This window comes from Hippoglossus stenolepis, chromosome 6, assembly GCF_022539355.2.
Source record: "Hippoglossus stenolepis isolate QCI-W04-F060 chromosome 6, HSTE1.2, whole genome shotgun sequence".
NCBI lineage: Eukaryota > Metazoa > Chordata > Actinopteri > Pleuronectiformes > Pleuronectidae > Hippoglossus > Hippoglossus stenolepis.
This window is the reverse complement of record NC_061488.1, coordinates 27,333,114-27,621,471: the sequence shown is the minus strand read 5'-3', so window position 1 is coordinate 27,621,471 and position 288,358 is coordinate 27,333,114. Positions and strand designations below refer to the sequence as shown.

General features: G+C 41.3%; 9 protein-coding genes, 1 long non-coding RNA gene and 8 other non-coding genes across 25 annotated transcripts; 14 read left to right on the top strand and 4 right to left on the bottom strand.

The window, feature by feature from the left end:
- Window positions 1–49,386: 49,386 nt before the first annotated feature.
- LOC118111048 (putative beta-lactamase-like 1) lies at window positions 49,387–56,009 on the bottom strand. 2 transcript variants are annotated; one of them, XM_035159323.1, is made up of 7 exons: window positions 55,693–56,009; window positions 55,392–55,530; window positions 54,346–54,449; window positions 54,092–54,249; window positions 53,176–53,396; window positions 51,076–51,181; window positions 49,387–50,933 (listed from the first exon to the last, which is right to left on the bottom strand). In XM_035159323.1, exons 2-7 carry the CDS (start codon window positions 55,495–55,497, stop codon window positions 49,955–49,957), a joined length of 1,674 nt encoding a protein of 557 aa, XP_035015214.1. In that variant the 5' UTR covers window positions 55,498–55,530; window positions 55,693–56,009; the 3' UTR covers window positions 49,387–49,954. The 2 variants fall into 2 exon arrangements, with proteins under 2 accessions (XP_035015214.1, XP_035015215.1); XM_035159324.1 differs by having other exon boundaries at window positions 54,346–54,446; window positions 55,693–56,007.
- Window positions 56,010–63,094: 7,085 nt separating this feature from the next.
- On the bottom strand, window positions 63,095–77,439 carry LOC118111055 (zinc finger protein PLAGL2). Its single transcript, XM_035159340.1, has 2 exons — window positions 77,316–77,439; window positions 63,095–68,266 (listed from the first exon to the last, which is right to left on the bottom strand). The coding sequence occupies exon 2, from the start codon at window positions 67,827–67,829 to the stop codon at window positions 66,537–66,539; it is 1,293 nt and encodes a 430-aa protein (XP_035015231.1). The 5' UTR covers window positions 67,830–68,266; window positions 77,316–77,439; the 3' UTR covers window positions 63,095–66,536.
- A 15,763-nt stretch (window positions 77,440–93,202) lies between these two features.
- asxl1 (ASXL transcriptional regulator 1) lies at window positions 93,203–114,342 on the top strand. The gene is made up of 11 exons (XM_035159318.2): window positions 93,203–93,580; window positions 96,794–96,877; window positions 101,915–102,034; window positions 103,581–103,782; window positions 105,409–105,578; window positions 105,800–105,884; window positions 107,193–107,359; window positions 108,331–108,427; window positions 109,773–109,878; window positions 110,168–111,131; window positions 111,238–114,342. Exons 1-11 carry the CDS (start codon window positions 93,524–93,526, stop codon window positions 113,905–113,907), a joined length of 4,722 nt encoding a protein of 1,573 aa, XP_035015209.2. The 5' UTR covers window positions 93,203–93,523; the 3' UTR covers window positions 113,908–114,342.
- A 1,887-nt stretch (window positions 114,343–116,229) lies between these two features.
- Window positions 116,230–137,728, bottom strand: LOC118111060 (myelin transcription factor 1). 3 transcript variants are annotated; one of them, XM_047340372.1, is made up of 23 exons: window positions 137,489–137,728; window positions 136,482–136,552; window positions 136,239–136,293; window positions 136,104–136,146; window positions 135,942–136,010; window positions 133,792–134,021; window positions 130,626–131,792; window positions 129,057–129,176; window positions 128,579–128,669; window positions 128,011–128,124; window positions 127,646–127,863; window positions 126,445–126,647; window positions 126,146–126,361; window positions 125,895–126,040; window positions 125,278–125,340; window positions 124,735–124,803; window positions 124,089–124,151; window positions 123,915–123,998; window positions 121,076–121,297; window positions 119,455–119,546; window positions 118,212–118,315; window positions 117,822–117,965; window positions 116,230–116,373 (listed from the first exon to the last, which is right to left on the bottom strand). In XM_047340372.1, the coding sequence occupies exons 3-23, from the start codon at window positions 136,291–136,293 to the stop codon at window positions 116,230–116,232; spliced, it is 3,657 nt and encodes a 1,218-aa protein (XP_047196328.1). In that variant the 5' UTR covers window positions 136,482–136,552; window positions 137,489–137,728. The 3 variants fall into 3 exon arrangements, with proteins under 3 accessions (XP_047196328.1, XP_047196330.1, XP_047196329.1); XM_047340374.1 differs by having other exon boundaries at window positions 130,626–131,789; XM_047340373.1 differs by having other exon boundaries at window positions 135,942–136,007.
- A 2,735-nt stretch (window positions 137,729–140,463) lies between these two features.
- Window positions 140,464–171,735, top strand: LOC118111054 (protein-serine O-palmitoleoyltransferase porcupine). Of its 3 annotated transcripts, none has more exons than XM_035159337.1 (13): window positions 140,464–140,554; window positions 141,175–141,311; window positions 142,553–142,745; window positions 143,814–143,857; window positions 146,210–146,391; window positions 146,484–146,614; window positions 147,442–147,567; window positions 162,837–162,937; window positions 164,476–164,552; window positions 168,007–168,070; window positions 168,218–168,303; window positions 168,910–169,020; window positions 171,044–171,735. In XM_035159337.1, exons 2-13 carry the CDS (start codon window positions 141,176–141,178, stop codon window positions 171,143–171,145), a joined length of 1,353 nt encoding a protein of 450 aa, XP_035015228.1. In that variant the 5' UTR covers window positions 140,464–140,554; window position 141,175; the 3' UTR covers window positions 171,146–171,735. The 3 variants fall into 3 exon arrangements, with proteins under 3 accessions (XP_035015228.1, XP_035015230.1, XP_035015229.1); XM_035159339.1 differs by having other exon boundaries at window positions 140,486–140,554; window positions 141,144–141,311; XM_035159338.1 differs by having other exon boundaries at window positions 140,490–140,587.
- Window positions 171,736–173,523: 1,788 nt separating this feature from the next.
- si:dkey-16n15.6 (organic solute transporter subunit alpha) lies at window positions 173,524–179,842 on the top strand. Its single transcript, XM_047340189.1, is given in 11 exon segments — window positions 173,524–173,532; window positions 176,380–176,453; window positions 176,542–176,588; window positions 176,591–176,654; window positions 176,950–176,991; window positions 177,668–177,783; window positions 177,991–178,031; window positions 178,034–178,244; window positions 179,266–179,407; window positions 179,409–179,482; window positions 179,485–179,842. Coding segments are annotated over 11 exon segments (1,014 nt in total). The 3' UTR covers window positions 179,679–179,842.
- Window positions 179,843–181,461: 1,619 nt separating this feature from the next.
- On the top strand, window positions 181,462–198,760 carry LOC118111057 (histone-lysine N-methyltransferase SUV39H1). The gene is made up of 6 exons (XM_035159344.1): window positions 181,462–181,559; window positions 182,434–182,579; window positions 183,216–183,875; window positions 189,806–189,952; window positions 192,320–192,449; window positions 197,643–198,760. Exons 1-6 carry the CDS (start codon window positions 181,541–181,543, stop codon window positions 197,774–197,776), a joined length of 1,236 nt encoding a protein of 411 aa, XP_035015235.1. The 5' UTR covers window positions 181,462–181,540; the 3' UTR covers window positions 197,777–198,760.
- Window positions 198,761–205,979: 7,219 nt separating this feature from the next.
- gpr173 (G protein-coupled receptor 173) lies at window positions 205,980–245,545 on the bottom strand. Its single transcript, XM_035159346.2, has 2 exons — window positions 244,783–245,545; window positions 205,980–209,374 (listed from the first exon to the last, which is right to left on the bottom strand). Exon 2 carries the CDS (start codon window positions 209,174–209,176, stop codon window positions 207,992–207,994), a length of 1,185 nt encoding a protein of 394 aa, XP_035015237.1. The 5' UTR covers window positions 209,177–209,374; window positions 244,783–245,545; the 3' UTR covers window positions 205,980–207,991.
- Window positions 217,214–222,572, top strand: LOC118111061. Its single transcript, XR_004697040.2, has 13 exons — window positions 217,214–217,391; window positions 217,850–217,893; window positions 218,039–218,086; window positions 218,262–218,305; window positions 220,391–220,439; window positions 220,631–220,680; window positions 220,869–220,895; window positions 221,075–221,114; window positions 221,286–221,335; window positions 221,841–221,893; window positions 222,065–222,094; window positions 222,320–222,373; window positions 222,471–222,572. It is a non-coding gene; the product is annotated as an uncharacterized LOC118111061 (long non-coding RNA).
- On the top strand, window positions 217,628–217,707 carry LOC118111711. Its single transcript, XR_004697129.1, has one exon. It is a non-coding gene; the product is annotated as a small nucleolar RNA SNORD74 (small nucleolar RNA).
- LOC118111722 lies at window positions 218,125–218,193 on the top strand. Its single transcript, XR_004697139.1, has one exon. It is a non-coding gene; the product is annotated as a small nucleolar RNA SNORD75 (small nucleolar RNA).
- LOC118111699 lies at window positions 220,243–220,322 on the top strand. Its single transcript, XR_004697118.1, has one exon. It is a non-coding gene; the product is annotated as a small nucleolar RNA SNORD24 (small nucleolar RNA).
- On the top strand, window positions 220,483–220,561 carry LOC118111701. The gene has a single exon (XR_004697119.2). It is a non-coding gene; the product is annotated as a small nucleolar RNA SNORD79 (small nucleolar RNA).
- LOC118111713 lies at window positions 220,720–220,802 on the top strand. Its single transcript, XR_004697131.2, has one exon. It is a non-coding gene; the product is annotated as a small nucleolar RNA snR60/Z15/Z230/Z193/J17 (small nucleolar RNA).
- LOC118111712 lies at window positions 220,931–221,010 on the top strand. The gene has a single exon (XR_004697130.2). It is a non-coding gene; the product is annotated as a small nucleolar RNA snR60/Z15/Z230/Z193/J17 (small nucleolar RNA).
- Window positions 221,930–221,996, top strand: LOC118111720. The gene has a single exon (XR_004697137.1). It is a non-coding gene; the product is annotated as a small nucleolar RNA SNORD78 (small nucleolar RNA).
- LOC118111709 lies at window positions 222,178–222,250 on the top strand. The gene has a single exon (XR_004697127.1). It is a non-coding gene; the product is annotated as a small nucleolar RNA SNORD47 (small nucleolar RNA).
- A 12,989-nt stretch (window positions 245,546–258,534) lies between the features above and the next one.
- Window positions 258,535–288,068, top strand: foxp3b (forkhead box P3b). Of its 3 annotated transcripts, none has more exons than XM_035159341.2 (13): window positions 258,566–258,614; window positions 258,939–258,975; window positions 264,171–264,284; window positions 266,138–266,222; window positions 266,927–267,092; window positions 278,897–278,989; window positions 279,588–279,675; window positions 280,518–280,592; window positions 280,776–280,932; window positions 281,079–281,155; window positions 281,258–281,359; window positions 283,164–283,305; window positions 285,808–288,068. In XM_035159341.2, exons 3-13 carry the CDS (start codon window positions 264,186–264,188, stop codon window positions 285,990–285,992), a joined length of 1,269 nt encoding a protein of 422 aa, XP_035015232.1. In that variant the 5' UTR covers window positions 258,566–258,614; window positions 258,939–258,975; window positions 264,171–264,185; the 3' UTR covers window positions 285,993–288,068. The 3 variants fall into 3 exon arrangements, with proteins under 3 accessions (XP_035015233.1, XP_035015232.1, XP_035015234.1); XM_035159343.1 differs by having other exon boundaries at window positions 283,184–283,305; window positions 285,808–285,975; XM_035159342.2 differs by lacking the exon at window positions 258,939–258,975 and having other exon boundaries at window positions 258,535–258,614.
- Window positions 288,069–288,358: the final 290 nt, after the last annotated feature.

Sequence of the window (288,358 nt, the reverse complement as noted above, 5' to 3'; positions counted from 1 at the left end):
CATATTACTGTTAACCTGTGAATGTCTGTACCCCCTGCAGGCAATCTCACCCTGAGCATTGTGACTCCCCCCCCTGCAACTTTGGTACCTTAAGAAGCAATTTAAGAGAGAAGAAAACCAGAACAGACAGAAGGAGACCCTGCAGGGACCAAAACACAAGTTAACTTACAATCTGATAGCTCGGGACATGGCATCGGCCACCGTATTTTCAGTTCCTTTTACATGTCATATATCTAAATGAAATGGCTGTAGGAAAAGACACCAACGCATAAGCCTTTGATTTGGGTTTTGGAGTGAGTGGAGAAAGGTTAGGGGATTATGATCCGTGTACACCACTAAAGGTCTTATTCCACCCCCACATAAACCTCAAAGTGTTTCAATGCCCAGATGAGTGCCAGTGCCTCCTTTTCAATAATTGAGTAGTTTAACTGGTGTGAATTGAACTTTTTAGAAAAGAAACTCACCGGGCAGCCAATGCCGCTTTCATTAGCCTGCATCAATACCGCACCAGCTCCCACCTTACTAGCATCAGTATACAGCGAGAACGGCTGGTCCATCTGCGGGGCTGCAAGGACAGGGCAGAACACAACAACGTCTTGGCAGACTCGAAAAAGCTTCCTGACAAGAGACCACTCAAACTTAACCTTTGGGCTAAGAAGAGAAGTGAGTGGGGCAACCACTGTGGAAAAATCTTTACAAAACCACGATAGTACCCCAACATACCCAAGAAACAGAGAGTTCTTTCTTGGTTGTCGGAACAGGAAACTGATCAACTGCCCATACTTTTGCTCTTAGTGGGCGCACCTGCCCTTGGCCAACTACCTTTCCCAGGTACGTTACTGTTGCCTTAGCAAACTCACATTTTGCCAGATTAATGGTCAGACGAGCCCAGGTCAGACGGTCAAACAGTGCCTGAATGCGCTGAAGATGATTCTCCCATGTGTCACTGTAAATCACCACGTCATCCAAATACACAGCGCAGCCCACCAATCCTGACACCACCTTGTTCATTAGGCGCTGGAAGGTGGCTGGGGCATTACGTAACCCAAACGGCATAACTGTATAGGAATACAAACCACTGGATGTAATGAAGGTGGCAATCTCCCTAGCTCTGGAAGTTAAAGGAACTTGCCAGTAGCCTTTAAGTAGGTCAAACTTACTGACAAACTTCGCAGAGCCCACCTGGTCCACACAGTCCTCCATACGTGGGAGTGGAAATGAGTCTGGCTTAGTCACCTGATTCACCTTTCGGAGATCCGTACATGGTCTAAACGTACCATCTGGCTTCTTTACAAGTAAGCATGGGGAAGACCAACTAGATGCACATGGCTCAGCAATGTTATTTTCCAGCATATATTTGACCTCTGCTTCGAAATGCTCTCTTTTATCTGGAGACATATGATAAAGCGTTGTCTGACTGGCTGGGCCTCTCCACGTCAATATCATGCTCAAGAAGATGAGTACGAGAAGGTGCATCTGCAAACAGGCAGGGATAACCCTTAATAATATTCCAACTCTGTTCGCTTTGGTACAGGTAAATGATTCAATATTGCATCAAGATTGGAAAGTGACTCAGAGTTTTTAAGACGCCCTTTCAACATGCCATCATCTGGTGTATAACACTCATCCTCCAATTCTCCTGTCGGATCAAGAGGTGGAGCTGAAGGACCCACTGGAACTGCTGCAGCAACAGATGAAAACGACTCCCAGGACCTGGCACAGGGGAGCGAGCAGCAAAGTAGGGTTTTAACAAATTAATGTGACACAACTGCACAGCCTTTTCCGGTCAGGGGTGAGATTAAATAATTAAGGTCCGACACTTTTCGGATCACGGTATAAGGGCCAGAGAACTTAGCCTTGAAAGGAGAGCCAACTAAAGGCAGAAGTGCCAGAACTTGATCCCCAGTACTAAATTCCCGGCGTTCCGCACGCCGATCATACAGACTCTTCATTTTATTTTGAACTGCCTGTAAGTTCTCTCTCGCCATTTTATTAGCCTGATAAAGCCGCAGTTTGAAACCATTTACATGATCTATTAAGTTTTTGGGGGCCTCCTTGGCTTGCCAGTCACTGTGCAGGGAGGCTAAAGGGCCTCGCACTGTGTGACCAAAGACCAGGTCATTGGGACTAAAACCCAAGCTCTCTTGGGACACCTCCCTGGCAGCTAACATCAGCCAAGGTAATCCCTCCTCCCAGTCACGGTCCAACTCAGTGCAATAAGCACGGAGTAGGGACTTCAACGTTTGATGAAACCTTTCTAGAGCTCCCTGGCTCTGGGCATGGTATGCGCTGGACTGAGAATGTTCGTCTTTTAACTGGTTCAGCACTTCTGCAAACAACTTTGAAGTGAAGTTAGACCCTTGATCGGATTGAATAATTTTCGGGATACCAAAAATAGACATAAACTGTGTCAGAGCTTTCAAAATAGACTTGGTGGTAATGTTTCTGAGGGGATAGGCAGCCGGATAGCGTGTAGCCTGACACATCACATTGAACAAAAAGTTACTACCAACTTTGGATCGTGGCAAGGGACCAACGCAGTCAATGATCAGATGCTCAAATGGTTGTTCAGCAACTGGAATGGGATACAGAGGGGCAGGCTTAATTGTCTGATTTGGTTTTCCAGTCAATTGACATACATGGCAAGTTTTTATGAAAGCCGAAATGTCTCTTTTCAAAAGAGGCCAGTAAAAATGTCTCCTAACTCTATCATAGGTTTTTCTTACCCCTAAATGACCTGCAACGCCATCATGAGCAGTCTGATGAAGTACAGTGAGTCTTACACTAGAGGGTAGAACAATTTGTAAAGTTTCCTCCCCCATAAAACATTCCCCCTGGGGAACCCATTTTCTCACCAACAGGCCGTCTTGGAGAAAATAACCATGGGCTGCACTCTCCACCTCATCATCAGGAAGAAGCTGGTTGTACAGAGCATGAAGTGTTGGGTCATCTTTTTGCTCTTTCACAAGGTCACTGCAAGACACAGGCAAGGGGAAAGCAGGCACAAAAGATACGGACTCTCTTTTCTTATCAGAATGTTCAAAACAGGAATCCCCACTGGCACGGCTCGTAGCGCGTGTCACTGCACAGGTGGGAAGTACCACCAAAGGGGTTTTGAGGGACTCAGAATTTCCTACCTGGGAGGATATAGTGTCCACTGGCACATCAGGCCACACTCGACTGCCAGCCAGGTCATTTCCTAAGATGACCTGCACTCCCCCCATAGGCAAAGAAGGCACTCCCATGATCACATCACCTTGCACCAGATTTGACACTAGTGTTGAGGAGCAGAGAAGACCGTCAAACCCATCCCTCTGACCTCAACACTGGAACCAATGTTGGTCTCAGGAGAGAATGGCAACACAGATTCCACAATAAATGAGTCCAGAGCCCCTGAATCTCTTAATATCTTGACAGGTATTTTCCTCTCACTCCCGACCAGTGAGACATAACCATTAGACACAAATGCAGCATAACCAGGATCAACGTCTTCATTAGCTGAGGAACTTGTCTGTTCTTGAGCCCAAACCGGAACCTCAATTTCTGACTTTAACGAAGGCGGTTTAGTGTGTGCCTGCACGGCGGCAATGACACGGCTCCTTTCTTCGGCACGAAGAGACACAGCAGCCGCAGATGGTTTTCCCGGAAAATAAACAGGCTTTGATATTTTCCTCAGCATTGGACACTCATTTCGCCAGTGACCCTTTCCATGACAGTAATTACAGATGCGATTTGGGTCCAGCTTTCCCCGTAAACCATGCTCTGCTTTACCTGAAAACCTTTCTGTCCCTTCTGACCAAAACTTACCGGAGTTAGCTCTAACAATGCTCCCTCGGGAGCCAGAATCTCCACGACCACGGTTGTCACCAAACAAACCTTTATGGGTCAGGACAAACTCATCTGCCAATCTAGCAGCATCTGTAACTCTGCTTACTTGCTTTTCCTGAATGTAGGTAACAACACGGTCAGGCAAAGTATTTTTGAACTGTTCCAGCAAGATTAGTTCTTGAAGATCCTCCATAGTATTAACCTGAGAAGCAGCACACCAGCGATTAAAGTGAGTGGATAACTCGCGAGCAAACTCAGTGTGAGACTGCTTCTCTTTTCTGAGTAATCTGAATCGCTGCCGATAAGCTTCCGGTACCAATTCATATGTCCTAAGTACCGCAGCTTTAACCAACTGGTAGCTACCACTATCAGTAACACTCAAGGCTGAGAAAGCCTCCTGGGCCTTGCCAGTGAGCACACATTGAAGCAATAGGGTACGCTCCGCGTCCGACCAATTTCGTGCCTCTGCTAAACGTTCAAACAACACAAAGAAAATGTCAGGGTCCCTTTCATTAAACTTAGGAACTAACCGTAAGTTGACAGCAACATCAAATGACGGAATATGAGGAATAAACGAATCTGACTCTCCAAACTTCTGTGGCTTAGCCTGAAGCTTTCCTTCACTTATAAGCTCCAACTTATATCGCTCCAACTCTAACTGTTGTCTTGCCTGAACATGGGCTAGTTCAGCCTCCCGAAGATGGGCATCTTGTCTTAACCTTTCTAATGCCAGGGTATTTTGATGTTCCTGTTGCTGTTGTAGCAAGATAAGCTCTTTTTGTTGCTCAAATGTAAACCCAAGTCCAGTCAAAACAGGAGCCATTTTGGACATCATAACTGGCCCAGTTACCCTGGGGGAGGCTACATCTGAAACACTATCCATTTCTTCCGGTGCTTTTAAACTCCCCACTAAGACAGGCAGAACCTCTTTCTCCACTAATTTGTGCTTCAATGTGGCCAACAATTCATCTTTATTTAACTTTTTTGGAAGTTCAACATCGTAATGCTCAGCTACTTTCACGAGCTGATCTTTTTTGAAAGAGTTTAGCAACTCATCGCTTGGAGACTGAACAAAGTCGTCAATGGAAGCCATTTCACCAGTTCCCCTGCCACCTAGAGGCACTTATCAAACAAGCAATTACTACAAACTAATACAAAGTGTTCCACTACTAACTAACAGGGTGACAGGCTGCTTTAAATAAGGAACCCCATCCCTCTGACTAGCTGCCTAACCAGTTCTAGCTGAGTAACTCATCCCTAGACTTCATGCAGGTTAGTGGCAGGATAGATTAAGCACAAAGCCCAGTAACCCGGTTAACCTTCAGCACGCTGAAAATCACCTAGTCAGTCATGGTAGTGCCCCCGAGCAACTGCTCTAACCACTTACTGCACAAAAACAACAAACTAAAACAAAAAAAGGATCAATGAGAGACAACTAGTGCCCCTCATTGCTTATGCCTAACAGGAAATAAGGGTTCCAAATAACTTAGCAGCCCTTACCTCTGCCAGCAGTTTCAGGAAACTACAATTTAACCAAACATCTGTGTAGAAAAACTCCCTTTAACAAAAGTTACATTTACCACCTTACAATACTAATCCTTTCTGATCCCGGACGAGCCCCCATTTGTTACCACCTGACTCAAGGCTGGCAACAAAAAGGGAGATCACACACAGATCGACCAGTCAAAAGTAGTTTATTCAACTGAACTCAAACATCATATTTCCTAACTTGTGAGGTGTGTAAGTATGAAGGGCATCAGTGGTGTCAGAAGTGTGTGGATGAGTGAGAATATCGTGTGATGCGTGTTTGTTAGTGCAGCAAACCAAACAAAGGATCCAGGTTCAGGCTGGTGCAGCAGGCCCTGCTGAGAGAGAGAGACACTCCCAGAAGAGCAGACTTATATGCATTCTGGGAAGGCCCACCCAGATGGGCAGGTAGGTGGCTGTAGCTCCACCCACCAGCACAGAGCAAGGCACACCGGCAGGCAGAATGAGAGGGTCGTCACACCTTTCAATCTCATTTGTAAATGCTTTGTAAGTCATAGATAGTCTTCACTTTAGATGAGGTCATACAAAATACTTAACTAACAACTGATAACTTCCTGAATTAATCAACTACATTATAAGTATTTACAAAAGATCTATTAATGAACTCACTAACCATTGGTGCATGTCTAACTCATTACATGTATAAATGCATGTACAAATGTAGAAATAAATAGTTTGTTAACCATCTACTTACACTTTCTAAAGGATCTTATTAACGATTTACAACGTCTAAATAACTGGTTTGTAATTGATATATCTAATTTAGAAAAGGTTAGTAAATCATTTACAAAGTATGAAAATAAGATTAAATGCATTTTATTATTTATCAAGAATAAAACATTTACTACTTTGTTTATGAATTATTTACTCATGTCTACTAATGTAGAAACAATGCTTTATAAATGTTGAATTCACTAGTTACTAATACTTAACTAATGCTTCATAGTGTATAGTTATTATAAAGTGTTACCAAAGTATTTTACATTAACTCAAAGTATAAATACTATTCAAAACATAATAGCTTTCTTCTTTGTCAAGGGGTGCTCTCGAAATCACCTTGGCAGCTCTCTGCCTCCCCCTGGAAGCTCTCAACGGTCAATGGAAACCAAAAACATCAACCCATTGATGGCTGGATTCAAAACCACACAGAAAATCTAAGTAAAAAATAGAAATCCCAGGTGATCCATCTTGCAACTTATAATGTGACTTAGTAGTGTGTATGGCCTGTATGCACTCCAGACAATGTCTGGGCATGCTCCCGATGAGTCGGCTGATGGTGTCCTGGGGGATCTCCTCCCAGGCATCAGTAAGCTCCTGGACAGTCTGTGGCAGTACTTGGTGGTTATGGATACACCGATACATAATGTCCCATAAGTGCTCAATTGGATTTAGGTCGGGGGAACGTGAGCGCCAGTCAATCGCATCAATGCCTCCGTCATCTAGAAACTGCCTACAGACTCTGACCACATGAGGCTGGGCATTTTCCTGCACCAGGAGGAACCCAGGGCCCACTGCACCAGCGTAAAGCCTGACAATCGCTTGCTAGAGGTGATCACACCACAGAAAACGTAACCAGCCTCTCATCACCTGGGGTTCGTCTGCCATGATCTTTAATTGGTAAAGTTACTGGTAGTTACTGGCTCTGTGCACGTAACGAAGAGCAATTTGACTGGAGAAGACTGGGGGGAAAGGGCTGTGATAATCCCTTTTCCCCAAACGATAGCCATGCTAAAACACCCAGAATGCACTGGGCATTTTGTTTACGTTGAATGGCATGTCTCCTGCATGGCATTGAATTTTTTGTGTTTCGCCATAACACAGGATGTTGTAATAACTTCAAAATACATGCTCAGATCTGTCCCAAACTTCACATGATTAATGTCAATGTCAATGCCAATTTTATTTATATAGCCCATTTAAAACAACTTAGTTGACCAAAGTGCTTTACAGGTGTAATGGTACAACAAAAGGACAGTAAAACGTAATACATCATAGAGCAAGTAATACAAATAAAATAAAATAATAATAAAAAAAAAAAAATACAAGATATACGATAAGACAAATAAAATCAGCTGCGATAAAACGTACTCAACTCGAGGAGAAAGCCTGGGAGAACAGATGTGTTTTTAGTAGTGATTTAAAGTGTGTTAAAGACGGGGCAGATCTAATGTGTCATTTCGTACAAAAGTTTTGTTGGTTATAGACCTAGCATTAATCAGCACCATGTGGAGAGTTAGGTCCATACTGTCCAGCTTTGAGGTGCGACCAAATAGACAAATGTCAGCTTGGACTGCTGGCGGCTGGTGTCGTTTGATCCGACGTGGACTATTTGTAATGTACTGAGATGTGTTGGACTCAAATGCTCGACTCGGAGACAGATGATAAAGAATAACTTTTACTGAATGGTTTCGGTACACGGAGTGGCAGTCCAGTAACAAACACAATATTCCAATAAGTGTCGGGCAGCAGCAGAAGTTGAAGGAGATCCAGTCCAGGTTCGGTACACAGGTGACAATTGTTGAACAGGCAGAGGTACCGACAGGGAAGAAGCAAAAGCGGAGTCGATTACACAGGCCGGGGTCGGAATCACTAGAAACTTAATTATCATAGAAATCGCTGGGACGCTTGAGACACGAACTGGCAACGCGACACAGGAACACACAGACTAAATACACGAGGTGATGAGGAACAGGTGCAAACAATCGGGGAGGAGCAGACAATCAACAAGGTGGAGCACACACAAGGCAGGGAGTGAGGAGTGTGAAACGAGAGGAGAGATGAGTAAACAATCACAACACAGAACAGAAGAATAAACGATAAATATCAGGCCAACTTAACTAGTAAGCAGGACTGGGGCGTAACAGTACCCCCCACCCCTAGGGACGGCACCGGACGTCCCAGGCTGGTCAGGATGAAGGCGGTTAAAGTCTTGAATGAGGGCCGGGTCAACAATGTTCTTCGTTGACACCCACGCCCTCTCCTCAGGACCGTACCCCTCCCAGTCTACCAAGTATTGGCGACCACGACCGCGGTGGCGAACTGCCAAGAGGCGTTTGACCGTGTACACCGGACCTCCATCGACGATCCTGGGAGGAGGAGGGGGCTTGGTGGGAGGGACCAATGGGCTCTCCAATGCAGGCTTGATCCGGGACACGTGGAAGGTGGAATGCACCCTCATTGACCTGGGAAGCTTGAGTCGCACTGCAGCGGGGTTGATGATCCTGGAGATGGGAGCGGGACCAATAAAGGGGCCAACTTGCGGGACTCCACACGTAGGGGAATGTCACGGGTGGACAGCCAAACTCTATTGCCAGGTTGATGCGTGGGTGCAGGAGTCCTCGTCGGTCCGCCATCTTTCTTGCACGGACTGAGCTTCTTAGGAGGACTTCACGGATCCCACTCCAGACCCGCCGCACTGATGGATGAACCTCTGGGCAGAGGGGCGTTGACTTCCTTCTCTAGGTCGGGAACAGTGTTGGTTGGTAGCCATAGGCACACTGAAATGGAGAAAGGCGGTAGATGAACTGGGTAAAGTATTGTGGCATACTCTACCCAGATGAGATGATTACTCCAGGTAGCCGGGTTTTGGGAGACAAGGCATGTGATCCGGTCTCAGTTCCTGGTTCATCCGCTCCGCCTGGCCGTTGGACTGGGGATGGTATCCGGAGGAGAGACTGACTGTGGTGCCGAGGAGGGAACAGAACGCCTTCCAGAACTGGGAAACAAACTGTGGACCCCGGTCTGACACCACATCCTTCGGGAACCCATGGATGCGAAAAACATGCAACAGGACAGCCTCCGCAGTTCCTTTGGCAGAAGGCAGCTTGGGCATGGGAATGAAATGAACCATCTTAGAGAATCAATCAACAACTGTTAAAATAGTGGTGTTACCTTTCGAGGGAGGCAACCCGGTAACAAAGTCCAGAGAGATGTCAGACCAGGGGCGATGGGGCACAGGAAGTGGCTGCAGAAGACCAGAGGGTGGACGTCGCGAGCTCTTGTTCTGAGCACACACGGCACAGGCAGTCACGTATTCCCTGACCTCTCCCTCCATGGATGGCCACCAGAAGCGTTGTCTGACCACAAAGAGAGTCCGCCGTATCCCAGGGTGACAAGAAACCCGGGAGGTATGAGCCCAATGGATGACCTGGGAACGAAGTGGAACAGACACAAACAACCGGTTCGAGGGACAGCCGTCCGGCACCTGACAATTAATATTTGCCTGTCTGACCTTTTGTTCAATTCCCCAGGTAACGGCCCCTACCACACAGGATGGAGGCAAGATATTAGAGGGGAACCTCGGGGCAGAACCAGGGTCAAACAGACGAGACAGTGCATCTGCTTTAGCATTCTTGGAACCAGGCGATATGACAGGAGAAATTAAATCGATTAAAAAAACAAAGCCCACCTGGCCTGTCTGGAATTGAGTCGTTTGGCGGACCGGATGTACTCAAGGTTTTTGTGATCAGTCCAAACCAAGAACGGCTGCTCTGCTCCCTCCAACCAATGACGCCATTCCTCCAGGGCCACTTTAATAGCCAGCAACTCCCTATTCCCCACATCGTAATTTCGTTCAGCGGGAGAGAGTTTCCGAGAGAGAAAGGCGCAGGGATGGAGTTTCTTGTCCACTTGTGATCTTTGAGAGAGGATCGCCCCAACTCCTACGTCAGAGGCATCAACCTCAACCATGAACTGAAGACTAGGGTCCGGGAGTGTGAGGACCGGGGCAGTAGTAAATGTCTCCTTCAATCTTTGAAAAGCTCTCTCAGCCGGTAGTGACCACTGAAACTTCATGTTGGAGGTCAGGTTATGCAATGGGGAAGCAATAGTGCTGAAGTTTCTAATGAAACGTCTGTAAAAATTAGCAAAACCCAGAAAGCGTTGGAGATGTTTGCGAGAAGTAGGAGTAGACCACTCAGTCACAGCGCTAACCTTTGCCGGATCCATCTGGATGTTGTCTTGAGAGACGAGGAACCCTCTCTGCCCTGCCAGAGAGATATGATATTACGTAAGCCACTTTGGAGTGTTCTGTCTGGAAAGATGGTGCATTTAATTCAAAGTGGAGACCACACTGGACCAGAAAGGCCCGACAGTCTCCAGAATCCCCAGAAAATCTCTCGGGACAGGAGAGACGTGGTGGGATAGCAGGCGGAGCAATAGTGGGAAGTGAAACTGGAGCTGTGGCTGAAGCTGGAGCTGACTCTAGAACAGCACTCGGAGCGGTGAAGGTGTCAAGACGATCCATGAGCTGTTGGAACCGATTAGTCAGAAAACTAACCTGACCGTGAACATTCTCCTGGCGTTCCGACATCCCTTGCATCTCGAGGCGAACCGCGTTAAATTGTTCCTCCGTCTGATGAAGTCGTCTGCCTTGTGCCTGCAGGGCAGCGCGCACGGAATCGGAGTCGGCTGAATCCATCTTTATGGCCAGTTCGTACCTGTAATGTACTGAGATGTTTGGACTCAAATGCCTGACTGAGACAGAGATGATAAAGAATAACTTTACTGAATGGTTTGTACACGGAGTGGCAGTCCAGTAACAAACACAATATTCCAATAAGTACGCAGCAGCAGAAGTTGAAGGAGATCCAGTCCAGGTTCGGCAAAAGCAGGTGGATAATTGTTGAACAGGCAGAGGCACTGACAGGAAGCAGCCAAAGGAGTCGATTACACAGGCCGGGGCCGGAATTGGCTAGAAACTTAATTAATATAGAAATCGCTTGGGACGCTTGAGAGACATCAACTGGCAATGCCACAGAACACACAGACTAAATACACGAGGTGATGAGGAATAGTGCAAAATAATCGGGAGGAGCAGACAATCAACAAGGTGGAGTACACAAGGCAGGGAGTGAGGAGTCTGAAACGAGAGGAGAGATGAGTAAACAATCACAACACAGAACAGAAGAATAAACGATAAATATCAGGCCAACTTAACTAGTAAGCAGGACTGGACATAACACTGTTATTCTTTTAATAGTCGTTGGGAGTGAGGTAATGAGTCCGAGAAGTTTGCCGATGATGTCTGGCGTTGTCGCTCCAGGAAAGCAGTGTGTGACTGCATTAATGAAGCAGATATTTCTCATGATGGAGTCTCTGATTATCAGGGTAGTTGGAGGGATTAGCGGATAATACATGCCAATATTCAGTCATAGCGCCACCTACTGGCAATATATATAATACTCCTCATGTCACAATCATAATTCCATTTACATGAAATTGTTATGGTCTGGTGTACATGTTAAACACAGCAATAAATTGCTTGTTTGGTATAATATTGTTCCGATGCAGGAAGCGGTGACGGCGACAGATGCGTAGAGGGTGAGGATGACGCTGGAGGCGTTACTGAGTTTCTCTGCCTGTTTGGGTCTTTTTCTCCTGTTATTGATTAGTTACTAAGTTGATTGTAATTTCATTTATAAAAAATTTTAGTGAATAGATTATTATTGTTTGTTTGTTGTTTTGGCATTTAAGTCCACTCTGAAGTCAATAGATTATTTTCCCTTTGTGTTGCAAGCAATTGTAAGAATAAATATTAAAAAATATAAAATTTTAAATATTGTTCTGTGGTATTATTCTGTGGCTTGGGGGAAGATGTGCATATCATTTTGTGATTCGGCCACCCCTAGACGGGACATAACAATAGCCTATAGCACACATTGAACACACACTCAAACGTGGAAAACATGTTTCCTGATTTTTGTCGTCTTGTCCTATTTATTATTTTTTACTTTACCTGGATTGAGGGAGAGAGAGAGGGAGAGGGTGACAGAGTGAGAGGCGGGATGAGGGAGAGATAATGCAAATGAGAGGAAGAGTGGGGGTGAGCGAGGAAGAGAGGATGAGAAAGAGTGAGGAAATAGAGCAGAAGAATATGGGCCTGACAAAAAGGAATCCAGCATGCCTCATGTGAGTGAAAAACAACAGATTAAAAGAACCCAGGGCTTGTTCCCATGGAAACATTTGCCCAGGGAGATGACGACGAGAATGCAGCACATTGTAGGTCAGACAAGCCATCAGCGAACCAATCAGACGTAATCTGTCTTGACTTGTGGGTCATAGATTTAGCCATAAAGCTAGAGCATTTCTTTTGATTCAGAGCAGAGCAGTGTCTGTAATCACTGGACTTCTCCACGGTCCAGGTGTATTTATATAACACAACATTGTGTAAATGAAGCCCCCTCAATTCTACTCCCCCCAAAAAACTTTATATAAATGATTGAATAAATACTCAAATCATAAAAATAAAACAATTTTCAAGGTGAGATGTGAAGGATGAATTCAGTAGCCTAATTCAGTTTTCTCCCAGCCTGAGGTAAGAAAGTCAGGTGGTACTTCAGCGGATCACTTGCCAGATGGCAGCAGGGTGATAGGGCTGTGGATGGGGTGCATATGGGGTGGCACCTATACAAGTTTTATCATTTTTGTGTTGGCTCTTTACTAGTTTTACGGAAAGATTATGTTACATAAGTTATATTTAAATATATGAGTGTATGAGCGTAGAAACTGCACCTCATGATATTAAAAATATCAAAAGTCCTGTTTTAGCTGATCACAATAAAGGCTTTTCAGTAACATCTCTTGCTAAGAGTTCAAATAAAGATTAAATACCTAAAGTTACCACTCCTACAGTTTCTATTGGGGAAGGGCTGCACCTAGTGCAGGGGTCGGCAACCCGCGGCTCTGGAGCCACATGCGGGTCTTCAGCCCCTCTGCAGTGACTCCCTTTGCATTTTCACGTTCATTTTTTTAAATCATCATCGTATCAGGCCATCATGAAATACCAGCAGCGGGCGAATGTGTGTGTGTGTGTGTGTGCGTGCGTGCGTGCGTGCTCCCAGACAGCGCACACACACACACAGGCCCTGGGGCTCTGCCCCCCCGCCCCCACTCACTCACTCAGAGAGACACACACAGAGCTCGTTCACGTGAAGCAGCCGGTCAGTGACTTACCGGCTGCTTCTTATCAGTGGAAACAGTGAAAACACAGAGTTTCTCTGGTCACAGCTGCTCAGAGATCAGCGCCGCAGCTTCTTGATCAGAGCAGAAGATGCAGTTGGTTTAAGAGAAATTCTACATACCACATGGAACAGGGCTCCCGCAGAACCAATTCTATTACGGTGCCCTGAAAAACATCAAAACATGTTTACCATTACAAGCAAACTTATGGTCAGATAACTGACATTTTTTACCTAAAATTACAACAAAACAAACCTTCAGCCTTCTGCTTTTCAGTACCTTCTTCATTGGGTAATACTTCTCTCCTCCAGTGATTGAATGGTTGCATTCTGAAAGAGCGAAACAAGTGTACACTTACTCTCAATCTGACCTCATATATATTAATATGAGCATTGTTGCACAATTTGATAATCAATTGTCAGTGAACATTCTAATACTCCTACCTAAACTATGCATTCAGCACATGCATCATGGAGATCAAGGGACCCTACTGGAAACGCTAAGAAACTGGGTGTGTCAATCTGGGGCTGCAACAGTCGACTTCCACTCCAACAAAAAACAATTAGTGTGTGGGGTCCCGCAGGGTTCCTTCCTGTGCGCTTTTAACTTTTACATGATTCCCCTTGTCTTTATCATCAGCTAAAATAACATGATTATGTTGATGACCAGCGACATTTCATCTCATTATCCGCTGATGACTTCAAACCCATTAACTAGTCAGCTGGTTGGAAGACACTAACCACTAGATGGGAGCAAACCTTATTTGGCTTTAGAACAGGGAAAAAGCTGAGATCATGCTTATGGGTTTTAAAGCCTAGACACTAGGGCTGCACAATATATCAAAAAATTACGATCATTGCGATATCAACATGAGCGATATACATATCGCAGAAGACTGTTTGGACTGCGATAAATGGTGTTCAATGTGCCATGTATTCAATCTCTGCATGTCAATATATTTGGCCAATAAGATAGAGCCCTGCTGCCCTAGATAATAATGAAAGATATTCAGATCATTTTGAGCCGGCTCTGTTAAATTTCGTGCTGCCTACTAAAACAAAATCTAGTACAGTGGATACTGCTAGTAATCAGGTTTGTCCCGGGCCAAATTGATGTCTATAAGCGGTTGATGGTCCCAGAATCTGAGGGAAAGGTAACAGCGCACAAACACGGACTCCGCTGCTCACCTCGCTCACCTCTCTCTCTCTCTCTCTCTCGCTCTGCTGACGTCTCTGATTCTCTACAGTTTAAACGTTGAAAAAAAATGTCAGTGTGTCTGCATAGGCTACTCCCGGTCTACTTTAGCAGTGAAACCAAAGCAGAAAGACTTATACTTAAGCATTTGTTTACTTAGCACAAGTCATATTGTCATCGCAACATTCAACAACGTTATCGCATGTTTTCCTAATATCGTGCAGCCCTACGACACATGTTTGTGAGTCCAAATCCACTAAGAACAAGTGAAAAGATAAATAATCTAAAGAGTAAACATGTATGGTGAACTCAGTTTTAGGGATCATATCCATACACACACACACACATTTATATATATATATATATATACAGTATATATATATATATATATAAGTAGTATATATAATATTACAATTTAATACCACAACTCTAACAACAAATATTTAAATTTACATAATGTGATGTAATGTCATGACAATTGTAGAAACAAAGTTCACCAACATCAATCATCTTTAGGAAGATTTACAAGGTTAGTTACTCTGACCTATGTATTACTTACTGGTATAACACCTTACTAAAAATGGGCACAATTTGAGAGGCCAATTTGTGAGATTACTACATTTTACCCAGTGGACCAACGTAGCTATGACACTTTTTGAGGTGAGACTGGGTTGACTGTAATGATAACAATGCTGAAAGTGAATCTGAACATACTATAACATTTTTAATCTCATTTTGCTTTGTCCAGTGTAATGACATTGCTATTGCCAACATCTCAACTCTATACTGTTAGGTGATCTGGTGTTCTTTCCTTTATATTTATATTTATTCTGGGACAACAAAAGCAAACCCAGTCTGTCCATTCTATGGCTCCTTTGATCCATCTGTGTATATTGGGGACTTAACCTTCCCTGTACTATGTCTGCCCAATTTAATTTTCCATGTCTCTCTTCATTTTCACTTGAATATAAAAATCTGGGGATACAGGGGAAAATAACCATGTCAGAGTCACAGGATAAGGAACTGTTGCACTATATCTTTTATCATGTAACCTCATCTCTTTTGCCATTTGACTTGCTCTGTCTTTGCCTTCCAACTTTCCTGGCATGGTCTACAGGCCCTCACAGTTGGGTGATCTTTTTCCTTGTGTCCAGTAATTCAGCATTAGTTGTTTATACCTAAGATTTAGCAGCATTTCTCCCATCTCCACTTGGACTGCTATAGTTGGAGAATTCTTAATAGCCCCACAACATAATCTAAGTTCCTGATTTATTATTACTTCCAGTTTATTTAGCAAAGTTTTTCTACTGACCTGTAAACCACACTTCCATAATCGATATTATAATATAAATATTCCTCAAAGCTTTACTACTGGCTCACCATTCAGACCCTTTGAGACATCTCATTACATTAATAACCATCTTGCAATTTTTCTCTATCTTATTTATTTGTTCATTCCAGATCAGCTTTGTATGAAATAAACACCCCAGATATCGAAAGTGTCTACCTGCTCTAACTGTTCCCCATACATCTTTAAATCAGCCTCTTATTTATTTTTTTTGAAAACAAGTGAAAACTTAGATTCCCATGAATATGACCATTTCTCTACCACCCTGATTGCCTTTTGTACCTTCCCTTGGGTTAGTGTTAAATTAAAGCCCCATCATCAGGAAATAATGTTTTTCAAATATTGCTATTTATGTCTGAGAACACATCATTAATCATTATGTGAAAAAAGTATTAGACAGATCACGGTGCCCATGAGGGGCCTTCTGTTATCCACCTTTACCTGGTCGATGTTGTTGTTCCCATTTTACCTGACTATATCTATCAAACACATTTATTTAAATCCAATTAAATGTTCTTCCTGTTATTCCCATTTCATCTAGCTTAAACCCTCTTTCCATACCATATCATATACCTTCCCAACATCAACAAACAGTGCCATTATAAAATGTATATATATATATAATTTAACTTAGGTTCGGGACCACACCTCAGCCATTCTTCTAATTACCCATCAACACTCCAGCAACAACAAACGCTCACGAGCATCCAGCGCTTCCAGATTCCTCGTCTGGTTCAGCCCCCGCTGTTAGCGTCACGCATGACGTCACAGCATCTCTGCTGCCTCCACAGCCACAATCCGCATCGTCAGCTCCCCCTGGTGGGGGACAGGTCATGTCCTACTTGTAACTTCTTCCCAACCCAACCAAACAGATTAACAGTTTAACAAATGCACTCACAGTAAAATTTTATTTTCATAAACAATATGATACAATAAGAATGTACCATATTGTCCATTCACATGGAAGATCTGTCATCTATTACCTTGGTTTTCAGCAGGATATCTGATTGATGTTGATGATGGGCGTCTGTTTTATTTCTTTTTTTAATTAAGTGAGAATATAACACAAAAGACAATAAGAGGTCAATTATGGAGTTACAAAAATAATAACAAAATATACTTTTAAAAATGATTATCATTTCTCTTTGTCCCTGTCTTTTTCTTCCTCTCCTCCTTTGTCCCTGTTTTCTCTTTCTCTCCCTTGAATGTTTTTATTTTCATTTCTTTCTCTTAAAAACACGCTCACGTTTTTTTTAATCATCATGTATAGGCCATCATGTGAAATACCAGGAGTGAGTGAAAATGTGTGTGTGTGCGTGTGTGTGGGTGTGTGTTTGTGTGTTTGTGTGCGTGCTCACACACACAGAGGTTCGGGGCCCCGCCCCCACTCACTTGCTCAGAGACACACACAGTGAGATAATAGGAGCGTTACTGTGAAGCAGCCGGTCAGTGACTTTGTTGAAGAACAGTAGAAACAGTGAAAACAACAAAAGTTTCTCACAGCTGCTTCATAATCAGCTGCTTCATGATCAGAGCAGAAGCTGCAGTTGGTTTGTACCGAGCAGGGGTCTCATTTATCAAACATTCATGTAGGATTCATACTAAAAGTGTACGTACGCCCAAAAGCCGGAAATGGCGTACGCCAAAGGAAATTCCGATTTATAAAACCGTGCGCACGCACACCTGAACGCAATGTTGGCTTTATAAATCAAAGTCCACCTGGAAACGTTCGTACGTGGATCTACTTCCAAATCCGCCCTCCACACGCCCACTTTCAACCATAAATGGTCAATGCAAAGCACGGCATGAATATTAAATGATCCTGCTGACCAATGGGTTGCCACCGTGAGTCCTGACGGAGTCACGGCATCAAGCGATGAGAAGAGGAAATGAAACTTTCTGAAACTGACATCTGTTAGTGAGGTGGAGGTGAAGAGCGATTTTATGGGACAGCAGTGATGTCACTAATAAAGAAAATACACTGATACTCTGCTGCTGCTGTGGATAATACAGTGTGTGAGAGTGAGTAAGATAGAAAGAACCGAGCCTGAAATAAAAAAAGATCCAATTCAAAGGTGGAGGCAAAAAAAAACACACTCTGAGAATTTGAGGGAACTTGTTGTATCTCATGTTCATATTTGAATCATCCAAAACTGCAGGATAATTAAATTCAGAAACAGCTGTGATGTCCTCAATCTATAGAATTTAACAGAATTACTATTATATGCTCGTGTTTGTACTGGGATGGTTCGGTTCCGTCGGTCGATCTGTGTGTTACTGGACTCAGTTCAGCACAAAGATCACAGATCACAGATCAATAGATCTATATTAGCTGATCAGACACCGCTGAACCCTCGCTTCCTCCTCATCCTTCCAATCGCGTGCATCCAACACGCAGAATCACGCACCAGTATCACGGCAGTATTTATTTTTTTAGAGCATCGGACCGATTCCCTCACATCAGTGGATCCTAACCTCCACTCAGGGATATTATTTGGAAAGTGTCTTCATTTCTTGTAAGTGATCTCCAGTGTGCTCTGTGCGTCTGATGGCACAGTCACGCTCACTGCAGTGATTTGATGATACACGCACAGTGTTAGAAGATATTATTAAAACCTGTTAATGACTCGGCTCTGTAACTCCGCTGTTTAATGGAATCTGAACGTAATTTGCTGTAAGTTGTTTTATATATTTTTTAATTAAAAGGTTCGTGTGGAACAGTTATGTCGCGGGAGCACAACTAAAGCTGTTGGTTTTAATGTAAATGATGAAGAGGATCAATAATCTGCTTCAGTTCACCACCTCAGGTCTGCGTCGCCACTTTCCCGTCTCCAAAACGTCCGTACGCATGGGTCAGAGTTTGCGTGGAAATACGCAAATTTTCCCGTCAAGTTTGTTTTTATAAATCCCAACGTTTGCGTGAGAAGTGGCGTACGCACGTTTCAGGCCCGTACGCAACGGTGATAAATGAGACCCCTGTAATTTCTGTGTCCTCCTCCACTCTGACCTGCTCTCTCTCAACCTTCACTAGTTATCAGGACCTAGGGTCTCATTTATAACCGTTGCGTACGCACAAAACGGGGCCTGAAACCTGCGTACGCCACTTCTCACGCAAACGTTGGGATTTATAAAAACAAACTTGATGGGAAAATGTGTGCATTTCCACGCAAACTCTGACCCATGCGGACGGACGTTTTGGAGACGGGAAAGTGATGATGCAGACGTGAGTTGAACTGAAGCTACTAATTGATCCATTTCATCATTAACCAGCAACCAACAGTGTTATTTGTGCTCGCGCGACAAAAATGTTCCATACGAACCTTCAATTGAAAAAAATATAAAACAACTTACAACAAATTACGTTCAGAAAATAATAAACAGCGGAGTTGCAGAGCCGAGTAATTTATAGTTTTTATAAAAATATCATCGAACACCGCGTGTATCATCCAGCACGAGTGTGTTTGAAGTGGCTGCAGTGAACGTGAGTGACTGTGCCATCAGGCACACAGAGCGCACAGGGCGCACTGGAGATCACTCACAAAAAAGAAAGAAAAACAATTCACTTTCAAACTTGTTTTTCCAAATAATATCTCATAGTGGAGGTTAGGATCCAGTGTCGGTGAAGTAATCGGTCCGATTGCTCTAAATATATAAATACTGCGGGGACAAGCGTAATTCTGCGTGATGGATGCACGCGAATGGAAGGATGAGGAAACGACGGTTCAGCGATCACAAATGTTTTTTCCCCATGAAGATCTGTGATCTCTGAGCTGTATGAGTCCAGTGTTACACAGATAATAATTATATTAAATTCTATAGATTTGGGACATTTCAGCTGTCTCTGCATTTAATAAGCCTATAGTTTGGGATGATACAACAAGGCGATACAACAAGTTCCCTCACATTCAGTGTGTGCAATTTGTTGCCTTAATGATGGCAGCTTCTTCTGCGTTGCACTCGGAGAGAAAATACTTGACGGAGACGGTGAACTGTTTAGCCCGTGGCTGTGTTTATTGTCTTAGCACCGGCACATCAGGTAGACAGACACTTCTTCACTCACAGTGATGACACAAGCTCGCATCCCGATTTAGCGCTTCAGCGCCTCACAGTGGCATAATAATGATACTGCACCCCCAGTGAAATTACATACAGAACAGTACAGCCTGACACAATCCTTCTGTAACAACTGAGGACACAATTGTTTTTTTGCCTCCACCTTTGAATTAGATTTTCTTTATTTTAGGCTCCGTTCTCTCTATTGTCCTCACTCTCACTCACTGTGTTAACAGCAGCAGCAGCAGTGCATCAGTGTATTTTCTTTCACCTCCACCTCAGTAAAAAACACTTCGATGTCAGTGTCAGAAAGTTTTGCTTACTCTTCTAATCGCTTGATCCCGGGACTCTGTCATGACTCACGGTGGAAACCCATTGGTGAGCAGCCTTATTTAATATTCATGAGGTGCTTTGTATTGACCATTTATGGTTGAATGTGGGCGTGTAAAGGGCGGGATATGAGTCAGGTCCAAGTACGAAACATTTCCATGTGGACTGTGATTTATAAAGTGAACATTGCATTCAGGTTCGCGTGAGCACGGTTTTATAAATCTGAATTTTCTTTTGCGTAAGCCATTTCCAGCTTTTGTGCGCATGTACACTTTTAGTATGAATCCCACGCACTGTTTTATAAATGAGACCCCAGATCAGTACATGAAGTAACCTAGTGTTTGTTTGATTCGCTCCATGAGGCTGCATTTATACATCATGAAAAATGACTCGTCAACATTTTACGGCTCAGTACAACACAAGACTTGGCGTGAACAGCAGGACTCAGTGTTAAAATGAGCGGAGCAACACGATTCATGATCCAACACCATCGATAAATAACTAAATACATGATCTTAAGTTCGTCATCTAAATCATCCCAATAAAAAATTTACTATGAACGTGAAGTAGTTCATTTTCATCTGTATGAACTGAACTTTTAACTCATTCTTTTTAAGTGTGAAGTGGCTCAACACTGCTCAGCAGTTTTAGTTTATGCCCCGAATCACTTCCGTGGAATAGTCCATTGTAGTGGGGACTGTGGGGGGAGGGGGGTTGCTGAGACACTAGTAACTCATAAATTATAGGCATTCTGATGCCATTTTAGCGTATGGATTTTTAGAGTGATATAAGTAATTAAGAGTAAAAATAAGTTTATTAGGTGTTTTATGGGGCCCCTGGTAGTTCAGGGCCCAAGGCAATTGCCGACCTTTGCCTAATGGTTAAGTCCGCCTCTGGCACTTCAAATGGCCTCATCACAGGCTAATCAAGTTGCTCAGCCTCCTTCTTCATTTCCCACAGGCTTATCCTTTCCTCCTCCCTTCCCCTTACACCCAAATGTATGTGGCAATAACTACTCTCTAGCCACAGCAGCAACCTTTCCTAGAGCGCTGCATCAGCTACATAGGCGTGGCCACACAGAAATAGTTTGGTAAAAAAGAGGCTTATAATTGACTTGCCTTCCCCACATGGCTCACATATTCCAAACATTAACTCATTCCCAGTTCTGATTCTTCCATTAAATACACAACAATCAACCACGCCATCACTCTCATCTGTTTGGCAGGCCATAGAGCTTGGCTGTCAAAAGCCGACTTTGCTGTAAAGGTGCATATTATTTTCCCGTCCGCCTCACTTTCGGCTGCAGAAGCAACCCCAAAATCTTTGATTCACTTTTAGAAGCCCTGTTCTGGATTCTTACCAACTATTACAGACTCCCATACATACTCCATCTTCTCGACAATTTTCTTGTTGTCACCCCACCATCCTCAACCCCTCACTCTGGGCTTTCCACTCTTACAGAAGCTTACTCAGAACTCTGCGTACCTCTTTCCAAAGAGAAAACTTCAGGTCTCAGCACCTCCATAGAGTTTCTGGGCATCACCCTGGACTCAAAATCTTTCCAGTCATCTCTGCCCACACAAAAAATATGTGGAAAAATGAAATGCGCCTGTGACAACTTTTTCTGTCCTCTTGGAACGGAATTTCGTTCTTCTATGATGACTTCATCACTCACCCTGAGGATATACAACCTTTCATGAGGGTAGCTCCTTCCACAGTTTTCAGCGGCTATTGCAGAAGGACATGGTTCACCTCTGCTTGGCCACCAGAGCTTAAATCTCTCAATTCAGACTCCAACTTATTAAAATTAAAATCAAGTCACAACCAAACACACGACTCTGTAGTAGTGTAGTTAATTTGCTTCTATCTGTTCAATACACGTGTTAAATAAACGGTAACTTTTATAACAATTACATATTAAAAACCACTTGAGGCATGTAAGCATATGATTATGATAATAGATAAAGCAATAGGTTTTGTTGTTGTATAGTTTCAAGGTTACTTACCTCTAGTGAGTTCGTTGTAAAGATCGCGACCATCCTGAAGCAACAACACTGCAGCGCTAGCCGGTTAGCAGCCGTGGATAGCATGTAGCCTAGCTCCTTAGCCTGAGCTAACCAGGTAACATTGAGCTCTGCGGGCGTGGCTCAGCTGTCAGTCTTCACTCGCGCTCCTCCTCTTTGCCCATTTATTGGTTAGCCAGGAACTAGGAGGAGTCAGCACCGGCAAGATGGCGCCGGGTGAACGCCTACTACTAGCCTCATTTTCACTCTTCAGAAACCAACGGGTGACGTCACAGCCCCTACGACCATTATATATACAGTCTATGGATGTTACCAGGAAACCCGAAAGGAGGCTGGCAGTTTTTCCTCTCTCTCTCTCTCTCTCTCTCTCTCTCTCTCTCTCTCTCACTGTAATGGAAAATGTTACCATTATATCACACTATATATTATCTCTGCTTATGCATACTATTTCTCCTTGTGAAACTGTTAAGATGACATCAGAGCCACAAATGTGAGACTGTGCTGGTCTCCCACACCAAGACCTCGAAGAAGCCTTCAGCATGTGTCTAGTCTTATCTCCTGGGATTTTACAATTCACTCAGTTCACACACATAGTTCACACACACACACACACATCTCTTCACTGCATCTGAATAAATCGCACCCTGTATGACTGTCTGACCTTCCTTGCAAGGAATAAAATCTTCTTAAAAGACTATTATTCTTGAATCTCTTTATTTCAGAAGTTTCACCAGGTCAAATTTCCATCACACTCACCAACCTGGATCATATTATAATCTTGCAGCTTTTATAAATGTCTCTATCGAGCCGTCAGCAAGCACTAGGCACACATTAAACATTTCTCAGGAGGAATTTTCTAGTTGGATTATACTTTCTTTGATGTAGCAGTTACTTGTTGACTTCACACCGACATATTTCAATATATATTGCACTGATACATAGCACTAGTCAGACATAATGTTCCAGAACTTTGCTTGAGGAAGTTTTCTGTGGACCTCTCTGAATTTAGAATTGTGTACCCCTGCTTTAGTTTTTATGGTTGTACAGCACATCATACACAATTGATTTGAAGCATACTGAAGACTCTGCTTCAGATCATCTGTAATTATTTGCCTCTCATGTTAAGGTCAGTCGTTTCCAACATTTTTGACTACTACCACCTTAAAAAAGTGTCTGCATTTGACCCCTTAGAGTGGTATTGAGTTGTGGACAATATAACCAAAGTAATGTTTCACTGTTAAAGTAGTTTGGCTGAAACTAACTTCTCAACTTTGTTTCATAATCTGCTTGGATTGTGTCTTTTTTAAGTATTGAATGAAGAATTAAAAAAAAAGTGAAATGAAGGTATAGCCCCTGAATGTCCCTGAGCTGTGAAGGTATTCTAAAATGTAAGGTTAAAACAGATTTTTCATTAAATTAGGCAAGATCTGCTGAAATCACACCATCACATAATTGTCTTTAAAAATGAATTTTACCCAGCCTGGCCAGAGATGCTCCAGCATCTTTCTTCAGACACAGATGTTTGAAGTCTTTAGGCAGAGCAGGGTGAGAACACAGAGCCGCTGCTTTGGCCTCCAACAGCCACAGATCATGTTCTGCTGATGCATCATAACCGGTCATCAGAGCCCCAAGTGCCTTCACTGACGCCAGAGAGAAGTGAAAGTCTCCCTCCTACAAGACAAGAGATGACACATCTAAGGGTTAACAGATATCAGTTAATACTGTTAAGATTTTAATAATATAATTAGACACTATAGCCCCGAAAAGGATCGATTTTACACGCACCATGTTTGTACCTTAACAGAAAGAATTAATGTTTTGTTATGTGTTAGGACTGTTATCCGTGGCATACAATACACTGTACTTAAACTTGTTCTCATACATAAACCTTTATATATATTACAGTATTCCTTTAGCTTTATTCAACATCACACATACATGAATGCACTGTGCTCATTAAGACACTGTGACCTATGCCTTAGAAAGAAATCAAGCAGCTGCCCCAGCTTCTGAAGGCCAGATAGGAAAGGCATTGTCTTGTCTGATAAATACGCATGCTTACGCACACAGAACATACAGCCGATAAAACAGAAACACAATGTTTCTCACTCCACTGAACAACAACACTGTATCTGCAAAACTACTGACGACTCACAAAGCTTCAGCCGGATAAAGGCTTGTTTTTAATACACAAAACTTAACACTGTCAGAATGTGAAGATTTGCCCAGCTACTATCAAAGGAGGAGTGAACCTGGGAGCAGCTCCTCATCATTGGTGGATTCCAGTTCCAAGATGCTGGGACCACGCCTGTGCACCAGCAAGGGAGAGCCAGAGCTGAACCCCGGTGACTCCCCCTCGTTATTGACCAATGAAGTTCTACCTACTATTATAAATATTGCACCTGTCGTCCGTTCGGGGCGACTCTAGACAACCCCGTGCTATTAGACGGCCGGGGTTGTACGTTGAGTGCCCATAGCTATGTTGTAGCTTTTCATTGCTTCTAAATAAATACTTTTTGAACCAAACCAAAACCGACTCTTCTCATACCTAAGGATAAAAGAACATGACAATACCAGAACACACAGACACGTTATGTATTCTTGTACTTCTATCTTAGTGAGAACACTTGGCATAATGCATTCCCTAGCCCCCCAACTAGCACGACTAAATACCTTTCACACAAACACTGATTAAATGGCCAACTAAATGAATACACTCTCGCCTTCCTCTTTCAATAAACCTATGGTGGCCTTCAGGTACCATCTTTGGAGCCAGTGTTAGATCTGTCCGTTGTCTTAATACCCTCACACTCACACAATTGTTAAATACTCAACAGTTCACACAGAGACAATGGTCTTCTTTAGTATTCACTAGGTTTATCACAAAAGCAAGCAACAACAAAAGAAACTGCCACAATGTTCATGTTTTCTATGCTACTAGTTTCTAGTATATATTTAGAACAACACACACACACACACAATAACTGGTGACAGGGACTTAGTGATGTAAGTCATAAACTGGGGAAGTTCTGTGGTGATCTGTTTTAGTTCATTTTTTTATCCTATTCACTTGCAGTGCCAATTGTCAAATGTATAGAAATTAGTCAATTGTAATTTAACACCTAATTTGAATATCAAGGTGGCGATTGTGATGAGATTAGAAAAAATGTTAACTGTATTCACCTGTAGTATTTTCCCTAAAGTACAGTATATAAGTCTGTATGCCCTAACTTATTACATTAGCTAGTAACTCATGCGTGTACATTAGCAAGACACAAGTAAACTATATTTGTTTTTGTCTTTTGGGTAATTAGCTGTAAACTGGAGGCACTGGTAGCTTAGTCCTTTATTCATCACCACTCACCTCCACACAAGCAAGAAAAAACATCACAACTAGGAGAGGAGGTGGGAGGTGCTGCCTGTCTGACGTGACTGTGATGACTGTTTGCTCACCAGAGGTGTGCCCCTTCACTAGCCTCACGATTCGATTACGATTCAGCGATTCAACAATTCAAATGCACAACGATGCATCTTAATGCATTTCAATGTATCACAACCACAATTTCCTATATTACTGCACATGGCTGTTTTTCATCAGTTATAACAATCAGTCAGACAAATATGAATTTAGAAAGTTCTTAAAAAAATTATTTTAGACTGTTACTGTTATTACAAGTGGACTGTATTTACAAAATAAGGTTTTCAATTCAAAAATCCGACTACAACAGTAAGTATAGGACAGTGGTCAGTGCTCTCCACACTAATTTGACATTCATTTAGTTTAGACTTGTGAACTGCACATAAGGCTTAAAAGGACAAACTCTGATTACGGCCTTTACTGTATCAAGGTGGCCCTGCCTGGCCCCCCTCAGCAGCACCACTGCACTGAGGCACATTACTACACTGGTCAACAAGTGACTCTGCTCCTCTGATGTTTTCTCATCACTCACATTTGGGACTGATCTTTATAAAAGCCTGATGAATTAATATGTAAGTTCTGGGATAAACGGGCTGTTGAGATTATTGTACTTTAAGCGTGGCACCAGTAAATTATGGCCTTTGATTCTGACACATACAGCACGACCGGAACTTTAATAAGCGTCTGTCCTGGTCCTGAAGAAGCAGCAGTGGTTATAATTATTCAGAGTCCACGTCCACGTCGCAATGCATCTAAGAATCAAGAAATGTCCACAGCTCTAGTGCTCACCACTGTGGAGGAGATGTAGAGGGAGGGAAGGAGGGTACAGACTAGTTTAATCTTCTGACCTGATATTTAGATTTTTTTTATATATTTAAATATATTTGTTTGACAGGGAAGCTGTGTGCAAACAGGAATATAATATTAATTTCTTTAAAAAAAAAGCACCCCAGACAAAGGAAGAAAAAGTGCAGTGGCTCAAGCCCTCTTTGATGTCTATGTGTGCACGTGTCAGCTACAGACGAATATGGTGGATGTGCCAGAGAATCATCATACAAGGCATGCACTGCCTTGGCATTCACTGCCTTGACTGATGTTGGAAAGATTAAATGGGGGTGGTGAGACAGCCTCACCAGAGCCCCTCTTACGCCCGCAGACTACAATCACAGGCCAAGGGGACTGGTGGTAGAAGTAAAACATGATGAAAGCTGGGGACAGGTGGAGGGGTCCCAGAGAACTGTGTCAGATATGTTTTCTGAAAGTATATTGGTCTGCTCTTCGATAAAGCTGCTCAAGACAGAGTCTCTGCTCCGTGGCTCTTCCAAAAGCCATCAGATGAAAAGTGGGGTGTATCCGCATACAACAGCGTAGCTTGAGTTTCACTACTGAAGAATTAATAACCTTCTCAATAACATAAATCTGGAAGCCAACTTTCCAGAGTCAACTATAAGTGGAATGTCTTTAGAGTTAAGCCAAACCTTCTGACCTGGCTGGTAAATGGGAGCTGAGGTCTGGTACCGGTCAGCGATGGCCTTGGTTCTGTCTGCGATTCAGAGTAGTGCTGCACGGGTCCAAGTTTTTTTGTTTTGTTTTATATTATTAGACCATAGTCTGCTTATCCAAGGAGTAGTCGGAAGAGATGTGTCTTTAGCCTGCAGCGGAAGATGTCTAGACTTTCTGCTGTCCTGATGTCAATGGGGAGCTCATTCCACCATTTGGGAGCCAGGACAGCAAACAGGCGTGATTTTGTTGAGTGGCTAGGTGTCCCTCGCAGTGAGGGAGCAGCAAGCCTATTGGCCGATGCAGAGCGGAGTGGACGGCTGGGGTGTATGGTTACTTGAATCAGGAATTGGCGACTCTTCCACAGCCTGCACCTTGGTTGGGTCGGTGCGCACCTGCCCCTTCTCCAAAATGTATCCTAAGAATAAAACTCAGTCAGAATGACATTCACATTTTTTGGCTTTGACAAATAGTTTGTTTTCAAGTATTCTTTGTCACTTGTCAGACATGATATTGGTGCTCCTCAAGGTTTTTTGAAAAAATTACATTGTCTAAATAGACAAAAACAAAACAGTTAATTAGCCAGCAATTCACCGTTTAAGGCAATGGCCTTCATGGGAGTGGACAGCAGAGTAATCTTGAAATTGATGATAACTTTGTGATTTACATTGTGACGCCCCCAGGGGCATATATGGTTGAATATCATCCGCAAAGCAGTGGAAAGAGACATCATATTTCTCCAAAATTGATGATAGGGGCAGCATATATAAGGAGAATAGGATGGGGCCTAGAACGGATCCTTGAGTGACACCACATGTAAGTGGGCCGTACCAGAGGAATGATCACCCAGGTGGACAGAGAAACTCCTCTCTGTTAAGTATGAGTGAAACCACCTGAGTGCTGCACCTTTATCCATACAGAGTTCTCAAAAAGGGACAATAGAATTGCGTGATCAACGGTGTCGAAAGCAACTGGCAGGTCTGAGAGCACCAGTACAGTAGAGTCTCCTGAATCAACAGTTAAAATCAGACAGTTAAAACTCTTAAAAGAGCTGTTTCAGTGCTATGACATGGTTTAAAACCAGACTGGAACTTTTCATACACATCATTGTCGATTATACATTTTTGCATCTGGGTGAGAACTACCTTCTCTGGGACCTTGGACAAGAAAGGGAGTTTAGAAATGGGCCTGAAGTTAGAGAGAACAGAGGGATCAAGATTTTCTTTCTTTAGCTAGGGCTGCACAACAGCATGTTTAAAGGCAGCTGGGACACAACCAGAGAGAAGATAGGTGTTTATCAGTGACAGAATACATGGGCTAACAGTGTCAAAGACTTCCTTAAGAAGATGAGTGGGGATGCTATCTGAGGGGCAATTTGTGGACCGGAGATGGTGAACCACCTCAGATAGGGAGTAGATTGATATGAGCTCAAACTGATCCAAGACAGCTAAGTGCATAGGTCCTATGCACTTAGCTGCACTCCCCTATTCCTCCTATTCCATCGGAGGAATAGGGGAGTCACGGTCAGTGGGCGTAGTTAAAGAAGATCTAAGAACAGAAATTTTCTCAACAAAGACTTTAAGAAAAAAATCACAGAAGGGAGGAAGGTAGAATAGGAGTAGAATTACGGGGGTTATTGAGAGTATTACAAGTTTTAAAAAGGACCTGAGGCCTGTGATAATTATTGGGGATCAAGTTAGATATAAACTTTTATTTATTAAATTTTACAGCTGTCTGATAATCATATAGACGGCTCTGTAAGATTTCATATGACTCTCAGAGTTCGTCCTTTTTCCACCTTCTCTCAGCTTGCCAACACACACATCTGAGAGCGCAGGTAGAGTCGTTTAACCATGGTTCCGAAAGTGCTTTAGTGCGTTTCATCCTCAAAGGAGCTACAGAGTCCAAAGTGCTTGTACACGTATAGTTAAAAAGAGAGATAAGCTCATCAGCACTGAGAACATCACTTCCATCCAAATTATAGAGCACAGTCTTTAAAAACAGCAGAGAAATGCAACGGATTTTGAGTGTTAATTATACGGCGGTAGCGTGCAGGAGGAGATGGCTTGACCACAGAGCAAGGGACTGTAATCATGAATAAAACAGGCAGATGATCTGATATACATAAGGTCGAATGTGTGCCCCTTTTCATGTGTGGGGCCAGACACAGAATGGGTGAGATTAAAGGAATTAATAAGATTTAAGAAGTCTTTAGACATAGGATTAGTTTCACAGCATACATGCACATTAAAATCACCAGAAATTTAAAAGTGATCACAATCCATTGAAATACCCACTATGAAGTCAATAAACTCTTGCATAAAATCCTCGTTGAATTTCGGTGGACGGTACACTACTGTGCACAGCACGGGAGAGGGGGCAGTTACAGACTGGATTTAAATACAGTGGCTACCCCTCCACCTTTTAACAGTGGTCCGAGGAGAGCTGAAAAAACTACAGTCCGGATGGAGAAGCTTAGAAAAAGCTGTGGATTAGGGGAGGTAGCACGGGGGACGTTGCAGGTAATCCGGGATGTTAGACAACTGAGGGCCCCTCGCCTGTTTTCCCGCTGTACCAACAGCACCACCTACTGACGTGGAGTATAATTGTCATGTGAAACTGTTAGAATAGTTCAGTTGTCTTTCAAAAAATAGGGGGGGGTATCTGTTAAAATAAAAACTAAATGCATAGCATTTTCAACCTATTACACTCTCCCCTGCTTTAAGAGATGTCTCCGGGCATCTAGAACCAAACTAACAGAAGTAAGGTGCACCTGTCAAAAGTCTAGAAAGTCTGATTGTCAATGGTCAGTCTGTCGCAGTGTCAAAAATGTAAATTAAGTCACAGTATGTCGTCACCTGACTAGTATGTCCATATTGGTGCAGGGTAGTAACAGGGTTCAGGGATAGCTGGGTAACACGACATGGAGTAAGGAACGCAGGCAACCATCATGTTTACTCCTGGCCTCCAGGGCTGGTATGAAGGCTGTCCAAAATGGTTGTATGTGAGCATCTCGCGAGGTTTCATTGCTCAGGTTGACCTCCTCACCGATGGCATTTCCTCCTCTAGCAGCTCTGTGACAGGTTCACAGTCTCCTTGCTCCTCTACCACTGCCTCCATAATATCATCCCTCACTTGTCCCTCAGCTGGTGGTGTAGTGGCCGGCATTGCTATCTGTACTGACCCTGGCACTGGAACCGGATCAAGTTCATGTGGCTGTTGCATTTGAACTGTCTCAGTCACTCATCTCACTGGCTGAAATTCAGGAGCTACAGCTCTGAGTTCATTCCCTAGTTCGGACCGGGCACTGACTTTTCTCATTTCATACGCAGGTATTGACCTTAGACAATAAGTGTACTCTTCCTCATCATCTGAATGTTCAGACTCCCTGTCAACTGTTTCACTGGGATGAACCTGACTGTTTCTCTGTTTCTGTCTTTTCTCGGGAGCATGCTGACTCTGTTCCAAGGGTAAGTCATTAACAGGTAACAGAAGGTTGCGATGCAGGACACGAAGCATTCGCTCTCCTGTTTCTGGCTGAACTCTATACACAGGTCCATCTCCAATCTTTTCAACAACCCGATGAATTTTCTTTTCCCAGTAAGAGCGAAGTTTACCTGGCCCACCCCTCTCTGACAGATTTCTGACAAGCACCCTGTCTCCAGGCTGCAGCACCATGCCTTTAACATGCCGATCATAGTACTTCTTCCCTTTAGCTGAGCTCTTTCCACTGTTCTCTGAAGCAATCTTATATGCCTCTTGCATGCGAGATGCCCATTTCTGTGCATACTCCTGTCTAGACTGGGACTCTTGTTCAGGTTTTAAATCAAAGAGTAAATCAACAGGCAAGCGTGGGGTTCTGCCATACAATAGAAAGAATGGTGAATAGCCCGTTCCCTCATGTCTGGTACAGTTATACGCGTGAACTATATGAGGTAGATGGGTTTTCCACTCAGCCTTTTTCTCTTCCTGCAGAGTGCGAAGCATCTGCAGTAGTGTCCTATTTAGACACTCGACAGGATTCCCCTGTGGATGATAGGGCGTAGTTCGAGAATGAGATATTCCTGCTAGTTGTTGGAGTCTCTGGAAAAGATTGTTCTCAAACTCTCGGCCTTGATCATGATGCAACTTTTCAGGATACCCGAAGCGTGGGATAAAGTCAAAGAAGATTTTCTCAGCTGCTGTCCTGCCTGACTTGTTCTTGGTTGGGTAGGCTTATGCAAAGCGAGTAAAATGATCTACTAGGACTAAAATGTACTCATAACCACCTTTACTCTTTTCAAGATGGAGATAGTCAACAGAGATGAGCTCAAAGGGGGCACTGGTTGTTATTGAACCCATAGGTGCTCTCTCTGGAATGCCTGGCTGCTTCTGTTTAATACACTGGCACTGGCGAATGACGTAATCTTCGATTTCACGCTGCATAAAGGGCCAATAAAACCTCTCCCTCACCAAGTGGATGACTTTATCTGCGCCAACATGTCCCATATCATCATGAAGATGTTTTAGTACAGTAGATTTAAGCTTACTGGGGAGAACCAACTGTTTCCTTTGCCCTATCTGCCTGTACAATATTCCCTTGTCAAGTGTAAGTCTGTTCCACTTGTGGACTAGCCTGCGTGTCTCTCTACCCATTTGTCGCTTGTCTTTGTCATTAGGATTCCATCCTCTTTTTTTCAGGTTTATCACCTCACAGATGGGAGCATCTTCCTTCTGAGCAGGATTGATGCTTTCAGAAGTGATAACTGGAATGCCTTCATGAGGTGGTTCATCCTCAACCGGATTCATCTGCAGTGCGGCCACCCAGGGTACATCACTGTCTTCGGCAGCTTTGTCCCCCTGCCAGATGGCAGAGATTACATCTGGGGGCATTGTCTCTGTGTACTCTTTAAGGTGGTCGTGAAGTGGCACTGGATATCTTGACAGGGTGTCAGCGTCTGCGTTTGACTTGCCTGGCCGATATCTAATGGTGAAATGGAAGTCGGCTAACTCACCCACCCAGCGGTGTCCTACAGCGTTCAACTTGGCGGTGCTCAGGATGTAAGTAAGGGGGTTATTATCCGTATATACGGTGAAGGTGGGGGCATAATAAAGATAATCTCTAAATTTATCACAAATTGCCCACTTCAGCGCCAGGAACTCGAGCTTGCCTGAGTGAAAGTGATAGTTATTTTCAGCCGGCGTGAGGGTCCTGGACCCGTAAGCAATGACACAGAGTTTCTTTCCCTGTTGTTGATAGAGCACAGCTCCCAGACCTTCATTTGATGCGTCAGTGTGGAGGACAAAGGGCAAATTAAAGTCTGGGTAGGCCAATATGGGTGGACTGATGAGCATGTCAACAAGGCGCGACACCACAGCACTGTGTTCTGGTGTCCACTGGACAGGGGTCTTGGATGATAACTGACCACTTTGTAACACCATTGGCTTGGTCTTGTTAGATCTAACTGAGCTGGCTGTCTGGCTAGACTCACTTTTACTGTCTATGAGTTTAAACAGTGGCCTGGCTATCCGGGAAACGTCCTGTATGAAGGTTCGATAATAGCCTAGAAAACCTAGAAGAGCTCTGACCTCGCCTACATTTTTTGGCTCTCTATCCTTCAAATGTTGAACTGCCTCAAGATCTTTAGGGTCTAGGCTCTGGATACCTTCACTGGTCACTAGGCGCCCTACATACCTGACCTGACTTTTAAACAGCTCACATTTGTTTGGGCGTAGTTTAACACCATGCTCTCGCAGGCGGCACAGCACCTGCCTCAGGTCATCAACGTGGTCACGAAAGGTCTTAGAAAACCAAAGAACGTCATCCAAGTATGGAGAGCAGCACTCATCTCTTAGACCATCGAGCACTCCCTCCATGCACCTTTGAAATGTGGCTGGGGCGTTGGTAAGGCCAAATGGAAGGCGGATCCACTCGTACAGGCCCCAAGGCGTTCTGAAGGCAGTCAGATGTCTGGAGCTCTCGTCAACAAAACCTTGATGGTAAGCACTGCCTTGGTCGAGTATTGAGAACCAGGAGTAGCCCCCCAGGTTATCTAACAGATCTTGGATGCGTGGAAAAGGGTGGCGGTCCGCGACAGTTTTGCGGTTCAAGCCCCGAAAGTCAACACACAGACGTAAACTTTTGTCCTTTTTTCTGACACAGACCACAGGAGATGAGTAGGGTGAGGTGGACTTTCTGATCCAGCCATGGTCGAGCAGGTTTTGGACATAGTCCTTTACCTCTTTGTACAGGGGTTTGGGAACTGAGTTGTAGGACGCTTGGACTGGTGTTTTGTCCTTCAGGTGAATTTTCAGTCGTAAGTTTGGGATGCAACCAATGTCGGAGTCATCTTTAGCAAACACATCTGACTCTTCATACAACATGTCTCTGACCATCTTTTGCTCATCCTCTTCAAGATGTGACACATCTACCTGAGGGTGCCATCTCTGTTTTGTCATGTCCGGTGTTTCATGTCTCTCACTCGCTTCTCGCTGCTCATCTGTTTTTAGCTGAGCTGAGTAGACATTAACAGTTGGATGTGGCTTTGAACCACCTAAAAAACGGTTAACTGGTGTCACTGCAGTAACTTCCTCCAATGTGCCTAGAACTGTTCTCTTTGTGAGGTAAATATCATGTTTAGTGGGGTTCTGAATGGAGATTTTAACAGCTTTTGTGGACCCACTTGGAACATCTACCAAAGCTGGCAACAGCTCTAACCTTTCAGGACAGTTACTCACTAGGTTAGGTTGAAAGAACATAGTCCCGCCCCTTGGCCACTCTCTGACTCTACACTTAAGCTCACAAATCTGCCCCGCAGGAATGTTTAGACCTCTCTTCCCTGTTCCCATGCAGTACTCATAGGCTATTGCATCAGGAGTAAGAATCTGGAGGTTAGAAACTAGCGCTTCCACTGCACTATCACTGATACTTAAAGCTTCCTTAAGCAAAGCGGAAATATCTGTCTCATCTTGATTTGTTTCGATTATCTCAGCTATAACATTATTGCCTAACAGAGGACAGTTCAGGCTGTTGCTGCTGATTAACAGTGGCACTTGTATTTTGACCTGTCCATAATTCTCACTACAGACCTGAAGTTCAACATCTACCCAGCCATCAAAAGGAACGTCTTTGCCATTAGCTGCAGTGATCTCCAAAGGCTGCTCGGAAAAGAGGGATTCAAGTGGCTGGATTCGAACATTGGGGAGTGCTTTGTCTATCCATGCTCTCTCTACCATAGTCACATGGGACCCTGAGTCAAGCAACATTTCTAGAGGGACTCCATTGATAGCACATGAGACCATACATCGCTTTCCTATGAGATGTGCTAGGCGCTTTCTTAGTGGTGGTTGGGACGGTGTTGGCACTTCCCTACGGCTGGCTGTTTTAGAATTACTGGCTTGTGCTGTGGGCTCCTCAGCTGTCACGGTCACTGGCTGCCCCTCTCCAGTGACCTCATCCCGTTTCCCGACACCTTTCTCTGCAGACAGCCGATGGCACGATGACCAGCTTGGCCACAAAAAAAACAGTGAGTGCAGCTCACCTTGCTCTGCTGTATACAGCTACTGCATCTGCCCCTGGTCTCAGATGATGGAAGCTGAGGACGGGCTGCTGGTGGGCAGGGGTCCGCAGGTGTCACACTGTCAGAAGGTTTTGCAATCTGGGCGAGATGTTTTGTCAGTGAGGACACTTGTGCAGTCAGTTCTCTAATAGCGGTTAGCCTGTAACTCAGTGTCAACTTTCGCTTGTTTGTCTGAGTCACTACTGTCAAGCTGAGCTGTACTTACAGTCACTGGTCGAGGTTTTGCTAGCGCCCAGGCGCTTTAGTCTTTCTGCCTCTTCACTCGTAGACTTAGTGATTTGATCTAAGAGGAAGTCATCACTAACCTGTAGGTCCGTGAGAAAGGGTTTGAGGTCATGTCAAACATGGCTGTTTTTCTCATTTAACCCCTGGTATAGTGTGTGCAGAAAGGTACCCTGAACCAGCCTTTTGTCATAGCTAAACTCTGCACCAGGCTGTTGTGGCTCAAATAGAACACGTTGTGTAGGAGTCGATGGGATGAAGTAGTCCGGACATCTCTCGTTTTATGCACCTCTTGGCGTGCGTTTTATTTCACAAACATTTCAACAATACAGAGCACTCACGGGTGTCACCCAACATCCGCTTTTAACCACTCCCAGTGCCCTTGTTACCTTGGTAACCCCACACAGTGCAAACCGCATAGTGCAATCAATTAGTGTAAACCAATGTCACAGCCTTTGGTGAATTCTGTCTTATCACGTGTCCACTACATACGTCCCCCCAGAATTCACACACAAAGTTAACGTGTTGGGGCTCGAATCACCCGACCTGCACGGCTCCGTAAAACATGAGCAGGGGATGAAGTCGGGGGTTTAACTGGAGGAACATGAAGGGCTGTGCGGTGGCCCGGGGGGTGAGCAGGAGGGCGCCCCCGCCGTGGAGGCTTAGCTACCTCAGAAGGTTGAGTTAGGTCCAAGTGGGCAGGTTTCAGCCGGTCCACCGATACCTGTTCTGGTTTACCGCCAATGTCCACGATAAAAGTTTTGGTCCCAGCCTCAATGACACGAAATGGACCGTCATAGGGACGTTGAAAGGGCCCGCGATGAGCATCCTGACGAATGAACACATATCCCGCAGAATGAAGTTTGACAGAGATATGAGAACAAGGGATGCTGTGTTGCGATGTGGGAACTGGTGCGAAAACCTTGGCATTGTCCAGGAGCGTAGCTCGTTGTTGTGCTGCTGACCAAGAAACTGTAGTGTCAGGAACAAAGTCCCCAGGGACTCTCAATGGCTGGCCATAAACCAACTCGGCAGATGAAGCTTGTAGGTCTTCCTTAGGGCCGGTCCTAAGCCCCAACATGACCCATGGAAGCCTGTCGACCCAGTTACCGTCCTTGAGGCTGGCGCGTAGAGCAGCTTTCATAGAACGGTGGAACTGCTCGCACAGCCCGTTAGCCTGCGGATGGTATGCTGTGGTGCGGTGGAGCTTCGTCCCCAGGCTCTCTGCCACAGTGTTCCAGAGCCCAGATGTAAACTGCGGGCCCCGGTCAGAAGAAATGTCAGATGGAACGCCGAACCGAGCGACCCAGGTGATGATAAATGCCCGAGCCACATCAGCTACTGCTGTTGAAACCAACGGGACAGCTTCTGGCCGACGAGTGGTTCTGTCCACCATGGTGAGAAGGTGTGTGAACCCCTGAGGAGGTGGGCAGGGGCCCAACCAGGTCCAGGTTAACATGGTCGAACCTTCTTTCGGGTACTAAGAATTGTGCCAGGGGAGCCTTAGTGTGGCGGTGGACTTTAGAGCGCTGGCACACCACACATGTTTCAGCCCACTTCCGCACATCCTTTTTAAGACCATGCCAGACAAACTTTGCTGCTACCAACTTCTGTGAAGGCCTTTTTCCTGGGTGTGACAGGCCATGGACAGCGTCGAAAATCTGTCGTCTCCATCCTGTGGGAACGACTGGTCGTGTCTGGCCTGTGGAAACATCACATAGGAGTGTAGTGCCAGCAGTACCAAAAGCAACATCCTCCAACCTCAGTCCTGTCTCAGCCGTCCTCAGCGCCTGAACGTCTGGATCAGAAATTTGATCTGCTGCCATGCCATCATAGTCCACACCAAATTGGATGGCTCCAGCAACCGCTCGGGAGAGGCAGTCAGCCACCAGGTTGTGCTTGCCTGCCACATGTTGTATATCTGTGGTGAACTCCGATATGAAGGAAAGCTGGCACTGCTGGCGAGCAGACCACGGCTCTGCCACTTTAACCATGGCGAAAGTCAACGGCTTGTGGTCCACATACGCTGTGAAACTTCGGCCCTCTAACAGGAAATGAAAGTGTCGGATGGCGAGATAGAGGCCTAGCAGCTCCCTATCGAAGGTACTGTAAATCCGCTCATTGGGGCGCAGCTGTCTGCTGAAAAAGGCGAGCGGCTGCCAGGCCCCATTGACCCACTGCTCATGCACCGCTCCAACTGCATAGTCAGAAGCATCACTAGTGATGGATATCGGAACATTGGGTGCGGGGTGTGCCAGCATCGTTGCATTAGCCAAAGCTGCCTTGGCATCATCAAATGCTTTATTCCTATCATCAGTCCAAATCACTGCGTGCCTGGCCGCTTTACCCTTCAGGGCCTCATAAAGGGGTCGCATTAGCTGTGCTACCTGCGGAAGAAAGCGGTGGTAAAAGTTCACCATGCCCAAAAACTCCTGCAGAGACTTCACTGAGAGTGGGCGTGGGAAATTTGTGACAGCGTCCACCTTTGAAGGGAGAGGAACTGCACCGTCCTTAGTAATGCGGTGTCCCAAGAAGTCAATAGCCATCAGCCCAAACTGACATTTGGCTGGATTTATAATCAGGCCATGCTGACTGAGTCGCTCAAAGAGTGTCAATAGGTGAGACGTGTGTTCTGTCTTAGAAGTACTAGCCACCAGTATATCATCCAGATAAACAAATAAAAAAGGTAGGTCCCTCAGTACTGTATCCATCAGTCGCTGGAAAGTCTGTGCTGCATTTTTAAGACCGAATGGCATCCGAAGGAATTCAAAAAGGCCAAATGGTGTGATACCCGCTGTCTTGGGTACGTCCAGTGGGTGCACAGGCACCTGGTGATAGCCACGGACTAGGTCCACCTTGGAAAATATGACTTTACCAGCCAGACGGGCAGAAAAGTCCTGGATGTGTGGGACAGGATAACGATCGGGTGCCATCCACCGCCTTGCTTTGCCACAATATGCAGCGGTGAAGACCATGGGCTACTGGAACGACGAATAATTCCAAGGCGCTCCATGTTCTCAAACTCAGCCTTAGCAATAACCAGCTTTACCGGGTCTAGGCGCCGGCTCCGGGCGTGAACTGGTGGGCCTGCTGTAGACATATGATGTTCCACGCCATGTTTGGTGGTCTTGGATGAGAAAGTGGGCTTTGTTAAACTTGGAAACTGTACTAGGAGGCGGTGGAACTCATCCGTGGCCGGTACAATGCTGGACAGTCCCACAAAGTCTGATACTCCGAGTGAGCAGGCATATGAACAAAAAGTCACTGCATCAATTAGGTGGTGGCCCTTGATATCCACTAACAACCCATAAGCACACAGGAAATCTGCCCCTAGCAGGGGAACAGTAACTTTTGCCGTTATAAAGTCCCAGCTGAAACGTTGGTCCCCAAAACACAGCTCCACGTACCTTATTCCGTAAGTGCGGATGGGGCTGCCATTGGCAGCTTGCAGCGGGGGCCGTGCCTGTCAGTCAGCATGTCCACTCTTGATGCAGGCAAAACGCTCTTCTGCGCCCCCGTGTCGCACAGAAAGCGCCGCCCAGATATTGTATCCTGAATAAACAGCAGCCTGCATGTCCGGCCGGCGCTCATGGCAGCTAGTGGGCGCTGGCCGAGCCGTTTCCCGTCCTGTTGAAACTGCATGGTGGGCAACACCTTTTAGCTTTCGAACCAAATCGTGCATGGTAAAAACACAGGTGGGAGCTTTGTTGCCGCTTAACCGCTGCAAGCTGACAACGGCCATCTCCCCCTGCCGCCATGGACAGTCGCAGGGTGAGTCCCACGCAGCCACGCAGCTCTGTTGCCCTGCCAGGAAAAACTTATCGGCTTCCTCAGCCAATGCCCGGCAATCCGTGATGATAGTGTTGGCCAAAGCAGACCGTACCTGAGTCGGCAGCTGCTGCAGGAACAGCTCCGTGAACAGAAGATCCGGCTTGTGGCTTCCCAGGAGAGACAGCATCTTATCCATTAATTCTGAAGGCTTGCAGTCGCCGAGACCGTTTAGCGACAGAAGCCGGCGTGCACGCTCGGAGTCAGAAAGCCCAAAAGCCTTCAACAGGTGAGCCTTCAACGCACCATATTTATCTTGCTCCGGAGGATTCTCCAGCATGCTCACCACTCTGCCCGCTGTCGCGCTATTGAGAGCCGCAACGACATAATAATACTTCGTGGCATCTGCTGTTATGTCTCTCAGGGCAAACTGCGCCTCCGTCTGAGCAAACCATGCCGATGCTTGCGTTTCCCAAAACTCCGGGAGTTTAAGCGATACTGAGTGCGTCACCATGTCCGTCTCTGGATACGTCCAGAGAATGTCAAGGTCACCAATGTAGGAGTCGATGGGATGAAGTAGTCCGGAGATCTCTCGCTTTATGCACCTCTCGGCGTGCGTTTTATTTCACAAACATTTCAACAATACAGAGCACTCACGGGTGTCACCCAACATCCGCTTTTAGCCACTCCCAGTGCCCTTGTTACCTTGGTAACCCCACAGCGTGCAAACCGCATAGTGCAATCAATTAGTGTAAACCAATGTCACAGCCTTTGTTGAATTCTGTCTTATCACGTGTCCACTACAGTTGCTTTAAACCCATAATTTTGTACAAAAACTGCTGTGGACTCTCCCCGTCTTGCTGTTTAGTATTACTTAACTCTTGGAAAAGCTCAGTACTGTTTTTGTCCCTGATGTGGGCGCGGAGAAACCGCTTTAACTCATCAACAGTTAAATCACTTTTGTTAGTTAACATATCTCTGAATGAACCAGGTTTTATGATCTTAATCACAGTGCGGATTACCTCTGACTCTGTAAAACCTTCTTGTACACCTTCATCCACTTGTTTACAAAGACTACTATATGACATGTCAGAACCAACATCAGAAATTTGTCCACCATGTAACAAACTCTCTGCGAGGAAGCAGAGCTGCAACATCATTAACCTTTAGTACCTGATCTCCCATACTAGTGGATAGACTCACTCTACCAGGAAGAGCACCACCAACACTGGTGGAGAGTGACTTGGCCAGCATTGAAGTGGTGAGGTTCTCAGCTGGCATACCAGTGTCTCTTCTCGTGGGCGATGTACGTCGGTGAATGTCTCTGTCCATGTGTGGTGGATGTGTGGAACTGTATGTGGTCGGTGGAGATGGATAACCGTCTAGATCAGGGGTGGGCAAACTTTTTGACTCGCGGGCCACAATGGGTTCTAAAATTTGACAGAGGGGCCGGGCCAGGAACAGATGGATGGAGTGTTTGTGTGAACTAATATAAATGACATGTAAAAATCATTACATGAAAGGATTTGGCCTTTAACAGGTAGCAAAGCATTTATTTGCATGAACAATACAAAAAAATGTCGTAACGTGACTGATCAAACATCATGAAAACATCTGAGGCCTGCGCCCAAACCAATTACCTCACTTGAACTTCTTTATTATCGACATTAACAGGTTAGAGCAGCCTCGCTGCAGCAACACATCATCACTTTCAGTTTCAGTGGGAACAGTGTTGTTGATCTCCCATTTTTGCCAGTGCATCCAAGTCTGGAGTTATTTTGGTTGTGGCAATTCTCAGGATAGATCTGAGGTGCTGATCCGTTAACTTTGATCTGTGACAGGCTTTGTTAGCGTTCATGACGCTGAATGTCTGCTCACACACATAAGTCGAGCCAAACAAAGTCAGCATCTTCTATGCAGTCCTCCGGAGGTTTGGAAATGTGGCTCTGTTAAGTGAAGCATAAAAGTCATTCAGTTTAACAGAGTTGAACTTCTCCTTTAGGACGGAGTCAGACTGAAGATCTATCAGTTCCAACTGCAGCTCCTGTGGTGCTTTTTCAGGGTCTTGTGACAGGGGACAGGACACCAGCTGAAGGGCTCACAGGGCAAAGCGAAAAAGTGAAGGGAGCACCGTATCTAACTCAGCAATGTAAACAAACCCTGAAAATGGCGCTGACGGCCCACAATGCATTGCGAGATCATGTGCCCTTTCGAGCCCTATACACCACACTCCCGGTCAAAGTGCACCATCTAATGGGGAAATGGGGGCATTACAGGAGAAAGGTAAAATTTTATTTAATAATAATAATAATATTTGGACAAGTTCGGCGGGCCGGATTAAAAAGCCCAACAGGCCGTATACGGCCCGGGGGCCGTACTTTGCCCATGTCTGGTCTAGATGGTTGTGGTCAGGATGAGGGGGAGTGGAGCTCCCCTGCTGGTGGCTTGTTGAATCTCCGATCTTAACTTCACCCACTCCGGGGTCCGTGGCCAGCAGGTCACTCAACATGTCGTTGAAGGCAAGGAGTTGGGCCATGCCTTCATCCTCCAGGGCGGTCAATTCTTCACCTCTTATATAGTCAACAATCAGGTCATACAGTTCTGGTTCACTCAGCTCGTCAACTCTGCTAGTTGTATCGATGTAACTTACAACTCTCCGTAACTGGCTTGCACTCAAATCAGACAGTCTCTTCTGGATCTCGAAGACCAGCGTCCGCCGGGGGGTGACAGTTACGCCATGATGACGTTACACAGGTGGCCTCTGCTCTCTGGATGACTCACTTGACTGCAGCCTTCCATGAAGCACTGGACACAGGTTCACGCTGTCTTGGCACCCACTTCACCAGGCGTTGTCGCTAGATCATCCCGGACAAGCCCCCAATTGTTACCGGCGCCAGACCTAGGGGAAATCTGGACCGGCAGCAAGGGTTACACAGGCTAGGGAGCGCTGCGTAACCAATAGATACATAGATATAGTCTCTGTGGATTTAAGAAGGGAGGAGACTAAGTTTAGCGTCTTGCTCAGACTGAACTCATTTATTATCAAATATCACAACTTATAGATCTTCACACATCATTCATCTCAATTCTCCATTCAGTCTCACTCTCTTGTTAAAATGCGTTCTGTTATCATTATACCCAAAATAATACAAAAATGAAATGACAAATACATAAAAACTAATTAACAAGACTGAAATACACACAATAACATAAACCAATTCCCGTTTTTAGCACTTTCTTCAATCATACATATCACCATTTTACACTCTGCACACACACACTTCACTCATCAGCGGCATCTAACAAAATGGCGTGACCAGGCTGTGACCGGTAAAATGAAGCTAGTTAGCATATAACATTTCACTTGTGAACATGTGCCAAGAGCTGGCCACAAATACTTTTAGCACATTTTAGAACAAATGTTACATTACAGAACCGGAATATCTGTTACACGGACTTATTACACCAGTGGTTGAAACTTAAGTTAAAAGAAAAAGCACGTGCACCCGCCATGACGAAGCACGTCAGGAGGACGAGTAACCAAACTATATATTTTTGTACTTTAACCACACTTCTCACTATCATCATCACTCATCTAACAACCAACATAACAACACACTTGACTCTGAAACTAAATTAAGTTATAAAACTGAGTTTTGTATTACCTGTGGATTTAAGAAGGGAGGAGACTAAGTTTAGCGTCTTGCTCAGACTGAACTCATTTATTATGAGCTGCGCATGCGCTGAGCCTGTGCTTACGGTCTCCCTTCAGGATCCACCGCTGTACCAACAGCACCACCTACTGACGTGGAGTATAATTGTCATGTGAAACTGTTAGAATAGTTCAGTTGTCTTTCAAAAAATAGGGGGGGTATCTGTTAAAATAAAATCTAAATGCATAGCATTTTCAACCTATTACACTCTCCCCTGCTTTAAGAGATGTCTCCGGGCATCTAGAACCAAACTAACAGAAGTAAGGTGCACCTGTCAAAAGTCTAGAAAGTCTGATTGTCAATGGTCAGTCTGTCGCAGTGTCAAAAATGTAAATTAAGTCACAGTATGTCGTCACCTGACTAGTATGTCCATATTGGTGCAGGGTAGTAACAGGGTTCAGGGATAGCTGGGTAACACGACATGGAGTAAGGAACGCAGGCAACCATCATGTTTACTCCTGGCCTCCAGGGCTGGTATGAAGGCTGTCCAAAATGGTTGTATGTGAGCATCTCGCGAGGTTTCATTGCTCAGGTTGACCTCCTCACCGATGGCATTTCCTCCTCTAGCAGCTCTGTGACAGGTTCACAGTCTCCTTGCTTCTCTACCACTGCCTCCATAATATCATCCCTCACTTGTCCCTCAGCTGGTGGTGTAGTGGCCGGCATTGCTATCTGTACTGACCCTGGCACTGGAACCGGATCAAGTTCATGTGGCTGTTGCATTTGAACTGTCTCAGTCACTCATCTCACTGGCTGAAATTCAGGAGCTACAGCTCTGAGTTCATTCCTAGTTCGGACCGGGCACTGACTTTTCTCATTTCATACGCAGGTATTGACCTTAGACAATAAGTGTACTCTTCCTCATCATCTGAATGTTCAGACTCCCTGTCAACTGTTTCACTGGGATGAACCTGACTGTTTCTCTGTTTCTGTCTTTTCCGGGAGCATGCTGACTCTGTTCCAAGGGTAAGTCATTAACAGGTAACAGAAGGTTGCGATACAGGAACGAAGCATTCGCTCTCCTGTTTCTGGCTGAACTCTATACACAGGTCCATCTCCAATCTTTTCAACAACCCGATGAATTTTCTTTTCCCAGTAAGAGCGAAGTTTACCTGGCCCACCCCTCTCTGACAGATTTCTGACAAGCACCCTGTCTCCAGGCTGCAGCACCATGCCTTTAACATGCCGATCATAGTACTTCTTCCCTTTAGCTGAGCTCTTTCCACTGTTCTCTGAAGCAATCTTATATGCCTCTTGCATGCGAGATGCCCATTTCTGTGCATACTCCTGTCTAGACTGGGACTCTTGTTCAGGTTTTAAATCAAAGAGTAAATCAACAGGCAAGCGTGGGGTTCTGCCATACAATAGAAAGAATGGTGAATAGCCCGTTCCCTCATGTCTGGTACAGTTATACGCGTGAACTATATGAGGTAGATGGGTTTTCCACTCAGCCTTTTTCTCTTCCTGCAGAGTGCGAAGCATCTGCAGTAGTGTCCTATTTAGACGCTCGACAGGATTCCCCTGTGGATGATAGGGCTTAGTTCGAGAATGAGATATTCCTGCTAGTTGTTGGAGTCTCTGGAAAAGATTGTTCTCAAACTCTCGGCCTTGATCACGATGCAACTTTTCAGGATACCCGAAGCGTGGGATAAAGTCAAAGAAGATTTTCTCAGCTGCTGTCCTGCCTGACTTGTTCTTGGTTGGGTAGGCTTGTGCAAAGCGAGTAAAATGATCTACTAGGACTAAAATGTACTCATAACCACCTTTACTCTTTTCAAGATGGAGATAGTCAACAGAGATGAGCTCAAAGGGGGCACTGGTTGTTATTGAACCCATAGGTGCTCTCTCTGGAATGCCTGGCTGCTTCTGTTTAATACAATGGCAAGAATGGCGTAATCTTCGATTTCACGCTGCATAAAGGGCCAATAAAACCTCTCCCTCACCAAGTGGATGACTTTATCTGCGCCAACATGTCCCATATCATCATGAAGATGTTTTAGTACAGTAGATTTAAGCTTACTGGGGAGAACCAACTGTTTCCTTTGCCCTATCTGCCTGTACAATATTCCCTTGTCAAGTGTAAGTCTGTTCCACTTGTGGACTAGCCTGCGTGTCTCTCTACCCATTTGTCGCTTGTCTTTGTCATTAGGATTCCATCCTCTTTTTTTCAGGTTTATCACCTCACAGATGGGAGCATCTTCCTTCTGAGCAGGATTGATGCTTTCAGAAGTGATAACTGGAATGCCTTCATGAGGTGGTTCATCCTCAACCGGATTCATCTGCAGTGCGGCCACCCAGGGTACATCACTGTCTTCGGCAGCTTTGTCCCCCTGCCAGATGGCAGAGATTACATCTGGGGGCATTGTCTCTGTGTACTCTTTAAGGTGGTCGTGAAGTGGCACTGGATATCTTGACAGGGTGTCAGCGTCTGCGTTTGACTTGCCTGGCCGATATCTAATGGTGAAATGGAAGTCGGCTAACTCACCCACCCAGCGGTGTCCTACAGCGTTCAACTTGGCGGTGCTCAGGATGTAAGTAAGGGGGTTATTATCCGTATATACGGTGAAGGTGGGGGCATAATAAAGATAATCTCTAAATTTATCACAAATTGCCCACTTCAGCGCCAGGAACTTGAGCTTGCCTGAGTGAAAGTGATAGTTATTTTCAGCCGGCGTGAGGGTCCTGGACCCGTAAGCAATGACACAGAGTTTCTTTCCCTGTTGTTGATAGAGCACAGCTCCCAGACCTTCATTTGATGCGTCAGTGTGGAGGACAAAGGGCAAATTAAAGGGCGCCAGACCTAGGGGAAATCTGGACCAGCAGCAAGGGTTACACAGGCTAGGGAGCGCTGCGTAACCAATAGATACATAGAACATGCCGTTTGGGAAGAGAATGGGCTCTAGAAAGAAGAACTGGGACCTTTACCCGTCCTGTTTGAGAGAAATGGCCCGTGTGTGCCGACCTGGCACAGGCAAGACTGTCCTGTTGACGCAGGACAAGAAATGCTTTTCCAAGGCTGTTTCCAGGATGGGAGGACTGTGGAGGAAGCTGCACAGTGTTTGGGTCAATGTCGGGGGTTTACACGCCGGAGTCTACCTCCTCAAGCGGACCGTGGCCGTGTTTGGTCAAACTCCTGAGGATATCTATGAACCACGAGGAACGGTTAACACGCAGGATGACAAGGAGGAGAACAAGGAGCTCTCTTAATCAAATCACCTCCTGCATTTGAATTCAGAATTTATATTTTGAGGCCATGTAGGATTGTTGCTATTTATTTTATTTTTGAAGATTTATTTTATTTTTGAAGATTTGATCTCTGTTACACGGACTTATTACACCAGTGGTTGAAACTTAAGTTAAAAGAAAAAGCACGTGCACCCGCCATGACGAAGCACGTCAGGAGGACGAGTAACCAAACTATATATTTTTGTACTTTAACCACACTTCTCACTATCATCATCACTCATCTAACAACCAACATAACATCACACTTGACTCTGAAACTAAATTAAGTTATAAAACTGAGTTTTGTATTACCTGTGGATTTAAGAAGGGAGGAGACTAAGTTTAGCGTCTTGCTCAGACTGAACTCATTTATTATGAGCTGCGCATGCGCTGAGCCTGTGCTTACGGTCTCCCTTCAGGATCCACCGCTGTACCAACAGCACCACCTACTGACGTGGAGTATAATTGTCATGTGAAACTGTTAGAATAGTTCAGTTGTCTTTCAAAAAATAGGGGGGGGGTATCTGTTAAAATAAAAACTAAATGCATAGCATTTTCAACCTATTACAGTCACATAATACATTTTTTCCCAAATATCACTGGGGGCTCAGTAACAAACACATCACACAATCAGTGATTTTTTACCAGTCTCCTTCCTGCATTTAGCAGCTGTAACTGTGTTTTTTTAAGTTGTGTGTGTTTTTTTTTTTATGTGTTTGGACTCCTCACTCCAACATCTCACGCTGATGTTCTTGTAGCTGTACAATTCTTTGTAATTGACTATTACTTTTTTCGGTCATGTCTGACACTTCCTTCAGTCTGCAGGCTTCAGTTAAAGAGAATGAGAAACTCAGGGTTAGTTGAAGAAAACCTGCCAGCGAGCAGGTTAGCTTCATGGAGTATGTTGCCATAGTAAGGGACTCAGAGATAAACTGAAGTGGCTTTGTGAAACCGAAATCCCAGAGTTTCCTTCAACTCTGAGTCAACTTACTCTGAGTTTTCACTAAACCCTCTTTCTGAAACTGAAAAACAAAGCAGGCAGAGACAAAGCAGAACTGAGGAATAGGCTTCAATACCAACTGAACTAACGACAAACTACAAACAGGTGACACAGGACAATCAGGTGAACCAAATCAGGGTGGGGTAAACAATCAAAAATGGAAGGGAAACATAAAAGGCAGGAGGTCAAATGATCAGAGACACATCTGGAAGATAAGAACTACAAAATAAAACAGGAAACACTGAACTTAAAGCAGACACAGTGTAAATACAATGGCCAATGTATGTCCATGTTTTTGTCCGCACACCGTTAAAGGTATAGTAATAATTAAAAAGTCTGTAGTGGTATTGTAAAGCGCTTTGAGGGGTCATCAAGACTAGAAAGTGCTATATAAATACAAACCATTTACCATTTGTTGTGTGAGGGTTCGAAATGCACACGCATGTCATTTTGCTTTTAGTCTGATGTGAGGTGTTTGCTATGAACTTTGATGGCCCTGACACACCCACACCCTCTGCATTTACTTAATTACCTGGTAATTATTGTATGGTGCTGGGATGCACCATACAATCAGACAGGACTGTTCATGAGGCAGTGCGGAGAAGTAGCAGATGCAGGACAGACAAGTACACAGGAGATCGGCCACCCACCAGCCACAGATAAGCAAATGGAAATTGTGGTGAAGAGACATACAGCAGCCAGTGTCCGCCAACGCTGTTTCACTCAGGCCTGGCTTGGCAGCTGGATACCTGGCTGCATGAGTGGCATTGGAGTGACAGAGAGAGGAAGTGGATACAGGAGGAGCTGCTGAACTGGGCTGGGACTTTTAATGGAGTTTTAATGGACACTTGGATGACACCACAGGAGCAGTATGGAGGCATTTTATAGTATGTTTTTTTTCTGTCGTTTTGGAACCTGTAAGCCTTTTCAAAGTCCTTGGCTCTTCTAATTCCAAGGAGATGCTTACATTTTACGTACAGCCCTAAGTACAGGACGGTTGTGGTGAGAGGAGAGAAATGGGGGAGAGAACAGAAGTTGGTGGAAAAGATCCCCAGTTTCTCCAGTCTGCATTCTGAAGTGTCCTTTGGCAAGATACTAAAACCCAAAGTGTCCATGACGGCTGTGCCAACAGTGTATGAAGGTGAGAGAAAAAGGGCTGGTTACAGAGGCACTGTATGAATGTGTGTGTGTGAATGTGATTTGTAGTGTAGAGCGTTCTGAGTCTATTAGACAGCAAAAGCTCCATATTAATACTGTCCATGTCCAATAACATTTAATATATCATTCTAAGTGAATTGTATTGGGAGCTGTTGTTGGTGCATCAGTCCAAATCTAGAAATTAAATATTTCTATGTGGGATCTGCACATTTCAGTCAACATATATATGTGATATAATTACAGAAATATCAAAACACTGCAAAGCGCCACTAGGAAGATAGATGGGAGTTGCATGTTGTACAGCTTTTACTAGACTGTCAACCCAGAAGGAGCAGAAGGGAGGGCAGGGTGGCAGTCAGCAGTCACCCTGTCTGGATCACCCCAAAGGTCAGTGATAAAGCACAAGGACTCTTGGGAAGAAGTCAAGTCAGTAACATGTGTTGATGAGAAATTAATGTGATGAAGAGGAAAAGGAGGAAAGAGAAGCTCTGTGTGTCATGTGTCCCCCGACATTCTAGACCTAAAGCAGCTTAACTAAGAACAGGTCTAAGACAAGCCTGGACCGGCTCTAACTATAAGCTTTATCGTAAAGGAAGGTTTTAAGCCTACTCTTAAACGTACAGATGGTGTCTGCCTCCCGAACTGAAAGTGGGAGATGATTCCACAGGAGAGGAGCTTGATAGCTGAAAGCTCTGGCTCCTACTCTACTTTTAGAGACTTTAGGGACGAGAACTATAAATTCTATACAGCATTTTGGACAAGCTTGCAGAGTCTTTAAAGACTTAATGGTGGAGTCTGATAATTAGGAATTACAACAATTTTCATTTTCAGCATCTTTTTGAGACAGGATATGGCTGAATTTTGAAATGTTATGTAGGTGAAAGGCGTTCCTTGAAATTTGTTTTAAATGTGAATCAAAGGAGAAGTCTGGAGTAAAGGTAAGACTGCTGATACCTTTGCTGGAAGCAAGGAGGAAGCCATCCAGAGGAGCTACATCATTAGATAATGCATCTCTTCAGTTTTGTCAATGATTTAATAAAAGAAAATTGTCCAAAAGGTTACATGCAATGAACAGTATCACATTACCTCTAATTAACAGTTTGGACCGAATCTAATTAACATTTATGATAGTAATATAAAGTTAACTATATTAGTGTGATCTCAACATCAGATAACTGATTACCTTTACTTTAGTTTGAATTTGCTTCTGCGTTTCACATGAACCTACCTCCATCAGCTGCTGCCAGGGCTGAGAGGCTCTGCTGTATTAGCAGAGGATCAGACAATTACAGGCTAGGGATGGGTGGGTCTTCTTCTGTCTTGAGTATAATGTTTTACATCTTGGCTAGTCAGCTTGAGTATAAATGCAGGATCAAAGTTTCACAAATAGATTGTTTGTGTGTTTTTCTCTCAGACTTTGTGAAACCTCATCGAAAAAATACCTGCACTAATTTTGATTACACAAAATATTTCTAAAATCTTTTTGAATGTGGATTTAGTTTCTGTGTGCAAAAACCTTTTTCACACATGTACATAATATTTCTACAGCAACCAAACTTTATTACACATTCACAAACTTTACTTAGTGAGATTTTTCTTTTACAAATTCACACATTCCAATAAAAGAAAGCATTATTTTTACCTCCAGACAAAAGTGATATACAAACTGCAGGCTGTAAAATTATTTCAATTATTTCATTATAAATTTCACAAGCTTAAGATATTAATTACCATCATTTGACATATCTTATTCGGTCACACTGTAGGCACTTTTAAGGAAAGATTTACTGCCCATTAACCAAACATGTCTTAGCAAACATTTATACAGCAATGTGTCAGTTCTGCATTGCCTGTACTAGTTACTTTGCAGGAGAATACCTCTCAAAGATCTGGACAAGACAAAATTATTAAATTGCTAGTATGAGAGTTAAATAAATTATAAATCAAAATAAAATTTCAGATTAATCACATTGATTTAAGAAAGAGGTGACACTGACCACTGGAAACATTCCAAACTTTCATATTTATGCAATATCACGTTACTCATTGTATGTTTCCTCGACAGCACCCCACTTACAATGACAGTAACTTGTTAAACTGGATGAGATCATGAAGTTAAGTATGGTCTGCCAGCTATCCTTGTCACTTTGTAAGTGTTGAGGCCTGGGGAATCGAATCCTGGTGACACACCTTTTTTGTTGAAGACATAAAAGTTAAAGATCTGCCTGTCCTGTGCCTCAAGGGACACTGAGGCACTGTTAAACTTTAGTTTGCAAGGGTATGGGCTCTCAAACACTACCCTGAACACCCTGTCCTGCAGGTAATCCAAGCGAATAGTTCGGTACTTGGACGGCACAGTTGTGTCAACCTGTGGTCCAAACTGCTGCATCACTAACACTCCATCTGAATCCACTTTGATTTCATAGAAAGTCATATTCCTAAAAGTAAAAAAACCAATATAAGGAGCTGGGTCAGGTGGTGGTTTGAGCATTTGTTGAGTGTCTCTGAAAGCGTTCACCACCACAGGGATGAGATAGCTGTAGGCCTGGCTCACAATGTCCTGGTCTGCAGGCCGAACCCCAGCCATCAGGACTACCAGTCCTAACTTTAGCCTTGGTACTAGGGAGAGGGTGGCCGCATAACCATCCAGGTCGCCGTCCTTCCTCACCACATCATAGCCAAACTGCTCATTGATCTCCCATGGTGTACCGGTGGAGTTGGCGAAGTAGCCATTATGGCATCGTAAGACCGGGGTCAGCATGGTGTTCAGGGTGTCCTGGCGGAGCAGGGTCCCAACATGTACACCTAGAAGAGCCATCATGAGCTTGGCCATGTCAGCAGTAGTGGAATACATCTGACCTGCAGGTCGGTACCAGCCAAGGTTGTAGAGTGGAGCCAGCTGGCCATTGCTGTACACACCCAAAGCCATCTGCCTCTGAATGTCTGGAGTTAAGCTGAATCCAGTTTGCTCCATTCTGAGCTTTTCCAGAATGTTCTCTGATACCCAGCTCTCAAAGTCTGTGCCAGTCACCTTCTGGGCCAAGATATTGGCCAATAAGGAAAAAGCAACATTGCTGTAGTGGCATCTTAGGGGAAGAGAGAAAGTAATGTCACAAATGTTTGCAAGTTGCCTCGATGCAAAATACCAAATAGCAGCTCTCTCTTGAAATTCACATCAAGGCATCAGAGTCAAAAATAGAGCAACAAAGAAAGGAAGCCAAGTCTTACCTGGTGCCTGGGTCTGCCACAAGGACATCATCCTGCAACAAAATCAGAGCTGACTGTGTGTCTCCACTCCAGAGGAGATTAGTGGACCTTAATCTTCTGGGTAACCCTGTAAAAATATTAGACAACCTTAATGGGCAAAATTGATACGTATATCTGTGAGCTGTATGTATTAAAACGGGGCATGTCAACCCTGTTGTTTGCAGAAAGAGTTGCTCTTAAAGAACAGAGTCACAAGGGGCTCATGCTTACAGCCAGGTTGATCTATGATTCCTCCCAGAGGAGCTGCACTTGAAAGCTCAGCTTGCTTGGTGGTGTCAGTCAGTGTCAGTCACTATTTGAATTTTGTGGCTCTTTTTAATGGAGTGAATAGACCACCAGCATAGTGTACGTCAGTAACTTAAATCTGCAGTCTCAGTATTATTCTACAAAATATGGTTTGTGAAAATCTACATGAAGACTTTCCACACTGGTCAGTTTAGTGATCCTGATCTAATGCAATCATGCTTTGGTTGCACATAAGTGTGTGTTAGCATGAGACCTAATTTCCTTCAATTCCTCCAGTATCCAGCAGCTTGTGTCATTGTTTGAGTCAGTGATAGGAAATCCCCACCCTCTGTTAATCCCTCCTTTTAATTCTTAGAGCACAGAGCTGATTAGCTCTATCTCTGGACACAGGTCAGTGTTAATATAGCTCCTCTCTCTGTTCATGTGTGACCAAGTAGGTGCTGTAGTGGGTGGTACAGATGTGTCCTCAACAGTTTGAGGCTGTAGACCAACATTTAGACCAATGAGCCTGTTTCAGTTCCTCTTGTAGTCCCTGCCAGGGATTCTACACATGGTGGACACAATAACAGAGACCAACCTCAGCCCTTAACCTAACTGTAGGTACTTGTGTTTTACAAACTGCAGTGATGTGAGTATTGTTCACATACTTTCTTGTTTTGTTTTTACTCTCAGGATTAATCCTCTGAGGGTCATATTGCAGGAAAAATCTCCCCTATCAAACTCTAAAGTGACAATTCATAAATCAACTCAGACCATGTATTTTACACAAAACATGATAAGTATACCACTAGTCTTATTGACCATTACAAGCGCTTTACAGTATAGGCCACATTCACACACACATACTTACAGCATTACTATATGCTGCTCTTTTTACAGTATCTAGGATCGAATCACTGACCTTCTGGTAAGTGGACGAGCTACTCTAACCCCTGAACGACAGCCGCCCTGTACGTTCACATAACTAAGTGTTGACACTCAATGAGATTGATATATTGATGATATGATTGTGGTACACAAACTGGTGTTGCCATATCCAATTACTTTCTGTTTGTTCCAGTGTCATTGTCATTCGTACAGGAGCTGCTGCTACTGACCATAGTTCACATCATGACTTTCCATGTGCTCAATTGTTAATTTCTGTGGACATGCACAAACTAACTGTCCACAGCCCAGAATTATTAAACGGAATTATCTGCATCTATATTGGATGTTTCTGCACCTCAAACTTATCTCTAATGCCAAGTTTGGTGCAAATGCAGGAAATTGTGTGTCACAAAATTAAGGTGTGGAGGTCAGTATGGTGGGTGAGGGTGTGGTGAACTGGACTGATACCACATGCCTGACAGCATGATACCAGCAAGTGCAGTTTAAAATAAATGGGGAATGTTAGAGTAGAGTAAGGACTGGAGTCTTCTCACAGTGGAAACTGCACATTGATTTCTTCTTTATAACTGAACCCTGGCTGCAGCAAGAATAATTTGTTGGTATAAATTAATCTACACCCCCTACTCATATTAAATCTCACATTCCTCAATGACTGTAAAGTTTCAACCTCACCATATAAAGTGCCTTCAGATAATGAATGTCCTGATCTGGCAATATACAAATCTAATCTAATTAAATAAAATTTAAATTAACTCTACATCCTATCCTCAGAAATACACCATACCATATTTTAAGGCAATTATATGAGTGCTTGTTGAAAAAAATCAAAGACAGAGAGACAGACAGACAGAAAGAAAGAAAGACAGCAATTTCTGGATTAATAAAAACAAATAGCCCCATGTCCTTAAAACAGATGAGTGCAATTACCAGAGACCTGGCTGGCCATCCTGCGCAGACTGAGTGCTGGAGAGCGGCTCCTGAGGGTCCTGACTGACGAGGATGCTGGTCCCTCACTTTTCCCGAGTGGGTTCTTGATGGTGAAATTATTTGCGTACTTCTCCAAAGGGTCATCCAGAGAGTCTACCAGGCCATCCTCCCACAGCTTGTACAGCATCAGTGTGGGGAAGATTTTAGAGAGGCTTGCAATTCTGAAATTACAGTGATTAAAGTTAATTCCATTTGATTGAACTGTTACAACCTGTATGACGCGAGTGGCTCTATCGCATTTATAATTGTAAGCATGACTTTTAATAATGTCGTCATCAAAGGGTTTGTGCCTCAACTTAAAGGTTGACATGTTCACCATTGATTAATCTCAATTGTTGCACTTTCTAGGGTCCTCAACAATACACATTCCATCACAACACACCGGCCATGTTATAGGTTTATCAGAAGAACAGTTGTTGAGAAAATCTTAGGACAGATACCCATTTATGAATAAATGTATCCTGATTTAATAATACAGCATTCCCACTGCTGCACAGATCTAAGCACTTAATTTGGTGAATGGTTTAGTCCCTTCAATAACAGCTCCTTTATGAAGCTTACTTAGTACAGTGTAGGACTAATCTTAACCTCTAATTCTAACTCTAAACCTCAAATCAAATACAATATCCCACAGAAGAATTAGACTGCATGTTGAATCATGGGTGGTAATGATTATTATTCTGAAGGAGCTGCTAATATTATGGGTTGGCTGAGAAGCTTTTGACTGGATCATTGTAATATGGAAGTGTTTGGCATTTAGATAAATCACCCCTTCCTCTTTGTCATACCTCTCTCATAATTTTTGTTAGTCTCTTCTACACTTGTTCTACATAGCGTGAATGACTATAAATCTCACCTGTACACTGTGTACTCATTGGGTGCAGATGAGGAAGGATCAGTTATGTTTTTCTTTCCAAAGTGTCCGTTCCACAGAACAGAGTCATTTAAAACCACGATGGCTGATATCGCTGGTAACTTGGTGGTGTGAACACTTGACCTCAGGAGTACGTCTATCTGTTTGGAGAAACTTCAGTAAAACTAACTGTAACCACATCAAGAATATCCAAATGATAAAACATGAATGAAAAAATATAATTAAAAGAGATTCACCTTTTCTAAGGCCACCCTCAGTGATGTGATGGGATGCTTGAGGGGCACGGGCTCAGGAAAACGAGGGCACATCTCCTCTACTGTCACTTTTTTTACAATCACTGCTGCGGAAAATGGGAAAAGGATAGTTTCATCATATCGGAAACATGCAGACACAACGTATCTATGTGTCATGGTAAAATACAGACCCCAGCCGCACAACCAGAGCAACACCTTAAGGCAATTCCTGTATGTGACTGTGGATAACACTCTGACTTTGATAGCAGAAAGTTATCAAATATGTCTGCTAAAGTTTTTTAACTTTTAGGAAATCAGAGCAAGTTCTTGTTCAATATCTGGATGAACGACACCATGCTTTAACTCCTGTCCTGTGAACCTGAACAAAACAGTTTCTAGTTGAAAAAAGAATGTAAACTAGCTTTTGGGTAGTTTAATGATTTCACTGTTTGTGTGGGTGAATGACCACACCAGGCTTATATTAAGATAGGATTTGTAAAGTGAAGGGAGTCTTGTACTGTACCATTCCTTGTGAATAAGGGGGATTAAAACAAAGATTATAGGAGCAGTGGTAATGAATAAAAGGGAAAACATTTTGTTACAGCATAAATCAGCATAAACACAGTAACCATAAACAATAATGACTGTGCAGTAAGTGCTGTAAATATGTCACCCTGCTTGTATGTTCCCAGCAGGGAGAGGGATATAAAGGTGAGTTGCACACAGGAAACCTTGAACAGTGAGCTGTGTCATACACAAAGCATGAGCAATAACTGTTGTCATTCTATCCAGAAACCAGTACTCAGCAGGAAGCCTTTTGTCTCTCAGCAGGATTTAAGGTCTGCTTTAAACTGGGAGCTAATCCTATTGCAGCTATTTCCAGTTCTGTGTAATCTTGCTGCAGCAGCTACAAATGAACAGTTACACCAAAGAGGCTAAGACAGGCCCACATAGGTTAAACACTCAACAAACACTCAACAAAATGTTGTAAAAAGTCTATTTGTGGGTCTGCTCAGGTTGTACATCTATGGAGGCCACATAAACGTTACCTGTCTTCAGCTTTGGCATCCTGTACTGCCATATGAAACAGCACGTCATGACCACAGAGAGCAGAAAGAAGACGACCATGCCCAGCATGGTCCACTTCACCTTCATGTTGTTCAGTGGTTGTTGTGGGCAGCTGACTCACTACAGAAAAATGAAAATAGTGACGAATAAATGAACCTTGACATTACACACAATTGTATGTATGACAATGTGAAATGTAAAGTTAGATTTTCCAGAAAAGGGAACAAACTAAATATAATTTCATACAAAGCAGCTTAATTTACTGAAGGATGGAAAACTAACCTCAAATTTCTCTTTTTATCTCGGAGTCATTCTTCATCCTCAAGCAACAACAATCCACAAATTAACTTCCTGCAAGGTGAAAAGGGAAAAGCCAGAAGAACTGCATGCTTCCAGCTCCACTGCTCCTGAGCATTGACTGTGACCACCACCCACATGCACTTAATCCTGACGTGATCCCTGGCTCCAGATGAAGGGCTGATTCTATTCCCACTCTGCTGTGAGATCATAATCTGCTGGGAGAATCAGCCACAGAGCCAAATGTATGGAGGAGTGTGAAATGGAAATCTGCACTCAGGCATCAAACCATCTTACAAACTCTGGGGTTAATTCTACGCATGCAACACTCATCTACTGCTGAACGCTCTCCATCACACTATCAGGAGGACAGGGCAGGGTTCACAACTATGAAAATTATAAACATTTATAAGATTTGAATGAACACAGGTCTAATGACAGCATGGAGAGAAGACAGTTTATTTTTTTCAATCTTTAGCTTCTTTAATAGCTGTTTGAATGTGATACTCTATTATATGTTTGGGCTTCTGTAAGGGTATCATTTTCCAAAGCACAACCACCAAAGTTCAATAGTTGATCATGATAGACCAAACTCCATTGGCTGAGAAAGGCTGTTCCCGCTACTGCTTGTTACCTCTGAATGATGAATTTGCATGCAGTGGCCACTCCAATCACTAGAGGGCAGTGTAGACTTAAATCAGCTTGTTACAACATGCAGTTTCTCAGTCCCTGGACCATAACCATGTCTTTTCATTGTTTTTTTTTTGTTGTTTTCATGGATCATGGATTAAAACACAGAAGTCCTCTTACAATTCAATTTTATTTCTGACACTATATTACAACATACATTATCTCAAGCCACTTTCCACAGTAAAGTCCAGACCAACAGTTCACACAATGAGCAAACACTTGGTCAGTGTGGAGAGATAAACTGTTGCTGCTGGAACACTGTATGCAAGTTTATTCAATGTTTAATAATCCATATTCTACACCCTGAACTATACACATGTCAAGTGTGAAGCACATTAGATGAACAGTTTTCAAGATATACAAGCCACAGTCAGACAGACAGAAAGACAGAACCAGACACACAAACAGACATACAGACAGAACCAGACACACACACGCACACACACACATAGACAGACATTACATTACATTTAGCTGATGCTTTTATCCAAAGTGTCAGGGGGTACAAACCCAGAACAACAAGAATCAAGAAAGTACAATTTTCTTCAAGAAAACCAAACTAAAAAGTGCTCTATGTAAGTGCAATATAAGTGCTACTAAAGTGCTACCAGTGCTTTATCCAAGTTATAGTCGGAAGAGATGTGTTTTTAGTCTGCGGCGGAAGGTGTGTAGACTTTCTGCTGTCCTGATGTCATTGGGGAGCTCGTTCCACCATTTAGGAGCCAGGACAGCAAACAGTCCTGATATTGTTGAGTGTTTAGCTCGCAGTGAGGGAGCAACAAGCCGACTGGCAGATGCAGAGCGGAGTGAACGGGCTGGGGTGTAAGGTTTGACCTGAGCCATTTGCAGCACTCATTTTCAGGTGGTGTGAGGACATCCACTGAGAGGTGTCAGTCAGACAGGCAGAGATTCGTGCTGCTACCTGTGTTTCAGATTGGGGAAAAGAGAGGATTAGTTGGGTGTCATCAGTGTAGCTGTGGTAGGAAAAGCCATGTGAGTGAAGACACCCAGATCCTGAACGGGGGAAATAAGGATCTGGTGGTTCACCGTGTCAAATGCAGCCGAAAGGTCTGGAAGGATAAGGACAGAGGAGAGAGAGGCTGCTCTAGCAGTGTGAAGTAGCTCAGAGACAGCAAGGAGGGCAGTCTCAGTTGAGTGGCCTGCCTTGAAACCAGACTGGTGAGGGTCAAGAAGGTTGTTATGGTGAAGATAGGAGGAGAGTTGATTAAAGACAGACAGAATCAGACACACAGGCAGCACCAGACAGACAGACACACACACACACAGACACACGCACACAGAACCAGACACACAGACACTGACACACAGTCACACAGACAGGCACAAAGACAGACAGACACACAGACAGAACCAGACAGACACACACAGAGAGAGGGACAAACACACATACAGACACCCACACAGCCATCCACACAGACAGGCACACAGACAGACATAGACACACACAAACACACAGACAGATAGACAGACAGAACCAGACACACAGGCAGCACCAGACAGATAGACACACACACAGACAGAACCAGACACACACAGACACATGCACAAAGACATAGAGACATGATGATTTGTAAAGTATGATGGCCTGCTTTATAAAAACTAATTTGCAACCATTACAAATACTAATTTATTTCACTATTATTCTTGATTTCCTCTCGTCTAATTCAGATAGGCTGTGACATGCCCACTGGGGCCACAGGAGCTGTCAACAGGCCCACATAGAAGCACAAACACAAAATGTCTTTGCTGGTGACATTTCTACCTCCACCACACCACGAATGGTTTATTGTGTATAGTTTTATAGACTTTTTATCAGTGTTTTAGTGCGGCTGGTATTATTTTTCCCCTGTAGTTTTGTGTGTGTGGGAGTGTGTGTGTTTGTTATGACAAAATGTGGCCCTAAAGAAACCTATGAAAGCAGGAGCTACCCAAAAGTAGTTTTGAGGTGTTTATATGTCTGTGAACAAATGGTTTATCAATGTGTACAACTGCACCAGATGTACACACAAAACTTTACAGATGTGTAATTAAGACCAAAATGAAGATTGAGTTCAAAGATGGGTGTGGTCTGAATGAGGGCACAGGAAGAATTGGGCAGGAAGTAGCTGCTCTCATTCTACATTCACAAGTAACCATGTTTAATATTGTTCTTTAAGGATAAATAGTATAGATAATGGATGGACATATAGAATATGTGTCAATACTGACAGAGGTTAAAAGTTGACCATGCAAGGATGCTTAGGCATATTGAAAAGATCTGGCACATCTTCACCTGTTTAATTAAACGTACTTCTCTCATTTCATATGTTGGGTTTAATATTTGGATCAAGTCATTTTGAGGCAGTAACACCATGTTAGTCACAAGGTAGAGGCTGTGAGAAACAGGTGTTATAAGCTATGAACTGCAGTCACACTGATTGAAAATTAGCATTTTATGTCACCTTAAAGATATTTATAGTGGTAGAAAGGATCTGATATAGTTATAGGGCAAAATAATAGTAAGGAGGATAATTTCTTTATTTATGTATACAATCCTTCCTTAAATCATGATGTCGTCTAGCTTCAAAATACAAACAAGGGTAATAGACATAACTACCTAACATATGCACATCAGACATAACAATATTACTTACAATCATTAAGTCTAAACGTCATGCCTATTTACGCCCAAAAAACCTTCTTTGGCTGTGAATATTCAATTACAAGAAACTTTGAAATATCACATAGAAAAACCCTACAATTACCTGGGACATAAAGGGAAGTGTGTGTCAAGGTTATGACTGTTTGAGTTATGTCCACTGGCTGCTCACTATGAAGAGAACACCTCCTCCAGATTAAGGCTTCACCCCTGAAGTTGAGGGTGTCCCACAAAATTAAGTTTCTATAAGAACCAAAGACTTGAGCAAACTGTCAACAGGTAAAAGAAATCTGAATCTATATTTCTCGTTTTTTTGCTGTTTTGATTTGAGCATCTCAAGTCCATGCTCCTTTAAAATAACGTACCCAATGTACCCGAAATGATTTAGGAATATATGTGCATATATATACGTACATGTGCTAAAAACATCTCTTCTTTGTACATGAACATTTTATCTTTTATTGTATGTTTACGTTCTCAACGAGTTCCTGTATGTTTGTTCTAAATAAAAAAAGGAAGACAAAAATGTAAAGAATAGAAATACAACCTCCTGAACTAGACTGTTTTTACAGCTGAAAATTACAACTTTAAAAGGTAAGTGGACATGTGAAAATACAAAACTGTCAGATCAAATACAGCTCATCCTCTTTAGAGAGAAATAAACAGCAGATTTGAATTTCTTAGAATAAGAACGCGAGCTAGTGTTATTGAAGCCTTCAGCCAATCAATTATGTCATCACAGAGGTGGTTCCCATGGTGATGCAGCAGGAGAACTTCACATTTTAAAGATGAGAATTACAACATTGACTTCTTTATAAACTTAATGATTCTATAAAGGTACATTTCACATCCATAAATGTAGAATGACAAACAAAATCCCAAATTTCACAGGATTTCTTTGTCAATTTGAACAATAAAGACTACAACTTATAGACACTAAAGAAGTAATGAAACTGTCAAAAAGTACAATTAACTTTTCAATGAGTATTAAGAAAAAATGTCCCTCATTTTCCTTATCTTGTCTCTCCTTTACATTTATGTTAAAGATCAGTTTTTGACATCTACCATTTTATTTGTTGTCTACATGACGTTTATTAAACTGTACTGTGACCAGCTGGATATTTTGTTGGCGACACTGCAGTGCTGGGAAAAATTACAAATTCTTCCCAGCATGCATCACGTTAAGTCACCCTTTGCAACCACTCGATGTCTGGATTTACTTGTTCCAGAATTTTTTCTGTTCCTGTTGGTTTGTTACCAAACTAAGGTCAATGGTTGACCACCTTCCAACTTATCAACATAATGTCATTAAAACACAGAGACACAGTGGAAATCTAAATATTTATTTATTTTGTATTACTTTGTATTCAGATAATAAAAAAAAATGACAACTCCATTTTCAGTTTTCTAGTCTATTAAGTGATAATACAAACACCTATAGTAAAACCTGTCAAAGTTAAAATTAAAGTAACCTGCATCTGGTGGTTCTCAGAGCCAACCTAAAAGCAGTCAACATGATGTAGTGAATGATGGCTTACTGAAAGGAAACCTGGCGCTATGTTCTCTCCATTCAGTCTGGAACGCTTGACTTTGTGTAACTGTAAAAACACTGTCCCATCTTCAAACATGTCATCAGCTACACAGCAACAGGACAAATGAACCAATCCAATAATGTAACATTTTAATGATTCAAGGTCCAAGTCATATATATGTCCTGTGTGGTCTACTACAAAAGCAGAGCTATCCAAGCTGATCGTCCCTATGCCACTGGTAACCAAAGGATGTAGCATTTGTGATTACCTGCCAACGCCCCCAGCAAGTGAGAGGGAGAGTGTAGGTTGTTTTTGCAAGTGCTTCATTAACTGTTCATTCTATAAAATGTTGGACAATAAGGACAAATGTCCCCAAAGCATTTCCTAAGCCCACCCTGATGTGTTCAAACTGCCCCTTTTGTCTGATTGATAAGTAAACAAAACAAAGGTTTTCAAGCAATTATACAGCAAACACTTACACTGGAGAAGCAGTAAACAGACAGTTTTCAACATTGTTCTTGAGGAAATGTATCACAAATGGTAAGAGGATACTGCTTTCGGGTGAAGTGCTATGAGTGGGTATACGTAGGTCCAAATTGTTGTGTATATTCCAACAGGAAGCTGTGGAATACCATTAGACTGAGGCCCCTATTCTTTAACACAGTAAACATTCCAGACAGAAGAGGCAGAGACCGCTTAATAACACAACTAATGTGATGCGACACATAATGTGGCACTCGTTAAGCTAGACATTCTGATGTGAGCTACCCTAAGTAAAAACTATTGAGCTATCAAGTTCATGTGCTTGTTCTGACAAACATTACTATAGAGTCATTTTCTCTGCAGTTAGATGGACAGTCACCTGTCTCTTCTCTGAGGTAGTACATAAGTAGAAATATCATTAAAGGCAAGTACAGAGAACTATGTTTGACTCTGGAACACACTCAGATATAAGTGTGTACCCGGTCCGTCAAAGTAGATTTTTGAACATATCCCCCTTCACCAGTGGTAAAAACTGCCTAACTGTTACAGGTTAAAACTATTTCTAATGATTTTGTAGAAAGATATATGAAAAAGTAGAGGTAGAAAGTTTGACGGAATTATAATGTCAATGTCTGCCACTAGATAAAGAGTTTAGATTCATAAAATCTACCTTTATAGTTTCGATCTAACGGCACAAGAGCCAAACAAACTACACGCAAATAGAAATAACAGAAACCAACAGTTCTGCATGTTTGAGGTACAGATCAAATTAATCCTTTTTAAAATGTCATAAGTGCTTAAACCCAGTCAAGAGATTAGACACTCTTTTAGAGGCACAACAGTAGCATTTTAAGACATTGGTGCAACAATGAGGCTTGTTACAATTGAAATTGTAGAGGTCCTTCAATATACAGTTTGTGGAATTAAGGCAGAAGATAGAGCATCATCCCACCATTTCTCTCCCTAAATATCTTTTTCCGATATCACATCAATCACTCGCAACGTCCGGCTGGGGGGCTCCTACATCTCCACTACACGATCATTTTCATGAGTGGAGGATCCATTGGAAGGTTGCTGGTTCCAATATTCTTGCCATGCTACAGTGAGACTCTGTTAAAAGGAGACCTGTTTCTCAACAGACCAGCTGCTCCTTAACTGATGCTTCTCTGGCTTCTTGATCCTCTACAGCAAAGATGAGGCCAGGAAGAGTCACCTTTCAGTCTTAGTACATCAGAACCTCTTCGATCCAACAACCCAACCTTGGAGTAATGGGTGATTGGTGACATCAGAAAAGGTAAGAAAACAAGTGCTCTGGAAGACCTTTGTAGAATATATGCAGCTCTCTATAATAAAGTCAGAAATTCAAACCATGCAAAATCTGAGCAGAATTACAACCTGCTCCGATTAAGTGGTACACTTTGAAAAGAACGAAACAGGGAGAACATTGACACAATGCCCTTCCAATTACCCCAGCTTATGTACTGTCACTAGGGTTGCCTTCTTCCACTGTGAAAATTTGGAAATGTGGGACAGGGATGATCTCTGCCTCAGACACAAATACTGATACATATATCGCAAAGTGCGTTTACCTTCCTTACAATGACACAGGACTGAGCTCGGAATGTGCATGAAAACGTGTTTTTATCTTATATTTGAGAAATGGTTTGCTTTGACTTTTGCATCTGTAATGCGTGCAATAGGAACTGGTAAAAGCGTGTCAAACAGATGCAGACACAAACCCACACATACCTCTATCTTTGTGAGGAAAGCTTTGACATTATATATGCCCTAACCCCTTAAAGGGATAGTTCATCTAAAAATTTTAATTCAATCATTATCCACTCACCACTATGCTGATGGAGGGGTGGGTGAAGTGTTTGAGTCCACAAAACACTTCTGGAGTCTCAGGGGCAAACTTTGTTAGAGCAGAATCCAATACAAGTGAAGTCAATAGTGAGTCCTTCTTCAGATGTAATAAAAACAGAAAAACCATAACACTTCCTGTGGACTTTAAGGCTTAAAACACAATGTTAATGACCTCATTTCGAGGTTGAATATGAATGTTGGGGCTTGCAGACACTTGGACACCACACGAGCAGTATGGAGGCATGTTATGGTTTTTCAGTTGTTTTATTACATCTGAAGATAGGTGACTAATCAGCTGCACTGCTTACCCCTGAAACTCCAAAAGTGTTTTGTGGACTCAAACACTTCACCCACCATCGGCATAGGGCTGAGTAGATGAGTGAATTTTCATTTCTGGGTGAACTATCCCTCTAACCTAACCTAAAACTGATTATAACCAAAACCTGTAACCAACTCTTAACCATCAAACAGCCATTTCAAGTTGTGGGGACCAGACAAAATGTTCTTACTCCAAAAATAACTCATTGGTCCTAGCAAAGCCCAACAATGGAAGTACGCAGACATACACAAGGGGTACCAAAACCCAGTAACACATGGGTCAAGAGATCCAGCAGGCTCACAGCTGTAGCTTCTTGGATACACAGGTGATTTTCTGACAAACTCAATCTGCTGTAAAGACTCAAATATTTTTCTACTTAAGCTCAAGAGATGATCGTACTGAAGCCGTAATTACTTATTCCCAGGTTGCATGTGATAAAACATGCATGGCAAATGCTTGTGTGTTCCTTTAATACTTGTCTCTAGTACATTTCGATCTTCATTTGCCTTCTAGCCTGCATCCTGACAGGAAGTCAATCAACCAGTCAGACACATCTGCACGTGTTGCTGAGTTTTATGACTTTGCACATAAGCTCCTCTGCAACCTATGGTTACACCTTTCGCTGCAGAAAAGTGTAGAGATGTTTACATGTATCTTCTTAGTGTCTCAGGTCTGGAACATGGATACTCAGTCACTAAGGTGATCAATACAATTCTTTTGCTACTTTACACTAGCTTGACATACTTTTTCCTCACCCTACAAAGTTTCTACTAATGCCTACTGCCAAGAACGATAGTAATTTTAACATATAACATTGAATGAGCACCTGAGTGTGGGTTGTGTGAGATGACATATGTAGGAAAATGGTGATTTATCTATTAAAAAGGGAAAGGCAGCAACCCTGAGACCAGTGACATAGTTGGCACAGTGTGTCAATAACTCAACATGTTTAGAGCGGTCGGATGTTTAAGGATCTTTACAGCTACTGCATCTCTCTGAGGCCCCACACGGGCAGAGAGGCACAAGAGAGGCAGAGGGCATCACAGGAGGAAAGAAATAGATGAGGATGTAAGCCACAGCAATTACAAAGCTGGCAGGAATTTCAAACAGGTTCACCCACTGGTTTCCAGTTGAAGTCTGTCAAAGTCTCAAAACCAGCACTATTCTAAGTCAGTTAATACAGTGTATGGGGTTCAGGAGCATTAACTCTACATAACACGTCTACCTGAATGGTACCTATTGTGTCACATGCTCTGTCTAAAAAAGTCAGAACTTGAAAAGGTATTAAAAAAAATCTAGACAGCAGCTTTCGGTCTTAAGTGACAGCTTTGACCTATAATGTGCACTGTTGAAAATGAAAGGTAAGTGCATTTCAATATAGTGATGCTACATAATATAGCAAAAATAATAAAGTATCTATGTCACATTAGAGTTTTTGTTATTATGCTGCTGTGACCTCAGATAGGCCTGTCACGATAATTACTATATCATCGTATAATACAATATATTAACATGTAGTCAATAGTTTTGCTGACCTTGATAAATTGCCCATTGTCTTTACATGCGTGTTTGTATACATAAGAATGTCTCCTCTCCCGTGACAGACACGGATGCTGCGCGCTGGCCCCACCCCCACTCACTCACACAGAGCGAAACGTACAGCGAACCAGACACGAGTCCAAGATAAAACATTTTGGGTTTGTTTAGAAACAGTGGCAACAAATGGGAATACAGGGTTTCCACTACGTTCATTATTACCGCCACTGCTTCAGGATTAGAGCTTTTGGGTTGTTGGAACCCACTCCCCTGCTAGCCTGCGCTCACTTAGACTTGCTCACAATAAACATCAACACAAATTTAAAAGTTATTAGGAAACGTACAATTGAAATTTCCATTTGTTTGATTCGCACGAGAATTCATAAGGCATGCATTTAAACACTTTCAACAAAAGTCCCAAGATTTAGTGCGCACTCATTTGACCTGCGACACACAACACGATACGCACACAGCCACAACGATCCGGATTCCTGATCCAAAACCATCAATTAATAACTAAATAAATGTGACTATCAGTTTGTGTGTGAAGAGCAACAGAGACAAGGAGACAAACACACAATTCTAGAGGAAACGCTAGAATACTAACCTTAAACAATAGAAAAGCTCATCTAAATCATATCCCTCCCATCCAGTTAACCAAGCTGGTAACACATATCCTGTGCCTAATGTTTATTCAAGAGCAATTTTTGTTAACAGAGCTCATTTTAATTATTTTGTTTTATCCATTTTATTTATTATGGGTATTTTAATATCTTTAATTCTCATTGAAAGGGTGTACTTGCATTATTATGCAATTATATTATCATTATATCAGTGGTATAAAAGGGTCTCAAAATTATGACAATAATATCAATTATTGCAATAATTTCTGAGACAATATATCATCCAACAAAATTTGTTATCATGACAGGCCTCACCTCAGATAACTCCATCTAATAACGCCCCTCAGGGCTTCAGATGTGAAATTCCAGCTGTAAGAGCCGCTCTGTTAGATTTTTTAAATATAGAGTAACTGATTTACAGTTACTGATAACTGCCACCATAGTGACTGCATTCACTGATACATGGCCTCATACTAATTTAAATATTAAATTTATGCCACTTGAAATAATGGTTGATCTGCTGATGCACTTTGATGGTTGGTGTAATTCTGTAATTATTGGCTGGGAAGTGGTTTTTGCATATCTTATAATCATATGCAAACAGTGCTCCGGAATTTACTTTAAATGAGAACTTCTAACACAAATTTGTCTCTCCACCTAAGGCTATCTATACCGCAATCGACAATATTGGAAAATCTCAAATCAGCTTCAATAAAGGTAGGACATTTTCTTAAACATAAATTGGTTAAAATATTTCTTAGCATCACCTATTTTTTTGATAATCTAAAACTGAACAATTTAGCACTGTGCAGCACCTGTAACAAGCGTTTCAAGTGCTCCACTGTTGGTAATAGGTCTGACCAAGAGAGGTTCTCCGTTTTGGTTGTAGTGAGACCATCACATTTCTTCAAACGTTCAAGCTTCCTTTTAAATAATGAGGTAATACTGACGAGGTGATTTGTTGTGTTCAACAAAAAAAAACTACAAAGATTAGCATCATAAGCACTGACAGATGAAAGTTTCACATGTGTTTTACAATAAAGATGCTGATCTCATGTTTTACCCTTTTCATGAAAAGTCCATGAGCATGACAAAGGCAACGTTTGTGGGGACAGAGCTGCTTACTGCTGAAAGGCCTGGTAGTAGTGAGGTAGGGAGCTTGAAGTGCTCATAGTAGGACTACTGTATGCCTGAGGTAGTTGGCTGTGGTTGTGGGCTCCAGGGCCCTGGGGTACATGAGCCTGGGGAGGCTGGAAGAAGGAGAAAGGCCCTGGGGCCTGTGAGGACAGCCCAGTGGAAGAGGATGGAGAGGAAGTGGTTGTGGTGGCAGGTGGATAGCTCATCACTAACCCTCCCATCCCCATGTGAGGGCTGTAGGGCGGCAGGCTGAAAGGCAAAAACCCCAGCAGAGGCCCGAGGTCCATGTTGGTGGTACAGGACAACTCGGCTGAAGACACAGCAGGGCTCCGGCACAGCAGGTGTGGGTCGCCACCAGAAGCCACCCCTTCACCCAGCACCTCCCTCTGGGGTGAGGCAGAAGTAGAGGTAGAGGAGTTGACTGCACTCAGGTGTGGTGGTGGGACACTCTGCAGGTCCAGCAGGAAACTGTCCACGTCGGCACGAGGATATGAGGTAGATCCAAGCTGGTACCTGGCCATGTTGCTGTAGGGCTGCTGCTGTGGAGCTGCAGGGGGCTGCAGGTGATGGAGGTGGGAGTGTGAAGACTGGGGGGGAATGTGGCGCCCCACACCCATGCTTGAGGATAAGGAACCCTGCATGAGGCTATGAGGGTGGCCCATCCCGGGGAGAGCATTGGTCATAGGATAAGAGTTGTACATGTCCCTGGGGAAAGTCTCCATGGGCTCCTTGGAGATGGAGCCCATCTCAGAGGTCACAGGGCTGGGCTCCTTCAATGGGCACTGGGTGGCAGCAGTGGGTGTAGCCACAGGAGTACTCGGAGTACATGATGGCATCAACCCTGAGTCCTGGGCATGGCTTTTCTTCAAGTGGCGGGTCAGGTGGTCTCTGCGGCCAAAGCGTTGTTCACAGCGTGGGCAGAGGAAATCACGGCGCCCAGTGTGCACCACAGCATGACGTCGTACATCTTTACGAGTATAAAACCGACGGTCACATCGCTCACACGAGTACTTCCTCTCTCTCACTGGCACAGCAGCATTAGTGTTACCCTCTGAGGGTGGAGGCCTGTCTGTATGGCCGCCTAGGTGCTCGAGGAGGGACGGTGCCCCCTCCGGACAGGGCAGGCCTGTTGCAGCACTGTGGGCTGCCACCAGGTGGCGTCGATAACCCAGCTGAGTGTTGTACTGCTTCCCACACTCCTGGCAGTGAAAGAGCTGCCTGCTGGCTGGGTGGCTTTCCTGCAGATGGCTCTTCAGATTGTCCTGCTGGTGGAACATGGTCTAGGAACAGTACTGGCTCTGCTGCTGCACAGGGACTCTTGCCATGAGCCTGAACAGACACAGACAAGACTCATGAGGATTCGCCACACAGCTGACCATCAGCCTGCAGACCTCTGGTTGCTTTGTTAACTTGGAGTGCTAGAGTTAATGCTAAGTGCTGTTTGTTGACTGTTTGATGTTTTTTTGCGGCAATGACTAGTGGTCTGTCCTGCCCTGCTGAGGAAAGCCTGTGTCCAGCACTTGGTTTCTGTGACAGCAGCTGCCATAGCAACCCCAAAAGGGCTGCGGTGATGAGGAGCTTTGGAAGCTCTGGCTGGATTGTTGTTTCCTGAGTAGAGCTGTTGTGTTGGCCCAGTCTGTTTTAGTATTCAGCAGCCTTGAACACCACGATCACAGCAGCTGAATCACAGAGGCCGCTCAACATCTCTGCAGACCTGCAAACCAGAAAACAGGGTCACTTTTTGCAGATGAAACCTATTGTGCATGGTAGAAGCATGAACAATGTAAAAGAAATATGCAACCAAAATTGCCAATAACTCTACAAGTTCATGTAACATACAATATAATTGGTTTTCTGTGAATCTTATTTTCTGTATTTCACTAAAAACTCCTCACTTTTTGAACCCTTATAATTTGTACTGCTTTCTGTAGTGCTGACAAGTTATCACAGCATTTTCTTTGAGTTGTTTAATATCTCCCATTCTGTCTTTTATCAGAGAACATTGTTAATATTAACGTTATCATTAGGTGTAAACACCAACTAATTTGTGCTTAAAATATTAATGCTCTTGTTGATGAATGATTCATGTTGAGAAAGAGAATTTGTTGAGATCTGTCCACTTGCATAGGATATATTTTAGTATTCCTACATCGATGACAATATCTATTGTTTTGATTGTAATGCGCTATTGTATTGTTGTATAAAATATTAGAATTAATGTATTATTGGCAAAATAAATGACTGCACCATTCATTGTGTAGCTGGTTCTCATGTGACAACTGGATTTGTTTGGCCCCCAAATCATCTCCTGCAAGCAAGTGAGAATAAAATATAAAATACATTGCTCAAAAAATTTAAGGGAACACTTAATCCTCAGTTTAACACCAAGTCAGTTCAACTTCAGGGATATCAATCAGTCCATTTAGTGAAGTGATTGTGAATCAATTTCACCTGCTTTGGTGCAAATGACAGTGACAACAGGTGCAATGGAGAGGCAAGAGCAAGACACCCCCCCCCCAAAAAAAAAGATAATGGTTTTGCATGTGGTGGCCAGACAGCTGCTCTCTCCTTATCCTTCCTGACTGATTCTTCTCTAGTTTTGTGTTCTGCTAGTGACCTCGTCACTACTGGTAGCATGAGGCGGTAAATGCAGCCCAATCAGGTTGCACAACTAGTCTCTCACAAGGTTTGCAGTGTCTCTCACAACAGTCTAAAGAGCATGGAGGAGATACCAGGAGACAGACGTTAAAAAAGGAGAGCTGGACAGGAGCGTAGAAGGGCATCAACCCAGCAGCAGGACCGGTATCTGCTCCTTTGTGCGAGGAGGAACAGGAGGAGCACCGCCAGAGCCCTACAAAATGACCTCCAGCAGGCTACTGGTGGGCTTGTTTCTGACCAAATTGTCAGAAACAGACTCCATGCGGGTGGCATGAGGGCCTGACATCCTCTCGCGCAGTGATTCTCAACTGGTGGGCCCGTTTTCAGTGGGTCGCGGGCCTTTGCAAAAACATTTAAGAAAAAAATATCCTGTGCTTTTATTTTGAATGAGATTTTTTTATGTAGCGGAGTGCCGTCTATTCACACTCCTTAACAGTATTTGGCATTAATGCCTTGTAATGGTAATAGACACCCGCCATTTCACAGCATAGAAGAATACCCGCAAAGTTAGTTTTCATATGGTAATTGAGCATGAGTCTTTTTGAAACTACTTCTCAGTAGTTGGACTTTTTTATTTCATGTTTGTGCATGAAAGCACTGTTGAGTCTGTTAAAAAAGGCTGAAGTTACTGAATTGTTATGTATGTTGTATTACCTTGTGTCCCTAAGAGGCACTTTTTGGTTGTTAATTCAAATGCAGCTAATTGAGTGTAAAAGGGAATATTTCCCTCTCTAGCATCGCCACCTGCTGGTCGTTTTGGTTTATCATTAAACTTGTTTTTTTGTGTTGGCATACTGTGATATTCTGTACTATCTCAGGTTCAAACTGCACCATCTTTCATTAAATAAATTTGAGAAGTTGAAAATTTTCCTCGATTTGGGTGGCGGATTGTCATTAAGGGGTGATGGTGGGTCCAGAAGCCAGACCAGTTGAGAACCACTGCTCTAGCGGAACCTGTGCTCACAGCCCAGCACCATGCAGATATTATTGGCATTCAACAGAGAACACCAGAATAGGCAAGTACTCCACAGGCGCCCCATTCTCTTTACAGATTAGAGTAGGGCTGCTTGATTAATGCAAAAATTATAATCACTATTATTTTGGTCAATATTGTAATTAGTATTTAGCACAATAACTCTGACTTTGGAAACATCACGCACTTACTGAATTTAAAAGAACAATAATTTTGGCACCCATGTTAACAGATTAGAGTGACTACACTGTCTGAGTGAGCTGGGTGGCTCAGTCGCAGCGTGACTCTGATGAATTCATATTTGTGTTCATAAACGGGGTGTTGCTTTGTCTGCTACAATGAGGTCAAAACACAACGTTGCACCATAATCTGCCAGAAAATTTCTCTCCTGTCTACAGGTGTGTGTTTCCGCCGCTCTTCAAACACAGAAAATCACATGTATTTAGTTATTCGCATCACATCTCAGGTCTCCAGACTAACTTTTTCCTTGGTTGCACTGGTGCGCCTACCTTTTTCATTTAGGTGCACCACCGCATATATATATTAGGTGTACCCAATATTTTATTTTTCAGCTTTGCTTCCCATAGACATAGGTAAATCCATATCTAATTATGTAAATTATTGTAAACAGGAGTAAAGGCGTAGACATTCTTTTTTATTTTTAAATCAGAGCACAGAACAAAGAATTGTGACGATAAAACAAACTTAAAGTGCTGGTTTTAAGTGCTTGAAAATTTCAAATAAATAGATAAACCAAACAAATATAACAAACAAGGAGCAGTAGACGATTTCACACTCTTTCGTGAATATGTCTATGTCTCCATCAATCATAAATGAAATGTACATGGAATCCGCGATCTTGAGACGTCTTTTTTTAATGAGTCAGCGATCACTCCGATGAACTGTGCTGTGCTGGCAGTGTCGTTGGCATACGCCGGGTTGACATTTAACCTGTTTTTTTTCATGAGGACTATCAGAGATTTGAATTTAGTGAAGGGCAACTCCTCTTTTGCTATATTGTAAGCAGTGTTATATTTGATTGTCATTTCTGATTCCTCACTTGTTTGATTTGCCACTGCCTGGCGCTGAAACGCTGCTGTGAGAGGAGCTGCTCTACCAGCAACGCACCTGTCACGGTACAAGGTGTGCTTTTTAGACAAGTTGTGCTTTTTTAGGGTTTCAATTCTGAATTCTGATGTCGAAACAGCAAAACCACTTTTCCCCGCAATGATTTGGCCGCACTCTTTGCAGTAAATGCAATGCATCGAGTTGGTCGCTTTTATTAATAGCGCAGCTATGTTTTAGTAGGTTCTGGATGTTGATCTGGCTCTGAATCGGATGAAGCCATCTTCACGTTAGATGGTAAATCCGGATTCGGAGCGGGGGCAGGTGTAACAACTGGAACGACACGCGTCGCTGATGTGGGTCTGCGATGGGCATTTCAACCTCGGGGACAGGTGCACCGGGCACCGCAGCATTTTTCTCGGCGACAAAAGAATCAATTGTTCTCTTCATTGTGAATATATACCCTCTTTTTTACGTTTGTCCTCTCGTTTTGTGTTCTGTTTGCCTACATGGAATAAGGGTGAAGTCGACACACCGTGCTCTCAACCCTTTAGTAACGCACATTGCGCATGTGCTCACATTAAGCGCGCAAAGCCTGTCTGAGTGTGTACATAAAATCCCCGCTATACGCTGACAGAATAATCATTATTTATCAATCACTTTAATGTTTGTCAAAGGCAAATGTCCATACACCCAGTTGTATTTTATTAAAACATTTTTGGAGACAAGATAAATTTCAGGCCCACTGGTGCAACCAATTCAAATATTTAGTAGCACTGTGGGACTAAAATGGTCGCACTCTGGAGCCCTGCATCTCATCTTGTGTTGTGTGTGGCAGGTGACTTTTTATTCAATGTGTTAAAATGCGCGTCTCAAACTCTAGCGAGAATCAAACAAACGCCAATATAGTTTCCTGGCATTTAGTTTGGTACAAAGCCTGACTTTTATTGGAGGGAATACAGTGCAGCTCTGGTGCAGACACGCAGCAGAAACGCTGCCTATGAGAGACTCAGTGCAAAATTAATAATAGTTTAATATCGCTTACTTTGTTTTCCTAATCGTTGGAAGCCAAGATGAGATCAGGTTCACTCTGAGCACAGGTGACAGACGTGAAAGAGTCTGGAGACACGGTGGTGTATCCTTGGAGGGTTGCACAGACCTCCATGTCATAGCTAACAGTACACTGACTGCTGTTATCCTCCAGCGATTGTCAGACCATACGCTTGTGCAGTGGGCCCTGGGTTCCTCCTGGTGCAGGAAAATGCCCGGCCCCATGTGGCAAGTGTGTAGGCAGTTCCTGGATGACGAAGGCATTGATGCCATTGACAGGCCCTCACGTCCATGATCTAAATCCAATTGAGCACCTATAGGAGGTTATCTATCTGTGTATCAGACGCCACCAAGTACTGCCACAGACTGTCCAGGAGCTCACTGCTGCCCTGATCCAGTTCTGGGAGGAGATTCCCCAGGACACCATCTGCTGACTCATCAGGAGCATGCCCAGATATTGTAGGGAGTGCATACAGGCATGTGGGGGCCAAAGAAACAACTGAGTCACATAAGTTGCTGCGATGAAATTCACGCAAATTTGTTCAGCCTGGGATTTCTATTTTTTTACTTAGATTTTTGGTGTGGTTTTGAATCCAGCCCTCAATTGGTTGTTGATTTTGACTGTTGTTACCTCATTTAGTTCCAAACTAATTATATAATGTACATCAGTAAAGATTTTCAACTTAAATAATTCCTTCATCAAGATCTGATATTTTCCCTTAATTTTTTTGAGGAGTGTATAATAAGTGCCAGTTCCTAGGGTTCTCAAGGAGGGAGATCATCATGGTAACGATCAAGCAAAAATTATATGACAAAGTTGCTGAAACAATCACCAATAGACAATATGTTCGTCCAATCGCCCAACCTTTTTGTGTAAATTAAAATTGTTTTATTGGATAACTAAATTTTGGCAAGTGGCTATGGTACAAGCATGGATATGTTCCATTATTATCCTCAGGTATTCAGGGCACTACAGGGCAAGTATTATTTTTACAATTGCCCAAAAAAATTGATGTGTGAGAACAGGAAAAATATTGAGGAGCCTAGAGTGAGTGAAGCTTACAACAATAAGACTATAAGAAATGCTGGAGGGCGTTTCATTTGACAAAATGGATGAAGGAAGAGAAGACAAGTCAGTCATTCAGTAAGACCACAACAGTGTTTAGCATAAAGTGTTTTGATAGCCTATTACAGGGTTAATCAACTAGTGGGGCCTTTTTGCCCCCTTTTGAATTTTTCTATTACGTGTGAGTGAGGAACGTTGAACTACGTCCCTGGACCACAATATATTTATTATTAAAATATTTTGAAAATTAAAAGCATACTCTCTTAAAAAGGATGCGGAGCAACTAGTCCATGTAGACTGGATTATTGTAATTATTTAATATCAGAATTAGGGCTGCACGATATTAGGAAAACATGCGATAACGTTTAATATCGCGAAGATGATATAACTTGCGATAAATAAACAAACAGTCCCTGGCTACGGAGGCAGAGACCACGGACAGCTCCACAGTCAGGGGAAGGAGCACAGCCTGGCTGCAGACACCAAGTCCGAGGCAGACACCATGGGAGTCATTCACAGCTCCACTTAGTGTTAATTTAGTCTTTTCATCCATGTTTGGACCATGAAGTTTTTTGTGTGTTTTTTTTACAGTTTTTAGCAGCCATCAGTAATTTACTGCTCTTCTCTTCCTTCGGCTCTACATACAAGGAGGCGGAGCAAGATTTGACGGAGTCGCCTCGTTCCGTCAAATCTGTTTTCTCTCTATTCTCTACTTATCTACTTCCGACAATGATTCATTTACGAAAAAGCTGTCAAATCTTTTGCGATACGTCCATCGCACACGTTGATATCGCGATGACGATATAACGCGTACACATTCTTTGTCCCAGTAACTCAAAATGCTGCAGCACGAGCACTGACGGGAACTAGAAGAAGAGAATATATTACGTTCGTCTTAGCTTCCATGCATTGGCTCCCTGTAAAATTCAAAATAGAATTCAGAGGGCTGGCTCGGGTGAGCCCTGAATCATCCCTGTCGGTATAAACTGGGTGTTTATTGTGTAAACTATGTGTACACAAGATGGCTGCTTCATGTATCCTCCATCTGTTTAGTGTGTAAATTTTGCACATCCTCAGAAATTAACGTTATACATATGTGACATGCACACAAGATGCAATACCCACATAAAGGTTGAGGCAGAAGGGAGTCCTTGACAGGTCAGCTGGTCAACAAGGATTTCTCAATGTGAACTCCTGTGATGGCGTGTTTTGGCCCGCGTTGGTGGAAATAAGGCTGTTATGTCAGTTCCCTGTTCTCAACTGACGTTTCAATTAAGTGGTTCACACACACACATATTTCGCAGCACAGCGCACGCACAAACATCTCACAAGAGATTTCACTGCACGGCCGGACACAAATTAAATGGTAAAATCGGTTAATTTCAGGAGTTTCAGGGGTAAACAGCATTGCAGCCAAATCCAATACAATTAAAGTTACTGGCGACCACTTCTTCAAATGTAAAAAAACAGAAACAAACATCATAAAATGCCTTCATACTGCTTGTGTGCTCACAGCCAAGTGTCCGTAAGCCCTGACATTCAAATTACACTTGAAACAGCATCATTTAGAGCATGTTTTTAGCCTAAATGTCCTCTGTCCTCCCCTGGAGCCGCGTTTGCACGCACACTGCACGCGCACACTGCACGCGCACACTGCACGCAAGCTCTCGCCCAAGGGTACGTGCAGTGTGCGCAGTAGCATCGCTAGTTCCGTTAGTGGACATTTAGGCTAAAAACATGGTATTTTGAATACCGGGGCTTACGGACACTTGGATGACACCGCAGGAGCAGTATGGAGGCATTTTAGGGATTTATCCTGTTGGTTTTAATGTTTAAAGTAGGGCTGTTAAAATTAACGCATTACCACGGGATGAATAATTTGTGTAATTAACGCGGGTTGAATAATTTGTGTAATTAACGCGTACCATTTTTTTACGCATTAACGCATGCGCAGAATGACCCGCTCCTAGTACCCATACCCGCCCCCACTCATTGCTCAGAGCGACACACGCAGTGAGATCAGAGCTCGTTCTCGTGAAGCAGCTGGTCAGTGACTTTGTAGAAGAACAGTGAAACACAGAGTTTCTCTGGTCTCAGCTGCTCAGTGATCAGAGCAGAAGCTGCAGTTGGTTTGTACCGAGCTCGAGTTTCTGTGTCCTCCTCCACTCTGACCTGCTCTCACTTGAACTAATAAATACTCATCACTAGTTATCAGGACCTGATCAGCACATGAAGTAACTTAGTGTTTGTTTGATTCACTCCAGAGTTTATGAGGCTGCATTTAAACATCATGAAAATGACTCGTCAACATTTTGTGCTCAGTACAACAGGAGACGTGACGCTCACAGTCAGGACTCAGTGTTAAAATGAGCGGAGCGACACACAGACATGATCCGACACCATCGATTCATAACCAAACACATGACCGTACGTTTGTCACCTAAATCATCCCAATAAAAAAAATGAACGTGAACTAGTTCATTTTAATCTGCATGAACTGAACTTGGAACTTGTTCCTTTTAAGTGTGAACTGGCACAACACTGCTTCTACAGATGGGCTCATATTCAAATTTAATTCTGTAAAGGTTTGGTTGTTTGTTTGATTTAAAAATTGTTTAGGATAAAGGTTATCTTTGAGTTTGATAAAATACATTTTTTTTCTAAACAACATTATCCTATGTTTGCTCATAGGCATAGCAAAGAGACAGCCACATTTAATTATGGTGTGGTATGTTTTAGTTAGATTTTATTTTTCAATCTTGATAACTATCATTTGAAGTTATCAATAAAAAAAACAAATGTTACATGTATATATCCCCCTTCTGTCATTTATCTTTCTGTTCCAACAACAATATACATAGAAAATGGGGAATTTTCAGGCATTTAGAAATGGGGATTAATCTGATTAAATAGTTTTATCGTTTGACAGCCCTAGCTTAAAGACATGGTCCAGTTACTTTGATTGTATTGGATTTGGCTGCAACGTATAGTGTGTTTATTGGGGGACTACGATTGAGATTTGTTGAAAATACAAAATAAAAAAAATAACTACTTATTCTACAGTTTAACTTAAAATTAATAATACATTTTAAAACAAACGTTCTATTTAAGACAACAGATATTAAATTGCAAAATACAACCAAAGCTAATACCAGCTCAAAGTATACATACATTTAGTATATAGACGTGCCAGGAAATGTGCCCCTACTTGCATCAACCATGTTGTATCACTCAGCAGAGGACCATGCTTCACAATAAGAACCTTTACAAGGACAGATGTTGACAGTACCATCAGTTCACTAAAGTAATGTGCATGAATCTCTCCTTCTATTGTAGATTCACTAATTTCACTCAGGCAGATAGTTGACACACATTGGTTGTTCAACAGTAGGCAGAGAAAAGGTTGCTGGAAAGACTCCATGAGCACTGTGAGTGAGCAAGGGGGTGAGGGAGCAGCTAGCGCCATCTTGTGGAGCTGCCGTTAAGCTTTAAGCTTGACACTTATTCTGCTTACACTCTCTTTTAAAAGTAACCCAGCGGGGGGAATTCTTAATTTTAAATTAAGGAAAGAATCGGGGAAAACTTGAAGCATGGCTCACAAGAGCTCGACTGAAGTCTCGAAGTGTAAAGTGGTGGACTGGGTTAGTACCAGACCGGAGCTAAACTTCACTGCTACTCCGCCTGCGTCCACAAAACTCGGCAGGAGAAGAAACGGTGTTTAGTGTTTACTGGTTTGGTTTTGTTACACTGGTTTTCCATCGAGCAAACCCACCGACTGGTGTTAGTATGGCTGAGGGTGACCTCGAGCCAGCATGCGGGTTAAAAAACAAAAGATGAGCGGTTCACAAAGTTGTATTGGAGTTTGTCTTGCGGGAGCTAACTCCTCTACATTTCACCGAGCATGGTCACACTACAGCCCGGCTCAGCACACACGGACAGAGGGCTACCTACCGATTGTGCCTCGGTCCGGCTCTTCATCCAGCCTCCATTCCGCCTCGCCTTCGACATTTTGGAGCAAGTTTTACAGATATTTATTAGAGTCCGGGCCTGGACTGCTGGGCGCCGCGCTGGAAGCCATGCATTCTGGGAGAATGACGTCACACCCCGGGCTCAGAGGAACTCCAGCAGCAGAGCTCACAGGATTGGTCCATGTGAGAAGTGATCTGCTGTAAGAAGAGGGAGTTAAACAATATGTAAAATTAACTAATACAATCAAGAATAGCTTTACTTCTCCTACTGTGATAATTAACGGGCACTAAAAGTTGTATCTCTTAGAACTACAGCAATGAGTTTCTCCTTGGAAACTGAGCAGCTGGAAATGAAGCTGTAGTGCGTCCATTTACTCCTAAATTTGTATCATATAAAAGGTGATTCAGCACGAGACTGTAAGGGAAAACAATGTGTACACGTTAAGCCAAAGCAGTTTTTTTTTCATTCATTGTGAAAATATGAAAATACAAACAGATGCACAAAATACACAATACATAATAAAAAATTATATACATAATAAAAAATCACCAAGGAAACCCACCAACTCTTAAGAAATATCCTTGCAAAACGTTTTTGAGGTTTATTGAGAGACAAACGTCTATAATGAGCTAAGAGTTTCAGATTGTTTCACTCTGAATAAAGCCCGAAACCTGTGGGGAATAAAATATGCTGGATGTGGGGGATGGTTTTAATCAAGCTGCGACTCTCGTAAAGCCACATTTATTACAAGCCTCTGTAACTAACTCCTTCACTGCATGGACGCAAGCAGTCGACAACTCACGAATGTAAAAATATCCAGATACGACCGAAGCATGAAAAGATAGGGATTTGCGAGGCTTCCAACGCACGGCAACTGATTTTTATATCAGCCCTCTAAGCTAGCCCTTTTTCACCAAGGTCTATGTGTTATGTGTCTATCCTAATGTTATAATGTAAAGAAAAAAAATTCCGCCCCCTTTATCAAATCCATCCCAAAAGGTACTGGGTTCTTCATTGGCCCCTACCCCACCCTTTAACAAAATTTAAATAAAATCGGTTTGTGTTTGAGTAATCCTGCCAAGAGACAGACAAACATCAATGAAAACATAACCTCCGTAATAATGTAGCAAATAACTGGGTTGAAATATGAATAACGATTTTATTCATGCATTTAGAAGTGCAATTCCCACTTCTATTTGCATTTACATTTCCCCACTGTTTTCTTTTCCGATTAGCTATTCTATTTGCTTCATTATATTAGCCTTTTCAGCAGACACTTTATCCAATGTGACCTTCAACTATAGGGGCCAACACAAAGCTTCAGTACAGCACACTCTAAGAAAAAATGATTCTTCACAAGTACTCTGAAGCACTTTGAGTGCTCTGGGGAACCTTTTCTCGCTGAAGAACCTTTTTTTTGTTTTTTATGGTTCTTTGGGGAACTGGATTCAAAAGAAGAGTTGTTCAAAGCACACCTGACTGCACTTTTGATGCTTTGAAGAACCATTTAAACATATGTTGGGAGAACAGCAAATGCATATTCTATTATAATTACATTATTTCTAATGTTATACTTTACAATTATATTTTTTATAATAATTATCAGTGTGATTTCTTGCCAGATTTGCTCAAAGTGTGTAATGAACTAGTCCGGAAGTTGAAGCTACCACTGCAGATCACGGAGGAGCGTGAAGCTCTGACCTTCTGTCTGACCTGCAGTCTGGACAGCTACATCAGTTAACATGGGGGTGTAAGTAATCATTTGAAACCAAAATATATATTTATGAATTAAAATTTGAAATTCGAACTTTACCATGTTCCATGTCCTGTGTTATTGAGAATATTAACTAGTCTTTACAATGTATTTGCTTTTTTCAGGCCAGATTGTCAATGCTGCAGTACTCCTACTACCATCAGTCTTCAAAGGGGATGCACAACAGCTGTCTATTATTGATAAGAGTCTAATAAAATTATTCTGTCTAACGTTCTGTAATTATTTTGAGTATTGTGTTTGTTGTAAGAATTATAAGAATTATTCAAACATAACATTTATTCTACTTTGAGGTTTCAAATTCATGTTTTAAAAGCTATAGATGATGTGCTTAACAATAGTTGTGTTTTTGAATTCATCAGAGTATGATCAATCCTCTTAGAATTAACCTTTGGTGTTTTTTGTTGTTGTTGTTTTTGAGTATTTATGCATTTTTCCCCAGTCTCCTTGCCCAACTATTGGGAAAGGTTTATTGTGCTTTCTTAAAAGCATCTTGCTTATTTCCAAATAAACAAGACAGATGAAATTGCAAAAAATAGGCTGGGACCATTAAAGTTAATCCTATTTTATACTACATATCATGTAGAGTCATTAGGGCCTGAGCACCGATGGTGCTGGGGATGGAACGGTCCATAGCACTCAAAGTGCAGGAGACATATTGTTTGTGTGGAGATTACTTTGCTGTGGAAAAGCATTTTAGAGGACCTTAAGATGCTTAAAAAACTTAACACATTCATTTAGAGAGAGTCAATTTGATTCCTCTATGATCCTTTTGGCAGTGGGGGCAGGCCGACCAGCTTAAACTTTAAATAAGGCAGGCAGTATGTTGCGTTTACGTATGGTGTGATGAAAGCTAAAACTGTTATTGAATAAAATGCTGTTCTCTATTTTCATTGTGAGGTTAAACTACTCAAATGTTACTCTTAAAAATAAAACACTGGACTGAATTGCTTTCTCAATTTCATTTGTTCAAATAATTTTTATATTTTAATTATACGGTAAGTTGCAAATTTTAAGTTATTCTTTGATTTGCCTTACCATGTCAGAGCTTGATGAGATCATGCAGAAAACATGCAAAATTTCTGCTATTTGACTGTCAAAAACCCCCAAAAAAACCAATCAAAGACCAGTATGTGTGTGCAGGGGAGTCACCTGTTGTGACAACTGGCCTCACGGCCAACCCTCTGTGTGAGAGTCAAATCCAAATTAATCCATCTGAATCAAAACTGAATGAGCAGAAATGAAAGGAAGTGAACTGAGCTGTAGTGAAAATTGGATTTTGTAAATTTATAATGTCATAATGCACTGTACAAGAGTGCTAAGTCTGTACTAATTCTGTTTACCAGTGGTTGTTTGGTTTCTGGGGCGACTTCGGGTCGTGCCTGACACAGGCACCTGGTTACACCCTGACTTTGGTGTAATCTGCAGTTTGGCAGTGAGTCTGTGTCCAAGATTTTTTAAAAAAGACTGTAGTGTGTTAATTGAACCCCACAGCCCCCAAAAAGGAGGGAGTGTTTTGCGGGGCGGTTTCAGACCCACCTGAGGTTTAAACTATAGAAAAGACGTTTTTTAAGTAGTGTTTAAATCAATAACGGGGATTATCTACTCTGTGTCCTTTGGTAAAAGTGGAGGCTCCGTTCGGATTTCGGATCCCGGAGTCGAGGCGCCAATAGTTTTAAGAGAGTTTTAAGGCTAAATACTTTCTGAGTTTTCCTTTAAAATCCTTTAAGTTTGCCACCACTGATGTGAATGTTTTTTATTTTTCAAATTGATGTGAATATGCCAACAAGGGAAACAATCAGTCCACAGCCGAGGTAAAAAGTAAACTGTGAAAAATTTGTTTAAAAATAAAATAAGGCAATTCGGAAGGCAAAGCAAAAGTGTCATGTAAATAAAATCAGTCCACCGGTGATAAACAGGCAAAACCAAATGCCAGATGGAGTAATAGGCAGATAAAAAGATGGACTTAGAGAATGTTGTGTCTTTAACTGCGCTCATGTGTGAGTGGACTGATGGTGAATTGTTGGTTGCTGGGTCATTTGACCCAGAAAGTCAAAATAGGTCATGACTGATCAAAATCAGAGGAGATTAAAGAAACTAGAACAGATGAAGCATTATGCTCCAAGATCCACAAATATCAGTGATAAAATGCTCCTGATAAATGTTGATGAATTAAAGTACAAATGCTTCAAAAGAAAACATGATGATAAAATAAGCAATGATTTTTTACAAATACCTACAAGATTACTGTGCTAAATAGGAAGGAAAGTCTGATGTGTATGTGTAGGTGCTGACATTTCTGTATTTTAAAGAATTCACTACTGACAGCTGAAATGATCACTGTTTCACTGAGACTGAGCTTAGTCTCTTGACCAAATGAATAACAAATCCATTAAGGATTTCAGATACATTTGATAATCAATCAATCAATAAAATTGTATTTGTATAGCCCATATTCACAAATCACAATTTGTCTCATAGGGCTTTAACATAAGGCCCTTAACCCTCAACAAGAGTAAGGAAAAACTACAAAAAAAACCTTTTAACAGGGTAAAAAGAACGTAGAAACCTCAGAGAGAGCCACATGTGAGGGATCCCTCTCCCAGGACGGACAGAAGTGCAATAGATGTCAAGTGTAAAGGAGAACATCAGAAAGATAAGGGTATTTGTAGCATTGATTAGAATAAACACTTTGTAGCATAACTGAAGGTCAATGAGTTGATGGATTATTGTCAGTAATGGTCGAGTATCTGAGGAGACATTATATATAAAGCAGTCTTGTTGTAATCATAGTCTATGGTCAGCAGCCACCACGATCAGTATCCACCATCAAGATCGGATGCCACTATAGTCCACAGTCATTGTCCACTGCCGCCATCAGGATCCATCATCAGCTGCCACCTCGATCGTGGTCCACCACCATTATCAGATGCCAACACGATACAGGATCCGCCATTATTATCACGATCAGCCAGCACGATACAGAATCCGCCATACAGGATCCACCATTACGATCACGATCTCTGATACGCGATCCACAGATAATAATCCACGAAGAAGTCAAGTCAGTAACATGTATTGATGAGATATTAATTTCTTTGATGTGATAAGGGAGGAGAAGAGGAAGGAGAAGCTGGGAAGAGAAGCTCCGTGTGTCATGTGTCCCCCGACCTTCTAGACCTATAGCAGCACAACTAAGAGCAGGTCTAAGACAAACCTGGACCGGCTCTAACTATAAGCTTTGTCGTAAAGGAAGGTTTTAAGCCTACTCTTAAACGTACAGATGGTGTCTGCCTCCCGAACTGAAAGTGGGAGATGATTCCACAGGAGAGGAGCTTGATAGCTGAAAGCTCTGGCTCCTACTCTACTTTCAAAGACTTTAGGGACGACAAGTAAGCCTGAATTCTGGGAGCGCAGTGCTCTAGTGGGTTGATAAGGTTCTATCAGCTCTTTAAGGTATAATGGTGACATATTATTAAGGGCCTTGAAGGTGAGGAGGAGAATTTCAAATTCTAGATTTAAAAGGGAAGCCAGTGTAGCAAAGCTAATACTGGAGAAATGTGGTCTCTTTTCTTGGTTTTTGTCAGGACACGTGCTGCAGCATTTTGGACAAGCTGCAGAGTCTTTAACGACTTACTGCTGGAGCCTGATAATAAAGAATTACAATAATCAAGTCTGGATGTAACAAAGGCGTGGACTAGTTTTTCTGCATCTTTTTGAGAAAGGACATGTCTGATTTTTGAGATATTACGCAAGTGGAAGAAGGCGGTCCTAGAAATTTGTTTTAAGTGAGAATTAAAGTACAAATTGGGATCGAAGATCACTCCCAAGTTCCTGACTGTTTCATTGGAAGCAAGGGCAATGTCTTCTAGCGCAGCTATATCATTAGATAATGTATCTCTAAGGTGTTTAGGGCCAAGTATTAGAACCTCTGTTTTATCTGAGTTTAATAAGAGAAAATTGAGGTCATCCAGGTTTTTATGTCCTTGAGACATGCTTGGAGTTTAGTTAATTGATTACATTGTTCAGGTTTTATTGACAAGTATAACTGGGTGTCATCCGCATAGCAGTGGAAATTTACCGAGTGTGTCCTGATAATGTTTCCTAGTGGAAGCATATATAATGAGAATAAAATTGGGCCGAGCACAGAGCCCTGTGGAACACCGTGGTTAACTTTGGTGCGCAGATGACTCATCATTAATTTGCACGAATTGGAATCGATTTGAAAAATATGATTTAAACCAGTTCAGGGCGGTTCCTTCTGTTCTAGTCTCTGTAATCAAATTTGATGGTCAATAGTGTCGAATGCTGCACTAAGCTCTAACAGAACGAGGACAGACACAAACCCCTGATGTGAAGCTATTAGAAGGTCATTAGTGACTTTTGCCAAGGCTGTCTCTGTGTTTTTCAAGGATTTTAGACAGGAAGGGGAGGTTGGATATCGGTCTGTAGTTGGCTAAAACCTCCGGATCTAGGGTGGGTTTTTTGAGAAGGGGTTTGATTACAGCTATTTTAAAGGACTGTGGTACATATCCTGATGATAATGACAGATTGATTGTGTTCAGTAACGTACTATAAATTAGGGGCAGAATTTCTTTAAGTAATTTTGTAGGGATGGGATCTAAAATACAAGTTGTTGGTTTAGAACATGAGATTATTTTTGTCAGCTGATCAAGGGTGATCAGAGAGAAGCTGTCTAAATAATTGGTAAGATTCTTCGCTGTTTCTGAGATTTCTATTCTTGATGGTGTATTAGTGCCAATTGAGGGCAGGAGATGGTTGATTTTATTAGTTAGAATTTTATCATTAAAGAAGTTCATAAAGATATTGCTATTTAGGTATCGAGGAATACTGGGTTCGGTGGAGCGCCACTTCCTTTCTAGTTTTCTTGACGTTTGTTTTAATTCATGTGTCTTGGAATTATACCACGGACCTAATTTACTATGTTTTACATGTTTCTTTTTTAGAGGCCCTATTGAGTCTAATGTTAATCGTATTGACTTTACAGAGCTATCGACAAGATGGTCAATCTCAGTGGAGCTAGGGATTTTAAAGAATTCGTTGGTTATATCGACGGATAATACGGGTTTAAATGTAATTGGAATTATTTCCTTAAATTTAGCTACAGCACTATCAAGTAGACATCAGAAAAGGAGTTTTTTATTAGTGGCATATATTCTGATAATGAAAAATCGAAGGTTATTAAATTATGGTCTGATAGAATTGTATTACGTGGAAGTACTATTAGATGTTCAATTTTGACACCGTATGATAATACAAGGTCAAGTGTGTGGTTACAACAATAATGTGTGATATGCTTTCGGAAATCGTGCTATGAAGTGTTGAATTAAGTACTTAGATATTTTAAATTAGTAAAAGTACATAAGCATCAACGAAGTCTAAGTGTATGTATATTAATTGTGTAAAAAAACTATGAAATAAATGTAGTTGAATGAAAGTAGAATAATGAAAATGGAAATACTCTATAGTAACTGTACTGAACTACTTTACCACTCAGATAGTTTAGTTAAGTTTATTGTATCAAAATACTATACTGCAAAAAAGATAGATGACCTTCGTGTTCAGATCCAGAGGAGAGCAGGGAGGGACAGTCTCTGTACTCTCCTCTTCTATTTGGGACATATGATGAAAATAGAGAATAATAATCACTGCTGTTCAAAATCAGCAAAATGTAAAAGACACATTAAGACATGAAATATAAAATAAATAATCAAAATTGATTTAAAGTAACGCAGATGAACGAGCACTCACTGGAGGTTGCTGTGCCTCATGTTCTGTTGTATGAAAGGTTTAAAGCCATTAACTAACAAGTTAGTCTGACTGTGTTCTGTATGATACTGATAAAACGGAACCACTTTCAATGGGCGGTACTAAAGCGAACACTGTCCATGTAGATTTCTTCTCACAAATGCAGAACAATTGTGACACTATTGTTAAAATAATAATCATCAGATGTTGACATCATGTCAGAGATAAGAGGAGGAGTTATTGAATGAAAATTTTGAACTGAGCCAAGTTGTTTCTTTCTAAAATGCAGACTATTCAGAATGAAACTAGAGGAATGTTGTCAATGAGATGGAACAAAAAAGAAAGAAAGAAGGCAATTTGCTTGCCATAAACTGTATTTACTAAAAGAACAACAAAAGTCAGTGTAAGATTTGCATCTGAGAAAAAAAATGATTTTCAAATCAATCACAATTGAATTTGTATGAATCACTTAAGTTATCAACAACTAAACCGAAAGTTTGGTTTACACTCATCATTTAAAATAAAACAATTTATATATAATCCTTTTTAAACTTGTAGTTTCACTGTGCTGTCTAAAAAATAGATGCAATCCTACATTTATCTTACATAACTCTGAAAATTCAACGTCAACACTATTTAAATTGGAGAATTACAAATTTGACCATATCTCTCTTTACACAAAATTTTTCGTTGTTTTTGCCTTTCAATTTTTGTTTGTATTGTTTCTCCATCACCCTAATACAAACATTACTTGAGCGGGATTGATGTTTGCAATGAGACCTTTCTTGCAGTGTTACTTACTTATTTCTACAAATACAATACAATAAGCCAATGCGTTTGTATACAAAAACCATTGTTTAAATATGAACACATTTTGTTGGTCCACAATGGTGCATCTTGCCAATTCAACAGTCAAAGTAATTTTTACACAGTAGGTGACACACGTCCACATGTTGCTGTGGTTGTGACGTGTTAAAACACATTGAAGCGATGGTGGCTACATGCCAGCCAAAGAGAGAAGCTGTATGCAGCCTCTGCATTCACACCCAACCATACCACGTCTTTTAGCCAAGATCTCTACATAGTGCATTTTAATGTTGAATTTTCACGCCTCACAGATTTTTATGCTACAACAGCCACCCCATCCAATTAAATATGGATCGCCCTCAGACGTTTCTGAAGTTCCTATCATCTTAAAGGTAAAGCAAAAAAGGAAGAAAAAAAAATCATGTGGGACTTGTGAAGTCCGAGCCACCTCACAAAAGTTAAAGCTAATGCTAAGCTAACTACAATTAGATTGTATCCCTTGCCTCCCAGAGTGATAACAGGCATGATTTAATCTCTGCTGGACTGAGGTGTGTTGGTAGAAACCACCAGTCCTTTCAATACTCACATCTTGCCGAATCCAAAAACCAAACCGAACTGATGAGCGGAGATTTGTTCAGGATTTGCAAACTAGTAATGATATCCATTGTTCAGATACCAATACGATTTTGGCTTCATTGCTGCCAGATTCAAAGTATTATACAGTTGTTGATTTGAGCACAGATTTCTCTTAATTCCACCCAGACAGCCTGTTTTTGTATTTGTTCAGGGAAGGTCTGGTGGTGTGTGCAACAGTGGTAAAGCGTGACCTGATGACCTGCGCCTGCCCAGTGGAAGTACACTCCTGCTGTATGCTGATGTCCTGTTGAAAGTCTCCCTGTCGAAGGACACTTGTCGCTCTTACTCTATTTTGCTGTTGCAGAGACTTCCTGAATGTTGTCACAGAGCATCCGTCGCTAAGCTACAGATCTGCTCGCCAGACGTTACATATCTTGAAAACATGCTGAGAGATGGACAGGGCCTTTTGTTGCCTGAGAGAGTATGAGTCTTGAACAATGTGCCTCCACCTAAGACAAAAAAGGAAATACTCTCTTTCTTGGGAATGGTGAACTATTCTAGACACTGAATCTACAAGTAAGCTGCCATGGACTCCATCGTGTGCACTGCCACACTGCAGGTTGTGCCGACTACAGCACAATGGTCAGAGGAGATGGACAAGGCTTTTTATGACCTCAAAAGGGCTCTCTCCAGTGCCCCTGCCTGGGATTCCCTGACTACAGGCAGCGATTTTGCCTGTAGGTTTGTTAGAAAAAAAGTTATGCCACAGAAACATCTTGGTGCAGAAACACAAGTCTCATTATTGTCCTGTTGCAGACTATTGGTCATGCTTTTCTCCTTTCTCCTTTAAGCAACAGCACAGACAGAACAAAACACAGCAGGAAAGACAGACCCAATGCAAAAGATGTGGAGATGCAAGAGGCAACAGTCTGCAGCAATGTCCAGCAAGGGAGGCAACGTGCAACCACAGCAGAAAAAAAAGAACAGTATCTCAGAGTGTGCAGGACAAGGAAAAAGCATGACGTGAATGTTGCAACAGTGACTGGGGACACAGAGGATGAAGTTGCATTCCTGGGCTCACTGTCAGGTAATGCAGAGAGAAATCCATGGATGACAGACATAAATGTGGATAGCTACAAGAAAATGTTCAAAATCGACACTGGAGCAGATGTTACCACAGTCCCACATACACTGTACACTCACGGCCAGTACTATAGACTGGTGAGGCCAACAAAAATTCTGCAGGGGCCAGGAAAGGAGCCTCTGAAGGTGAAAGGCAAGTTCACAGCCACTCTGAGTAAAAACAATCAGAGCACCAAAGAGGATGTATATGTTGTTGAAGGGTTGGCCATACCGCTGCTAAGTGGGCCGGCTTCTATGGCACTACAGTTGGTTGCCAGACTGAATAACCTCAGTTTAGATTGTAAAGAGACAGTAAAACAGGAGTTTCCAAAGCTTTTCTCTGGCCTAGGAAAACTGGAGGGAGAGTACAACATTGTTCTGCAGCCGGAGGCACAGCCTGCTTTACCTTTCAACGCCAAGGCGCATCTCTCTCCCACTCCTTCCTAAGGTTAAAGAGGAGCTAAATTGCATGGAGCAGCAAGGAGTTATCTCAAAGGCGGAGGAGCCCACGGAGTGGTGTGCACCCATGGTGGGTGCCCAAGCGCACAGGCAGGGTGAGAATATACAACGACCTCACTGAGCTTAAAAAATTAGTGTTGAGAGAGAAGCCTCCACTCCCTTCAGTAGAACACACCTTAGGACAGCTTGCTGGAGCTAAAGTGTTTTCAAAGCTAGACGCCAACGCAGGACCTTTGCAGATTCCACTGTCCAAAGAGTCTTCTCTGCTAACTACTTTCGTAACGCCGTTCGGGCGGTATTGCTACAACCGTCTGTGCTTTGGAATATCATCAGCACCAGAACACTTCCAGAAACGCATGTCACGCATCCTGGAGGACCTGGAAGGTGACCTTTGTCAGATGGATAATGTGCTCATCTGGGGAGCTCCACAGAAGGAGCATGATGAGAGGCTGCAGACAACGCTGTCACGACTGCAGGAAGCAGTGACACTAAACGACTAGTGTGAGTTCTCAAAAAGCTGAAGATGAAGTTCCTGGGGCAGGTCATAGAAGCATCGGGGGTCAGTGCAGACCCGGATAAGGTTAGTGCAGTGAAAGCCATGACAGAGGCCAGAAATGTCAGTGAGGTGAGACGCTTTCTGGGGATGATAGACACCTCCAGCGCTAGCACTGTATGATCGTCTCTGCTGATTCATCCTCATGTGGGATGGGCGCCATGCTTCTCTGGCGACGAGCAGGTACAGAATGGAAACCGATGGCATACGCTTGGAGAGCACTCAGCAGCACTGATAAAAACCTTTCACAGTCAGTATGTGAAGTGGCTAGAAGGGCAGAAGGAGCAGGATTTATAAGTCTATTGATGATTTAAAAAGGATTCTGGGATTCTGGTGATTACTGGTGATTAGACTGGAGTAATATTTTGCTCTTGCAGTTTTAGTTTTGTTATTATAGGAATTCAGGAGGTCTTTCATATAAAAATAGTGGACATGCAGTTTAGTATTTTTCCACTTCCGTTTTTCGGCACAGCCCTTTGAGTTCTCGTAGCCATCGGTAGTCATCAACCCATGGAAAGGTGTTAACAGGTGATTTCATTCTTGTTTTAATAGGGGCTATGATATCTAATGTGGTTTGACAGGTATCATTGAAGCCATTGAGTAAAATATTCGGATCGGATGACTCGTAAGGGTTATGGTCAAGAAGACCTGTGGAAAAGTTAGATGAGAATTTTGAGGCACTATGTTCATTTAAAATGCATGAGCTTTTGAGTGGTTTTGATATTTTTTTGGGCTACATGGAACAGGGAGTCAAACTTAACGCAGAGATGGTCAGAGACAAATATGTCCTCTAAGGTCAAGGAATTGATGCTCAGACCGAGGGTAAAGACTAGATCTAATGTGTGGCCGCGGTTATGAGTTGGACCAGTCACATGTTGAACTAGATTAAAAGTTCAACATGTTAAACTCTGTAATGTTTAAAAATTCTGTTGCAAAACCATTGGTTGAGTCATCAATGTGGATGATGGCTCTATCATAGTTTAAAACAATGAAAGATAAATGTTCAGAAAATTTGGGGGCAAAATTAACATTTGGTTTAGTGTAATAGATTACTAGATCAATTGGACCGGAGTGGTGCTGCAAGTTTTGAACATAGTCTCGAAACAAAAAAATGTCTCTATGGTAATGGGGCAGCAAGTGAAGCATTTTTTTAAAACAACAGCTAGGCCACCTCCCCGGCCATTAACCCTGGGAGTGCTTAAATATTCAAAGTTTGGTGGGCAAAGCTCTAGCAGCTGGGTGTGATCTCCTAGAGACAACCAGGTCTCAGTTAGGAATAAAAAGTCTAAATTGGATGAAGAAATGAGATCATTCAGTATAAAAGACTTATTAGAAAGGGACCTTACATTGAGGAGGGCTAGTTGCACAGGTATGCTCTGGCCAGCAGAGGGGGATATGGGGACAGAGATTAGGCGATAAGACCTGCGAGCTGTATTTATAGTTTTTTTGTTTGGCCTATAGTTACTAACAACAGGGATATAATAAGTACCCGGTGTTTGGGAGAGGGGCGGAATTTGCTGTCTATATTGATTAGTTGGTGGCTGGTGCGGCCGTTTGGGGGCGCTAGTGGGGGTCGCCCCCTGCACTCGAGGAAGAAGTTCCTAGGGGGCGTATCTGGAAGGTAAACAGTCAGTCTCGTGCAGCAGAATGCACAACGTGCTGTATGTTAGCCGCTAGCATTCGGCTGCCCAGCGCATTGGGTTGGAGCACATCGTTTGTTAAGAAGGAGGAGCGCCCCAGAACAAATACAAGTTGTCAACAAAGCCGAGGCAGTGAACTGAGCAGGCGGACTGGAGCCAGCTATTAAGACTGAGGATTTTTCTAAAGCGCCCAACTCCGCGGTCCAGTGTGGGGATAGGACCGGAGATAAAGTCAGATTTGCCACAAGTTTTCAAGAAGTTGAAAAGCTGTTCAAAATCCTTCTTGGTGAGCTCAGACTGCTGACGAGCCGTGTCATTGGTTCCCACATGAACTATCACCCCGGTTATGGACGGAGGGAGTGAGCGCAGTAGCCCCGGGAGTTTTCCAAGGATGACTGGGACCGTAGCTCCGGGGATGCAATGAGTGACTGCATTGAAGAAGCGGACTTCCCTAATTATGGAATCGCCCACTATAAGTGTTTGTGGGGGAAAAGAGGGGGAGGAGAAACCTCCTGTGTGTTTGCTTGGCAGGAGCGAGCCTGAACTGCTTCCACGCTGTGTGTGGATGCCACTGACTGATGAAGTGGTGAGTGTGTAGGTGAGGTAGATGAGGGAGTGACCTCTGACTTGGACGAAGGATTATTTCCCGATGCTGGGCGAGGAAGAGATCCAGAGTGTCGGAGCACCGCCTCTTTCAGCATCCTACGACGGTGTGAGGATGTTACTCGTGATGGGGGCAGCTGAGTTTGTTTTCGCGTGGATCGCTTAGTTACAGGAACACTGATATCCACTGGAGGGAGGAGAGGCTCAAGGCCAACAGATGCTGTTTTCAAAGAATGATCCCGAGAGGGGAGATCAAGTGCTGCAGACGGATCTGCTGGATGTGTCAGAGAGTCACAGGCGGTGAGGCGGTTGGAAAGATTGAGTGGGGGTGGTGACTATATTACTATATGTTACAGTGTTTACAGAAACATATGTTGAGAAAGTGTTTCATATTTTGCACTATGGTATTATTTAGGAAAATTGATGTTCATTTTGATAAAACTTGAATTATAATACAGAGGTGTATATATATATGCAAAGAGACTGAATATGAGGTAAAAGGAAGAGCTTTTTGATTTACAGTTTCAATAGAGTTTGTATTGTTTATTCATTCATATCCTATCCACAGGGAAGGTTCCTTATTTCGAAAGGGGGATGTAGTATTAGGAATATGTGTGGGTAGGAACCTTTGATATGTAATGTTGCAAGGGGACAATAAAGACATTCACATGCACATTGGTCTGTCGTGTTCCTGTTTGGAGCCTCCAGATAATGATTTATAATCAGCAGAACAGACAAGACATCAGCTGCTGCACGAGGTCTCATTTCACCAGCTTCCAGAAAACTTCCATCACAAGGGGTACTTTCTAGAGATGATATTAACTATTTTACTATCAATTGATATCTAATGGCCCCAGACTTCTCAGGGATTGCGCGGAGCAGCTCTGTAAGGGGGTACTGCACATCTTCAACCTGAGTCTCAGTCTGGAGAGAGTCCCAACAATGTGGAAAACCTTCTTATGTACAAACTGTTTTTTACTTGCTCGTACAATCATCCCATGCCACTGCACTTTACTTATAACATTTCATACAAACCCCTACAGTGAAAAGGTGTATATAAATACATACTCAGCATTTTTCTATTAGATTTTTAATTTTAATTTTATTCCCTTTCTTTTATATATATTTTGATGCTCTTGTCTACTTCATTCTGACGTGCCTGCTGCTGTAACAACTGAATTCCCCTGGTGTGTGGATCAATAAAGTTTTATCTTATCTTATCTCTTAATAATTTAGTTGATAAAACAGTAGAATTAATAATTAATAATGTCATCACAACTTCTCAAACCCTAATGTGAGGTCTTTAATGAATTACTAAATTGGAATTGGAATAATTCTACTAACAAGTACATTGACAAATGGTGTCCACGTATGTGAACTGGCCTGTTTTCTTTTGTGAAAAGTTTAACTGAGCTAAGATACAGATAAAGCTGTTGTAAAACTCCCTACTGGTCAAGATACCGGAGCTTTTAAAAGCATCTCATGCCTGGCTGATGTCTCAATCCAAAAAATAGGATCAGGGACTCAAGTTTCTTGTCTTTCTCAACCTAGACAAATAAAAAACATATCTTCGTGGATACAGTAAAGATATCCATAACATGATGCAGACATCAGTGAGTGACACCATTCAGCCACACACAGACACAATGTTTATGTACCTGTATGTAAGTAAACATACATACATGCATACATAACTACAGGAGGAAGTTGGAGGAATGCCTCCAACAGAATGCCTCCAACAGAACAACACAAGGGAGGTGTAGAGGGGCCTGAAAACCATCTCCAGCCATGGTAAGAACAGCGGGAGGGGCCCAGAATCTGGAGACAAGGAGTGTGCAATTGAGCTGAATTTGTTTTTCAACAGATTTGCCAGCTCGGTCTTGGACTGCCCTCTGGATCCCACTGAGGAGGTGTGTGACAGGAGGATGCTTGCAAAGTTGAATTCAATCACGGACAACACCTCTTACCCCCTACATGACACTGTGGGGGCCCTTAGCAGCTCTTTCAGCAGCAGACTACCCCACCCACAGTGCAAGAAGGAACGCTTCCGCAGGTCCTTCATTCCCCCTGCTGTTAGACTATATAATACCCTCCAGAATGTTAAATAATTGCTGCTTTGGTCATGTTTACTTACACTATATGCAAAAAAAAAATCGTTTGCACAATTTTTAGTACTATTTTGTACAAATCATCCTGTGTGTACAGAATGTTCATACTCAGCATTTTTTTATTTAGTTTAATTTATTTTTATTTTAACTTTTAACTTTTAAATTCTTTATTTTTATTCTATTGTCCTTTATATATTTTGTTATTCTCTTGTCTGCCTCATTCTGACCTGCCTGCTGCTGTAACAAGTGAATTTCCCCGATGTTTGGATAAATACATTTCTATCTAATCTAATCTATCTAATAAATACATACATACATACATACATACATACATACATACATACATACATACATACATACATACGTGTGTGTGGTGAGATTATTCCATACATCTGTTCACATGTAGTATTTGCATACGGAGGGCCGGACGTTGTTTTGTTACATTCATGCGGAGCGTTTGACCTTTGACCTGGTTATTGCATTCCGGAGAGGCTTGTCCTGCAGCAGCACCACAGCCAGCACTCACTCACTCACTCACTCTGCTTCTGTGCTACAGAGAGACGATGGTTGTTGTGCTCGTTTAGACAAAACACTGGACACAGTAGTGGTAGTATTCACAGACGAGCAGGCACCGTAGTGTTGTCTTGAGCTAAAAGGAACATCTTGTCTTGGCTCAAACATAGAACGTAGTTAGCCATTTTGCTAAGCAGCTAAACCGCCATCGTATTGAGGTTGCTTTGTAGACGCACAGCAGGCTAGCCGCAGACACCAGCGCAGAAGAAATGAAGGACAAACAAAAGAGAAAGAAGGAGCGGACCTGGGCTGAGGCGGCTCGTATGGTATATTCTATATTCTTTTTCATATTCAACTAGCAGTGCTTGTGGGTTATGTATGAATGTATGTAAAGTGATGGATCCAGATGTGTTGTTGTGTTTAAACATTCTCCTCACGACCACAGCCGGTGCTCTGCTGTAACGTTAGCATCCGCTAGCTGATAACATAATAGTGCTAACCCAACCAACATGCATGTAGGATTTAATGTTACTAGAAAGACATATTTTACATTTGCTGCATGTCTTTCAGAGTGCTAACATGAAAAGCTACGCAACATGCTAACCCTTGTTAGCACGCGTACATCATCCTCTGCTGTACTGAGCTCTTTGTTTGCTAGGCAGCGAACATGCTAGTCTTACGCTAAGTATCATCTGAGCCACCCGACTAACATTAGTCATACACGCTATACGACAACTATTCAGTTTATACGAATCATTAGACTACATGTGATGCTGTGAAACTCGTGTCGTTATTGTACCGCCTAACTTGCCATAGTAGTAGGTAGCTTATGTTGTTGACCATAATGCTTGCTAACGTTAGCTCAGCTAAAAGCTAGCGTCAACCACTAACCCGCCTGTCTTGAGAATCCACATTGGAACCAAATGGAAATCAAAGTTAAGCTCAGTTTGTTTGATTAAACCTGACCCTGTTGGAGGATCAAGCAACATAAATAGTTGGCACGAATAGCCCTCTGTGTGAGGTCAAACCTTTTGGTAATGTGGGGTCAGGCTTGTACTTTCTTCTTTCAGGCAACCAACATTCTAAATGATGGCGTTTTTCCCAGATGAAAAGACAAGCATATTTACTGTTTTTGAGTGGTGTGATATTACATAAATACCAAAATATATAGCGGCTTCAGAATGTTTTCACAGGGATAACATTTTAAATTGAAAGTCAATTTGCACCATCAGTCTGCAATGGTCCATAATGACAAAGGGAAAGCATAATTTATTGTTCCTAACCCACCACCCCCCATTTACACAATAGTTTGCTTTCGTTCTCTTCGTTGAAGTGAGGTGCTTCCTGTTCACTTCAGTTAGGACAGTCTGCCTATGGTACACTGAATTGATGGACATAGTTAAAAACGGTGCACACATGAGCACAGAGATCCAAATACATCTACATTTAAATATAGATCTAAACCTATATTTCAAATGTTAGATGTTTAGTCAATTAATTAATTCTCATCTGTAGAAAGTGACCAATTCATTCTCTGTGAAAGGAAGATATTTTGGCCTTTTTGTATGTTGTCTTTACTAAAGCAGCCCCTTCTTGAATTTCCCGGCAGACATTGTAAGGATCAAATGATGTTACACAGTGTTATGGTTGGTTTTTAGTGTAGAATCAAATGTAACACTTATTTTGGCAAAAAAAACGGGATCACAAATCTTTGCAACAGCAAGCCCAAATCTGTAATGCATCCCCACAGCAAGGGCATTTGTTAATGAGTACATATTTTTGGGGATTTTAACTCTACAGTGTGATTTTCAAACATTGTTTTTGGATCCAAGTTGAAACTATGTTCCTGGAGATGCATGATGATGATGATGATGGGGCAACTAGTTGTAATATGTTTGGGCCATTTGTCTTGGCAATTTGAGTAAATACCCTTTCAGATAGAAAGACGTTTGCACTGCACTTGCTGTGGTGTTCAGCACACAGACCTCCACTGGCCTTGGTCTGCTCTATGCTGGCTGCTGAGTTCAGAGCAAAATAGGCTACAAGTTAAGATATGTTTTTGTTTACGCATTTTCCCTACCTACAACAAGCTACCTGACATGTCTACTTGACTCAAAATGTGTTGTATGTGTCATGTCAACTTGTGTCATATAATTTGTGGACCTCTGACACACTCTAGAGTGTTGATAAACCAAATGAGACTGGCCAGGTTAAGTCCAAAATTTTAGATATTCTGGTCGGGTCTGTCACGTTGGCTGCGCTGAAGTTTTTATACTGCATGTCTGTAATCGGTGAAACGAGCAAAAACGTGTCATGTAAACACACACTCATGCACAGATCCTCCTTGGGTCATGCTCCACCCCTTCACAAAATTATATGGAAAATGCTTAAGTTGTTTTTGAGTAATTCAGACAGACAGACAGACAAGTGGTAATGAATACATAAATTAAAGGTAACTAAAAAAAATGTCAGAAAGGGAACTCTTCTATGCCACATGTCTGAACAAGAGTGTGATTAAAGCAGTGAGTGGGCTCATTTACATGCTGACTGGAATAGTAAATTAGATGCTGAATTAAGGCTGTTATTGTTAACATCAATATGGATGTTAAAATCACGTATTATAGTTATTTTACTTGCACTAAACAATAACTCGGAAGAAAAATCTGAGATTTCAGATACAAAATTGGACTAAGATGCAGGTGGACGGCATTCAGTTATTAGTAGAAATGAGATTTGTGTTTTCCATCTTGAGTGTCATAGACTGCCTGTGTTCAGACCTGGTATTAATATCCATGCCCCGTGATTCGAACACAAGTGGACTCTCTCTATTGCCATTTTCAGACATGACATTTCCAAAGTATTCAGGTGAGGGGTGGCACAGCATGCAGAAGCAGGATGTAACGTATAAATGTTGCTGTGGAGATCACGTGTTTTTGTTAACAGCACATTGACACAGATGCTAAATAAATATAATTTGGTCTTTTTTAATAGAAATTGCGCTCATGTGTATTTGCATATATATAGCGGAGAAGTGAGATCCAATCACGAGTGGTCAAAGGAGACACATTCCGACACATTTAAATGGTGTGAATAGATTAACTTCGAGTTCCGTTACTTATGTCTTTGTGAGAACCATTTTAAGCGAAAAAACAACATTAAAAAAAAGGCCTCCATACCGCTCCGTACTTTGCCACCTCCTCCAACGTGACAAGCTTAGAGCCGACAACAGACTCCATTCCACAGCAAAGAAGATGGTGCTAGCAACAACAGACTTGAAAAACATCTGGAGCATCTTAATACAGACATTGATGCTCGGTTCAAGATAACCCTGTACCACTTTACGTCATAGATCATTAGCAAGCGATTTTGACAACAATGGACCCACTGACTATGTTGAGATTCGTTTGCGAAGACTAATTGAGCTCAGCTCTGATATGAATGTAGAAGTTGACAGAATTGGGAATCAAAAAAAAAAAGTTCTGATGTGTCTAGAAGTGTTTGTAAGTCTGTGAGGTAAAAAGTCTGGGGATGTTTTCCAGGTGTTGGAGAACTTCTCTGATGCACCCATGACTCCCAAACAAATTCTCCACGTCATCCAGACCAAGGGGCTGAAGGAAATGAGGTTAGACACACTCACATACACAAGCATACTAGAGCTACAATTAACAACAATTTTGATAATCGATTAATCTGTCGATAATTTTTGGGATTTATCGATAATTAATTGGACAAAAAGACAAAAGCTACATTTGATCCTTTAAGGCTTTTTGTTTGAAAAGCAAATTTGCCTTTTTGAACAATGCTCTTCTACATGTATTAGGGACATCTGTAACATAATTATGAATTAAGCGGAATCAAAACATCCTCAACTTGTTAGAACAACAACTAGATGACAATACTGATTACACATGGCACAGCAGCACTACTTCACTGCGGTACGAACCTTCCATTTGTTAAAGATCTTCTTGTAAACTGAGAGAAGACAAAGTAATACCCTTCACCCACTCCAACATCTTTTCTCTTCAGGTGCTCCTGAAGTGATGATGTGCTGCTGTGCCATGTGAGATGAGCTTTGCACATTTTACAGCTAACAGACTTCTTCAAAGTCTTTTTTTGTTCCCACACCTTTGACGACACACTTGTCTCCGCTGTATGGTTAGTGAAGTTTTCTCCACCATTTTTCAAATGCTTAATCCAAAGAGGAGATCACGGTGTCACATGAGCTACACAAGGTCATGGCATTGGCTGTGTGCCGAGCATCATAACAGACCCAACTAATCAATAATGAAATGAGTTGCCAATTCTTTTTCTGAATCGATTTGAATCGATTAGTTGTTGCAATCCTGAAGCACGCACATTGTTTTGTACCAGTCCCTGCTGTTACAGTTAAAATATTAAAGCTATTATTTTCAGTAGTCAGTGAACCTATTACACAGTGCACATGAATCAAACATCAGTTAGTGTGTTTTTAACAAATGTTTTCTTTCCCTCCACATGGACTACTCTGCATGTTGCTGACTACAGGAGGTAAGTTGGATACAATTCAGTAACCAAACCACTCCTTTTTCATATTCTGTCATGTTCTCCAAGGCCAATGTTTAGAAGAGGCTGTAACTCTGGTTAATATTTCAGTAACAATTTCACCTAAAGCATACGCTCTAAAGGTGTGGAAATTTCTTGATTCTAAGATGCATCGCAATGATATTTGTTACCCGCACTGCTTCAGGATTGGGGCAGAAACACATTATAGGTCTGGTCGCATTTTACTGTGCCAAAGTATTCTGTTTGAGTGACCTCCCTCCACACTGTCCCGCTGACCTGTGCTCACTTTGCATGATAACAATAATCACTAATCAGAAGTTATTACGACACGTTAAGTACTGAAGGGATTACTTTGTGTTTATTTGATCCGCTCTAGATTATATGAGGCGCGTGTCTCACAAAAAAAGTCCAACATTTAGTGCGCATGCAGTTCACCTGCCAACACAAAATGTGGAGAGATGCAATTTTTGTCAACATGGAGCCAATATTATTTGTTTTGGGTGTGTGTCGTTTATTTTATTTAGGATATGTTGGTATTTTTTATTCTAATTGAAATGTCGGACAGAATTTTCTTAAATTCAAACTTTTTAAGAATTAGAAGTTCATTGCTCTTTGAAAGGATGTACTTGCCTGATTATTCTATAATATTATCATTGTATCAGTGGTATAAAATAGTTTAAATTTTTCGCAATTATACTGCCAACAAACTTTGTTATCGTGCCTACCTCAATATTTTTGACAATGTACCATGTTAGAGGTTTCCTTACAGTTTACAGCTTTAGTTCGAGGAGACTCTCTTTCATATCCAAGCAACTCAAATATCCTTAGCTGAATTGAAATCAAATCGAGACCTTGTGAATTGGAATCAAATCATTCTGGGAAATTAGTAGCCATACACAGCCCTAATTAGCAACTTAGCAGGAGATTCTTCGCTCAGACCGATCACAACAACCAAGATATCTCTCTGTGGTTCAGGTAAGGGATGGTGCAGCAGGCAGATACAGGACATAACGTATTGATACCGCTGCAGAGATTACGTGTATTTGTTTCCAGCACATCAACACGGGCATTGGACTTTATCACCAAATCTGTCTTGGCACCTTTGTCGGTGTCTTCAACTCATGACACCACATTTTCATCCTGAGATATTTGTTTTCCCTTTTGTCTTTTTCGGTGAATCCTGCAGAGGTTTTCCAGGGCTCCAGACAAACTTTTTTTTACTAGAGGCACTGTAGCCCCTTACTGAATTATATATATTACCCGCGATAATATATCATATGTCTATCTTTACTGGCCTGCCGGTAAATAGGACGCACACTTTTTTTTGAGAAAGCTCTATGGGCCGTGCCACGGTGCGCAATACCTGGCTAGACGCACACGGGGCGAGCGAGCGCTACTCTCCACTCCACTCACTTGCAGAGTATTTGATGATATTAAATTATTTTTCCCCATCAAGTTCACCGTGTCTCTCAGGCTTATCTCTCTCTTTTTTTCCTTCCGTCTTTCTCTCTCCATCTCGCTCCGGCCAGAGAGCCAGGCGGCATGCACGGGCTCCACTAGCCAAGCCAGAGTGCACACAGCCCCGCAGAACAGAGAGCCAGGCGGAGTGCACGGGCTCCACTGACCGAGCCACGGTGCGCAATGCCCGGCTAGATGCACATGGAGCGAGCCCCCCTCCTCACCTGCCAAGTATTTGGTGCTATTAAATTATTTTTCCAGCGTTCCAGAGATCCCAGTGCCTGCCCCGTCAAGTTCACCCACACGCTTTTCTCTGTGATGAAGATGAACAAAAACCCCACACAGGAGTCGTCTCACTGATGCACACCTTCACTCCATCTTTAGGTTTCCACAGCACAGAGCCTAACACCAAACATTAATAAACTGTCAGCCAAGAAAAGATGCCAAACATCTGGCTCTGGCACATGCACATAAAAGAACAATGTAGCCTACCTAAATATGTTTTCTTTTTGCACTCTATCCAATATCCTGTCTATCATGTTTAATAAATGTTGACCCTGTTTGGCCCTCGATGTAGTCCCAGTTTTTAATTTTGGTCCTCTCTGTGATTGAGTTTGACACCACTGCTTTAGAGCACATCCCCCTGACGACCACTATAGGGCCTGGCACCTCGGAAGGCCAACTCTTGTAGTTGGGCCTTCTAGCTCTTTTGCCCTGAGTGAACCTCATCTGTACAGCCTCCTTGGCATAAACCTCCTGCCAAGTCCTCCACTGTGTCCACATGCAGGGACCCTCTGACATCAGATTTAGTCCTCTTCTGTTCTGAGAATCCTTTCATATATCTTTCTGAAATTGGCTATTCTGCATTTTTATATTTGTTACTTTAAGTACATGCTGATTAGGGCTGGGTATCGCCACTGATTTCCCAAATCAATTTTATTCCAATTCACAAGGTTTCGATTCAACATCGATTCAGTTAGGGATATGTCGGTCTACAATACCAATTTGGCTTGGATATGAAAGCTAAAGCTGAACTAAAGCAGTAAACTGTTAAAGGAAACCTCTAACTTGGTGCTATATTGAAAATATTAAGGTAGGCCTGTCATTATAACAAATTGATGGACGATATATTGTCCCAGAAATTATTGTGACAAATGATATTGTCATCATTTTGAAACAATTTCATACCACTGAAAAAACAATATTGGATCATAATCCTGCAACTACACCCTTTCAAAGACCAAGGCGTGCACTACACCCCACTCTCAGTCTGAAGACGAACCCACACAAAATGTTTCGCTAGCTCCTGGTATTTCACGTGATAGCAATGATGATTGTAACACAAATTTATTTGCAAGTCCCAGTGGTGTGGAGTAGTTGTAAAATTTACTCGCGCTGTCTCCAAAAATAGTCGCAAATGCTATGACTATTTGGTCGCAGTCTGGAGCCCTGATCTGATTTAGAAAATGTCAGGAGGTTCTTGGGAATTCAGTGCATGTCTGAAAGCAGCCATAGGGTCGAACAGCGTGTTGTGGTACTTCATCCTTTTGGCATTTTTACCATATAATAGGGGTGGGAATCTCTAGGCACCATTTGATTCCGATTCAGAGGGCTATGATTCGATGATTAAATTGCATCAAAGAATTTTATTACTAAACATGATTTTTTTTTTTTTATCACTGTGCGACTACCTGAGGTTTGCATCTTCACTAGCCTCATGATTTGTGCATTAACATTTTTTAGACTAACTGTTATTACAAGTGTGCTGTAATTTACAAAATAAGGTTTTCAGTTCCAAAACTGTCTAACAGTGTTCAGTGCTCTCCAAATTGATTTGACATTCATTCAGTTTAGACTTGTGTGCTGCATCTTTAGCCTTTACTGTATAAGGGTTACTGCTCTTTTCTGATCATTCACACTTAGAGCTGATCTTTAAAAACAAACTGCTGAATTAATATTTACTATGGATAAATGGGGTGTCGCTTCTTTTGCAACAATGAAGCGCAAAAAAAACAAACTATTGTGTGTCTGCAGGAGTATGTAGTTATTAATCGGTGGTGTCGGATCACTTTAACCCTGATGTCCTGGCTCAGTGTGAACATTTTTAAATAAGTAGGAAAAGACGACCCAACCTTTTAATGTCCGTCTGTCCTCATCCTGGAGCAGCGGTCATAATTATGCAGCGGCAGGACATTGCTAAAAAATTCATGTAGCAGAAAACTTAAATCAATTATGTTCTGTCTCTGCATCGCGATGCATCTAAGAATCGAGAAATTATATATGTATAGTATATTATATATGTTTTATTAAGACCTCAAAAAAGATCTCAAATTGTGGAAAATGGTATGGTCCAAACATCATGTTAGTGTATTGTTACACAACCCTAGCTTCCCTAAGTTTTGTTCACTAAGGTTATACTATTAGTACTATCTCCATGACAAATGGATATGAGCCAAGTTCTTCAATCTTCTCATCTTAATTTGGTTTAATGTCTTTAGTCTGTAATCACATTTTCTCTCTTTCTCTCTCTGTGTGTGTGTGTGTGTGTGTGTGTGTGTGTGTGTGTGTGTGTGTGTGTGTGTGTGTGTGTGTGTGTGTGTGTGTGTGTGTGTGTGTGTGTGTGTGTGTGTGTGTGTGTGTGTGTGTGTGTGTGTGTATACAGTGGAACAGCTCCTTTGGCCTGCCTGGTCACAATGCTGCACTCTCAGGTAAGGGGAGACAGAGTTAAGAACAGCATCTTCTTTAAACTGCCTGGACGGATGAGCCTGTTCACCCTAAAGGTAATCAAACACAATCCTCCTCACTCAACACTTAATTTCCTTCTTGATTGTGACTTTATTTTACTGTCAAGAGTCATGTCATATTTATACAGCACATTTAAAAACGTGCCTTACAATCAAAGCACATGAATGAGCTATACAAGTGTACATTAAAAGAAAGTAATGGTTTTATCACTTAAGTATAGAAATTAAGTAGAATAATACTAAAAATATAATAATAATACAGATTAATGATCGACACTGGCAGAATTCCGAAAACTCAGAAGTAATCAAAAGCAAGATAAAAGAGGTTTTATTACAATTAAATTTAAAATTCTAAATATCGGAGCAGGACTTGATGTTGGATGGGAGACAATTTTGGGCTTGCATGCAGCAACAGAAAAAAACCCAGTCCCCCTTTGTTTTCAGTCATGAGTTGTGACTGAAAACAGTGTCAGGATGATTAAAGCCGTTTTCAGATATGACAGTTTGCCTTTTTACACAAGAACAATGCAGCAGGATCTCCGGAGTATTCGGTTAGGGGTGGCAAGGCAGGATATATTGTTCTAAATTATATCCATATTATGCAGAATTTATACTTTATGTGTTTACAGTACATCGACACCAAATCTTTCTTTACATCTTCTTTGGTGTCTTCTTTTATCTCGGTCCTGTGTTAGAAACGTCCTCTACTTGCCTACTTGCTCATGCTTAAGCCTCCAGTGGATCTCTTACTTGCTTTCTCACATACAACCCCTTCAGATAATCTCAGGAGATCATCCAGAGTTGAGTGCACATCTGTAAACATTTTAAAGGGCTAGTTAACAGAAAAGTTTTAATTCACTCATGTACCCACCACTAGGCCGTTTGGTTACGGGGGTTTACAGTATTGCAGCCAAATACAATACAATTGAAGTAACTGGCGACCATGTCTTCAAGGGTAAAAAAACAAACATAACATGCCTCGATGCTCCTGTGGTGTCGTCCAAGTGTCCATAAGCCCGAACATTCAAATTTGACTTGAAACGGCGTCATTTACATCATGTTTTTAGCCTTCGGAGCTGCGTTCAAATTTGCACGCAAACACTGCACACAAGCTCTCGTCCCAAGGGTGCGTGCTGGGTGCGCGTTGTCACGTGCCCCTTGGGTGAGAACACAGAGACTTGTGCTGTTTACCCCCGAAATTCCAAAAGCGTTTTGTGGTCTCAAACAATTCACCCACCCCTCCATCGGCATAGTGGTGAGTAGATAATGAGTGAATTTGAATTTTTCCGTTAAGTATCCCTTTAAGTGACATGGGAGTAGATTGTGGAATCAGGAGATCTGTGATGTTTTGTAGGTTTAGACCATTAGTAGCTTTATAAACCAAATGTAGACTTTTTTAAATCTATTCTGTATTTTTTGGATAACCGATGTAAGAAAGCTTGAACATGAGTGATATATTGATTTTTGTTGTATGAGTTAATTTAGTCCATTCACTATTTACCATATGGCTTACACATGCAGAGAAAATTGTGTTTTTCCAGAAGAAGAGGATACTGATAACTGTACTGTTGACACGTTGTAGAAGAATGCCCTCCAGTGGACAAAGACAACCTCAGAGTCAGAGGCATCAACTGAGGCAGCTGGCAGTACTTCCCAGCCAACTTCCAGCAGCAGCACCCCTGCAGCAGGCTCGGCTGCAGTCCCCATTGGCCCTACTGAGGCCACTGAGCAGGAGAGCTGTGACTCCACTGAGACCACTGCTGCCGCCAGCGGAGACAATGACGGTAACACCCTACCTCAGTTACTGTTTCATTATATCGACCAATGATGCATCCTGTAGAGCAGTGGTCACCAACCTTTTCGAGCCCAAGATCACTTTTTACATTTCAAACGTAAGCCGAGAGCTACCACCCTGATATCTTCCAAAAAAAACACTTAGGAGGGTGATATTTATTAGTTTTTGCAATTTCTGTTAAAGGCTGAATGTACAAGAAATAAATATACACAAAGAAGGGCAGTTGTGCAACTTTTTCTATTCAATGCACAATATTCAAATTAATATCAATTCATATTTACAAAACACAATATGTAGCTACTCAGTTCCACATCATGTTCTGCAGAGGAGCTGCTACTGCAGCACAATGTTTTACATGTAGGCTTTGATTTTAATATGGCCACAAATATGATTATTACACTTTCCGAACCCGTTTCAGAGTAAAAGCACTCCAGCGTTTCACTTTCTGAATCCACTCATTTGTTCTAACGGGGCTTTGATTGTTATCGACAGACCGAAATATGCGCGTCTTCATACCGTTGAGTCCTGACATTTAGTTTAGTACATAAACTAACTTGTAGGAAATGCAGTAAATAAACCTGCAGCTCCACCGCCAGTAGCGGGGACACAGCGCGTGTGAAAAACAGACAACCGACACACAGCTGATCTGCGGCACAGCCGCAGCCAGTGAGTCCAGAGAGTTGGGGGATCGACAGTGAAGACTGGGAGATCGGCCGGTAGATCGCGATCGACAGGTTGGCGACCACTGCTGTAGAGGTTATAGCTGTGCTGAGCTATGCTGTGAAGTGCCTTAAGCACATGAGCCTCAGGCTACATCCATGCCACGACAACTGTTTACATGCAGAGGAGACAAACGATTATTACCAATCTCTGACAATTCCCCATGTATAGCCTTCCTGTTTATACGTGAGTGGCCCCGTGATATGCGTTTTCAGGTGTGTTAGTTTAGATGGGAATTAAAACTGATATGGAGCCAGGAGAGAGATGCAAAGAATCCAGTTTTCAACGAAAATGTTGTAATATAATTGTGGCATCAGTGATGCAGCTAGTTATTCTATTACAATGTGCTGGTGAATATTAATAGGCATTAATAATTACCTTAGTGTTATATAGTTCATTCTCTCTATTCTTTCTTTTTCATATCTCTCCCACCTGGCTCAGCAGGGTGTAACAATGTGACTTTATTTCAATTTAAAAGTGCTCAACAAAGTGGTGTAATTGTCGCCTCATGACATTGCACAGATGCGCTGCTGCTGCTCCAAAATAGAAAACACATAAGATTAATAATTCTCTTTATTGTACAGATAAACTAGGACATACATCAGTGGCTCTCCTATTCTTTAGCTGCTGGTTGAACACAGTTTGGTTGAAGGCATGCACCATTATTACAGATTGAGCCACACCACTGGTTGTGATGTTGTATCTTAATATACTGTAATTCAAAACAAAAGGAAAGCAGCCTCAGCTCAGACAGAAGCTATTTACTGCTGAATGCTTTCTTTAGCATGTGAATCCAAAGTGTGTATTCCTATCTTGTAAATGTTCATAGAGTACCTGCATCTGTTACAAATATGTGTGAGAGAATTTACCTTAGTGTATTTGTTCCTGACTTAAGCCTCGGTGGATGAGAGCTCGTCCAGCACCTCCTGCTCCACAGAGCCTCAGGCTCCCAGCACCCAGCCTCAGACCCGCCTCAGCAGAGCAGCAGGACAGCAGGGACGCACAGACACACAGCAGAGCCAACATGCTCAACACACTCAGACCAGACTGAGCCGCTCCAGACAGGTCAGCACCCTGCATGAAGCCATGTTTACGATGGACATTTTAAATGTATTCATTTCCCCAAAATTGTAGATCAGCTCTACATTGTCATTCAGTTTGCCTTTTTTTGACAGTGGGACTATTCCAGTTCCAGTTATTAGTAAAGTCTTCCACGTGTTTCAGTTGGATCTGTAAAGGGAATGTGCTACTGTAATATACTTACTATCTCCTCCTGCTTGCTACAGTCAGGGAGGCAGAGGAAGAAAGCAGTCATGATGCCTCGTGTTGTCCTCACCCCTCTTAAAGTAAATGGAGAGCATGTCCCAACAGGTAAGGACCTCTCTTTTGTCCCTAGAACAACAACACAGCAGAAATTAAAGTCAGAAACTATATTTCTGATTGGCCTGTAAAGTCAGACTACAACATTAGTCTAACCAGAGCAGTGCCTGTTCAAAACCTGTCTGTTTGGATTGGGCTTTTTACTTGGCCTGTGGTAATGCTGATGGCAGCTTCCTGTCTGAAACTGTAAGACAGACAGAGATTTCTGTAAGTATTAGGCAGATGAAATGCTCTTAACAATCTGTTTTATCTCCTCTTTTAGTAAAGTGAATAATAGATGTGTTTTATATTTTTATGATTTCCTGCTTCTTTGATATGCTCTGCAGCGACCACAGAATTTTTCATTGACATTAGTGAGTCCTCCTCAAACAGTTCTACAATATACTCTCTTTTTATTGTTTCTGTGCTGGATGTTGTGTGCAGAACAGTCTATGGTGCAGAGTTCATCCTATCTGGTTTATCTGCAATGAAGCTGTTGTGCATCCATTCAGTGTTTTTTATAAAATGAAGCTGAATTTTGTTTATTACTGTTCATGTGTATGGCTTTTATATAACTTAGATTGATTTACTTTACTGATGTTATTTTTTCATACATAACATGTCGGCTAAATAAAAGCTCTGTAATTCAGCTTGATATAAAGCATTGCAGATACAAAAAGAACATTGTGCTTTTACTTTAAAGGCAAATTTCCAAACAGCAAGTGATTCTATGAATATTGTTGCCATGACAGAGATCAGCATTCGCAACACCTGTGTCAGTCCGATATGGTAAAATCTAGACTATATTGCTGGTGGACCAGTTGCCAATCACTGCAGTATGATATTTGAGGATGTAGAAGAAGACAGGTTCAACTTGGTCTGCAGACTGCCTAATAGACCATGCTGCCCCAGCCCCACTGACTGCAAGCCGCAGTTTCTGTTTATACAAATTTTTATTAATATTGAATGTAAGCCATTTACAAATCGCACCAAATTTGACACTGCACTTTTAGTGCCCTTAACAATACACATGCCAATTGTGAAGCTGATAAGTTGAACAGTTCTCAAGATGCGTTCCACAGACAGAATTGACTGACTGACTGACAACCAGCAGAAAGAACTCAGAGAAGATAGAAGGCACACTGTTACTACAATAAATAAAGGTTAAGTAAATTCTTTCACCAGTTATCTGAGGGCCTGATATCTAATATAATATTAATGTTTTGCTGTGTGAAATATTGTGTGTGGTGCTTGGCTCCATGGACCTGCACACTGCTTCAGAAGCTATCTGTGTGAGTTAAACATTTTTTTCTGCTGCAGGGCCCATGAAGAGGAGTCGAGGAGGAGTGGATGTAGACTTTGAGACACCAGGCTCAATCCTGGTTAACACCAACATCAGAGCCCTCATCAATGTGCGGACCTTCTCAGCGTTTCCCACACACTCTCAGCAGCAGCTGCTGCAGTTGCTGCCCGAGGTGGACCGACAAGTATGTTCTTTTTCTGTTGTTTATCCCAGGCTTTTATGTTGCATACCCTAATAAACAACTGTCTTGACAAAGTGTGGTTTCACTTCAAGCACTCGTGCAGAGAGGTTGTTCTGCTGTGATTATAAATTTAGATGACAGAGCACCACACTAGTTGGTGTTTGTCTAAAATACTCCCACACTGTATGGTGGTTATGGCTCAGGATGTGAAGGTGGTCCACCAGCTCCTCCAGTCCACATGCTGAAGTGTCCTTGGACAAGACACCATAAATTGCCCTTAATGCCAATTTGAGTGTCAATTTGTAATAGAATGAAAACATACCACATAGTAGTGCTGTCTGAATGTGTATAAGTGCTTTGAGTGATGTCTAAGACTAAAAAGTGCTATATACATATAAATGCAGTCCATTTACTGTAGATGATCGAGGGCAAGTTTTTTTAGTTGTAGCTTATTGGCCTGAGGATCATGCTTGGACCCATGTTGACCCAGGGCTTTGGTCACATTGATGGGTCCCAGCCCTTGCTGCTACAGATCACCATTTGCCTGTTTATTCTAAATGTATTTTGTAATGTCATTTATCTAAACTGTACCAAATTCTCCACTGCAATTCCTTGTATCACATATCAAGTTTGAAATAGATTGGATATACAGCTTTAGATATACAGAAACCGAGATTCTTTTTTTTTTCATATCATGCAACTTAGAATGAACAAATGACAAAGAAAAACAATATTTGTGTGCAGCATAAATTTCAGGTTCAGGTGCAAAACCGCCTAGTGTGAGAATGGTGTGCAGATGAGGACAGGTTGCAATATTGTAATTCAATTGTTCTGTATATTTGCTTTTGCATGATTGAAATTTTGTAAAGCTCAGTTACGCTATGATACAGGCCACTCTATTTCTCAGATGAATTCATTACATTACATTTTATTGTTTTCCTACTGTGTGTACATTGAATCCTCTCACTTTGCAGATTGGGCCTGATGGAATGGCCAGACTGAGTAGTTCAGCTCTGAATAACGAGTTCTTCACCCATGCCTCCCAGAGCTGGAAGGAAAGGCTGGCTGAAGGTAAATGATTGTTCAGTCATAGACGAGTGGTGCCACTTAGCTAAAAAGAATTGTGTAGTTTGTTATGAAAGCATATAATTAGACATGGATGACTGGACTGGTCTGTTATCTTATTTCTGGGCACTTCTTAATTTCCCAATTCTAACTCTGAATCATATCAGACTACTCCATGCAATTTTTCATATGACTGCCATCTTGCAAAATGGCGGCCAACATAGATTTTCAATAATAACCATAATAACTTTATATAGTACCTTTCAAAACAGCTGATACTAAGTGCTTCACAAAGAGGACAAATAAAAACGAGAATATAAGACAAGAAGCAAATTAATACAATGTCATTTAAAATCAAAGCAAATTAAATTTAACAATTTCTAAAATCAAAGACAGCAGATCAAATAAAACATTGTTTAAAAGTAATGGCAAAAAACAACAAAAGAAACCAAATTAATAGCAAATTTTTTGATTCACATGTATTATCCAAATAGCAATTCCGAAGAGCCATGTATAGTAAATTAATTCAACAAACTATGTCATGTTTAACCCTGTTAAATATTGTCATCTAAAAGCACTGTGACTATTTTGATAAATGGCTGACATTGAAAATTCTGGATCGCTCTATATACAGATCTATAAGAATGCCTTTGGATACAAGTGCCAAAATGTTATGGTCTTATCATGAAATTCACAGTTGGTATTGTTTTCTGAAGTTGGTGATAGGAATGTTTTGATTTGTGTTTAAGTGGTACAAGTGATAGAAGACAATGACAAAAGGTTGTAAAGTAAGGAGGTGAGGAAATCATAAATACCAGCAGCAGAATTCACACTAAAAGCTCTGTTTGTGGTGTGAAAGGTTCCTACAGAATCACACAGTGTGTAGGTAGTGATCTATTTACAATACAGTAGCTTGAAACGTAGTTTGCTTTCTTTCTGCAAAATAGCCGACTAAAATGCCCATGTCTTCTGTGTATCCAAATGGTGATGCTTCTTTTTTTTAATGTTTTGTCAAACAGAATGAAAGACTTGATCAAGGCAGAATGTTTCTCCCTTGTGAGCATTTTTAGTAAACAAACTTCAACCTCTTCTTTGACAAAAATACCAGTACAGATCAGGAGCCGATTGAGCTTGGTTGTGCAAGACAATCGGTCTGTACAGTGTGAGCACATAAATCGTGAGCTTCGACTTTCATCTCAGATTATTTACCTGTAGTGTGAGGTAGAGTTTAACATCACTTGGTCACTTGGTTTATGCCCAGCTTAACTATTGTACTGGTTTACAGTTTCAGTCGATGTTAGTTGAGTTATGGAGCCATTCATAAACCTTTACATGTGCTTGACCCTTTTAGGTGAGTTCACCCATGAGATGCAGGTGCGTTTTCGACAGGAAATGGAGAAAGAGAAGAAGGTTGAGGCATGGAAGGAAAAGTTCTTTGAAGAATACCACGGGCAAAAGTAAGTCTGAATTTACTGTTCATTCAACATTCATGTTAGGGGTTTTGTCATACTTGAAGTGGTTAAATAAGCTATTAGTAGTTTATTGAACATTAAACACGCAAAAGTATCTAGTATAATTTAGAGTCTTGATGTGCTATGATCAGCCACCACATTAAAACTGATCATCACAGACAATCATTTAGTTTTAAGCCATTTATTGTCTTGTACTTTGACCAGGGTTAATCAATCATGGCCATTTTGCATCTTGTTTTCATAATGTACTAAACTGTAGTTTTTGTATCTGTAGGTCTGGCCTGACACGAGAGGAGTCCCTTAAGCTTACCATGAGTGAAACCAATGAAGTTGCAGCCAGTGTGCTCGACAGTGATGTTGCTGTTGTCGCAACTGGTGCTCCCAAGAGACGCAGCGTAGGTCGACGAAGGAGAGATGGCAGGATGAGGAGACGCACGCGGGCTGACCTGCGTCGCAGAGCACGCAGGACCCTATGTAAGGCCCCTGCTCCTGCCTTACAGCCTGAAGAAGCAACTGAGAGCAGTGCTGCAGTGGACATCTCAGCTGTCTCTACTGCCTCTCCCATGTCTGACAATACAATGGTTCAAGGAGAGGTGGTGCTGCAGGCGGAGTGTGGTGTGGAGCTTCCACCTGAGAGTGCCCTCATTGAGCCAAAGCCCTCCCCCAGTCAATTGTCAGTGTGTTTGCCAGCCCCCACTCCTACGCCTACTCCCACTCCCAGCCCTACTTCCACCAGTGCAAATGAGGAGCCTGAACTTACCGCCTGTCTACTCCCTGAAGAGCCTGCACCTGTCTTGGCTTCCACCTCCTCCCCTTCCTCCTCCTCCTCTTCTGTTTCATCTGCCTCTTCACCCGCCTCCTCACCCTCCTCACCTTCAGATGGACAAGGAGCTTTTGCCGCAGGTCTAGACTCATCTTCATCCTCCTCAGCGTCCTCCAGTGCTGCAGTTGCAGCCGATCCCCTCGATGATACTGCCTCAGTGGTCACGTCCATCACAGGGGGTACCGCCACCAGCAGCCGAGAGAGCAGCCCTTCGGCAAGCCCAGCCAGCACACCTGTACCCAATGCTCAGCTTAAGGAGCAGAAGAGAAGGCCAGATGAGAGTCAGGCCTTCTCCAGCTTCCCCGAAAAGAGGCCGCGGCTCGACGACCGTCAGTCCTTTCGTACCACAATTGACAGTGTCCGTTCGGAGAAGCCGCAGCAGACAACAGAAGAACCCAAGGTGCCGCCTATCCGGGTAAGACTTTGTGAGATAAACCTTCACACAAAATTGATTTGGCTTTTCTGAAATAAGTTGTTCCTTAGGATAGGTGGTACTCACTGTCCTTGTGTGTCTGTCCCAGATCCAACTGTCCAGAATCAAACCTCCCTGGGTTAAAGGGCACCCCACCTACCAGATCTGCCCACGGATCGTGCCTCCCGGTGAGGGCTCTCGGCGGTCGGGGACGGGGGGCGCACGCACCTTGGCAGACATCAAAGCCCGTGCCCAACAAGCCCGGGCCCAGCGCGAGGCCGCTGCTGCTGTTGCAGCCTCTGGCGACGGGGCAGGGCCGGCCACAGTCAGGCTGCGGCCTGCTTCTGGGCTACCGGATAGCAGCAATGGACGAAGAGCACAAGAGCATCCAGGACCTATCGAGCCCGGAGGAGGAGGAGGAGGAGGAGGAGGAGGAGGAAGAGGAGGAGGAGGGAGAGGAGGAGGAGGAAGAGGAGGAAGCGGGGAGGAGGAGCAGGGATCGTCTTTGGGCGCTAATTTGTCTAGAACACAACTACTGCTTCTCAGTGTAGATCCCACACCCCAGCCCTCCCTATCTTCTACCTTAACATCCATGTCCTTGGAGCCTTTACAAACCCCAAGCCCTCCTCAAGAGGAGGCAGCTGGGGGCCCAGAGGCTACAGAGGAAATAGAAGCAACATCAGCCAGTGTTCAGAGCCCCTGTAGTGGGCAAACAGATAAGGTAGCTGACAAGCCTTCTCCAGAGCCTGTAGCTGTAGACACTGTAGCTGAGCCTTTGGCTGCCCAGCCGACCAGGCAAAGCCAGATGCCTGAGTCTGCCGCTGCCCCCATAGAGAGTTCAGACAAAAGTTGTGAAAAAATCCCACTGGCCCCAACCTCAATCCCAGATTCCCTTCCTAGATTTGGGGCTCAAGGTGTGGACGTTATTCAGACGCTGGCAAGTTCCTGTCAGCCCATAGAGAAGGAACAAGGGAAAGAGGCTGGAATGGGTGGTGTTATCCAGCATGGTTCCCACCATGTGGACGCCCAGGAGCCTCTCTCTCATTCAGCTACAGAGAACCAACTTACAGACACATCGTCTCCCCAGCATATTGTCTCTGAAGGAGATAAAGAAGACGAGGCTGGGACACATAGCGACTCCACAGAAACTGCTTCAGACTGTGAGGATGAGTGCCAGGAAGATGAGCAGCAGCAGCCTGACCAGGACTGGTGCCCCACACTGAGCACCCAGAGAAACAGCCAACTGGTCAGCTGCAGCCCTTCTCCTCAGAACCAGCAGCCAGTCATCCAGGCCCATGTTTCTGGTCGTCAAGGTCAGACCGTCATTCAGCCTTGCTTCCCCAGCAACTTGTCTAACCCTTTACAGAGCCGCTCCCATTGTCACGACCACCTGCCTCTTCCCCAAGCCCTCCCACAAGGCCTCAGGGATGGCAACGTTGTGGTCAAAATTGAACCTGGAGATGATTGCAGAACTGCCAGACAGAATTCTGCTGAAGAAGAGTGCTGTGAAGGCCTAAAGCCCTCTGTCACTCAACTGACTGCAGCAGCTGCCTCCAAGAGATTGGCCAACTCAGTCAGACCAGTGTCCAGTGTGGAGGCCAACAACCCTTTAGTCACTCAGCTGCTGCAGGGCAGCCTGCCACTGGAGAAAGTTTTACCCTCACACTCTGCCAACAGGCTGGAGATTAGCCGATTGCCAGAGGCACAACCCAGGCCACAACTAGCCAGGACACCTGGGCCTCGTCACAGGCCTGAGGCTTCAGCCCAGTCTCTTGCTTCAGAACTCAATGCAGTTTCTCAGAGCCACAACAAGTCTCCTATAGGCCGTCCAGTCTCGTGTCTGATGGAGGCCCCAGCTGTATCACAGCATCAGTCTCAGCAGGCCCCTGGGGCTGTCCCAGTCATCACTTCTCTGCCACCCTCCTCCTTCAGTGCTTTGTCCTCCAGAAGTAAGACAGACATTAGCTCTCAGACTACAGTGGAGTCTGCTGTTATCAAAGACTCCCGTGGCCCTCAGCCCTCACCAGGGACCACTCCAGACAGGCCCCAGCCACCCCACCGGACCATGCCTAATGGGCCATCTCCCCCTCATGCAGACACCTGTCCCACAGAGGTTTTACCTACTATTAAGATCAACTGGCGGCCCCAACAGTCTCAGCTCCTCCACCCTCAACAACAGCAATTTTCTCCTGCACCTACCATAAAGAATGAAGTCGCTGCACGGCCCTCTTGCCAGGCTCTTGCCAAATCCTCCCCCACTGTACCCATGAGTATTGCCAAAAAAGAGCATGTGAGCTCTGTGGACAGCTTCCTTAGTGGAGGGGCAATGGAGGGACTCCTCAATATGGAGATGACTTTTGCCAGGATGGCTAAGAAGGAGCATGGCAAAGCTTCCTTTTCATCTGGCTCTCCCTCCACCTCCTCCTCTTCCTCACCCTCCTCCTCTTCCTCCTCCCTTCCCTTCCAACTGTATGGGAAGCTCCCCAAGAAAGCGGGCAGTGTTGGAGCAGTAAGCTACACAGCCAATGTGTCAGTGATGGACAATGGTGGTTTCTCCAGGAGCATGGCGGATAGTGTGCTCCAGCTGCGTCCCCGCTTGACCTCCAGCCAGACCACCCTGAGCATCCAGGCCTTTACTGACAGTACAGCTGAGGAGGTGGCACTCAAGTGCTCGTGCCGCCTCAAAGCCATGATCATGTGCCAAGGCTGTGGTGCTTTCTGCCATGACGATTGCATCGGTCCCTCCAAACTCTGCGTGTCATGTCTGGTGGTTAGATAGCATGTTGAGGTCCTTGTGCACTGCCGCACTGCTTTCTGTGTACAGTATCAGCAACAGGACTCAGGCTCAGTGGACAGAAGCCTGATTTGGTCAGAGCACACAGGAGGCCCTAACAGGCTTGCCTTGTATAATGACTGGTCTGTATTTTTTGTTGTTGCAGAAATTCAGATTTTTGTTGTTGTACTGCTATTATTATTGTTATTATAATTATTATAATTATTATTGTTATTGTGAATTTGGGGCATGATTTATTGTAAATTGTGCCTTTTTTGTTTTCTCTCCTCAAAAACATTTACCTCATCTTATCTTGCTCCACCTGTCATCTTTTGGTGGCCATAATTGTTTTGGTCCCTTGTTTCCTCTGCAAACAGGGACTTATTGTTATCTCTTTGATCAAAGAAGTATTTTTTTAACCATTAAAATGAGTAAATGGCATTGTCTTCCTGGTTTGTGGTTTTCTTCACTCATCTCATGATTCCCTTTAACTTCAGTTTAAGTTAAGTGCCTAAACCTAATAAAATGATCCTCTAGCGGGGCTTTGAGTCCTTTCCTGAACATAACACTGATGCTGCCCACTCGACGAGTGACCCACAGTGTATAAAAATGATGATTGTCTGTACCACAAAATGTGATTTTGATCCAATAACATGTAACGCCAGGTTCTCCTTATATTCACATTCAAACTATTATTAATAGCAGCTCATGTACTTACATGAACACTTACTGATTTTTCTTTGTTCGTCTCTGTTTTGATTCTGTCGTACTTATCCCCACATGAAAAAAATAATTCAAATTGCCAGTAGACTGACACAAAGGTGCAACATGTGGAGCAATTGTGCACTCGAACATCTGCACCAGCCTCAGAAGTCAAGGTGTGAGGCTGCAAAGAGACACCAGTAGAAAAGTAGCCAAAGGATATGATGAATAGGATGTAGGAAGTGTGTTACGATTTCTCAGAGCTGTAATGTCCAGCTTTAATTTCCACTACTATGGTTTGAAGTGCTCGGTGAGCAGGTAATGGCTTCTGCCTCTGTGCTACTTTTCTTGTGTTTTTTTCCAAAGTTGGCGAAGATGCTGAAAAGGAGCCCAGGATGTCCTGGCCCTTGAGCAAGACACTGAGCCCCAAAATGCTTCTCATGCTGCATTATCAGTTCGTGATTGGGTGAATGTGACCCATTGTAAAGCACTTTGAGTGGTCAAAAGACCAGAGAACATTGTATATATAAAATAATAATTAAACAATAATATAAATTTACCATTTATAACTGACCTTTGGGAATAGGTAAACCACCAAAATATATAGCCAGAATGGCTGTTGTACTACAGCAACAGCAGCTTGTATTAAACAGTCATGAGTGTTAAAAGCATTTTAAGAGTCAACACCAAAACAAAATGAATCCAGTCCACATGCACTGTGGGTTAACTTTTATTTCAAGAGCAACTTAAAGACTAATCCATACACAAACATTAACACATAGACGATACAAAATAAATATTCACCATCACTTTGTTCTTCATCACCAAATAAATACCTAATATGTGCAGCTCAATATTCACAGTGTATTGCAATGTACTGAAAATAGTTTGTGGAAATTAAAAAGGAAAATCATACAAACATAAGCACCAAAAAAAAATGTTTAGAAAATTATTAAAAACTTTTTTACAAAATATTTGCACTTAAAAAGATCCCTGTATTTTAAATAAATAATAAGATATATAAAACAATTCATAGTTGATATCTTAAAATATTTCCTCTTGTTCAACAATGCAGAGGAAATGATTACTTTCTCTTGATTACCTTTTAAAATCTTCTCAGGTAGCATTTTGAAATGAAAAAACCCCCCGAAATAAATAGATAATGTATATAAATAAGCCAACATAAATATGATACAGTGGACATGACTAAATAAGTTAATATTAAACCAACATTTGCAAAGGACTTAAATAGTTACACAGCAATTGAAAGAATAAATCTACAAACTAGTCTTGTAGGTGCAACATCACTATGCTCATATAGAATACTATCAACATTACTGTGTGGAAACGGGATATGTTCACTAACTAAGAACGTATGCTCAGCTCAGGCTGTGTACTGCACTCTGCCTGTCTGTGTCCACCTGCGTACAGTAATAGTTTTATTCCAGTGTATTCCAAACACTCTAAGCTGTTCACACTCATACCTTCGTAAAGCAACATGCAAACAAGAAACAAACGCAAAGAACAGATGACAAAGTTCCAAATGAGAAGAATTAAATACATACAGTAAGTGTATGGAAAGAAAGAGTGGTGTTGACACTGCCATAGCCCCCGCTTTCCTGTCCATCACACCTCGATGCCCTTTACGGCCTGATTGATGGACTCTAGCAGGGCGCGGTTTTCAGGGTTCTGGTAGCAGTCTTTGTTGGTAAACATGTGGGTCAGCGTTTCCACGTAGGTGTCGAAGTTCTGCTCTGACAGCGGCTCCTGCTGAACACACACACACACACAAGTTCACAAGTCAGAAAACAAATGTTGAGTCAGCTGATGAAAAGTTATTTGACCATAATTTACTTTTCAATCTGTTGATTTTTACATAGCAACCAAAAACTGACTACGCATGCGTGTGTGTATATGTGCATACATATACATATCTTTGTATGTAAAAGCAAAATATTTCATGATCAATTTCGTTAAAAACAGAATTGTGAAGCCTTCCAACAATTATATTGAATTATATTAAGAAAAATAATGTCCTAGCAGAATGAAGAATTTATTTCTCCTTAAGAATTTAAGGTAGTGTCTTTAGTCTTGTAAGTTTTGTCTCATTTACTGTATTTGCTGAAAGGCATTGTTAAAATTCTTCAGTACTACTAACAAAAGCTGAATCAGACGTGGGAAAAGGTTACTGTTTTGCAGATCACACAGGAGCTTAAGTTACGACAGTGACGCCCCGAGTTAAGTTTCAAGTCAGGACAGGCAAGTGTCAAGTTCCCTCTGTCTCCGTCCTGCGAGCAGAGAGTTGGACTGAATACAGACTGTCGGAAATGAAGGTTGCTGCTGGCGATGGTTAATTTTAAACAGTGATGTTTGTAAGATGTTGACTTAACATAATGTGATCTTTTCTATAGAATCATTACCACACTGACTCTGTCAAGGGTTCACTGGGCCTCATTCACCAACTGTTCTTTTGAATAAATTTCTTCTTACAACCCATTTACAGTGTTACAGGTTCATTCAGCAATGTTTTCTTATCTGAGATTTGTTCTAACATGAAAACAGAATCTACAAAAACTGTAGAGCACTGCAAAATAATCAGTCTTTGTGGGGTTTTTCTACTGTTGTATAATATAATTCAAATTACCATACTATTGTATGATTTATAATATTTTGCTGGTATGTGGTTATATATAATTTAGAATTAGTCTCAACACTAAAACGCATCACAAAAAAACTGGTTTCAGTGAATATTTTGACTATTGCAAATTTGTATTAATTTCTGTAAGTGTCTCAGAGAATTTAAACACATGGGTATGTTGAAGAGAAAAACAATTATTCACTAAAATCGAAGGTTTCACACACTGATGTTTACATATTAAATGTATCACATGTTCCATGGTTTTACAGCTATAGCTTTTAGTTAAAATAGTCCAGTTGTCGCCTGTTCATTCAGAAACAGAATTTTGTGTCTGATTCTAAGACGAGAGATGACCAGGGAGAACCAAACACACAGTGTACAGGACTGTGTCCAGATCTGAGAGCGGCTCAGGTCAAATTTTCTGTCTGAACCCTGAAAACATAGTTTTTTCTAGCTTAACCCAACCTGAGTCTGATGCAGTTAATGTAAGCTGCAATATGATTACAGCTACGTGCAGAGTAGAAAATCTGCCTCGTCTACCGGACTGATGTGACTCATTGGAAACATTGTGTGTAATCACCATGGTGGGCAGGCGGATGTTGGCCAGACTGCGGATCAGGGCCTGACTCAGGCCAGATAGTTCCAGGAACAAGGCCTCGTTCCTCTCCTCAATCTGCTTATTCTCCTCCTCCATGGTCTTCAGGTTCTTCTCCATTGAAGAGATCTGAAGCAGAGACAGACAGAGTCCAGAGAGCTAAACAAATACCCAGAAAGATTTCACGACACTTTGATAGATATGCTGTCAGATAAATATCATGAGAGGAAAATTATCTTTTGGGCCTCCTCAGACAGTTGTTTGATAAAATTCCAAATATCATAAATTAAGTGGCGGTGTCACCTGGATGTATTTAAATGTTTTTTGTCCTCATGCTGATGGCAGCAGTGCCTTGAGCCAAGCTGCTAAACTCACCTGAGTGTGCAGGTTCATCATATCCGTCTCCATCTCTGAGTTGGAGTCGTTCAGCTCGTTGATCTCCTTGTTGAGCTGCTTGATGTCCTCATCGTTGTCCAAAACTGAGTAAACACACCGGTAAGAAAGAGAAAATCAGTCCGGCCTACTCTTGCTACTGTGGCCTGAAGAGTACATTACATTACATTTCATTTAGCTGACGCTTTTATCCAAAGCGACTTACAATAAGTGCGTTCAACCATGAGGGTACAAACCCAGAACAACAAGAATCAAGAAAGTACAATTTTCTTCAAGAAAGCCAAACTACAAAGTGCTATAAGTAAGTGCCATATACAGTAAGTGCTACTAAATCGCTACTTTTTTATTTTTATTTTATTTTATTAATTTATTTATTTTTATCCAAGGTGTAGTCAGAAGAAATGTGTTTTTAGTCTGCGGCGGAAGGTGTGTGGACTTTCTGCTGTCCTGATGTCATTGGGGAGCTCGTTCCACCATTTAGGAGCCAGGACAGCAAACAGTTGTCTTTTTGTTGAGTGTTTAGCTCGCAGTGAGGGAGCAACAAGCCGATTGGCAGATGCAGAGCGGAGTGAACGGGCTGGGGTGTAACGTTTGAGTAGAGCCACATTTAGAGTTTTTTTTGTTGTGGTTGTGTTAAACACAACCACAGTACAGAAAAAGCAGAGTTTCCATTTCACTATTCAAAGTGGATCAAAGTGTGGCATTTGACATTATCGAACATGATATTTAAATGCAAAGATTTGAGAGGTGGGTCAGCACCAGGCTGGTTTTTATGATATCTTAAATGATGTGAGTTTAGTGTTCATCAAGGGAATTTCCAATAATAATAATAAAAAAACTTTTATTACATGCAGAGTTTCCAAAGGATCAACATTAGACCCATTATTGTTTATTCTGTAATTGCTGCCTCTTATTCAAAAAACACATGTCTTACCATAACTATGATGATTACACACACATATTTCCCCGTCCCCCACTATTGACAGATTATTGGAGGGGATGGTAGAATTAGCAGGTTATTGAGGGGGAGGAATTTTGGGTCATTTTGGTTTAAAGGGGATGGCATCCCCCCTCATCTCCCTAAAATTGTTTCGTGCATTTAAATGTATGTCATGTGTTGAATGTTACTCTCCCTTACAAACATGGTGGACATTGTTTGAATGTGTTTGAAAAAGTTAACATACACATGTGACATACTATAAGCAGGAGGGACACAGTCTCTTACCATCACTTGCTCTGAACTTTGCAGTGATATACTCGTCTCCGGGGAACTTGGTTCTCTTCTTGTTGGCCAACGCTCTGGGACAACCTGACAGACTAAGAGGAGATCACATCAAGAGCTCTTACACTCCAACACATGCATTCATCACAAAACTTGGCACCACAACCATTCTGTATAAGCGTAAATATTTTGTTTAAATATATAGTGAGAGGGACTAGTCCTTTATATTGGAACATATGAAGGATAAATTTCCCCCCAACACACACACCTCAAAATGCTCCAGTGCACTTGTCATCATTTTTTGTCCCAGATTAAGAGCAGTAACAAAAGTATTTTTGGTAGGTGCTCTCTCTTTGGATCCCCTTCTCCAGATTAGCTGATAATCAGCCCCTGAAGACCCTTATCATTTCTGACATTGTGACCCTGTTCAGACCTGGTATTAACATCCGTCCTGAGAGATTTGATCACAAGTGTTCAGCGCTATGTACAGGTGTGCATGTGACCACATTCTTTAAGCATGCGAACATGTGTGAACCCAAATGTCTCCTGGGCCACATATTAAGGACCTCCTACTCAGCTGACCTTTGACCCACTACAGTTTCACAATGAATTTGTACTCTTCTTCTTTATATTTATTTTTTCTGTAGCCACCTGCACAATATCAACACTGACCACTACATAATGATTACAATTTTTCTATAAAAATATTATTCCACAGTGGATCTGCATGCATTGCATTGATTCACTCAGCCCTTCCTGACTGCTCTCGCTCTCTCTCTCTTGCTGACACACACACAAACTTTGTCATCTGACACATCTGTATGCAGGATGACAACAAGATCTCTCAGGGATGAGAAGTCTGTTAGTTTTTTTTTCATTTTTCTCATAAAGCTACTGAACCATCTCACATTTGGTGAACTTTATGGTCTGGATCCTGGATATGGTCTGGATAATTCAGCATTCGAACGTATGCCTTCACTTCACTGGTTATTTACTGAAGGAAAAGGAGCTCCTAATTTAAATTCATTAAACTCATGCTTACTTAGTTTCACCAGCTAACTGGTAACAGCATGATTCAGTATTGTTGCTATGACTACCTGCTTTGAACATACAGTACCTTAAAGGGTAATAATACTTAAAAACACTGTCTATCCACACATGTTTAAAATCAACCAAATTGGAATAAATAGCAACAGCAAAAATAGTTTTGTGAACACAGTCGAAAAACCTCCCTATGTTTTTATTATTCCTTGACGAGAACAACCTATATATGACAAACTACTATGAAACAATCACAAAGTGTGTTTTCTGTTGCCATAGTATGTACCGACTAAGACTGGCTGACAAACAGGGCAAATTAGGCCTTTTCCTAGGGAAGCTACAAAACAACTCCTGGGCTTGTGGCATGTGATTTGTAGTCATTTCAACCAGGTTTGGATCTGATTGTCTGTCAGGCCTCAAGTCAAACTGGAGGAGGGGGGGTTGTTTTTGCTGGTGTGCCTGCTGTTATCTGCATGATGCTGCCTTACCATGGATTGAAATTAATGTACAGTATTTTGACATGAAACTGTGTTTGTGATAACACTGCTCTCTGAGTGCTGAAACTCTCAGACATTCCAGATACCTGCGGTGTGTCAGGAAACTGCCGTTAGCGTGGCCAGAGCCGTCACAGCCTGGCGTCGGGCAGGTGGGCCCTTCAGTCTTGAAGGACTTCCAGGAGAAGGGCGTGCCGTTAAGAAGACCTTCCTTCTGCCGACGTGCCGCCAGCGGACAACCATAGGCACTGCGGTGAGTGGCGTACTTTCCACTGATGTGGCCCAGACTGTCACAGCCAGGAACTGGACACCTGGAGACAAGCATACAACCCTGGTTCAACTCATTGATAGGGAGCAGAGATGGAAGTGTCGAGCAGTTAGCAAAAGATAGACATGAAATCAAAATTAGCTCTCTTGTCTTAAGAACTCTGATAGAGAGCAGAGATTAAGAAAAATTCACAAGGAATTCATTTGGCAACCAGATGCAAATTTCCTAGTATGTTTCAGAAAAAATGAAAGACAAGACATACACTACCGTTCAAAAGTTTGGGGTCACTTAGAAATGTCCTTATTTTTCAAAGGAAAGCACTGTTTTTTTCAATGAAGATAACATTAAATTAATCAGAAATACACTCTATACATTGTTAATGTGGTAAATGACTATTCTAGGTGGAAACGTCTGGTTTTTAATGAAATATCTACATAGGTGTATAGAGGCCCATTTCCAGCAACTATCACTCCAGTGTTCTAATGGTACATTGTGTTTGCTAATCGCCTTAGAAGACTAATGGATGATTAGAAAACCCTTGAAAACCCTTGTGCAATTATGTTAGCACAGCTGAAAACTGTTTTGCTGGTGAGAGAAGCTATAAAACTGGCCTTCCTTTGAGCTAGTTGAGTATCTGGAGCATCACATTTGTGGGTTTGATTATACTCTCAAAATGGCCAGAAAAAGAGAACTTTCATGTGAAACTCGCCAGTCTATTCTTGTTCTTAGAAATGAAGGCTATTCCATGCGAGAAACTGCGAAGAAACTGAAAATTTCCTACAACGGTGTGTACTACTCCCTTCAGAGGACAGCACAAACGGGCTCTAACCAGAGTAGAAAGAGAAGTGGGAGGCCCCGGTGCACAACTCAGCAAGAAGACAAGTATATTAGAGTCTCTAGTTTGAGAAATAGACACCTCACAGGTCCTCAACTGGCAGCTTCTTTAAATGGTACCCGCAAAACGCCAGTGTCAACGTCTACAGTGAAGAGGCGACTCCGGGATGCTGGCCTTCTAGGCAGAGTGGCAAAGAAAAGCCATATCTGAGACTGGCCAATAAAAAGAAAAGATTGATATGGGCAAAAGAACACAGACATTGGACAGAGGAAGATTGGAAAAAGTGTTATGGACAGACGAATCAAAGTTTGAGGTGTTTGGATCACACAGAAGAACATTTGTGAGACGCAGAACAGGTGAAAAGATGCTGGAAGAGTGCCTGACGCCATCTGTCAAGCATGGTGGAGGTAATGTGATGGTCTGGGGCTGCTTTGGTGCTGGTGAAGTGGGAGATTTGTACAAGGTAAAGGGATTTTAAATAAGGAAGGCTATCACTCCATTTTGCAACGCCATGCCATACCCTGTGGACAGCGCTTGATTGGAGCCAATTTCCTCCTACAACAGGACAATGACCCAAAGCACACCTCCAAATTATGCAAGAACTATTTAGGGAAGAAGCAGGCAGCTGGTATGCTGTCTGTAATGGAGTGGCCAGCGCAGTCACCAGATCTCAACCCCATTGAGCTGTTGTGGGAGCAGCTTGACCGTATGGTACGCAAGAAGTGCCCATCAAGCCAATCCAACTTGTGGGAGGTGCTTCAGGAAGCGTGGGGTGAAATTTCTACAGATTACCTCAACAAATTAACAGCTAGAATGCCAAAGGTCTGCAATGCTGTAATTGCTGCAAATGGAGCATTCTTTGACGAAAGCAAAGTTTGAAGAACAAAATTAATATTTCAAATAAAAATCATTATTTCTAACCTTGTCAATGTCTTGACTATATTTTCTATTCATTTTGCAACTCATTTGATAAATAAAAGTGTGAGTTTTCATGGAAAACACGAAATTGTCTGGGTGACCCCAAACTTTTGAACGGTAGTGTATGTCTCTAATGAGTGTTTGATTTATTAGATAAAATGTCTTCATTACAATGTGAAATGGCTAACCTTCTATTAGAAAAAGGTTCCGGGCTATCAAGACCAAAACCTCGCGCCACCTGAACAGTTTTTTCCCCATGGCAGTGGGGCTCACAAACAAGCCCCCTGCATCACACTGACTCTGCCCCCCGCACATAATTTACATATTATTGGCACTATCCCGAAATCAATCACTGCACCTTAGCACCGCACGTGCCCATAACTTATTGTTCTTTCTGTATATATTGTTGTTTTATGTCCGATTGTTGTTTTTATGTCCAAATGCACCAACCACACCAAGGCAATTTCCTGTATGTGTAAATATACTTGGCAATAAAAAGAATTCTGATTCTGAGATCTTTCAGTAAATTAAGCTTAACCATGCATTTCTTTACCCTCACACATTTCCCTTTATCACAATGGAACAAATCATTCTATGTATTTTCCATCTTCCCACAGAAGAGTTTGCATTGTTTCCCCCTTCATACATGTTAGACTATGAAAATAATGCATCACAGCCTGAAAACATAGTAAATCACACAGATTGTGTTCTGTTTTTCAAAATATAGCAGTGGCATTCCTTCTAAATTTAGGATCCAATTAAGCACCACTTTGCTTTGGTTGAGACGTCATGAAATGAGACTAAGATATGAAGCCAGTTGAAGCAAAGGATCAAGGATAATTGAAAGACTGATTGAGTGTGCTCAGTATATGTGATGGTGATCTGCCTTTGATCTACTGTTGCTCACCTCAACAGCTCAGAGTCTTCCTTGTCATCCTTGGTTGGGGTTGATTTGATTCCGCTCTTCTTGGCTCTAGGGCAACCAGACATACTGAGAGACAAACAGGGAGAGTGAGTGATAGCATCTGCCAGTACAGAGGAGCTGAAGGTGCATCAGGCATAACAGGAGAGGAGCTTCTACCTTCTATGTGAAGCATAGTTTCCAGTGATGTGGCCCGATCCATCACAACCTGGAGTTGGACACCTGAGACACACACACAGACGTTCTCTCACTTTACAGGCTTTCATTTATAACACACCGCAGGTTGACATTAGTGTTTGTCACTTAACACTGTAAATAGACATAGATGCCACTTCCGGATTATGAGATGTGTCTCTGCCGCTGCCATATTGCAGCAAGTTTCTGGTTCTGACAAGTTTAAACAGAAGAAAATCCCAGACTCTGATGAGGCCTTTGGATATTCTAATGACAGAGATGCTAAATTCAAGCAACAAGAGTAACCTTTCAGAGGTGCAAAGTTGTTTTACAATTTTTTTTATTGTATTTCAGTATTTTATTTCATTGTGTTGAGTTTTATATATCATAATGACTAATGCTTCTTTTACGCAACCAAAGTATTAGTCACATACATACATGGTATGAGCAAAATAGGAGAAATATGTGTGGATACACTGTGAATATTTTACTATCTGGCTGGAAATCTGCTCTAAATTGATGGAAAATTCAGCAAGTTGTATATCAGTGTGTAAAGGAGAGTAGGGACAGAGACGTAGCTGCAGACTCAGTGAACATGTTGGAGGTGAGAGACAGGAGGAAGCAGACATACTTTAGTTCAGCTGTGTGGGCAGCCATGAGGGTCCGAAGTGATTTATCGGCAAGAGGACAGCCTGACAGACTGAAAGATACATTAGAGAGAGAGCGTCAGAAAACCAGACTGTGAAAAGGATGTGTGAGTATGAGTGAAGGGAAGAGCCAGAGCCTGACCTGGACTAGAGACCCAGAAGAGGACTGGGCAGGACAACCTTTTGAGACACGGACTTGTTACCCCCATATCTCCTGACTACATAACATACTTATACTGTATCATGTGTGCTGTCAACATACGTTGTTATGATCCAGTGCTTACAGTAACTACACCTACTTAACTATGTACAATGTGAAGTGAGTTCTGAATGACAAACAGTGGACAGACATCTAACGTGGCTGGACTCTCCTCAAATAGGAAAAAGCTGTCCAATGAATCCAGTCAGAATCAGTGTGAGGAGCAGAGGTCAAATTGACATCATACTTCAACCTCAACAAATCACCTGTCAGTGCACACACCAAATATGCAGAGATCGTCCTTTACAAGTCACAGTGCAGGTCATACCTTCTATGTGACGCGTAGTTTCCAGTAATGTGTCCACTGCCATCACAGCCTGGGGTGGGACATCTTGAGCAAAGACACACACTTACAGATCAGTCCACTGCCTTTGGAAATGGTGCTTTTAGTGATGTGCCAGAGATGCATACTACAGTGTCAGTTCAGACTTCTTTTTCAGTTGTGGCAACTCAGAGCCTACTGCTGTATTCAGGTCATATGAAATGGATAGTAGAAATGGGAATGGCTCAAATGTTTTATGAGTTAACAACAACTCAATTTGGCTGTCTGTAATTGGTGGTCTTCTTAGGCGCTCCACTTTTATTTAAGTGCCAGTATATTATAGTCTCTCTTATATGACAGGAACATGAGGTCTGAGGAGAAATGTTTTATATAATAGTTTGATTGACTGTCCCACGGTCGTCTGCAGGGGCTGACGCATGTCTCACCTGAATTATAACCAGGCTTCATAATTTTTATTCTGGTTGAGTGATGTTAATGTTTTAATTTCAATGTTCCAGTCATACCATCTAATTAAAGTATGTACAAAGAAAAGAAAAGTGGAACAATGGTCCACTTTCATTATACCAGCTTTGAATGGAGGTATGTCAAAAGCTGTGACTTACACAAGAACGTCTTTTTTGCTGTCTTTGGGCTGGAACTTGACCTTGAAGCTGGTGGTGGTGACCTCACCAGGGTACTTCCTGTCCTCCAGGTTCTCCTGTTCTTCCTCACCATCAGATGAAGTGTATGAGGGAGCTGAGTACTCCACCTGACAAAAGATAAAACAAGTAACCCACTCAAATTGCCAAAAAATCCGTACCCACAGATAAGAACCATTGTGTATGATTCACACAGCACTGGATGTGTGCAGTACCTCTTCATGGTCTTCCTCTTTGACTCCACTTGGTTTGGTAAAGTCGAGCGGCCCCTCCCACTCTGGCTGAGTGTGGCCCTGAGACAAGGTAGCTCCAATGTGTTGAGAGGACGAAGACGAGGAGGATGAAGGCTCTGGAGACTGCACGCCCTCCCTCTTGGTCTTCTTCATACTGAGGTCCAAAGTGCCGTTTTCATCCACTTCAATGTCTGATTCCTACATAGTTCAGATACACAGAACATAAGAGTGTGTTGTTGGGCACTGGTGAGGTAGAATCTGTAAAAAAGGAACCTGTGTACCTTGGTGCAGGGATCCATGGGCTTGGCACTGAGAGTGTCCGGCCTCTCCCAGCAGCGGGTGGACAAGTTGAGGATGGCTGTTGCTGCCATGTGGGCTGCCTCTGCATCCTGGCTATAGTCATAACCACTAGAGGATGAGGCACTCTTGGAAAATCCTCCAGACACACTGTGACTGGGGGAGGAGGCCTTGGGGAATGATTTAGCTGTGGGAGTGGAGCATAGTGAATCTACCGGAACAAGAACAGAGAGCAGACCTCTGTGGAGCCTGACAGCTGCTGGTGGTTACAGTAAAGGTAAATGGACTCTTTTTATATAGAAACTTTCAAAGTCACCACACATTTACAGGATCGGGGTCAGTATCTTGCTCAAGAGCACTTTGGAAAGTGGACTGGAGGAGCCACAGCCACTCAACAACCACACTAAAACCAGATGTGTGGCTGCATGTGTGTGTCTGCATAAATGAATAAATAAAAGTTAAAAAAACGATTAAATTCCTGCTCTTCCATCTGCTTTCAAGAACAATTACTGATTTGTATTTACAGTATATCAATTAATGCAATAAAGCATGAAATGTATTGTTGGCATTATACAACATATTATATATTATGAAATTCAGTATATTTAAGGTTCAGTGTTGTTTAAATCCGAACAACACCTACGGACAATTTAAAGTCTCCAATCAACCTAACGTTCATGTCTTCAGACTGACTGGTGGCCTGCAGAAAACACACACACAGAAACCACCTCATCAGTTTGAACCCAGAACCTTCTTGCTTTGGAATGACTCTTGTATCATATGTATGGTCTGTATGTTTCAGTTTTACATTTATTTTCTTAGAAATAGTGGGTTTTGGTCTTGAGAAAGACTGAGAACCATGAAATACTGATGAAATTAAATAATATAATTTTACCAGGATCTGTTCAAACAATGAGGAGGAACAAGAGGAGGATACATCGAAATACATTTGACTATTGCCTGATGAAGTTGTCACAACTTTCAACTATTGTTTAAACTTATGTTTAGTGAATTTATGCATGAAAATAATTCCTTTGAGTATGAATTTGTATTAGGACTAGCTGGCCTCAAATTGAAACATTCTATGATGAAACATTATCTGCATTTAAAACAAAAGTTTAAAGAGTTAGTGTTACCCTTGATTTGGATCAAGTCAAATGTACAGGTGGTGTGTATTTGTCTTACATTTGAAGGCTTTAGGTGATGTTTCAGCGGTGCTGGGTGTCTTTGGAATGAGCATACGCTTTCCAAACACCTGAACATCGAAGCTTGCATAGTCAAATGACACCTTGGAGTATTTCTCCAGCTCCTTGGCCAGGTTCGCTCGAGGCGTGGTGGTCACTGTGTTGGGCCGGTAGCTGCCATACTGAGGGATCTCCAGCTGTTTCACAAAACACATGGGCCTGGAGGAAAAGTTGGTAGGTATGTTTTATCCCTGAACTGACATGGACAAACAGTAGATGTATGTATTCAATATAAAGTGAGTTCAGAAAAGAAACCAACATGTAGCGTCACTTGGTGAAGAAATGGTGGTAACTATCTTGTCTCACCTGAGCACTCTGTCTGAGTTGGAAGAGGGTTCACTGGCTGCAGCTTGTAAATGAACCTGCTTGTCCTGGTTCTTGTTCAGTTTAGCTGCTGCTGCGATGGGGCAGCCGGACAGACTGACAAAGGGGAGACACATCCACATGTTTGGATTTAATGAATGAATAGGTCAACACTCAGTACCCAGACAGGTGCTCAAGTTATTGCTAACCTTCTAAAGACAGTCAGTCATGTTAGTAGTATTAGATAAGATTAGGCCTCCCTGAGATTTCACTTCACTTGCACTACTTTGTGCAATATCTTTATTTGTGATCATTTCCATGGCAGTTATTTTAGAATCCCAGAACTCCAAATCTGTGTATCGATCATTATTGAAAACTGAAATGTTGACAAACCAAAGCATAAACTATTCTAATTCTATTTGTGGGATGTCATAGAAGCATACTGCATACACTTTGTCAACTTAGCACATTTGTTGTGGTAGTCAGGCCCACATGTATGTGTGTGTGTTTCGCATGATTTCCTGAACGTGTGTTATATGTTTGTGTGTGAGTCTGTGGGTGTGTTATTAACCTGCGGTGTGTGTTGCGGTTACTGTTGACATGACCCTGGCCTGTGCAGCCAGGAGTCGGACACTTCAAGACGTTCTCATGCATGGCCAGAACTACAGACACACAACAGAGTTAGGGGTTAGTCTCTGCAGTTTACTGTAGATGGTCTCACATCAATAGCAGTATAGCGAAAGGTCAAGCTGTGCAACACACTCAGTCACTGAAAATGTGTTGATTAAAAGTATAGAAGTTAGCATTAAAAGTAGAATTATTAGTAGTTTATTCCATAACAGAAGGAAGTGCTAGTGGTACTACTAGTCATTGCGTTACTGGTTGTAATAATATTAACAATAGAAACAAAAAATACCCAGGTCTTTACTCTCAAAGCTGCAAAACCATTTATAACATCTAAATAAAAATGATCTGCATGTTAGAATAGAGTCATCAGAGCATTTTAACTGTCTGTTAAAGGTCTATGGAGACAGATAATGTATACTCACTCTCTGGAGGGATTCGATCTTTGTGAGGACATCCAGATAGACTGCGATGGTGAGGGTACAGTCCAGTCACATGACCTGTCCCATCACACCCTGGGGTCGGACACTTCACTTCCTTCTTCTCTAAATAGACGAGGGAATGATTTAGACAGCAGGGATAATGAATTAAATTAGTAATAACAACATATAACAAAGATTGAATTATATATTGATCTAGTTGAATATTCAGGTAAAGCACTTTGTAACTTTGTCTTGAAAAGCATAGATAAGGTTTATTATTATTATTATTAGTACTATCATTATTTGATACTAGTTTCAATACTCAACAAGAATCGACAAGCCCATGAGTATTGGTAATTTCAATACTTTGATATCAATCAACCAACCCCTAAATAGTATCTGTATGGAGAGTTGTAGCAAGTTATATGATAGATAGAATGGGCAGAATTTGGGGGTCTTAGGGCCTTATCTACTAAAGGTTTGCACGTGTCAAAACGTGTGCAAACTTGATTTCACCTGCAAAATAACATGCAAGCTGATCTACTAATGGTGCGCACTGAGGATTGCATGCAGAATAACACGCACTGTCCATTTAGTACGTTTGCCTTAATGAATATGCAATATCGGGCGTTTCTACCCGAGTGCGCAAAATATTGGGAGGAGTAGATGCAAATACTTCTATTTAGCACATGCATTGTGATTTACAAAGCCTGAAAATAATTGCAATGATTGTGACTGCGTCTATATTTAATACGTTTGAAATGTAGGTGCTTATCGGCACAGCGTTGCGCGCAGATGGTTGCAGTTATTGTGGAGAGGAGGAGACGGCACGGAAGAAGACGGAGAGAACGGGTTTTTTCAGAAAGTGAACTGCTGCTCAATATTGGTCAGATGCATCTCTTCCACCGGCCGCCCACCTGTTTTATTTGCAGAGGTTTTATTATGAGCTATCTTTTCTTTTGTTTTTTTCTTTCTCATGTCCTGCCATCTTCTCTTAATTTCATCGGTTGTTCTTTTTGTTTTACCCACAGCATTTACTTTTTAGCAGATACTCTCCCATATCGCGTTTTTTTGAGTTATATTAATATTTCTTTGCTGTAGCTCAACAACATGTTTGTTTGCCTCTTCCACTAACGCCTCCAATTCCATGGCATTACATTCAGCTTTGCTCTTGCGGTCACTCTGCTCTAGGATGTGACAATGGTTAATGTTATTGACTTATTCTTAAACTCATACATGAAATCACACTTAAAAACAGATTGTTCCATCCTTAATGTCCACAGAATTTGTGAAACAAGTGTTCCCTTATAAATGCTTAAGATAACACATAATGTTTTTGTTTAAGGGATGACATATTATTTTACCTCTGGGTAACATGCAGCCAGTAACCCCTGCACAGAAAGAGCCATGTGCCGTGTTTTGGTGATATGCTTTAAGCTAATATATGTCATTTACCAAACATAGAAATCCGTAATAGAATTCCTGATGTAACACATGCATTACTACATGGTGTATAACAAATAGAGCACTCTTAAAGTGAGCTGTGTTTGGTTGTAGTTATAGTGAATGTACCTTTGCTGTAGTGAGTGGTGCGTCGGGCCACAGCTCCAGGCTCAGAGCCCTTGCTGGAGCTGCTGTATGGTTGATATTCTGGGGAACTCTGTGGCTCGTGATTCCCCTTCACCTCTTCAGCCTTCAGGGCAATGGCCTGCTCCAACAGCCCCAGGTTCCCCCGAGTCATATCCCAGTTCTCCGAGTCGTCCGTGATTCCTGAGCCTTCTGAGACACGATCCTGCTCCTCTCCTTCTTCCTCCTCCTCCTCCTCCTCCTCTTCCTCCTCCCTCCTCCCCCTCCCCTCCTCCTCCTCCTCCTCCTCCTCCTCCTCCTCCTCCTCCTCCTCCTCCTCCTCATCGTCATCCTCGTCAGAGTGGACTTCAATAACAACTGTAGTCGGAGAGGCTTTGCTCGAGTCTTGGTCCTCCTCTTCCTCCTCCAGCACCTCACCTGCTTCCTTCCCCTGCCTCTCATCCTCCTCTTCCTCTCTCTCCTCCTCTTCCTCAGTCATGGGGGTGATGGCTTTTTTTCCCCTGAGTGACACCTCAGCATTTGATCCCTGAGTGTGTGGACTCAAAGTGTAAGGAGTGTCAACCTCTTGGTGGACCTCCTTCGCCTCTCCCTCTTCTTCTTCTTCTTCTTCTTCTTCTTCTTCTTCTTCTTCTTCTTCTTCTTCTTCTTCTTCTTCTTCTTCTTCTTCCTCCTCCTTTTCCTCCTCTTGGTCCTCTCTCTTACTCTGCACCTCTATTGATTCTTTGGCCTGATGGTTGTAATCGCCACTGGAGTACTGGTGATCAGAGTTTTTCTGGCTTATCATCTGTCTCTCTGCCTGCCTCACCTCTACAATATTTTCTTGCCTGTCTTGCTGCTCTTCCTCTTCCTTTTCTTCCTCTTCCTCTTCCTCTTTTGTCTTTTTAAGATCAGTAATCCCAGTTTCTTCTTGAGATTGCTCTGATGGGTGGTCTTTCGTCACCAGCTGACTCTCCTCCTTCTTCTTTGTCTCTGTTTCCTCCTGATGATGATCATCAGAGAGCGTTACCTGCTTCACTTCCTCACTAGTTTTCTCACTTTCAGCTTCATACCCAGTCTCAGAGGTGACGCTTTGATTGTTGCCGTCTTCAGGCACAAGATAAACTGCAGTTTCTGATGTTTCTGATTCCTCTGAGGTCACCAGTGAGCAGTCTGCTGTGGATTCAAATCATAAATTAATGTCATGACACAAATGCCTTTGGCAGCTTTACAGAGATGCATTGTGACTGACATTATATGTTATAGATGACATCTTACTGATTCAGCACTAATGAAGTTAAAGGGATAGTTCACCAAAAAATGAAAATTCACTCATTATCTACTCACTACTATGCCGATGGAGGGGTGAGTGAGATGTTGTGGAAAGTCCACAAAACACTTTTGGAGTCTCAGGGGTAAACAGTGTTGCAGCCAAATCCAATACAATTGAAGTAAATGCAACCACTTCTTCAGACGTAATAAAACAACATAAAAAAACATAACATGCCTCCATACTGCTCCTGTTGTCATCCAAGTGTCAACCCCTAACCATAACCCTTTTCGGTGAACTATCCCTATAAGCCTGCAAGGTTGTTTTGGTAGTCAACTCTAGTCTGTGTCTGCATCATCAAACTATCCTTTTCACAACTTTCCATACTTAAGCCGTCAGTCCTCTGCTCACTTTTTAACGGCCGTGACTGCTGCTGTAGTGTTCAATATTTCTAAAGCCCCACCTCCATCCTAGCATCAATGTATTGCTTCTGACTCTCTGCCTCTCATAAGGGGTGGGCTGTGCTGAGTATGGTGGGTGGCAAGGTCAGAGCCCATAGTCAAATATCTATATATTTTTTATTTACGAATAATAACCCATTCCATGAAAGACTGGGCTTAAGACTGCACTTACGACTGTGAGTTATATGAAGAAGATCAGTACCTGCTTCATGCATAATGCTTTGCTGCCTAAGGTATTAAGATATTTAGTGTCCATATAGTTTAGTTATTATTGGAATGATAAGCATTAATTTATTTATCAGACTTTGTGTTGTAAACTAACTTTGTGGTGTATCTCAGCTTTCTACAGCCTCCTTTATTATCTGTATGCTAAAACTTCTGATGAGAATTTTTCATCTTGCACCATCATTAAGTCAAAATTTGAATATGTGTAATGCTTTGGTTTGTACAATACACTTAAAGGTAAAAAATTCAGAGAATAAAATCATATATTACAGGATTAAAGTTGTTATATCAGGAGAATAAATTGATAGTATTATGACAAACTGTATTCAAAAGAAAAAAAAGAACACAGACTCTGAGGACATTGCCTCTTTTGTGGAGGAAGCAATGTTTGTAGTGGTCGACTGTAAGAATATAGTTTCTATTCAAAGGGGTTTCATAGTTTCTCCCTACTGGTTATTTCCTAAACATGGTTTTCTTTTTCTCAAAATATTATGTCATAGTTTTATCTCATAATATTGTGATTTATGATTAAATTATGACTATATTTTTTATAATATTAAGACTTCATTCTTCCATATTTTGAGTTGTCTTTTCAATTGGGCATGATCCTTTCTTCAATATAGCTCTAATGCCCCATCATGGGTTTGAAAAAGCGAATGATTTCCTACAGCCTTGGGGGTGACTGTGCTCCTGGAGGTAGAGCGGGTCATGTCGCCAGTGTGTGAATGATGTGATATGGAGAAATTGTTGCACATAGATGCACTGGATGAATGTGTGAATGGCAGTTTACTGCTAGCTGGCAAACATTAGCATGATAACAAGCTACACTATATTAATATCACACACATAATAACATTAACAGAGTGACCAAGGTTAAATGTATGCACTGAAAAAGGAGCATGTTAACGTTGTTATTACTAGCATGTTAACATGCTCATATTAGCATTTAGCTGCAGGCATATGTCTTGTTAAAACCATAGAAATATAAATACTTTTATTTTCACCCTCAGCTTATGGCTTTATCTTACAATCTTGTTTTTTTTATATTTTATTCTGTAACACAACTTTATTTCTATAATCTTAGCTTTTGAGTGAATAACCAGGTTGTTTTATTTCTTAGGGCATTTAATCATAATTTACATAGAATAATGAAATACCTCCCCATAGCTACTGTACTCTACAGGCAGTTTTTCATGGTAACCTTTCTGGTTTCACTCACCTGACTCTAGCCTGTTTTTTGTTTTGTCCTTTTTCTTCTCTTTAAGGTCTTCTTCCTCCTCTTCTTCATTCTCTTTTTGTTCCTCCTCTTCTTCACTGTCTGCGGTGAAGCCATCATCTTCTGCCTGTTTGGCTGGTTGATTCCTTCGTTTGGGAGCAGATTGATTCTCCTCAGCCTCAGCCTCAGCCTCCTCTAGTTTCCTTTTCTTCACAATTGGGCATCCCAGTACACTGTGGAGAGCAGGGTTAGTTTTTAAGTGAATGCTAACATCCAATACACTAACAAGGACTTTATATCAAGTGGCAGGATATAAGCCCTTTGGAATGACCTAGTTTTCTGCATTAGTGCTCATAAAATATGATCTGATCTTCATCTACATAAAAGAAACCTGTGGATTTAATAACTGGTAGAACTTCTTTGGCAGAATCAACCTCGAGCTTGTCCGGCAGCACACCTGCACCATGTTCAGGAGGAATTTTGGACTATTCTTACAACAGACCTGCTTTGGTGCAGCAATACTCTCAGGATGTCTAGCATGAATGGCCTTCTGAGCTCATTCCACAGCATCTGAGGTCTGAGTTTAGATCTTCACCTGGTGCACAACCACCCTGAAGTCATCCTGTAAGATTCACTGGGACTTGGAAATTAATTTCATCAGCTAACCTACCTCATGATGCTCACTTCACGACAATGTACCTCAGAGATGTTGTTTTCATGTTGGCAGGCAGTTCCCTTTTACATCACACACAGTATTTTTATCCCAAATCAGTCAACAAAACATTTTACTAGTAACAAACTTCAGGCATGTATACTTTTGGAGAGTAGCAGTTTCCTCTGTAAGGCCCCTGCCACACACCATGATCTGTGTGTGGCAGATTGATAAACACAGAGCATAACCAGGTCCAGTGATTTCTTTGAAGCTAAAGCTGTTACTCTGAGTTTCTTTTTATCTCACTGATCATCAAACCTCTGGAGTAAGCTGAACGACCAAGAGAGAGACACTATACAAATAAACTGGGGCGCCTTATTATTGCCTAAGAGGGGTTCAGGGGTGTACGGTGGAGTTATGATTATTCTAAAGGCCCAGCACGGACGGGGGGCCCTCAGAGAACACTATTATTATTATTATTATTGTTATTATTGTTGTTGTTGTTGTTGTTGTTGTTGTTGTTGTTGTTGTTGTTGTTGTTGTGTTGTTGGTTAATGTCATTAGAATTAGAATTGTTTCTATTACTAGAAAAAAACTATGGAAAACATACGGACCTTTCTCTGCATACCATTAAAGGTTTAGTATGTAGAATCTAGTGACATCTGGTGGTGAAGTTGCATGTTGCAGCTGAATACCCCTCCCCTTCCAAACATGAAAGAGAACCTGTGGTAGCTGGCAATTGCCATAAAAACTCAAAAGGTGTTTAGTTTGTCCAGACTGGGCTACTGTAAAAAAATCCGTAGAGAGGACCCGCTCCTGATGTAAATATAACGTATTTAAATATAAAGGCTCCATTAGGATAAAGAAGACAGCAATTTGTATAATTTTCACACACTAGTGAAAACATTATTATTGTATATTCAATTTCTGCCAATAGACCCCTTTAACCTAAATTTTACACACTGAACCTTCAACACATAATGTTTTACGCCTGGGCCACACTGGCTGCGGAACGGCTTGCTTGTCATTTCAGCACCCGTGTTAAGAGATTAGAGTGGCCACACTAACTGGGGTTCAGCCACAGATGCAGCACCGCTCTTCTAGAGATCTTCAAGGTCTGGCATATTTTTTCCTTGTACTGCGTAAAATTCACAGCAGAATAGACAAAGGAAATTATCTTTTACCACAGTTTCAATGTTTATCTGTTAAATATTTGTTACAAATATAAATGTTTGCAACACTTCCTGTACACTTGGGGGACACCCCTGCAAATAAATGCTCTCCATTTATAGAGAGTTTGTCTGACTGATAAATATCTAAACACTTTGATATCATTTTGTAACCATTTTCAGCTTTACGCAGCTTTACGCAGCTTTACGCAGATCAAAGATACTTATTTTATAAATCTAAGTGTAAATGTTAATATTGCTATATGTTAATGCTAACTAGCTAACTCACTGATGTGCAGAGCAGAAAGTTAGATGAAATATATGAATCCTACCTTCTGTGTCGGGAGTATCTTCCACTGACATGGCCTTTGCCGTCACATCCAGGGGTGGGACAGCTGCTACTGACACAGAGCGAGACAAACCCACACTTTCATACGTACAAGACATACTTTATACATACTGACAGTCTTCTGCTGAAGCATTAGATTCCTTACCTCAACTCCTGCTTCATCTCCTGTCCCGCAAGTTCTGATAACACTGAATCCACCAGCAGGAAAATAATTAGATGCAAAAATGTAAGTCATACGAGGAGTATAAGTGTGTGTGTGTGTGTGTGGGTGTGTGCTTACCCCGGATGCCTTTAGAGCGGGTTCGTGTTCGTGTCTCTGTAATGTCTTGGCTCATCTGAATATCAGAGGGACATGAGCAAGATTCATAAGTAAGTTAGACAGATAGAAATATATTTAGATAGATAGATAGATAGATAGATAGATAGATAGATAGATAGATAGATAGATAGATAGATAGATAGATAGATAGATAGATAGATAGATATAATTGATATAATTGATATAATTGATAGAATAGAGTACTTTGATGCTGAAGCGTGTTCTCTCTGATCAGTTGGCTGGCTGGCTCAGTAAGTGACCTTTGAAATCATTTTCTGTTGGATTAAACACACACAACACAGCCTTTTAGATGGAAGATAATTTTCCACACGGTTATTTGTTGCCGTTTGGGATTCGCTGGCTTTTGCTTTTTTGAGGCTTGACTCATACAAGGGACTAAAGGTCAGAATTTGTCTGCCTCTGCTGCTTCTATTTAGACCATTAATTTTTGAACATATTTGACAATGACATACACTGTGTAAAAAAATACATTAGGTTAATAACAACAATTTAAGCCTATAAAAAAACATTCACCATCTTGTCCTATATTCTAGAAAAATAACAAGAACATTTGCATAAAAATAGTATAAATAAAATAAAATAATTACAAAAAATACATTACATAGAAATACATTAACTTTATTTTATATATTGCATGTGATTGATTGGTCATGACAGTTTGGGAACATGGTCACAGGATTACAGTGTGAACTGATGGGAGGCCTCAGGATGACATCAGGTTAGATGTGAACTGACTGCTGCTACATTTCAACACACATTATCATACACACAAACAGACTGCGAGTATGAATTAGAGAGAACAAGGCATGTTCGTAACAGCAGGGATGTAGGCCAGGCTTTTAACAAGGACGAGGCCTCTCTCCGAAACACGAAACAAGCCGCTGTGACCAGCGTTCAACGCTTTTCACAACAGACCGTATCGACACCGGGCCGCCATTGTAGGCGCTGGAAATAACGAGCCACAGTGATAATCGGTTTAAAAGCCTGTCTGCACATACAGACCGAGTTCATTATTCTCCACGGAACCAAAGCTCGCTGACATCCGCGACGAGCTATCTTCCATCCGGCCTCATCAGGTCCTCCCTTCTTGGTGTGAAATCCACAGTCAGGCCTGCTGCAGCGGTAACAACAGAAAATACCGACAAGTGTGTGCGCTTCATGCTCTTTGTCAGAGCGACATGAAGCCTTACCTTACACTCACACTACTGCCATCCCATCCCCCTCCTCTCCGACATGTCCGGGCGGCACACACTCGTTCTTTGGAGCGCACCACACTCACTACCAGCCGGACAAAGCAGCGGAGGACATCAGAACTACTGAGTGAGAGCGACAGCAGCTTCACACTTAGCCCAGCACCCTGAGCTGTTCAGCACCCCGGACAGAGCCAGCCGAATCTTCAGCACCATGGACAGAAGCCCCGCTGCACTGCCCCCTGCAGGCGCACAGGAGAGCTGCAGCCAGCCGCGGCTCATGCAGGAGCCGCCCTGCCGGCGCGGGGCTGTCAGTTGGCCCGGTCTGTGGACTCCTGGAGGCGGTGTCAATATTTAACGAGGCCGCTAAGCAGCTGGAAGATGGAGGACCTCACCCAACACAGTCCTGAAGTTTAACACCCAGTAACTTAAAACCAAATGAGGAGGCTATAGTGTCACAGGTAGTGGAGCAATAGGCTACTCGTACTACTGCTATAGTAGATCTAGTAGTATTAGTAGTATGTCACCTTACTATATACCAGCTGGTAACTACACAAACAAAATGGTTCTGTTGACTTCTTTGTCATCTTTGGTCAGAACATTTTTAAACGATTCCCACCATTTATATTACTATGTTGTTATGATGAATAACAAAATGATCACAGAAGCTGTCTATATTTCAGCAACAGACTCTAACAGCAGCAAATTGTGCTTTGAGCACAGCTATAAGAACGAATCATTATATTGAAAACATTGGATTGACAGCTATATATTATAATTTTTGCGTATTTTGCGTAAGTGATGAAGCTAAACTTTTAGCTATGAGGGATTTCTGAGATGTAAAACTTTTCCTGTTACCTTGATAGAATTTCAAGTGGTAATCAAAGCTATTTCTTTTGGAACTCAGAATAAACATTCAATATATTCCTTCTACGATACAATTGTTGGAAACTCCAATTTTTCTAATATGAATCAGAAAACAATTATCACTTTTATCAATATCAATGCACATAAGGATTCTGGACAAAAAGTGGAGAATTATTTTGTTACACAAACCAATCACTCAAGTTGGAAGCCAGGAATTGAATACCTTACAGTATATGAAATATAAAAATCAGAAAGTTCAGCTAACTATAATTAAGAAAACTTTTAAAGTCTATTAGGAAATGTCCCATACATAAAGTCCAGTTCTCAAGGTCTAACCCATCATTTGGATAAATTAGGATTGTATTTAAGATCTACTCTGAGTCTATATAAATGATAAACAACACGAAGTGCACTCATATGACTAATATGATTAAGTAATAAAGTTGTTTGTTTGATATTATTTATTGCGGTTTGTGTTTATCATTTCATTACCATTATGATTATCGTGATAATATTTTTTCTTGACACCATTGACCTAACCCATCGACATTTTGAATGTATCGTAACTAGAAGGTCTTACCTTCATGATTTATTTCGAAATCAGCTGCCACCACGATCCACAATCGTGAGCCATTATCACGATCCACCGTCACGATTTGCGATGTGGTCGCAGCAGTGATCCTAGATCTGCAAATGAAAGCTCAAAGACTCCAGGGAAAAAGACAAGTCAGTAACATGCATTGATGAGACATTAATGTGATGAAGAGGAAGAGGAGGAAAGAGAATCTGCATGTGCCATCTTTCCCCTGACAATCAGAGCCGGTCCAAGTGAGACCTGAACCAGCTCTAACTATAAACTATATCTAAAAGGAAGGTTCTAAGCCTACTCTTAAACGTACAGATGGTGTCTGCCTCCTGAACTGAAAGTGGGAGATGATTCCACAGGAGAGGAGCTTGATAGCTGAAAGCTCTGGCTCCGACTCTACTTTTAGAGACTTTAGGGATGAGTAAGTAAGCCTGAATTCTGGGAGCGCAGTGCTCTAGTGGGGTGATATGGTACTATCAGCTTTAAGGTATAATGGTGCCATATTATTAAGTGCCTTGTAGGTGAGGATGAGAATTTTAAATTATATTTCTACAGGAGAAATGTGATCCCTCTTCCTGGTACTTGTCAGCTGCAGCATTTTGGACAATCTGCAGAGTCTTTAAAGACTTATCGGTAGAGCCTGATTTTAGGGAAATATACTAGTCAAGTCTGGAGGTAATGAAGGTGTGGACTCATATTTTCAGCATGTTTTTGAGACAGTACGTGCCACCTTTTTGCAATATTACATAGGTGGATAATGGCAGTCCTTGAAATTTATTTTAAAATTGAATCAAAGTACAAATGTGGATCAAAGATAACTCTCAGAACCAAGTATTATAACTTCATTTTTTTTTTTTAGATTAGAGATTCTTCTTCTGGTTTCATCGATAATTATATCTGGGTATAATGTGCATAACAATGAAAATGTACAGTGTTTCCTGATAAAGTGTCCGAATGGAAGCATACATAAGGTAAATATAATTGGGCCAAGCACAGACCCCTGAGGAATTGGGAAAGTTAGTGCAGATAGATGACTCATCATTCCTTTGAAGCCAATTTATTGTTCCAGTCTTTGTGGTAGGATGTGATGATCCATAGTAGAAGTGTCCTTGGGCAAGATACTGAACCTCAAATTGCCCCTTTTCATAGAGAAAAGTGCTGCACATAGATGCACTGTATGAATTTCTGTGTGAATGTAGAACTGTACTGTAAAGTGCTTTAAGTGTTCATCAAGACTAGAAAACCGCGATATAAATATTCTAAATTTTTTTAAAAATATTAAATTCACTAGATCCAGATTTAAAACAAACAAACAAACAAACAATCAAACAAACAAACAAACAAACGAAAGAACAAAACACAAACAAATAAACACACAAAGACGATAACCTCCTTGGCAGAGGTATTTACTCTTCCTCACAGCTCATCTCTGCCTGATATTGGGAGGAGACACTTCAATCCAGTAGGTGGCGGTAATGCGCCATTACACGAGTCTTTCACCAGGAAATAAGGAATGCGTGTGGAGCCAAGAAGAAGAAGAAGTAGAAGAAGAAGTAGAAGAAGAAGAAGAAGAACCTCTAGCGAGAAGCCGACTCGCCTCTTTCTCTGCTCAGGTTAGCTTCCCAGCTAACTTTACTTCTCCTCGGGTCCGTTCATTTCTGCTCTGCCACAGTCTACTCAGAATTGTGTTGCAGTTAAACCACTAAAACTTCACTTCACTAACCCACATTTCTGAAAGCAACTAAATTTAAATTGGTTAACGATGTGCAGTAGCTGCTAGATCTTAGAGTTTACAAAGGCTGAAAAGTTAAAGTTAGCCCAGTTTTACTCTCTCTATGGAGAATATTTTAATTATGTCGCTGGGTAAAATGTATCGTGAGGTCTGAAAGTAGTCCAGGTCAGAGATGTTAATATGTAAAATCATTTTATTCAGTGGTTGAATGTTTACTTTCAGATTGTCCCTTGTTTTGGTCAAAAAACACCTCATGACAACATATAACAATCCAGTTGATTCATGGTCAAAATAGTATTTGCAGCCTTAATCGAAATCAATTGGACAAATGAGTAATATATTTTACTCCATCACAATGTCATGAATATTTTGTAAACTCAGTATTTGTATTAGGCATGTGTTTATTTCCTGTAATTTCTGTATGTTTATAATCCTTAAGATAGAATGATTTATTTCTCAATTTGCCTCAGTTTCATGCAGAAAGTGTGTGTGTGCGTGCAGGATGGATATGTCCAGCAGGCTGCTGGTGTGGTACGAGCTGGCTGAGAGCTGTGGTCTAACTACAGTGCAGCAAGGCCTGCAGCAGGTCTGGAGACTGATGCTGCTCTGCCTCATCTGCAGACTGTGCTTCACACTTGGTGAGTAACAATAAACCAGTAGCAACTTCCACATGAAGCCTCGTCTTTACTGTTATTGCCATTGACAGAGTTGAAAGCAAAATTTTGAATGACATACAGATATGATTTATCTTAGTTTCAGCACAGACCGCTGCTCTTCTGCCCTGTCACATAAAAATCTAATGACAATGAAATAGATAAAAGATACCTTTCAAACTAGTTACTTCGATTTTAATTTATTACAACTGTCTAGAATCAACACAAACTCTACGGGTTATGTTGCAATTTTATTTGTGTGGAGAGTTGTGTAACATGTTTGTAAATGTGTGAAAGAGTCCATAAATGCATTCTGAGATTTGCGAATGCCAACAGGAATCTGCAAATGTGCATTTAGAATCTGTGTTTGCGTAATCAGATTCCTAAATGTGTTTTTAATAAAAAAAATGTATTGACATTTGCAATGTGTGTAGATATATGAATTTGTAGACAAATCTGTAAATGTGTCCATAGATGTGTTAATTTGTATATACATCTGTGTACACAAGATATTAGTGAAAAGGATATGTGTTTTACTCCAAGAGCTGGAAATACAGACAAGTCAATTAGCTGTTCTTTTACACATGATTTTTACTACACTTCTGCTGTGGGAGATCTGCAAATACATGTAGGGATTTGCCTGTATTCTCAATATCTTTTCTACCCTGAGCAGAGGTATTTTTTGTCCCTTTTTCATGTGTATTTTGCAGAGACTTACCCTTTCAGCCACTAATATCTATGTATGGTTTATCTACAGATCTTTGCACGTATTCACAGATTTGTCTTTATGTTTGCAGAGAAAAGCCCACACACATTCATCTACACATTCACAGATCTAAGCCCACACACATTCATCTACACATTCACAGATCTAAGCCCACACACATTCATCTACACATTCACAGATCTATGCACAAAATTTGCAGATTTGTGTGCACATGTACAAATCGCAAAACACTTACAAACCTAATTACACATTACAGATTTTTTACATGCTCACAAATCTGATCGCGCACACATTGATTCCACACACACACACACACACACACACACACACACACACACACACACACACACACACACACACACACACACACACACACACACACACACACACACACACACACACACACACACAATATTGGCCTCCTAAAATGTTTTTGAGGTGAGAGGCTGTTTGAAACTATTGGACTTGTAATTATATGTTTCCTGTCTGTTTTCCTCAGGAGGTTTGTCCACTGTGAAGCATGTAGTTTCAGTGTTGGCTGGGATGTACAGCCTCTACCTCTTTTTTGAGTCCCAAATGCTGTGGGTGCTGTTGCTCAGTGCACTCTGCTACCTTGCTCTGCTCTTCAGTCGAGACTCCTGCACCAGAGGCCCCTTCCTCTCGGTTGTCATCCTCATCTACCTCCTTATTGGGTGAGAAAACAATGCAAAAATCTTTGTAGTATGCCACTAGTGGTGACCACAGGCTAGAGACAGGCTGGGGGAGGCTGTCAGGGCTACTTTGGTAAGCCTGGTGCTCACAGGCATCCTTAAGGAAGAAAGAAAGAAAAAATTGTTGACATTTTGACTACTAGCTCTGTAATAAGACAAGGTAAAAGACAAAATAATCGAAAGCATTCAAAATACATTACTCACTTTTAGTGATGTAATGGAATAAGTTACAAGTTACAGGTAAGGGCATGTATTTTGTAAACAGTTATTTATAGTTTTAAAGTAACCCTCCCAACGTAGCATGTCTACTAGCATTTAGACTAATAGAACTGTTCTGAAAAATTGGATAAACCAAAGGAATCAAATACAGTTACTTTGGAAAAGTCCATAGAATTGTGAGTGCATGTTTCATTGTAGTGCAGAACGGTGCCGAGACACTAGTATCTAGATCATGTCTGTTGTTACACATGGGTCCAATGGGAGAGGAACGTTTGACCAACCACCAAAAAGAGGCTATTCTCGATGGCGCAATATCCATTGTTGTTTCCAGTATATCTATCAACATGTGCCAAATGTGGAGCTTTTATCAAAATGAACAGTTCCTCTATCATTTTCAGCTATGCTTTGTGGACTGTGGCTCAGGAGGTGGAATGAGTTGTCCACTAACCAGACGTTCAGTGATTTGGTCCCTGGCTCCTCCAGTCCACATGCCGAAGTGTCCTTGTGCAAGACACTGAACCCCAAAGTTGCCCCTGACAGCTGTACTGGTAGTGTGTGAAAGGAAAATAATTGCATGTAGATGTGTTGTATGAATGTGTGTGTGAATGTGACTTACAGTATACTATAAAGCACTTTAAGTAGTCGATGAGAATAAATTAGTATTATATAAATGCAGTCCATTTACCATTTACTTCATTGAGCAGTTTCACAAGTCCCTCTGTATTTGTGTCCAAATTCCCCTTGAATTACTTTGATAATGGAGTCTGCAGATATTCTAGTATTTCCTGTATAATTCTTCTATTGTATACATTTTCTCCCTCTTCATTTCAGAGAGCTGCAGTTAATTGACATGGTGACCTGGCATAAGATAAGAGGTAAATATTCCTTCATTTGGTCTGAGAAAGTTCCTCTTCCTGTTTTCTACAGTTCTGTCGTTATGTCAGAGATACTACTTTGCGATATATGAATGAGTGAATGCAGCTTGTATTGTAATTGCTTTAAGTTGATAAGACTGGTAAAGCTGCTATATAAATACATTTACATTTTGAAATCTTGCAGCTTTGTGGGCAACGGTTTTCCCCCTGCTCACCGTAGAGGTTGACCTTCTTCCCGTGGTCAGATTAATCAATGAGAAAGGGAGATACAGAAAACTACTTAGCAGTGAATGTATAATGAAAGGTGTCATTCTCATGTAATGTTGCTAATATTATATTAATATGACTATTAACTGTTTTTTTCACTGTATGTTTGCTGGGAACTGTGTGTTCATATGTGAAAAAAGATCAAAATTCTGCATTACACGTCACAGCAGTGTGGCTTAAGTCATGTCTGTCCCGCAGGCAGTGTGGCCGATCTAACCTGTTAAATGGGCACTGAAATTAAACTTCAGATGTTCCACACCCACCATGCACAGGCAATACAGGTGGCTTAAAAATCAACAAGCAGCAGTTGAAGAATCATCCAAAGGAGCTGTCCATAGCAATAGCAACATACAGTAGCTGTACTCATTCCCCCCACCTAACCTACCAACTTTCTGTCAGAATCCTGTGGGACTATGGTGAGAGGCTATTTTAATGATGATGATGATGATTCTTTTCAGCTGCTCTTAGGTTTGTTGCTCTACTTTCTGGTGTAAAACCCTCCAAAGGCTCTGTTGGGTTTGAGTCAGGGGACATACTGTACCAAGGTCAAAGTCTTTCTTTTTGACAAACTCTTGTGTGTGAGTTTTGTGTGTTTGGGATTTTCATGTTAAAACGCTTCTTGAGACTACAAGTAATCTTTTCATTCAGTATTTGGGTGTACAATTATTTCACAGTGTCATTGATAAATAACAAGACACGATAACAAATCATAAAAGCATACCTCCGTCAAGGTCCAACAGTCCCAGGGTTTCCCTTTAGTTATCTAGTCTAGAGGCCTGCCATATTCTAATTTGTCCTGCCAAAGTTTCATAATGAACCAAAATATATTTTGCACTTTTCATAATAACGTAAGAGATGTCTAACCGGGTGTGTGCAGCGTTATTTGCAGTGCTATATGCAGCGTGCTCACTCTTGTTTTTTCCTACTCAGGCAGTCAGTCAGGCCTCATAGTTTCTGCTGCTATTTTGGCATCAATGGAATTCCTTCTCTCATCAGAGAACTTATCTTTCACTCTTTAGTCTGTACACCTGTCACTCGGAATTTGTTGTGTGTGAGAGTGACCTTAATGCACCCCAGTTACCGCCATACATTGAATTAATTCCAAGGGAAATACTGAGTCCCCTTATGAAACCACATATAGACTAAATCTGGATTTTTTCTATCTGCACCAAATTGCACACACTCATAATTATCAGTCCCCTAAACATGACCGTCAAGTAGTTTTTCTGTAATCCTGCAAACAAACAAACACTACAGAAAACATAACCTCCTTGGCAGAGGTAACTAACATAATCAGTCAGACGACAGACAGCATTCTTTTTTTGCTGGTCCGTAACAATTTGCTATTACCTCAACTAACTATGCTATATGTGAGTAAGTTAGTTGGTTTGCCTTCTTCTCCCTTGTTGGTTTTCCTGGCTGTCAACTCTATACTGTCTTCTTAAACTGCCTCTGTGCTAGAGTTAACTTCCTCAGATTCAGGGGGCTGATGCCCAGTTTGCTGGACTTCACTCGTCTTGATTGACTTCTTAGAAAGTACTGATCAATGCAAGATCCCTGCTCTCTTTCGATCAAGCACTTCTTCTTTCCTTGGTGTATTTTGGGCCCTTTGCCGATGTTATTTTCCTCCAGCCACAGGGACACAACTGGAACTCCTTGTCAGATTCTTTTGCCATATTAGCTTATATTTTGCTTGCTGTCCTCTTTGTCGTTTCGATTCCAGGGTCATTAGCCATGTGATCCGTTAGTGAGTCGCTTTCGTAGCCATTAGTGGGTGTCTCCAAATACCAAATGGCATTGGATCCTGCCAGCACGGGTAGCTAACCCATGCCAGCCCCAGTGGGGTCTATTCCCTTCGGTCAACTGTCTTTCCTCTCTGTCATAAGGTCTTTCCCTTCTTGTCAGCTATCCTGTTACTAGTAGTCACTGGCTGCATCCAGCTACAATCATATTAGAATACAGGACAAGATGGTTAATATCCCTTGTAAGATTGAAGGTCTTCTGCACAATTTAAGTTACCAACTGCCAGTATCGTAACTTTACTGTGTGCGTGTGCGTGTGCGTGTGTGCGTGTGCGTGTGTCAGGCTCTCAGATGGTGGTGGCCATGAAGGCCATCTCTCTGGCATTTGACCTGGACAGAGGTGCAGTGAACAGCCTCCCCTCCCCAGCTGAGTTCCTGGGCTATCTTTTCTTTGTGGGCACTGTTGTATTTGGTCCTTGGATCAGCTTCTCCAGTTATATGATTGCTATTGAAGGCAGAAAACCGGTGAGTAGTTGATACTCCGAGCTTTCACTGTGCACCTGCTTTTCTTACTGTATAGTGCCCTGTAGAACAAATTAGGTGGTTTCTTTCCTCAGAGCTGGGCGTGGATGCAGAGTTCATTCCTTAGCCTCCTGAAGAGTCAGATCTGTTTGCTGGTCTCAACTTGCATCGGCCCTTACCTCTTCCCTTTGTTCATACCCATCTATGGAAACACAGTCACGCAGAAGTAAGAGATTTTTATTTTATTTTTGTCGTTAAGTTTTGTCAATACATCACCTTTTTATAATACACTGTTTTGAAAACAGACCATGTTTTTTTCCCCTGCTTCGAAGACACATTTGAGAAAGGTAAGGCTTTTTTCAGAGTTAAAATTATCAGCATTTTCTTCACTTACTGCTGAAGTGTGATTATAGTAAGACTTGGGGCCTTATTTATAACCGTCGCATTTGCACAAAATGGGTCTGAAAGATGTTTGCACCACTTATCACTCTTGATCCCTTTCAGCCCTCTAAATGAACTCAGAATGATCAGTCATAATTCTTTGTACATATGTGAACACAGAGCCCTCGAAAGCAAAATCAGTTTCGCTTTGGATCATGGGACAGATTCAGGAATTATATTAATATTTTCTTGAACATTGCGGGATATGGGATTTTTCTACATTTTCATCCCCTCACTTTTGAGAGTTGTCAAGTCAACCATCCTTTATATACAGTTAGTTATTCTGCTTAAACATACAAAAGCCTTAATATGGTCTTTTTTTTCTTGTGTGCTAATATGGTTGTAAATGGGCTATTATTATGTGAAATTCCCCATTCCATTAGAACTTCCTGTGTTTATAGATATATTTTTGAAATTAGGTTAATGCAGGAAGTGGGAATAATCAGATTAAGCTGTTCACATAATCTGTGCATATGAAGCATTTAACCTAAACTCAGTGGAGTTTAAGCCAACATCTTTAAAGATGATTTAAGTTCAAGTGGTAAAGTGATCAATGTTTTTCAGTTGGAGGAAACATTCTCTGTGTGTTTTTGTATCTGGTGTGATGTACAGGTGGCTGCATGCTTATGAGAATGCAGTGTCCTTCCACTTCAGCAACTACTTTGTGGGTTACCTAAGTGAAGGCACCAGCAAGCTAGCTGGAGCAGGCTTCACTGAAGAAAAAGACAACATCAGATGGTAAGTTCAACTGGAGCTGAGGGAGCTCTGATATGAGCTTGTAAGTGCATTACACTGCACCTGTGTTATAATAATATACTTGTTTTATGATAATAACACACATACATATTGAATGCAAAATGTGTTGTTAAACCCCAGGGTAAATAATATATGTAGATTTTTGCTATTCATAGTTTATTCTTATTTTTGACAAAACTGACAGGATATTAAATAAGAGATAAAGTTAAGTTCACTTGAACAAATATGAAAATGTTCACACTTACAGTTCAGCATTGATCCTGTGAAAGTCTTTCAGAGAGTCAGCTTCATACTCCATATGAAGCTTGTCTGTGCAGAGTCTTCTGACATTTGTATAACTGTTAAAAAGTTATACAAATGTTGCCCTCTATCTAATGACAAGGGAAACATTATCGGGCAAAAGACTAACAACCTAGGTGTGGGACATTAGGGCTCTTTCCTAAGACCAAAATTTGTCAACAGCATGACTTAAAGGGATAGTTCACCGAAAAATGAAAATACAGCATTGCAGCCAAGTCCAATACAATTGAAGTAACTGGGGACCACGTCTTCAAACCATGAATGCCTCCATACTGCTCCTGTGGTGTCATCCAAGTGTCTGTAAGCCCCGACATTCAAATTTGACTGGAAACGGTGTCAATTCCACCATGATTTTAGCCTAAATGTCCGTTGATATCCTCCTTCCTGGAGCTGCGTTCACGTCGGTGTGTGCAGACACCACACAAGCTTGCGCCTCTATGCTCTCACCCAAAAGGGCAGATGAGGATACACAGCAGTAACTGCAGCTATGCAGCGATGCTTCCGGAAGCAGCAATGCTACCACACACCCCGCGTGCACCCTTGGGCGAGAGCTTGTGTGCAGTGAGTGAGTGCATGCGAATGTGAACGAGGCTTCTGAGGAAGATATCAGCGGTCATTTAGGCCAAAAACATGGTGTAAATTATGCAGTTTAGAGTCGAATTTCAATATTGGGGCTTATGGACAATTGGATGACACCACAGGAGCATTATGGAGACATTTTATGTTTTTTCCCCATTTTTTTTCATTTGAGGATGTGGTCACCAGTTATTTCAATTGTATTGGATTTGGCTGCAACACTGTTTACCCCTGAAACTCCAAAAGTGTTTTGTGGACTCAAACACTTCACACCTCGTTTTTTTAATTTATTTTTTGAGGGGCGGTGCAGTGGTTACGTAAGAAAAAGTGGGGGGAAATTTCTGGGTTTTATTAAAACCCCAACATTTGGAGCTGTTAAGAAAAGAACACTAAAGAACATGTTGGACTTGAATTCACATAAAACTACATAACCAAAAGTAACCAAAGAATAGGAAAGAGGTGAGGGTTTGTGTGTGCGTGTTTGTCTCCCACAGTCTCAATGTCCACAGTTCAATCTGTATATTTACAAAGTTTGTTTCAGTCTCCGCCACAAGTTCACAAACACAGTTCAGTTCAATCCAGTTCAAAGAACGAAAAACAGATGCAAAAATAACAAAAATAATCCGTTCTGGGTTTTACTGCAGATCTTCATAAACCAACAACTCTCAGCAAGTAAACAGAAAGGAAAGCATCAGTTTTGCTTCTATAACAACAGCATTCCTATATACAATATGTTGAGGGCACTCACGGTACCGTCGATATTCAAGTCGGTCAGTCAGTCGGGCATATGCTGGCCGGCGGCTCCAGGAAATCCCCGCAGGAATAAATAATCCACCAGATGACTTCAGAAAGGTGACAGCACACAGACTTTACAACACACTTTTGTAAAGATAAAACAGACAATCCTCTACGACCTCCACACTCTTTGCTCTGAAGATGCTAGTCACTTCTTTGTTGGTTCAGATTATGTGGGGTTGTGATTGAATTGGATTGTGATTAGACACATACACAACAGGCTGCACCTGCAGCAGCATGTGGGCTTGGGCAGGAAGATGTGTCGTGGTTCCGTCTTCGTGTATCGCAAAACATCTAGACCGCGGTTTCGTTTTTTGTTTGGGACTCGTTACAGAGTACAACAATAAAATCTTCTATGTTGTAGTTGATTAATTGCTCAGGATGATTTATTAAGCTCATATTTCAGAATATAGGAAGAGACACTGAATATCCCTTGTACGTTTAAAGGTCTTCTGCAGAATTTAAGTTCCCAACTACCAGTAGATGTTAGAAGGTGTTAGCGGATCTTAGGGACATAACTTCAGTTCTGCACCTTTGTGTCATCAAGTGTTTTGGCCTTGTAATCAACGATACAGGCCAATCTTAAAGGTACGCTGAGGCTAAAGGTAAATCTGAATGGCTACTGGCTTGTATGGCAGTACTATGAAAGCCATGTGGCCCACTCAGTAGATCAGACACCATTGTTGTATCCTCTGTTCATTGTAGGGGTTCAGGGATAGATGATGATGGTCTTCACAAGTGCCTTTTTAACTTTATCAATTTTATTAAATTTTTTTCTTCAACATCAGAGTTGACTATGGTTATTACACCAAGGTATAGTCGGAAGAGATTTGTTTTTAGCCTGTGGTGAAAGATATGTAGACTTTCTGCTATCCTGATGTCAATGGGGAGCTCGTTCCACCATTTGGGAGCCATGACCGCAACCAGTTGTGATTTTGTTGAGTGGCTTGGTGTCCTTCGCAGTGAGGGAGCCGATTGGCCAATACAGAGCGGAGTGGACCGGCTGGGGTGTAAGGTTTAACCATGTCCTGTATGTAGACTGAGACCGATGTATTTGCAGCACATTACAAAATTACTAGTGTCTTGAAGCGGATACGGGCAGCCACTGGTAACCAGTGAAGGGAGTGGAGGAGCGGTGTAGTGTGAGAGAACTTAGCTAGGTCAAAGACCAGTCGAACTGCTGCATTCTGGATGAGCTGCAGAGGTCGGATGGCACAAGCAGGCAGATCAGCCAGGAGGGAGTTGCAGTAGTCTAGTCTGAGATGACAAGAGCCTGGACCAGAACCTATTCCGCTTTCTGAGTAAAAAGGAGATGTATTCTCCTGATGTTGTGCAGCATGTATCTGCACGATAGGGTTGTTGCAGCAATGTTGGCGGTAAGGGAGATTTGGCTGTCAAGTGTCACACCCAGGTTCCTTCCAGTCTGGCTGGGGGCTACAACAGAGTTGTCGGTGGTGATAATATATTCTAGCTTACAAACGCAATCCCTGTAGTTTCAGACTAGGGTTGCAACTAACGACTATTCTGATAGTCGATTAATCTATCGATTAGTGAAACGATTAGTCGGCTAATCGGATTATGAATCATACAAATAATCTTATTTAGCCATCAACTTTTAAATTTAGCTTGAGGTTGTTTTCGGCAAGTGATGACTAACAATAAAGACAATAAAGATCAATACTTCATTCAAAAATGTTTTTTAATAATCTTTTGCAGAAAGCCATGGTACCTGTACTCTTCTTCGGACTGCATAAATGTGATTTTAAAAAGACGTTGTCAGGCAAAAGGATAACATTACTCTTTTGAACACAAATTTGCCATTAAATAAATATACATTCAAACCATATTTTTTAAATGGATTCTAGAATCCTGCACACAGGTGTGACGGAGTTGTCTTGGCTTTTAACATTAACATTAGCTGGTGTTAAAAGCCAAGACACCTCCGTCTATATATAGCAAGCTAGATAACAAGCTATCTTACCGAGGCGAGTCTGCATCGTTGACGTTCAGATGTCGAACGTGCCTCCTCTTCAAATGCTTGTGTATAACAGACGTGCTACCATGGTAAGCAAGGTCTGCCTTACAAATATTGCAGGTAGTTACTTCCATACTTTGGACTTTCTGGTTCGTGATGGTGTTGCATCGGATGCCGCCATTGTGCTATGTTTGTCGCTATTGCACATGCGCGACTGTCAGAGATAGGAAGGAAGCGAGATGGCTCACTCCTCAGCTACTTCTATCATCACCACGTTTCTCATACTCGAACAGGTAATATTCTAGTTTACAAACGCAATCCCTGTAGCAATGTGTCAGATCTCACAGATTAGATCCCAGGATATTCAGTTTCAGACAGTTTGCGCTGCTACCTGCCCTGCTGCTGGCTCACTTCCGCTAGCATCGCCAGACAGTTGCCCTCTTTTTCCTCACAAACACTCCATAATTAGGAAAGTCCACTTCTTCAATGTTGTCACTCATTGCATCCCCAGTCACAGCCATCCTTGGAAAACTCCCAGGCTATTGTGTTCACTCCCTCCGTCCATTACCCCGAGTGATAGTTCATGTTGGAGCCAATGACACAGCTTGTCGGCAGTCTGAGCTCACCAAGAAGGATTTTGAACACCTTTTCAACTTCTTATTAAATTATTTCTCAACCAATAACAAATCCCATACATATTCTCAGTCAGGCTCAAATCATCTCGGTTTTAAAATTCTCACGGTACTTATTATATCCAGATACCTTTACTGACAATAAGCCATCAATTCATTGACCTTCCATTATGCTACAAACTGTTTATTCTAATCAATGCTGCTAAAACCTTTATCTTTCTGATGTTCTCCTTTACACTTGACATCTATTGCACTTCTGTCCGTCCTGGGAGAGGGATCCCTCACATGTGGCTCTCTCTGAGGTTTCTACCTTCTTTTTACCCTGTTAAAAGGTTTTTTAGTAGTTTTTCCTTACTCTTGTTGAGGGTTAAGGGCAGAGGATGTCACACCTTGTTAAAGCCCTATGAGACAAATTGTGATTTGTGAATATGGGCTATACAAATACAATTTGATTGATTGATTGATATCCCTGTTGTTATTAACAATAGGCCAAACAAAAAACCTATAAATACAGCTCACATGTCTTATCACCTAATCTCTGTCCCCATATCCCCCTCTGCTGGCCAGAGCATACCTGTGCAACTAGCCCTCCTCAATGTAAGGTCCCTTTCTAATAAGTCTTTTATACTGAATGATCTTATTTCTTCATCCAATTTAGACTTTTTATTCCTAACTGAGACCTGGTTGTCTCCTGGAGATCACACCCAGCTGCTAGAGCTTTGCCCAACAAACTTTGAATATTTAAGCACTCCCAGGGATAATGGGGGGGGGCCTAGCTGTTGTTTTAAATAAATGCTTTACTTGCTGCTCTATTACCACAGAGAAATGTTGTAGTTTTGATGCTGCTATTTTCAAAATTTGTAGCACTGCTCCGGTCCTTGGCCTAGTAATTTATCGCACTCCCAAACCAAATGTTAATTTTGCACCTGAACTCTCTGAACTTTTATCTTTCATTATTTTAAATTTTGACAGAGCCATCATTGTTGGTGATTTTAATATCCACATTGATAACCTAACCAATGGTTTTGCAACTGAATTCTTAAACATTAAAGAGTCTTTTAATTTATTCCAACATGTGACTGGTCCAACTCATAACCGCGGCCACACATTAGATCTAGTTTTTACCCTCGGCCAATTCCTTGACCTTAGAAGACATATTTGTCTCTGACCATCTCTGTGTTAAGTTTGACTCCCTTCTCCACGTTGACCAAATAAACCATCAAAACTATTAAAAGCTCATGCATCTTAAATGGACATAAGACCAATTGCATGTCCACTACCTATAATAGTCAGAATAATAATGATAAAAGTAAAATAGCAACTGGAAACTATTTCTCAAAACTATCACCATAATCCAAGATTCCTTTTTAACACAATCAATAGACTCATAAACCCTGCTCCTTATGCCCTGCTAGCCACTTCAAATACTGAAAAGTTTTTGTCTGTTGTTAAGCAAAAACATTAAAACTAACATTGTATCAGCTACCACTGTCATCCCAAATATCGCAGAACATCCTGCCCATCCCATTCTTCTTAGTAAGTTTCTCTGTCTGATCTTATTGACAGTGTGTCACACACGCTTTCGTCTTCCAGCCTTCTCAACATCCTACCCACCTAACTCCTAAGGGAAGTAATCAGTATTATTGGCCCTAGCCATCTTAGAATTATTAATTGCTCCCTTTCTTCTGGCGGGACATAGCATGCAAATTCCACTTTGTTAGTGCTTCTACACGTTAATGTGGGTATCTGGCATGTCTACCAACCCAAAAACTCTGGGAAAAAAACACTTGAGCGTTTTGTTAAGTCAGAAACGTCATGCTTGAGCGACTCGATTGAGCTTCCTGGGTTTTGTGTCGTAACAAGGCACTGGAAGTCTCCCTAGATGGTCTTGGCCCACCCCCCACCTCATCCCCCCGTCCCTCCACACTCGTTACGCCGGGTTTACACTGGACGCAGCGAGGCTGCGAGGCAGCGCAGCGCCGTTCCCAAGCGTGCAGCCGCCTGGCTGTTCACACGGGACGAGCATTTCTCCGCTGGTCAGCCCGCGATTCACTCACATGTGGCATTTGTCTGGATCGTTGGGACTGGGAGGCTGCAGCAGTTGCTCGGGCGCGACCGCTCGCTCTCCCATGCGTGAGCTGGAATTTGTGTCAGCGCCACACAGCCAGCAGTGTGGAAGACTTCCGCAGTGTTCAGCACTACTGTAACACTGGCACAAACACACAGAGCCCCCACTAGTTACGCCGGGTTACACCGGACGCAGAAGCGCCGCTGCGAGGCAGCGCAGCGCCGTTCTCAGCGCGCAGCCGCCTGGCTGTTCACACGGGCGAGCATTTCTCCGCTGGTCAGCCCCATAGACTGTATATATAAGGTCAGCCCGCCATTCTGCTTTCTCCGCTTGTTGTTGTACCTGTTGAATGTCGGGGTTGGGGGTAAATGATGGTCTTCATAGCCCCCCCCCTCTCTTTCTCTCTCTGTCTGTCTGCTTGTGTGCTTGTAGTGGATGGGCAGAGGGGGACATTTAATTATGTGATTGGGAAAATTAAAACTCCAGGACAACAGAAGGGGAATACAAAGTATGGGATGCATATTTGATAATTTATATCATATAAAATATGTAATTTATATCGTTTAAAATCATGGGGGGGAGGGGGGAGCTGGCTCATTAGCATTTAAAGGAACAGGAACTCAAAACAGGTCACTCTGTGGAGGGCTGTTTTATACAGGGTAAAAAGGGTGCTGTTTGAAATGATCCTTGTGGTATTTTGACCAAAGTATGTTACAGACATTTCATTAAGACCCCAAGGAACCATATCAACTTGTGGTAAAATGGGCATGCTATGTCCCCTTTAAGAAAGCCACCATTCAGCCTTTACTGAAAAAGCCAAATCTTGACCAATCACTCCCACAGAATTATAGGCCCATTTCAAAACCTCTCTTCATATCCCAAATTCTTGAAAAGGTGGTTTTAACCCAACTTTTAGCTGTGTGTGACAATAATAAAATGTTTGACAAATTCCAGTCTGGATTTCGCAAATGACAATGTACGGAAACCGCTCTCCTTAAAATTAGAAATGATTTATTGATGTCTGCTGATGCTGGTGATTGCTCTGTATTACTGCTCCTTGACCTCAGTGCCACCATTGATCATAACATTGTCATCAATAGACCAACGCAATGCGTCGGCATATCTGGAACTGCCCTTAGATGGTTCAAGTCTTCTCTCTTAGATTGACAAATTTCTGTTTCCACTGGAAATAACATCTCATCCTTGGCTCCACTGATTAGCTGAGTGCCACAAGGTTCTATTCTTTGTCCCTTCCTATTTTCGCTGTACATGTTCCCATTAGGAAACGTCATCAGCCATTTTAATGGGATATATCATTTCAAATGCGGATGACACCCAAATCTACTTGTCTTTCAAGCCAGACATGTCGGCCGCTTGAGTGTCCTAACAGAGTGCCTATCTGCCATTAAGGAATGGCTGGCACTTAACTTCCTACAGTTAAATTCAATAAAACAGTTAAAATAATTTTCGGCCCCGACCAGCTAGCAGGCAAACCCTTATCATTTCTTGGTCCCCTGGCAACCAACATTAAAACAACAGCTAAAAATCTAGCTGTCACAATCGATTCCCATCTCTGTCAGGGCCCCGAGGCTCTGGAACTCTCTGATGAGATCAGGCTTGCCAACTCACTACCTATCTTTATATCACTGCTCAAACCATATTTTTATAGGAAAGCATTTTTAACATGCGATTGATAATTCTGGTACGACTGTGTTGTTTTAACTCCTTACTTTTATTGCAACCACAATTTATGTAGTTTCTCAAATATGACAGCCTTGGACTCTGCTACCTATGAGAGTAGATATTTAGTTTAAAGGGGACATAGCATGCAAATTCCACTTTGTTAGTGCTTCTACAGGTTAATGTGGGTATCTGGCATGTCTACCAACCCAAAAACTCTGGGAAAAAAACACTCACGCGTTTTGTTATGGTTCCTCTAAGTCAGAAACGTCATGCTTGAGCGACTCGATTGAGCTTCCTGGGTCGTAACAAGGAACTGGAAGTCTCCCACATGGCCTTGGCCCACCCCCACCTCATCCCCCTCGGGCGCGACCGCTCGCTCTCCCATGCGTGAGCTGGAATTTGTGTCAGCGCCACACAGCCAACAGTGTGGAAGACTTCCGCAGTGTTCAGCACTACTGTAACACTGCGGAAGTCTTCCACACTGCTGGCTGTGTTCTGCTTTCTCCGCTTGTTGTTGTACCCGTTGAATGTCGGGGTTGGGGGTAAATGATGGTCTTCATAGCCCCCACCCCTCTCTTTCTCTCTCTGTCTGTCTGCTGTGTGCTTGTAGTGGATGGGCAGAGGGGGACATTTAATTATGTGATTGGGAAAATTAAAACTCCAGGACAACAGAAGGGAATACAAAGTATGGGATGCATATTTGATAATTTATATCATATAAAATATGTAATTTATATCGTTTAAAATCATGGAGGGAGAGGGGGAGGGGGAGCTGGCTCACTAGCATTTAAAGGAACAGGCACTCAAAACAGGTCACTCTGTGGAGGGCTGTTTTATACAGTAAAAAGGTGCTGTTTTAAATGATCCTTGTGGTATTTTGACCAAAGTATGTTACAGACATTTCATTAAGACCCCAAGGAACCATATCAACTTGTGGTAAAATGGGCATGCTATGTCCCCTTTAAAAAGGCACAGAGGTAATGACGCCTGATCTACATATCTCTCTCTCTTCTCTACTCCCTCTTTGCCACCCATCTCTCCTCTCCTCCCCATTTTCTCTGCTCACCCCAACCAGTCAAGGCAGATGGCCGCCCACATTGAGTCTGGTTCTGGTTGAGGTTTCTTCCAGTTAATGAGGGAGTTATTTCTCTCCAGAGTCGCAAAAGTGCTCATTGTGGGAACTTTTGGGTTTCTCTATAAATTTAAGGTCTCGAACTTATTATGTTGTGATTTGGCCCTTAAAAATTGAAATGAACTGAAAACCTTTTATTATAATTAATTCTTGATTTTGCCATGGATTTTGTTTGTGTGAAGCACTTTGTAACCGTGTTAGACAAGTGCTATACAAATATAGTTATTGGTATTATTATTAGTAAGGTAATGGGTGGGAGAGCCCTTCACTGGAAGGAAAAGTAGCTCAGTCTTGTCAAGCTTGATTTTTAAGTGGTGTGCGGACATTCACTGAGAGATGTCAGTCAGACAAGCAGAGATTCATGCTGCTACTTGTGTTTCAGACTGGGGAAAAGAGAGAATTAGTTGGGTGTCATCAGCGTAGCTGTGTTAAGAAAAGCCGTGAGTGAATAACGAGAGAGTTGGTGTAAGGGGAAAAAAGGAGGGGACCCAGGATGGAACCTTGAGGGACTCCAGTAGTTAGTGGACAAGGTTCTGACACAGATCCTCTCCAGTAGGTGTGGTCTTTGAGGTAGGACGTGAGCAGGGAGAGTGCAGAGCCTGAGACACTCAGATCCTGATGGGAGGAAATAAAGATTTGGGGCCTCATTTATAACCATTGCGTACACACAAAATGGGGCCTGAAAGAGGCGTACGCAACTTCTCACGCAAACGTTGGGATTTATAAAAGCAAACTTGACGGTAGAATGTGCGCACTTCTACGCACACTCTGACCCATGCGTAGGAACATTTTGGAGATGTGAGGTGGTGAACTGAATCCAGATTATTGATCCACTTCAACATTAACATTAAAACCAACAGCGTTATTTGTGCTCGGATAACTTTTCCATAATAACCTTCAATTGGAAAAGATATAAAAAACAACTTGCAGCAAATTACGTAGATACCATTAAACAGCAGAGTTATTAATCGTTTTTAATAATATCTTCTATCAATGTGCGTGTATTATCAAGGACGAGTGTGTGTAAAGTTGTTACAGTGAACATGACTGTGCCATCAGGCGCACTGGAGATCAATCACAAAAAATAAAGAAAAACTATTCACTTTCAAACTTCCATTTCCAAATAATATCCCAGAGTGGAGGTTAGGTTCCACTGATGTGTGAAGTACTTGGTCCGATGGCTCTAAATAGATAAATACTGTGGTGGCAGTCATGCGTGATGGATGCATGCGAATGGAAGGATTAGGAGGAAACAAGGGTTCAGTGATCAGAGTTTTTTGTCCCCTGATGACGACTGATCAGCTGATATAGATTCTATAGATCTGTGATCTTTGTACTAAAATTACTCCAGTATTACACAGATCGACCGACGGAACCAAACCATCCCAGTACAAACACAACCATATAACATATAATAATAATTCTGTTTAATTTTATAGATTGGGGACTTCACAGCTGTCTCTGAATTTAATAATCCTGCAGTTTTGGATGATTAAAATACGAACAGGTGATACAACAAATTGCCTCACAGTCTTACAATGTAAAGCGATAATTTGTTTGCCTCCAGCTTCGAATTGGATCGTTTTTTATTTCAGGCACTCTCAGTTGAGTGGCCTGTCTTGAAACCAGACTGGTGAGGATCAAGAAGGTTGATTTAAAGGTAGCACACTCAAAGTGCTTTGGAGAGAAAAGAAAGAAGAGAGACAGGTCTGTAGTTGTTTACTTCAGATGGATTGGTAGGTTTCTTGAGGAAAGGCTTCACTCTTGCCTCTTTAAAGGGCCCATATTTTACACCTTTCTGGGACTTAATTTGAGGTATTGGTACCCCTAAGATGATATATCAGTGGTTAAAAGTCGAAAAAACTGCTGCAATGTGTATTTCCATGTCCTCTCTTCTGCCTCTCTCTGGCCCTCCAGACAGAACAGGCTGTTTTCGCCTGCCTCTTTAATTATTAATGAGCCCATCCTCTGATTAGCTGACTGCACTTTGAGTGACACGCGACCAGGCCTATCACCGGTCTCATTCTGGCGCATTGACGATCTCTCTGTTAAACACAGCTGAAAGTCACGTTATGTTTGGATACAGCTAGTGTTTTGTACAGAGTAACGAGTAACGTCTATGTTACTCCTTACTGAGTACACCGACACAGCATGTCAGAAGAAATATAGCGTAACCGCTGGTCTCGAATAGTAACGTTCTTAGGAGTAATGTGCACGGACACATTCTCTTCCTTGCATCCCTCCACGCTGCAGTGTTTCTTCAGTGTTGTTTGTTGTGGTTAGCCTGTGGAAGCTAACAAGCTGCTAGCTCAGCAACATGTCTGCTTGGTGTCGTGTTCGGTGTGGAGGTGTGCTGATGGTGGTGGGAAGCGGGGTGGTGGGTTCGGAAGCTGGACTGGTACCGGCTGGGTGGGGCTGAGAGAAGAGTGCGATTCCATGATGACATCATACAGAGAAGAAGTACGAAGCGCAACGTTTCAATAACATATTTCTTTGAATGGACTGAGTGAAAAGTCCGCGGAGTGACTGTTTTCATACTTTGAGGGTCCCTACTGACCCCCTTCAAGTAATTCAGGATAGTAAAAGCAAATAAAATTAAGCCAGGTGGTTGGGCGGGAGGAAGTTACCAGGGTAAGAACTTGATTGGGAGACAGGGGAGGAAAAGGATAGAGTAGGGGATGAAGATGTGGTTGATGGAAAGGTAATTTCAGAAAGTGGGTTAGAGAATGAGGAGCGTATGTCATCTATCTTTTTGTAGTTGACAAAGTGGCTTGGTAGAAGGGAGGAAGGAGGAGGGGGACTGGGGGTGGGGGTCAAGGATGTTAGAAAAGATGGAGAAGAGCTTTTGGGGTGACCTTGACCCAAACCTCCTCTTCCCTGTTGAACGTGGACCACAATGTCAGCATGCTGGAGTGGTGCTTTGCCTGTTGGTGTCCTGTTGTCAGTGATGGTCCAACAGCCCGTATAGATGTGTCTCCGGACACTGAGAGGGTCATCTCCAGCCCTTTCTTGGTGCATTTAAACTATGTCCATACAGGCCGATGTTGCTTAGACATCTCGGGACTCCTAACCCCTTTCTACATAGGAGTTGATCATGCTCGCTAGGGCTGGGGCGACTCGTCGATGTAATCAACGTCATTGAGTACGTAAATATGTCGACTCGCAGAACGTGCGTCGTAAGGAAGGTGGCTGCGCACAGTCAATGCAGGCAGTCACCTGAAGAGCAAGCTGAAGCGAAAAAAATCGCCCACGGTCATCTAGCATAGGTTCGGACTGGACCCCTTCTACACGAACCCAGACGCTGTTTTTAGATTGTGACGGACCGTTTCTATTTTATCCTGTCCACTTTTTCTAGCACTTACGGTAGTCTTATTTTAACCTGCGCAGCTTTTTCCGTCTTAAGGGTAGTGAATCCTGGCAGCACATGGTGGAGTTTACTTCACTGAACCAGAGAAAGTGGGAACAAAGAGGAAAGTTAAAGCTGTTCAGTTGTTAATGTTTGTTAAGATTGTTTATAAATGCCTTTTTCAAAAGCCCTTTATTTTATTTTTTAAAAGCAAACTTTATTTTACTTGAAATGAGAAAAGAATATTTCTTTTATTATTAGAGTACACTTCAGTTCAGTGTGAAAATTAATAATAAACATTATTGAAATACTATTGAATTATACTTACTTTATTTTATTTGTTTGTCAGTTTTTGACTTCATACAGACATTGATACAACTACTATGGTACTTAAAGATACTTTTTTGATAGACTGCTAAACTTGAATTTACAGTGTTTTGATATTCCTCCAGAAAGTTACTTAAATTTTACTTTGGTTTTCTTATATTTTGTTGTTGGACAGCTTAATGTAGATTGATATATTCCTTTTACTTTAATGGACCAAGCTCTTTCACAAATTTTATTTGAGATATATGGGGCTGTTAAAGGCAGATTAGCAGTTCAGACTCGGCTATTTTTTGTTGTGGAAGACTATTAAATAAATATGACTAGTTTTTAAATTTATTATATTAATCAAGTAATGAAAAATAATTGTTAGATTTATCAAAAAATTATCGTTAGATAAATCGCAAAAAAAAAATCTATTGCAGTCTTTGAGGTTTTCATCATAGCATCGTCCAAGGCTTTTTCTAGGTTTCTCAGACACTTTTGGAATGAGTTCTCCATTTATGTAGAACCTATGGTCAGATGTCTCACCTTTGCTTTTTGAGATGCTTCTTGATTTTGATGGATTCATCCTCATTCTGGCCCATGTGATGTTTTCTTCAAGTTTACCTAGCAACAGTCTGGTGCATAGCGCTGTTGTCATCAGGGTTGTCATGTCGTCCATGTAGGCCCCCATCGGTGTTAATCGACCCCCAACTTTTGTCGCTCACAACCTCCTACCCATTTTGAAGCTCTGATAATCACATCCATCGCCATGGTGAATGCTAGTGGGGAGAAAGTGCAGCCAGCCATGATGCCTACTTCGAGATGCTGCCATATGGTGGTAAAATGAGGTGTGGTGAAGCAGAATTGCAGATCTTTAAAGAAGGCTTTAATCAAATTTTTTATGGGCTCTGGTACTTTAAAGAAGCCGAAAGCTGCCCAGTGGACACTATGTGGTTCCGACCCAAGTGCATTAGCGAGATCAGGGATATGACATGTAGATCTCTCTTCTCACTCTTGGCTGATAAGATTTGGTGCCAGATCATGCTAGTGTGTTCTAAACATCCAGAGAACCCTGGAATTCCTGGAATTTTGTACCGAAGTATCCACCTGCTTGTTTTTTCAACAAATAGCTTGTCAGCCTTTGGGCTATGACGCTAAAGAAGATCTTGACCTCTACGTTGAGGAGCCTTATGGGCCGAATATGGCTAATATTTGAGGATTCATCCATCTTTTGGTATCATTACTCCTCCAGCTCTGCGCTAAGCTTTGGGCATGCCACTCTCATTAATTTCCACAAGAAGCGTAGAACATTAGGAACATTCTTATATATAAGGATCAGCGTTCTGGCCTGGGTCTGATGACACTTCCTTCAATTTCGGAGAGCTCAGAAATCCATTTGGTGTTCTGGCTGCTCAATGGGTGGGATATCAGATGGAATTGCTATCAGATCATGTCTCTCCTCTCTTGTATCAAGCGTTCTATTTCCAGGTGCCTTCCGTACTTGATTTCCGTTGTCGGTGTTACCAGTTTTCTCTTTGTTACTCCAAAATGTTCCGCTCCGTAGTCGTAGATGATGTTACACATCCTCTCAAGCTTCGGCTCAACTGTGCCCTTTATCTTTTCAAGGATACTGCTTAGGTCTGCATTGATGGCCTCCCATTTTGCTTTTTATGAAGCTTCAGGCCAGATCAACTTTGTTTTGTTTTTTTAAGGTTTCTTTTCCCTTGTTGGCTTTCCTGGCTGAGTCGGCTCTCTACCCTCTCCTGCAACTGCCTCTGTGCTTGAGTTAACTTCCTCAGATTGAGGGGGGCTGATGCCCTGCAAACTTTGGGTTGAGTCCAGTCGCTGGACCTCACTCGACTGACTTGAACAATGCTAGATCCCTCCTCTAGCACTTCTTCTTTCATTGGTGTATTTAGGGCCCTTTGCCTATGTTATTTTCCTCCAGCCACAGGGACACACCTGGAGCTTCTTGTCAGATTATTTGACCATACAATCTTGTATTGTGTTTGCCTTCCTCTTTGTCATTTCGATTCCAGGGTCACTAGCGTGTGGTCCGTTAGTGAGTCGTCTTCCACTCCGCCCCCACTCTCGTTGACTGTGGGGTATTTTACCTTTTATTGCTTTTGCTTTTTTTCGTATTGGATCCTGCCATCATGGGTAGCTAACCTATGCCAGCCCCAGTGGGGTCTATTTCCTCCAGTCAGCTGTCTTTCCTCCCCATCATAAGGTCTTTCCCATCTTGTCAGCTATGCTGTTTATAGTGGTCACCGGCTGCATCAGCTACAATCATTTTAGAATTCAGGACAAGATGGTGAATATCCCTTGTAAGATTGAAGGTCTTCTGCACAATTTAAGTTACCAACTACCAATATCTATACTTTGCCCCCAGTGGTGGGTTAAATGTGTGTGCGTGTGTGTGTGCGTGTGCGCAGGGACATGAGTGTCGTGAAACCTCTCAGTGTCGAGATGCCTCGCTCCATGGTGCTGGTGGTGACGTCTTGGAACATCCCCATGTCCCGATGGCTGAAAACCTGTGAGTCCTGGCCTCCATTGTGTCTATTAAACATTCTACACTTATACACTGAAGATATCAACTTGTATTGTAGTCTTAAAGGCTGAATGAATTTGATATCCTACAAAGTTATACCTCTGTAATTAACATTTTACTGCTGATCTGCTCTTTTTCATTCGATATATTGAAGAATCACTGTGGCTTTGGAGAAATTGTGAATTCCATTTCTCACTATTTTATTCTTAGCTTGTATTGAATGATCAATTGAGAAAATGATCTCCATGATGAAATTGATAATTTTTGTTATTACACTATTTGGCTGGTACATTGTAGTTTAAATGAATTGTTTAAAATTCACTCACTCACTAGAAACTCATTGTTTCATTAATCAAGGTAACAATGAGGCCATACTTAAACGGATAGTTCACCCAAAAGTGTAATTCACTCATTATCTACTCACCACTATGCCGATGGAGGGGTGGGTGACGTGTTTGAGTCCACAAAACACTTCTGGAGTTTCAGGGGTAAACAGTGTCTGAGCCAAATCCAATACAATTACTGCTCCTGTGGTGTCATCCAAGTGCCCGTAAGCCCAGACGTTCAAATTCGACTCAAAACGCTGTCATTTACACCATGTTTTTAGCCTAAATGTCCGTTATCTTCTTGCCTGGAGCCTCATTCACGTTCATGCGCGCACACACTGCACGAGTTTTTGCCTCTATGCTCTTGCCCAAGGTGCGCGTGACGACATCAGCGATACACAGCAGTCACTGACACTATGCAGCAATACCTACTGGAAGCAGCGATGTTACCACGCACCCCGCGTGTACCCTTTGGTGAGAGCTTGTTAGCAATGTGTGCTAGCGAATGTGAACGTGGCTCCTGAGGAAGATATTTTTTTTACGTTTAAAGACGTGGTTGCTAGTTACTTCAATTGTTTTGTATTTGGCTGCTCGCTGTTTACCCCTGAAACTCCAAAAGTGTCACTTTGCCCACCCCTCCATAGGCATAGTGGTGAGTAGATAATGAATTTAAATGTTTGGGTGAACTATCCCTTTAAGTATGTGTACCTCATTTTTCACATTGATTAATGACACAATGACTTGCTAGTGCAGTGCCCGTTCTAAACATTTAAAATGGGCTGTTTGCTGCAGTGAGGCTGGTTGCAGCTTTCTTTCTTAAACTGCAAAAGTGACCTTCAGCTAATTCAGTCTGCAGAACGCTGATGCTGCCCCACTGCTGCTGCACAAAGAGCTGTTCACCAACAACGCCACTTGCGTTGATGATTCACATCTACAGCTGCTAGAGTGCTTGACCCCTGTTAAATAATCTTCAATATATCACATGTCCAAATTGCACCAGATTCAAAACTATATTAATTGGTTCCTTAACAATACGTGTCAAGTTTGAACGTTCTAGAGATATGCAATTCACGTACAGACACACAGACAGCGATTTCTGGAATTTGTAGATAGATTATGAAAGCTACATTCAAAACTTTATCAATATATTATCATTATTTTGTGTGTTTACTGTGTTTTCTTCTCCGTGTTTTACAGATGTTTTTAAAAACGCAATGAAACTGGGGACATTTCCAGCCATCCTGGTGACATATACAGCCAGCGCCCTACTGCATGTTAGTAAGAAGATGCATACTGTGATCATCTTTGCACCAAATAAAATTGTAGTCTTTTAGTTTTAGTTAACAAAATTATATTCCGAATTTTTTTATCTAGTTTTCAGAAGTGTAATTTTAGTTTTTTATTTATTTTGTTTAGTCACAGTTAATTCTTCTGTAAAACTGACTTATTGTAGATAACGGAGACAGCTACATGTTCTTTTAACCTCAGAGCAACTACTTATTCTGAGGCTGATCCGCTTCTTCAACATGCTGTTCAAGGTCACTCTTGCTATCACTGGTATCTTTCCATTGTCACTATACACTGTACACTGTAAACTGTTCAATATACCTGTTCACTGCCAAGTTCATTGTTACTGAGTTCACACCATTCTCACTCTACAGTGTTCACTGCTCACTGCCCCAGTGCAATGTTCACTGTCATTGTTCACTTTTAATGTACGTTGTGCACTGTCAGTGGCTACTAGTCATTGTCCAATGCTCACTGCCCACTGTCAATGGTCCCTAGTAACTGGTCAGTGCACACTTATTTATTTTTCCACTTCCACTGGTCACTGTCATATTGTGACTCTCCACTCTAAGTGTACAATGTACACTGCTCACTTTTACTATTCGCTGACTGTTTTTACACAATGACTGTTCCCTGTAAAGTGTTCATCGCCACTTTACATTGTTCATGTTATTCTGTGCAATGACACTGTTTATTATGGCTCGAGCACCGACAGTGCGAAGGCCCTATTGCTTTTCGTTTGATTATTCAGGCAAATGAATCGCATGTTTGACAGCTTGAACATACTCGAAACTCACCAAACTGCAAAATGGCTCAACAGCGGCCCCTAAAATGCAGCAATTCCGTCTCGTTTAACCAATCTTCATGAAATGTGGTACACACGTGTATCATGACCAGTCGTTAAAAAAAGGCACTGGCACTAATTTGATTAACGCAACAGGAAGTCAGCCATTTTGGATTTAGTGGCCATTTTAGTCATTTTACACATTGTGTACTTTAACAAACTCCTCCTAGAGCAGGGGTCGGCAACCTTTACTATCAAAAGAGCCATTTGGCCCCCTCTTCCACCAAATATAATTTGTCTGGAGCCGCAAAACATATTTGATAACAGCTTATAAAGTTTTATATATAGTTATACTCAGTGTTGTGCCAGTTCACACTTAAAATTAACTAGTTCAAAGTTCAGTTCAAGCAGATGAAAATTAACTAGTTCACGTTCATAGTTAAATTTTAAAAATTTTCAACTAAGTTCACGGTTCCTAAAATGAACTAGTTCACGTTCATTTGTTCCATTTTTTTATTGGGATGATTTAGGTGTTAAACTTATGATCATGTGTTTAGTTATGAATCGGTGGTGTCGCTCCACTCATTTTAACACTGAGGCCTGACTGAGTTAGCGTCACGTCTCCTGTTGTACTGAGCACAAAAAGTTGAAGTGATTTTTCATGATGTTTAAATGCAGCCTCATAAACTCTGGAGCGAATCAAACAAACACTAAGTTACTTCATGTGCTGATCAGGTCCTGATAACTAGTGATGAGTATTTATTAGTTCAAGTGAGAGCAGGTCAGAGTGGAGGAGGACACAGAAACTCCAGCTCGGTACAAACCAACTGCAGCTTCTGCTCTGATCACTGAGCAGCTGAGACCAGAGAAACTCTGTGTTTCACTGTTTCCACTCTTCTTCTACAAAGTCACTGACCGGCTGCTTCACGTGAACGAGCTCTGATCTCACTGCGTGTGTCGCTGTGAGCGAGTGAGTGGTCTCTAGTCAGTAGTCATATTTCCCTTTCAGTATATACAATTTTTTCTACCTCCACTGGAAACGCGGGTAAAATGGATGAAAACAAGGGTTTGCATGAATAGGAATACAGGTGTGCCTTGCGATTTTAACTTGACCGGCGGTATGCCTTTGAAAACCACTGCTTTACACTGCACAGCGTTAACTGTCACTGCAATGTATTAACAGTTCATTATCACTGCACAGTGCCCATTGTCACTGTAAAGTATTGACTGTTAATTTTGTCAACGTAGACTGTACTCTGTCACTATTCACTGTCAATGTACATTGTTCACTGGCAGTGGTTAGTGTCCACTGGTCACTAGACAATTGTCACTGTTCACTGTAACTGTACACTGTACACCGTTCACCGTCAGTGTCATTGGGGCTGCAACATTATGGATTATATTGATTAAATTTGATTATGAAAAATAGTTGGCAATACAACTACACAGATGAAGAGAAATCTGCATGTGTTAAAACAGTCTATCAAAAACAATAACTTTAATGGTCATTTACAAGGTTTTCCACACATTTGTGTAAACAGATTCAACAGGAAAGCTAACAGCGTCACTACTTTGTTTGGACAGAAAAACTAAATGCCTGTCGATTATTACTCTCTTGGGCTGCTGAAAGATGCTGCATTGCTTGCAAGTTTTGTGTAAATAAAGCAATGAACTTAGCCAAGTACAGCTTGTCTGCTGTGGCCGGACAGACGCTGCTGTGAGTGCCAGCCATGCCTCCGTTCAGACAGACTGACCCATGCCTACAACACTGTCACACATTCAGCAGGCCTATGGCAAGCCGTTTTAATATTTGTTATATAAATACAAACCATTTTATCTAAGTTTGACGATCCATAATTAACATTACCTATACCAACAATGCCATTTTGACAGGTCGTACTTTCATTTTGACTAATATCATTCAAACTACTTTTGCCATTCACATCTACAATTCAATTTAAATATTTCTAACTTTAATTTCAGATATCTACAATTTAATTATAAATAGTTCAAGGTATCTTGAATTGAGGTGAATAAAGATATATGCTGAATTTTAATTTACTAAATTACTGAATTAAATGAGATATCTGAAAGGGAAATTATCATTATTAAGTTGCTGATGACTAATACATATAGAAAGAGCATTGTACTAGAATACAATTAAGTAGAAATCGTAAATAGTAATCAACAGATTAATTGATCATCAAAATGGTTTTTAGTTGCAGCCCTACTGTACTGTCAGTGGTCACTGTTACTGTCATCGTTCACTTTTTATTTGCCACTGTCTACTTGTTTCTGTTTACTGGTCACTATTCACTGGTCATTTTACAATGTACACTGTTACTGTCCACTGGTCAATGTCCTCTGGTCACTGTATGCCGGTCATTGTCAGTGTTCATGTCTCTGTCACTGTGCACTGTACATCGTCCGCTATTTGTACCATGTGTTTTCATGCATATAGATCATCCATAGTTCTGTAGCCATTTAGATACTTATGTTGCAATGAGAGCTGCATAGCATTAAAAAGGATTTGAAAAGAGAAACACTATGGGTTTGAAGTTCTGAGACCACTTTCTCATCTACTTGAATGGGTCATGTTTGCTGCTGAACAACTGACTGTCACTTCTTGAACTTGAAGTTGTGTTTGTTTTCCTCAGGGTCTGAGTTTTCACCTGGGAGCCGTTCTGCTCTCTTTGGGATTCATCACATACGTTGAACATGGTATGAACATTTCATTTTTGCTTGTAGATAAGTGTATTTATTTGATTGTATTTACTATAGACTTACTTCGATAGTGTTGGTAAAGGCTAACCATTTTTTTTCTAGTGACACTGTTAAGATTGTTGATTTATATTTTCTTCCACTCAGTTTTGAGAAAGAAGCTTGCATCCATCTTCAGTGCCTGTATCCTTTCCAGGCCCTGTAACCCCGGCTGCGGCCATCAGCACAAGAAGGTAAAACACAGTTTAGTTTCAGCTATGTGAAGAGTGGAAATGTAAAAGAAAAGCATTTTTAAGCAATCAAATCATACAGACATACATTTAGCTATTAACACCAACCTGCACCAAAGTCTTTGTATCTGTTAGTGTTTAGGTATGGGGGTATTAAAAAGCCAACATTATATTATTATACCTTTTTCTCAGCAGAAATCAAGAGATCGATTTCAGGGTCAATGAAGCTTCTAACATGTGACAGACACAAAAAATATAAAAAAATAAAAGATGACAAATATCTCTAGGTGAAATACCGGAGTCACACACGTAGAAGACATTGACGAAGATGTCAAGAGAGTTTGTGGTGATAAGAGAAAACGCCAGTGTCGATGTGCTGTAAACAAGATCACATGATCTTCGCAACGGAACAAATACGTTACATCCTGTGAACAGAGAATCTCCCGCTGCCTTGTGCATGAGTAAAACAAAAAGTCAGGAGAAGTCTTTGTAACTGAGCGGTGTGGAGAAATGATCAGCTGATCGAAGCTTGTTAAATAGAGAAGAATAAGAATAAAAACACATTCTTGTGGGTGTTTCACACTTTTTTATTTCTGTTCTTGTCTGTAGGAGTATTGGGTGGTGGCACTGAACCTGGCTTTTAGCTTCCTGGCAATCTTCCACCTCACTTACCTGGGCTCTATGTTTGATCCTGGAGTTGATGAACATGAGTTAGATGAGGTAAGAGCACACACCATTTTATAAATATCCTTATATACATATATAACTACAACTCTGGGACCATAGCCCATAGCTACTCTCCTAGTTTGGGGGTTACAGGCCAGAGTGCTCAGATTACTACTGTCACCACTGCCTTGCCTTCACTTTCCACATCTTCTCTAGTTCGTCATTCAGCATTTTTCAAGCTTCTTTTGTTCCTTCCTCTTGATGTTGTATCGCTTGGGAATCTCTACATCACCACCACCTTCTGCTGTCTGTCGACCACCATGACGTCCGGTGGGTTAGCATCACCATTTTATCCATCTGGATCTGGAGGTTCCACAGGGTCTTAAGTCCGTCATTCTCAACCACCTTTGGATGTGTCTTCATTTTCACCTTGCGATTTCCAGCTCAAACTTGGCGCAGATGTTACTGTACACTATGCCAGCCACTTGGTTATGGCATTCCATGTACGCCATACCTGCCTGGATCTTACTCCTTGCTGTTATGTGCTGGACTGTCTCATCTTTGGGGCATCTTTGAACAGCCTGCACCGGGGGCCCTATGTGGTGTGGTAGACCCCGGACTTTATCAATGTCATATCTATCTCTCGGCCCTTAATAATAATAATAATAATAATAAAGTTTATATATATCACCTTTAAAAACAGAGTTTACAAAAAGCTTTGTTACTTCTCTTGTTTTTGCTTTGTTGTCAATCGACAGGATGCAATGTGGCAAAAAAAAACAGACAACAATGTTGAGGTGGTCAAAAACAAAGTAGCGTTCATTAAATAAAGAGTATTTCACATAAAAACTTGATTACATAGAAAATGTAAAAGGACAATAAAAGATGACATCACACGAAAGCAAGTCTATATAGGTGGGTTTTAAGGAGTCATTTAAAAGTCACTGACCCTGCTTGCAAAATCTCCTCAGGTAGAGAGGAGAAAAGTCCAAAGTCCAAAGCGGCAGGGCCCTGATGTCAAAAGCATGATCACCTTTGGACCAGCCAGCAGGGCTCCACCTCCACTAATTATGCTGTTATGCTCTAATTAGTGCCTCTGTGCTGTCTTTCAGATCAGCCTTTTCCAGCCACTGGTATGATTTTTTTTATATCATCCACTTCTTTTACCCCTTGATGGTACATGAAGTGCAGGGGCTTGTTTGTCCATGATTTTCCTCTTCTTCTTCCTCCTCCTCTTCATCATCATTAGGTTTCTGCTCTCTGAGATGTTCACTTGGCAGATCATCACTTGTTGCCGTCTTCCTGATGTACTCCTGTATCTTTGATGTTTCATACTTAACAGTAGCCTAGTGGACAGTCTCAGAGTTCAGGATTTTGGGTGAAACTCTCCATGCATTGTGAGGAGCTTATTTGACTTGATATCAGTGGCCTCCGTCTCCTCCTTTGTTCAAGTACCAGTAGGGTATCTGATGATCGGTAGGGCATACGTCTCCTGAGCCTCATTTTTCCTTTTTTTCTTTCTCCAGCATGTACCTTTATTGATCTTGACTTGGGCATTGTTGCATTCTTGATCTTAAGCCCGTGTCTCTTTCGCCTTTTATTCCCTCAGATTTGTGTAGCATTAGTAATCTATATTACTGGAGGCTTGCTCTGACTGGGATCTGCTGTTCCAAATGTGGAAACCCTACTCTGCAACATCAAGCTTCTATACATATACAAACGTATTATACATGTGGACAGGCTTTGGCTCAGCAGGTAGAGCGGGTCGTCAACTGTGTATAGAAACGTTATATGAATATTAGCTTGAATGAAGGATTGCGACTTGTAGTGTATAGTGCTTTGAGTGGTTAAGACTGGAAAAGTGCTATATAAATACAGTGGAAACTGGATATAGTGATCAACAGTTTGTCTGATATAACCCAGTGCAGTTTAGGCAGCAATTTAAGAATTTACAATATAGACTGAAGTCTCACTATGTTTTAAAGCACATGAATGCATCACAAACAGCAATGATCAAACTGAGAGAGAGTCTTCTGTGTTAAATATTCATGTGATTGTTTGTCACTCCTGTTTGCAGGGTTACGCAGCCATCCACACCATCCAGAGGTGGTCGGAACTGAGCTGGGCGAGCCACTGGGTTGTTTTTGCCTGTTGGGTCTTCTACCGTTTAATACAGTGATGGATGGAACAGATGACGAGGCAGGCAGACACCAAGTACTTAAGATTACAAAAGGGTTTGTGAGTGAATGTCAGGGTGTTTTCTGATGGGAATGAATGGGGTCGGCTGGAAAGAACTTGTTGGACAGAGGGGTTACGGCATCCGTACACAAATAAATGATACTGAAGAAATAAACCTCTTCAGACCTGCATGTAGTTGTGACCAATGCGATAAGGAGATTGGAAATGTAGCACATAGCTGCAGTATACTGTATGAGCCCTGTGCATACTGGGCTAAAGAATCATTTCAGGACGTATTGAAATGAACTGCAGACAAGTCGTTTCCACTATCTTGAATACATTTAAATAAGAAAGAAAAAACACTTCATTAAAGACCAAGTAAACTCAGCATTTAGTTCAAACACTAGACAGCTATTTGGACAATCAGATGATCCTTTTTGTATTGTTGCAGTTGGAATGTTGGTGTTAGACAATGTTCATGTCCAAAAATATTTCAGCATGTTTTAAGTTTACATATATGCCCTGTTTATATGAATCTCTTTGTTAAACTGGTGTTATTTTTTTCTATTAAATATTTTTCTTTTTTTCTTCTTTGCCAATCTTTTTATTGAGTTTTGTATATGACCAACATAATACAGAGAAATTAAATAAGTAAATAAATCATGCATCATTTGTGTACGTCCCCTTCCACCGTCCCTCTCTCTCTCTCCTAACCCCTATCACCTGCAGTGGGAAGAAAAAAAGAATGAGAACAAAAACACGGTGAGGCTAAAGTAACACCAACAGAGAGACGCACGCACACACCCCGCACAAGCTCTCGCGAACGTGAACTTGGTTCCGGAGGAGGATAACAGCGTACATTTAAGCCAAAAACCTGGTGTAAATGATGCCGTTTCGAGTCAAATTTGAACGTCGAGGCTTATGGACACTTGGATGACAACACATTAGCAGTATGGAGACATATTTTCTGTTTTATCATGTCAGAGTCCCCAGTTACTTAAATTATATTGGATTTGGCTGCAACGCTGTTCACCCACCCCTCCAGCAGCATAGTGGAGAGTAGATGATGAGTGAATTTTCATTTTACGGTGAACTATCCCTTTCAGTGTTCCTTCAATTTTTTTTGAGCAGTGTATATAATTAATTTACCTTCCATTATGCTACAAACTGTTTATTCCAATCAATGCTGTGAATACCCTTATCTGTCTGATGTTCTCCATTACATGTAGCGTTTATTGCACTTCTGTCCGTCCTGGGAGAGGGATCCCTCACATGTCAATCAATCAAATTTTATTTGTATAGCCCATATTCACAAATCACAATTTGTCTCATAGGGCTTTAACAAGGTGTGACATCCTCTGCCCGTAACCCTCAACAAGAGTAAGGAAAAACTACTAAAAACCCTTTTAACAGGGTAAAAAGAAGGTAGAAACCTCAGAGAGAGCCACATGTGAGGGATCCCTCTCCCAGGACGGACAGAAGTGCAATAGATGTCAAGTGTAAAGGAGAACATCAGAAAGATAAAGGTTTTAGCAGCATTGATAAGAACAAACATTTTGAAGCATAACTGAATTTCAATGAATTGATTATCTGAGGAGACATTGGTTATCAAGCAGTCCTGCTGCAATCATAGTCTATGGTCAGCTGCCACCACGATCATGATCCACCATCAAGATCGGATGCCACTATAGTCCACAGTCATTATCCACTGCCGCCATCAGGATCCATCATCAGCTGCCACTTCGGTCGTGGTCCACCAGCATTATCAGATGTCAACACGATAAAGGATCCGCCATTATTATCACGATCAGCCAGCACGATACATGTGGCTCTCTCTGAGGTTTCTACGTTCTTTTTACCCTGTTAAAAGGTTTTTTTTTTTGTAGTTTTTCCTTACTCTTGTTGAGGGTTAAGGGCAGAGGATGTCACACCTTGTTAAAGCCCTATGAGACAAACTGTGATTTGTGAATATGGGCTATACAAATAAAATTTGATTGATTGATTGATACAGGCTTTAGGTAACGTCTAATGTCCTGTAAGACGTAGAGAAACCTAGAAAAATGCATTTTTGAACGATGATCACATTCTCTGACTTCTTTCTTGACTTTTTCATAATGTTACTTATATGATATCATATGGGGAATAATTGTCTGAACAATATAATTTTTAGTTGTCTCTATTATTGCCAGAGCTCTTGGAAAATGTGATGATTGGGTTAGGGTGTAACATTGAGTATCTTCTGTCTCGCGAATGCGTAGGTTGAATAGAGTGGCAGCTAGTCAATACGGGGGCGCTTGGGCCCCCTCAAACATCCTGAGACAAAAAAGCCTGTATAAAACGATAAACAATTCAATTATATGATAATAGTTTACTCGTACAATGCCCCTGGTAGACCTATGAGCATCAAAACAAGTTGTTTTCAAATTGTATATTGTTAATTTCTGTCAAACTACATAATACTTACGAGTGTGGGGCGACGGCCAAGTGGATGTGAATGTGGGTCCTGAAAAGTTTGGCAACCATGTGACCTGAGGCTGCTCTTTAATTGGTTGCTGCAGATTTTCCTCGGGACCCAGCTCTCTGCACTCCCACTGTTATTTGTAGCCAATAGGTACTAATCTATGTTTTTAGATCTAATATGATTGGTTGACCTTTCGACGCCGTCTCAGGTACGTCCCACGTCACTGAGTTACATCCGCTGCGAGCTAACCAGTAAACATGTGGCGAATTCAAATTCAACCGGTAAATCCAGTGATTTCTTTACAAAAACACCCCAACAAGAAAAAAAAGGATAAAGGAGCTTCGTCCGGATCGACCTGATTTACAGATTCAGCAGCAAGTGATGAGGACAAGCTTACACCCGGACCTCCTCCTGCTCTTGTTATGAGAAACAGTTGACTAACTGCTGTTTTGTGAGACCTAAAACAAACAGCATGAAAGTTGCCACAGTCACAATGAGGCTACATTTGTGATGCAGGCTACAGGATTGGAATATTGTTTTTGTTGAGTCTGGCTCTAATCATTTCCATGTCAAAAAAAATAGTTATCTAAAACAGGTTTCATGAAGAGGACAGTGAGTTCAGTATGTAGTGGAGGTTCACTAAAATTGGTTGAGACTAAGGGGTGAATCATTTAGTCTGAAAGACCAAGGCAAGAGCAGTGACACAGGATCTATAATTATCTGACTATGCCCCATGTTTTCAGTCTTGGTGCATCCACACACATATACACAAGTGGTAAAAAGTGATATGTATGTACATTTTCATTACACAGTGAACTTACCCAGTCACCAGATGTGAATCCAGTTTAAAACCTTTGCAATCTGCTGTGAAAGCAATTCCTCTATAATAAAGAGCAAAGTCATCGCTGGTCTTTCGGTAAGTTTAATCAAGCACCTGCACATGGTGTCACATTAAATTGAGCTGGAACGATGGAACGAGCTCCCCACTGAAATCAGCAGAAACAGCAGAAGGTCTACACATCTTCTGCCGCAGGCTAAAGACACATCTCTTTTGACTTCACCTGGGTTAAGAAGATGTCTAATAACCATCGTCACCATAGTTTTCAGTATTTCTTTGTCCAAATAAGTGTCAATTTTTCTTTGTTGAAAGGATAAAACATTTAATTCCTATTCTAAAAGCATCTAAATGTAACCAGGGCTGAGTATTAATGGCTGAATACTATGCTGATATTCTTTAGTTTGAAAATGTGTTTTTAATGAAGGATTTCAGTTTGGTGAAGCTCCACTCAGTATGCAGAAGCATGAACTGCAGAATCATTTGTTGCCGTTGTCATGAATTGACTGTTGTTATGATGTAACAACGTCACTTATGTCGATGAGTCCCAGCCACTGCTGCTAAAGAGTGCTGGTTGCCTGTTTATTAAAATATTAATATTTATAATATGATTTATTATAATTTATAATATTGTCCGAATTGCAATAAACTAAATTCGATACTGTACTTCCTTCGGCCCTTAACAATACACTTGCCAAGTGTGAAGCTGAAGATAAAACATTTTCGAGATAAGAAAGCCACAGACTGTAATTATTAGACAGATGAAATGCTCTTAATAAATACTGTTTTATCTCCCCTCTAATTTTTAGAATGATTACTGACTGAGATGATTGAGAATCTTCACAGATATTAAGAATTATGCTTCTTTGATACACTCCTGAGCTACTTCAGAATTATTGCATACATTCTTTACATGTCCAATTCTAAATTATTTTTGGAAAGAGGTGGAGAAAACTCTCAGATATATATTCAATTTAAAAGAACCTTTGAAATAAGAAAAGAACATTGCGAATCAACCTGCTTGGTAAGATAATATCAGTTGACTGTGATTGCCATGAAGCAAGTGACAAGGATGTGGAAACAGCCAAACCCACCAAAACTTACTTCATGGCTGTCAACAATAGAACCAATTTTGGACATGAAGAAATTAACTTTTGCAATTAGAGACCACATAACAAAATGGAATAAAACTTGCCCTAAAGTTAGACTTAGTAAAATAGCAATTTACTCTTATTTAGTCGAGTATATGCAATAAACAGGTCAAAAGATTCTTGGTCTGTTCGTTCGGATTGTCCCAAAAAAATACAAATACAAGATATGCATTTCAGTGTTGTACAAGTATGGGAGGGAACAGATAGCAGCCTAAGTCACCATAAGTCATGAACCCTTTCCTGCTTGTGCAGTTTCGATGTGCAGTCTTTTGCACAATCGTATGCCCTAAGAGAGAAAGAATGTCCGGGTTACTAAAACCCATTCTGAAGAACCTACACAGGGCATTTTGTAGAAGCAGTCAATGTGCTGATAGTTGTTTGATATATTCAACAAAAAAAATCTTTCATCTTGAAATTTCATGTCTGCTTTATTCTCACTATACACATAATTTTATATTTCTCCTCGTTAAATGTTATCAACATTTTACTTTTTCTCAGAATTTCACATTCATTCTCTAAATGCAAAATACAAAAAATGACCTCATTTCTATTTCGTCCTGGCTCTAGTACTCTCCTGTAGTTTTGTGATCAGATTTTGTGTTTTTTTTCAGTCATTGAAGATGACCTTTGGCTCAAATTTTAGTGTACCCGGTAACATTCACCCACTCAGCCCAACACTCAGATACCAGAAATCTCAAAAAGAAAAATCTATAACTTCTGAAAATATCAAGTATCTTGAATTTATTTTTTTCAAGTGTCTGAATCTTCTAATGTTCTTTTTAACCTAGGTTTTCTCGTTCACCTCCCTTATAGCGCTGTATGTGCCACGTTCTTCCTCGCTGTGTAATTTCATTGCTTCACTGTGAGTGACCCAGTCTTGACATAAACTGTGATCACATCTGTTGTACCCTGGTCCTGCAGAGTCTCTGAATGTGTATGTGTGTGTGCAGGTATCACTCCATCACCTTGCTCAAGTTCATGGAGCTGATCACAGACTTCCCTGAGGGAAAGCTTGTATGTTGGCTGCTTTGTCTGGACAGCAGGTGTCTCCAGATCCTTTCCCCGCTGCTGCTGCTGCTGCTGCTGCCGCCGCCGCTGCCGCTGCTGCTGCTGCTGCTGCTGCTGCTGCCGCTGCTGCTGCCGCCGCTGCCGCTGGCCGCCGCTGCTGCTGCTGCTGCTGCTGCCGCCGCCGCCGCCGCCGCCGCCGCTGCTGCTGCTGCCGCTGCTGCCGCTGCTGCCGCTGCTGCCGCCGCTGCTGCTGCTGCCGCTGCTGCCGCCGCTGCTGCTGCTGCCGCTGCCGCCGCCGCCGCCGCCGCCGCCGCCGCCGCCGCCGCCGCCGCCGCCGCCGCCGCTGCTGTCTGCTGCCGCTGCTGCTGTCTGCCAATAGTGGCCATCAACAGGTACACACCAGATAAACATCTGAGCAACACACTAAACCTGCATTGATCAGTAAAGAGTAAAATCATCTTCATCTTCTTCTTTCAAGGCACTGAGGAGGCAGGTTGACTGTTTCAGTGGTTGTTACCACAGTTGTCTACCTGCATCAACTTGGGGCAATTAAAAAATGCTGACAATATCAAATATTATCTGTAATGACTTGAAGGAGGTCAGTAGGTACCCTCAAAGTATGAGAACAGTCACTCCGAGGACTTTTTCACTCAGTCCATTCTAAGAAATATGTTATCGAAACGTCTCATTTCGTACTTCCTTCCCCGTATGATCGCACTCTTCTCTCAGCCACACCCAGCCGGTACCAGTCCAGCCTCCGAGTGAATGCGCCAGAATGAGACCGGTGATAGGCCTGGTCGCGTGTCAAGACGCATGCAAAAACAGCCTGTTCTGTCTGCAGCTCCAGAGAGAGGCAGAAGAGAGGACATGGAAATACACATTGCAGCAGTTTTTTTCGACTTTAAACCACTGATATATCATCTAAGGGGTACCAATAACTCAAATTAAATCCCAGAAAGGTGTAAAATATAGGCCCTTTAAGTTCTCTCAGTTGCCTGTTTGCATGTAGGCAATGTCACTTGACATGCTGATAACATGTCAAAGCTTCACCTATCCTCCTGTGTTTAGCAGCAGCCGAGGCTGGATGATGGCTGCTGTGCTACAGCTGTCTGTTGTTCGCAGTATCTTGCTATTCGTCACTCTGGTCCTGTGGACTGATGAACAGTACGACTATGGTGATGTGAGTTATTTATCAAGACTTGGGTCTGAGCTTATTCTCCCTGTGATTATTATGTAGCCAAGCTATAGTCTGGGATGTTTATTTTTATAATCAAAATTGTATTGATTATATTATCTGGCTTTAGGGTGACAAATATAGAATTCTATAAACATGAAATCAGACGCAATTTTTTGTCAGATCATCAAAGACAGCTGAAACAGTTGCAGGAAAGAAACAGTGTTCAACCTCAACCTGTATGTGAAAGGTATCATATGTGTGTGTCAACCTTCGTGTCTTTCTATGGCCACCTGCTGTTTTACAAAGCCACTAAGAGTGCTTTACATGGCTATGGACTGAGAGCCAAGTTCATCTGTATCATCATGGTGCTGGTGCTGTGTGGGCTGCAGAGTGGCATCCTAGAGACCAAGGGTGCTCTGGAGGTCATCCCCTGCATGCCACCCTTCTCTGTCTTGACCAGGTCCCAGTGTAAGTCACATCTTAACTCCTCCAGTCTTACTCACAAATAAGGTTTACCATCTACTTTGTAGTTTTGGAGAACAACTCGCAGTATGAATGAAACTGGCTTCTTTCAACTGACCTGGAGTTGAGATTTTCTTTGGGAAAATGTCATCCATTTATCCATCCATTATCTACACAATTTAACCTTTCAGGGTCAGAAGGGGGCTGGAGCCAATCCCAGCTGACATTGGGCGAGAGGCGGTGTCACCAGGGCCTAGATACATACAGTGTCAAAAAATCATTCACACTCACATTCACACCTACGCACATTCACAAATACCTCAGTTAGCCAATTAACCTACATGTCTTTGGAGTTTGGGAGGAGTATCCGGAGTAAACCAATGCAGGGAGAACATGCAAATGCCTTACAGAAAGACCCTGGTCGACGTTGAGTTCATACCCAGAACCTTATTTATGTTAGGTGACAGTGCTTACCAAATTTCAGTGATCCAAAAGTCAACAATCAGCATTTTATTGACGTTATATAATATCTAAATTAAAGAGCAGATACTTGTTTCTCATTCACACTGACATAATTGCAGAGAACCTGTCAAAAATACTGGAAAGAATGTCAGAGACATGCACAGATACAGAATGACGTACAGTCAAACCCAGCTCCTTCAGTATGCAGGTTTGGTCATCGAAGTTGTGCTTTGGGGACAGAACTTTTGCTGATGGGAAAAAACATCTGCAAATTCATAGCTATCTGAATGCAACAGAGTTCATGTTATATTATTCTATCAAAAGAACTGAGAAAACACATCGGCCACATTTGGTGTACAGGTGCAATTAAAGAAGTACATAAATACAATTTTAAAGATTATGTTATACATGTACAGTATATGAACATACAATATTTGTACACATATGTACAACGCTCTTGACTTTGGGTATTCACATATATTTATTGACACATACAATACTTCTTTATACATTCATTCACACTACACATTACATACATTTTTGAAAAGGTAATCTGTCCAACTAGTGATCTACCACTATGGAGGGATTGTGGAGATGTTCTGCATTGGCCTGTATGCCCGCCACACTTACCGTAAGGTGGAGCAGAGCATGTTGGAGGATGTGGAGTGGTCCCTCAGTGTTCAGCAGGTAGAAAAAGCTGTTCAAACATGACGTGAAGATGATGCAGCACAAGCTTGGCCTGCCCTCAGAGGAGGCTTGGCCTGGAAGATGATCCTGCACAGGCTGGCCGACAGCCTGTGCAGGATAGAGCATGCATTTCTGGATGGTTTCCCCTTTCCTCAGGCCAGAGGTCATCATCCAGGCAGACCAGATCCACTGGAAGCCAGGTCTACAGAGGAGCCAGTTGTAGTTGTGACTCACATTACTGTCAGAGCTGATATGAACTATCAGGACTGTAAAGATGTTACAACCGTTTGACTAACTATGGAAGACCTTTAAGAAAACCCAGAATAAGGTGATTTGCCAGTACGCTATTTTCATGTAGTGTGAGTGGCCCCGAGGACCCTGGAGAACTGTGATAAACAGGGCAACAACTGAACCACATGGTTCCCTTATACTAACTCCCTTGTGTGAGGTTGTTGATTCTCACATTGTGAGCATTAACAAATACTTCTCAGCTCACATCTACAAGGTTTGAACTTTCCAAACTGTTACACTGCTGCTGCATACTGCTATACAATGTTCACCACTTGGTCTCTTTAGTATAAAAGCCAAGAAATGTTGCTGCTTGTAGATATTAAAAATCCTTGTATGTTTTTTTGTTATGGATTGTCACTATTATTTTGTTTTGCACATATAATAATTTTGGTAATTTGTGTAAAACACAACTTAGCTTGAAGGTTAAACTAAAGATTTGAAGGGCTTGAATCCTGTGCCTTGTTCAGTGCCTTGCTGTATCTAACTGCAACATTGTACCTCCTTGATCTACAAAGGAGTGCGACCTCATTTAAACACAGCTTTAGACTTAAGTATTCTTCCCCCCTTTGAAAAAAATTGGAACAGAATACAAATAATTTAAGATTTCGGGTTTGAAGATTGTTCCCTGTATCTGAGCATTCACTTGTGGTTGGTTCCCTCTCTGTATATGGAGGACTTTTTGGCAAACAGCCAATAAAATCAAAGCATTGCAGCAACCTCACATTCTATTTTGTCACACTGATAGCACCCAGCCAGTTTTGACCCTCTATCCACAACAAGTTATATGTTTTACAGCAACAAATGTTGCTTTCAAAAGGTCCCACATTAGATTATAGTACAGTGAATGTTGTAAACCTGCCTGTTTGGAATGTTTTGTTTGCTTGTACTGTGTTAATGCTCCGGAGCTACTTTAGAATTATTCCTTGTCATTAGTGAGTCCTCCTCAAACAGTTCTACAAAATACTGTCACTTTTTATTGTTTTGGTGCTGGACGTTGTGTGCAGAGGTTTTATAGTCAATGTTTTTCATTAAATATAACTGAATTGCTTTATTACTGTTCACGAGTGTGGTTAATGTATAAGTTTGAATGATTTACTGAACTCGTGATATTTTTTTCATATAAGGCATGTCGACTATTTCAGAGGTCTGTTAGACATCGACAGTGGATAGAACAACTTATGCAAATGAGAAGAGAGTTCTATCTTTCAAAACTTCAAAACGCTTTATGTTGTATCGATAATTGGATACTATAATAAGTGCAGTCAATGCATAGTATTGTACACTGTACAATTTTATAGCTATATCTGCAATGATAAGGGGGGGGACACCTCTCTGTTATTCCCAGAATGGGGGGTCCAGACGCCCCTGCCCCCCTGTGATATCTACCCCTGTCTACAAATGAAAAATAGGATCACAAATATGTGTTCAAATCCATACACAATTAAAGCAATTTACAAAGCTGTGTCAATATTATTGTTTTTCACATGGATTTAACATTAAGGATTTAATTTAAGTTAAAAGTTAAATTTTACACATGTGATCATTTTAATTAAAGGTTAAAGGAATGTCTGAAACTATTTAAAAGCACTAGTCTACAGGGTGAAGGATATGAACTTCACATCCGGGTCTCTAGTGGTGTGCTACAGCGGGCTTTCACTACTACGCCAGCTTCCTAACTTCTTGGTGAATGTGACTAGCTCGTACGACATCTATTGTCTTCCGGCCAACCTCCTGACTCCCTCTGAGCCAATGAGAGGGCTGACAAATGACGCTCGTCCAATCAGCAGCCGCTCCAGTTCATTCTGCTTCAGGATCCTTCCCACCAGTGTGAGCTTTTCTATTTTGGCGGCTGTGTGGTAAACATGGCGGAAGATTTGAAAGGTAACTAAAGAGTTCTATTTTCGACTTTATATTACATCATGGGTTTATCTGGCGTTCTATATCTTTCGGTTTAGGTAAAGTCCCTTGACAGACATCGCCTATGTACGCTTTCTTGTCGTCGAGCTGACGGAACATATAGAGAGCGGTGAGACTGTGTATCATGGTGACTGTAGGAAGACTAGTTAGTAGTCCTCACTAACTTGTGCAGTTTAACTTAGTCTCCTTTGTAAGCTAACTCTCCGCCGTTTGTTTCGACCATTTCTAGCAGCATGCGAACTAACTGAGAGAGATGGAAGGGCTGAGTTAGTGAAGTCACTTCATCAGTGTCGGAGCAGACTAATGTGTGTTAGCGGGCAAAACTATACCCGACAACCTCCACGCGCCCTGCAGCGCCACATACATGTTTAAATGGTGCTATATGTTATATGTATATATGTGTTACACCAATAATAACAACAGTGATACTTTCGGATGTAGTGAGGTTATATGTAAAAAATGTTGCAGCACCAATACTACCATCAGTAATAATAGAGTAGTAGTGTCACATCTTGACCGTGCAGTATCACTGTGAGAGAGACAGACAGACAAAGAAAGAGAATAAGTGAGTATGTGATGGGAGTCCAGTCCAGCTGTCCACGACTATATGCCGGAACATAGCAGTAACAAATCTGTGCCTCCCATTCACTTTCATTATATGTGGTTCCAGCCCCTTGTGAGTATTTCTATAAAATCAAAAGGCAGTACTTTCTGTTGATTTGGTTTGACAGTTCCAGCAGTGAACAGTGCCAGTTTAAACCAAATGCCTACTGAGTGTATTTTGCTATAGCCACAGTGCATTTGACACTAACTTGGTTAAACGGAGTTGCTGTGTCAGATTGCAGAGTGCCATGTAAGATGTCCTGGGATGAGCTGGAGGCGCTATGTCGCACAGAGAGGCTCAACTGTAAACAGCTTGGGGTGAACAGAACCAACGTCAATGAGTATGAGGTCGAGTTCCTCTGTGACTACAAGAAGACTAAGGTATGGTATTATTATTATGATTATTATTATGAGTGCATTTGTTTGCTTGACCTGTAGTAATGCTGGGTTCAGTTTTCTCTCAAAGTGACCTGCAGTAATTGAGCCACAGCAAGTAGAGACAGCAAGAGGCATGGACTTAGACGTCCCAACATTTTGTGCACAGACAGTTCACCTGCCACACTCAACACAAGATGCACACAGCCAGGACATCAGGGTTAAAGTGACTGGAATGACCTGGATTTATGATCCAACACCTTTGCTTACTACCTCAATAAATGTGATGGTCAGTTTGTGTGTGATGAGCAACAGAGATGAACACACACACACACACACACACACACACCCTGTGACATAAACATGAGAATGGATACCACAAAGTTCAGCGGCATGGAGAGAAAGACATGCTGCTGAACTTATTGGAGGAAAAAATTAACTTTGTCTCAGTGCAAGATAAATTATGTAATAATATTTAATTATCATATTTTAAACACGATACCTGTTGTGCTGATGTGGGGCTGTTGATTGTCAAAACAATGAAGCTTAGATATCTGTTCACTGTGTTGAGATGGTAAAAGATGTATAAATTTCAACAGGAAAAATTCAGTCTCTGCTCCTAATTAAATTTGTGTTTTTCAGGAGGAGGAATTCTATCTGGTTAAATGGAGGGGGTTCCCAGAGTCAGATAATAGTTGGGAACCCAAGAAGAACCTCAAATGCCCCAAACTGATAAAGCAGTTCCATCAGGACCTTGATCAGGAACTGAGGCGCCACAAGCGACGCTGCATCCCTAAAAAGCTAGATAAGGAAGTCACCTCAATCCTCCTCCAGAAAGCCAAACTCCGTCAGAGTCTGCAGCTCTGGGAGACCCATTTGAATCAGACTCGGAACCACCCAGGTCGCATTTTCGTCATTAACGAAGTGGACCTTGAGGGGCCTCCAAAAAACTTCACCTACATCAACAACTACAAAGTAGGCCAGGGCATAGTGTTAGATGAGATGGCTGTGGGTTGTGAGTGTAAGAACTGTTTAGAGGAGCCGGTGAATGGCTGCTGCCCTGGGGCCTCTTTGCACCGCATGGCCTACAACGAAAAGGGGCAGGTCCGGATCCGGGCAGGACAGCCCATATATGAGTGTAACTCCCGATGCAGCTGTGTCCCCGATTGTCCCAACAGAGTGGTGCAGAGGGGCATCCAGTTTGACCTGTGCATCTTTAAGACAGAGAACGGCCGAGGATGGGGTGTCCGCACACTGCAGCATATCAGGAAGAACACATTTGTCATGGAGTATGTAGGAGAGGTAAGCAAAGATATTCTGTCAAATCATTTTGAACTGTTTGGCCTTATGCATCTTGTCATTGATAGACATCTAAAGTCAGTGTTTCCTGTGGAGTTGAGGAATACTTGACCATTGTTGACCAGCCTTTGTTAAAGGGCCCTGCTTTTGTGTTTTCTGAGGTGCATTGGTCCCTGCTTTCTCCCTCCTGCATGATCATCTTAATAATATCCTGTAGTGTATAATTTTCAAATAATCTTGTAGTCTATGCATGTTTCAGTTTAGATGGAAGAGCATTATAAGTTTCTCCTAATGTGTGTGATGCAACCTGACTTTAAAAATCCTGGGGCCAGTTGCACTGACTGGTCTTACACCGGGCTGCATTCGAAAAAAGTAAAAACAAAACTCTCCTCTCCTTACTTCTATTCTTTGGCTCAAGACATGAAGGAAAAATGTGAGGGAGAATCTGTAAGGAGTTATGCCTAGTTCACATGACATGATTTCTTTCAGCACAATGTTTTGGAAGTCGCAGACAAAAGCCCTAGATCAGAGCAAATCTGTTGGATCGGCAGTTGCCTATTGTTAAGTGTGACCTCTTCAAAGATGCGGTTCTAGGGGCATACACGATGCAACCTCTGAATAAATTCTTAGCTGGCTAAATATCTTAATGAATTAGTAACAACTACAGTCAATCAGAGTGCAGGTTGGGGTGAAGACACAGTGAGGTGCCCACTGACTGTTGCAAATTGCTTTTATCTGAAAATTGCTAGAGATTAACCTGATAAAAGACTCATTTGAGTATATGCCGCACAAAGTAAAACATGCAAGTGAAAAATATTGAAGTAATTGTTTATGTTTACTTGAGATATATAATAGTTAATGGCGAAGTAGAGAAAAATTGCCATGATTTTCTATAAAACTGTGATGTGATGTTCTGTGAGCAGAAAGATATAGGAAAGGATCCTTTGGGCTCACTGTCACTTTTAGCATATGTTTTTGTGACCAAACTATGGCTGCAACAAATGACTATTTTGATAATTGATCAGAATAGCTTTTAGTAATTCGATTATTATTTTGATTATTCATTTATTAATCATATAAAAAAGACAAAAACTTCATTTTAAGATAACCAGCAAATGACTTCTAACTTTTCGCTGAATGTTACTTAGACAGAGAGCTGACTGTGTGACCGGAGGTGTCTCTGTAGTCGTTACAGAGGAGAAGTGGGATTTGATAATTGTGCCTGTGCAAATATATCGTTAATCTGCGGTGTCAGGGAGTCAGGGATTCCTGCAGTTTCAGGACCACAGTTTCGGGACCTCCATTCTAAGGCCCTAGGGTCTTGGGGACCGTGCCGTGTAATGTTACCGAATTGGAAAAGGCTGCATTTCTAGACAAGACGCGATGGGCTACGACGAGTGCGAGTACTGAATGTGAATTTTGTTTTATTTGTTTTACATTAAAAGCAGTCATAGTAAACAAAATTTCACACTAAAGTTTTAGCTTACCGAAGTGTGAGTAGACCTTATTGTTAGAAAGTAAGATCCCCTTTTCCTTTATTTTTTTAACCAAAAAAGCCCATATGTCTGGCTAGCCAATCCCACTAGACTCGATTTAATCATAGTCAAAACTCACTTAAATCAAAGTCTAACATGACGAATTATGGTTTTATTTTGACTCTCCTTATCATAGAAAAAGAAGGATATTTCTTGTGTCTTCCCTCTGTCCGTTCAAATATCTGGTTGAGATCTACTAAATACAATGTTCATGGCATCCATCTTTATTTAACCTGATAATGGACCAATTATTCTAATTACCCAAATTTCCCAACATGAAAGTACTAAAATAGAAAGTAGTATTTAGGTGGATTAAACTGTCTAAATATTTAGACAAGGTAGTATTTGGGTGGAATTAGGGAATGCACGACTTGGATTTTTCCGGCTGATACCGATAACTACAAGCTTCACATGGCCAATACCGATTATAATTTCACGCTTCTTAAAAAGAAGTTCATAGCCTGTAGTTTATGCACACCTGAGGGTAAAATTGAGACACAGGAAACTTCAAACAACTTTAGGTGGAAGAGGAAAATTTCTCCTTCAAAAGATTTTAAATTAAATATTATGACATCTCAAGTAAGACATGTCAATGTATTAAAATAGTAATTCAGATAAAATAATGAGAGACAGAGGTTTCTATTCAGTAGCAGTAACAGTAAAAAAAAAGCTAATAAAACCTCTTGCCCTCACTTGTTCTTGAACCCACAATGTCTTTCTCACTGTCCAAGTGTCTTTACCAATTGAGCTAATCACACACACATAATTTGCATATAGGACCAGCAGTTCAACTGCCCCCTCTCCCTTGCTCTGCGCGTGTATCCCCTTGCCATTGGAACTCATACATGGGTTTACTTTGAAAATCCAGGCTCCTTTCGGGTTTCCTGGCAACGTCCTGTTACTATCCGGGGGGGTTTATTTTGAAAACCTAGGCTCCTTTCGGGTTTCCTGGCAACGTCCTGTAACTTTCTGGGGGGTATTTTTTTGAAAATCCAGCCTCCTTTTGGGTTTCCTGGTAACTTCCTGTAACTATCCGGGTGGTTTTATTTGGAAAATCCGGGCTCCTTTTTAGGATTCCTGGCAACATCCTGTAACTATCTGTGGGGTTTTATTTTGAAAATCCAATCTCCTTTCAGGTTTGCTGGTAATTTCCTGTAACTATCTTGGGGTTTTATTTTGAAAAAAACAGCCTCCTTTCGGGTTTCCTGGTAAGGATCTCTAACTATCTGGGGGGGCAATTATCTTTTTTTTTTTTTGTTGTTGTTGAAAATCCAGCCTCCTTTCGGGTTTCCTGGTAACATGCTGTAACTATTGGGAGGGATTTATTTTGAAAATCCAACCTCTCCCTTTTTTTTTTTCTCACTAACGCTGGCTGCAAGTGCCTTGTATTCTCACCATACATCGTCGTCGCGATGACAGACTCTAAGGTGACTTATGAGATTGGTAGTGTTAGAATTTGCAAATCTTTTCCCCCCTCTCGGAACCTTTCCACATTTGGTGCAAATTTCAGTCTTACAGTCACTCTCAGAAAGTGTGAAAAACTTTTGTATCAGGACACAGTTGTAGTGAGCAGGAAGCGCCTTCTCAAGGCCATAGTTAATTGCAGGGTTGTATTTCAAGTGTTTTTAAAACCACTACAAGAAGTTTCTAACTGGTTATGATCTTATTTTGGTCTTATTTTAATATTGCTACCTCTTTATGACCTACAACAGCAAATGAGACAATCAGGGAGAAAATAGGCTTTTTCTATAAACTATTGTTCATGTCTGTCGCCGAAATGGATTACTTGCAAGATCAGAGCAACAATTTGCGGAGGGAGAGGACACAGAAGCTGGCGAAGTAAGCCAGGCTACTCGAAGGGCTAACGGCTAGGCTAAAGGCTAATTTATAACCGTTGTGTACACACAAAACGTGGCCTGAAAGATGCATAGGCCACTTCTCAGATATTAAATTTGTCAGTCTGAATTTTAAAGGCCTGAATAATCCGATCAAACATTGTAAGGTCTTACCTTATTTAAGGCATCTTGATGCTCATATAATATATTTGCAAGAATATATTATATGAGCAACCCAGGTTGAAACGTGGCTGGGTCGGACAAGTTTATCCGTCTTCCTTTTTCAGTAGGTTGAGAGGTGTTGCTATACTTTTACATAAGCTATTCCCTTTGTTCATGTTATAACGATTTCTTATCGGACTGACACATTTATTGTTGTCATCGGGCAGATTTATGATGTTAAGGTAATCTTCGCAAATGTATATGCTCCTAATTGGGATGATGAAGGATTTTTTAAACGGGTCTTTTCATTGTTGCCGGATTTGTCTGAATATTTTCTTATTTTGGGAGGAGACTTCAATTGTTGGCTGGATACTTCTCTAGACCACTCTTCCTCTACTCCAGCTGCTCAATCCAAGTCAGCCAAGGTAATTGTAGCCTTTATGGATCAGTTTAATGTGGTCGATCCTTGGCGCTTTTGTTAAAGAAAAATTAACTAAGTTATCGCAATGTAAAGTTCTCTTGGACTCTTTGTATGCAACCTCAAAATTACCAAACACCTATAAGGAGCGATTTTATAAGTTGTTATATACTTCTGACCACTCCCTTGTGCTAGTAGACCATGACTCCTTCTTTAACAAAATTAATATCCCTGCTCTGGATCAGAATGTGACTAGGGAATTGGAGCATCCAATCACCGCACTCGAAATCGAGGTGGCAGCCAAATCGCTGCTAGGCGGTAAAAGCCCGGGTCCGGGCAGCTCTCTGGCCGAGTTCTATAAAACGTTTTAGAAACAGCTTGCCCCGTATTTGTTAGAAATGTTTATTAAACCAGATTTCGAGCGATGGTCCCTCCTTAATCTGTCTGTTGCTGCTAGAATCAACACTATCAAGATTAATATTTTCCCACGTTTTCTATATCTGCTTCAGTGCGTACCAATCTTTCTTCCTCTTTTTTTCCCGCAAAGTAGATAGTCTTAATACGGAGTTTGTTTGGAATAAAAAGACTCCTAGATTGCGATGTCAGATTTTACAGAGGCCCAAAGCACTGGATGGAATGGCACTACCCAGGATTTTGTTCTATTATTGGGCAACAAATATTAGAAACTTGAACTATTGGCTACAATATGAGGATATTGAGGCCCCTCCATCATGGTTGGTTATGGAGGCAAACTCCGCTCATCCGGTAACATTGAAAGCCTTATTGCATTCGCCTCTTCTTTCTTCTATCTCTAGTTAAACTGAAAATGTGATTGTAGCCTCCTGTCTTAAAATTTGGTTTCAATTTAGACACCATTTCTCTTACTCTTCTCCTTTGTCCTTGGTTTCTCTTTCTCTCCCCTGAATGTTTTTATTTAAATTTTTTCTCTTAAAATCGCGCTCACGTTTTTTTTATCATCATGTATAGGCCATCATGTGAAATACCAGGAGCGAGTGAAAATATATATGTGTGTGTGTGTGTGCGTCAGTTTGTGTTTACGCGGCCATGGAATAGTCCATTGTACTGGGGACTGAGGGGGGAGTGGGGTTGCTGTGACACTAGTTACTCATAAATTATAGGCGTTCTGATGCCATTTTGGCGTATATGGATTTTCAGAATGAAATAATTAATTAACGAAGAGTTTTAAAAAATAATCTTTACCATAAGTTTATTAGGTGTTTTATGGGGCCCCTGGTAGTTCGGGGCCCAAGGCAATTGCCGACCTTTGTCAAATGGTTAAGTCCGCATCTGACTAGGGCACCATAAGAGGCAAATCATATCTTTCCCCCATCATTACTGGATAGTGTCTTTTCTATCTGTGCTAGGTTAGGTATAAAAACTATGAAGGACCTATATTTGGATACTGTTTTTGCATCAACTAGTTGACAATTTTTCACTCACTAAACGACATTTTTGCAGGTACCTCCAATTTCGCAATTCTCTTTGCTTGTTCGTCTGTTTGTTGTTAACTAGCAACAATAATAATTTTTGGATGAATGACTGTAATTGTTTCTAAATGTGAAAATCAAAAGATAAAGTAAACATAACCAGAGTTTTGTTTTTTTTAATCAGTTCTAATAGAATAGAAGATTGTCTTCACTGACAATTTGGTCCATATTTTATGCATCTTTATTTTTATATGAATATGTTGAGTATTTAGATCTTTGACGATCCCGATATAGGATTATTTTATTTAAAATAAAATAATCCTATATTAATTTTATTTAAAATAAAATAATCCTATATTAATCCCACATTGGGTAAAATTGCAACTATATTTACTTATAGTTTCTACGATAAGTAAATAGTTTAAGTGGTTATTTTAGTTGTTTTTTTTACTTATTCTTTGCTAATTTGTTGCGTTGGCATATGACTTCAAAACAGTGGTTCCACTATTATCCTGTAATGTCATGTTTCCTTCAGATTATCACAACAGATGAAGCAGAGAGGAGGGGTCACGTGTACGACCGCCAAGGATCTACATACCTGTTTGACCTGGACTATGTGGAGGATGTGTACACAGTCGATGCTGCTCACCTAGGCAACATCTCCCACTTTGTCAACCATAGCGTAAGTGTTTTTAAACAGTGCACAGAGTATACTGCTGGCAGCTTGGAAGGCAGCTGCTAAATTTACCTCACATTTATGTATTGATTCACAGTTTTACACAAGTATCTGTTAATTAATGAAAATAGTTTGTCTCAGCACAGAGCTCAATGTCGTGTAAAAGGAAGGAACTTGATCATGAGAAAGAAATTAAGTAAAACTAGTTCCCACAAAGTAATTTCCCCCATTTTCTCTTAAGGTTCATTTTTATTATTCCGAGGAGAGTTTCCCCATTTGAAAGCATTATTTTATCCAGGTTTGGATTTAATCTAATTCCTACAGGTATCCATTTAGAGTGACATGTGTTTAATATAGACATGCACTCATATTTGTGCCAGTTTATTTTTAAACCTGACAGTTTGGAATAAGACTCGATACCTGGTAAAGAGCAAGCAGGTACAGCCATCACTGCTAAACTCATCAGCATACATACATCTTGTGCTCTCTAACACCTCCATGCACCCTTTTAATTCTTAGAGCAGCTCAGATTGCTGAGGCCAGTGGTTCCCAGCTATTGTAATAAGCAACGGCGAAATTAAAAAAAAAAGCACATTACGTAGTGCCCACAGAGAAACAGAAAAACGTGCTCTCTGATTCAAATGGAGTATCCTCTTCCAGTTCCAAAACCAAGCCCAAACCCAAATTTTTAAGTCAAAGTCGAAGGCCTTCTTGGCATCGAGTGAGAAGGCAGCATTATCACTTATCACCTGATGATCTGTTCTCAATTATAATGTCTGGTGATATGTGCTTGAATTTGATGCCAATGTCTTAATACCTTGCAATCTGCAACAAGAAGTCTCACCAGTCTGAAATTAGATGGCTCTGAGTTGTCTCTGTCCTTTTTAGGGATCAGAGAAATCCAGGCATCATTAAATGTACTGGGTACACAGCCTGTTTCAAATGCCATTCAATATCAGTATAGATATCAATAGTATTTCTTGTATTATTGTATTATTTAACTGGGAAACCATGTAATTCAGTTAATTACTAATCTCCTCTGTTATAGGAGTATCCATCTTTTATTTTGTTCCTTTGATATAATTGGCAGTTGGCAGACTCCACTTCTTGCTCACTGGGAGTACCTGCTTTTTTGGAAATATATCTCAGGCAACTGATATTTCACAATACATACGTTTGGTACACATTGTCTGAATAGTGCCTTTTTCACATTTGAAGAATGAGCTATGTTCTTCCCTCTTATGTATGCTTTAGATCAGTGGTTACCAACCTTTTTGAGCCCAAGATCACTTTTTAATTCCAAACGCAATGCAGTTTCTTTTTGTTGTTTGGTATTAGGGCAGCATGATATACTTAGCACAAAAGACTGCTTGAACTGCGATAAATGGTGTTCCATGTGCCATGCATTCACGCTCTACAATGTCAATATATTTGGTCCATCAGATAGAGCCCTGCAGCCCTGGATAATAAATTCAAGATAATCAGATCGTTGACGGGTTTTTCCGTCAATGAATCATTGTCGGAAGAAGAGAATAGATTGAGAACAGAGAATTTCGAGGCGGCTTAGTCAAATCTTGCTCTGCCTCCGCCTGACTAAATTCTGTGGAAACTTCTAGTGATCAAGTTTGTCCCGGGTCAAATTCATCACTATTAGTGGTTGATTATATAAAAGAATTGCGTAGCTTATTTATGATAATCCCAGATCCTGAGGGGAAAGTAACAGCGCACACACTGCTCTCGCTTCCTCACTTGCTCTCTTTCACTCTCTCTCACACACACACACACACACAAACAAACAAACAAACAAACAAACAAACAAACAAACAGTGTGATCGGACACATGTGTAAACTCAGACTGGGTAACAACAACAGAATTTGTAAACTAAGTCAATGTATGGAGAGTTGGAGGAGATGGCGGCACGAATGGTTTGGCTTAACGCGGTTGGAGCAGTGCACAGCGCGAATGGCAGAGACACAGAGAGGAGCAGTAAATTACTGACAGAGCCGGTTAAACTGTAAAACATAATTTTTTGCAGTCCAAACTTGTATGAAAAGAGTGTGAGCAGACTTAGTGGAGCTGTGCATGGCTCCCTGGGTGACTGCCCTAGAGTTGGTGGCGCTGTGCACCCTCTACCCTCTACCTACCCTCTTTTCAGTGTCTGCATAGAGCACTTACTGTATGGGGTCTATGTTAGCAGTGAATCCAGAGCAGAAAGACTTTAACACTGTATACTTAAGCATTTGATTATTTATAGCAAGTCATATCGTCATCGCAATATTCAACAATGATATTGCATCTTTTCCTAATATCGTGCAGCCCTATTTGTTATTCTGAAGCACAGTCTCCTGACATGTGTTATCCTCTTTTTACAGTGTAATCCCAACCTGCAGGTTTTCAATGTGTTCATTGATAACATTGATGAGAGGCTCCCAAGAATCGCTTTATTTTCCACACGGGCTATTCGGGCAGGAGAAGAGCTCACCTTTGACTACAAAATGCAAAGTAAGTATCAGGGTTTCAGCAGCACTTTATATCTTTAGAATCATGTATTTTAAGCATGTATCAGTATGTGTGAGGGAAAATTAGTGAGAGAAAATATGAACAAATTTTAAGGTTTTAGAAAAGTAAGGTCTGCAAGATATGACATGAGTTCATGTCACACCCCCCCTCTTTGAAGATACACAATGCCCTTAATTTAACTAGCGTATAGCAGTGAGATTACTGAACTTAACTGCTCCTCTAATAATGCATCCTTGCAGGGTTGCCTACAGACCAGTGCTAGTAGCCTGAAGCAGTGTGCTTCTGATTTATACGTGAAATAATGCTGAGCATCCAAGCTTTTTAGTTTCCATTGGATGAATGACAAATGTCATTGTGCTACACCATTATTGCCATAGTACGGAGGGAGGGCAGGAAAACATTAACCTGGTAATTTGATTTACCTGCATTAGTTTAGATGTAACTTTTTGTGGGGTCTATTTACATCGAAGACTACTGATAACATGTTGGGTTCCCGCCACGACTACTGATGATGTAACAGCTTCTTGAAGTGCTGTCCCAATTCGTAGTGGAAGATTTCAACCCCTACCCATTGTAACTCCGTTTCAAGGGACAAGATAGCCCTCGAAAACAAGAGGTAGGGAGAAGGGGTGAAATGGGATTGAGCCTAAGTAGACAGTGTGTAACAATTCGCCTTGTTTAGGAAAAAGGGGAAAATTACTACGCTATTTTAAAAGGAGCACGGGCGGACCTGTCACGCTGTGTACGGGCGCCGCCGCCTGACCAATTTACAATAAACGAATAATATTCTATAAGACCGATAACCTTGTCATCGGCCCCACCACATATGAAATAATATATATATAAACGAAATAAACCCAGATATGTTGCATACAATTGTCTGTATTGACAAAAAACCCAATCATACACACGTACCCCCTGGACGTGTGCCCGCAAACAAAGACGAAAACGTGAACATAACCACACAATTTACACAAATTCATACAGTCCCGGAATCCCCAAACAACGTCCCAAAGCAAAAATGTATGCAGGTGTGGCGTGGTGAGATGCCGCAAACAATACCAAAAATGGTCCACGCTATCCTCACCACCTCTGAGCGCCCAGAAAAATAGTTCAGTCCTCGCGGTAATCCTTGAAAGTGTCACCCAGGCAATGATCCCGTTTCTTTGGAAGTAATCCCATGTAGGTCTTCAGGACCGCAGTTGACTCGAACGTGGCTGGTCCTCTGCCGGCCCGCATACCCAAAACAAACCCCCCTGCTGAGCCGTCACTTCCCCTCATTTATCACATTTGGATGTTAAAGAAACCAATACATACACAATAACACATTCAATAAACAAATACATACGGAGATCCCTTCCCTTATCCTTATACTTTAAGGCCTCTGACAGTTTGGCTATGTACAGAACTTATAAAACATGTAGGTAAGAAGGCGCAGATTTATCTGTCCTCCTTAACATATTTCCTGTACATAAAGTGAACTTAGGTGACCTTTACAAGTGTGTCTGGGTTTTCTGCTGGGTCTTAAAAAGGTCATGTACTAGGTCTTCAATACGTATTGGAAGGTCTTAATTATGTTAACATGTTCATTAAGGGTCCTTCGGTAACGCTTTAAAATTAGTTTTATAATTCTAAGAGCTTTTTCACTTTTGTTTTAGTTCTTTCTCAATAATAAATATATTAGCATCCTAATTAAGGGAGATATGGGCTGACAAAGTTTGAACTTTTTAGGACTCTGCCTTTGACTGGTCATATCTCCCTTAATATAGGTCACAGAGAAATGGCTCACATATAATTTTAAAGCTCTTTAAAGGGTTTGCTATCTCCATTATAAAAATAACATCATTATGAGTGATTATAATAGTTAAAGTTGAATTGCTCTAAATCAGCGGTTCCCAAACATTTCCAAACATAGGCCACGCACCCCCTTCTACATCCTGACCGGTTTCACGCACCCCCAATCCCCCACACCTTCAAAAAAAAAAACCCCGCAACAGAGCCTATTTATAGCTGCATTAAATCTTTAATCATGAACACATGATCAGAACACAAAGTAATCAAGAGATCGCAACAATGCGCTCTCACATCGAATGAAACTGAAACACTGCAACAAAGTTTCAATAAATTTCAACAAAGTTACACAAGCCGTCACTTTTAAAGAGCAACGAGGATGGCGAGGACACACGCACAGGCTCAGAGGCAGATTTGCCCATCATGAGAGAACATGGGGAAAAATGCTGTCATATTTTCAGCCGCATTAAAGAAAAATTGCATCAAATTTAATTTACTATTTACCATACATAACAGCGGTTACGAAAATTTGAACACCATTGAATCAAATTACAATAAAGTTACACACGATCCACCACGTAAAGAACAAAGAGTGGCACCTGCATAGGCTCAGCACAGATATGGATAAAAAAGATGATCCATTTGAGGATTTTCAAGTGCAGCGCAGGTGGCTCAGCCTGCAGCGAGAGAGAGAGAGAGAGAGAGAGAGACAGAGAATTCCTCTCGCGCACCCCCTAGAGGCAGGTGCGCGAGCTGGGAATCCTTTGGGAATCCCTGCTCTAAATCAATAAATCATATTTGATTTGTTTTGTTTTGCCCATATTCACAAATCACAATTTTTCTCATAGGTTCCTAACAAGGTGTGACATCCTCTGTCATTAATCCTCAAAAAAAAAAAGAGGGAAAAAAACCCTCAACCACCCTCAGGTGGAAACCTCAGGGAGAGCCACATGTGAGGGATCCCTCTCCCAGAACGTACAGAGGTGCATTGTAGATGCCGCAAATAGATGAAGACATCAACAAAATTACAATATTTACAACATTGAATGGAAGAAACAGATTTTAGCATAATGGAAAGGTGTATCAAGGTTTCAAGTATTTATACTTAAGAAATTGTCTGATAGAGATGACAGGGGTATCAATGACAATTGAAATGGAGGAGGTTATTGACAGTAATGGTAGAATATGTGAGTAGGCATATTGTATATCAAGCAGTCTTGTAATCATAGTCCATGGTCAGCCGCCACCACGATCACAATCCACCACCACAAACTTATCTGAAGTGGCGTGCAGCTCAATTGGCATTCGCTGGAGAACACCATAATTGGCAAAGAGACGGCGTGGTGAACGTTATGCTGCCTGTAACATAGTGCAGCATGACCAGTTTGGCGGTGGGTCAGTGATGGTCAAGGGAGGCATATCCTTGGAGGGTCACACAGACCTCCATGTCATAGCCAACACTACCCTGACTGCTGTTAGGGACCTGGATGAAATATATCGATTGTCAGACCTTATGCTAGTGCAGTGGACTCCTGGTTTCTCCTGGTGCAGGACAATGCACCCTTGCAGAAAATTAATTATAGACAAATGGATAATATTAACACTAGTTTATAGCTTTTAACACAAATCTCAAACATTCACTTGTCTTGAGGCTGAAGAATGTTTTAGTTTAAGGTTCTTCAAAAGTTTCAACTGCACTCTACAGACTGGGACCATTTGAATGTTGGCCACAAAAAATTCCAACTACAAATAACAGGACTAACCTCAGAACATCTGCGAAATGGACTTTACCAGGCTGTGAAGTGGTTGTGGGATAAACGACCATTAGGGCTGTAACGATTCAGTGTGCGTGCGTGCGTGCGTGTGTGCGTGGCGCGGTGTGTGTGCGTGCGCTGTCTAGGAGCACACACACATTTTCGCCCGCTCCAAGTATTTCACTTGATGGCCTGATATGATGATGATTAAACTGAACTGTGTTGGGCTTGTGGGGGAGACTGAAACAGACTTTGTAAATATACGGATTGAGACTGTGGGAGACAAATATGCACACACTCTTGCCTCTTTCCTATCTGTTGGTTATTTTTGTTTATGTAGTTTCATGTGACGTCAAGTCCAACATATTCTTAAAGGGATAGTTCACCCAGAAATGAAACTTCACTCATCATCTACTCACAAGAATGCCGATGGTGGGGTGGATGAAGTGTTTGAGTCCACAAAACACTTTAGGAGTATCAGGGGTAAACTTTGTTGCAGCAGAATCCAATACATTTGAAGTCAATGGTGAGCTATTCTTCAGACGTAGTAAAACAGAATAAACATAACATGCCTCCATACTGCTCGTGTGGTGTCACCCAAGTGTCCGCAAGCCCCGACATTCATATTCGACTCGAAACGGCGTCAATTACACCATGTTTTAAGCCTAAAAGTCCACTAATATCTTCCGACGAGGTGCATTCAGGGTCCGTCGGTAATGCTAACGTACGCTAGCTTAGCCCCTTCCTGTGGATATTTAGGCTTAAAACAGTGTGAATGACACCGTTTTCGAGTCGAATATGTCGGGGCCTGCGGACACTTGGATGACACCACAAGAGCAGTATGGAAGCATGTTATGTTTTTTTCTGTTTTATTACATCTGAAGAATAGCTCACCATTAATTTCAATTGTATTGGATTCTGCTGCAACAAATTTACTCCTGAGACTCCGGGAACCCCACCATCAGCATAGTGAATAGATGAGTGAAATTTCATTTATGAGTGAACTATCACTTTAAGTGTTCGTCTCTTTACTGTTCCAAATGTTGGTGTTTTAATAAAACACAGAAACTTTCCTCCCTCTTTTTCTTATGAACCCACTACACACCCCTAAAAAAAAAATGAGGTATGAACCGAACTGTGGCTCAAAAATCGAGGTCAGAACCCGTGGATTCAGCGTATCCTTACACCCCTAACAGTCATGGAAGTAATGGTACTGATACCACAGAGGCCAGCACCAGCTGGGTTGTGGCCCAAAACAGCATGCAGGATATCCAACCACTTTGTCACTTCTCATTTAGGTTTTTATTTAAAACTTTTAAATACTGTTTTGTGGGTGCGTTTCAACATCTTTTTATAGTAATTGTGCAATCATGGTAATTGTTACAGGGGTAGCATTTTCTTCTTAAAAAAGAGTGGACTTAAATAACCTTACACTGATTATACTATAATGTATGTAATGTATAATGTATGTGTGACTTTATTACACTATCACACACGATCACTGACCATAATGTTAGCAGCCATCTACATGGAGGGGGAGAGTTTATGTTCAAGCAGTCAAGTTGCTTTTTAACGGTCAATAAAAGCTGCCTCTTCAACTGAACCCTTTCCGGCATCTGTTTGATTCCAGTTGATCCAGTTGACACAGAAAGCACCAAAATGGACTCCAGTTTCAGTCTAGCGGGGCTCCCGAGCTCGCCAAAGAAGAGGATTCGAGTGGAGTGTCGGTGTGGATCCGACTCATGTCGAAAATACCTGTTCTGATGAGAGTTTGCAGGAAAGCATCATTTTTGTAAAGATGTGAAAAAATTGTACAGATTTTTATTTTATTTTTATTTTTGTTTGTTTATTTAGCTTAAACCCACTATCAACTTTGACAAACAAAGCAAAGTTTTATATTTGTAATTGACTTGACATGAGGGGGTAATTTGTCTACTAAATTCCAATCATATTATATATCTTCCTCCTTCCACTTTTTGCAAGACGAGTGGTGTGGCCTATATATTAGCCAATCACTACAGAGTGCAGTATAGTAATGACTCGCTGTTGACTTGATGAGTAAATGATTACCTGTGATTGCTTTCTATGTGCTCTGTACATGTTTTCGACATGCACAGTAGGGGGATTGAGCCATGGTAGCAGGGTCCCACCATTTCGCTCGCTGATGGTCAGTCTGGGTCATCAGTATAGTTGAAGTTTTGTGACTTTCAAGGCTACAGCATATGATTGATATAATTTTCATTCTCATAAAACCATTCAGTGAGCCTTCATGTCCAACAGAGGAGGGCACTGTCATCCTGGTTCTCCACTCCTTTTTCAAGCTTTTCTTTCATTTGTCAGCTGTCTGCAGGGAGGGAGTGCGTGAGCATGCGCGTCTGTCAATCTGTGTTGAAGTCAGAAGTGGTGGGGGGAAAGTTGTGACATGACAAAAGATATGTTATAGATGTGTTCAATGTCACTGTTTGGAAAGTATATGGGTGAAAGGCTAAAACCGATGATAAAAACAATTAACATTTTCAGTTGGTAAAACTATCTGCATTTATGAAACCCATCTGGGACAGGTGAGAGGTTTTTTAATGAACTGAGCCTTTCATTACCCATTCTCTCTGAATAAGATGTATTATCTGGTCAAATAGCTGATTATTTTACAGTTTGTATATTTAAACATTTTAGGTATTAGTACTTATTTTTATTAGTTTATTAGAAATAGAGAACAAATACAATGTAAATAAATGGTTATGAAGATAACTGATGCGGTCCTGTTTTCCATTGTTGTACTCTTACTACATTTTACTTAAGATCACTGTTTTATTAATCCTCACTTTCAATATATGCACCACATGATTCCACTGTTGATTCAGAAAAGATACAGCTAACATAATACTCAAAATGATTGACTTTTAATTCCTCCCATTATAATATAACTTGTTTAGTGCCTGTTTGGAATGGGCTGTTTACTTGGCCTGTTAATGCTGGTGGCAGCTTTCTGTCTCAAACTTTAAAAGTTACCTTTAGTATGTAAGCCACTGCAAATAAAGATTAGCTGGAGAAACCGAAAGGTGCGGAACAAAGATCTGTGACAGACAGATTTCTGGAATTATTAGGCAGATGAAATGCTCTTAACGGTCAGTTTTATCTGCTCTCTCCATATTGTGATTAATAAATGTTTATTATAATTTGATGAATGACCGTTTTCTTGATATGTACAGTAGTCTACTTCAGAATTATTTTTGTCAGTGAGTCCTCAAACAGTTATACTCTCAACTTATTTATTATTTGTGTGTTAGACGTTGAGTGCAGAGCTTTTTAAAAATTTGCGTTCATCCGACCTGGTTTATCTGTGTCTCTGTTTTAAAAAAAATGTCTTTATGATTGTTCACCTGTGTGGGTTATGTGTTTGAATGATTTACTTAGCAGGTGTGGTTTTTTTCATACATTGTACAATGACCGACATTGACAGAAACAATCTTTGAGGAAAAAATCCTTTGACATAAACTTTGACTTTTAGTTTGGCCCATGTTCAATCTGCTAACATGGAGGAGGTGACCTTTATGACATGTTCTGCACTCTTTATATACAGTCTATGGTTCTGCAGCCAGTGGACAATCAATGCACTTTGTCTTTACTTTTGGGAAGCTGGCAACTCATCCATCCTAATATACAGTTTGTTATATTTGCTCATGGTTGGCTGTCCCAAAGTAATGCTCATAAAGCCAGGTGTTAAATTGAAATTTAGGGCAAGCACAGAAAAACCTTCCTCCTTCATCAGATAAATGTGAAAAAAACGCACATCCATCATTGTGTAGAGCAGTGGTTTTCAAACATTTTTTACCCAAGGCACACCAAAGAGCAAGCTCAAATCGCAAGGCACACCTGTAATCTTATTCATGCAAAACCCTTGTTATCATCCATTTTTACCTGCATTTCTTTCTCTCTTTTTTGTTGCTCTTTTTCACACTTTAATGTGTCACACACTTATAATTCCCACCATCTTTCAACTGCGCCAACGGCTACAATTAGGGTTTCGAAGGTTTTTTAAAGGTAAAGAAAGTACCTCTGTATTGAGAAATGTGTGCATAAAACCGGACGGTTCATGTCCTAATAACCTGTGATGAGTGTCGGTGTTTATCATTGGAATGTAAAGTGAGAGCAGGTCAGCAGGAGTGTGGAGGGAGGTTATACAGCGTTGGTCATGTGCGTCAGTGTGTGAGTGAGTGGGGGCGGGGCCAGGTCTGGGGTCTGTGTGAGAGGAAACTGCCGAGGAGATGAGAAGAGAAAGCGACAGAACTCGATCAAATACAGGGACAGACCAGTTCTGTCTGGCGCACAGGTGCGGAAAAGGAATTTTTTTTGTCGCACTTCACAGATTAAAATGGTCGCACTCTGGAGCCCTGTAGTCAGTGCTGTGCATTGAACTCGTTCATATTTTTTGTGAACGAGGAACGTGAACATGAGTGAATCATCATCGTATCAGGCAATCGTGAAATACCAGGAGCAGGCGAAAATGTGTGTGTGTGTGTGTGTGTGTGTGTGTGTGTGTGTAGCAAGGGCCCTGGAGTTCCGCCCCCACTCACTCGCTCACAGAGACACACGCAGTGAGATCTGCTGGTGTGGATTGATGGGTGGATGGACGGATGGTCTTCATTGACCATTAAATGGAAAATTCCCGAAGTACAGTACAGTGAAGTTCAAACATCACATTGAGTGAACGTTTTAGTTCAAAGAACTGGCTCCACCTGGAATCAAACCTGAGAAAATTCCTATTCTGACTTTACGACACATTAAAATGTTGACATCAGTCAGAAGTTATTTCTTTTTTTTTTAAACTTTAGTGTATAATCATGAAGCGAAATTAACTCAAAATGCAGAACATTTTTTGGGGGGATCTGTTGAATAAGGATTAACACATATTTGGAGTAGAATAAAGTTAAATCAGTGAAAAAAAGCCCATAAAGTATATTTGATTTGTTTGTGCCATATTACTGGACCACAGAACCTCTAGCTGGTGTGCACATTCAAACACGAGGATCCAAGAGCCATTTAACCATTTATTAGTGGTGAGGTTGATGAAGGGAAGGAGGAAGGGAAGAAAGGATGGTATAGTGGATGATTTATATTAATGCATCCTCTAGGTTAAGTAATGCTTCAGGCCTTCCTTTGGTCAGGTTCTCTTTGATGGTTCTGCCTGCTTGGTAACAATATAGCTTGGTTGGTGTAGCAGCATGGTCCCAAACAAAGGGACTTGAAGAGGACACACCCAGCCCTTATATTGCTTCCCCTTCTCTAGTCTCCTCCCCTGTGACAGGTAATTCTCTCCGCCCACTCCTGGTCTCACAGAATAAACATTTGGGCATTTGCTGGATTTGTGGAGGATAAGGACTTCATGAGCTGCAGTGAAAAGACACAGGTGGTGGTTGTGACTGAAGGTGAAAAAGCCATATCAGCTAGATGGCCTGTGTCTGGGTCTCATTAAGCTTGACTGTGCTTTCAGGAACAATCTGGATCACTCATGGCTTTTATTCCCTGACCGAATTGTGCTATCTGATGGTGATGGGAAAATTGTTTCCTCACTACTCATGCCCATTGATGCACTGTAGGAATGTGTTTGAATGGGTGGATGGCAATAAACTGTACTGTAAAGAGTGCTTTCTGCCAAAGAATGTGTTACCCATAGAAACATCATCAGCCAGCCAGTCTCCAAAACACAATGTTAAATATATATTATAAATGTCCTCAAAATATAACTTTGAATTGAATGCGCAGGAATGGTAGGGAGAAGCTGACACAGGTAATCATAGTAATATTCGTATCATTTCAAATGAAATTTATTTTCATTACAAAAATCTTAAATCGCCCAATACATGCGTAATAGGCAGCTCAACCACTTGTTCTGCCTCTATGATTTCCAGTGGAAACCTTGTGGTATTTTTATGGCTGACTGCAGGAAGAACTGAGACAATCCTTTTGTCTTTAGATCATTGGCATGAGTTAATGATGTGATACACAGCAGAACAACCAGTGTTCATTTGGATATTCACAGATTGACATCTGGCTCATCTACTGCTGGGCAGAGTCCCACCTGCAAACATAACAGCAAACCTTCTGCGTCATTACAAATAATGTGTTAAGTTCCTGTAAACAACAAAGTTTAGATCGTCAGCCATCTTTGACCCAAAAACGGGTGATCGTTTTTAGGTTTCAAAATGAAGCATGCTTCTTTACAACGTCCTGAGAGATAATATTTCCTTTGATCTTGAGCACAGATATGATTGTATTTTCTCATCCCGATAAGGAAATGCCATCCTTTTGGGACTTTAAGAGCTCCACACTAGCTTAGAAGTCAGAAGTCACCCAGCTACTTTGTGATGAAGCATCAAGCAGAAGTTTTAACTATGAACTGACGATTGCTGCTGGTGATAAGTTCAACTCATGCATCTCTGACACAATAGGCAAACATTTAAAGATCGTTGCACTTCATTATAACTTTATTTTTTTTATTTGTAATTTGAGCAGTCATGTCTGTTGGTTTCTTCAGATCTGGGAACACAGCAACATGACTACAATCAAAGTTTGACCAAAAGAAACACCAGCGGATGATCAGACAGTGGAATGGAAACCAACAGATTATTCAGATGACCTAAACCAGTTTTATTCAGATTTCCTTAACTTCTTTATTAATTCAGATTACCAGAACCACTTTGTTTGAAGGTCAAAGGGATACCGCTCATTAAATGTCGAAGCAGGAAGTGGGTGTGTAAACAGTTTCTTGCAACATTTTACGGTTTCACTTTTTTCTCCTCCAGATACATTTGGTTTGTTTCCAACCTGTCGGATCATCAGTCTTTGTGATGTCACTGTGTTCAGCTTCAGTGTTGTTATCAATCACAGGGCTGATGAAAAAGAACCAAGATGAATAGGTTATCCTGCTGACCTGATGTGAAACTGAAACTACTTTGTACGTACAATTTTCGATTATTTATCATTATGACGATTGTAGTTTGACATAATTTAATAATGAAACATTCAGAAAGATGCCAGGGTATGCAATCACATTTGGTTTGTCTGGATGCTTTATCGCAAGCTTTATAACCTTCATGGTCCCTAAATATGTACAAAAAAATCCAATTCATAATAACCCGATACATGTATTTTTTTTTATTTTATTTTTTTTTATTTTTTTAAAGGGACCTATAGTAAACCTCATTATTTTGAGAACACATTCAGTATGTAGTTTGTATGAGAAAAGGGGTCAACGTGAGGGGGCATTTGCAGAAATTATATCTTCAAAATGTAATATATCTGTATATTCGCTCAATATTTTCCCTCTCGCTTTCCTCTCTCTCTCTCTCTCTCAGACACACGCACACAGAGTCACAGTAGAAATGAAAAGATCATGAACTCTTCTGTTGCAATTCAAAGTTAGTTTGCTGTCAATATAATACACACTAAATAGTACAGAGGTCACAGTAAACCTACAAAAGATAATCTGCCTGAGGCAACTTAAAAAAGCACTGTCCGCTCTCTCCAGCATTAACTGTGTCTCAGAAATGAAAATGGAAAGACCTGTCATTTTCCCTTCACTCCCCAGGAGGAAATCAGGGCTGAAAACAATTCCAAAATAATGCAGAGCACTCACATCATCGAGCTGCGATAGAAAATAGTCACTTATACGCCTGTCAATGTTCTTTCCCATCAACTGTCCGGGACCACAGTCCCACCAGGTTGTGATGGGAAGTAGTGTACACAGTGTTGTCTCCTCTTTTTGAATGACTTCTGTACATACAGAAGAGACATTTCTCTACTCTTTGTTGCATTGGTTTGACGTTTTTATGGAGTAAGGCCATAATTAAAAAAAACACAAATAACACAAGCGATTCTTTGTGTCAGAAAAACCACGACAAAGGGGCAAGAATATTCCCAAAACACACTTTCCCTTCCGGTCTAGGAACTGGCATGTTTTCAGACATTCACAGACAAATTACAGCCTCTGCGCCCTTTCCCTTACTTCCACCTTCATTCCATTCAGGTTACAAATCATTTTTAGAGAGGAACAAGGAAGAAGCACAGTTAATTAATTTAATTAGATATGTGCAAAAATAAAGCAGTAGGTATGTCTGCTACTGCATCATCATCCCTTCAGCATTGATGATATGAATCAGCTCCACTGTATGATCTTAACATCAAGTTGACTCCAGATTATCCAATTTCAGCCATCATGGATTTTGTGATTTGAACTGAACTGTATTTTTAACCTCACAACTTTTTGAGTGATTCAAGTTTTGGATATGTCATGATTCTGACCAGATTTGTTTTTTTTTTACCAGTTTGACATAGTTGAAGTTTAGACTTTTGACCTAAAAGGTAAAAACATCATAGAAAAGTCAGTTGGATTCAGTAATTTTGATCCTGAAATGGAGTGAAATTAGCTTCTATCACCTCACACCAGGAAGCTGCTGTGAGTGCTTCAATCTGGTTTTACAGAGCAACACCATGGTGTGTGAATCTTCTCCTGCGGGGCTGTTCGGACAGCTACACTCTGAGTGGACAGGACATGCTGCAGACAGGAGGTAATGTGGCATTGAGAGTGACTGTCCCTGAACAAGTGATTGCAGAGCTAGATTGTATTCAGTGCCCAGTTACATAGTCCCTCTTCACTTCTCTCCAAGAACTGTTTTCCACGTGTGACTTATGATTTGTCCTTTAAAAAATATATACAATAAAAATTTAGTTTGTAGGTTTGTTGTGAAAATGTGTCAAAATGACTGGTAACAGAAGCTCCTAAAGGCTTTGTCACATCTGTGTCATACTTTGCAGTGTTTTACTTTGGCTTATCAATCACGTAATCACAATCTCCTCAGTGTAATCTCCTCTTTGGCAGTTTGAAAAATAGACACGAAAACTTTGTGAAGAGTTCAAGATTTAAATTTGCTGGACTGTTAGAAATCACTCCTTCGTTCACTTAAGCTGCTTTCAGACATGCACTGAACTCCAGAGATCCTTCGCACTTGCTCCGGAGGAGATGTACGTGTGAACACAAGTCAGAGTGAGAGCCTCCAGACTTTCTGTGGACTCTCTCTGCCTGGCCCCCTGGTAAAAAGTCAGCAGAAAGTCAGAAGAATCTGATGTGAGAACACAACAGGAGATCCTCCACTGAATTCGCCGTGGGTGTATTGACAATGTTTTGAACATTTAACAGACGCAAAAATTAAGAAGACAAAAAGAAAACAAATATTTCAGGATGAAAAAGCTGAACCGTACATGGAGAAGACATAGACGAAGAGCTGCTGCTAATGTTGATGTGCTGTAAACAAAATCATGTGATCTCTGCAGCGGAATTAATATGTTACATCCTGCCTCTGCCTGCTGGACCACCCCTCCCCTGGATCCTTTGGAGAGTTTTTTGTTGTGAACACATTTCTGCAGAGAAACTCCCGCTAACTGTGGAGAAAGTGCGGACCCAATTCTCTGGAGTTCCTCCACAGGTCATGTCTGAAAAGGCTTCAGTCATACATAATGACCACTTCATTTTCTATGTTGGTATAGTGGAGGAAAACAAGTCTATGAGGAACAAAGGATTAACTAATACACATTTTAGAGGAATGGAGAAATGAATATAATATACAGTTTAGAAAACAACAAAGTTGCCACTGTTAACATTACTTTACTTAAAGGTCCAGTGTGTAAGATTTAGGTGAAAGGGATCTATTGGCAGAAATTGAAGACAAAATAATCCTAGTGATGTTTTCATCTAAAGTATGTAATCATCTAAATTAGATGAATTGTTTTTTTCTTTACCTCAGAATGGGCCCTTTATATTTAAATGCCTTATATTTACATCAGTAGCAGGTCCTCTCTATGGAGGCCGCCTCGTTGTTTTTTTTTTACAGTAGCCCAGACTGGACACACTAAACACCTTTAGAGTTTTTATGACAACTGAAGGCTACCAGAGGTTCTCTTTCATGTTTAGAAAGGGGAGGGTGAGGTGAGGGGCATTCAGCTGCAACATACAACTTCACCACTAAATTCTACACACTGAACCTTTAAACGTCTGTTATGATTCTTTTCTATTTTCCTCTTTTTGCAATTGTTACTCCATTTTGCTGTCTTCTATTTCTCCACTGTACCTACATTTAAGTAGGACCCATAGTTATTTTATTACCACCTGATTCATACATTTATACATTCCTCTACTGCTTACAGACTTCAAATAGGTTTTTTGCTGTTTGTACATAAAGATAAAGTTGGTAACAAAATTATTCATTTAATATTAAGTTAAAATCAACACATACAGGTATATAATGTATATATATATTTACGTGTGAATATATATATATATATTCACACGTAAATGTAATGCTTTTAATAGGCTTAGAAAATAATGGTGGCTGAGAGATAAGACTGAGACATTATTCCCACATGCCTAGTAGACGTCAGCACATCAGGTACAAATGTGGGCATAATCTCTGCAGGCCGCAGAGTGAACTGCAGTTACTGAATTATTGGACTTTTAACAAAAAACAAGCTTATGATTAGCTGATAGCATGACCATGTGAAAGCTTTAGTTCTACTGTGGGATTTAGTTTTTAAGTGAATTACATACATTATGAACTGAAATATTCTAAATATTTGGACATTAGCATCAAGCACATGAAGTGCACTAGATAGCCAATGAGATTTCCAACACATCCTCAGTCTTAGTTAGAGCTGGTAGGGAGATTTTCTTGCACCTTATGTAAATTCAAGTATCAGTTATGAAAAATGTAACAAGAAACATCTAATGCAACTGGGCACTGAGTTCAGTTTCAAATCATATGTTATAACAAGCTGTGTTAGTGAAAACTCTACTTACTTACTATTAACTCAGCTGATCAGGTTTTATCTCTTATCTTCAAGTGACGCACATAATGAAAATCGTACGTACTGTAATACTGGAGTACCTGCAGTTGTCTGTAGAGTCAGAGTAACAGACAAGTAGTAAAGTAGTAGTAGTAGTACACAGTAAACACACATGAGATCAAAGAAAATACATCATCAGTCAGTCCCTGGCGCTGATGTGTTTGCATACAAAAGAAATAGTGATATTGTAGAATAGTGACTTCTTAATTGAGGGACGGGCATTTATAGATGTACTTTTATCTGATTACAAACATAAGATAAGTTTAAATCTAACTGGGTCCTGAATCAAAAGACCCAGTATTCAGAAATATACTTTTTGATGCTGCTTTTGTTTCCTGTCTCAAATTCAACTCACCCCATTTTCTCAGAACTGATTTGATTTCAAAGCCAAAATGTGACATAATGTATTTCAACATTTCAAATGTTTACCAACTTTAAAACTGATTTTTTAAGGTAAGATAAGTGATTATAAAAACCCAAGCTTAATTCTTTGTGTTTCTACATGGGTAGATAACTGGACAGACCCTTTGGATTGAGCGTTGCCTCTGAAAATCAAAACCTTCAACTCACAGCAATTCAATTTTTTAAGTCATGTTTTCAACTACTAAAAATGAAATACTAATTAAAAAGGTGCAGTTTGGGCTTAAAATTAATGGCAGCGTCCCCGGTTCAAATCTTTAGTTGTCTCATGTGACCAAAACAACAAACATCCTTGTCAATCATCAATCAACATGTGTTTTATGTTGTTTATGAAGCAGCGTTTGTAATTTGTTGATAGTTATTTGTCTGGCTTGGTTTCCACAGTGACTGCATTATTATTTGCATTATGTAGCTATTAAAAGTATTTTTCTCCTTATCAAAAGTCAACGTCTTACTCCACGTATGTTCTTATTTTGAGTGAAAAGGATTTTGGTAGATGGAAATACATGCTTAACATTCCAGTGTTTTTCCCATTGCACTCACCAGTTACCACCATCTCTGTAAATGTAGCTTGCATTTAATCAATTACTACAGTAAACACTCCCACAACACATCTATTGGTTGGCCCTTGGTTTTTCTCCATGTTTAGATCATCATCTCTACTTAAATGACACAATAAGGCTCTCGTGGCAGATGAGGTTTAGTCCTGCAGCAGGCTGGTAGATGGGAAAGGAGCCCTATCTTCAAGTCTTTGTTAAGGAAGAAACAGACAATAGGGTTGACCCCGGCTTGAGCGAAACTCATCCACACGGTTGTGGAGAGGTACCTGTGTGGTATTGTGCAAGCCTTGACAAACACTCTCCAATAGCAAGCCACTATGTAAGGAGACCACAGAACCAGGAACAGAAGGGTGATCACATAAAACATCCTGCCAAGCTGCTTCTCTGCTTTGAACTCCTCCATGCCCAACAGGCGCCGGTTCTGGTTGTGCAAGTTCTGCCGGATTCCAAGCAAAGTTGGCGGCATCGGGCCCCTGCCAAAGCCTGCAATCCAGTTGGCTGCCGCTTGACCAGTAGCCCCTGGTCCGTGAAAGGTCCAGTTCTGACTGATGGCTGGCACCATCTGGACTGGTTTCATTTTACGGTGCTTGTATTCAAAGAGAAGTAACTTCATGTAGACAACATGTGTGGCTAGAATGAGAACAGCCAGCATTAACATGAAGCCGAGTGTATCATTAGCCTTGAAATAGCGATGCTCAAAGATGCACTGGTCCTCCTCGCGAATGAACTTGTAGGTACCCACGTCAAAAACTGGTGGGAATGCCATCGCCACAGACAGTGTCCACACCATACACACCACTGCCACACATGTCCAGAATGTCATTCGCTTTGAGTAAAAGCGGTGGTGTGCAATAGCCATGTAGCGTGTTACGCTGATGCAGAACAGCATGAAGGCAGCATGGAAACAGAAGAGGACTGCCATGAAGGCCACTACCTTGCAGCTTAGAACACTGTAGGTCCAGGCTGAGCCGTTCTTTATTGACACCAGAACAAAAGGGAAGCAGATAGCTGAGCGAATGGTGTCTGCCAGGCACAGGTCCAGCAGGAAGTAATAAGGTGCTTTGTGCAGGGCCCGGTCCCGCAGTACTAACAGAGATACCACCAGGTTCCCCACCAGGCTAATGCAGATGATCAGCCCCAGTAGCACCAGTTTGATATAGGTAGACACAGCAGAGGAAGGACTCTCTGCTACCATACCTCCTGCAGTAGCCACCACTGCTGCCATGGGCCCAGGAGGCCCTTCACTGGTCTCGTTTCCATGGGCCATTCTGAATGTCCCCCCACCCATACCACCTTCTCTTCAAACACCAAATCCACCACCCCCCTGCCACCTCCTCCGTCTGCTATCAGTTCCTTCGTCCTCGTGGTTGCTTCCTTTTCGTAGTTCACAAGGAACGGGAACACCTTAATCCACATTGCCCCATTTTGAGATGGGTCCCTTTGTCGGTGTAATGTGTTGTCTCACCTCCTGATTCTCTCCAGGAGCCTGAAAAGAATCAGAAACAACAGTGAATTAGAAGGCCTGTGCTATTGAGTTCGCAATAACAGTAATTACCTTACAATTGAGCTCAGAGAGGTTGGGACTGGGCAGACCTACAGTATTATCTTGGCATCAGTATGTGTGTTAGTGACATCTAGCAACCATACAACAACTAACCCCCCTTTATTTTATTTTCAGTTTTTCAATATTCATATCATAAAAAGGTGTAAAGTAAGCACATTTTGATGTTCCAAGCTGGAAACTTTGTAAAAAAAAAAAAGGTCTGTTTGGTCTTGACCTGACTTTTGAACTAATCACCAGACAGAGACAAATGCACCCATTTACTGTGTAGCTTTAGCACCATAGAAACCATAACAACCAAGAATATAGTAGGAGGTGGTCAAATTAATTGATTGTTGTTGTTTTTTTTACATGATTTTAACATGATTGGTACATAACAACTTCCACTTAATAGTTTTCAATTTTCCACAACTTGAGGAACGTTAAGATAATGCCAAAAAATAACTGATTTGTACAATGCTGACACAGTCAAGGCTCAGGAGAGCTTGTGGTGGCTTCTCCCATTGATATATCATAGGTGAACTTGCAACAAGGAAGCAGAGTAGCTTCAAACCGTTCCTGGTAAATGAGGAAAACTAGAATGACACTCAGTAGAGTGAATACCTCCGCCAAGGCTCTACAGTCGCCTTGTGAAAACACATTTAAATTCACTAGAGCCAGATTTTTATTTGGGTCGGCACCAAATTGACATATATATATCAGGCAAAGCCTCTGCTGTTCTCATCTGATGACAATGTGAGTATTTTGAAATGTATATGACTCATCTGTTAGCCTTTCTCACCACAAGCATTTTAATTAGATAATTTATAGGCTGGGGGGAAAGCTTGTTTTAGGTTGGTCCTACAATTGAAACTGATACTAATACATGGTGCCCTAAAATATACCACAAATCACACAATATTTTGTTTTATGTGACCACATTTGAGATCCGTGAGCTGTTGTCAAACCAGGTTGAGACTCCTTTGTTCTGTATGCTGGTAAACTGGGATACAAGTCAGCTGTAGTTAAATATTTTCTTTATCCTAAAGCACAACAACCAATCAAGGCATCACCTGATTGTGAACATTAGTGAACTGGCAAAATCCAATGGACCTGACAACTGCACCAAAATACTTCATCTGTATAGCACGTTTTCAGACATGACTTGTGGGTAAAATCCGGAGAAGTAGCTCTTGAGTTTGCCTTTCACACATGTACAATGCAGCGGGGGCTTCTCTGCACAGACGTGTTCACAACAGCATCAAATCCTCTGCAAAATTCAGGTGAAGGGTGGTGCAGCCAGGTGCAGCAGACAGCTGCAGGAAGCGACATATTAACTCGTCAGTGAAGATCACATGATTTTCTTTAGAACACACAGACACTGGCGTCGGACAAAGTCAAGCTCGCTAGACTTTGTCGTTGTCTTCTACGTGTGTGTCACCATTTTTTTCCTGGGAGATATTGCCTTTTTTTTGCATGTGAGAAGCATCATCAGCCAAATCTCATGACATATGCGTTCACACATGCACCTCCTCCGGAGAAAATACAGACTATTTGCAGAGTTCATTTCATGTCTGAAAGCAGCTTTAGTGTTCACTGGGAAAGATGTGCCTTCAAAGGGCAAGGACGGATCCCTATACAGAGCCAAGTACCATACAGCCTTCAGGTGAGTGTTTTCTTTATGCTACTTTTAGTAACATTCATGGCCATCAAGTATTTGATGAATATAGGCACTGCTACAGCATACAGCATACAGTTGTGATATCAGGGCATTGACATATGTATGTGACAAATCTGTGGAGGATCTCTCCCAGCTCCCCCATTGCAAAGACAACCTTGTTCCAATCATTGGTTGTGTGAACCATGGTCTTGCCATCTACAAGCAAGCTCACAAGACAATGGGCCTCACTTACCAATATCTTCTTAAGAATTTTCTTAAATTTGTTCTTCTATTTTTCTAAGAAAACTCTACATCAGATTAATTTTGCGTTCTTAAACAGCAGAATTAATCCCATCTGTGTTCTTATATTGTTCAAAGCGTGTTTCAGTTTTTCCCAATTAACATACGAACGAACGTAATTGGGATAAATGGCTTGCCCCTCTGTTGTTTGCAGTGCGGGAGGTGCCCCAGGCCTCTACTGGATTTTCTCCCTTTGAGCTGCTATTTGGCAGAAAACCACAGGGCGTACTGGACCTACCAAGAGAAAACTGTGAGGAAGGTCCCAGTACCAACGAAATTCAGTACGTCCTGGACCTGTGAGCAAAACTCCACACACTTGGGTAGTTATCACGTGAGAATTTGCTCCAGGCCAAGGTACTTGTATGGGTTCCCTCTTCTACCTCTAAATTACTCGCTAGGTGGCAAGGGCCCTTCGTGGTCACACAGCGAGTGGTGGAGGTCGATTATGAGGTTGTGCAGTCTGACAGGGGCTGAGCCACACAAATATACCACCTCAACCTCCTGAAAGCATGGAGAGAGGCAGAGCCCGTGTCGCTGGTAAGTGAAAGAGATGAGTTGGGGCCTGAGGTGCCAAATTCCATCAATCCGGCCTCGCTCCCTTGTGATAACCATCTCTCCCCACCCCAGAGAGCGGAGATGGCCATGTTGCAGCAGCGTTTCGCTGACGTGTTCTCCCCCTTGCCAGGACGCACAACACTCATGCAGCATCGTGTTGAGACTTCCCCTGGGGCAGGGGTAGGCAACCTTTACTATCAAAAGAGCCATTTTGCCCCCTCTTCCCCCAAGTAAAATTTGTCTGGAGCCGCAAAACATATTCGATAACACAGCTTATAAAGTTTTATATATAGTTATACTATATATATTAAAACTATAGTTTGTTGCATTTATGAAATTATAGAATGACAAAGAAAACTGTTGACATTTTATTGCTCCGGGGCCTGTGTGTGTGTGTGCGCTGTCTGGGAGCACACACACACACACACATTTGCCCGCTCCTGGTATTCCATGATGGCCTGATACTATGATGATTTAAAAAATTAACGTGACGTTCACTCACGTTCACGTTCATCATATGAAAACTGATTCGTTAAGTTCACCGTTTGCGCAAAATATGCACGACATGCAGAACACTGTACAGGGAGCAACTGGAGAGGGGCTGAAGAGCCGCATGCGGCTCCAGAGCCGCGGGTTGCTGACCCCTTCCCTGGGGTAACGGTGCGTTCACTTACACAGTTTTTACAAAGATTCTGACATTCACCAATGTTTTTTTATCTGTGATTTGTTCTTTGCAGGTATTTATTATTAGGGCCCGAGCACCTCCGGTGGGAGGCCCTATTGTATTTCGAAGGATTTTCAGGGCCTAGACATGCTCAAATTGTTACCAAAGTTTGCAGGGAATTCAAAACCCCAAAAAGTAATTGTATTCTGGAGTAATTTGAAATGGGCGTGGAAAAATGGCTCAACAGCGCCATCTAAGGAAAAGCCCCTGAGTTATCACCAATCTTCACAAAAATCGTAGCCCAGGTGTATCATGACCAGACAAACAAAAAAGGTCAGAGGTGCAATTGGAAAAAGCAACAGGAAGCCCGCCATTTTGACTTTAATGGCCATTTTCCACATTTTTACTTTGACGAACTTGTCGTAGGGCTTTCATCAGATTTCACCCGAGCACCGACGGTGGGAGGCCCTATTGAAATTGAAAGGTTTTTTATTATTATTATTATTATTATTATTATTATTATTATTATTACCCTTTGGGGGACTTTTTCAGGGCCTAGACATGCTCAAAAGATCATGAAACTTTGCAGGAAATTCAAGACCTACGGTAATTTTACTATTCTGGAGTAATTTGAAATGGGCGTGGCAAAATGGCTCAACAGCGCCCCCTGGAACGCAGCCCCTAGGTTTTGGTATATTTGATTTTATCACACGTGTGACCGTGACGTGGCGTTAAAGTTTGATGAGTCAAATCAAGATGATTGAGCTGCACCTGCAATATTGGTCACTAGAGGGCAGTGTAAGACCATGGTTTGCCCAAGGCACAAACTCTTCACCCCAGGGCTGAAGAGTTCGTTCACACATTGTTAATATGTTACAAACTAAATTAAACTTATGGATGTTTGTCAATTAATGTTGAGAGATAACTTTAGTTCATGATTAAGAGTAAAATGACAATTTTTAAGTGTACGTTACACGCTCTGACCGTGGCGTGGCGTAGAATTTTGATGATTCGCCAAAAAAGAGGGATTTCATATAACTCCTCTGTGCATTGTTCCATCAGCCTCAAACCTCATTCACACATTCACAGTCCCGCCCTGATCAGATCCATGTGTCAATATTGACTTGTCGTCAAAGCCCCCCCTGCTGGCTACAGGAAGTGACATGTTTTATACTTTGATGCACTGCTCCTGGCTGCTTTACAATATACAGCTCAAATGAGCTCAGTCAAGTCATTGGACCATGGTGAGAATTGTGACATTTTCTCAAACCTTGTAAACATTGAGGTGCGGCGAAGGTTCATCCTTCGCCAAAGGAGAGGATGTTGTCATAACTCCACTGTGCATTGTCCTATCACCACCAAAATTCTGTCACATGATCAGAGTCCAAGCCTGAACAGCTCTATGTGTCAGTATTTCCTCAGTGTCATAGCGCCACCTACTGATTCGCCATGAAACAGGAAGTACTTTGTAAATCCACTCTGCATTATCCAACTGGCTCCGAACTGCTGACCTATGATCACAATCCTGACCTGAACAGCTCCATATATTAATATTAGTTCAGGGTCATAGCGCCACCTACTGATCAGTGTGAAAATGAAGTTGTGGTAACATTGTCCAATTGACACAAAATTGCTCACGCTACCTCAGAGCCCCTACTTGAACAGATCTATTAGTCTGTACGTAATAATAGTGATGGCGCCACCTACTGGCAACAGGAAGTAAGCTTTGTTTTACAACTATCACTCGATTTACATAACATTTTCAGTGTGATGTGCAAATGATAGCGTGGACCGTAATGAGCAATTAGCAGGCAAGGATAGTCATCGCGTGACGGACGCAGGAAGTGAAGCGTTTATCCTTGCCGCAGTGCGCAAAACGCGTGCAACGCGGAGACGTGCGCTTGGTCATTGATCGCTCTCTCCACTAACCGCAACAGGCTTCAAAATGCCTGTGCTCGGGCCCGTTAGTGCTACAACGTAGCCCTAGTTATTATTATTATTGTGATTATTATTAACAAAAATACTTATTATTCATTAATTATTATTAGGGCCCGAGCACCTCCGGTGGGAGGCCCTATTGTATTTCGAAGGATTTGTATTTCCCTTTTGGGGCTTTTTCAGGCCTAGACATGCTCAAATTGTTACCAAAATTTGCAGGGAATTCAAAACCCCAAAAAGTAATTGTATTCTGGAGTAATTTGAAATGGCCGTGGAAAAATGGCTCAACAGCGCCATCTAAGGAAAAGCCCCTCAGTTAGCTTTCACCGATCTTCACAACAATCGTAGCCCAGGTGTATCATGACCAGACAAACAAAAAAGGTCAGAGGTGCAATTGGAAAAAAGCTACAGGAAGCCCGCCATTTTGACTTTAGTGGCCATATTGGCCATTTTCCACATTTTTACTTTGATGTACTTGTCCCAGGGCTTTCATCAGATCAACTTCATATGGAGATGCATGTCATCACAACAAGATGCAGATGAAAACTACACCAAAGATCGATTTTTCGTCACATGGTTTGATTACACGCCATCAAAACACGAGGTTCTGTATCTCGGACATACATGGTCCAATCGAGTCCAAACTAGACATGTAAGACAAGAGTCCCGGCCTGATGACATCTACATAGAAATCATGACTTAAAATCACAGCGCCCCCTGGTGGCAACAGGAAATGTCTTGTTTTTGGAACGTCTTACACTTGGAGGTATTCCTCCTCACCCACTGCTCGCAGCCATGTCAAACTGTATCAAATGGGTCTCCAGACATTGATAATGAAGGCATAACATTACTGTGACTTTTCGTCAAACGCCATAATAGTGGCGTGGCGTCAAATTTCATCAACTCGCCGTGACACACAAAATTACTATAACTTCGGTGTTGGAGGTTCAACCTCCCTCAAACTACATTTGTGTAGCAACAGCCCCCCCCTGCAGACATTCAGATGGTTTTAAGGAATAGGCGTGGCAAAATAACTGACTAGCGCCCCCTAAAGTGCAGCCCCGGCACTACGATTGGCCGACATGTTTAAAAAATCGATAGGGACATGTGTCTTTTCATAACAAACAAATAAGTCTCTTGGATAGATATGCTAGACCAAACAGGAAGCCCGCCATTTTGACTTTAGTGGCCATTTTCCACATTTTCCACATTTTTACTTTGAAGTACTTGTCGTAGGGCTTTCATCAGATTAACTTCAAATTGAGATGAGTGTCATCTAAACAAGATGGAGATAAAAACTAACTCAAAGATCGATTTTTCGTCACACGGTGTGACCGTGGCGTTGCCTCAAAGTTTGATTACACGCCATCAAAACACGAGGTTCTGTATCTCAGAAATATTTGGTCCAATCGAGTCCAAACTAGACATGTAAGACAAGAGTCCCGGCCTGATGACATCTACACAGAAATCATGACTTAAAATCACAGCGCCACCTGCTGGCAACAGGAAGTGACATGTTTCATACTTTGATGCACTGCTCCTGGCTGCTTTACAATATACAGCTCAAATGAGCTCAGTCAAGTCATTGGACCATGGTCAGAATTGTGACATTTCCTCAAACCGTGTAAACATTGAGGTGCGGCGAAGGATCATCCTTCGCCAAAGGAGACGATGTTGTCATAACTACAGTGTGCATTGTCCTATCACTGCCAAACTTCTGTCTCATGATCAGAGATCAAGCCTGAACAGCTCTATGTGTCAATATTTCCTCAGTGTCATAGCGCCACCTACTGATTCACCATGAAACAGGAATTACTTTGTGAATCCACTCTGCATTATCCTACCTGACCCCAAATGCTGACCTATAATCACAATCCAGACCTGCACAGCTCCATATATTAATATTAGTGCAGGGTCATAGCGCCACCTACTGATCAGTGTGATAATTAAGTTGTTGTAACATTGTCCAATTGACACAAAATTGCTCATGCTACATCAGAGCCCCTTCTTCAACAGATATATTAGTATGTATGTAATAATAGTGATGGCGCCACCTACTGGCAACAGGAAGTAAGCTTTGTTTTACAACTATCATTCGATTTACATACAATTTTCACAGTGGGATGTGCTATTTGATAGCGTGGACCGTAATGAGCAATTAGCAGGCAAGGATCGACATCACGTGCAGACGAGGAAGTGAAGCGTTTGTCCTTGCCGCAGTCACAAAGCGCATGCAACGTGGAGGCGTGCACTTGTTCAATGATCGCTCTCTCCACCAACAGGCTTCAAATTGCCTGTGCTCGGCCCGTTAGTGCTACAACGTAGCCCTACTTCTAGTTGTTATCAAATAATGTTTGTGATTCTTTGTGAAGTTCCATCACCACTGACGAGTAGCACACTTCAATAACTTCACACAGCACCGAACTACAGGCAGGTTCATCACTTTTTTGGGTCCCCAGGAAACATTTCCGGTGTCGTTTTCGTTATTTGTGGCGCTTTTCTGTATTTGCGTGCTTTGGGACTTTATTTTGCAGCCCACGTGTCGTCAAATTGATGAAGTTGTTTTTTTGCATGTGTTTTGTTAATTTGCAGTGCGTTGAGCTCTCTCGGCCACCGTACAACACTATATAATCAGAATGGGACTTTTACTTCCGGAACCAGGCTGTTTGAGATCTACTCTCAAAAACAGAACCAGTCAGTCGAGTTGCCTTCCTGCCGAATATGCGCATTTCATTTCAGTAAATCCGTGAGGGCGGGTAGTTAAGGGCTGTTTTCTATGTTTGAGAAAAGGGCAAAAGGGCAAAAGCAGCTCAGTCTCATTCTCCGGCTCTCTCTCTGTGCAACAGGTATGTCTCCTCCACCACGTGTCTCTGTGCTGCGTGTCGTCACTTTGTCTTTTAGCTTTTAATGTCTCCACTCTGATGTGTATTCATGTAACTTCCTCTGCTGAGCCCACGCTCTGTGCACTGACGGGTTTGACCTGTGAGGCGCTGATGCTAGCCTGGTTAGCCGCAGCAGGCCTCGACCACGTGTTGCTTAGCGCGGGTTGAGATCAGCTCAGCTCAGCTCGGCTCGGCCTCGTCTCATCGCAGTGTGATGAAACAAATGTTGGTAGGGACATCTGACTACTGTGAGGAAACGCCAACTTTCTGACCGCGTGGGACACTGAGACACAAAGAGGCCGTTTTCACTGCAGAGCTCCTGCGCTGCCAGACTTTAGGGTGTGGACATGTTTTCAGTCAGAAGATGGCTGCATCTATTTCAATCAGTTTCGTGCTTAATCTGTTTTCCCATCTTTTTGCAGACTCGTCAGCGACATCGACTCAAAATGAAGGTGAACAGCACGTGGTAAGTAAAAGCTATTAGGTTAGATGGACAGTAGTTTCTGAAACTTCTCACTGAGTTTGAATCAGTAGTGATAAATAAAGATTAGTTCCAGTTACTCAAGATGGCGTCCCGGACCCCTTCAACTAACATGCCCTTCTTTCCTCAGGCTCAAACGGGTGTTTCCAGGCGTTTGGACTCATCAAATGCATCCCTGGTAATTGTACTTTTTAAACTCTACTAATCCAAAGTGGAAGTCGCTGATGATTTCAATTATAAGAGTAGTGGACAGAAGTGATTTCTGAGCAGCTTTAGACGGAGACTTCCGTTTCCGCTGTGCACCATGCTCTCGGTGTCACGTGGACAATACCAAAATGCGCTTGTATCCGCAGGTTGGAGTATGATGCAGAGGTGTGAAGAAGCTGGGGATGATGAGGTAAAGCTCACGTTTTCTAAATGTCGATGGCTTCTGTTTCTCTTGAGGTGTTTGCAAATCTTTATTTACAGTGCCTTGCATAAGTATTCACCCCCCTGGGACTTTTCTACATTTTGTCATGGTATAACCACAGATTCAAATTTATTTCATTGGGATTTTATGTAATTGACCAACACAAAATAGTCCATCATTTGGAAGTGGGGGGAAATATTACATGGATTTCAAAATGATTTACAAATAAAACTCTGAAAAGTGTTGAGTGCATATGTATTCACCCCCTTTATTGTGAAACCCCTAACAAAGATCTGGTGCGATCAATTGCCTTCACAAGTCACATTTGCAAGTCACAGAATTAGTAAATAGGGTCCACCTGTCTGCAATTTAATCCCAGTATAAATACATCTGTTCTGTGAAGGCCTCAGAGTTTGTTGGAGATCATTACTGAACAAACAGCATCATGAAGACCAAGGAGCTCACCAAACAGGTCAGGAATAAAGTTGTGGAGAAGTATGAAGCAGGGTTAGGTTATAAAGAAATATCCCAAGCCTTGAACATCTCACGGAGCACCATAAAATCCATCATAAGAAAATGGAAAGAATATGGCACAACCGCAAACCTACCAAGACAAGGCCGTCCACCCAAACTGACAAGCCGGACAAGGAGAAAATTAATCAGAGGAGCAACCAAGAGGCACATGGTAACTCTGGAGGAGCTGCAAAGATCCACAGCTGAGGTGGGAGAATCTGTCCACAGGACAACTATTAGTCGTGTACTCCACAAATCTGGCCTTTATGGAAGAGTGGCAAAAAGAAAACCGTTGTTGAAAGTGAACCATAAGAAATCCCGTTTGGAGTTTGCCACAAGCCATGTGGGAGACACAGCAAACATGTGGAAGAAGGTGCTCTGGTCAGATGAGACCAAAATTTAACTTTTTGGCCTCAATGCAAAACGCTATGTGTGGCGGAAACCCAACACTGCCCATCACCCTGAGCACACCATCCCAACGGTGAAATATGGTGGTGGTAGCATCATGCTGTGGGGATGCTTCTCTTCAGCAGGTACAGGGAAACTGGTCAGAATTGAGGGAAAGATGGATGGAGCCAAATACAGGGCAATCCTTGAAGATAATCTGATGCAGTCTGCAAAAGACTTGAGACTGGGGCGGAGGTTCATCTTCCAGCAGGACAATGACCCTAAACATACAGCCAGAGCTACAATGGAACGGTTTAGATCAAAGCATGTTAATGTCTTAAAATGGCCCAGTCAAAGCCCAGACCTAAATCCAATTGAGAATCTATGGCAAGACTTGAAAATTGCTGTTCACAGACGGTCTCCATCCAATCTGACTGAGCTTCAGCTTTTTGCCAAGAAGAATGGACAAACATTTCCATCTCTAGATGTGCAAAGCTGGTAGAGACATACCCCAAAAGACAGCTGTAATTGCAGCGAAGGGGGGTTCTACCAAGTATTGACTCAGGGGGGGTGAATACTTATGCATCCAACAGATGTCAACTTTTTTGTTCTCATTATTGTTTGTGTTACAATAAAAGGTATTTTGCACCTTCAAAGTACTATGCATGTTGTGTTGATCAAATGGGAAAAAGTCTATTTAAGTCTATTTGAATTCCAGTTTGTAACAGTACAAAATGGGAAAAAGTCCAAGGGGGTGAATACTTATGCAAGGCACTGTAGCTATTGAACATTTCACCAGGCTCAAAGACAAGGCCTCAGTTGTTGGTCTTAAGTCTGACAATTGTATTTTATAACTTGCATCCTTTTATTAACAGGATCCATTAAATCTGAACCAGTTTAATAACTCTCAAATCTCTTAATTTACAAGTATTTGATTTTAGAGCCACATCTGAAAACTCAAAGTGCAGTCTTGGCTCCACTCTGACCACACCTCCAGAGAAGCATCGGTCTGCACGTGATCCCTGTGCTGCTGATGACATTTATTTGCTACTCTTGATCAAACGATGATGATACCAGCAACCACCATGTTTTATTATCTGAGGCAGTGATGAGGCCGTGTCTGACGTCCTGAGATTCTTTCATGGCTCACGTATATATGTTTTGTTTCTGCAGGTGTGATCACACTGACTGAATTCACTCTTCGTTCACGACATTCAATAAGGTAACGAACTAGACTTTTATCTTGACATATTTGCCCCAAAACAAACTGTTCATGATGATTATTGTTAAACAATGGGAATCTCTCTGATAAAGGGTGAAAGAGAACTGTTTTCTGATGCAGTGCTGGTTTAGGAAAAGCTTGTATGTTTGCAGGTTTTTTTGTTTTCTCAACTTCTGGTGTTTGTCTTGCAGATGGTCTCGTGTTTGTGCATCTGGTCTGAACGCTCTAGTATGAGCTACTGGTGAGTTTTAGATTTTACCGGTTTAGTTTTGAAACTGGTCTGATACAATGATGATCCCATAGTTCAGCAGAGTTAATCAATGAAGAAGAACTATTGTCTTTCGCTCCTATCTGATGTGTCGGCTTCTATGACCTCCAATGTCTCCTCAAATGGGATTTGGTTTTAATTGAATTTCTTGTTTATTTCAGAAACCTCTCTGGCTACAGAATGCTATGGTGAGTGAGACTGACGTTTTATCCTTAAATGAAGTTTGACACAATGATGATACCATAGTTCAGCAGATTTAACAATGAAGATCTATTTGTCTTTCGCTCCTAGCTGATGTGTCACCTGTAATTGTCCTCTGGCCCAAACAGCTTATTATGCATACTAACGTCCCTTCTGTTCTCCTCAGACATGTGACTTCTCCGCCGACTAAACTTCCAGCCTTGTTGGTACATCTCACATTCAAATCAAATGTTGCTAATGTTCAGGCGTGATGAATGTGAATCAGGTCGCTGATCCAGTTGAGGAAATATGTCATGTTTCTGATCTGATACTTGTTGCAAGAGATAAAATTGCTAGTTTCTGCAATCATCATAATTGAAGCTGTTTTTACTTTACAGATCTAATGGGATCTTGGGCAGTTGGGTGCAGAAGATGTCACACAAACAATGTGAGTATGAAAATAAAAACTGTAGAACCTCAGTCCCAGATGACAAGTGGAGCTGGACACAAACATGCCCTTTAGCTATCAGCAGGTAGTTGTCAAGACTGAAACTGCTAGTTGGCTTTTTTCACTTTATATCAAATAAAAGGTATGTAGTTAGGCTAGAACTGCAGGATTTAATTGGGATACCTATTCATAATGTAAACTTATGTTGAGTGGAAATAAAAGTCAAATTGGAAAATGCATGAATTGGAGTAAATTCATTTACAACTGACACCAGCTCCATTTGCTGGTTGAACTCCACCTCATCTGGGTCTGAGCAAGCAGCTCTGGTTCATTAGTTGGGAACTTGGTTGGTTTTAGTGAACCTCATGATCCCTGTAGTCTGACCTTGTGATGACTAGATGATGACTGACTTGAAACCATGGAGTCTTGTTATATTAGCTCTATCTGATTTGGTCACCCCATGTATGTTGTGCATACTCATCTTATGCTGTTCTGTCGTCTGCAGGTTCTGATCGCTCTCTGAGATCCGACTGAACGGCCAAGACGAGGTTGACTGAGGTGAGAATTCAGAGAATTGCAAAATGGCTTTTGCTGGTTCAGTGATGTCTTTAACAAATGTCTGACCTGAACTTGTAATGTGGACAACATTGTTGCTGAGTAACCTGCAAACTTGAAGCTTAATAGACCAATCACTGACTTGTAATAAGGGTATTTCTGTCTCTTCTCCAGGAAAAGGCTGCATCTCTTGGGCTGACCTTGGTAAGTATTTCAAAGTCTATGACAAAGTGCCAATGTTGGTTTGATAGAAAATATTGACATGAAAATCTGCTTAAATGGACCACTACCTGTGATGACAAGATTCTGCCAAATGATATCTCTTGATTATACCTTACCGTTCCATATTTCTCTGAGGTTGTGGTCTAAAACAAATGTTTTGTTACTTGATACCTGGTTTTATTTTAAAAGACTTGTTTCTTTCCACAGAAAGCAGATGTAATGTCCTCTGGCCCTCAGACAGCCTGATGTTTTACTCTAAAGGTAAGTACAAGCCTGCTAGAGTACAATATCTGAGTCGTGATGATATCAAATAGACTTTATTGTTCTGGATATTAAAACAAAGCTGCCTGTTTTTCAGATTCTGTGGTATTATGGCGACCGGAGTTTGACCTGCAGACAATTTAATATCTCTTGGCAAATGTGTTTTCAACATTGTTGCAATAAAATACTCAAAACGAAATATTGATGTTGTTTTTTTTGGAAAAATATGGAAATTGTGTTTTAAAGTATAATTGACTCAACTACAGAGCTGGTCAGTGATTGGAAGTCTTCATTGTGCCAGAAATCAATGATAAAATGCAATGTGATTGCAAAAATGTAAACAAGACTCATTTTAACTTAAGTAGGTTACTTAAGTCAGTTTGTAGGGATTATGCAAAACCTCAACTGATAGCCATGAAATAGTGTGGGGTCAGGCATGTCTCAAAGAACCCGTTACATTTGTGTGGATCTGGGGTATTTGATATAACGTTAGGACGTTTTTTTGCCTCTTACTGATCTCAAAATAATTTGGCTATGGGGTAATTTGTCTGATGTGTGGGAAATGAGATTATTTTTTTTATATTGAATGTGCTTAGTTTTTAATCAGTTACAACCTAAGCCTTAAGCTCATCTATTGAATGGGCCTTGTTTTTCTGTTTAATTTTCATGTGCACTTTCAGGTTCCAGCTTTCAATTATAAAAATAGACATGGCAAGAAATCAACAGCATGAACAAATGCGTGATTCTTAAACTCTTCAAGCTAACAGCTACTCATAATGAACCCAACATTAAATCAAGGTCAAATAAAGACAGTAGGCAAACTGATCCCTTTTTTTTATTGCGGAGAACATTTCTTGAGTACGTGCTCGTCTCTAGACTTCTGAGGACACGCATTGACATGATTCATTCTCTAACCTTTACCATTGCAACTAAATACCTAACCTGAATCTACTTATAGCCCAAATCTACCTCTAACTCTAAAATCAAGTCTTAACCTCAAACAACCCATTGACTGTGAGGACCAGGCAAAACCGCCCCACAATGATGAATTGAACCAAGATGGGCCATTATAACTAGATAGACATGCACACACACACACACACAGAGCTATGCTTCAGACTTTACCTTGACTTCCATTCATAATGGACAGCCTAACGTAATCCTTCTACCTTAACCTGACAACAATCCACATCTGATCTTTAACCTTAACCAGGAACACAGAAATGAAGTTTGGCCTCATCAGGACTGAGCTTTGGTCCCGTCAGGTCTACTGGTCCTGACAAGGTCAATGTTTATACTGGAAAAGACCTCCAAATTTGTACACACACAAAATCACATATTGATTAACAGACATTTTCTGAGATAAGATTGTATGTGTGTGGGTGTATTAGCTTAAAAATATGTTCCAGTAAAAAACATACAGGAGTGAGAACTACCATTAAGGCAGTTTTAGTATTTCAGCCGGTGTTTATGTGTCATTTCGCTGAGCAGTGTTTCACTTCGCCCACCCTTGTGGTCTATTTGCGGGTGGCAACCGACATCAAGGTGCATTAGCGCCATCTACTGTTTAAATCACGATGGTTGACAAAGATTAAAATAAAATAATTGTGACGAAAAGAAGAAAGAAAATTCACATAAAAGAAAATAAATCACTACAAAGGCATGAAGTTGATTGTGTGGTTTTATTCTAATTAGACATCAAAGCCGTGTGAGAGGTATATAGGCCGTGTGAAAGGTATATAGGCACACACAGCTTCATCACTTCAGTCACATGAACAAAAATCAACAGGAGAACTATTCTGTCACCATGTCTCAAAACAGTGAGTTAGAAATCAGTGTAGGAGACCTGATCCCCTCCCCCACTACACAGTACCAGGCACAGACAATCCTGGGCAATGGCGTCTATGGAGTGGTCATCCAATGCAGGAATGTGACCACCGATGAAACGGTGGCTTTAAAAATGATCAAAAGCATGGAAAACATTGACTGCGCCAAGGAAGAGGAGGTCACCCTTCAAACCATGAAGGCGCTCCACTCAGACAGGTTCAACATCGTCAGATTCAACGAGTCATTCACCTACAAGGGACATTACTGTCTTGTGTTTGAGCACCTGGATATGGATCTGCAGAAATTCAAGCAGATCAGCCCGGGTCAACACCTTCAGCTGAAGCAGATCCGCCCCATTCTACAGCAGGTTTGTTTTTTAAACTCAAGCTCTTACACTAACTGCTTTGTAGGGTGAAGGGTAAACTTGGTCGCTAAAATGTGTCTGTTATGGTTGTTGTTGAGGAAATAACTCTGTAGCTCATGATTATTATTATGTTTTTCATGATTTCAGCTGGCTACATCCTTGGAATTTCTGAACAGCGCAGGGATCATTCATGCAGATTTGAAGCCAGATAACATCATGTTGGTGGATCATGTCAGGAAGCCACTCAAAGTTAAAGTCATTGACTTTGGTTTAGCCTTCGATGATCCTGAGGAACAGATCGGTGATCTCCTCCAGCCTTTGTGGTACAGGTAGGTAACTGACAGCACATCTGTATACCTGGGACAGCTGTGTTTGCTGTAATTAATTAGACAAGTCCTGTACGCTGGCATGTCAGGTTTATGTCTCAGAAACGGACAGTAACATATTGACAGTAACAAGGAGTTTAGTACATTTTAAAACCTCAGTAATATGTTTTGTGTTTCTTATCCTAAGATCTCCTGAGGTTCTGTATAAAGAACCTTTCAGCGGGGCCATCGATGTATGGTCTCTCGGCTGTATTGCTGCTGAGCTGTCTACGGGCAGACCACTGTTCCCAGCCTCTAATGAGAATGAATTGGTCAGTATCTGCACTTAAATCACAACAAACACGTACAGTTCTGCCGTGATGTTTGTGTATTTTTAAATCCACACACTTGATTATTATAGTGAGAGGGTTTCCAGTAGAAGTTCACTGATTTCTACTATTTTACTAATGAGACAAATCAGAGACACTTCATCCATATGTCTCAGTAATAGAAGTGCACCTGATGTACATGATCAACAATGTAAACTTGAAGTTAACTAACTCTCACAATGTTGTGTTTTCTCCACAGATGAGGCAATTTGCGTTTGCAATTAGAGATCCAGAGCATGAAGGAAACTTCCTACCTCATGCGTTCTGGCCAAGACGCTGGATGGAAGGCAGATTTATGGTAAGAAAGTAGTTTACAACCACTTAGCTGGCTCCACTAGCTCACTAATTATGGTGTCTTTCCTTCAGTCTGTGTTTCTTTCCCCTGTGCCATCCACTGCAAACTATCTCAATGAAACAATTCTTCATTTCAGTCAATAGTTTCATAATCCAAACACGAGGACATGTAACAATGTTGGTTTTCCTCATCTTGTTAAAGGGGACTCATCCGCTCGGGGGAGAAGACGTCCAAGCAGAATACTGTGACCTGCAGTGCTTTTTGGACCTAATGACTCAGATGCTGATGATGAGTCAGTTAAGAAGAATTACCCCTAGCAGAATTCTCCAGCATCCATTCATCACGATGAGCCACCTTCAGGGTTCATTCAGAAACAGCCTCTAGTAAGTTTGTGCTTAGATGGTCTGTGTAAGTCTGTGCTGATAGACATGGGTAAAAAATATCTGAGATATAAGGTGATTAAGGTGTTTGGCTCAGCAGTTTCATTTGTCTTCCAGTGTGAAGTCATGTAAGGATCTGATGGACACCTGTCAGGATCCAAGCTCTGACGATGGAGGACATGGAGACCAGGTGATCCTTCAAATGTCCCTGAAAGAGGACGCCTCCAGCAGCACTGCCAGCCCAGCCAAGGAGCGCAGCCCTGCTGGGATGACAGATGAGAAGCATTCAAAAATGAATGCAAAGCGTGGCACCATGTGAGTGTTTGAAATATCTTCCTGTCTTGATCATTTTATATTGTAGAAGAACAGTTCAACATTTTGGTAAATATTCTTGTTTTTTGCTCAGAGTTTAATGGGAAGAATGATAAAACTCTCATTAACTATGGATCTGCAGCCAAGTGCAGTTTAGAATGTGCATTTTTAGAAATGTCAAATCACTGCTTTAAGATCAAGAATTAAATTATTTTCTTATCCACATCACAGACCAGAAGACTCCCAAGCACAGGTCAGAAGGAGTGAACGACTGGCAGCCAATCGAAAAGGCACAAGTGGGCAAACGGGCCCAATCAGGATGAGGATGAGAAAGAGACACGATCCCACAGGGATGGGAACCCCTCGACAAAGAAGACAAACATGAGCCTCAGAAAAGGACGGACCTTGTGAGAGGCAACAAAAAGTCAGAAGCTGCCCCCAACTCAACCAATGTTCATTCCCCAAGAAGAGGATGAGGGACGAAGAGGAGGTGCCAGTGTTGGACAAAACCTGCTCACGGAGAGAAGGAAGGTAGAACTTGCCCGTTCTAAAGACTGGAATAGTCTGCGAGTCAGCAGCTTCAGGTTCCTCGGGGTCCACATCAGTGATGACCTGACCTGGACCAACCACACAGACTCCATCAGGAAGACGGCCAGACAGCGGCTCTTCTTCCTCCGCAGGCTGCGGAGGCTCAACATGGATGCCAGGATTCTCTGCAATTTCTACAGGTGCACCATAGAGAGCATCCTGACTGGCTGCATCACCGCCTGGTATGGCAGCTGCACCGCCCTGAACCGTAAGGCTTTGCAGAGGGTGGTGAAGTCTGCACAGCACATCACCAAGACGGAGCTACCATCCATGGAGGACCTCTACACCCAGCGGTGTAGGAAGAAGGCCAACTGGATCATCAAAGATCCCTATCACCCCAACCATAAACTGTTCTGCCTGCTGCCGTCTGGCCGACGGTACCGCAGCATCCGGGCCCGCACCACCAGGCTCAGAGACAGTTTCATCCCCCAGGCCATAAGACTTTTAAACTCCTCCAATCTGTCATAACTCTGCACCTTAGCATATTTGCACTATTGCATATTTGCACTATTGCACACACTTGCACTATTGTTTTTCTTTTTTTCTTTAGGTGTATATATATATTTTAGATATGTATATTTTATTTTAAATTTTGATTGAGCATTGTTATAAGAGAGCCTGTGACCCAAGCATTTCATTGCAAGCGACTGCTTAATGTTATCGTTGTGCATATGACAATAAACTCTTGAATCTTGAATCTTGAATCTTGAATAAGGAGACCGAACTGGACTGTCAAGATATTAATTTGTGTTTTATCTGCTCTTTTTAATCGATGACCAAAACCTTGCGCCACCTTAAGGAATGGGCGTGGCAAAATAACTGACTAGCACCCCCTAAAGGGCAGCCCCGGCACCATGATTGGCCGACATGTACAAAAATCGATGGGGACATGTGTCTTTTCATAACAAACAAATAAGTCTCTTGGATAGATATGCTAGACCAAACAGGAAGCCCGCCATTTTGACTTTAGTGGCCATTTTGGCCATTTTCCACATTTTTACTTTGAAGTACTTGTCCCAGGGCTTTCATCAGATCAACTTCAAATTGAGATGAGTGTCATCTAAACAAGATGGAGATAAAAACTAACTCAAAGATCGATTTTTCGTCAGACGGTGTGACCGTGGCGTTGCCTCAAAGTTTGATTACACGCCATCAAAACACGAGGTTCTGTATCTCAGATATATTTGGTCCAATCGAGTCAAAACTAGACATGTAAGACAAGAGTCCCGGCCTGATGACATCTACACAGAAATCATGACTTAAAATCACAGCGCCACCTGCTGGCAACAGGAAGTGACATGTTTCATACTTTGATGCACTGCTCCTGGCTGCTTTACAATATACAGCTCAAATGAGCTCAGTTGGATCATGGTCAGAATTGTGACATTTCCTCAAACCGTGTAAACATTGAGGTGCGGCGAAGGATCATCCTTCGCCAAAGGAGACGATGTTGTCATAACTCCAGTGTGCATTGTCCTATCACTGCCAAACTTCGGTCTCATGATCAGAGATCAAGCCTGAACAGCTCTATGTGTCAATATTTCCTCAGTGTCATAGCGCCACCTACTGATTCACCATGAAACAGGAAGTACTTTGTCAATCCACTCTGCATTATCCTACCGGACCCCAAATGCTGACCTATAATCACAATCCAGACCTGCACAGCTCCATATATTAATATTAGTGCAGGGTCATTAGCGCCACCTACTGATCAGTGTGATAATTAAGTTGTTGTAACATTGTCCAATTGACACAAAATTGCTCATGCTACATCAGAGCCCCTTCTTCAACAGATATATTAGTATGTATGTAATAATAGTGATGGCGCCACCTACTGGCAACAGGAAGTAAGCTTTGTTTTACAACTATCATTCGATTTACATACAATTTTCACAGTGTGATGTGGTATTTGATAGCGTGGACCGTAATGAGCAATTAGCAGGCAAGGATCGACATCACGTGACGGACGCAGGAAGTGAAGCGTTTGTCCTTGCCGCAGTGCGCAAAATGCATGCAACGTGGAGACGTGCACTTGTTCAATGATCGCTCTCTCCACTAACCGCAACAGGCTTCAAATTGCCTGTGCTCGGGCCCGTTAGTGCTACAACGTAGCCCTAGTTTGAATTGTTGCTGCTATCATTAATAATCAATAACATCTTTACATTGTTAGTGTTTTAATTATAACTAGTCAGAGCTGATACCTGATGGTGCACAAGTGTTCCTGGTCTCTCACTCCTCCCCCTCTCCTTCCCCTATCTCTCTCTCTTCTCTCCCCTCTTTTCCACCCATCTCTCCTCTCCTCCCCATTTTTACCTGCTCACCCCAACCGGTCGAGGCAGATGGCCGTCCACATTGAGGCTGGTTCTGTTAGAGGTTTCTTCCAGTTAATGAGGGAGTTTTTTTCTCTCCACAGTCGCCAAAGTGCTGCTCATTGTGGGAACTGTTGGGTTTCTCTATAATTTTTAAGGTCTTGACCTTCTATGTAAAGTGCCTTGAGATAATGTATATTATGATTTGGCACTATACAAATAAAATTGAATTGAATTGAATTCTTATGTGTTGGGACCCAGTATTTGTGAACAATAGTTGGGCCTACGTGTGTAGCCAAAGCCTGCAACCACAATTTTCCTTTGTTCTGAAGACAAAGCAGAGCCTTCAGAACTCAGTATCCCCGTGTTCTTCGACTTCACACCCAGGTGTTAAAAATGCCTCTGGACACAACTTTCAACCACTATTGGTCACTATATGCCCCATGACCTATGACGTCACCAGGCCTATAAAAGCCCAGTTCCCCCTCTTTGGAGGTGTAGCTCTCCAGCTCACCCAGCCAGGGAGACATTTTCCCCTAACCAAGGGATCTTTCTACCTCCAAGCAGGCCTGCCTGAAGCAGACTGCTAAAACCTTCCAAAAGGCAGCGACGCTAGAACCTGCCAAACAACCTCAGCATGAGCTGCTTCGACAAAACGTCTTGCCAGCAGAACAACAACAACAGGAGCCACAAACCAGATTATTAAATCAGATTAATATGTCTTTGTTAACTGGCTACATACACTTTTTAAGGTAGCAGTAATTAAACCTCTGCTTAAAAAGCCCACTCTTGATCCAAAACTATAGTTTTTTTTTTTTTAAAGCTGTTGCTAACCAGCTATGTGATTACTTCGATAGTAATGGTTTGTTGGAATACTTTCAGTCAGGATTTAGAATCCATCAAAGCACAGAAACAGCAATGTTAAAAGTTACTAACGACTGTGGAGGTGACCTCTAGGTCAGTGGTTCTCAACTGGTCTGGCTTCGGGACCCACCATCACCCCTTAATGACAAGCCGCGACCCAAATCGAGGAACATTTTCAACTTCTCTAATGTATTTAATGAAAAGATGGTGCAGTTTGAACCTGAGATAGTACAGAATATCACAGTATGCCAACACGAATGTTTAATGATAAACCAAAACGACCAGCAGGTGGCGATGCTAGAGAGGGAAATATTCCCTTTTACACTCAATTAGCTGCATTTTAATTAAAAATCAAAAAGTGCATCTTAAGGACACAAGGTAATACAACATACATAACAATTCAGTAACTTCAGCCTTTTTTAACGGACTCAACAGTGCTTTCATGCACAAACGTGAAATAAAAAAGTCCAACTACTGAGAAGTAGTTTCAAAAAGACTCAAATTATTTAGCTTTAGCTGAGAATACTCACTCACTAAATCTATGACAACCAACAAAACTGATCCTATTCACACTCCTTAACAAATTACTGTTAAGGAGTGTGAATAGAAGGCACTCCGCTGCATAAAAAATCCCCTTCAAAATAAAAGCACAGGATTTTTTTCTTAACATTTTTGGCAAGGCAAAAAACCACTGAAAACGGGTCCACGACGCACTTTTGGGTTGAGAATCACTGCTCTAGGTGAACCAGGGAGAGTTGATTGGCACAGCCGAGATTAGTTGGCCAATTAACTCTACCTGGATTCATAAGGCAGCAGCAGAGCTGCCAGAGGAGAAGGGGAGGGGGAGGGGGAGGGACACATGGGAAGGACGCGAAGGAGACACGTGAGGACAAAAACAAGGAACTCATGAAGAAAGAGACTGTACAGAGCAGAGTTGCCAAGCCCAGATGCCAGCAGAAATTGCTTGCAAGTTTATGTCTAGTGTTTTTTTTAAGTTATGTTTGGTCCATTTGAAAGAAATAAAGATGCTGAAAAGCAACTCGTTTGTCTCTGGCTGTGTTTGGGAGACGTGGGGCTCAACTCAGCGGACCTACAGGCTGAGATGGTGCTGATTGGATTGGCGGAGGAGTACATGGCCACGTACCGGGAGCAGTCGGTGAAGAGCAGACAGCAGCTGGAGAGCCTCCAGCTGCTGTCTGCTCAGTACAACACGAGACATAACGCACAGTTAAAATGACCGGAGTGACACACAGACATGATCCAACACCATTGATTAATAACTAAACACGTGACTACATTTGTCACCTAAATCATCCCAATAAAAAATGGAACAAATGAACTTCAGCTAGTTCCTTTTAAGTGTGAACTGGCACAACACTGCAAACAGCTACTGGACAACAGTCAGCATTGAAAGGCATTAGTAGTAGAACTGGAGCATAACACTCCTGTGACCAATCCTGCATAAGACTGAGGTTAGGACCGCCTTTCTCATTAGCATACGGACACAAATTTAAGACATTTATTCATTTATTTCTGTATTTATTTATTTCCTTATCTATTTATGCATTTATTTATTTATGCATTTATTTATACTTAAGTAATTTTCCGTCCTCCATAGTTTTTCAGTTCAATTACACTTAAAGTTAAAAGACATTGTGTTAAAAAGAAGCACCAGTGTTAAAATTCAATACAAGCATATGTTCTGCAATCAATATGAATAAAAAAATTTGACTTTTGCCATAATAGACCGGCCCTAATTCTTTCTCAGGGTGGACCCCTTACAAAGGCTTTAATAAAACTCTCACAGGACAAACTTGATCTTTCCACCACAATATAAAGTGTATTACAGCAGTTTTAGGGAGTGGCTATTTTTGGCCACAAATGGTAAATTATCTGTCTTTATAATGCGCTTTTCTAGTCTTGATGACCACTCAAAGCACTTTATAGTACCGTTTTTTGCCATTCACCCATTCACACACACTGGATTTAGAGTTCTGTTTAGTTAAGGACACTTCGGCCATCGCACCGTCAATCGGGATCAAACCGCCAACCTTGTGGTTAGAGGTTAGGTAGTCTTTTTTAAATGTGACACTACGCAAAAAACTAATAATGCAAAAAAGTTGATGTTGTTGCTAATTAACGACAAATGGCAGGCTGTGTTAACTCTCCGAAAATAATCTCATTACCATCTACTATAAAAATAATAATGCATCATTTTTTTTGTGTTTTTCTAACAACAACATAAGAATAACAATTCTAACAGTTTTTTTCTAAAACCTGGGAGTGTGATGAAAAAAAACTGGAATTTTAAAGGGTTAAAATAATGAAAATGAATGAATATTTGGTACTCATGATATATAAAATGTATTACAGCAGTTTTAGGGTGCCACGAAGGTGCCGAGTGCGTAGTCTTTTTTAAATGTGGAGAGGCAGATAAAACCCTGAGCAGAGCTTCAGTCGTGCCAGTGGGCCAAGCGGTAGTGTGGAACAAGCTGCGAGTGGACTGTATACTAGTGTGCATTAGTTGATTAGTTGGTTGGTGTTTCTTTGTGTATTGTTGAACTCTGTCGATAACTTCTGTTAGTGTTCTTCTGTTTTCATGGTTCATCTTCATTTCATTGGAGATTGTTTTCAGTTAGTGGTTCGTTGTTTTCTTATTGCCTCTTCCGTTTTGGGAAGGGCGTTTTGTGTAGACCTTATGGTTATTAATAAAAATACTTGATTTTACTTGGAATGCATCTTGCTGGTTACTTAATACAATTTTACTTTCTTGATTCTTGTTGTTATGGGTTTGTACCCTCATGGTTGAATGCACTTATTGTAAGTCGCCTTGGATAAAAGCATCAGCTAAATGAAATGTAATGGAATGTAATGTTACTTGTTTTTTCCCCGGTTTATTTTTTAATTGTTTACCTAGAAATCTTAGGGATGTAACAGTGATACTACACCAAAAATATTAAATTCTATGTTGTTGCTAATCAATGACATATGCTAGGCTGTGCTAACTCTCCAAAAATTATCTTATTACCATGTAGCATATGGAAAATGTTTTCCCTTTATCATGTTACATTGTGGGAATGTTTAATAAAAGAACATTCTATAATCTGTAAGCTCAACAGTGTCATCAAAATATCCCAAGACTGTTTCAGGCAAAATTTAGGAACACTTAATAGAAAGGTTCTGTCATATCAAGCCTTAATGACATCCTCAAAACCTTTCTGAATGAGAAAAAAAAGACACAGAAGTTTCTTTTTTTTTTGCAGGTGAAAGTTACAGGAGTGAATATGCAGGGTTTTTCCTGGCCGAAAATGAGACGTGGGTGGTACTGAGCCGTCAGACCGGGGGGCAAGAGTGCACAAAGACCGTCCACTGATCAATCAGTGTGTGTGAGCAGGCGGACTGGGACAATAATTGAGGCCGGTAATTTGACTCCTTTCCAGACCAACCCTTTCACAAAAGCACCAGACCTCTAATTTTGTAAGCTAACCCTATTTGTTGATGAAACGGTTAACAGACTAGTAAACGAGTAGGCGTTGCAGTAACTCACTGCCCTCTGCCATCTTTTGAATGATGTCACTACTGTCTCAAGTCTCAATTTCCTCTGAAATAGTTTCACAGGCAGTCGTAATTTTTTATCATTAGTTTTACTATTTATCATTACTTCATTCAGTTAAATTAATTTGTGTATTTTTAATTAATTAATGTGTGATCTTATCAATTAATTCATGCATTCACAGACTGAACCGATGTGACGTCTCATTTATAGGTATTCTTCGCACATTTTGTTATTGTCATCACAGAGACCTGGCTAAACAACAACATACCAGACATGACGACTGAAGTAGACGGCTGCTCTGTTTATAGAGCGGACCGAACAAGGGACTCCAGGAAGAGCAGAGGAGGAGGTGTGTGTCTTTAAGTGAACAACAGCTGGTGCACAGCTGCGGACATTGTTTACAAACACTGCTGCCCAGACCTAGAGCTCCTCACTGTAAGCTGCAGTTCATTCTTTCTTCCAAGGGAATTCACAATAATAACAATTATGGCGCTATACATTCCCCCACAAGCTAAAGCTCAGGTAGCGCTTGAAAAGCTACATGACTTCATTGAAGACGGATCACCCAGACGACGTTTTAATTGTCGTAAAATGTGACTTACCCAAACAGAGAAAATAACAGTAACAATCATACAGCAACAAAAGATACATTACCTCATCGCTATGCAAACAGCTGTGTCTTTTTTTCACTCCTTTCAAAACAAATGAACATGCTGGCCAGACCAAGGTTTTTACGACAGGAGACAGTGGAAACACTACCGCTTTATCTTAATTGCCTTGATACAATGTATATTATGATTTGGCGCAATACAAATACAATTTAATAAAATTGAATATTGTCCACAAAGGCACCAAAATCAATAAAAATTAAAAGTTAATTGTCGGGGGTTCTAAGAAAAATAAAAAAAATAAAGCCTATTGTCTCAAAACCTGAACTGGGGCTGATAATTCATGCTCTTATATCTTCCAGACTCGATAACTGCACTTCCCTTTTTAACCGCCTCAGTAAATTGTCTCTAGACTGCCTATAAATGGTTTCAAAATGCTGCTGCAAAGATACTGAATCCAGTGTGTGTGCGTGTGTGTGCTTGTCTCTGTTGCTCTTCGCACATTTATTAAGTTATTAATCGATGATGTCGGATCATGACACATTCGTCACTTGATGTCCTGGCTGTGCGTGTCACGTTATGTCTTGTGTTGTGTGTAGCAGATGAACTGTGTGCGACTTTATTTCAATGTGTTTAAATGCGTTTCTCATAAACTCAATCAAACAAGCACAAAGTAAACTTCAAGTACTGTACGGTTTCTAATAACTTCTGATTAGTGTTGGTGTTTATTGTTCACGTGTAAAGTGAGCACAGGTCAGCAGTGGAGTGAGGAGGGAGGACATGAGGCAGGGTAATACGGCACGGTACATTGTGCTTGGGCCACCATTAGAGGTTTTATCATTTATAAATGTCAGTTTGTAACGCTAACAGACTTTTCGGTGCTTAGTTTAACGGTCGACAGGAATAAGACATTATATCTATCCCCTCATATGACACTTGAAACAGCTAGCCACACTGAATATAAGTGATGAGTATATGTGAGTGATATTAAAGGTAAGAGGGAGTGAAGGGCTCCCATTTTCTTTTTTATGATAATACCCAAGATGGGATGAAAACCTCACCAGGGAATTGGTTATTTTCTTTGGTCTGTGGTTTGGTTGGCACTTTGTGCATATTCCCCAGAGAGAGTTAGAGGTCACAACTCTCTGCCTATAATACAACAGGAGCTGGTGGACACATTTCTTCAGCCAGCTGGGGTTTTGGAAGTCAAAGGTGTTTATTTGGTTCATTTAAATGTGTTTGTTCTTAGTTCTTATATCCTTGACATGTCTGTTAAGTCCACACAAGTACATGAGGTAATTTTTGAAGTAAAGCTTTTTATTTTAAACACAGGGGATTTTAGGGGAAGGAAAAAAAACGAGAAAGAAGATTATTTATGTCTGATTTAGGGGTTGTCAGTTACAATGTTAAAGGTATCAATCATCCCATAAAGAAGAAAAAAAAAAATTCAATTGTTCAATAGGGTTACTACAGGAAACTCACCTAAATGAGGCTGAACACAAGAAATTGGGTGGAGCAGGTGTTCTATGCATCTTGTCCAAATAGCAGAAAGAGAGGAGTGGCAATTTTGATTAGTCGATCCAGCGGACTTGCAGTACTTAAAACTTAAGAAGGGGGTTCAGCAAGGAAATCCAGTGTCTCCTATTTTGTTCGCACTGAGTATCGAACCGCTGGCGGAGTTAATAAGGGGTAATGATCAAATTGAAGGTATAGCAGATGAGGGGGGCATGATGCATAAGATATCGTTGTTTGCGGATGATATTCTTTTGTTTATAAGAAATCCATTGTCATCTATACCAGCAGTTATGCATTGTCTGAGGAACTATGGGGAAGTTTCAGGACATAAGGTTAACGAGGGGAAATCGGAAGCAATGATGATTACAGGAAGCTGGCCTACACAATTGGACAGACTTGTGAGATTTAGATGGTCGAAGGGGGGCTTTAGGTACTTGGGGGTGATTTTGACTCCTATTTCTTCTAAATTGTACAGCGCAAACTATGACAAACTTATTTCCCAGATCAAAAATGACTTGGAAAGGTGGGAGATGCTTCCCCTTTCTTTGGTTGGGAGGGTAGAAACCATTAGGATGAATGTTCTGCCAAGGCTGTTATTTCTCTTTTGTTCTCTTCCTATTGCTGTCCCGGTATCTACTTTTAAGCTCTTAGATAGGCTGGTTTCCAGATTCATATGGCAGAACAAGAGGCCTAGAGTGAGACTCAAAGTTCTTTGCTTACATAAAGAGAAGGGCGGCTTATCTTTGCCTCATTTCAGAAGTTATTACTGGGCAGCACAACTTAGAGTACTGGTCTCCTGGATGAGATTGGATATGGATACAAAATGGGTACATATAGAGCAAAGTTCAGTAAACACATCACTCTCAGCCCTCCCCTATCTGACGACAATTGCATGGCGTAAACTCAGGATACAAAATGAATGGGTTAAGTATACTTTAAAGGTTTGGAAGAAAATAAGACAGGTATTAAACCTACCGTTATCTGTATCTAGGGCGACAAAAATTGCTGCTCTTTGTGATTTTCTGCCTGCTAAATTAGACAGTGGTTTTAGTAGATGGGCGGAGAAGGGTTTGACCACAATAAGTCAATTATTTGAAGGAACGACTCTCAGGGCTTTCGCACAACTTCAAGCAAAGTATGGTATTGAAGCTAATGATCTATTCCGATATTTCCAACTCGGCACTATTTGACCACACACAAGGAATGGGACAAAATTAAGGAAACACCAGGCAATTTTGAACAGTACTGGGTGGAGATAGCTGAGTATCGAATTCAAACAAAACATATAATATCCTGTTTATACAGTAGAATTCATATGGATACATCTATTGACACATTGGATATAAAAGGTAAATGGGAATTGGAGGCTAACACCATTATTGCAGATGATGAATGGGAAAGCTCTTGGGTGTCCTGGCACAAATGTTTAAGTAGTCCAACCTGGAGAGAATTTAGTTGGAAGCTAAGAATGACATATTTTAAAACACCCATAGTAATAGCTAAGTATGACAAGAAGTATTCCCCTATCTGCTGGAGAGGTTGTGGTCTAATAGGGGACTTTTCTCACATTTTCTGGGATTGCCCTAAATTGCAGAAGTTCTGGGAGGAGGTGAAGAGGGAGATACGTGAGATCTTGAACTTAGACAGTTCGATTGACCCACAAGAGCTGATTTTGGGAACTACACCTTCAAGGGGGCTAGGGAAAAACGAATTGTATATGATCAGAGCTATGATGTTAATTGCCCACAAAATTATCACAGTAAACTGGCTCAGGCCCCACCCACCTACCGTGGACCAGTGGACCCAGAGGCTCCAGGCTGTGAATGAAATGGAAAGTTTAACTGCAAGCCTACGACTCCGGATGGACATTTACTTAGCAAAATGGACACCTGTTATAATGTATCTGTTAAAATGAACATTCTGTTGACATTTGACTGGGCAAGCTGGATTGAATATGAAACTATGTGAACCCATTGGGATAACCCTTCTGCAATTTGTGTTTTCTTTTTATTTGGTCTACACTTGTAATATTGTATGACATGCTGTGTGAGTGATAGTCGAGTTCTACACGGCCATCATTGAGTCCATCCTCACCTCATCAATTACCGTCTGGTTCGCTGCCTCCACTGCCAAGGACAAGGGCAGACTGCAGCGGATCATTCGGTCAGCTGAGAAGGTCATCGGCTGCGACCTGCCGGCTCTCCTACACCTGTTCCACTCCAGGACCAGTAAGAGAGCAGGCAAGATCATTGCTGATCCTTCCCATCCCGGCCACCACCTATTCCAGAGACTCCCATCCGGACAAAGGTTCCGGGCCATCAAGACCAAAACCTCGCGCCACCTGAACAGTTTTTTCCCCATGGCAGTGGGGCTCACAAACAAGCCCCCTGCATCACACTGACTCTGCCCCCCGCACATAATTTATAACTTATATATTATTGGCACTATCCCGGAACCAATCACTGCACCTTAGCACCGCACATGCCCATAACATAACTTATTGTTCTTTCTGTATATATTGTTGTTTTATGTCCGATTGTTGTTTTTATGTCCAAATGCACCAACCACACCAAGGCAATTTCCTGTATGTGTAAATATACTCGGCAATAAAAAGAATTCTGATTCTGATTCTGAGACTCACTGTCAAGGGACTTGTTCTAATAAAAGTTCAAAAAAAATAAATGTCAGTTTCTATACATTTTAAGGTTCTTGTTGTAACGTACACAGCACTTCATGGCCAGGCACCTATGTAGATCTCAACTGTTGCTACTAGGGCTGGGGCGACGCGTCGATTACGTAAATACGTCGACTCGCGGAACGTGCGTCAACGTGTCTTATGGAAGGTAGAAGGACTGGTACCGGCTGGGTGGGGCTGAGAGAAGAGTGCGATTCCATGATGACATCATACGGCGAAGAAGTACGAAGCGCAACGTTTCAATAACATATTTCTTTGAATGGACTGAGTGAAAGGTCTGCGGAGTGACTGTTTTCATACTTAGAGGGTCCCTACTGACCCCCTTCAAGTAATTCAGGATAGTAAAAGCCCAGAAAAGGAAGACGGTCGGGAGCAATAGACTGGAGAATGTGAGAGGGGATGTGGTCAAGGGGGCAGGTGGTTGGGCGGGAGGAAGTTACCAGGGTAAGAACTTGATTGGGAGACAGGGGAGGGAAAGAGGATAGAGTAGGGGATGAAGATGTGGTTGATGGAAAGGTAATTTCAGAAAGTGGGTTAGAGAATGAGGAGCGTATGTCATCTATCTTTTTTGTAGTTGACAAAGTGGCTTGGTAGAAGGGAGGAAGGAGGAGGGGGACTGGGGGGTGGGGGGGTCAAGGATGTTAGAAAAGATGGAGAAGAGTTTTTTGGGGTACTCTGACCTTGGCCCAAACCTCTTCTTCCCTGTTGAACGTGGACCACAATGTCAGCATGCTGGAGTGGTGCTTTTGCCTGTTGGTGTCCTGTTGTCAGTGATGGTCCAACAGCCCGTATAGATGTGTCTCCGGACACTGAGAGGGTCATCTCCAGCCTTTTCTTGGTGCATTTAAACTATGTCCATACAGGCCGATGTTGCTTAGACATCTCGGGACTCCTAACCACTTTCCTACATAGGAGTTGATCATGCTCGCTAGGGCTGGGGCGACTCGTCGATGTAATCAACGTCATTGAGTACGTAAATATGTCGACTCGCAGAACGTGCGTCGTAAGGAAGGTGGCTGCGCACAGTCAATGCAGGCAGTCACCTGAAGAGCAAGCTGAACCGAAAAAAAATCGCCCACGGTCATCTAGCATAGGTTCGGACTGGACCCCTTCTACACGAACCCAGACGCTGTTTTTAGATTGTGACGGACCGTTTCTATTTTATCCTGTCCACTTTTTCTAGCACTTACGGTAGTCTTATTTTAACCTGCGCAGCTTTTTCTGTCTTAAGGGTAGTGAATCCTGGCAGCACATGGTGGAGTTTACTTCACTGAACCAGAGAAAGTGGGAACAAAGAGGAAAGTTAAAGCTGTTCAGTTGTTAATGTTTGTTAAGATTGTTTAAATGTAAAATATAGTTTTAAGAAAAAAGAAGAAAAGGAGAAACTCAAACTACATCTTTTTATTTATTTTTTTCAAAAATTGAGCATTATATTTTAAGATGACTTTTTCAAAGGCTCTTTATTTTGTATGCAAACATTATTTTACTTGAAACGAGAAAAGAATATTGATTTTATTATTAGAGTACACTTCAGTTCAGTGTGAAAATTCATAATAATTTTTGTTGAAATACTATTGAATTATACTTACTTTATTTTATTTCTTAGTTTGTCATTTTTTGACTTCATTCAGACATTGATCGTCTACTAGGCAACTTCAAGATAGTTTTTTTGATAGACTGCTAAACTTGAATTTACACAGTGTTTTGATATTCCTCCAGAAAGTTACTTGGATTTTAATTTGGTTTTCATTTATTTTGTTGTTGGACAGCTTAATGTAGATTGATATATTCCTTTTACTTTAATGGACCAGGCTCTTTCACAAATTTTATTTTGGAGAGATTTTGTATGGGACTGTAAAAGACAATAGAAGTTTAGACTGGGCTATTTTGTTTTATGGAATAATGCCTTGCAGTGCATACTTTGTGTGTTGTCAGATTTGTTTGGATTTAAGAAAAGATGATTAAATAAATATAAAATAAATAATAAATAATTTTAAAATAAATAATTTCTGATAAATTCGTTATTATATAACAATAAAAATTATCATTAGATTAATCGATAAAAAAAGAATCGATAGGTGGAGCCCTAGTTTCTACCTTACATCACTTGCAGGTAACTTGAGTTGTCTGACCAGGCCTTAGTTGTCCCTACAAGATGAAGAACTTTGATCACACATTTGAAGCCATGGTTCCGACATGCCCTCCTTAATGACATAAGATCTGCTGTCTCTGTGGACACCTTCAAAAATAAGCTAAAATCTATTTTTTCAAAATGCTGTTTGCCTAGTTTACCTTTTTTTGTGCAAATGCTTTGTCTGTTTCTTTTATTGTTTAACTTGAACAACTGCACTCACTTTGTGACTGACCCTGTGAAAGGTGCTATATTAAATAACTTACTTTTGATTTCGTGCTGAAAGAATGAGAGATCTGTGAAGGCATTTTTACTCATTTAATCTATTCTCCTTATTTAGTCTGTATTCTCTTATTAAGTCAATTTCTGCTCACACGTGACCCTTACATCGACTACTTGAAACAATAGTGCATTTTTGTTAAGGTACTTTTACCCCACTCCCTTCAGCAGTAACCATAACAACCAAGTTTATAGTACTGACCACATGAATGTGGTGGTAGAGATAGGATGAGGAGTATATAGACATAACAAACAGCCTGTGTGTTTGTCTTATTGTTAGTTAAACAAACCTTCTCACGTGTGACAGAAGTAAGTGGGGTGTACAACATATTATAGTCTGTGTCATGTGATGATACAAGGCTTTTAGGCATAATGCATTCCCTGGAACCTTTGCCTAACCTTAACCATCAAAGCTAACTGCCTAACCCTAACCTAAACTTAATTCTAAACCTAACCTTAAAAGTCTTAACCCTGAAACAGCCTATTGAAAGGGAGTCTCATCGCATCTGCTGCCCAAAAAATCCAGTGTCTGGGGAGAGTACCTTCTACTGCACCACTGTTAAATCGTAGTGGGATGGTTACTGAAAACTGAGTATGGCAGAGCACAGCCCCACCAAGAATATTTTTCACCAGCCGCTACTGAGAACAGCCATTACAAAGTGCTTCCCAAAGTGGACAAATAAAATCAAGAATACGAGACATGGCCTTATGAAGTTGAACTGTCAAACATTTTTGAATTTACAGATCTAGCAGAGACACATTATCATTCATTCGTAGCCATGTTTGTGTCCACCTGCTGAATGTACAGTAAATCCTATACTCTATCTCTGTCAGCTATTTGGTCTCCTCCAACTCTTGAAGGAAATACATAGCTGCATAATCTGCACCATAGTCCAAATACTGTAGTACTTGACGAGTGCCACCACAAAAATGGAGGCTTAGAGATAGCAGTAGACATAAATAGTAAAATACAGTATTTACGTAAAGCTGTTATTCAAAGTGCTTTACCTCTCACTCTATCTCACACACACACACACACACACACACACACACACACACACACACACACACACACACACACACACACACACACACACACACACACACACACACACACACACACACACACACACACACACACACACACACACACACACACACACAAGGTGCAGGGGTTCAAAGAAATGCATGTCTAGAACTAGAATGGACGTATCTTGTACTGGGGTTTGTGTGTATGCATATCAGTGATCAGGGCCTCCCATGACAAGTTCCCATAGGACGGCTGTGGCTCAGGAGGTAGAATGGGTCGTCAACTAGAGCTGGGCGATATGGAAAAAAATCTTATCACGGTATTTTTTTCATATCAGTCAATATCGATATATACCGCGATATAGATCAAATAACCAGAATTGGTTTTTTTCCACATTTGGGTTTATGTACAAAAAACTTTCTTATGCACAAAACAGATTTTACTTGCTCACACAATCATCCTGTGCCACTTTACTGGTAAAGTTTCATGCAAACCACTACAGTGAAAAGGTGTATATAATGTACATACTCAGCATTTAAAAAAATGTAATTTACATTATTCTATTATTCTATTGTCTTTTTACATTTCTTTATTTTCGTGTCTACCTCAATCTGACGTGCCTGCTGCTGTAACAACTGAATTTTCCCAGTGTGTGGATTAATAAAGTTTTCTCTTATTTCATCATAACTTAAATCAGCACCACTGAGGCGGATTACCCGCTGGTCAACAAGTGACTCTGCTCCTCTGATGTTTTCTAACCATCACACTTAGAACTGATCTTTATAAAAACCTGCTGAATTCATATTAATGTTCCTGGATAAACGGGGCGTCGCTTCTTCTGCAACAAGTTAAAACACTGCATCCGTCGTAATCTGCAGGAGGAACTTCTGTCTGCAGGAGTGTGTGTCTGTGTGTTTGTCCCCCCGCTCATCTCTGTCCCTCTTCACACACGAACTGATAATCACATGGGATATCACCATCTAGTCCTATATTCTAAAATAGTTATTAGTTGATGATATCGGATCATGACTCCGGATCACTTCGGTCACTTTAACCCTGATGTCGTGACTGTGTGCGTCACGTTACGTCTCGTGTTATGTCGCAGGTTTAAACATGTGTCTCATAAACTCTAGAATCAAACAAACACAAAGTAAACGTCAGTCCTGTATGTGTCCTTAAAACTTGTGATCAGTGATGGTGTTTATTGTTAAAGTGTAAAGTGAGCGCAGGTCAGAGGGGGAGTGAGGAGGAAGCTCCGACACAGGACGACCGGACCTTTAATGAGCATCTGTCCTGAAGCAGCGGTGTTATAATTATTCAGCGGTGGAAACCCGCTAAAACTATGAATGAGGGGAAAACATGTATATGTTCAGTCTCTGCATCTGTCTTCCACCTCTGTGAAGGAGCCCAAACATTAACACATGTGCTGCGCCTCCTTCACTCTGTGCTGTGTGCGTCAACCTAACCTGATGTGGGTGTAACTCTATTCCAGCCACATGATTGGTTCGGCGCAGCGCTATGCTCATTATCTTTGGCTGTTCGTGTTGTCCGTCAAAACATGGATGGGATGAGTTCTATTGACGTTATATCGACATGTCTTAAATTTCTATCGAGGAAAAGTTATATCGCGATAATTATTGATAACGTTTTATCGCCTATCCCTATCGTCAACTAACTACAAAGTTGGCGGTTTGATCCCCGTTTCCCCCATTCCGCATGCCGAAGTGTCCATGGGCAAGATACTCAACCCCTAATTGCGGCTTAACCCGCAGTGCATGATTGATGTATGATAGAGAGAGTAGTACATACATATGCACTGTATGAATGTGTGTGAATAGGTGAATGGCAAAACTGTACTTTAAAGCACTTTGAATGATCATCAAGACTAAAAGTGGTATATACCTACACACCATTTCCCATAGGGCAACAACCACAAAAGCAACACAAATTAATTTTAAACGGAAAAGCCATTGTTTCACTTATATGACATCACAGTAGCCTACAGTCTTGATGAATGCCTATTACATAGCAAATTACATGGGATTAAATGCTTTTGACTAAGATCATGTTGCAGCATTATTTATTCCTCAAATCAGTTCTTCTGTTGGTTTAGTTGTAATAAATTAATTTAATTTTTAGTAGAATACTTGACACTTGCCTTGCTGGTCATTTGCTGAACCAGATAAAAAAAAACAGCCTATGCAGATAAGGCACAAAGTATAAAACAACTAAAAAATACTGGTTTCGAACACATAGCTCCTATATATGTGTTTGTGATGAGAACAGTGTGCGATGAACAAGATATTTAGCAAATCAAGATATGGGTTACACTGCAACTGTTTATATCTGGTCATTGTTGAGCTCCACAGGCTGGGGGCTGTGGGGAACTGAGAGGCTGTATGACTTGAAGGAGGGGCTTTATGAAGCTGGAAGTTGGTTGGCAGCAGAGGGCAGAGTCACTGTCAGGATCAGGGTAGCAACAGCAGCCCAATACCTCTGGCTTGCTGTAGGTGGGAGGAGGCAGCAAAGCTCAGTGGATGAGATATAGACAGTCAGTGCAGGTCTGATGAGGACTGGAGAGCCACCAACTGCTGCAGTCCACTACCAAGGACCTGTGTGGCTTTATAATCACACAGTTTACAGACTACACTTCTTCAGGAGATGGCGCTCTGTTGTCTAGCAGGGGAAATAAATCACTTGGCTCTCCCTGTGCTGAGCAAGGCCCCAAGAGCTGGTGGAGACCCAACATTATTCATCATCAACACAACATGGCATCACACTGACCACTGTACATGCTGCTGTGATGAATGCGATGTTAGGCTGCTCTGCATCACTGTGTGAGGCACATAGATACCAGCCCTGTGATCTGCCTCAGTCTGGGCCTGCAGGAGGCTGCTTCTCATATCATTATTATGAGCATTTTAGCAGGAATACAAAATGGTAGTCATGGTGTGTTGCTTACCTGCTGTGGGCTGCTTGTCTGTGGCAGACAGGCCGTCGTTGCAATCTAGATGAAATCCAGGCTACAGCAATCCACCAGCCTGCTCCATCACAACATCAGCTAAACAGTGGATGGTCGACAGACAGTTGTGTCAGTGCTCCAGTCCTCTGGTGTCTGGTAAAGCCTGTTGCCAACTCATTTTAAAATTAGCTGCGTTTTCTTTTCTTTCTTGTGCATGTCATGTCAGGAGAGCTCCAGTGGCAGGGCAAAATGAGGGATCATCACTGCTTACAGTGTTTTACTGGTGTAAGGCGACGGCTCCTATCTCCATCCGGTGTCTATAAACTGCGGTCAAAACCGTCCTGTGGCATCGGCTGTGGATTCACCGCTTCCTGGAGCCGACACACACCAGCAGACGCCCTGTGGAGCTTCTCCCGCTCGTAGTTTTCAGAAACCCTGTCGATCTGCCGCCGCATTGTTCCAGTCAAGGCGAGGGGAGTTTAGAAATCCGCCAGCATGCCGAAACGATCACAGTACAGTCTGCTCGCTAGCTAACGCACTGAGGCCACACAGCCCCGGGCAGGTCTGTGGGATGAGGATGACACCGACGCCAATCCACATCGTGTCCCGCAGCCCACTAGCGTACAGGCGTCTCACTGACAAGCCGAGACAAGGTGCAGCATTGTGGATAGAAATGTCCTCTGTCTATCTCCGGGGCAAAGAGGCGGGTGTTGGGCAGGTTTGGGGAATAAATGCAGCATCCGACGGTCGAAGCGATTTTAATCCCCACTGAACGCTTCACGGACAGGGGCGGTCAAAGCTTTCTGGGGGACGTGCCCCCACAGAGAGCCATTGCATGCAAAGTTTGAATATTTAGAACGACATGAATATATGGAGTTCAATTTTGAATGTGTGTCACTGCTTATTTACCCGGAAATATTTGTTTTCCATTTTTACGTCTGTTCCCCCACTAGCAGCATATATAAGTAATATATAGCCTCTTGAATTGTCTGGTTTTACAAAACGGCATCAGATGACATATTCCAATACTTGTTGAACTGGAAAACTTCCTTGCTATTGGTATTGGTGGCACTTTGGATATTAATTACTGCTACCTTAAAATCCTGAAGCTGGTTTCTATATTAATCTGATTGAATATAGAACTGTTAATTAAGGAAAGACCTTCCTTAAAAATGTTTCGTTGCAATAAGGTCCAATAGACATTGATGGTTTAGATCAGTGGTTCTCAACCTTTTTTCAGTGATGTACCCCCCAACCAGCACAAAGCATTTTTGGTTGAAAAAAAGATGTAATACGCAGAGCTGTGCCATCAGTGTCTGATTTATTAAACACATATTTTATTGAATATTTATTAAATAACTATTTTTAAAGGATTTTTGAATGGATGCTAATTTTAAATCTATTTTTAAAACATCTCATGTGCTTTCACGTACCCCCATTTGAGAACCACTGGTTTAGATTAAGAGACTGGTGAAGTCAGCTCAGAAAGATATATAACAGGAAAGTGGTCTAAATATAAATCTTGTTTTACAGTTGGTTCTAAGGGTACTGTGATGGCAATTTGACCTGGTGAGACTTCTGAAATCAAGAGATTTGAGAATAATAGTCTTAAGTATACTTAATTCCTTGCAAGGAAGGTCAGACAATCATACAGCATGCGAAGAGCATTCTGCAGAGGGAATGACAAAGAAACAGTTGCAGGCGTATGCTTTTTATGCAGATGCAATGAAGAAATGTGTGTGTGAAGAGTTGAACTGTGTGTGTGTGTCTGTGTCTGTGTCTGTGTGTGTGTGTGAACTATGTGTGTGAACGGAGTGAATAGTAAAATCCCAGGAGATAAGACTAGACACAGGCTGAAGACCTCTTCGAGGTCTTGGTGTGGGAGACGAGCACAGTCTCAGATTTGTGGCTCTAATGTCATTTTGGCAGTTACACAAGCAGAAATAGTATGCATAAGTAGAGATAATATATAGTGTGGTATAATGGTATAATTTTCCATTACAGTACTGACAGTGTATCTATGCTATTCGGGGCGAGGAGGTGTGGAATTTTTACCCTGATGGTTACAATTTTATTTGTAAAGAAAATCATTACTGCTCAGAGAGCAAATTAATAGATGGTTAAGTAGAGCTATGACTCTCAGTCAGCCTGGCTACAGTACTGAAGAGGAACCTGGGGTTCTTATTTTAACAACACTTCCGATCAATATTAACAGATTTCATTATAGTTATTGAAAATTTAAATCATAAATTAAAATATTCATTTTACATATTCAACCTTACAATCCATATATTCCGACTTTCATTGAATATGTTATTCAACATACCATTTAGGAAGTTTTCCTATTAGCATCTAGTACACTTATTTTCAAATGTGTTATATTAAAATACTTATTCTAAAAATGTAGCTCAAAATACAAATCTGAAAAATACTAGAAAAATTATTCAACAAAAGATTAGAAAAACACAAATTACTCACCAACAGTCAATACAGGCTGATCAAACAGATCAACATCAATGGCAATAATAGAAGCAATTGAGGAAATCTGTTGTTAGATCTTAGTGCAGCATTCAACACTATTGATCATTACATTTTATTACAGAGACTAGAACAGTTAATTGGCATTAAAGAAAGCCCTAAACTGGTTTAAATCCTATTTTTCAGATCGATTACAATTTGTGCAAATTAATGAGTCATAGGTGCGCACCAGAGTTAACCACAGTGTTCCTCAGGGTTCTGTGCTTGGCCCAAAATTATTCTCATTATATATGAAACAACACTAGGAAACAAGTTCAGGGAACACTCTATAAATTTCCACTGCTATGCGGATGACACCCAGTTATACTTGTCAATAAAACCTGAACAATTAACTCAACTTCAAGCATGTTTCAAGGACATAAAAACCTGGATGACCTGCAATTCTGTCTTATTAAACTAAAAATGAAGACCACCAGTGTGTTAAAGAAAAACATTTCTTATGAAATTAATAAAAGAATTAACACACAAACTATCTAAAGCTACTTACTATAGACATGTGTATGTGAGTATAGGTGTGTGTGTGTGTGTGTGTGTGTGTGTGTGAGAAATTGTACTTTCAAAATGGCTGCTGACCACGATGAAACAAAAGAGCACAGCGAATTTAGAATACTACACATTTGTAGGAGATTAAACTGTTGTGATGAACTAAGATGAATAATAGCTAATAAGTAAGAACGGTATAAGTGTAATAGTGAGGATCCTCGATCCTAGATTGAAAGTGAAAAGAGAATTTGGCCTTCACTCAATCCACCTATAATCAACTGGATGCAGACACACAGGCAGAGACTAATGTCACTCAAGCTGCTTTCAGACATGCACTGAACTCCAGAAAGTACCTGCACCTTCTCCGGAGGAGATGCATGTGTGAACTCAAATGTCAGAGTGAGAGCCTTTGGATTATCTTTGCCTGCCCCGCTAGAATAAAGTCCACAGAAATTCAGCAGCAGATCCTCCACAACGCAAACATGAAAAAAAGACATAAAGACAACATATCTCCGGGGGAAAAAGTGGAGCCATACACATACAAGACACTGACAAAGATGTCAGGAAAGTTTGTGGTGTCAGTGTGTTTTAAAGAAAATCCTGTGATCTGTGCAACAGAATTAATGTTACTTCCTGCCTCTATCTGCTTCACCTGGCTGCACCACAGACACAAACAACACCCACGTGAGCGTGTTGTTGTTGGTGATTGTTGCTGTTTAGAACACATCTCTGCAGAGAATCTCCCACTGTGTTGTGCGTGTGTGAAAGGCAAAATGCGGGTAAAGTCTGGACACAATCTCTAGGGAAGTCATGTGTTGGGCTTGAGTACTCGCATAATAAGAGGGTAGTAATAATAAGAAACAGGAAGATACAAGTGAACAGGGGACAAAGTTAGCCATGAGGCATGTTACATTAAGTTCTAAAGTGTGAGCAGTAAAGCAAGTAAATGCAGAAGCCATCTCTCTTGATTCAATTTTAAGAGGCACTATCGATGTCTGTATTAAGATATAAAGTAACTATAGGTCATAATGAGCTGTTGCACAGGAAGACAATTTCCATTAAACTGCTGACATTGTTTTGTTCATTTTTAGTGTTAGCGATGACAGCTTGTCATGTGATCAAAGCAATGGGAAATTCTTCTATTGCTCAGTAAAGGAATGAGCAGTAAAAACATTTTGATGATTTGCATATGTACTTTAGCATTTTGAAATGTGTGAAAACTGCATCAACAGCACTCTTAAGATACTGCATAAAGAAAAATATATCTTGAACAATATGAAATAGAAATTACTCAGAGAAGAAATACTACTTATTTGGATTTTATATCTTTGAATCTAACCTGAATCTAAATCTGGTCCATTGGTCCAAAAAGTGCAACACATTCAATGAAGTCCTGAAATACATAACTAAATAAAGACGGTAATAATGGCAAAAGGTTTTGAAGATGATACAGGACTGAAGCTTCCACCGTGCCTAAGTGGCATTCTTTTAGATGAGATGACCTTTGACAGCACATAAAGTAACCTCAGAAGAAGCTGTTTACACCTGTTAGAATGTCATACAGCATGTTACTGGGCTTCCCCCTGCTCACTGAAGTTCATGCTCTTTAAACATGTATTGGTGAGGTTCTTGATACTGAAAATGATTGAGCTGAGTTTACACTGAACAATCATTGTAATCTCCTCGGAAATATAATTTCCGAGGAGATTGAAAAAAAAAGAGACGTTCATTATTGAAAAGCACCTAGTCTAAAAAATACTTTACAAAAATATACGTAGGAGCAGGTATTTAAAATGATTTCAGGCTACAATAATGGTGGTTGCATTTTTTATCATTTACAGTTTTCTTTATCACCACCAGTATAAGTGACAGACCTACATCCAGAATGTGAAAGGCAAGGTGGAAAATGAATAAAAGCAACTGTTTAAGCTTTGTACTTACAGGGTAATTGTATTAGTGCTGAAATCTGGAAACATGATGGCATTGACATACAGAGGTTTGTTGTTGCAAGAAAGAAAAGCAATAAGATCATCAGTCAGTTTTGAACTGTATATGTATTACAACAATTTGACAGACAGAAAGAGATTCAATTGGATGTACTTTATTGATTCTGTGAAATTCCTGATCAGGGAGTCTCACTGAGATCAAGAGCGAGACAGCAAACAAAATTAGAGGCAATCACTCATATCTCTGTAAATATCTAAAAAATATTATAAACTTAAATTCATCTAATGACATGAGTCTTAATGAGTTACTGGTCAAGTTCAGTCTTTATTGGTGGGGCATCTAGACTCAACAATCCAGGGATCTTGTCTGACCAGTTTTATTTTTCAATTTGAGAGATGTGATAAAATTAGAATAGATAAGGGGCATTTGTTTTCATACATACATATACACATATTCATTTTAAAGAAAGTTTGTAGTCCTGGTCAGGCTGCTACTTTCTCATATACCATGTAGTAATGAGAAGATTTCCTGTATTGAACAATTTGGCTCTTAGAAACTAGACACAAAACAGGTTAGTTCAAAGAAAAACTGTAGCTTACAGTTGCAATGTGCAGTAAAAGAGAATCTGTGTTTTGTTTGTATTTCTCAGCACAGTGGTCTTCAGGATGAACTCATATCAGTAATAAGTTTATGCAGTTTATGCCAATGTTTTACATTTCATGTATAAATACGAAATATACTGCTGTGAAGACCTGTCTTTGGTTGAGCACTGAAGAGGAATTTATCACTCGCTCCAGGTAGACATTTACTGACAGTAATTACAACACCAATATATTGATCACCTGCCTTCCCTAATGTACACCGAATGTTAAAATATACATATGGTTTGTTTTATTGTTTCTTACATTTGAAGAATGTACAGAAAGAAATTATCGGAAATTATATCATATCAAAAGATGTGTAACATGGAGTATTGTTTCCAAACAGACTATGGTGAGACTGTGCGTTTTCCGATTGCCATTGTATTTCCCCTGTTAATATTAATTCGCCTTAGTTTGGACAATCATTTAGTGGACTTCTTCGTTTATAATGTTGTTTGTGTACTTTTTGTTAACCTGGGGAACTATTGTGCTTTTTTTGTGACCTGTTTTGTGTTTTATTGCCGCCTGGCGTTGGTGTTAAAGTGCCGACCTGGTCGGGTTTGATTTAATTTGTTTGGGCCTTAATATACGGTGTTTACCTATGAAACTGGTGTGTATAGCTGTTGAAACATTCCAATCTACCCAATTCCCTTCAGGAAATGGGAAAAGCACAGCAGTCTGACAGGTATGGCAAGTTCGGACATAACTCCAAACATCCCTGCAGACTGTTTTTGGGGTCTACTTTCACTCCCCTGCCTGAGAGAGCTGAATCTGTAGCAGGTGACATTTCTTGACATTGAGGGTTAGATGGGCCTGTTGTAGTTTTTGGAAAACAGCCTCAAGGTCACAAAGATGTTGTTCCTGAGTTCTGGAGAAGACTATGATGTTGTCTATGTAGACAAAGCAGACGATTTAATTTGTGAGATCAAGATTAAGGTAGTGGCAGCTGTGCTTACATGATCTACACATATATATTGCATAACTACAGTACAGGGCTGTGGCAAATGTCTATGCCACGGGGCTCTCCCACACAAAGCCAGAGACAAGGGTGTTGCTTTTCAGCATACTTTATTAAATGAAAACATAAATTCAAAAGTCAAACGTAAAGTTCCTGAGCTTTGCAGCTCAGTTTCTGTGTCTCTGTCTCTCTGAGTCTGTCCGAGTGTTCTCCAGTGTTCCGTGAGGCAGCTCAGATGCTGCCTTTTAAGCGTGAGGATCAATCAGCTAACAGCTCTCACCTGTGCTGATTGATCCTCTGTGGTGCAGGTGAAGGTTCTCTCCCAGCCCCCTCACCTCCACATACTGCCATCACCAAATTCAGGCCAGGGAGCCATCGGCTGACCTACTCCCCCCCCTCCCGACAGACCAGGAGAGGAAGCCAGCCCACCCACTGAGGCTCTGTGGAGGTTGAGCAGGTGGGCGTCGTCGTGCGCTGCATCTCTCCGGAGGCCGGGCAGGTGGGCGACGCAACACGGGCGCCCTGGCAAAAGGAACAGGGCCTGCAAGCATCGGCCTCACCACTGACGAGGGACCAGGAACAGGGCCTGCAGGGCCTGCAGGCATCGGCCTCTCCACCGACAAGGGCCCAGAAACAGGGGCTGCAGGGGCTGCAGGCGTCGACCTCTCTGCTTTAGAAGGACCAGCAAAAGGGGCTGCAGGGGCTGTAGGCGTCGGCCGTGAGGGACCAGGAACAGGGGCTGCTGGGCATGCTGCTGGGCATGCTGCTGGGCAGGCATCGGCCTCTCTGCCAACGAGGGATCCAGAACAGGGGCTGCAGGGGCTGCAGGTGTCGCCATCACCGCCGACCTTGGGGTAGCAACTGGAGCAGGGGGCGTGGAAACAGGATCAGGGGACGCCGGCTTCACCGCCAGCCTTGGTGCAGGAACCATCTGTACCAGCGCCAGCTCCGGCTCTGCCTGCCAGTCCGGGTCTCTGGCTGCGTGGAGCCCCACATTGGGCACCAGTGTGGCAAACCGCTCTGTTGCCGTGGGTATCTCGTCAGGAACATGCTGGACCACAGGTATGACTTTTGTTGTGGTTGCTTTTTATTCTTTGTATCTACACACACACACACACATATTTACACGGTGGCTCTCTCGCCAGCCGTTGTATTCCTACTCTCTCTGTGACTGTGTCTCAGTGTCCCTTGTGTCTAAGTTTTCTTGAGTGTTCCCCTGAGGCAGCTCAGACGCTGCCTTTTAAGTGTGAGGATCAATCAGCAAACAGCTCTCACCTGTGCTAATTGATCCTCTGTGGTGCAGGTGAAGGTGCTCTCCCAGCCCCCTCACCTCCACAAAGGCATACATCCTTTTATGGTCGCATATCACAACAGCACACCTTGTCCTGTTTGCTTAGTTTCACTTGTTAATTCAAATGTCTACTACAAGGCAGCAGCAGGAGGCACCCAGGGGTAATGATGCACATGAAGAGAGTTCAATGCCTCTCATAGATTTGGTCCAAAATACCACCCCACCTGCTGAGGCTTATACTTACCAACATGTTACCACTAGACACAACCGCAGTGATGTCAGTGAGTTAAGCAGCATGCTGGAATCTATGTCTCTAGACCCCCCTTATAAGGAACAACCAAAGTCAGATGAAAGTGAGGATGCTGAGGCCAGGATAAGCAGCTGCAGGACTTGCAGTTAAAAAATGTAGTCCTTAGAGAACCGGTTTAAAGAAGCAGCCAATAGCACACTCAATCGTGAGGAGGGGCTCAGAGCAGCAATTGATTCAATGGCTAAGGAGGCAAAGGAGTATATTGACATTAAGCTGCAGAGTTTTGATCATGCCGTGGTGTCTTGTCTGCAGCGCAATGATAAACTGTAGGATGAAGAGCTAAAGAAGACCATCAACAAAAAAAGGTCTTCATGGAAACCTGTTAATTCTCCACTCCTGCTGTGGTCTTGCCCGCCAGCCGTCCAACACATGAGGGAGATGTTCACTCCCACCCTTGGCCGCAGCCTCAGCTAAACCACAATGTTGAAAAAATGCTTTCCTTGAGTCTTTCTTGCCCACTGATCACCAGCCTGAGATTGAGGAGCAACTCCCGTCCAATGTGCGATCACCCCATCAGTGCCTGAGGGACTTTGCATATGATCACCGTGCGCACTGCCTGAAGTGGAGTCCTGATATGTCAGAAGAGGAGGTTGTGCGGCGGTCCTGAGAGCATGTACCACAAGGTTGGCCAGTGGCCTATGTGGCATTGTGTCCACTGTTGACCAGTTGGTTAAGATGGGGTCTTTTATAGAGAAAGACTGGAGTAACTCCAAAGATTATTGGAACCGCATACAGCAGTCCAACTCTTCGGACCATGCTGGCAAAAGATCCAGCAAGAAACCTGAACAGGGTCAGGGCCGTGGACATGGTGCAGATGTGGCCTCTGTTCTGGGCATTTCAACTCTCCTGGTGGTACCAATAAGGGTCAGAGGATCAAACGGAGATGCCTCTTTGTGTCAGGGTGCACATACTCTTTGATGAATAGAACCCTGTGGAAGAAACTAAAGAGGACTGGTGAGACTCCGAGCCCGGCCGAAATACCAAGGTTCATTATGGCCAATGGACAAGAGAGTAAGACTCTAGCGCAGTGGTTCTCAACTGGTCTGGCTTCGGGACCCACCATCACCCCTTAATGACAAGCCGCGACCCAAATCGAGGAACATTTTCAACTTCTCCAATCTATTTAAGGAAAAAATTCCCTTTACACTCAATTAGCTGCATCTTAATTAAAAACCAAAAAGTGCATGTTAAGGACACAAGGTAAAACAACATACATAGCAATTCAGTAACTTCAGCCTTTTTTAACGGACTCAACAGTGCTGTCATGCACAAATGTGAAATACAAAAGTCCAACTACTGAGAAGTAGTTTCAAAAAGACTCAAATTATTTAGCTTTAGCTGAGAATACTCACTCACTAAATCTATGACAACCAACAAAACTGATCCTATTCACACTCCTTAACAAATACTGTTAAGGAGTGTGAATAGAGGGCACTCCGCTGCATTAAAAATCCCCTTCAAAATAAAAGCACAGGATTTTTTCCTAACATGTTTTTTTTGACAAGGCAAAGGCCCGCGACACACTGAAAACGGGTCCGCGACCCACTTTTGGGTCGCGACCCACCAGTTGAGAATCACTGCTCTAGGGAAAACCAACTTGCTCCTCACCCTCCATGATGCTCACATCACAATCAACATACATATACTTAGTGATGACCAGCTGTACATGCCCCTCCTGCTTGGACTAGACTTTATGTGTGCGAGCCAGATCAACTTAATGCCACACCTGAGGAAGTATGTTATGCTGGGGGGAAAAGAGCATAAGTCTTTACCCAAAACTCGGGATGCATTGCAGTGGGGGCTTCCAGAGTCAATGCTCAACTTCTACATGGCGGTAATGGAAAACTCTACCATGGAGCAGCCTGGCGTTCCTCTATTGGAAGCTCAACCTGAGGTGGTTAGACCACTGCTGCAGAAGTGGTCGACGATTTGGACAGAGTCCACTGGTGTCACCGATATCGTAAAGCACAAGATCCTGACCACAGATGAGTTGCCAGTACGAAAGATAGCCTACAGAGCATCACTGCAAAGGCAAGCAGTTATCGAGGAGCAGATTAAGAAGATGCTCAGTAATGGCGTAATAGAGCCATCCTCCTCTGCCTGGGTCTTACCAGTAGTTTTAGGCCCAAGGAAGTATGGGACTCCTTCTGTGTGAACTACAGAGGTATCAATGCCAAAACACATCATGATGGATATCCAATGCCATTGGTGCATGAGATTTTGGAGTCCTTGCAGGGCGCCCATTATTTTAGCTCACTGGATCTCCAGAGCGGTTACTGGCAGGACGCCATGGATGAGGAGCCCAAACGGAAGACTGCCATGATCACTCATCTGGGCCTATTCCAGTTTGGGGTTGTGCCCTTTGGTCTGTGCAATGCTGGAGCCACTTTTCAGCTGCTGATGGAAACTGTCCTGGCGGAGTTAAAGGGAAAAATCTATTTCGTTTAAATAGATGATATCATCGTCTTTTCCAGGACTCAGGAGCAGCATCTGCATGACCTTGATGCAGTCTTCCAAAAGCTCCATCAGGCCCATCTAACTCTCAATGTGAAGAAATGCCATCTTCTTCAGACTCAGCTCATCTTTCTGGGGCATGCAGTCTCAGGTGAGGGGGTGGCCGTAGACCCAGCAAAGATTGAAGCCATAACAGCCTATCGAGCACCCACAGACTTGAAGAGTCTCCAGAGATTCCTCTGGTAGGTGGGCTGGTACAACAAGTTCATACCTAGGATGGCGGATATTGTGGCCCCACTCAATAACCTCAAGAGGAAAGGAGTATTGTGGGAGTGGTCCGTTCAGTGTCAAGTCACTTTTGAAAACCTCAAAAGCTTGTTGCAGTCATCACCAGTGTTGGCTCAGCCGTGGCCGCTCCTTGGCTTTCAGGTCCACTGTGATGCTAGCGACGTGGGACTAGGGGCTGTCTTAATGCAGACCACAGCGCACTAACCTGGGCATTTAAATGCCATAAGGGAGACGTATGTGAATTGTTTGGAGCTGAGATCTTTTGCTCACGTTCCGGTCTTTGTTTGCAGGTTGACGTCCAGGTGGGACGAGTGTTTACTTCATTTTCTTGGTAATACAAACTAATAATTGAAACTTGTTTGAGTCAATTTCGTTATTATATATATTCCCATATATTTTAGTGGGACGAACAATAAGGTTTCAGGTCTTAGGTCGTATTATTCGTATGTTGTAAGAGGGTCAGCGGGCGGCGTTCATACACAGCGTGACAGATCCAACCGTTCTCCTTAAGAATATCGTGTGTGATTAATTGCCTTATATTCTAAATAAGGCAAATTGTTACACCATGATACCACTCACACATGCCATATTATGGATAAGCTGTTGGCTTTTTTCTGTAGTTACTGTGGTTATCATCACCAGTTAAGAGCCAAATTTACTTCAAACTTGGAATTTACAAGTTTAAAGGGAGTGATGATTTGCTTTACTACTTTTAATCATTACTTGATTAGCTCTATTGGTAGCTGTATGATTAACTCTATAAAGCCTGATTAGTCATTTTCCACCTGTTACAACCCTCAGCCTGTGTGGGGAAGGGGAACGTAAAACCAGGGTTATTGGTTGAATTAAGTTATTTATTTGTAAAAGTAAAGGAGAAAGATAACAATAATAAAGGTGTGAGGCAAACTCTAATGAAAAGAAAGGGGGTTAGGAATGCTGCCCAAATCAAAGGAATAAATGTAACAAAAAGAGGACTCTAAACCTAGAGTTAACTAGCTTCACACAAAAAAACAAACATAAGAAATGGAAACAAAAATCCTTACGATCTAATTCAGTCTAGAAAAAAAAATACAAAAGGGACAGCACCCCTTAACCTACTGTCTCTAACGCACATTGACAAACCTACCATGTGACAGTAACAGAATGTCAGGCAAGACCAGTACAGCTGATCACAGGTGATCTGGGTATATATACTCTTCGGGTTCCTGGCATCTCAGGGATTGGATTAGTGGAGACTGGGCCGACCAATGACGGAGCAGGCACCAGTAACAGGACACAAGCAGCTAGTGAGGATGAGGGAAGGCCGCCTGTACCCAAACTTGTTCATTACTATATATTAAATACACAATTATTTATTATAAATTCTTCCTTTGAGTCAGTATAAAAAAAATGTCACTCACCCCCATATGGGCTGAATCATTTGAGTAAGTCTTTATATCCAACACCTCTGTCAGGGAAGGAATGAATCATCGACATAGCGACAATATGATTTTCACTCTAAATAGCACGTACTGAGAGAGCAACATCATTTACAGTACACATACAAGTCCCAGAACCTAGTCAGCAAAGAATGAGAACAGAATTGTCAATTCATCATCATTTGCTCAGACTTCTAGTCGGATCAGAAAGTACACTCATCAAAGCTTTTCTCACACTTGTGATATTCACATAAGAACATGATTCTCACAGTGAGATAGAGTATTTACCACACTGTACATGGAAGCTTCTGTTTTTGTGAGCAACTGTTTCCAGAACACATCTGCATATCTGATGTTTGACAATTCATCAAAATCAAACAAATTGAGAATCTGAACAATTCAAATTGGATAACCTGATGAGCCCTTACACTGCTGCCATTTGTCTGCTCCCCAACTACAACAGTATCTTCAAACAAGTCAAAGAGAATGGCCTCACATTCTGCTTGAAAGAATTGAAGGTACAAAAAAGAACACATCTGCTTTGATATAAGTATATTTAACAAAACCTCTAAAAGCACTCTGTTGATCTCATCAGAACAAATAACAAAAGTTAAATAAAACAAAAATCTTACAGCAGACTCAGTTCTTAGAGCACAACATACTACATATAAATATGGGATGAAGTCAAAAGTCACCATCAACATTTCTGCCACAATGTATGAGACAATGTATTAGTCACATACACAATGTGAACATGACTGCAAAAAATTGTCCCAGAAAAGTTTAAAATTTGTAAACATGTTTTTACTAATTTAAGGTTAGTTCACTTGATTATAAAAGTAAATGTTATTCACAGGCAGGTAATGAACACAAGGCTTAATTTATCTAAATTCAACTCGTGAATAATAAATTAGATTTGAAACACAGCGTAGAGTTCATTTTTATAACATATCTCATTAATTTGTGTCTTAGAATATCCAAGTTCTTCAGAAAATGCAACAACTGCAGTGTGTAACAATGTTTAACAAATAATTTTAACGTAATTTGGGGAAATTACTTAAATTATTAAATCAGTAAATAATTATAATGGATCTGGAAGGTGAGATTAAAAAAAAAGCTGTTCTGTGTTGGGATACACAAATTCCTGCAATAAGATATTCTGAGTGAAATCCTCATCTGTTTGCTTAACACTTGCTTGCACATTTAGATCAGAAGGTTAGACATGTGCGAAGGTGACAAAAGCAGTTATTTCCCCAGGGCTTTGTGAACTTTAGCACAAAGATGACTTGTTTGTTCTTTTTGTTCAATGTAGAATAGCTTACTTTCCAACACACATATTTGACATGCATTCAGAGCAGAGTTTGGAAATAATTTTTTTGGGCTTTGGTTGAAGTTTCTTGTGTTTTGATTTGCTGAGGAGATGGGCTTTAGCTCTGCTCTGTTTCCTGCTGTGCAAATAAATACAGTGAATATCTCACCGTTGTTATGTGCTCTCTGACATCAGGTGAGTGTGTGCCTTTAACATCAATTTCCTCAAACAATCTTTTAAGGTAGCTTGACTGCATAATATTTTGACAGATTGATAATCTTAGTTTTTCTTTCAAACCAAAAGTTTGAAAGAAAGTTTTTCTTTCAAACTAAAAATATAAATGCATAAGAGTGCTCATGATATATGGTATGGTTTAGATTTTATAGTGGAGTACATAACTATTTTTCTTCACCTAAATTAAGCAATTTCTTAAATCTTCAGATTAACATCTGTCTATCATGTTTTTTGTCAAAAACCTTACTTCCTGTGGAATAACTCCATGTCTGAATCATTTCTAAGTATCTCATCAGCAGGTTGTGCCTGAACGTGATATACGGTAAGCACTAATTTGACTATTTTATCAAAAGTTAAAAATAATTAAAATGGGATCTGCTCAAATTGAAAAGTGCAGTCCATATATGTCTAAAAATTGTAAATCATAACTATGTTGACAAAATACTCAAAACTAATGTTTAAGTGAATCTTAAATCACATTCTTCTGCTTGATCAAGTGTTGATAGAGAACTCTCACTGACCAGTTTTCACATTTCTTCTCCATAATGAACACATAAGGTTCTTCTCAAATAAACGGACAATTATAAACTATGATCTATCTGCTCAGAACAGTAATATAAATTTGAATTTTTCCAAATAGTTACTCAGCAAAACATTTTCTAAGGCCATGTAAAGAGAAATGTTAAAATTGTATTTGATTGTAGTTTAATTGTAAGTGAAATGGCAGTTAACGCAGGAAACAGTGAAAGGATGTAACTTTATATAAGATGATTCACCGGTCAAAGCCAATTTATTTTATCTGGGTTTCATTCGAAATATACTCACCTGCCTAAATGAACCATTGAATATCTAACAAGATCATCATTTATGTCAAATAAAATAAATGAATCTTTAATGTATTTAAAAACACAACATTCTTAATTTTTTAATACATTTTACATTAAAAACATCATCAACCAGCGAACCAGTCAACCAGCATCATCAAAGTCTTCATATAAGAAGTACAAATTATCTCAGCTGTAAAAGACAATAATTTAATTTGATAATGTGTATCAGAGCAGTTCTCATCGTGTTGCAATATATATTTGAAAATGTTTATTATATAGAATTAATAAGGTGTGTTTTATCTGAACTACAGCCAATCTTTGCTTGTTTATCATTAATTACTGTATATTTATCAATCTTCAAGCTTCTAAAGGTGAATATATATATATATATATATATATATAGAGAGAGAGAGAGAGATAGATAGATATACTTTCTAGCTTCACACACACATATTTTCCACTAAGTCTGCAATAATAGTTAAGAATAGTAATTTGTTGCATGCCTCCATTGTCAGTTTGTTTTAACAATATTAGGGGTTAGCCTCAATAAAATAACCAGACAAGGATGTTGGTTTTAGCTGATCCAGTTAAGAAGTAGCAAGTAAAACCATTACCCAAAAAGTAATCCTGCATGTCCAAAAGGGTATTACTAGAGATAATCAAAGATAAAAATAAAAAAGCCTGTATTGATACAATACCCACATGTCCGGTTTACCCTTAGTCCCTCACGATTGATAAAGAGGGAAATCCATTCCTACTCAATGGATAAAGGATGCAGCCTCAGCTTCAAGATACAAGATACCTTGGTGTTATCATTTACTTGAAACTAACCCATTTTTATGATGTCTAAATACAGACATGTTTATAGTCTGAATGGCCTCACATAAAGACAGGACATCCAGTTTTGCTTAAATCCTTCCTTATTTTATGTCATTAGTATCAGCAAATTGTACAAATCATAAAAAAACTAAATAACAAATTAACTAAATAACTATCATTGTGAAAGCTCAAAGGAGAATGAAAATAACTTTATTTTTCATTCTTGGCATTGAAATAATACACAATAATTATTACAATGACACCCCATGGACACCCCCACCCCAACAAATTAAATGAAATTAAAGTAAACACAAAAAATACACCCAATACATATATATCACATCATACATGTCACAAATATACATCCATATACATTCTTCATGCTACATCCTCTTTAACTGAACACACACACACACACACACACACACACACACACACACACACACACACACACACACACACACACACACACACACACACACCCTAACACCCTAACACCAACACGTGGTTAAACAATTTTAGATCAAAGTCTCCTACTTGGTCATTTAAAAATACATTAGTAATGTGATTATGTGATTGGTTGTGATGTGTGCTTTGAGATGTGGGACTTTGTAAATAATAAAACCCACACATAGTAGTAGCAGAATGAGGCATCTGTAGCTTTCCAGAGAATAATGTGACTGATTACAGAATCCAAACAGGAAATACTTTGTCGAACCCATTTCTTGCCGACAGATGTTGACTCACAGAAATAACAGCCAAGTATATCAACCATGACATCAAATGACTTTGAGTGAGTAGACTTGTGACTAAAGCTCTCCTAATTTAGACAAAGCAGACACACTTTGAACAAAGGGAGACAAAGTCAAGAAGGAAAACCAGAGTGAGAGATGACAGTGAGAAGCCACAACATCTTCAGTGCTTTCACTTTCGACTCAATTCCCGTTTCTGTGGGTGTGCATTTGCAGAACACATATGGTATCGGCTGTGTGGTTTGTTATCTCGATGCATGCTTCCCTACAGCTTTAAAGAAATCTCTGATGTGACAGTGAGATAGCTGAAAGAAAGGGCCCCATTTCACATGATAACGTGCATGCTATGCACACACCATCATGACTGGTTCAAGCATCAAAAACATATAAGGAGATACGAGTTAAATGTTTGAAAGCATAGGGGATGGTTGTATAGTAGGACTGACATTCTCACTAGAAAGTGAAAATGATGATTAACTAAAAACCATATAGAACAAGAAACATCAGCTAAAGACTACATATACCTACCAACTGAATGGTTAATAAACAATAAAGATAGTGAATGTAACAGCCAACATTAAAATACGATTTTGAAACAGAGAGACTGAATAACATTGTGTAAACAGTCAGCACAGTTTAATTATTTAGACTAAATTAAATCGTCAAATAATTTTAGAATATTCAAGAATTTAATGTAGCATTTCACCCTGGTGCTACTCCACAGGTTACCTTTACAGTTACACTGCATCCAATACTTATCTTTTGATGATGGAAAGATATTAATTTACAACATTGACTGTAGTTAGTGCTGAGTAACAGTTCATGATAGATTCTTAATAATATAGTAAAGATATTATAGTGTTACCAATGTTATATAGCTGTAACAGGGACTGCACGAGTACATTTTAAGGTATTTGTAATAAAGATTTAAAATTTTCTGCTGTCATAATACTTGTGGATTAGGATTCTAAAACACACTGAGTAGTTTCACCAAGAACCCCTTAAATATTAAAACATGAAAATATTGGCATTATGATGGTAACAGTCCTACAATGGCAGTGGCCATCAGAATAAATACTATTACAGTTTTCTTCATTTCAGTACATTTTGGTTATGATTAAAATTAATAGCAATATTCCATGCTATATTTTGAATGGACGTCTGCCTCTTTTAGAACTTTAAGAGGGGAAATTAGTGTTTGGAACATACTAGCATATTGATAGGAGTAATTATTTGCACTGTAGACGTTTTTTTGTTTCTATTTATGTTTTGATGGCCTTTTTCCCCATCACAAATACTTTGTGGTGGCAAAAAAGTGTAGTGTAAAAAGTACTACGAATGTATGTGTGCAAAGTACGAGGGTGCTTGATACTCAAAAGACAAAGTATCACTGGAAAAATTTAGAATTTGTTTAACTGAGTATCACATAGTGCAACACAACTCCAGGAATGACAACATCTGATCTGAAAATACCATGCCAGCATCTTTGACAAACACACGTTGGTTGCAGGTGACACATTTCATGGTGCTGCACAAAAGTATTATGTGTGTGTGTGTGCATCCATTTGTATGTGTGTCACTGCACCTGCTGTGAACAACCACAATTTTTCTGTCAGAGGATCTACTACAGGAAATGTAATGTTTTGAAGACTTTGATGTGTACTTGGCGGCTATGAATGTTGGATGTCGATTAGCTTAAGAATGTGCATTATTTTCAGATGAACGCACACACAGCAATTCTTATCCGTAGATAGAATAAATAATGTTAATTGTGTAGACCAAAATACACAATACTTTCTTGAAAAAACAAAGACTTATAATATGTATTGAGGATAAAAAAAATATAGAAAATAGCAATCACAATTTGTGTTTTTCAATAAATATTTTTTTGGTGCTTGATGAAAAGTTATATGACACACAACACAAAATTATATTCAAAGAACTTAATTTATATCAACTGTCAAAATGTGAGGGTAGTGCAATTAGGAGTGATGAGTTTGTTTAAGATTTGAAGATTTTCCTGAACAACAGGTTTTACAAGAATTTTGACGTCAAATGCAGCTTTCTTTAAACAACCAAAAGGTCAATACATCAATCTGAAGTACATAAATCAAGAGGGACTGAGTGTCTGAAAACTGTGCTTAAGTAAGTTAACTAGATCAGAGTATTTTACTCAGAGAGCAAACTCAGTACTTAACCTCAATACATAAAAGTAGTACAACATCTTAGTGCATCAACTGCCTATATTCAGTGCATGCATCAGGATCAATACAATATCAATATTAGCAAATACTATATTTTGTATGAATAGTATTATAATAGCTGTACAGTTCATAATAATACAGTGAAACAATGATACAATGATTTAGTGAGTACTGAATAGAATAATAATAATATATAATAATGATAGCATATATATATATATATATATATATATATATAAAAGTTATACCAACTTTACATGAGTGTAAACTGGTCACTAGCGACCAGCTGGCTGTTTAGTAGAATATTAATATATATTGAAAAAAGCCAGAATAAAGATAAGAACACTATACTGATGTGATGCAAGTACCTGGTCTTAGTGACCATATAGCAGCACTGCTCTTCATCAGCTGCAGTCACGAACTACTTTTTACCCTGCGTAACAGGAGCAACCCTGTAAGAGTGTGTGTACAAAATAACTCTAAAATGCATGGACAGATTTTCAAACTTTATTAGGGTACATATGGTATCTCAGTGCTCAGGTGTGGTCAAAATGCTGACTGACTTTTAGTTAGGAGGTTGATGAGTGTTTGGAAAATTGATGTGAGCTTGTTATTCATTCTTTAAGTTTCTAGATTATTATTTTAGTAACTACACGGGCCTGTGTGAAAGTCTGAGAGTAATGATTGCAGATATCTGTAGACTACATTGTATCCATTGTTCTCCGAGTGAAGAGACCGTCTCTCCAATGAGATAAATACTCAATGTGTATCTCAGTGGAGAGATAGTCTCAATACGATAGACAACATGCTATGCTGTAAAAAGTTTTTACTTTTAAATTTTTTAAATTTTAAAGTAAATTTTAGCAGTAACTTGTGCTAATGCCCATTTGGAATGATAGTGTGTTTTTTTTCCAGAAATCATTTTGGGAGATGTCCAGTGAGAGTGTGCGATGTGAACAGTTCAAAGCCCAACCTCCTGCTCCACCTCAGAACATGGACATGGTTTCCCCATGTGCCTCAGAACACCAGGTATGACACAACTGACACCACACAACTATGCTGAGCAAATCACTTCTTAATCGCAGATGTAGCAGACATCCCTGGCCTGGCTCCAGCCCTCACTCAGCCAAATGTGGGAAACCAGATACCTTGACCTGCAGGTCGACCTCTTCCCAATCCTTATACCATAAAACCTCCATTTCGGACAAGAAACCAAAAACATCCAATGCTATTCGTCCAAACAAACTGCTTTTAACCTGACAAAACAGATATATGCCTGGCACTGCAGATTATTTGGGCGCAACTGGCCGAAGGGAGTTGGCAGGCAACTCCTTAGCTTTAGTTCCTCGAAAGAATATGCAACCTCGCCCTTTACAGGTTAGGTTGCACAATTTAACAATGTCGAATTACTAATTCTCCAAAAGAGAAGATCACAGGACATCCCCAGCGACCCCTTAACGTTAATGTTACCACAGTTTTTCATCTTCCACCATCACCAAAATTATAAATTTTAAATTTCTATAAATCCAGATGTTTCATTTATTCCATTTTGCATATTCATCATTCTTGTAAATATTCCCTTCCTCGTAGCTATTAGTCAATAAATCTCATATTTTTGTATCTATCGTTGCAAACGGAGACCCATTGAATTGAGAATTCATGATTTTATGATTTGAAGCTGATTATTAATTAAATTCCTCCTAAATAATAGGAGCTAGTGCCCCTTTTTACAACAAGTGCAAATTCATCTTAAGGCTTCACAGATATACATGATTTCTTAGTAAAGATTGGAGTTACAGTGTAATTTAAATAAAAAATTACAGTTCAATGGCGTGACCATGTATAAAACCACCACAACAACCCAGATAGAGTTTTGGGTTTATTTATTTATTTTCTTTTTCTTAAAAGCACAACGATCAATGGTTTGGGATCAGCTCAAACAGTGCTCCAATTGGTGCAGGCTCTAGGCACAAGGAAACAGGATGGTTAGTTGACTTCCAAAGCATTTGCCTCCAGTTACTTGACAACTTCAAGTGTTCAACAAGAGTATTCTCAGTTGGAGGGGAGTCCTTTAAACCTCAGGTCAGCTCTATCCTGTATCGTGTTGTGACGTTCGCGAATGATCCGATTTTTTTTTCAACGGCTCTTTGATATGACCGGAACTGAGTTGTTCTATCTTTATATCAGTGTGCCCAAATTTCATCCACTGTGATTTGAGGCAGTTTGACAGTGTTGCGTGGTTTTCTAACTAGTTGTTATGTAACTATCTAGCTAAGGAAACTTTTAAATAACCTTAAAGATACAATGAGTATAATTTAGTGACATCTAGTGGTGAAGTGTCATGTTGCAGCTGAATACCCCTCCCCCTCCCCCTTCCAAACATGAAAGAGAATCTGTGGCAGCTTCAGTTGTCATAAAAACTCAAAAGGTGTTTAGTTTGTCCAGTCTGGGTTACTGTAAAAAACATGGCGGCCTCGGTAGAGAGGACCAGCTGCTGATGTAAATATTTAGTATTTAGATATAAAGAGCCCATTAAGGGGTAAAGAAAACAACAATTCATACAATTTAGATGAAACACACTGGTAAAAACATCACTAGGATAATTTTATATTCTATTATTTGCCAATAGATCATTTCACCCTAAATCGTACACACTGAACCTTTAAAGGGATAGATCACCGAAAAATGCGTGCAGTGTTTGCGGTGTTTCCGGTGTGTGCGTGCAAACGTGAATGCAGCTCAGAGGAGGATATCAGTTCCTGTTCATCATTTGAAAATTGATTTGTTCAGTTCAGCATTTACAAAATATGAACTTGTTCATTGAACACCGTTCATGCACAACACTGTATATATACAGCTAACATTGGTGTTTTCCCTCACAGTGTAGCGTGGAAGGAAAATGGCAGAGACAACAGAGACCGTCAGTGCTGCGTCAAGTTTTTCAAACACCGTCCAGGCAAAAAAATGGTATGCAGACAATTCAATGTACTAAGCTCCACACCAGCAACATCATTTTTCTACATCCCACTTACTGTATGTGTGCTGACTTTTGCTGGTGTGCTTCATTCTATATGTTTTCGAGTGAGAACTTAACAAAGTATTAAAGCCTTAATACAAAAGTGAGCAACTACACTTTTAAGACACAGCCATTCTTGCAGTGGTGCTTGATGGTGTTGTCTGTCTTACGTAATTGTATGAATTAAAAAAATGTATGACCTCTAACCACCTGTTTAAGCAGAGGTAGCAGTTCATTAATAACCATCAAGGACTTAAGTGAACACAGCACAGTGAACATGCACCTTGTTGTCTTTTTGCACAAACTGTTATAATTCTGCTCTGACTTTTATACTGTCTTTTACTGTTTTTAGCACACCTAAATCACCTTGATCTACCTCAGCTGTTTATCGCTTATCCCTTTTATTTATGATTAAAACTTAGTTTCCAGTATATATATGTATACATATTTAAATGTTTCTAGCTTTTTTATTTATATATTTTATTTTAATAACTGACGGCACCAGGCCAGACAAGAGAACTAAGAATTTCATTGCATTGATTACTTGTTATTTCTGCATATGACAATAAAGCCTTTGAACCTTTATATTGTATGTATAGGTATTTTGAGCAGGTCAAAAACCAAAACTAATGCTTTCCATCCCTTCTGCCTTTAGAAAATAATGCAACCTTCTCCATTTGCGAGGAAGAGGTGGATGGATGGTGTTTTCCCCAGTCCCCTTCACCACCAAGGGCTTCCTTTCTCAGGCAAAGCCATCACAAGATCCCTTTGACGACAGATGGTCCAACACAGAGCTCCATCGAGGCCAGAATTCATGATGGGTGACTTGCATTGTTACATCAACATTTACATTGAATGATAAATTAGACAAACCAGTGTGTGCAGGCATTAGGCAAATCATTGCATCATAGGATAGGAAGATTTTCTTCTGTGTAATTACTGGTTGACTAAAAATACATATATATGCATATTGGAATTAAAATGACTTACTCGAGTTGGTAAATTCATGCAGATTCTGTTGTGGTCACGAAAAACCGGACCAGCTGGAGATGTCATTTTTTCCCATACAGTCGACTTCTGTGTTGTGGACTAGAAAGGGCTAATGAACTTGTCCTATGGAATATCTAGGAAGGGTTACTGTTGGAGTATCTCTGTGATTCTGTTTGTAAATTTCATGGACAGAATCACAAGGTGCAGCACAGACATAATGACTGTCCTGTTCAATGACCAAGGTGGACTGATGACATAGATATGATGGGAGTGATGAGCACATATTTATATATATAATAATATATATACTATATTTATTCATGGATGATGGAGAGCTGAGTGAGGAAAATAGCGGTCAGGTGTTAGGCCGCAGCTCTGGCTCAGATTGCGAAGATTTGAGGAGATCTCGTCATGGGTTTCAACCATTGTTGGTGAGCAGGGGTGCCAACAGATGGGTTGGGAAGCAATGCAAGTGTTTCATTATAAAAGAGAAAGAACAGAAAGCAGTATTATTCTTAGCAATGATAATTCATGTGTCTTCACAAGATCTATCAGTCTTTAAGTACTTATTTGGTATATACTTATATTGGGTACATGTGTTATTCTAAGGTTAGAGAAGGTAAGGTCATGTAGGGGATTAAATTAGAGAATCCCCTTTGCAGGATTGCTGGCAAGACTGCTTCCATCATCCAATCAATTGACAACTACTTAGTAGTACTGAGTAGAAAACCAAACTAAATGATGCATAAACTGTTAATTATTGGGGCTTTTATAGATTATTTCTATTGTAGCAGCATTGATGCATCACGAAGTAATTTGTTCCTTGATCCATCTACTCTGTTGGAAGTGGGTGAGGACAATGGGGTAAAGACCATTGGATTTGGAATAGATGTTAGGGTAATTCAATTTTTTGGTTGGCCAGACATTAATGTAGAATCCCCCAAGACCAACAGAAGGGGCTGGATCAGTAAAACTGAGGGAATATGAAACCTCTCTTATAGTGAGTATGGCCACAACAAACCAGGATTTAATATCTGCTCGATGACAGACAACTTGTCTGACAGAGATGCTTGCATGAGCAGACTATCGAGACTTATACTGAGATATTCCAAATGGTGGAAGGGCCTGGAGATTTATCTGGTGCTGCTGTCAGGGGAGACGAGACAAGGAAGTCATCCAAAGAGTTAATTTCTGAGGACGTGCACAACCGACGCTCCAAATGGATGCAGGATACTCGAGGCAGCCATCATGCACACACGTACGCGTAGTTAACAGCAAGTTTATCTCCGGTCTAAGGTGACTTATGAGATTGGTACTGTTAAAATTTGCAAATGTTTTCCCCCCTCTTGGAACCTTTGCACATTTGTTGCAAATTGTAATCCCACAGTCACTCTGAGACAGTGTGAAAAACTTCCACACCGTCAACGCAGTTTTCAGTGACCAGGCGCTGTGTTTATTGGCTATAATTTCCGATTCCGATAAATAAATAACAATATAAAATACCCATTATCGATTATTACAGTTATTTAAACAGAAACAAATCTGTTTTCTCACTTTCCAGTTCACAAGTATGATTCTTTTTACAAATAGCAATGCCAAAATTATCAAATGTTACTTCAGATTGTAATCCATTAATTTTATTTCAAAGCAAGCATACTTCTGGGGATACTGAGACATCTTCATTTATTACTCGGTATATTTTTGACTCAATCCCAGAATTTCCTTACTTCTGGGCAGAGAATGACTCTTAAACAGCAAAACTTTACCAATCTGAGAAGATCGGTGTGATACCTCATCACTGTTCTTGTGCAATGTATAAGCTAAATATATATATATATATATATATATTGCACCTTTGCTATATAATCATTTATACTACGATGATTGTTGATATTCTTTTATTGTCCATACTTAAATGCCAGCTTTGGCAGCCTGAGCACCGATAGTGCGGAGGCCCTATAGCTTTTTGTTTGATTATTCAGGCAAGTTAATCACATATTTGATGGCTTGAACATACTCACCAAACTCACATCAGGCCTGATGAAAATGTATGTATTCTGGAGTAACTGTAAATGGGCGTGGCAAAATGGCCCTACAGCGCCCCCTAAAACCTAGCAATTCCGTCTGGTTTAACCGATCTTCACGAAATTCGGTACACACATTTTTCATCACACACTTTGACGTAAAATGTTTATGAATCATCATCAAAACACAAGGTTGTTGTATCTTGGACATACATGGTCCAATATCCTCCAAACTTGACATGTATGACAAGATTCATGGCCTGATGACATCTACACAGAAATCATGACCAGCGCCCCCTGGTGGCAACAGCAAATGTCTTGTTTTTTGCAAGTCTTACACTTTGATGTACCACTCCTCGTCCATTGACTACAACCATGTCAAACTTTGTCAGAAGGGCCTCAAGACATTGATGATGAAGTCTTTTGGAAACTGAGTTTTTGTCGAACACCATATTAGTGGCGTGGCGTCAAATTTCAACGTGTCGCCGTGACATACAAAATTGCTGTAACTTCGGTGTACATTGTTCAATCTCCCTCACACTACATGTGTGTAAAAAAACAGCCCCAGCCTGAAGACATGGTTTTAATGAATGGTTTGGCAAAATAGCTGAATAGCGCCCCCTAAAGAGCAGCCCAGCTACATGAATGACCGACATGTACAAAAATCTGTAGTGACATGTGTCATTTCATTACGAACAAAAAACCCTCATGGATCGATATGCTATACCAAACAGGAAGTTAGCCATTTTGAATTAAGTAGCCATTTTTGACCATTTCCACATGTTGTATTTTGTCAAACTCTTCTTATAGCTTTCATCAGATCAACTCTAAATTCAGTGAAGCTCATCTTAATTCTATGGAGATTAAAATATATTAAACATTCTAGTGTACAGTCACTGCGACCGTGGCGTGACGTCAAAGTTAGATGATTGCCAAAAAAGAGGGATTTATTTTAACTCCTCTGTGCATGGTCCAATCAGCACCAAAATACTCATCTATCTATGGGGAAGAGTGGAGGTGGGTGGAATAGAGAGAGAGATGGGAGTGGGGGGAGAGAGAGAGAGAGAGAGAGAGAGAGAGAGAGAGAGAGAGAGAGAGAGAGAGAGAGAGAGAGAGAGAGAGAGATCAGGAACATCACACTTGAACTCTGTAAGACTAATTGTTGTAATGAAAATAATTACAAGTCACATGTTGGAAATGCTTTCCTGTAGAAATACGTTTTAAGCAGTGAAAGATGTGTAATGAGTTAGCGAGCCTAATCTCATCAGTCAGGGAGTTTCAGAACCTCGGAGCCTTGACTGAGAAACCCCGGTCACCTTGAGTAGCCAGCCTTGACCTTTGGGACAGCCAACCGGGACAGGCTGGCTGATCTCAATTACGACTGGGATTATAGGGAGTCAAGACCTGCAAAATGTATGTGGGGGCCAGCCCATGTTGAGCTTTAAAAGTTATTAAAAGAATCTTAAAATCAATCCTGAATTTAACTGGTAACCAGTGATGGGACGCAAGAATTGGCGTGATATGAGCCCCACGGTTTGTATTTGTTAAAATACGAGCAGCAGTGTTTTGAACAAGCTGCAAACGAGTTACTACGGATTGGCTGAGGCATGTATACAGGGCGTTACAATAATTCAGGCAGGAGAAAACAAAGCCATGTATTAACTTTTCTAGGTCAGGGAGAGATAGAACCAATTTGATTTTAGAGATGTTTTAGTAGATGGAAGTAACAGGATTTAATGATTTGATTAACATGTGTTTTGAAGTTCAGATGAGAATCGAATGTGACACCTAGGTTTTTAGCTGTAGTTTTAATATTGGCTGCCAGGGGACTGAGAAATGATAGGGTTCTGCCTGCTGGCTGGTCGGGACCGAAGATTTCAGTTTTATTGGAATTTACCTGAAGGAAGTGAAATCCATTCCTTAATGGCGGATAGGCACTCTGTCAGGACACTCATGTGGCTGACGTTGTCTGGCTTGAAGGACAAGTATATTTGGGTGTCATCAGCATAGGAATGGTATGATATCCCATTAAAAAGGCTGATGACGTTTCCTAATGGGAGCATGTAGAGTGAAAATAGAATGAAACCTTGTGGCACTCCACATAACAGTGGAGCCAAGGATGAGGTGTTATTTCCGATGGAAACGGTTATTTGTCTGAGAGATTTGACTTGAACCAACTAAGGGCAGTGCCAGATATGACGACGCATTGCGTTAGTCTATTGATCAGAATGTTATGATCAATGGTGTCAAGGAGCAGTAATACCGTGCATCACCAGCATAGGCAGACATTAGTAAATCATTAGTAATTTTAAGGAGAGCGGACTCCGTACTGTGACATTTCCGGAATCCTGACTGGAATTTGTCGAAAATTGTATTATTCTCACACACATCTAGCAGTTGGGTCAGAACCACCTTTGAATTTTGGATATGAATGGGGGTTTTGAAATGGGCCTTTAATGATTTGTTATATTTTTGGAAATGATTCGTCAAGATTTGGCTTTTTCAATAAAGGTTGAATGGTAGCTTTCTTAAAGTAATCGGGGACTTTGCCAGAGGAAAGGGAGCAATTAATAATTCTAAGAAGGCTAGGGCCAATAGTATTGATTACTACTTTTAGGAGTAATGTGGGTAGGATGTCGAGAGGGCTTGAGGACGAGCGCATGTGCAACACAGTGTCGATGAAATCAGGGCCACGTGGGGCCACCTTGATACAGTAAAGGCTATAATCAGAGTTTGTCCTTTTAAGCAGCACATAAGTCCAAACTAAATGGATGTCAAATCAGTATGCAGAGCACTGACCACTAAATCAAATATTGCACAAAATAAAAACTGAGCCGGGTCACTTTTGACCCATGTGTATCAAAGGGTTAAAGGGATAGTTCACCCAGAAATGAAAATTCACTCATTATCTACTCACAACTATGCCGATGGAGGGGTGGGTGAAGTGTTTGAGTACACAAACGACTTTAGGAGTCTCAGGGGTAAACAGTGTAGCAGCCAAATCCAATACAATTGAAGACATTAGTGACCTATCATCAGAAGTAATAAAACAACATAAAAAACACAACATGCCTCCGTACTGCTCGTGTGGTGTCATCAAAGTGTCCGCAAGCCCCGACATTCAAATTCGACTGGAAACTGCATCATTTACACCATGTTTTTAGCCTTAATGTCCGCTGATATCTTCAGACGAGGTGCATTCAGGGACCGGGAATGCTAACGTCTGCTAGCTTAGCAACTTCTGGTGGACTTTTGGGCTTAAAACACGTTGGAAATTAACTTGTTTATTGACCTGAACAGATCTATTTGTCTGTATGTAGTGGTAGTGATAGCACCACCTACTGCCAAAAAGAGGTGAGCCTCGTTTTACAACTTTAATTTGATTTACATTAAATTTTCACCTTGTGGTCTACAATTATTGGCGTGGAACGCGTGATTAGTGGGCATGGTCCATGCAACGGACGCAGGAAGTGACGCGTTTATCCTTCCCGTGGTGCACAAAATGCACACCAAACGCACACAACACGGAGCCTTATCCCGGTGCCGACTGCCCTAGTTGATTGAGCTCCCTTACAAGAGGGCGAGTTCAGAAATTATAGCCGACTGCAGAAGCCATGGCACCACTTGTTACTATTGTGCTTTTACTTCTGGTGACTGGTGAACTCCTGTGTATGAGTTTGCCCTCTCCACTGGTGCACACGGAAACTCGGATGGTATACTCCAGGGATGCCCTACTAGCACTGCGGCTCGAGGGAGTTTCACCTCTGATGCTTCTCCCGGAGACCGTCAGAGGGAAGCCTGCTGGAAAACAGCGTTGGCAGAGGAGGGGCAGGAGAGGAGGCAATAAACAGCAGCTCTGTTGGAGGGGTAACAGACCCCCGCTGCCCCCTATGATCTTAAGCAACGTGAGGTTGCTGTGCAACAAAATGGATGAGCTCCACGTAAACACAAGATACAGTCACGAATACAAAGACTTGTGTATCATGGTGTTTACTCGAAATAAATCATCAGGGAAGTGCAGAGGTGGAGGCTTATGTATCTTTGTAAGTAACAGCTTGTGCAAGCAAGTCATGATAATAAACCCTATGTGCAGCCCTGACTTAGAGATCCTCTTTCTCTCTTTGCGACCGTTATACCTCCCTAGAGAATCTGGGAACATCATTATCTGTGCTGCTTATCTTCCTCCATGTGATAATGCAAAAAAAGCTGCAAATCTCCTTGCTGAATGCACCCACACCCAACTCCAGTGCACTCCAGGGGCCCCTATCATCCTCGGTGATTTTAATCACTGCAAACTGGAGGTGGCATTGCCTGGTTTTAACCAGTATGTAAAATGTGGTACCAGAAATAACACTGTTCTGGACAATTGCTTCAGTATTATCAAAAGTGCCTACAAAGCTAATGCCCTTCCTCCTCTCTCTAACTCGGATCACTCTACTGTTCATCTGTTGCCCACATATAAATCTGCGCTTAAGTCAAGCAGGCCCCAGCTAAAGACTGTGCTGCATGCGTCTGAAGATAGCATTGAAACTTTAAGAGGCTGTTTCCTTAGCATGGACTTTCATGACCTAGGTATTGATGAGGCAACAGTGACTATCACAGATTACATTAAATTTTGTGTTGACAATGTATTTCAGAAAAAAATTATTTTACATTTACAATCTTACAACAATAAGCCATACATAACTAAGGAGGTTTAAATCTGCATTAACAAAAAGAGACTGGCTTTCAGGAACAAGGACCGTATGGGTGTGGCTACAGCACAAAAAAGATCTTAATCCTGCTCTGAGAAAAGCAAGAGAAAAACATTGGGCGGCTGTCGAACAAAGCTCCATGGACACAAAAAATCTGACTCAATGAAAAGCATCACAAATATGAACGCCAGTAGGATACAGCTCTCCACTATGAACGATCAAGTAAGAGCTGATGAACTAAATTACTTTTTCCAAAGGTATGAGACTTGGGACCTCTCTCAGAAGGGGGCTGAGGCCTCAACCGCATGTAATGCTTCCCACTATCTAATAATTAAACCACAGCAGGTACAGTGTGTCTTTAGCAGAGTCTGTAATAAGAAATCTACAGGTCCTCATGGCCTGCCTGCCATCCTCCTAAATATGCAATGCCTATAAAAAATAAAAATTCTTGGCTTTTTTGACAAGAATTTGCAAAAAAAAACTCTTTAATATCAAAGTGAAAACAGATTTTTACAAAATAATGTCAATTAATAAAAAATATATAAGGTAAAGTAAATGATTGCATAAATATTCACCCCCTTCAGGTCAGTATTTGGTAGATGCACCTTTGGCTGCAATCACAGCACTGAGTCTGTGTGGATATGTCTCAATCAGGCTGGCACATCTGGACACTGCAATTTGTCTCCATTCTTCCTTGCAAAACAGCTCAAGCTCTGTCAGGTTGCTCGGGGATCGGGCGTGAACAGCTCTTTTCAAGTCCAGCCACAAATTCTCGATTGGATTGAGATCTGGGCTTTGACTTGGCGACTCCAGAACATTCACCTTGTTGTCTTTGAACCATTTCTGTGTAGCTTTTGCTGTATGCTTGGGGTCGTTGTCTTGCTGGAAAATAAATCTTCTCCCAAGTCGTAGTTCTCTTGCAGACTGAGTCAGATTATCCTCCAGGATTTGGCGATATTTTTCTGCATTCATGTTCCCCTCTACCTTTACAAGCCTTCCAGGGCCTGCTGCTGAGAAGCATCCCCAGAGCATGATGCTGCCACCACCATGCTTCACGGTGGAGATGGTGTGTTTGTGGTGATGTGCAGTGTTTGGTGTTCGCCAAACATAGTGTCTAGTCTGATGGCCAAAAAGCGAAATTTTTGTCTCATCAGACCAAAGAACCTTCTTCCAATTGACCTTGGAGTCTCCCACATGCCTTTGGGCGAATTCCAGGCGAGATTTCATATGAGCTTTTTTCAACAGTGGCTTTCTCTTTGCCACTCCCCCATACAGCTTCGACTGGTGAACCCGGGCAACAGTTGTTGTATGTACAGTCTCTCCCATCTGAGCCACTGAAGCTTCCTTCAGAGTGGTCGTAGGTGTCTTGGTGGCCTCCCTCACCAGTCTTCTTCCTGCCCGGTCACTCAGTTTGTGAGGACGGCCAGCTCTAGGCAGATTTAAACAAGTGCCATACTCCTTCCATTTCTTAATGATGGATTTAACTGAACTCTGTGGGATGTCCAGTGAGTTGGAAATCTTTTTGTAGCCATCTCCTGACATACTTTTCAATGATCTTTTCTCTGAGTTGCTTGGAGTGCTCTTTTGTCTTCATGTTGCAATTGTAGCAGGAATCCTGATGAACCAGAGACTGGACCTCCCAGACACAGGTGTTTTTATACTCCAATCACTTGACACACATCAACTGCACTCGGTGATCTCCATTTCACTAATTGTGACACTGCTGGCATCAACTAGCTGGACCTCTGTTGAATTAGGTCAGTCACTTTAAAGGGGGTGAATATTTATGCAAACACTTATTTTACACTATATATTTTTAATTAATTGACATTAGTTTGTAAAAATCTGTTTTCACTTTGACATGAAAGAAGCTTATTTTGCAAATTCTTGTCTAAAAAGCCAAATTATATTGACCATGATTTCATGTATAAAAGCAACAAAAGGGTGAAACATCCAAGGGGGGTGAATACTTTTTATAGGCATTGTATATGCATTGGAACTCACTGCTGCTTGGGTTCCTATCTTCCAACAGTCCCTGAACAGGCACACTGTCCCAGAGCTCTGGAAGAAATCTATTATCACTCCAGTGCCAAAAACATCATGTCCGGCTACTAACAATAACTTTAGACCAGTAGCGCTTACATCTGTAGTTATGAAATGTTTTGAAAAGATCATTGTGAATATGCTCAAGGGGGATGTCGATGATGTTGATGTTTGTCCTGCAATATACTTCGATGAGATTGACACCTTTAAAGACTGGTGTGACAGTCATCATCTAATTTTTAACATAAAAAAGACGAAGGAGATGATATTTGACCCCAAAGAGGTGAGAGTCCATGACCCAATCATAATCACTGACAATGTTATCGAGCAGGTGGGCACTTTTACATATCTGGGCATACAGCTGCAATCTTAAATGGAGTGCCCATGTAGACTTTCTGTGTGGGAAGTTAGCTCAAATAATTGCACTTTGTCTAGCACATCTTTAAGTTTTAATGCCCGTTTCTGTTTTTCATCTGGCTTATCTTGTTATATCCTTGTAGTGTTTTTCGGGCAGGTGCAATATCACTTTTATTCTGCATTATTATTCTAGGTCTTGCGTGATATGTCCTTGTGTACTGTTTTTTGTTGTTGTTGTTTGTTGTACAATGTACTCTTCTGCAGCTGCTGTAGCACTTTGGTCCAAGACAAATTTCCCTATGGGTCAATCAAGTATATTTGATTTGATTTGATTGTGAGTGAGCGTTGAGGCTCTCCCTGTGTTTCAGGTAAACTTGGTCTAAAGACCCATGGTGAAGCTGAACTCTGCCAAGGTTAGCTTTGAAAATAGGATCATTGATTTTAGGATCACCAGTGTCAAACAAAAGCACTTTGCGTTGAGCTGGCCACGTGTGTATTTTCTTCATACCTCCCGGGGTCTCCTATGAATGAGGATCATCAGTTTGTGGGGCCTGTTATTAATTATGCAGCGTTTATCTGTGTTCCGACTATCACCAGATAACATGAGCGATTCCTTAAAGAACATCAGCAGCAGATAAATATATACTGTAGTGTATAAATATATTCATACATACACTGATGTTATCGATGTTTTCTTTCTTGTTTTTACTTGTGTTTGGACATGCTCTATGTGCCTTTGAACAAATATAGTTGTTTTGAATTGAAATTTGAATTGAATCAGGTGTCTTACAGCTGACAGAGTAAAAATAGGCTTCATTTAGGTAAAGTGCACCAAACACTCAGCGGCTCGGTGGCGTAGAGATCGTCATCAGTCAAGGCAATCATACTACTTTTCCATGTCGTTTCGGTTTCAGTTTTAATTGTAAGACTTCCTCGTGATTAAGGCCTGATAAATTAACAGCTCTTTCTGGATGCGGTGCACAGGCCACCCCGCTGATAGGTTGTTTGCGGAAGCTATTGCTACGGGTGGTAGAGCGGTCATCCTCTAACCACAAAGTTGGCAGTTCGATCCCAGTCTTCATTGGACAAGATACTGAACCCCGAATTGCCCATAGAATCACTGTAAAGCAATTTGAGTGGTCATCAAGACTAGAGAAGCACAATATAAATGCAGACCATTTACATTTACCATATGGCGTGGACTGATTCAGACTCGGAGTGAATCTCAAGGGATTGAACCCGAGTTTCGGGAATAAAGCTGACTTCTTCCCCTGAGGACAACACTGAGACGCTGAAGGAACTGGCAGCAATACTGATGCAGGAGCGGGGGCAGTCAAAGGGAGTGATGGGACATTTTAATAGGGTGGGTATGTATTATAGATGATTGTGAAGAGTGAGGTATGTCACATGATTGGAGCAGCGCAGCTCGAGTTGGCTGCCTGAACTAGCTCGCAAGCATCGCTCCGTTAGTGGGCACTGAGCACTGTTCTCAACAGTCCAACTCTACCTCGATGGTCCTGAGCTTTTCGTTATTAACAAAAAAAGTTGGATAATAGCATTTGAATGACTTAGACAAGAAGTTCAAACATCCAGAAGAAGCTTGGATGATAACAATTCCTCTCAAAAGGAATCAGTTGATGTGACGTATATGATGCTTCCCTGTTGAGGTTTTCCAGGCATGTCCAACCTTAAAGAAGTGGAATCATCTCCCACTTTCAGTTCGGGAGGCAGACACCTTCTGTACGTTTAAGAGTAGGCTTAAAACCTTCCTTTACGATAAAGCTTATAGTTAGAGGGACATATGACACATGGAGCTTCTCTTCCCAGCTTCTCCTTCCTCTTCTCAATCCTTATCACATCAAAGAAATGAATATCTCATCAATACATGTTACTGACTTGACTTCAGGATTTTGAAGACTTCAGGTTTTGAAGTCTTCTACCTCTCAGCCACAGGGGCGGCTGTGGATCCTGATCGTGGTGGCTGCTGACCATAGACTATGATTACAACAAGACTGCTTGATATACAATATGTCTCCTCAGATACTCGACCATTACTGACAATAATCCATCAATTCATTGACCTTCCATTATGCTACAAAGTGTTTATTCTAATCAATGCTGCAAATACCCTTATCTTTCTGATGTTCTCCTTTACACTGGACATCTATTGCACTTCTGTCCGTCCTGGGAGAGGGATCCCTCACATGTGGCTCTCTCTGAGGTTTCTACGTTCTTTTTACCCTGTTAAAAGGTTTTTTAGTACTTTTTCCTTACTCTTGTTGAGGGTTAAGGGCAGAGGATGTCACACCTTGTTAAAGCCCTATGAGACAAATTGTGATTTGTGAATATGGGCTATACAAATAAAATTTGATTGATTTGATTGAAAGAGACCCCATTAAACATGTTTACATATGTCATCTGGCCTGGTTACATAAAAAGATCACCCAGGAAGAGCTGGAGGATGTGGCATCTTGTACGTTACACATGATGTCACTGAGACTTTCCTTTTCCCTCCAGCATCTCTGAGGGGGCCAGTGCTCTGTTTGTGAGTGGCCTATGTCGCTGGCCCGGCTGTGAGGCTTTGTCTACCGATTTTCCGAGCTTCTTAAAGTAAGTAGACTGCTGAATACATTGAATCATTTAAGTGTTAAAGCATTTTTTGGAATGGTTATTTCCCACCTTCACTAAGCACAGATTGCTGAGGATTGCTCAATCCTGGCAGCACCATGTACTTAGCCTCCTGAGACCCAGAATTCTTTTAGACAATTCCAGTATTAGTATTGTGGTCAAAAGAAACATCTTTTAAAAATGTTATTTATGTTATGTATTTCTCACCAGTTCCTTGAAGTGGACATTGGGTCTCAAAATTTCTTTTCAGATTGTTATACATTGGCTCTTAGCCATTATGGACGGAGATGTACTATTCTGAGCTTTCACCTTCCTCCTCTGCTGTCTGGCCTTCCTCAACCACACTGGCAGACGGACTGAAATGTACCTTCTTCTATCTATTCATGCATCCATATGGGAGTAGAGTGAAAAATGTTGAATTAATTTAAATAACATTTCAAGTGGTTTAAGTGTTGCTCTGGTTGAGGACAGATTTATTTATAGTACCTAAAAGAGGGAGTAGAGCTTCTTATCTAATTTTGGATTTCATTGCATACAAGAGCATTTTGACCTAAAAACTTTGCCCTGTTTTGTCTTTTAGGCATCTCCATTCTGAACACAGTCATGGTGACAGAAGTATTGCTCAGTGCAGGGTCCAGGAGGATATTGTCCAGTGTATGGAGAGTCAGGTGGGACATAGAAGAACATAGAATTTTACGAGTACACAATAAATATCAATGTAGTTTCCCATCCCATTTTGGGGTTACAAAAAAGCCCTTATTTACAAACACACACATATTCTTCTCTTACTAAATATACAAAACCTGTGGAAAGAAGACAAGGGAAAAAACACATTGCTTACACAACTCTTACTTATACAAACTGACTTGATAGAGAATTTTCTTTTTGTCTTTGTCTTTTTTTTCTAGTCTCCTAGGTTTTCTCCGGATAACTCAAGTCAATCTATGCACTTCAGCCATGTGTACAAAATCATTTTATTTATTTTTTATCTAACAAAACAGACCATTGCAGAATTAAAAAAAGAAAAAAGGGACAGTAGAAAACAAGACAAAAGTACATCATTTAGACATCACATCGGACAGATCCACTTATCCTTCTCTCAATTAATGTATCATCCAGTTTCCACAGTCAAAAGGTAAAACACTTGATCTCAGCTGGTCACATTGTGATCTTTGCTTTTTTGACAGATTATATACAACAAAGTTTTCCTTACTATATTCAGTTTTTATCTTTGTAAAAATATACAGTGTTGCTGTAGAGCATATAGATTTTCTGCCATACTAAACCATAAATAATTCAACAATGTGCACACATTTTTAGATTATAATATGCTTGTGAAAAAAAAGCCTTATTTCTAATATGTACAGTGTAGACACATTGTTTTGTATGAAACTCATGGATCTGTTACTTCAACTATCTGAACCGTATTTTCTTAAATATTTCTAACTTTGGGTGAGTGTGATGACTTATTCAAGCACAAATGAGGTAAATCCAATACTTATTGTTTCAGCTCATCCTGGAAAAACAGAAACTATTTGCAATGCAACTTCATCTACACCTCTCTGAACTCAAACACACTGGCTTGGTATGTTGGCTCTTGTTATTCTTGGCTTTAACTATTTCTGTCTGCTTGATTTACTTGATTAAACATGGGTAGCTTTTGTAATGTTAAGAAGACTAGAATATAAAGTCTTCTATTTATGATTTCTCTGCATAAAAAAAGCAAGTATCATTGTCTGTTACTGTCCACCTCCATCACTGTACGCAGAGGACAGATTCTGAGTGGCCACACAGCCTTCCTCTGTTCCTCCCACAGCCTCACGTGGCAGATGGAGACAGGAGAGGGCAACAGTGGTGCATGAAACAGCTGGGGGAGTTATCCCAGCATGGCTACAGAACTACTGCTTCTGCCAGCCTGCTGCCAGGTAAAACATTTCCACAGATATTTATAGTTGATAAAGTATTACAGAAAAAACAAAAGGAACTTGTTCAAAGATTTCAAAATGTATTTAAATTTCAATATATGTTTTACACTATGAATTGATGACATATCATTATTGTTATTGCACAGATTTGGTCCCCAGCATTGAATATTACAAATACAAAAACATCAGGCCTCCATACACCTATGCCTTCTTGATAAGATTGGTGAGTTTCATTTCAAATTGGGTAGTAAAAATAAATCGTTATTATAGTGGCTATTTAATCAATGCTGAGTTGTCACAGCTTGTTTTGTGTTTTGTGTTGTAGTCCATCGTGGAGTCTCCAGAAAAACAGCTCACACTTAATGAGATTTACAACTGGTTTACCACAATGTTCTTCTACTTCAGACACAACACTGCTACCTGGAAGGTTTGAAATGTTTTTATTACAAATTCATTCAAGTCGCTGCTTTGAGCCCAGGTTCCTCTGAACCCAGAATTGCCCCTGACAGTGTATCAATGGTGTGTGATAGATAAAGTGCTGCATATAGAATCACTGTATGAATGTATGTGTGAATGGGTGAAGGTGACATTAAAGCATTTTAGAGGTAGCTATATAGATAGTCCATTTACCATTTAGCCACCTACAGTATCTACATCCCTTAGTGAGGTCAAACAAAATGGCACAAACATTCTGATTATTAAGCCAGGGTTTTTTGGCATGCAAGGTTTGTTAGAGCAACACTATGAATTCATCACATAGGTTGGATGGTGGAATTAGGAAAATACCCATGGCTATCATTTGCAAGTGTTAATATTACACAAAAACTCTTTTATTAATTTAATTATTCTTCTCTTGGTTCACTTGTGGATGGCAAACAACTCCAAGGTGCATACCGCCAACTACTGTTCCTGTTTCAATACACGTTTTACACCAGGAGGTCACACAATAGGTACGTTGGACTTGGTCTGACTGCAGCTGTCTTTATCCTCCGATGTGATCTGCCAGTGGCTGCAGGGGTGGAGTAAAAAAACGAACACAGTCGGACACAGTCAGACTAAGTCCATCTCAAATGCACCTACTTTCTACTTCTCGTAGCGCAAGTGAAAAGAGAACAACAACCGATCTCGCGGCGTTTGCCTTTTTGTTGCAGATTTAACGGATGTTTAGGAAATCCCTGTGTTTTTGCACGAACTTTCTTTCACCTGAAAATTAAGATCTTATTTTAAAGCAACCATGTGATTAAATATATATATATACAAGGGATGGGCAAAGATACATCCAAATGCATTACAAAATAAATTACCAAATACCGTAATTGTATCAAAATAAACTACTGTATCTTTGTATTTCAAAAATACAAGAATATACTTTTCCTAGGCAGCAGAACATCACATTGCAATCCATATAGTTTAAAACAGTCTGACCAACAGTACCATAGCAACTAACTTTCTAAGTAATTAATTAATCAATCATTCAATTGCCCATGCAGTCTTGTTCAATAGCAGAGAGTTATTTGAGAACAATCTCACTAACATAAAATAGCCACCACTAAGTTACAAGCTTGGGAGAGAAGTTGTGAGCGAGAACAAACGCCAGTGGTGGATGGGATACCACCTTGTTTTTTCAATGCTTTGCAGCACAACGTTGTTGTTGATAATAAGGCACGTGTCCATTCATTAAGTTAAACCATCTTGTGGTATTATAAAGTAATGTTGTACAACAACAACTGTGAAACGCTTTCTAGTTTTTTTCCTGTGCACAGCTGATGAAAACTTAACATAGGCTGAAAGTTCACATTAACTGTGAGCTGGTCATGTGAGACATAATATCTCTTTAACAAGGAGGTTGGAAACTGGTGTTTACAGGTTGGCTTGAACATTGTTAAACACCATTGTATTGTTGCCTTGTGGTTTGGTAATGTGTTTGTAAGTAATATGATATATTCCATCAGAAATTGTTTGACTTGGGGTCGGCTGTGGCTGAGGGGGCAAAGAAGTTCTAACCAGTTGTTCGATCCCAGTCTTCCCCATTCCGCATGCCAAAGTGTCCTTGGGCAAGATACTGAAACCCAAAATTGCCCCTTCTCATAGAGAAAGTGCTGCACATACAGTATATGCACTGTATGAATGCATGTTTGTATGGCAAAGACTGTACTGTAAAGAGCTTTAAGTGATAACTAGAAAAGCACTATATAAATACAGACCATTTAACCTTACCTTTATGACAACAGAACTCTCCTGTTGTCTCCAGAATGCTGTGCGTCACAACCTCAGCCTACACAAGTGTTTTGTACGAGTGGAGGGAGGAAAGGGGGCTGTGTGGACAGTCGATGAAACCGAGTACCAGAGAAGGAGGGGACAGAAGTATCACAGGTACAAACATCCTCACAACAAACACACCTTTGCAACTCTGCTCTGAATAGTTAAGTGCTGTAAATGGGCAGATATTCATTCCTTGAAAGGTTAAACTCTAGCCCCTTTGGTGACATTTGGGGGAAAAAAATATTCCGAAGTCGTAGCCACAAGCTATTTAGTTGTGGGAATGAGATACAGTAAATAACTTGTGGCCATGAGTTATGAATATGTTTCTTAAGGAAAAGACCTGGTGAACTAAACTGAAGAAGCCGCCTTGATGAGAGATGAAACACTTCACCTAATCACATGATGCAGCCTCTATAATGGACTTGTGATTGGCTAGATGAGCATTAACCAGTGTTATCAAGGAAAATACAACAACGCCACACCTGGATATTAACCCAGGGAATGAATTACCTCAGACATAAGGCATTCAGGTTCATTATACTGAAGAGCAAGAGACATGGTTCCATCCAAAAATATTGATTTATTAATAATGACAACATTTTAACTATTAAAGGAGCTGTCACACACCATTCACACATATAAGCAGGGGGGAATGATCCAGAGCTAAGACTTACCAGTGGAGAGGCGGGCTATAGCGAGGGAGGAGAGGTTTTCCAGGGAGAGTCAAAACCAAGAATTGTTAGAATTGTTAAAACCAGTCCAGGGGTGTAAGGCACAGCACACAGGATGGAGACACCAGGCTCCACCACCTTAGGCTCTCAACTTCTGCAAAATACAGAAAACAGACACGCATTAGTAGGGCTGCACTCAAATCAAGAAACAAAAATAAATAAACAGTCCCAAAACAATATTAATTTATATCAGGTAAAACGAAAACTACCAGTAGATGTTAGAAGGTGTTAGTGGATCTTCGGGATATAATTGCTTTTGGCCTTAAACAATGATACAGGCCGAAGTTTACGGTATGCTGAGGCTAAAGGTAAAACTTGTATGGCAGTACTATGAAAGCCATGTGACCCGCTTAGTAGATCAGACATTACCTCTATGCCTTTTTTAAACTAAGCACTGTCCCATTTTAGAACATAGGACAAGTGGAGAGTATACCTTGTATGTTCTACCGCACTAATGAATGCCCACCACTAGTTGATGGTATCGGATGCACATGTAGGTGACCAACAGTTAAAGTTACCAACTAACAGTAGATGTTGGGGGGGCGTCACAAGGTAAATCTGTAAACTATGCATCTCCCATTCCAAACCAATATTTAATTTGTTATGATAAACTTATGTAAAGGGGAGGATAAAATTATAAAACTATGTTTTATTATTACCACCAAGTAGGCTACATCTTAGGCCCAATCCCATTTCACCCCTTGGCCCTACCCCTTCGTTTTGCGCTCATGTGTAGGCCTAGGCTGTCCCAATACCTGTTGGGACGGAGGGGTAGGGCCGAGGCGTAGGGCTCTAGACCCCTCCTAACGGAGATTTTTCAGACCCTCACTTCGAACAAAGGGGTACCCAGAATGCCTTGCGAATCACCGGCAAGCTGGGAGAGAGACCCACAAATGTAGTATTTTCTCCATTAATAAGGATTTAAAAATTACGAAAATGATTGTAATATCTTAGTTTAATATCATTTCAATGTATTATGGTCACTTTTTTGACAACAACCTTAAAAAAAAGATTGCAATGGCTCTAGCTCTAGCATACTACCGTTGCTAGTGATACTACATGCTAGTGATCTTTTTGTGCGATGATAATCACGTATTTTCGCATCGACTACTGATGACATGTCGGGTTTTCGCGACGACTACTGATGATGCAACAGCTTCTTGAAGGGCTGTCCCAATTCGTAGGGGAAGATTTCAACCACTACCCTTTGTGACTCCGTTTCAAGGGTCAAGATAACCCTCGAAAACAAGGGGTAGGGCCAAGGGGTGAATTGGGATTGGGCCACATCTCTCAACAAGAGCAGTTAGGCTCCCCACGCACTTTGCACGGTGCTTCATGGCGCATGAGGATAGGGCCCTATGTTTTAACTGACAAACGTTTTCTCCACGGTGTGGCCACAATCAGAGTCAGTGCAGACAGTGTGTTTCAAACTAAAGCCCATTATAAAGGCTACATCATGTGATTAAGTGAAACATTTCATCTCTCATCCAAGCAGCTTCTTTAGTTCAGTTCGACATGTCGTCTTATTTATTACTTAAGGAACTGATTTATAACTGGTGGCCATGAGTTATTTATCTCGTTCCCACGACTTAAGAACTTGTGCCCACGAATTATAAAAATTATAATCATTAAAATGATTTATTTTATTAATCAAGTTATCAAGAAGGACATTTTGGTAGCGAAAGAAATAAGTAGGTAAAAAAGAAGCGGAGGAAGTAAAACAGAAACTGAAGAGGTCGGGGGTTAAAGATGAAGTTTGACATTCAGTGCCACTTTCTATTCAGCTTCAAATGTGATTCCATAATTGATTAATTAATTTGAAAAAAGTGTGACTAAATTGAGCATACAGTGAGTGTGTTTGTCACTAAATGTGTGTTCCCAGGGACTGTCCGGTCAAGTGGCTCACATCCTTCTCCCATTATTGTCCAGTGGACCCCTGAAGACCAGCAGATGGCAGTACAATGCTGCTGGCGTAATCGATGTTTGCAGCAGTGTTCACATGTCCATTTCTACTTTGTATTATTTTCAAATTACTTATTAAATATTGCTATGTTGTTTGTTACATAATTATATTAATTATAATATAATTATTGTTACATAATTATATTTTATATTTCATAATTAAATCGACAGCTGTTGTCATACTCACTGATTTCTAATTCAAAAGAAATGTTGTTTAGTAACATATGAGGCTGACATTTGTGGCTGTTTTGTCCTCAGCCTGATTTTATCCATTCATGAACTAGTTGTTTTATTCAGTCAGTAAATAAAATAAAATCATGAGCAGAGAACATCCTCCTACACTACGTCATCTGTTTTTTAAATATTCTCTGATCCTGACTGATCAAATTGATCTCTTATCAAATTGAAATTGGACATGAACCACTGAAATTCTATTTCCTTTTGCACACAAAAACCCCAAATATTTCAAAAGGTAACTGCATATTATTGCGACACATTGTTCTATGATGACATTTTATAATAAATATAAAATTTTGATTTCCTAATTCCACTGGTCACATTTAGTGTTGCAGTATTTGTGGCAGCATAGTTTACATTTACCTGACCTTGAGAATGATCACTTCCCCTGTCGGTGGATTTGTGGTACTGCAACCGAATTCAATATTCATTCTTGTGTGTGGTTTCACAGCATTTGGATTGGAACACAATCCTAATGATTCTCAAAAATTCTTAGGAATTGTATATTTGACCTTCAATTAATTCATGAATTAATCCTCAATTACCCAGGAACTCTTAGCTTTTAGGTTAACATTTACTGCAGATTAGTTAAATAACCTCAAAATGTATGTAAGAATGGCAGATAACAAAAGAATGTACAAAAAGTCTAACAGCCTAAAATGACTTGATTTATATTTAATGTGATATTTGGCTCAAATATATCAAAATAAGATATTGATGACAAATATAACTATATTTGAGCTCTATAATATGTATATGTTGTTATCTTATTCATTATGAATTATATAAGATATACAAATACCTTTTCTGACTTATCAGTTTCTACATCAGGATTCACTAGTTCTGAAGCTTAACAAAATGTGCAAATATAATCATGATAAATGTGGCTTAGAGATAAAAAAAACAATAGCTACACGTGATGTGGCAGTCAGCTTCAGTAAAGCAGAGACTTGAGGATCAATTAACAAAGGTTGAATGAAAGGTGGCAGAAGCAATGGGAGGAAGACAGGGAAGGAACGATGGTTTTACCAAATTCAATGTACAGTGGGAGAAATGAGACAGGAAACAGGAGCGAAGAAACAATAGTATCAAGTCTCAGATTTGGACACAGGACTAAACAGTACTTTGCAAAAAATAGAAAAACACGATACAGGAGAACGTGATTATTGTGGGCAAGAGGAAACAGTTCATCATGTCATAGTAAACTGTCAGAAATGTATGGAAGTAAATCAGTCTCATCAGATTATGAAATTTTAAGGCCTTGGAATTTCTAGCACTGAATTTTTTTACGTTGAAGTTATGCATTTGTATTTTTTGCCACTGAATTTCAGTCTTCAAAATTCCAAAGTATAATATTCAACTGCTAAAATTCAGATTAAACATCCGGGATACCAGGAAAAGCAATCGATAGTCTGTTATCGAACCAAACCTCATGCTGGTTTGATGCCATGGCCGGTCTAGTAGCGTAGCTGACAATATGGCGCTTCTCGTTGTCACAAGCATCACCTGACGTCACATGACCACTGACACATGACCTGATTGGTCGGAGGTTTGGTTCGAATTGAGACTATCGATTGCTTTTCCTGGTATCCCGGATGTTTAATCTGAATTTTTGCAACTGAATTTTAGCAGTTGAATATTATACTTTAACTACTTCAACGCAAACAAATTCAGTGCTATAAATTCAAAGGCTTTAAAATTTCTAAATCTGATGAGACTGATTTACTTCCATAGAAATATGATTCAGCTAATTGTAAAGCTTTCATGTTTGTTAGTTTAGAGGAGGAAGTTCTTGGTCATATGGTCACTGTGGGCTGACCCAGACTTCCTCATCCTTTTGTTATTTTTGGCTAGACCTCCAGACTCCCATAGTTTTGGTAAATCTTGGTAGTTAGTTTATTTTACATTTTGTAAATAAACTTTATCTTGTGTTTAAACTCGGTACTCGGTTGGTGTCCTCATTTTATTTTGTGGCTACAAGGTTGAGCCTGATTTCACATTTTCTGTTTGTGGCCTTAACAACACGCCAAAAAGCTAAGATAATATATGAAACTCAAACCAAGGAATCTCTTTTAATTTCTGTGTCTGGAACAGGGAAGTTCTGTACATATAGGTGGTTTTACCATAAACTTGCATATTATATGATCTATGTCATACTGTATTTATGTTTCAGTTACTCTCATGCAGGCAGGTTTTGGGGTCTCTAAATCTTTAGTTTTTTAGAAAATGCCAAA

Excerpts from the sequence above, each read along its gene's own strand:
- LOC118111057 (XM_035159344.1), top strand. Across the intron at positions 189,953-192,319 it reads CCCACTTTGTCAACCATAGC|TGTAATCCCAACCTGCAGGT; the intron begins GTAAGTGTTTTT and ends CTCTTTTTACAG. Across the intron at positions 192,450-197,642 it reads CTTTGACTACAAAATGCAAA|TTGATCCAGTTGACACAGAA; the intron begins GTAAGTATCAGG and ends GTTTGATTCCAG.
- foxp3b (XM_035159342.2), top strand. The coding sequence starts at position 264,186 with ATGTCCAGTGAGAGTGTGCGATGTGAACAGTTCAAAGCCCAACCTCCT. Across the intron at positions 279,676-280,517 it reads TCCAGTGTATGGAGAGTCAG|CTCATCCTGGAAAAACAGAA; the intron begins GTGGGACATAGA and ends TTATTGTTTCAG. Across the intron at positions 281,360-283,163 it reads ACAACACTGCTACCTGGAAG|AACTCTCCTGTTGTCTCCAG; the intron begins GTTTGAAATGTT and ends TTATGACAACAG.
- gpr173 (XM_035159346.2), bottom strand. The coding sequence starts at position 209,176 with ATGGGTGGGGGGACATTCAGAATGGCCCATGGAAACGAGACCAGTGAA.
- asxl1 (XM_035159318.2), top strand. The coding sequence starts at position 93,524 with ATGAAGGACAAACAAAAGAGAAAGAAGGAGCGGACCTGGGCTGAGGCG. Across the intron at positions 105,579-105,799 it reads GACTGAGCCGCTCCAGACAG|TCAGGGAGGCAGAGGAAGAA; the intron begins GTCAGCACCCTG and ends TGCTTGCTACAG. Across the intron at positions 111,132-111,237 it reads CCAAGGTGCCGCCTATCCGG|ATCCAACTGTCCAGAATCAA; the intron begins GTAAGACTTTGT and ends TGTCTGTCCCAG.
- LOC118111048 (XM_035159323.1), bottom strand. The coding sequence starts at position 55,497 with ATGAAGGTGAAGTGGACCATGCTGGGCATGGTCGTCTTCTTTCTGCTC. Across the intron at positions 54,450-55,391 it reads GATGCCAAAGCTGAAGACAG|CAGTGATTGTAAAAAAAGTG; the intron begins GTAACGTTTATG and ends CATTTTCCGCAG. Across the intron at positions 54,250-54,345 it reads TGAGGGTGGCCTTAGAAAAG|ATAGACGTACTCCTGAGGTC; the intron begins GTGAATCTCTTT and ends TTCTCCAAACAG.
- LOC118111060 (XM_047340372.1), bottom strand. The coding sequence starts at position 136,293 with ATGAGCCAAGACATTACAGAGACACGAACACGAACCCGCTCTAAAGGC. Across the intron at positions 136,147-136,238 it reads CCGCTCTAAAGGCATCCGGG|TGTTATCAGAACTTGCGGGA; the intron begins GTAAGCACACAC and ends TGGTGGATTCAG. Across the intron at positions 131,793-133,791 it reads AAAAAACAGGCTAGAGTCAG|CAGACTGCTCACTGGTGACC; the intron begins GTGAGTGAAACC and ends TTGAATCCACAG.
- LOC118111054 (XM_035159337.1), top strand. The coding sequence starts at position 141,176 with ATGGATATGTCCAGCAGGCTGCTGGTGTGGTACGAGCTGGCTGAGAGC. Across the intron at positions 143,858-146,209 it reads GACCTGGCATAAGATAAGAG|GCTCTCAGATGGTGGTGGCC; the intron begins GTAAATATTCCT and ends TGCGTGTGTCAG. Across the intron at positions 146,392-146,483 it reads CTATTGAAGGCAGAAAACCG|AGCTGGGCGTGGATGCAGAG; the intron begins GTGAGTAGTTGA and ends TTCTTTCCTCAG.
- LOC118111055 (XM_035159340.1), bottom strand. The coding sequence starts at position 67,829 with ATGTTCCACCAGCAGGACAATCTGAAGAGCCATCTGCAGGAAAGCCAC.